At 45.1% G+C, this 288,358-nt stretch overlaps 1 protein-coding gene, 3 long non-coding RNA genes and 2 pseudogenes across 15 annotated transcripts; 2 read left to right on the top strand and 4 right to left on the bottom strand.

Annotated features, from left to right (window-relative positions):
• Positions 1 to 26,345: 26,345 nt before the first annotated feature.
• LOC104009958 (pro-neuregulin-1, membrane-bound isoform-like) lies at positions 26,346 to 58,537 on the bottom strand (annotated as a pseudogene).
• A 46,280-nt stretch (positions 58,538 to 104,817) lies between these two features.
• LOC104010122 (polycomb group RING finger protein 3) lies at positions 104,818 to 218,947 on the bottom strand. 7 transcript variants are annotated; one of them, XM_087770891.1, is made up of 13 exons: positions 218,585 to 218,947; positions 202,199 to 202,279; positions 170,027 to 170,067; positions 164,855 to 164,913; positions 148,305 to 148,422; positions 139,176 to 139,272; positions 135,892 to 135,947; positions 134,769 to 134,879; positions 133,902 to 133,990; positions 131,983 to 132,120; positions 127,249 to 127,329; positions 109,607 to 109,726; positions 104,818 to 107,684 (listed from the first exon to the last, which is right to left on the bottom strand). In XM_087770891.1, the coding sequence occupies exons 2-13, from the start codon at positions 202,276 to 202,278 to the stop codon at positions 107,637 to 107,639; spliced, it is 1,038 nt and encodes a 345-aa protein (XP_087627017.1). In that variant the 5' UTR covers position 202,279; positions 218,585 to 218,947; the 3' UTR covers positions 104,818 to 107,636. The 7 variants fall into 7 exon arrangements, with proteins under 7 accessions (XP_087627017.1, XP_087627016.1, XP_087627020.1 ...); XM_087770890.1 differs by having other exon boundaries at positions 202,199 to 202,316; positions 218,585 to 218,611; XM_087770894.1 differs by lacking the exon at positions 218,585 to 218,947 and adding an exon at positions 218,521 to 218,580.
• On the top strand, positions 161,595 to 162,938 carry LOC148054115 (uncharacterized). Its single transcript, XR_015707658.1, has 2 exons — positions 161,595 to 161,687; positions 161,769 to 162,938. It is a non-coding gene; the product is annotated as an uncharacterized LOC148054115 (long non-coding RNA).
• Positions 218,948 to 220,117: 1,170 nt separating the features above from the next.
• On the top strand, positions 220,118 to 223,443 carry LOC148054114 (uncharacterized). Of its 2 annotated transcripts, none has more exons than XR_015707662.1 (3): positions 220,118 to 222,194; positions 222,276 to 222,422; positions 222,848 to 223,443. It is a non-coding gene; the product is annotated as an uncharacterized LOC148054114 (long non-coding RNA). The 2 variants fall into 2 exon arrangements; XR_015707661.1 differs by having other exon boundaries at positions 220,119 to 222,194; positions 222,276 to 222,396.
• Positions 223,444 to 223,898: 455 nt separating this feature from the next.
• On the bottom strand, positions 223,899 to 270,586 carry LOC148054113 (uncharacterized). 5 transcript variants are annotated; one of them, XR_015707664.1, is made up of 6 exons: positions 270,408 to 270,582; positions 244,696 to 244,768; positions 238,222 to 238,262; positions 235,561 to 235,637; positions 230,897 to 233,107; positions 223,899 to 225,849 (listed from the first exon to the last, which is right to left on the bottom strand). It is a non-coding gene; the product is annotated as an uncharacterized LOC148054113 (long non-coding RNA). The 5 variants fall into 5 exon arrangements; XR_015707667.1 differs by having other exon boundaries at positions 230,897 to 231,417; positions 270,408 to 270,546; XR_015707663.1 differs by having other exon boundaries at positions 230,897 to 235,637; positions 270,408 to 270,586.
• Positions 270,587 to 275,029: 4,443 nt separating this feature from the next.
• Positions 275,030 to 277,290, bottom strand: LOC148054112 (uncharacterized; annotated as a pseudogene).
• Between the last annotated feature and the right edge of the window lie 11,068 nt (positions 277,291 to 288,358).

The raw sequence follows: 288,358 nt of genomic DNA, 5'->3' as shown, positions 1-288,358 counted from the left end.
TATCTGGCCTGTGTCCACCCCAGCTTTGATTTTGGTGTAGAGGTTCACCCAGGTGCATGTGCTGACTGCAGCTGACAGTTGTGGGGTGGCTCTCAATAGTGAAGTGTGGCCATGTACCCTCTCTTCAGCAGTTCCAGGCTGCTGCCCTGCTTCTGTTTGGAACCATTTGCAACACAGGTTCCTTGGCATTTTCAACTGGATGCCTCAGCAGAAATAATTTTATCCCTTGGGTAGAAGTTCACCATTTTCGTCTTGGCAGGACCAGGCAGGGTTTCTAGTCCTGTAGGGGACACCCTACCATGAAAGGTTGAACAGAGCCTTGCACTGTGAATTAGGTGACTGTGCTCTGTCCCATGCCACCCTTTCTTACTTTATTATGCTTTGGGAAACAAAGGCAACTGGATACCTTGAGGTATCGCATATGGGACCCCAGTTCCATGTCATTACTGGCAACTCTCCCTTTCCCCACCCTGCCCCAAGTGATCCTGGATAAGAAGGGGGAAATCAGGCCCCTGAGGTTAAGCAACACTGTTGAGTGTTCATGATTAGAAAAGAAACAGAAATTTGCTGAGGAGCAGAATTCAGTCCATCACAACAAGTACACAGAATTTTTGATGCCATAATTGTTTTTTGTTTCTTTGATGCAATTAATAGCTAAAGGCAGCAATAAACAGAAACCTAGCTGTTCCACTCAGCTGGCTTTCACCATTCTCAGCGGAATGTAGCAAGAGAAACTGTCAGCAAGTTTCACTCTTATGCTTGTGCCTCTCTCTTTGTCTGCCCCCATCTCTCCCTCCCTCCTTCCTCTGTCTCTCATGTGCTGTGTCACACGCACTCTGCCGCCCCTCCTCTCAGTCTTGGCATCTCCCTCTCTCACCCTTGGATGAGGTCACTCTCCCTCCCCCTGCCCTCATTCTCAGCCTCTCTCTCCCGGTCTTGGCTGCTCCCTCTCTCTGTGTCATTCGTGACCTCTCTCTCAGTCTCTCTCCCTACACCTCTCTCTCTCGCCCCCCCGTCTCTCTGCCCCCTTTGCCTCCAGCCTGTCTCTCTCGGCACCCCTTCCCCTCACTCTTGGCCTCAGCCACTCTCTCCTGGTCTTGGACCCTCGTTCTCAGTCTCTTCCTCTCTTTCTTTCTCTGTCATTCTCTCTAACTCCCCCTCTCCCTGCCCATGGTCTCAGCCTCTGCCTCTCTCCCTCTTTCACCCTCTCTCTCTGTGTCTCGTCCATACTCCCTCTCTGTCTTTTGCCCTCAACTGCTCTCTCCCCCATCTCGGCCTCTTTCTCGATCTCCCCCCTCTGTCCCTCTCTCTGCCTCACACCCCTCATCCTTCCTCTCTCTCTCTCGGCATCGGCCTCTCTCTTAACCTCTCTCATCCCCCTCTCTCTAAGTGTCCCTTGGGATGTGTGAATATCTCCCTCTCGGTCTTAGTCTCTCTCTCTCTCTCACCCTTGCTCCCCCCTCCCGCCTCTCTCTGTCAGTCACAGTCCCTCTTTATCTCAGTCTTGCCCTCATGAAGTTCATGAAGGGGAAGTGCCAAGTCCTGTACCTGGGGAAGAAGAAATCCATGCACCAATATATGCTGGGGGACACCGAGCTGGAAAGCAGCTTGGCAGAGAAGGACCTAGGGGTCCTGGTGGACAGGGTGGTGAGTTGACCTTGACTGGTCACCAGGTGCCCACCAAGCCGCTCTGTCACTCCCCCTCCTCAACAGGACAAGGGGAGAAAGTATGATGAAAAGCTCATGGGTCGGGATAAGGACAGGGAGATCACTCAGCAATTACCGTCATGGGCACAACAGACTCAGCTTGGGGAAATTAGTTTAATTTATTGCCAATTAAACAGAGTGGGACAATGAGACATAAGAACAAATCTAAAAACACCTTTCCCCCTCCCTTCTTCCAAGGCTCAACCCTTCTACCTCCTTTTCCCTCCCTGAGTGGCACAGGGGGACAGGGAATGGGGGTTGCAGTCAGTTCATAATGCTTTGTCTCTGCCGCTCCTTCCTCCTCACACTCTTCCCCTGCTCCAGCGTGGGGTCCCTCCCACGGGATATAGTCCTTCATGAACTGCTCCAACGTGGGTCCTTTCCATGGGATACAGTCCTTCAGTAACGGACTGTGCCAGCGTGGGTCCTTTCCACGGGGTCACAAGTCCTGCCAGCAAACCTGCTCCTGCATGGGCTCCTCTGTACAGGGCCACAGGTTCTGCCAGGAGCTTGCTCCAGCCTGGGCTCCTCTCCACAGGCTGCAGCTTCCTTCAGGACATATCCACCTGCTCTAGCGTGGGGTCCTCCAAGGGCTGCAGGGTGGATATCTGCTCTGACGTGGTGCTCTGTGGGCTGCAGGGGGACAATCTGTGTCACCATGGTCTTCTCCACAGGCTGCAGGGGAATCTCTGCTCTGCTGCCTGGAGCACCTCCTCCTCCTCCTTCTTCACTGACCTTGGTGTCTGCAGGGTTGTTTCTCTCACTCCTCTCTCACAGCTGCTGCGGAGCATTTTTTACCCTTTCTTAAACATGTTATCACAGAGGCACTACCAACATCGCTGATTGGCTCAGCTTTGGCCAGCAGTTGGTCCATCTTGTAGCCAGCTGGAACTGGCTCTTTCCAAAATGGGGGCAGTTCATAGAATCATAGAATCATTAAGGTTGGAAAGGACCTCTGAGATCATCGAGTCCAACCGTTAACCTAACTGCCTGGTCCACCTCTAAACCATGTCCCTAAGCACCACATCCACACGGTTTTTGAATACTTCCAGGGACTGTGATTGTACCACTTCCCTGGGCAGCCTGTTCCAATGCTTGACCACCCTCTCAGTGAAGAAGATTTTCCTAAGGTCTAACCTAAACTTCCCCTGGTGCAGCTTGAGGCCGTTTCCTCTCGTCCTATCACTTGTTACTTGGGAGAAGAGACCGACCCCCACCTCATTACAGCCTCCTTTCAGGTAGTTATAGAAAGCAATAAGGTCTCCCCTCAGCCTCCCTTTCTCCAAGCTAAACAACCCCAGCTCCCTCAGCCGCTCCTCATAAGACTTGTTCTCCAGACCCTTCACCAGCTTCATTGCCCTTCTTTGGACACACTCCAGCACCTCAATGTCTTTCTTGTAGTGAGGGGTCCAAAACTGAACTTCCTGGTGTCTTCTCACAGAAGTCACTGCAGCAGCCCCTCCCGCTACCATAATCTTGCCATGTAAAGCCAATACTGACACCAAGTTGAACATGAGCCAGCAATTGGTATCCTGGGCTGCATTAGGAGAACCGTTGCCAGCAGGTCAAGGGAGATGGTCCGTCCTCTTTTTTCAGCACTGGTCAGGCCACACCTGGAGTCCTGTGTCCAGTTCTGGGCTCCCCAGTACAAGAGAGACATGGACATACTGGAGAGAGTCCAACGAAGGGCCACAAAGATGATTAAGGGACTGGAGCATCTCTCCTATGAGGAAAGGCTGAGAGAGCTGGGACTGTTTAGCCTGGAGAAGAGAAGGCTTCGGGGGGGGGGGGAGGAACTCATCAATGTACATAAATACCTGAAGGGAGGGTGAAAACAAGGTGGAGCTAGGCTCTTCATTGGTGCTCAGTGACAGGACAAGAGGCAATGGGCACAAGCTGAAACACAGGAGGTTCTGTCTGAGAATCCAGAAACACTTTTTCACTGTGAGGGTGACTGAGCACTGGAACAGGTTGCCCAGTGGGGTTGTGGAGTCTCCCGCCTCAGAGATATTCAAAAGCCATCTGGAGATGGTCTTGGGCAAGTGGCTCTAGGTGGCCCTGCTTGAGCAGGGAGGTTGGACCAGATGACCTCCAGATGTCCCTTCCAACATCTACCATTCTCTGATTTGGTGAACATGTGCATGGAGAGAATAAGGAAAAGACCCTGAGGGGTTCCCAAAAAGAACATGCAAACCAGAAGATCTGGTCAATGGGACTATGAATCCCAAACTGGATTTTGAGGTGTCTCACAGAGTGTATGTGTGGGAGATCCCTTTTCCCATGATTGTGGGCAATCTTACAGCTATCTACCTGTGAGATCATTATGGCGAGCAAGCTGGTCCTATATGTGTTTCCTTATCTTTAGGTCACTGCTGCAAAGAAGCAGCAGAAGACTGAGTATGCAATCAAGCCTGTCCTCTTAGTGATTACTGTGAAAGCAGCAAGACCCAGGGTTTGGGACAGAGACTGCATCCCTATGCTCTTAGACATCACAGCTGCTGCAGAAAGAGCAAGTGGATCAGTAAGAGCAATGGGGGTGTTGCAGAGCTGAAAGACCATATTTATTTCCAGGCACAAAGGAGTAGCAGGTAGGATGGTAGTGATAAAAGAGCTGATGGGGCTGTTAAAAGAGCTGGTGGGACTGTTTTCCTGTTTCTAGCAAAGCAGAAAAAACTTACAACAAAACTGCTAATTATGAAAGCTAAATGAATTTTGCGTTGCTGCGTCTTGCTTGCAAGGGGTTATGGGGACCACAAGGGCCCCATATGCAAACTGCTTTTCTGAACTTGGTGGGCCAGTGAACGTCTCCCACTAGGGAAGAAGATGACCCCCTGGAAGGGACTTCCCAGATACTGAAGCCCCCTGCAGAGTGAGAGGCTGTTGAACACAGTGAGGATATTTTCCAGGGAGGACCACCAGCTGTACTCCCAAGGCCTGAGTGGACATTTGAAAACCCAGCTTTGCCCCCACCCTCAAATGCACCAGGGGTGGTGGAGGAGGCAACAGACTGCCCCGTGGCTTCTATGGAGCATGTTTGGCATTGGGAATGGCCAATCCAGAGGTTCGGGGATAGGCAATATGTAGAAGAATACAGATTTGTTAATTTAGAACAGGTATCGCTACACAAAGCTTATGAAACATTTGTTCGGGGTGTAGAGCAAATTTCTGACCATTTATGCCAGCTGTTTGAACCTGGTGATTACACTGAGCTCCATCTTGAAGCTGTCAGCATGCATGAGTCTTTATATTCTCTCAGTATTAATTTAAGCAATATGAATGCTGCAAAATTTTTAGACTGGGTCAATACTCTCCTGCAAAGTAAGAGCGCGCTGTGTTTTGATCAGACTTTCTGCCTGGCTATCAATACTGTAAAAGCTGTTGGGGGTGGGGTACACAGAATCCTGCAGTCTGTCCCCCATTCCAAAATTATAGACTAAAAGTGGTGCTATTGAACTGATCTAAATAACACTGACCATAATGTCTGTTTTGCTGGGAGTCTCGCAGTGCTTACAGCCATGAGGGACCTGACAGATGCAGAATTGATAAGCAGAGCAAACAAGTACATGACAAACTGAGGTGGTCTGGGCACAGGAAGGTCATGCTGAGTGATATCCCCTTGTTTGAGGATCTGCTAGATGTTAACATATGCATCCTCCTCCTATCTGAGGTGGAAAAAGGTTGGGGAATTTTAAAGCCAAACAATAGTCTTAGATAGTCCACAGCTCGAAGGAGGCTGTGACCCCATGGAAGCCCGTGCTGGAGCAGGCTCCTGGAAGGACCTGTGGGCCCGTGAAGAGAGGAGCCCACGCTGGAGCAGGTTTACTGGCAGGACTTGTGACCCCATGGGAGACCCACACTGGAGCAGTCCGTTCCTGAAGGACTGCATATCGTGGAAAGGACCCATGCTGGAGCAGTTTGTGAAGAACTGCAGCCTGTGGGAAGGACCCACGTTGGAGAAGTTCATGGAGAACTGTCTCCTGTGGGAGGGACCCCACGCTGGAGCAGGGGAAGAGAATGAGGAGGAAGGAGCGGCAGAGACAACGTGTGATGAACTAACTGCAACCCTCATTCCCCATCCCCCTGCACCACTGGGAGGGAGGAGGTAGAGAAAATCAGGAGTGAAGTTGAGCCTTGGAAGAAGGGAGGGGTGGGGGGAAGGTGTTTTTTAAGATTTGGCTTTATTTCTCATTATCCTACTCTGATTTGATTCATAAAATTAAACTAATTTCCTCAAGTTGAGTCTTTTTTGCCTGTGATGGTAATTGGTGAGTGATCTCCCTGTCCTTAGCTCGACCCATGAGCCTTTCATTGTGTTTTTTCTCTCCCCTGTCCTGTTGAGGAGGGGGAGTGATAGAGTGTCTTGGTGGGCACCTGGCATCCAGCCAAGGTCAACCCACCACAATATCCCAAGATTTGTTTCCTCCTTTTACATGATGGTGTATTATGGTGTTAAGGATGGCAGGAAGGTATCTATCTGGGGTGAGAAACATTTGTGAGCTTTGTCAGACATTGTATAACCATGGCCATAGCTGTAAATATTGCTGGCTCTGCTTGTCTCGCAACTATACAGTTAACTTAGGGACAAGGATAAGGTGCCCCAGCTGCAGACTGCTGAGCAGGTCTGTGGAAATGTTTAGCGAGGCACAAGGCCCTCGCTATTAAAAGAGAAATTGATTGTTTGGCTATGATTTTCTGTGAGAAGTGCAAGGCCTATGTAGAAATCCATTATGAATGTAAAGGCTGGAAGTGTGGAATGTGCTATAAACAGATATGTAACATATACCAGCACCAGTGTTTCATGCCTGTGATCAAAAATCCAGAAGGAGGGCAGGGCTATACTATCTATGAGATGGAATGTATGCAGGAAACCAGAACACATATCCTGAATGACATTTTTGCCATGGAGTTAGCACTGAATGCCCCATGGGATGAAGAAGGGGCAAAAAGGAAAACTGAATGAGAATGGGAGTTTAAAGGGGACATATGTCTCGTGGACTTTATTCAGTTGTTTATGGACACAAAGTTTTGGGGCTACATGTTCCTAGAGCATAACGCCAAAAGCTATGATGGCTACTTTGTTGTTACTTAGCTTCTGAAAGGAAAAAATGGATGTGCAGTTAATCCCCCATGGTAGTAAATGCATGTGCATAGAAGTACCCAGCCTGAGTATATGTGGTGGGTTGACCTTGGACTGCAGCCAGATGCCCACCCAGATGCTCACTCACTCCCCCTCCTCAACATGACAGGGGGAGAAAATATGATGAAAAAGCTTGTGGGCTGAGATAAAGACAGGGAGATCACTTACCAATTACCATCACAGGTGTTGTGGGTTAAACCCAATAGGCAGCTAAGCACTACACAGTCGCTTGCTCACTCTCTCCCAGTGGGATGCGGAAGAGAATCAGAAAGGTAAAAGTGAGAAAACTCACGGGTTGAGATAAAGACAGTTTATTAGGGAAAGCAAAAGCTGTGCGCGCAAGCAAAGCAAAATTAGGAATTCATTCACTCCGTCTCATCGACAGGCAGATGTTTAGCCATTTCCAGGAAAGCAAGGCTCCATCACACATAACAATTGCTTGGGAAGGCAAGCACCATAACTTCAAACTCCTTCCTCCTTCCCCCAGCTTTTATTGCTAAGCATGACATCATATAGTATGGAATATCCCATTGGTCAGTTGGGATCAGCTGTCATGGCTGTGTCCCCTCCCAACTTCTTGTGCACCCCCAGCCTACTTGCTGGTGGGGCAGAGGGAGAAACAGAGAAAGCCTTGACACTATGTAAGCAATGGTCTGTGTCGTGGTTTAACCCCGAACGGCAACTAAGCACCACACAGCCGCTCACTCACTCCCCCTGCAGTGGGATGGGGGGAGAATCGGAAGGGTAAAAGTGAGAAAACACATGGGTTGAGAAAAAAACAGCTTAATAATTTAAAAACAGAATAAGAAAAAAAACCAAACCAACACAGAGAGAAGAAAATAAAATCCAAGAAAAACAAGTTGATGCAAAAGAAAACAATTGCTTACCACCAATTGACTGATGCCCAGCCAGTCCCCGAGCAATGGCAGCCCCCGACAACCTCCACCTGCCCAGTTTTATTGCTGAGCACGATGTCATACAGTATGGAAAATCCCTTTGGTCGATTGGGGTCAGCTACTATGAAGAAATTTAACTCTATCCCAGCCAAAACCAGTACATTCTCCACCCCTTATTCCCTACTGGGAATACTTCCCATACTTCCCATACTTCCAGCTGGAGGAGGAAGGGGGGAATGTTTGGAGTATGGTGTTTGTCTCCCCAAGTAACTGTTACGCATTGTGGAGCCCTGCTTTCCTGGAGATGGCTGAACATCTGCCTGCCGATGGGAAGGGGTGAATGAATTCCTTATTTTGCTTTGCTTGCGTGCATGGCTTTTGCTTTACCTATTAAACTGTCTTTGTCTCAACTCCCAAGTTTTCTCACTTTTACCCTTCCTATTCTCCCCCCATCCCACTGCGGGGGGAGTGAGCAAGCAGCTGTGTGGTGCTTTGCTGCCCACAGGAGTTAAACCATGACAGTCAGCAATAGCTAAAACATCTATGTGTTATCAACATTGTTTTGGTCACAAATCCATAACATAGCATCAGATGAGCTACTATGAAGAAAATTAACTCTGTCCCAGACAAAACCAGTACAACAGGCAAAACAGACTTGGGAAAAAAATAATTTAATTTATTGCCAATTAAAATATATTTGGGTGGTGAGAAAAAAAGACAGAAATAAAAACAACACCTTCCCCCCACCCAGCTCCTTCTTCCCATGCTCAGTTTCACTCCTTCACTCCAGATTCCTCTACCTTCCCCACCTTCGAGCAGTGCAGGGGGGGTGGGGAATGCGAGGTTATGGTCAGTCCATAACAGTTTGTCTCTGCCTCTCCTTCCTCCTCACACTTTTCCCTTGCTCCATAGTGGATTCTCCACAGGCCACAGTTCCTTCAGGAAAATCTGCTCCAGCATGGGCTCTCCACAGGCTGCTATTCTTTCAGGAAATATCCAACTATTCTGGCATGGGGTCCTCTATGGGCTGCAATGTAGATATCTGCTCCAGCATGTTCTCTTCCATGGGCTGCAGGGAAATATCTGCTCTGGTGCCTGGAGCACCTTCTCCCCTACCTCCCCACCTACTTCTCTGCCATCAATGATTGCACTGCTGTTTCTCACGCTTTTTTTTTTCCTTTTTTTTGTTTTTCCTTCCTTTTTTGTGTTTTTCCCTTTCTTAAACATGTTATTACAGAGGCGCCACCAGCTTTGCCTGTGATGGGTCCATTGCCAAGCCAGCTGGAACTGGATGTGTCTGGCACAGGACAGCCCCTCACCTCAGGCCACCCCTGTAGCTTCCCCCACTACCAAAACCTTGCCATGTACACCCAGTAAAGTATACAATTCATAGACTCTTTAAATTTTTTACCCATGAAACTAAGCAAACTTCCCCAAGCAATGGGTATCGAGGGCTGCAAAGGTTATTTCCCCCATTTTTTCAACACTGCTGAAAATCAGTTATGTAGACTGTCTTCCACCACTGGAATATTATGGGGTGGACAGCATGATGCTTGAGGAGAAAAAGAAATTCTTGGCATGGCACACAGCTATTCAGGAGAAGATGCTTGACTTGCACAAAGAACTGAGTTGCTATTGCCAGCAAGATTTAAAAATTTTGAGGGAGGCCTGTAGACAATACAGGAATGAGATTATGGTGATGACCCATTGCATATTCTATGAGGGCAGTGAAAAAGGTGATGGTTTATTGCTGTATAGATCCCTTTCAGTAGGCTACACTGGCCTCTACTTGCATGGCCACATACCAGTTTATGTTCCTTAAATCAGTTGCGCTCTTCCCTCCAGATTGCTGTCATCGAAAGAAAAAAATATATTCAACCTCCTTTGTTCAATGGCTTATGTATGTGGCTGCAAAGGAAAATATTCAAATTCATATAGGCATTACAAGGTGGTGAATATCAACTAGGATCTTACTTCTTGGATGGCTATGCAGTCATTGATGGGATGCTGATAGCTTTTTGAATTGAATGGGTGCTTTTTCCATGGCTATATCCAATGCTACCATGAAAATGGCTGGAACCCTCTGGCGGGGGCCACCTTTGGATATTTGTATTACACAACACAACAAAAGATGGACCACATAAACAGAGTGTGTTTTAACATCAGATCTATATGGGAGCATGAGTGGGTCACCATGAAAAAATCAGATGGGGAACTTGCAGAGTTCTTAGCCAGGACCAAATTGCCCATGCTGCTGATCTCCAGAAATGCATTTTTTTGGCAGCAGGACAAATGCCATTTGCCTGTATTACAAAGCAGCCCCTGATGAAAAGATATGTTACTACAAATTTACTATCCTCTATCCTTTCATCAAAAAAACCCCAAAACAATACCCTCTTGGGCACCCCAAAGGTATTTTTTTTAAATTTTGACACTCTGACAGCCTACTTCGGGACTGTCAAAGTAAAGATGTACCTGCCTTGTGGGCTCTTTTCCCCTGTGCTTCCCATAAAGGTAAACAGCAAGCTATCATTTCCCTTGTGCCACACTTGTGCTGAAACCTGCCAAGCCCTCTGCACCCACAGTGATGAATGATGCCTTGTGGGCACCTGGTGTTCCCCGGAACTGAACAAGGCTCTGGAAAAGGGCTACAGGGTTTCTTAAATCTATGAGGTTTGGCATTTTGAACAGAGGGGTAGCAGTCTTAGATTATGTAAAACTCCACCTCCACCAGAAGCAGGAAGCTTCGGGTTACCCATGCTGGTCCACAGATGATGACAAAAAGGCTAAATACGTTGAAGATTACAGGCAGAAAGAAGATGCTGAACATATTAAGAAAAACCCTGCCAAATGCCAAGTTGTGAAACTTTTTTTAAATTCTCTGTGGGGAAAGTTTGGACAGAAATGCAATCTTCCCAAGACCACCATTTAAAGAGAATCAGATGAGTTGTATGGTTACCTCTTTTCTCCAGCTTCTAATGGGTCCTCTTGTGATTTTATCAACAGCTCCTCCTGGAGCACAAGTGCTCCTAAGTAAACTAGGGCAGTACAAGCATATTTCTTCTTGGGACAACCAGGGAAGACACGGGTCAGTGTCGTGGTTTAACCCCAGCCAGTAACTAAGCACCACACAGCCGCTCGCTCACTCCCCCCTGGTGGGATGGGGGAGAGAATCGGAAGAGTAAAAGTGAGAAAACTCATGGGTTGAGATAAAGACAGTTTAATGGGTAAAGCAAAAGCCGCGCATGCAAGCAAAGCAAAGCAAGGAATTCATTCACTACTTCCCATTGGCAGGCAGGTGTTCAGCCATCTCCAGGAAAGCAGGGCTCCATCACGCGTAACGGTTACTTGGGAAGACAAAGGCCATCACGCCAAACGTCCCCCCCCTCCATTCTTCTTCCCCCAGCTTATATACTGAGCATGATGTCATATGGTATGGAATAGCCCTTTGGCCAGTCTGGGTCAGCTGTGCTAGCTATGCTCCCTCCCAGCTTCTTATGCACCTGGCAGAGCACGAGAAGCTGAAAAGTCCTTCACTAGTGTAAACTCTACTCAGAAAGAACCAAAACATCAGTGTGTTCTCAACATTATTCTCATCCTAAATCCAAAACACAGCACTATACCAGCTACTAAGAAGAAAACTAACTCTACCCCAGCTGAAACCAGGACAGTCAGTCTACATGACACCAAGCCTGCTGGCGACAGATGGGGTACACCTGTCTCAAAGGGGGAAAAGGATCTTTGCGCAGGAGTTAGCAGGGCTCATTGAAAGAGCTTTTAAACTAGATTTGAAGGGGAAAGGGATAAAACCAGGCTCACTAGTGATAAGCCATGGGATGGCACGCCAATGTTTGGGGGACAGTGTGCTAGTGAGGTCTTCAGTCTGCTCCACGATGTGCTGAGCACACTTGAAATGTCTCTATACTAATGCATGCAGCATGAAGAATAAACAAGAGGAGCTAGAAGCTTTGGTCCAGTCCCAGAGCTACATCATCATTGGCATAAGCGAATCCTGGTGGGATGAGTCTTGTGACTGGTGAGCCGTGATGGTTATAGGCTCTTCAGGAGGGATAGGCAGGGCAGGTGAGGTGGGGGGGTGGTGCTGTATGTAAGAGGGGGTTGGATTGTATGGCGCTTGCAGTTGGCGATGACACGGTTGAGAGCCTCTGGGTAAGGATTAAAGGGAAAGCAAATAAAGCAGAAATTGTGGGATTCTACTATCGACCACTCAGCCAGGATGATGACACCAATGAATTATTCTATAGGGAATTAAGGGATATCTCTAGATCAGCTGCCCTTGTCCTTATGGGGGATTTTAACTTCCCAGACGTCAGCTGGGAATATCATACAGCAGACACAAACAGGTCCAGGAAATTCCTGAAGCACGATGATAACTTCTTGGTGCAGGTACTAAGGGAGCCGGCTAGGAAAAGTGCCCTCCTAGATTTGTTGTTTGTAAACAGAGAGGGTTTCATGGGCAAAGTGGTGATTGGTAGCTGTCTTGGTCACAGTGACCATGAAGTAGTTGAGTTTCAAATAGTTGGCGATAGGAGAAAAAGTGCCAGCAAAACTTTGACCCTGGATATGGGGAGAGCAGACTTTGGGCTGCTGAAGGAGCTAATTAGTAAGGTCCCCGGGAATCTGCTTTTGAAGGTATTGGGGTCCATGAATGCTGGTCACTTTTTAAGACCGATCTCTTAAGAGTGCAGGATCAGGCAATCCCAAAGTGTCAGAAGTCAAACAAGGGGGGCAGAAGGCCGGCTTGGATGAGCAGGGATCTCCTTCTAGAACTTAGGTGGAAACGGAAAGTATACAGACATTGGAAGCAAGGACAGGCGACAGAGGAGGACTACAGAGATGCTGTTCTCTACTGTAGGGAGAAAATTCGAGGCAAAGCTCGATTAGAGTTCAAGCTGGCCAGCGCTGTGAAGGACATCAAGAAGGGCTTTTTAAAATATGTTAACAGCAAAAGGAGGATCAGAGATAATATTGGTCCATTACTTGATGAGGTTGGTCACCTCACAAATAGGGATGTAGAAAAAGCAGAGACGTTTAATGCCTTCGCCTCTGTCTTTAACACCGATGATGGGCCCTGGGACCCCCCAGAGCGCTGGGTTGGAAGACTGTGACTGGGGGAATGATAAACTCCCAGCTGAGACTGAACTTGCTGCTCCAGCTGGATCCCTATAAGTCAATGGGACCCATGGGATTCATCCCAGGGTACTGAAAGAGTTTGATGTCATAGTGAGACCTCTCTCCATTAAGGACTAGACAAGTCCATAATACATTTGGTGAACAATTGGCTGATGGGTGGGGCTCAAAGGGTTATAGTAAATAAAGGCTTCCCTTGGTCAACTAGATAGGTGACCTTGTCATAATGGAGTCTGGAGAGGTCCCAGTCGACTGGAAGCTGGCAAACATCCCAATCTTCAAGAAGGGCAACAGGGATGACCCTGGTAACTGCAGGCCTGTCAGTCTCACCTCTGTGCCTGGCAAAATCATGGAGAAGATTATTCTGGGAGTTATTGGAAAACACCTGAAAGACAGTGCAGTCATTGGTCCCAGCCAGCACGGGTTCACGAGGGGAAAGTCCTGCTTAACCAACTTGATTTCCTTTTATGACAAGGTCACCCATCTAGTTGACCAAGGGAAGACAGTAGATGTGGGTTTTTTGGATTTTAGTAAAACTTATGATACTATCTCTCACAGTATCCTTCTGGACAAAATGTCCAGCATACAGCTAGACAAGTCCATGAACAATTGGTTGACTGGTCAGGCTCAAAGAGTTATAGTAAATGGGGTTCATCAGGCTGGCATCCAGTCACCAGTGGGGTTCCCCAGGGCTCAATTTTAGGGCCAGTGCTCTTCAATGTTTTTATCAATGACCTGGATGCAGGAATAGAATGTACATTAAGTAAGTTTGCCAATGATACTAAACTAGGAGGAGCTGTGGACTCCCTCGAGGGCAGAGAGGCCTTACAGAGAGACCTGGATAGACTGGAGAGCTGGGCAATCCCCAACCATATGAAATTTAACAAGAGCAAGTGCCAGATTCTGCACCTGGGACAGGACAATCCTGGTTATACATAAAAATTGGGGGCAAGAGGCCACAGAGCAGCCCTGCAGAAAGAGATCTGGGGGCTTGGGTTGATGGCGAGTTGAATATGAGTTAACAGTGTGCCCTGGCAGCCAAAAAGGGCCAACCGTGTCCAGGGGTGCATCAAGAACAACATAGCTAGCCAGTCAAGGGAGGTGATTGTCCCACTCTACACTGCACTGGTGCGGCCCCACCTCAAGCACTGTGTGCAGTTTTGGGTGCCTCAATATACGAAGGACATCAAACTATTAGAGTGTGTCCAGAGGAGGGCGACCAAGATGGTGAAAGGTCTGGAGGGCAAGACTTATGAGGAGCGGCTGAGGTGGTCACTTGGCTTGTTCAGCTTGGAGAAGGCTGAGGGGTGACCTCATTGCAGTCTACAACTTCCTCAAGAGGAGCAGCGGAGGAGGGAGGTGCTGATCTCCTCTCTCTGGTGACCAGCGATAGGACACGAGGAAATGGAATGAAGCTGCGTCAGGGGAAGTTCAGATTGGACACTAGGCAAAGGTTCTTCACTGAGAGGGTGGTCGGTCACTGGAACAGGCTCCCCAGGGAAGTGGTCATGGCACCAAGCCTGTCAGAGTTCAAGGAGCGTCTGGGCGACGCTCTTAGTCATATGGTTTAGTTTTAGGTAGTCCTGCGAGGAGCAGGGAGTTGGACTCGATGATCCTTATGTCAACCAGCAGGGAATGGTCCTCCGTATGGCTGCTGACTGTCTGAATGAGCTGCATGTATTCTCTCACATAGCAGCCATTCTCAAAATCAGGCTGCAGTGGTTTCGTTGGCATTTGTTCACCATCCACATAGAGGACCACAAAATTTATATCATAATGTTTAAAGTTGAAAGGGTTCTTAGCATAATTGCTGCTAAAAGCATTGTTATCTATGAACCCAATAACAACAAGCTTGAGCAGTTGTCCCAGAAACAAATTGGTAGCTGCCACAACTGCGAGGTGGTATGCCGAACACTTTCATGCCCACCCAGTCCACTGGGTATTTAGTGTTGGCCCTAATTAATGCCTCAGCATGTCGTCACCCACACTTTCTTCACAAACAGCAAGGCATAGGTAATAACCAGCTTGCAGGCTCCTGCTGCTGGGGAGCTCATCAAACAAAAGCTGTCTTTGCTGTGTGTGAGCCTAATTTTTCCATCTTCACCATTCAACAAAAGCTTGTCTCGAAAGAACAGATTGCTGTGGAGGGGACCCAATAGTTTGATCCTCCTTCTCTGGGCCATCAGAGCTGAGCATTGCCTGAAGCCCTGATTAGTGACACCATCCAGCATGACTGCTTTCTGCTGCCCACCTGTCTTTGTAGAGCAGCCTCGTGGAGAAATATGTGGACAGGGTGTCACGGCTGTAATTGAGAAGCAACTCAATGAAGTTGCGGTAGCAGTTGTTGCTCTGGCTTATCAGTCAGTCCCCCAGCATAATGTCCAGCTGGCTGAAAATAGAGAGCAGTGGGTAATTCAAGAGACCCATGGCCTCACTGGCTCCAAAGTTGGACCTGTCAGCTTTTACAATCTTGCAGCAGAGGTGCAGCAGAGTGTTGTTCAGGTCTTTGCAATCTTCCCCATTTCCAGCTATGAAAAAGTCCAGAGGTGCAGATGCTGTAATAGGGGAAAGTGGAGGCACCTCAATAAACAGGTGTTTCTCAATGTTGATCTGCACTGGGGACACTTCAAACAAATTCAGATTGGTTCTGGTACATTCTTCTGAGCAGCCATGAATGAAAGCCATCCCTTTTAAAATATATTTCCTTTTCTAGTGGTAGAATGGGACCTCTTTCTCTGGGTTTTCTGTTTCTTTTGCACCATTTGGCCTGGTTTCATCTTCTTCTTCTTGCCCTGGTCAGACTGTTGTCTGGTGCCCCCCTTCTTTTTTCTTTTAAAAGGCTGGGGTGGTCCTTCTTTCCGGGAACGTGACATGGCTCTCATTAAGGCTTTCTCTTTGAATATAAATAAATCCTGAGCCCTCCTGATTTGCCAGTGTTTGCAACTTGTCCAAGAGAACCTTGGAAACATGTCCAAACATGTTCAGAATCATAGAATCATAGAATCATTTAGGTTGGAAAAGACCTTTAAGATCATCAAGTCCAACCATTAACCTAGCACTGCCAAGTCCACCACTATACCATGTCTCTAAGCGCTACATCCATACATCTTTTAAATACCTCCAGGGATGGGGACTCAACCACTTCCCTGGGCAGCCTGTTCCAGTGCCTGACTTCCCTTTTGGTGAAGAAGTTTTTCCTAATATCCAATGTAAACCTCCCCTGGCACAACTTGAGCCCATTTCCTCTCCTCCTATCGCTTCTTACTTGGGAGAAGAGACTGACACCCACCTCGCTACAACCTCCTTTCAGACAGTTGTAGAGAGCGATAAGGTATCCCCTCAGCCTCCTCTTCTCCAGACTAAACAACCCCAGCTCCCTCAGCCACACCTCATAAGACTTGTGCTCCAGACCCTTCACCAGCTTCGTTGCCCTTCTTTGGACACGCTCCAGCACCTCAATGTCCTTCTTGTAGTGAGGGGCCCAAAACCGAACACAGTATTCAAGGTGCAGCCTCACCAGTGCCAAGTGCAGGGGGACGATCGCTTCCCTGGTCCTGCTGGCCACACTATTTCTGATGCAATCCAGGATGTTATTGGCCGCCTTGGCCACCTGAGCACACTGCAGGCTCATATTCAGCAGGCTGTCAAACAACACAAAGAGGTGGCAGTCACCAACCTGCTCCTCCACCTGGATGTTCACAAGTCCATGGGGCCAGATGGGATCCACCTGAGGATACTGAGGGAGCTGGCAGAGGAGCTTGCCAAGCCACTTTCCATCATTTATCAGCAGTCCTGGTCAACCAGGGAGGTCCTGGATGACTGGAAGCTAGCAAATGTGATGCCCCTCTACAAGAAGGGTCAGAAGGAGGATCCGGGGAACTACAGGCCTGTCAGCCTGACCTCGGTGCCAGGGAAGGTCATGGAACAAATCATCTCACAATTTCAGCTACTATGAAAATTTCATCTATGAATGTCTGTTCATAACCTTTCTCAAATCTCTTGTTCTTGACACCCTGACATGGTCTCCCTTTTTGAGCAAAGATTCAAATTCTTCAATTTTAAGCACACTCCCATATATGGTTTTCTAAACCTTTGCAGAGTTGAAAGGGGTCACATCTACAAGCCTGGCTCTAATAGTTCTCTGGAAGCTATGGTTATAGCTCATTTTAAGCTTCGACAGCACATCAGAGTTGCATTATCCACCAAGTCTGCCTGCCATTGTGCATCCACCTTTGTCACAATCACCCTGTTTCTTTTAACGTGCTTTCTTACAGCCTAGCATAAGCTGTAAGCAGCCTGGTTTTCAAGCCAGGTGGCCACAGCTTCTGTTCAGATCAGCAATTCACCTTTTAGCAGCTTCAGAAAGGGAATTTACACCCCCAAAACTTCTCACCTCCCCAGGAGCACAGTAAATCTCTTTTAACAGAAGTGGTGGCATAGACATATCTACTGACATGCTGCTACTTCACACATGTACGAAATGAAACAATGGACAATCAATTTAACAGAGAAACTTTATTAACAGGATATGAGTGGAGTTGGTTGCCAGTTAGACTTCTTTAGGCTTTTTCCTTTTTTTTCTTGAATGCCACTGTCACTTCTTTGCCCATTCTCCTTTCTTTGGCCACTGCAGGCCCAGATAGCAATGCAGACAAGTCAAGGTGCAGTTCTGACTTTTCCCTCATCAGTCAGTCAGCAGGAGTTTTTTGAAACATTCTGTAAGGTCATAGACCTAAGGATAAAAAAGCATAGAGCACCAGCCTGTACCCCATAGTGGTCTTACAGGTAGCTGTAAGATCCCCCACAATCATAGGCAAAGGGAGATTCCCACCACTACCACCTGCTCTCATGTGACATCTTGAAATCCAGTTTGGGATTCATAGACCCATTGGCCAGTTCTTCTGGTTTGCATGATCTTTTCTGGGAATCCCTTAGGGTCTTTTCCTTATTGTCCCCATGCACTTGTTCTTCTGAAGTTGGCATTTTGTTCTGGTGTTCCATTTTTGCAGGCAGCATTGCCTGTCTTGCAGCATCATTCAAAGCCCAAAGTCTGCCCCAGTAATACTGCATGGTCATCCTGTTGGGCTGGGCCTGGATGCGGGGGCCTCTCGGTCCAGCTCACAGGATTCATCTCTTCTTTGCATGTGACAGGATTTGCGCTGGGGGCACCTTGGTGGGCCTCCTAGGAGGGGTCCATAGCCCTCGGGCATGTTCCAACTTGTCTGTGCCCCCCACATTTTTGGCACCCCTCCACTGTCTTGAACTTCCCCCCACCCCAGACATGCTAGGGCTTGTTTTTCAGCCTTGTAAAGTGGAGCAATCCAAACATGCCTTTTACCTTTGTTTAATTATTGTCTATTCACATTTAAACTTTAATTATTCATTCCATTAGCTCTTATTAAAGAAAATTTTAAAGAATGATTAAGGGACTGGAGCATCTGTCCTATGAGGAAATTGAGCCTATTTATACGTATGTATATACTGTATATATTGTATATAAATGTATATATTTTTATATCTGAGCATTTCCTGGTCTAAAGGAAGTGGGCATCCAATCAGAAGGAGATCTTAGAACATGTGGGTATGACAGTGTCAATGACATTGAGGAAAATGGCAGCTACCTACCATAAAATGGTCACTGAAAAAACATGGTGGACTCTGCATATTTAGTGGGAGAGGGGCTTCCTGCTCTGACATCGTTCTGGGGTAAACAGGAAGGTGTGGGTGGCTGTCTGAGAACACATGGGTATGACAGTGTCAAGAAATGGCCATCAGCCAATCACAGAGCAGTATGAAAACACATGGGTTATGCCATTTAACAAAATGGCAGCTCCCTGCCATAAAATGTCTGGCTGAAACAAAATGGCACCGCCCTGTGTATGTAGGGGGAAGGGACTTTCTGGTCTGATGTAAACTGGAAGGGGTGGCTGGTCCTTCCAGGCAATCACAACAGACCACATGACCGGAAGAGGGGAATGACTTCTGGGACAAATGCTACATGTGACTGGGGGGGGGGGGGACACACACGGACGGACGGGGGATGACACGACTTCTGCCAGGGCACCCATCACTTCTTATCTTGGATAAAAGTTGTCCCTATACTACTGAAGGCAGTACTGGCCTCACAGCCTGTAAAAGCAGCATGACTTGGGGGCCATCTCAAACACCTGTACCCAAATACACATCGCATGGGAAAGAAATAGGAGGAATTAGAAGCCTGTGCACAGCTGCAGAGCTATGACCTCATTGGAATTACAGAGAAATGGGGGATAGCTCTCATGACTGGAGTGATGCAATGAATGGATATAAGCTCTTCAGGAAAGACAGAGTGGGAAGGGGAGGAGGAGTGGTTGTGATCTCTCCAAAGGAGTGGCTTAAATGCATGGAGCTTTGCCTTGGAACATGTGATGAGCTAGTCAAGAGCTTGTGAGTAAGGATTAAAAGACAGACCAGCACAGATGATGTTGTAAAAAGTGTCTGCTACAGACTCCCTGAGCAAGAAGAGAAGGCAGATGAAGCCTTGTTTAGGCTGCTGGAGAAAGCCTGACAATCACAGGCCCTGGTATTCATGGGTGACTTTAATCTCCCTGATATCTGCTGGAAGGACAATGTGACTGAGCACAAACAATTCAGGAGATTTCTGAAACATGTTGAAGATAATTTCTTGATGCAAGTAATTAATGAACTGACTAGGGGAGATGCTATGTTGGACCTGCTCCTCACAAACAAGGAAGATGATGGATGATGTGAAGGTCAAGGGCAGTCTTGGCTGTAGTGACCATGAGACTGCAGAATTTAGGATCCTGAGAGGAGCAAGCAAGACAGCAGAATTATAACCCTGGACTTCAGGAGAGCAGATTTTACCCTCTTCAGGGACCTGCTTAGCAGGATCCCATGGGAAACTACTCTGGAGGGCAAAGGGGCTCACGACAGCTGGTTAATCTTCAAAGACAGCCTCATCAGAGCACAAGAACAGTCCATTCCAAAGTGCAGGAAGTCAAGCTAGCATGGCAAAAGGCCAGCATGGATGAACACGGAACTCCTGACTGAGCTCAAACACAAAAAAGGAAGCACACAGAAGTTGGAAGCAGGGAAAGGCTACTTGTGAGAAATACAAAGGCATTGCCTGCATTGTGACTGTTCACTCAGCGCCTGCTCAGATTTTGGCTAACACAGCTCATGCTAAGGCCTGATGTATGCTGGGAGCAGCACCATTAGGTCAAAGCGAGAGCATCAGGTAGGCAGGACAGGTGACCGGAAAGAGCTAGAGGTCATTATGCAGCCATTATCACCTGAAGATTGCTGTCTCCTGCAGCCATCATCTTTGCATATTGAGTGTCTGGCAGTTTCATCAGAATCTGCTAACTTATGGAAATGGCATAGACGAAACTTCCAAGCTGGAAGGTATAAATACGTCAGCTTACCCAAAAAGCTTTTGAAGCAGATACAACAGCAGCTGGACTGTTGAGGCTTTCGTGCTTCCCGGTGTGATATGGGGATGCACTCACCATGACGGAGGAGGAAGGATGAGCATTCTCACTGTTGGCTAGGTAACTATTTTGCTCATAGGTGCATGAGTTATGAAACCTCATGACTTAAGTGGTGAATTAGTGAATTCATGTGACAGACTAGTCTGTGCAAAGGGGATTGAGCCCTTGTTTGTCATGTTTGTTTGTTATATTTCTTAATGAGCTCATAAAATAAAGTTTAATTTACAGAGTACATTGTCCTGTAAAATTTGAGAGATCCAAATGGACTGTGACACTGCATTATGTAGGAACGGAGTCAAGCTCAGTTGGAGTTGAAATTAGCAAGTGTCGGGGATGGAGTGAGAGTGCATTTGTAAGAGCAATATGTTTATTGATAACAAAGTTTGATAATAAATGCGACAGTGGTTTAACAAGATTCGATGGTAAGATACACTTGATTATTTACTGCATAGAGGACAGAGTCAGACAAAACTGTCAGGAAGACCCTCCCGTTTAGTCATGAGGTTCAGAGAGGACCCCCTTGCTTTCTAAACTCCTTCTCAGAGGGGAGTCTAGGTGCGGCTGGATCCAATCCTAGTCCCAGACTTGGTCAACAGTTTACGTCTAAAGGATTATATATGCACAATCAATCCTTTATATCACTTAGCTAAGATTTCAAAGTTTAGCATGCTGTTAGTCAGTTACGGAGGATCTGTTGCGGCAAGGAATCTCTCAACCTCGAGGAGTAACCTTGAGAGGTGTCCCTACTCAAGGGGAGATCCTGGCGTGCAGCCCGCTGCCGTGCGGGAGAGCTCAACGGGCTCTTGGGCTGCTCACTGTTTATGGAGGTAAGATGATTAACTCATAGTCATATTTACATACCAACTCCGTCTGTTAGTTTCTTCCAAATCTAGCTTGAGTTGGACACTGACCAGCACTGTGGTTAGTTAGACACATATTGCCATAAATTAGCCCTTGGCTGTAGTGTTGTTATCTGTCTCCCCCGAATCCACTTTGAGCTGGATGCATCCATCACAACTGCCACTGGTGATTATCACCCGAGCAGGGCCATGGGAAAAGGTCAGATGGGGGGGAAGGCAGGAGGGTACAGGGGGAGCACACCGCCACAGCAAGGGAGGTAAAAGGCAACAATAAAGTTTTCTAAGTACATCAGTAGGAAAAGGAAAGCTAAAGGGAATGTGGGCCCATTGCTCATGGGGCAGGGGGCCTAGTGACAAGGGACACTGAAAAGGCTGAGGTACTCAATGCCTTTCTTGCCTCACTTTTCTCTGGTAAGAGTTGTTCTAAGGTCTCCCAGGTCCCTAAGCCTCCTAGTGGCATCTGTGGAAGTCAAGCAGTACCCACAGTAGGGGAAGAAAGAGATAGGGATCACTTAAACCATTTGGGCATACACAACTTCATGGGACAAGATGGGATGCATCTGAGGGTGTTGAAGGAGCTGGCTGATGTCATTGCAGGCACAGGAATGGCTATGATGCAGCTGCAGACAGCTGCTCCTGTGACATAGCTCAAGCAGGGACTGAAGTCCCAGGGCTGCACTCAAATGGAGTCTCTGGACCCATAGGCAGAGGGTGTGGGTGGAGACCCCAAATGAGGCTGGCCATAACCATTAAGGCCTATTAATGCACTCAGGGCCCTGACACCACAGCTGTGGTGAATTTCCCATCTTCTGTCATGGGTAGTACAAGAAACCAGGATCTCTTGGAAAAAAAATTAAAGTGACTGGAGAGGACCAAAGAACACCACCTATACCACTTAAGAAGAGAAAACAACCGAAAACCCCAGTGGCTGACTCTCTAAAGTTTACTGCTGAAAATAGATAATTGCCGAACCCTTCACTTTGTTGTGTACTTAAAAACAAAAAAAACTGCATGGAGATCAGTTAAAGAACACACGCATACAGAAAATTTTAAAACACTTCAGCTGGGTTGTAAGTTTTATTTACATAATGCATTTATGAAAATCATTACAGGAAATACAGGTCTGGGTCTTTTGAAATGTATTTTGAGTAGCCCTAGTCATGGGGAAAACTCTACAGTTATTTTTTTACAAAGTGCATCACCATCCATTCATTCTTTACTAAATCATTAGAATACAGTTTTAAAAGCTGTTGAGAAAATAGGCCCCTTTTTATGCTGATGTAGGAAAAAGGCACAGTGGTATCTGCAAGCAGAGATGTTGCTGTTGCTTCCTCTGGAAAGTGATGTCTGTAGTGTTCTGTTTTAAAAAGGCCATGATATTTTCAGGAAAGACAGCACTGTTTGGGGGTGTAGCTGTAGGAGTCAAAAAGCACATGACTGGAACTGGGGAGGGACTTCTGGAGCAAGTGGAACACCTGACAGCCAGTAGGGGCAGGGCTTCTGCAGGAAGTGGGGGTGTTGCACCTGTCACTGCTTATCTTGGATAAATGTACTTATAGTATGCGGAGTTACTTTAATATCAGCAGCAAAGCCAGCTAACCTAAAGCTGGTTTCAAGGCCATAGTCACAACAGATATTGAGGTATTTCCTCCTCTTCCTCTTAAAGGAATTCCAGCTTGCAAAGTCTCTGGGACAAAACTCTCACTGAGATGTAAGACCTCTTGGAGTTAATAAGTCCTCTGGAAGAGTTCACATGTGGGAAGAGCACAGTCACTTGCTTTAAGCAAAATAAGCATCTCTCGGGGGCAGTGGATGGTACATAAATGTTAGGGTTTCAGGCAAGTGATTGGGTCTCTGACTAGGCCTTGGCCTGAGGTTCAGCTAACTGAACAAAATGTAGAAAACTACTGGCCGTGACATGAGAAATTGCTGGACATAGATAACGGAGTGAGAAGCTGCCAAAAGTTAAAGGCAGCGCTGTGAGGAATGGCTGGATTGCACAGGTGGTTAAGGGGGATCTACTTGAGAGATGGACAGACTTCACAGACACCTGACAGGGAGCATTGGGGAGTCAAACCTTGCAAGGCCAGCAGTGCATGGGTAACTATAGCAGTAATAGCATATAAGGCTGAGAGTGCCTAGGGACTGGTATCAGAAATACAACATTTGGGTACAGATGTAGCAAAATGGCCCAGTGGGGGAAAAGTAATTTTTGATAGGTTGTTTATTTGGGAGGAGACTAGGGTAGAGAAAAGGAGGTATAAGAGCTGCAAAGGGAGGATCCAGGCAATTTTGCAGCTGCTTAATGGGTAACGTAGTCTGACCTGTCTGTCACTCAAGCTGTTTAGCTATGGAAAACAAGGATCCTACAGTGCCTTGTTGTATATTTTTTTTTCCTTTTCCTGTCATTGAGTATGCACTGAACATCAGGAAACAATTGCAGCTAATTGGGAGACTGTGTATGTGTGTGCATATGTACACACAGAGAACACACCACCCAGTGGTCAGCAGCTATGCGCAAGATAAGTTAAAATTCCTCCCACACAATGTTTGGCTTCTAAAGCTTGGTTCCAAATTAGCCATTACCAGGATAATGATTCAATCCATTTTTAAGTTGTCGTACTCCCTATCAGTGGATAAGCATGCAACCTTGCAATCACACCCTTGTCACCTCTTCTGTAGCTATCATCAGAAGAGCTGGTCTTATTTAGGGCAGTTATTATACAGTTCTGCCAGTGTTCCAATCTCTTGAATTCCCAAGGCATCATATCCAGTGGAGGGAAATCTCTTGCAACTCCAAAGGGAAAACTCAGCAGCAGCTGCCATTAATATTAAAAGTCCAACTTCAGACTAAAACTAGTGCTAAGTTACCTCCTGGACATAAGAGCTTGGAGAATCAGGTCTAATTTTCAAGGTGAAGAGTGGGCCCTCTGTTCATTTTTATGACTATATCTCACACTTGGAGAACCCATGCTATGTTTAGAAAAAGAAGAGCTCAAAATACCCCTTGGCGGAGATATAAAGGACATTCAAGACACATCTTTGGTGCATTCTGCTCTCTATTGCTCACTCTTACCTTTCCCCCTGTTATTGAAGCCTTGTCAATGACAAATGTCTTTGAATATGAATCTGAATAAAAATATAAATATTAATGTTAATGTTAATACCACATAAGGAAAGCCAGATCAGCTGTCCACCTTGCCCACTCTCCAAAAGTGGCAGATAGGTGTAGTAGAGTAAGAGCAAGGCAAACATGCATGCTACTGCCCCCTAATATTCTCCCAACCTCCACCTATTTTCAGCTCAGAGATTTCCTGACCCATGTGTGATTGCTATTGATTTAGTAATCCTCAGTGGATTTCTTTTCCATGGCCTTGTCTGAGCTCCCCTTGAACCCATGAAAACATTTAGAATCCACAACTTCTTCTGTCAAAGAGTTCCTCCAGTCCACTATCTGTTGCATAACAAACCACATCCTTTTGTTTCTTTTCAACACAGCTCCCACTAGCTTCATTTTTTGCATTGGAAGAGATAATGAACAGTCCTTATTTACAAGCCACTCATGATTTTATTGAACTTTGCCATATCTACCTTCCATTGTCTTTTTTTCAGACTGACAAATCCCTGCTTACTCAGTAATTCCTATACAGAAGCAGTTCCACTGTATTTGGTTTACGTGGCAAGGTTTTGGTAGCGTTGGGGGCTGCAGGGATGGCTTCTGTGAGAAGAGATCATGCCCCCATGTTGGTCAGAGCCAAAACGGACCTGCCACTGGCCAAAGCTGAGCCCATCAGTGGCGCTGGTGGTGCCTCTGTGATAACATATTTAAGAAAGGGTAAAAAAACACTGCACAGGAGCTGTGAAAGAGAGGAGTGAGAAAAAAATGTGAGAAAAACAACCCTGCAGACACCAAGGTCAGTGAAGGAGGGGGAAGAGGTGATCCAGAGCAGATATTCCCCTGCAGCCCCTGCAGAAGGCCATGGTGAAGCAGGTATTCCCTGCAGCCCAGGAGGACCACATCAGAGCTGATATCCACACTGCGGCCCTTGGAGAACCCCACGCTAGAGCAGGTGGATATGCCCTAAAGGAAGCTGCAGCCCGTAAAGAAGCTCCTGGCAGGAACTGTGGCCCATAGGAGACCCACACTGGAGCAGTCTGTTCCTGATAGATTATACCTTGTGTAAAGTACCCACTCTGGAGCAGTTTGTGAAGGACTGTATCCCATGGGAGGGACCCCACACTGGAGCAGGGGAAGAGTGTGAGGAGGAAGGAACGGCAGAGACAAAGCGTTATGAACGGGAGACAGTCCTCCACGAACTTCTCCAGCGTGAGTCCATCCCACAGGATGCAGTTCTTCATGAACTGCTCCAGCGTGGGTTCTTTCCATGAGATGCAGTCCTTCAGAAAGAGACTGCTCCAGCGTGGGTCCCCCATGGGGTCACAAGTCCTGCCAGCAAACCTGCTCCAGCGTGGGCTTCCCATGGGGTCACAGCCTCCTTTGGGCACATCCACCTGCTCCGGTGTGGGGTCCTTCACAGGCTGCAGGTGGATATCTGCTCCACCGTTAACCTCCATGGGCTGCAGGGGGACAACCTGCCTCACCATGGTCTTCTGCAGGGGCTGCAGGGGAATCTCTGCTCTGGTGCCTGGAACACCTCCTCCCCCTCCTTCTTCACTGACCTTGGTGTCTGCATAGTTGTTCCTCTCACATATTCTCACTCCTCTCTCTGGCTGCAGTTGTGCAGATTTCCCCCCCCCCCCCCCCCCTTCTTAAATATGTTATCGCAGAGGTGCTACCACCATTGATGATTGGCTCAGCCTTGGCCAGTGGCGGGTCCGTCTTGGAGCCGGCTGGCATTGACTCTATCGGACATAGGGGAAGCTTCCAGCAGCTTCTCACAGAAGCCACCCCTGTAAGCCCCCCTGCTACCAAAACCTTGCCATGCGAACCCAATACAACACATAATTTATAAAAGTTTTATTTCCTTTCCTGTTTTCTATTAGCAGAATTGCTAAAATAAAACAAGTTGTTTAATTTAAAGGTGGAATACTTCATTATAGAAAATAAAGTTTTACAAGTGACTCTATGTATTTTGTTTATGTTTTATACAGTGATAGGGTCTTGGTTAGCTATTACACTAGACAACCTTGTTGCAATTCTTCTTGTGTGAAGTGAGTTGCTGCTCTAAGCCAGTCAGTATGAAGTGGCTGGTTCTTGATTGGTTGCCATGGGGTACTGTATACTCAGGAAAGGTGTATCTTCGCCTATTCTTTCATCTTCTATTTCACTCTCAGAGCTACTGCTCTCAGAACTTGTGTCAGAGTCTATTTCCACTCTGCTGGAAATATGACCATTGGGCTTTGTTCTTTTTACCCTCTGGCTGTTGGTGAATTTCTTTGGAGGCTCCTGTGCTGACTCATACTCTTGCATTGCCCCATATTCCTCATCCTCTAATATACTCAGAGGACTAGGTGGCAGACTGTTGCTCTCATAGGCAGAACTGTGGTGGAAGGAGTTGAACTGCTGATGGTGATGGTCATACTTCTCCCATAGTTGCAGTGGGGTCACCAGAAATAGCAGTCTCTCCTCTTTCATGAGGGGACTCATGGCCACAGAGGGACAGACATGGTTAAACTGGAAACTGGTGGGCACATTTTTGGAAGACGACGACTTCGGAGAAGTCAGAGTGTGAAAATCTACAGGTGACATGATCAGGTGTGGTCATAGCTGACACATACCTGAAGAAGGACACACACACACAAAATTTGCAAGCATGTAGGCAGGGACACATAAACACTAATGATCCTGTCGGCTGTGAGGGAAAAAGCAGAAGTTTCTCTTAAGATCCCCAGTATCCTCACACTAGACTGTAAATACAAGGTAAACATTCTTGCTGCTATTAGTCCTATGATATATGAGCCTATGTGGTGGGTTGACCCCAGCCACCCACACAGCCACTTGCTTATTCCCCCGCCCAGCAGGATGGAGGAGAGAATAGGAAAAGCAAAAGTGAGAAAACTCATTGGCTGAGATAAAGACAGCTGAATAAGTGAAGGAAAGAGGGGAAAAGAGCTGGAGAGAGGAGTGAGAATATGTGAGAGGGGGGACCTTTCCCCTTTTCCAGGGGAAAGAGGAGGGGGTGTCACCCTCTATGTCAATGACCAGCTGGAGTGCATGGAGCTCTGCCTGGGGATGGATGAGGAGATGACTGAAAGCTTATGGGTCAGGATTAAAGGGAGGGCAGGGACAGGTGACATTATAGTGGGGGTCTGCTACAGGCCACCTGACCAGGAAGACCATGCAGATGAGGCCCTCTATAGACAGATAGAAGCAGCCTCATGTTCATGAGCCCTGGGCCTCATGGGAGACTTCAACCACCCCGACATCTGCTGGAGGGACAACACAGCGGGGCATAAGCAATCCAGGAGGTTCCTGGAATGCATTGATGATAACTTCCTTCTCCAAGTGACAGAGGAGCCAATGAGGAGAGGTGCTATGCTGGGCATTGTTCTCACCAACAAGGTGGGGCTGGTGGGGAATGTGAAGCTCAAGGGCAGTCTTGGCTGCAGTGACCATGAAATGGTGGAGTTAAAGATCCTTAGGGCACCAAGGAGGTCGCACAGCAAGCTCACTGCCCTGGACTTCAGGAGAGCAGACTTTGGCCTTTTCAGGGATCTGCTTGGTAGAGTACCATGGGATAAAGCCCTGGAGGGAAGAGGTGCCCAAGAAAGCTGGTTAGTATTCAAGAAGCACCTCTTCCAAGCTCAGGAGTGGTGCATCCCAACAAAGAAGTCAGGCAAAATGACACAATATCCTTCTTCCCCCACAATATCCTTCTTCCCCCACAATATCCTTCTCTCTAAATTGGAAGGATATGGATTCAATGGGCAGACTGCTCGGTGGATAGCAAACTGGCTGGATGGTCGCATCCAGAGGGTAGTGGTCAATGGCTCGATGTCCAGATGGAGAACAGTGACGAGTGGTGTCCCTCAGGGGTCCATACTGGGGCCAGTGCTGTTCAATACCTTCATCAATGACATAGCAGGACTGAGCGCACCCTCAGCAAGTTTGCAGATGACACCAAGCTGAGTGGTGTGGTTGACATGCCTGAGGGATGGGATGCCATCCAGAGGGATCTGGACAAGCTGGAGAGGTGGGCCTGTGTGAACCTCATGAGGTTCAACGAGGCCAAGAGCAAGGTCCTGTACCTGGGTTGGGGCAATCCCCAGTATCAGTACAGGCTGGGGGATGAAGGGATTGAGAGCAGCCCTGAGGAGAAGGATTTGGGGGTACTGATAGATGAGAAGCTGGACATGAGCCGGCAATGTGCTCTCACAGCCCAGAAAGCCAACCATATCCTGGGCTGCATCAGAAGAAGTGTGGCCGGCAGGTTGAGGGAGGTGATTCTGCCCCTTTACTCTGCTTTCGTGAGACCCCACCTGGAGTACTGCGTCCAGCTCTGAGGTCCTCAGTGCAAGAAGGACATAGACCTGTTGGAGCGGGTCCAGAGGAGGGCCACAAAAATGATCAGAGGGATGGAGCACCTCTGCTATGAGGACAGGCTGAAAGAGCTGGGGTTGTTCAGCCTGGAGAAGAGAAGGCTGCGGGGAGACCTTATTGCAGCCTTTCAGTACTTAAAGGGGGCCCACAAGAAACATGGGGATAGTCTTTTTAGCAAGGCCTGCTGCGACAGGACAAGGGGTAATGCTTTTAAACTAAAAGAGGGTAGATTCAGACTAGAGATAAGGAAGAAATTTTTTACAATGAGGGTGGTGAAACACTGGAACAGGTTGCCCAGAGAGGTGGTAGATGCCCCATCCTTGGAAACATTCAAGGACAGGCTGGATGGGGCTCTGAGCAACCTGATCTAGTTGTAGATGTCCCTGCCCATTGCAGGGGGGTTGGACTAGATGACCTTTAAAGGTCCCTTCCATCCCAAACCATTCTGTGATTCTATGAAAAATGCCAGGAGGCCTGCATGGATGAACAAGGAGCTCCTGGACAAACTCAAATTCAAAAAGGAAGCCTACAGAGGGTGGAAGCAAGGACAGGTAGCCTGGGAGGAATACAAGAAATTGTCTGAGCAACCAGGGATCAGGTTAGGAAAGCTAAAGCCCTGACAGAATTAAATGTGGTCAGGGATGTCAAGGGCAACAAGAAAAGCTTCTATAAGTATGTCAGTGATAAAAGGAAGACTAGGGAAAATGTGGGCCCTCTCCGGAAGGAAACGGGAGACCTGGTTACCCAGGATATGGAGAAGGCTGAGGTACTCAATGACTTTTTTGCCTCAGTCTTCACCGGCAAGTGCTCTAGCCACACCACCGAAGTCACAGAATGTAAAGGCAGGGACTGGGAGAATGAACCACCCACTGTAGGAGAAGATCAGGTTTGAGACCATCTAAGGAACCTGAAGGTGAACAAGTCCATGGGACCTCATGAGATGCATCCGCAGGTCCCGAGGGAACTGGCAGATGAAGCTGCTACGCCACTATCCATCATATTTGACAAGTCATGGCAGTCCGGTGAAGCTCCCGCTGACTGGAAAAGGGGAAACATAACCCCCATTTTTAAAAAGGGGAAAAAGGAAGACCTGGGGAACTACAGGCCAGTCAGCCTCACCTCCGTGCCTGGCAAGATCATGGAGCAGATCCTCCTGGAAACTATGCTAAGGCACATGGAAAACAAGGAGGTGATCAGAGATAGCCAACATGGCTTCTCTAAGGGCAAATTGTGCCGGGCAAATTGTGCCTGACAAATTAGGTGGCCTTCTATGACGGGGTTACAGCATTGGTGGATAAGGGAAGAGCAACAGATGGCATCTACCTGGACTTGTGCAAAGCATTTGACACTGTCCCGCATGACATCCTTGTCTCTGAATTGGAGAGACATGGATTTGACAAATGGACCACTCGGTGGATAAGGAATTGGCTGGATGGTCATACTCAAAGAGTTGCATTCAATGGCTCGATGTCCAAGTGGAGACCAGTGATGAGTGGCATTCCTCAGGGGTCGGTATTGGGACCAGCGCTGTTTAACATCTTTGTCAGAGACATGGACAGTGGGATTGAGTGCACCCTCAGCAAGTTTGCCAAGGACACCAAGCTGTGTGGTGCTGGAGGGTGGGATGCCATCCAGAGGGACCTTGAGAGGCTGGAGAGGTAGGCCCGTGCGAACCTCATGAAGTTCAACAAGGCCAAGTGCAAGGTCCTGCACATAGGCCGAGGCAATCCCAAGCACAGATACAGGCTGGGCGAAGAATGAATTCAGAGCAGCCCCGAGGAGAAGGACTTGGGGGTGTTGGTTGATGAGAAACTCAACATGACCTGTCAATGTGAGCTTGCAGCCCAGAAAGCCGACAGTATCCTGGGCTGCATCAAAAGAAGCGTGACCAGCAGGTCGAGGGAGGTGATTCTCTCCTTCTACTCCACTCTCGTGAGACCCCACCTGGAGTACTGCGTTCAGCTCCGGGGCCCCCAACATAAGAAGGACATGGACCTGTTGGAGTGAGTCCAGAGGAGGGCCACGAAGATGATCAGTGGGCTGGAGCACCTCTCCCATGAGGACAGGCTGAGAGAGTTGGGGTTGTTCAGCCTGGAGAAAAGAAGGCTCTGGGGAGACCTTATAGCAGCCTTCCAGTACCCAAAGGGGGCCTATAAGAAAGCTGGAGAAGGACTTTTTACAAGAGCATGTAGTGATAGGACAAGGGGTCATGGCTTTAAACTGAAAGAGGGTAGATTTAGATTAGATATAAGGAATAAATGCTTTATGATGAAGGTGGTGAGGCACTGGAACAGGTTGCTCAGAGAAGCTGTGAATGCCCCCTCCCTGGAAGTGTTCAAGGCCAGGTTGGATGGGGCTTTGAGCAACCTGGCCTAGTGGAAGGTGTACCTTGTACCATGGCAGGGGGGGTTGGAACCAAATGATCTTTAAGGTCCCTTCCAACCCAAAACATTCTATGATTCTATGAAAAAAAAAACAACAAACCAAGCAATGCAAAGGCAATCATTCATCTCCTCCCACAAGCACACCAATGCCTAGCCAGTCTCTGAGCAATGAATACCCCGGAAGACACCCACCCCTTCTTCCACTACACCATTTTTACTGCTGAATATGACATCATATGGCATGGAATATCCCTTTGGTCAGCTTGGGTCATCTGTTCTGGTTGTGCCCCCTCCCAATTTCTTGCCCACCTCCAGCCTACTTGCTGGAGGGGGACAGAAAGAGAAAAAGAGAAAGCCTTGACACTGTGCAAGCACTGTTCAGCAATAGACAAAACATGGGTGTGTTATCAACACTGTTTTGGTCACAAATCCAAAACACAGCACCATACGGGCTGCTATGAAGAAATTTAACTGCATCCCAGCCAGATCCAGTACAGCCTATAAAGCCACTAACTTTTGAGACCCTTGGGAAAAAGTCTGAGAACAAGAGGAATGCAGCAGAATTACAAGGTCTGTATTGGAAGAACCAGAGAGATACCATAAAGTCTTTGCTGACTCCAGGAATGGGGTTCAGAAACCTGAGAATGGACAGAAGTGAAATTAAGTTGCAAGTATTTTCTCAAAAGGAGAATGGCTGGTGCACTTCAGGCAGTATTTGCACAGGACTTGGAGCTTAAGCAAATGAGGATGGTGAAAAAACAAAATGAACTGAGGATCAGTTCTCTAGGGCTTCACCCATTTCTGTCAAACCAGGCTGTGTTAGACTAGGGAGAAAATCAAACCTTGGACAAAAACCTCAGGCTAGATTTTGCCAATTTTAGATACTATGGGGTAGCCAGAGAAAGATTTGCAATACTGTCCCAATGTTCCAAAGTACTGTTCCATGCCTTGACTGCTAGTTGCCTCAACTGTTAGTAGCCTATTTACATGGAAATGTGAATGCTCAGTGCTGTGTCTGAGGCATGCCCAGAGATCCAGGTCCTTCCTGGGGTTGCCCATTGGGGATATATGCAAATGTTGGCTCCAACCACATAATGTGAGCTGAACACATATACAGCCCTAGCCCATCACAAAGAGAAAGCTTAAAGGTGTTAGTTTTAGCCATCTTCATGGCAAATATACTGGCTTGAGCTCTAGTGAAAGAGGCTCAGAGTGTATCCACCCTCAGCTCTTGTGCTCAGCCGACAGTCAGTAACTAGTTACATTCTGCTAAGTTCATGATATAGCTGAACCTTTCACAGCAGAGAGGGTGTTTATGAGCTTCTCTGTTGTGAGATGGGCAAGGATTTTCGAGAATCAAAAGGGATTTCAGAGCCTTGGGGCGGTTGGTTGAAGGATTAGGTGGTGTTCTCTTTGATCCTTCCGGTAGCAGGGAAGAACAGTGAAGGGAACAGGCAGACCCAGCTGATCAACACGTGGCTCCGAGGCTGGTGTCATTGGCGGAACTTTGGGTTTTTCGATCATGGGATAGTCTATTCATCACCAGGTGTACCAACATCCGATGGGATGCACCTTTCTCAGAAGGGGAAAAGGGTTTTTGCCCAGGAGCTAGCAGGGCTGATTGATAGAGCTTTAAACTAGATTGGAAAGGGGGAAAGGGACAATACCTGGCTAGTCAGCGACGAGCGACGGGATGGCACACCAAAGTTCGAGGAGCTGCGTGCTAGTGAGATTCCTCAGGCTGCTCCACGAGGCAACGGGCACAATGAACCGCACTTGAAGTGTTTCTACACAAATGCACGCAGCCTGAGGAACAAGCAAAAGGAGCTAGATGCCTTGGCCCAGTCCCAGAGATATGACATCATAGGCGTAAGCGAAACCTGGTGGGGTGAGTCCTGTGACTGGTGTGCCGTGATGGATGGTTACAGGCTCTTCAGGAGGGATAGGCAGGGCAGGCGAGGCGGCGGGGTGGCATTGTATGTAGTGGAGGGGCTGGCATGCATGGAGCTAGCAGTCGGCGATGGCCCAGTTGAGAGCCTCTGGGTAAGGATTAAGGGACAGACAAATAAAGCGGGTAGTCGTTGTGGGAGTCTACTATAGGCCACCCAGCCAGGATGACGACACGGATGAGTTATTCTTTAAGGAACTAAGGGATGCTTCTAAGTCATCTGCCCTTGTCCTTCTGGGGGACTTCAACTTGCCAGATGTCAACTGGGAATACCACACAGCTGGTACAAGCAGGTCCAGAAGATTCCTAAACCATCTGGATGATAACTTCTTGGTACAGGTACTAAGGGAACCGACCAGGAAAGGTGCCTTCCTCGACTTGCTGCTTACTAACGGAGAGGGTCTCGTGGGTGAAGTGGCAATTGGCGGCTGCCTTGGCCACAGCGACCATGAAGCAGTCAAGTTTAAAATCTATGGTAACAGGAGGAAAACTGCCAGCAAGCCCTCAACTCTGGATATGAGGAGAGCTGACTTCAGGCTGCTCAGGGAACTACTTAGTAAGGTCCCCTGGGAAAAAGCTTTTGAAGGTGCTGGGGTCCATCAGTGCTGGTCACTTTTTAAGTACCACCTGCTAAGAGCACAGGAGCAGGCAATTCCAAAATGTCGGAAGTCAAGCAGGCGCGGTAGAAGGCCGGCTTGGCTAAGTAGGGATCTTCTTCTAGAACTAAGGCGAAAAAAGAAAATGTATGGCCAGTGGAAGCAAGGTCAGGCGACATGGGAGGACTACAGAGATGCTGCTCGCCACTGTAGGGAGGAAATTTGCGCGGCCAAAGCTCAATTAGAGCTGAAGCTGGCCAGTACTGTGAAGGACAATGAAAAGGGCTTTTTAGATATGTTAATAGCAAAAGGCAGGCGAGAAATAACATTGGCCCGTTACTTGACGAGCATGGTCACCTCACAAACAGGGACATAGACAAAGCAGAGACGTTTAATGCTTTCTTCGCCTCGGTCTTCAACACCGATGATGGGCTCTGGGACCCCCAGAGCCCTGGGCTAGAGAACCATGAGTGCGAGAACGACAAACTCCCAGCCAACCCCGAACTTGTGCGGGATTTGCTGCTCCAGCTGGATCCCTATAAGTCAATAGGGCCCGATGGGATTCATCCGAGGGTGCTTAAAGAGCTGGCTGATGTCATAGCGAGACCTCTCTCAATGATTTTCCAATGCTCTTGGGAATCTGGAGAGGTCCCAGCTGACTGGAAGCTGGCAAACGTTGTCCCAATCTTCAAGAAGGGCAGCAGGGATGACCCTGGTAACTGCAGGCCTGTCAGTCTCACCTCTGTGCCTGGCAAAATCATGGAGAAGATTATTCTGGGAGTTATTGGAAAACACCTGAAAGACAGTGCAGTCATTGGTCCCAACCAGCACGGGTTCACGAGGGGAAAGTCCTGCTTAACAAACTTAATTTCTTCCTATGACAAGGTTACCCACCTAGTTGACCAAGGGAAGCCAGTCGATGTAATCTTCTTGGATTTCAGTAAAGCCTTCGATACTGTCTCTCACAGTGTCCTCCTGGACAAAATGTCCAGCATACAGTTGGATGGCTGACGGGTCGGGCTCAAAGGGCTATAGTAAATGGGGATACAGCAGGCTGGCGACCAGTCACTAGCGAGGTTCCGCAGGGATCCATCTTAGGTTCTGGAGAGCAGCCCTGCGGAGACGGATCTGGGGGTGATGGTCGATGGCAAGTTGAACATGAGCCAACAGTGTGCCCTGGCAGGCAAGAGGGCCAGACGTGTCTGGGGGTGCATCAAGCACTGTATTGCTAGCCGGTCGAGGGAGGTGATATTGTCCCGCTCTACTCTGCACTGGTGCAGCCTCACCTTGAGTACTGTGTGCAGTTTTGGGCCCCACAGTACAAAAAGGATACGAAGCTACTAGAGAGTGTCCAGAGGAGAGCCACGAAGATGGTGAAGGGTTTAGAGGGGAAGCCATATGAGGAGTGGCTGAAGTCACTTGGTCTGTTCAGCCTGGAGAAGAGGAGATTGAGGGGAGACCTCATCACGGTCTACAGCTTCCTCACAAGGGAAGGAGGAGGGGCAGGCGGTGATCTCTTCTCCCTGGCGACCAATGATAGGACCTGAGGGAACGGCAGGAAGATATGCCAGGGGAGGTTTAGGTTGGACATTAGGAAAAGTTTCTTCACCCAAAGGGTAGTGGAACATTGGAACAAGCTCCCCAGGGAGGTAGTCATGGCGCCAAGCCTGACAACATTCAAGAAGCATTTGGACAATGCCCTCAGACATATGGTATGATTTTTGGGGTTGTCCTATGCAGGGACAGGAGTTGGACTCAATCCTTGTGGCTCCCTTCCAACTCAGGATATTCTATGATTTGATGATTCTATGAATATAGTTGCTTGGGTCTTCCAGGCCAATGTATAAGAATGTGTCTTTTAATATCTATTCTGTTTTCAAAATTTTGATGGAGCTGTGGGGGTTGGAGGGTGGAGGGAACACAACCTTGATTTACTAATTCACTGCACAGCAACATTTAATTGCTTCAGAAAATCATTCTTAGTTTCTACACTCCTGTATGTTTCAGAGTCACTTTTAGTTGTGAACAACTCTCATTTTTTCCTTTATATGCAATCAATTCTTCTCTCAGTAAAAAATTGCCATGTATTTCTTGCATGCTAAAAATTAGCATTAAATTAAGCCTCATCTATTTCCTGTATTCAGAGTTCACAATCATTTCGGGCACAGGGATAGGCCATCAGTGCCTAGAAAATTATTGCAGAAATGTTGCTGTATTTTTTTTCCTGGAATGATATCTTCATGAGATGCAGTATTTGGAGAAGTATATTCCTTCTCTTCCTCTCCCCCCAAGTCTACCTAGTGTGTGTCAGAATACTGCCTAGGGTATCCTAGGAAGTCCAGAAAGACTATATAAATTATCTTTGCTCCTCACACAGGCCCAAATATACTAAACTATAATACACTTGATGAGCATGAGCTTGGCAATACATTCCATATGGTCCTCAGACAGGAGACAATGCAATATTTACTGTTGTAGGTCCTGATCCAGCAAAGCACTTAACCACGTACTTAGTTTTATTCATATGGTCAATCCCATTGTTTTCAACTAGATTAATCACAGGATTAAAAGCTAAGAATGTGTTTAAATGCTCTGCTGGATTGAGGCCATAGCTGTTTATATGATTTGGGTCATGAAAGATGCTACATACCACGTTTATTGAAAGTTAAATTCCAGGGCAAACTACAGACTCTTTTCCACATGTAACCTAAAGCAAGGAGACAGACATACCATGTTTAGTGGTCCTACAAGCCACATTCAGATAGCTTACAACCATCATTCATTATTACAGTCTTAACCAGTTCTTCTTTGTGTAGCAATTGTTTTTTGCTCCATCTGCGTTTTCATGTTTCTGGAAACCAACGATGTATCTCCTAAACAACTCAAACACCTTTCTGATGAGGCCTGTGTGGCTGTATTTTTTACATCATGGATATCCAGGGAGTTCAAACCCACTGTGATTTCACACTGCTCAGAGAGTTGGTCCAGTAACACCTTGTTCTCTTCTGCTCCTGATTGGAGCCAAGCTCTTTTCAAATGTCTTATTTGCTTCTCATTCCTTTCATTGGCTACTCTGAGGCCATCCCATCCTCTTGAGTTAAAAATCTCAGCCCAAAGCTCAGAAGCCTTCTCCAATGAAAGTTTTCTTGAAGCTGATACATTTCAAGGCACACTTTAGTTGTTGATGAAATCGTCTTTTCTGAGAAAACATTACTTTGTTGGAAAATTCCTGGCTAGCTTTGTTTGTAACTATTGTTGAAGAGCCTGGGCTCTTCTGACTTGCAATTTGCATTCCTTGCTTTTATTTACTAAAATTCCAAGGACAGTTTTCAAAGTACATAATGGCTTTAGGAGCTGTAATCCCACAGAAAGTAGGTGGTGGTTGCATCCTTATATTGCTTAGAAGTCCTTTGTAACCTCCCTCCTATGGATCAATATATTGCTTTTTCCTCATCTTTTGTTTCTGACAAAAAAAAAATCCATAAGTTTACTTACTTGCTTGTTGCAAGTAACTGACAGAGTTAGGCAAAGGTCTCCTTTTACTTTATTTTACAATGAAAAATTCCTGGTGGATCTCCAAATGTTGGCTGCTGCCTGCTAGCAATAAGTCCAGAAAAGGCAGGAAGGGCAGAAATGTATTTGGTAGAGTTTAAACTACAGAGGTCTCTATCTTTATGGACAAGGAGAGGCATTCCCTACATGAACAGGGTTGATAGGTTTCCTCTGTGATCCCAAACCACTAGGATTCACTTTGAATCTATTTTAGACCGCCATGCCCTGCTAGCTAGTGAGAATAAGATGGTGTTGTAATACCTTTTCTGTGAGGGGAGTCTCAGTAGGAGTCAGGAGGCTTTTTCGCATGCCTGAGGAAACTGTTGCAGCCCTGTGGACCTCCAGGACCACTGAGGTGTTCCCTGGGTTGTGTTGGGCTTGTATACCTGCTATTTTCCACAGATGAGCTCACCAGCACAGAGTGGCTTTCAGAGATAACACTTTCAGTGTGGCCATTACTCCAACTGAAAAAGACCAGTCAGGAAAGGAGAAAGAGGGAGGAGAAAGTGAAAGGGCAATTTTATTTTAAATGCAAAACAGGAGAAAGCAAACTAACAGAAGTTTAATAAGGGGAGAGCAAGAACGCCATGCAGCTCAGGATGTGCAATTTAAGCTTAAGATTGAGAAATGGGGATGCAGAATTTTGTGAATAGTGTGATCAAACACACATAAAGATGGTTTTTGTGTGCATGGATGAAGGGAGGGAAGGAAAAGGATTTCCAGTCAGTAGGAGTGGAGACCACTCTTTAAAACAAAAGACCTGTAATGATTTAGTAGTTTGCATATATTAAAATTCACAGTATCAGTAATGGAATGCCATGCAATCAATAAAGCTCTTTGTAAATTCCTAGAAAGATAATTAGTTTGGTGAGATGGCATCAAATACAATTAGTCTTAAAATTAAAACTCTACAAAGGGAGTACATGTTTTTGGTTCTTTTTTTTTTTTTTCACATCTTGCCTGTTCATGCAACAACAGCACTGACAGTACAAGGGTTTTTTTTCCCTTCTCCGATGCTGTTTCTGTTTCTGCTTCTGCTCCAGTACTTCCATTTGGGTGTCGGGGTGACCAATATGGAGTGATGTATTGTTGATGTGTAATGGCTTGTGGAAAACAAAGTCTCTGTTTCTTGTTCAGTGATGTGCTCACTGGAGAGTACCTTTTTTGAAATGCACTGCTGGAAAAAAAACAAAGATCTTTTTCACACACATCAAAGCACAGGTCCTTGTCACTCATGCACAAAGACATTGCACTGACACACTTTAGTGCATTCATGTACACTTTTGTGTACACATCCCCTTTAAACTCAAAACAGGAGGAAACAAGTGAGTTAATTTGCAAAGGGCTGTATCCCAAGCAGGTTATAAACAACATGCACATGGTATAAGGAAATGAGAAGTCATCATGGACAGAGACTTGGAAAGCAAACACACCCATTGCTACCAGATGAAGCAAGAATACTGCTCTGTAATGGACAACACAGCAGTAGTTAATTCATTATTTTATCCTTTACATTATAAAGGATCTGGGCAGGAAATGGGTATTTACAGTGCCAAAGGATACCATGTCACATGGCTGCAGCACCAGAATAAAGCTATTGTTCAGTTCTTAGGGGAGTCTGCAGAATGGTCCAAAAACCTTGTGCAGATGGGGCTGTAGGTGTGCAGTGCCTGGTATTCTGCACAGATTTTGTCTGGGGTCTCCACTGGTCTCAACAGGGATGCTGTTGCTGATAGGGCACTCCATTGTTCCTAATAAGAACTCTTGGTTTCTCCACTTTTAAAAATATGGGCATGGATTTAGGTCCTTAAAGTGTTGGAAGTTGAGATGTTTTGAAAATGTATCTTTGCCTTAGCAGAGTCAGTGGGAACTTTGCCATTGACTTCAGTGGACCCAGGGCTCACCCCTGCACTGAGCTGTCACTAATATTTACAGTGATGGTAGAACAGGAGAGCAAGAATGGCTTGTGGCTGCAGGAAGCAGACTTTCTGGGCAATGGACTTCTACAGGGAAAGGTGGAGCAGAAGGAATGGCTATGCACAGTGTAAACTCTGGCCTCTTCCACAGAAGCCAATGTAAGCTATGAATAGGCATGTGTGTAGAGCTTTGTTCTCACAAATGGCTGGTGGGATGCCGGAGAAGTGTCTGCCCCAGCCCCACTTCACCAGCCAAACACACATCCTGTTCTGTTATCCAAATAAATTTTTCATCCAGCCTTTTATTTCTAAGGCTACTTTTTAAACAACTTGCTATTTATCCTCTCACACACAGCAGCAGCACCTTGGTTGATGAGGCCCAATGTTTTTCACAAAAACTAGCATGTTCCTGTTTAGTGTGCTCTGGGGAGTGGTGGTGAAATCCTACCCAACTGAAGTCAGTGGGAGTCCTGCAATTTACTACAGTGGGACAGAGACATCTCCCCTGAAACTTGCTGTAGACTATGCCTTTCTTATACAAAAACCCTCATCTTTTTCTTCCTGCTTCAGAAACAATGGAAACATTTGTTTTATGGACTACTGGAATGGGGATTACGGTGAGCATTGTCCTTTTGATGCTCATGCTCATAGTGTCTGGGAGTCTGAAGCATGAATTCATAATGTGACGTTCCAGATCATATGTGGCCTTCTCTGCTCACCAGCTGTCAGGCTAGGAACAGCAAGAAGTTTAAGACATGAACATGCTTGAAGAAAATGATCCCCATACACACACCCAGCCCTACTGCAATTGTTACAAATTCTTTCTGAGGTGTTTTTTTTGGTACTGGTGTTCTAGGTCCACAGGCTCTGCTACAGTACTGCTGCACATGCTAATAAGCTGACCATCTTTGACAATGTTTTCATTTGACTGCACATTTGCAACTTAAGTTTCTAATTACTTCTTGGTGGAGAACACCAAGAGAATCTAGTCATCAGTCTTTGGCAGATGCAAGTTTAAAAGCTGCAGGATGAGTTCTGCTGTGGCACTGACAGTCTAGAGTGAAATACAGGCAGTAAAACCTACATGCATCAGCTGGATGTTCTCTGGTGGTAGGTTGGTGTGGTGTGTCCCATGGGCCATGTTAACCATGTTGCTCCTTTCATAGTGCAGGCTCTGCTGAAAAGAGTCATGCAACTTTTTCCTCTGTTTCCTGTATGTGAAAAATGAAAACAGTTTTAACAGATAAAAGGAAAGCAGGTGCACCTTTTAGATCACAAACAACAACAGCAATACTACTTTATTGCCAACACATTCCCCATTTGCTGCAAGACCTCAGAGGAACTCCTAACAGCATGAATGTAACTGCAGCTAGAGCTGTGGGGATCTGCAGAGTGGGGGAAGGGGTGTGAGAACCCTTCTGAGAGTCAGCAGGGCCACAGAGGGACAGGAAAAAGTGTGAGGAAAAAGAAAGTTGTTTCCAAAATGTACTCCATTTCAGGGAGAGCTCTTCTATGCATTCAAAAGTAAAAGGAGCAGGGATTTTAACCCTATCACCTTGCCACTCTCACCAGGGCCAAGGTAAGTTTTTGACAATTCTCTGGATTACACCTGCTGTGGTTTCCATTTACCATATGGAGTTGTCACTGCTTACTGCTGAGAAGGCAATGACACACAATATGACAGTCTCATCTTCCTTAGAGCTTGCACACATTCATCGAAAACAGTGGTGTGAAGTATATGTGTGCATTTGACAGCTTTCTGTCCAATTCAAGAGGTTGCACTGAAAGCCACTCCTTTGTGAGCCTACAGAACTAGTACCTGAGGCAGGGAACATGACATCTATCATCTTGTCCAGGTACAAGAGCACCCCCATATAGAGAGGCAGCCATGTGTCTTACAGTGGTATCTCCCTGAGCCACATGGCCTGCATCTTGTTTCAGCCATGCAGCTAGCAATGGACTTTGATGCCATTTTTATTTTGCAGTCAAGGCAAGACATTTAATAATAACATGAGGAGTAGAGCCCTTTGTATTCTGTCATACTGCAGCTACCAATTTGTTGTGGAATTTGTCCCCTACCCCAGCAGTGCATTCCAAAGCTTCAGCTTCCATTTAAAAATGTTAAAGATGTTAAAGTTGTAGAGGAAGTCCTGGAAATCTAAAGCAAGTGAGTGTATGAGGTCTGCCTGAGTCTGCAGGCAACCTGGCAGCTCTAAGAGGTGGAAGCTGTTTCATTATAGCAATACCAGATTAACCCTAGACCCTAATGATTACCAGGTAGATGTCAAGGCTCTTAATGCATTCAACAGAGACATATAGCTTCTGTACTAATGTTATGGTCTGACTTGCATGCTTCTTGTTCCCAAACCTCAACTCTTCCTTCCCTAGTTACAAATCCTTCTGTCTTTCCTCAGGAGAACTTTTAAAGAGCTCATTATGAGACTTGTAACAAAATCTGCAGCATGCTAAAAACAAACTGTGGAGGCCATGCAGAATGCACTGAATGCTAGATGTATATAAATGAGGGAAGTTCTGCATTCAGGTTGGGCTATTCAATTTCATGCCTAATTTATTAGAATCCCCAGTTTTGTGTGATGCTACTGGAAAACTTCCATGATTCTGCCACGTAATCCAGGGACACAAGTGGAAGATGCAGGTTCCAACACATTGTAGAATGCATCTGACCTTGGCTGTAACAGTTGTTAACATAAACACAATTCCCTAAACTATAGGCAGAATTGCAGATATTTTTGGCAGGACAGGACACTACAGGATGTAACCATTTTCAATCCCATTCTGAACAAGAGTCAATGGGCCATTTGACGGGGATCAGGAGGACAGAGGTCCTCCCACTGTAAGAGAAGATCAGGTTCGTGAACACCTGAGGAACCTGAATGTATATAAGTCTATGGGTCCTGATGAGATGCATCCCAGAGTCCTGAGGGAATTGGCTGATGTAGTTGCCAAGCCACTCACCATGATACTTTAAAAGTCATGGCAGTCAGGTGAAGTCCCTGGGGACTGGAAAAAGGGAAATATTGCAGCCATTTTTAAAAAGGGCAAAAAGGAGGACCCTGGGAACTACTGACCTGTGTCAGCCTCACCTCTGTGCCTGGGAAGATCATGGAACAGATCCTCCTGGAATCTATGCTAAGGCACATGGAGGACAGGGAGGTGATTCGGGACAGCCAGCATGGCTTCACCAAGGTCAAGTCCTGCCTGACCAACCTAGTGGCCTTCTCTGATGGAGTGACTACATCAGTGGACGAGGGAAGAGCTACGGATGTCATCTATCTGGACTTCTGTAAGGCCTTTGACACGGTCCCCCACAATATCCTTCTCTCTAAATTGGAAGGATATGGATTTGATGGGTGGACTGGTCGGTAGATAAGGAATTGGCTGGATGGTCGCATCCAGAGGGTAATGGTCAATGGCTCGATGTCCAGATGGAGATCAGTGACGAGTGGTGTCCCTCAGGGGTCCGTACTGGGGCCAGTGCTGTTCAATACCTTCATCAATGACATAGACAGCGGGATCGAGTGCACCCTCAGCAAGTTTGCAGATGACACCAAGCTGAGTGGTGCAGTCGACACGCCTGAGGGACAGGATGCCATCCAGAGGGATCTGGACAAGCTGGAGAAATGGGCCTGTGTGAACTTCATGAGGTTCAACAAGGACAAGTGCAAGGTCCTGTACCTGGGTCGGGGCAATCCCCAGTATCAGTACAGGCTGGGGGATGAAGGGATTGAGAGCAGCCCTGAGGAGAAGGACTTGAGGATACTTACTGGTGGACAGAAAACGACATGAGCCGAGAATGTGCGCTGGCAGCCCAGAAGGCCAACCATATCCTGGGCTGCATCAAAAGAAGCGTGGCCAGCAGGTCGAGGGAGGTGATTCTGCCCCTCTACTCTGCTCTCGTGAGACCCCACCTGGAGTACTGCGTCCAGCTCTGGGGTCCTCAGTGCAAGAAGGACATAGACCTGTTGGAGCGGGTCCAGAGGAGGGCTACAAAAATGATCAGAGGGATGGAGCACCTCTGCTATGAGGAAAGGCTGAAAGAGCTGGGGTTGTTCAGCCTGAAGAAGAGAAGGCTGCGGGGAGACCTTATTGCATCCTGTCAATACTTAAAGGGGGTTTATAAGAAAGATGGGGACAGATGTTTTAGCAGGGCCAATAGCAATAGGACAAGGGGCAAGGGTTTTAAACTAGAAGAGGGTAGATTCAGACTAGAGATAAGGAAGAAATTTTTTACAATGAGGGTAGTGAAACACTGGAACAGGTTGCCCAGAGGGTTGGTAGATGCCCCATCCTTGGAAACATTCAAGGCCAGGCTGGATGGGGCTCTGAGCAACCTGATCTAGTTGTAGATGTCCCTGCCAATTGCAGGGGGGTTGGACTAGATGACCTTTAAAGGTCCCTTCCATCCCAAAGCATTCTGTGATTCTATGATTCTATGATTCTATATTTCAGGTTTGCCAAAATGGAGGAGGTGGAGAGAACAATAAAAATGAAACTAAAAAGCTACAACAGCCAGAGAATCTTAAAGATAAAGAACACATTACTGAACACTCTGCACTCACTGTCTCTCTCTCCCTCTCTCCCCCCGAGCTTGGTCTTTCTCTCCCTCTATCTCCCCCCCCCCTCCCCCCATCCCTCTGTAGCCCTCCCTCTGTCAGTCTCTCTGTACCTCTCACAGTCTCTCTGTCTCTCCTTCTTACACGTTGTCTCTGCCTCTGTCCTTCTCTGTCCCACCCTATGTCCCTCTATGTTGCTCTGTGTCTATCTACCTGGCTGCCTATCTCTCTCCCTATGTATGTGTCTCAGTCTCTTTGTCTCTCGGTACCTCTCTCTCAGGCTCTCCCCTCCGCCACATCTTCCTCTGTCTCTGTCTGGACCTCTTTTCTCCCCCCCCCCCTTTCTGTCTTTCTCTGACTGTCTCTCTCCCCCCTCTCTTGCTGTGCCCCCCCCTTCTCTTGCTCTTTCCTTGCGTCTTTCTGACTCTGTCTGATCCTGTGTCTAATGCTGTCTCTCTCTGTCTCTGTCTTTATTTCTCTCTCTCTGAATCACTCCACACCTCTCTCTTTCTGTCCTTTTCTCTACATATGTGTCTCTGTCTCTCTACCTCGATCCCTCTTTCTCTGTGTCTCCATCTGTCATTCTGTCTCTCACAGCCTCTCTGTGTCTGTGACATGCTGTCACTCTCCCTCTCTGCCCCCCCCATTTTTATGCACTCTCTTTTTTGTCCCTCTGTATCTCTTGCTGTGCATTTCTGCCTCCCCTGTCTCCGTCTGTCTCTCTGTCTCTGTCTCTGTCTCTCTTGTTCTCTGTGTGTCTCTGACTCTCTCTGTGTCTCTTCATTAACATAATTTATTAACATAATTATTAACATAAATTCATAGCACCTTTTCACAGAGGCTTGGAACTCTATCAGTGGGGAGCTGAGGACTGCCAAAGACCTCCGACTTGGTAGAGGAAGTGGGTCTTACAGGGGGCTTAGATTCATCATCCATGGGCCATAAATCCTAATAGATGTTATCTGGGAATCTGTCCCTAGGAGTCCACTTCTCACCTTCAGTGATCAAGCTCTTTGCATTCTATATCCTTCCATATCTGTGGGAATAAATGAGATTGTGTTTTACTTTGATGAGATGCAGCTGTGCCCTTGAGGCTTGTTACAAACAGGTTCGCAGGAATGCAGCTGTGGCCTTGAGGCTTGTTACAAACAAGTTTGTGAAACTTAGAGGCAGAAAAATAAGGATGAGATTGGATACATCCGTGAAAGAGGAATTTGCGTGCACCAGCTTGAAGAACCAATAAGCAACGCTGAAGAGACGCGTGGACGCAAGACAGTAACCAATGAAACAAGTTTTGCTTGCTCGTGAACACTAGATCATATTATAAAAGGGATAGATTTTAAAAATAAAGTGTCTTCGCCTGTCTTCGCCTAAACTCATATGCGGAGTCCGTGTTTAATTGCCACACATATCTGCTATTTTTCATTTAGCTGAAGGACGTTAACTACAAAAAGAAGTTATTCCAAGAAGCTGAGAGGAAAGAATAATGGGAAACCTAATGTGTTTCTTCACTTGTTAGGAGGACCCTCTTCATTAATGGAATCGCTTAGCAGATATGCTACTTCTGAATTAAGATTCAGTGTTATAAGATGGTGTCTTAGCATTTGATCAGCAGTGTATGTTGCAGGGAGACCCACGTGATCTGAGCCATTTCTTTTCCCTTAAGGTGTTCTTTTCTAACCATTAAGGTGTTCTTTTCTAAACTTTAGTTTCTTGGTGTTTCTATTTTTTTCCCCCAATAGAAAGAAGGAACAGAAAGAAGGAACATACAGAGAACATCTCACAGATAGCAGTCTGGCATCACTGGTGCATTTGGAGGGCTGTAAACTGGCAGCTCCCTTCTCACACTCATCATCAGTTGTGTTTGAAAACATTTTACTGAAGGGAATGAGACACGGACTCCGCATATGAGTTCAGGCGAAGACAAGCAAAGACCCTTTATTTTTACAATCTATCCCTCTTATAATATGATCTAGTGTTCACAAGCAAGCAAAACTTATTTCATTGGTTACTGCCTTACGTTCACGCATCTCTTCCACGCTGCTTATTGGTTCTTCAAGTTGGTGCACGCGACTTTTCTCTTTCAGAAACATATCTAATCACATCCTTATTTTGCTGCCTCTAAGTAAGAGCTACAGTCAATTGCAATGGCCCCAACTAACAATCATAGGTATAAAAACAGAGAGAAAGGTTTACTTAGTTTTGCAGTAGGCCACCAAACACATGATACCAACTACTAGAAGAACAATGCAAATGCCAGTTATGGTCACCACCCATTTCTGATACAGCTCCTTAGCTTCTAGAATGGGACAAAACCAGAGAAAGTCACAACATGGAGGAAGGCTAGGGAAGCAGCACACAGTCAACAGCTGGCATGCTACATACCACCACAGAGAATCACACAGCCACACCAAAACACAGCTACCACATACTTTGGGCAAACACATTGACTGCAAGGAGAGCAGGACTACACCATAAGCTCTTAACATGGTACTAGGGACCACTAGGTCATCCATACAAATAAAGTCAAAAGTAATCTTTTTTTTTATTTTAACAAACACTTCTATTGTTAACAACAATCATATCTGAGAAACAACTTTACAATTGACAAACACTCAGCATTTGCTGGAAATAAAAATGCAATGCACTAAGGTAATAACATGAGTTTGCAAATACTTTGGATGTTTTACTCTTTCAAAGATAACTAGAGTGAAGGCCAGTTTTGCAGCCCCTGAGATTTTTTTTTTCTTTCTTTCTTTCTTTCTTTGGCTTGTTTTAATATCCAATGCTCTTTCTGTCTCCATATCTATTAAATTCTCAGTGGTGTTTGCAGGAAAAAAAAATTCTTTTACATTTGAAGTGTGAGCTTGGGTTGTTACTGTATCACTAATAGAAATGAAATAAAGAATCTGAGATCTGGTGATAAAATTCAGCCTGTTTCTCCAGTGCCCCACAAAACATAGCAGTAGCAACAATCAACAATGCCTTGTTTCAGAGAAATGCTAGGAGTTCACTTGCATCTCTTCATTTCTAAAAAAGGAACTGCTCTACCTAGAATTGCAACTTGTTCTCTGATGAGAGCTTGTTACACAACACTAATCTTATTCATGAGAGATGTTTTACTATTATAAAGTAGGGTTAAAATCCTAGAATTTGGGTGGGATGCTGGATTTTGAGGTAATAAAGGTGTCTGCTGTCCATCACAACTCCTAATTTGGTAGTGGGACTGCTGAAGCTATCACTTAAGTAATGGAAATGTAGTCTCCAGAACTTTAATTCATTAATCTGAAAAACCTGTTAGTTAGTTTAATAAACGTGACCAAATTGTTCAAGCATGGTTACATGCCAGTGCAGGTACTACCCAATACCCAGTGCTGAGGTGTGTGAAAAGTCAGTTGGGCCCTTCAGGATTCTCCAGTCTCAAAGCAGCTACTTGCGTATGTAATCTTGGTGCTCAAGATTCAGGGCAAAAGGAAAGTCTTCCATGAAGCAAACAAACAAATGAAAAGAAATCTTAATTTCTCTGATAAAACGCACCTTACCATGGAAAGAATTCTTCCTACAAGCCAACCCCACTGCAAAACAAAACACCAGTGAACAGGTCATGAACATTGTCAGGCAAAATTAATAGCACCGTTTATTAATAAGAGGGGGAGAGAAGTGAGTTTGATAAAACTAGGATACTACAAAAAATGTATTAAACAAAAAATAGCTCCAAGAACAGAAAGTTTAAAAAGGGAGGGAAGAAGGAGTGGAAATTAAACCAAACCAAACTGGGACAGAGAGAAAAAGAGAAAGGTGAAATACAGGGAAAGACAAAGTTAAAAGGCTGAGAAGACAGCTGCAGGCCTGGCACAGCATGCTTGATACTGGGAAAAAAGAGTGAAGAAATGTTTGAGGAAAAAACAAGGACTGAAGCAGAGTCTGAAGGAATTTCTTATACAGCATAACTCCTTGCCTAGGCTAGTTAGTGGCTCCTGACCCTCTTCCCACTTTTGCTTCTTCTGAAAGCACTTTTTGGTTAGCCATGTAAATAGTATATTATGAAGCTGTCACAGAAAACAGGAGAATTGTGTTTAGCAATTTGGAATATTCCAAATGTTGTCATGCTGCCAGATGTTAGCTCATGAAAGCAAAATGAATAAATAACTATCAGCTCCCTTTTTGGATGGAGATGGGGGGAGGAGGATTAAATAAAAGTGGAAACTCTACTTGGTAGCTATATTCAGTGTAAATTGTATTGACTCCAGCAGGGTTATTCCATACTGAGGCTATTATACATGGTCCCAGCTTCTAGATGGTGATCACTTTGGTAATGTTAGGGTGATTTAGTCTTGTACATGTGTTGGATTCTCCTGTGCTCATTGCATGGTGGCTTATGGAAGGAGGGTGCTATAGGGGGAAGGGACTGTTTGGTTAGTTTTGAAAAACATTTTCTAGCTGTCTGCTGGTGTCATAGGTATCTGTGGGCATGGAAAGATAAACTCCAGGGGTCAGTTTCATTGCTCACATACCATTCAAAACTAGGCCCTTAGATTCATCCAGCCTAACTTGAAGGACTAGAGATAGCAACCACAGTATCTCCCTTCATTATTCTGTCAGGAGAAAAAGGTACCCGAAGATGGCTTTTCAGCTCTCAGGTGGGTTGGGTAAGTATTTGTAACTACAGGGAGTGGTGTAGAGCAACTACACCTGAGAGGTTGATTTTGAGGGAAGGAAAAGGGGGTGTGTGTGTGTGCTGGTTTTGGCTGGGATAGAGTTAATAGTAGCTGGTAAGGGGCTATGTTTTGGATTTGTGCTGGAAACAGTGTTGATAACACAGGGATGTTTTAGTTATTGCTGAGCAGTGCTTACACAGAGTCAAGGCCTTTTCTGCTTCTCACACCACCCCACCAGTGAGTAAGCTGGGGGTGCACAAGAAGTTGGGAGGGGACACAGCCGGCACAGCTGACCTCAACTGACCAAAGGGATATTCCATACCATATGACATCAAGCTCAGCAATAAAACTAGGAGGGAGGTTGGCGGGGCGGCCTGGCTGGGCATTGGTCGGTTGGTGGTGAGCATTTGTTTTCATTTGCATCACTTGTCTTTCTTGGGTTTTATTTCTCTCTCTTTGTTATTTACCCTTTCATTACAATTATTATTATTATTATTATTATTATTATTATTATTATATTTTATTTCAATTATTAAACTGTTTTTATCTCAACCCACGAGTTTTCTCACTTTAACCTTCTGATTCTCTCCCCCCATCCTGCTGGGGGGGAGTGAGCGAGTGGCTGTGTGGTGCTTAATTGCTGGCTGGGGTTAAACCACGACTCTGTGTGTGTGTGTTGGGGGGGTGCTTACACTGCAGTAGAACTGCTCTAGTTTAATGACCAGGTTAGAGAATTACAGAATAATTTAGGTGGGAAGGGGCCTTTGGAGGTCTAGTCCAACTCCCTGCTCAAAGTTGGACCAACTAGAGCAGCTTGCTCAGGGCCTTGTCCATCTGAGGTTTAAATGTCTCCAAGGATGGAGACCTGACAACCTCTCTGAGTCCCTGTTCCAGTGTTTGACCACCCTCATGGGGAAGTTTTTTCCTACTTATCTAATCAGAATTTCTCCTGTTGCAATTTGTGTCTGTTGTCTTTCATCCTATAAGCATGTTCTATCTTCTCTACACCCTCCTATTAGTTGTAGGCAGCAATAAGATCTCCCCAAACCTTCTTTTCTTAAGGCTGAACAAACCCAGCTCTCTCAGTGTCTCCTTGTAGGTCATGTGCTCCAGCCCCCTAACTATCTTGATAGACTTCCACTGTACCCACTCTTGTATGTCAATATCTTTCTTGTACTGGGGAGCCCAAAACCAAACACAGTACTCCAGATGCAGTCTCACAAGTGGCTAATAGAGGTCACTTCCTTCAACTTGCTGGCTATACTCTTGCTAATACAACCCAGTATGGGGTTGGTCTTCTTCACCACAAGGGCACACTGCTGACACACATTCAACTTGTTTTCCACCAGGACCCACCAGGTCCTTTTCTGCAAAGCTGATTTCTATCCAGATTGCCCCCAGGCTGTAGTGCTGCATGGGGTTATTCCAACCCAGGTGCAGGACTTGGCATTTGCATATGTTGAAACACATGAGGTTCCTGCCAACCCATTTCTTCAGCCTGTCAAGGTCCCTCTGAATAGCAGGCCAGCCCTCCAGTGTGTCAACTTGCTGAGAGTGCATTCCATCTCGTCATCCATGTAATGAATAAAGATGCTAAACAGTATCAGTCTCAGTACTGGTCCCTTAGGGATATCACTAGTAACTGGCCACCAGTTGGACTTCATACTGTTGATTAGAACCCTTTAGCCTGGCAGTCCAGACAGTGTTTCACCCACCTTATAGTCCACTTATCCAGTCCATATCTCACCAGTTTGGCTATAAGGCTACTATGTGAGACCATGTCAAAAGCCTTGCTAAAGTCAAGTTATCCAACATCCACTGCTCTCTCCTTGTCCACAGAGCCAGTCATCTCATTGTAGAAGGCAATCAGGTTGATCAGGCACAATTTGCCTTTGGTAAATCCATGCTGGCTGTTCCCTATCACCTTCTAGTTCTTCATATGGTAGGAAAGGACCTCCAGGAGGATTTTCTCCATAACTTTCACAGGGTCTGAGGCAAGGCTGACAGGTCTGTATTTTCCCAGTCTGACTTGCCTTTCTTGAAAATGGGTGTGACATTCACCTTTTCATCAGGAACTTCCCTCAATCACCATGACTTTCAAAGATGTTAGAGAGTGGCCTTGCAATGACATTAGCTAGTTCCCTCAGCACCTTCAGATGCATCTCATCTGTTCCCATATGCTTGTATACTGCTTTAAGTGGTCCCTAAATCCATCTTCCTCTACCATGGGTAATACTTCACTCCCACAGAATGTGCCACTGTGTTCTTGCCCAGCAAACCAGCAAGTTCCCATCTAATCCTGGCAGCACTTCCCATCTACACAGTTACTGTTAGAGGCCCTTTGCTGACAAGAGAAACGGGGACAGGAGAAGCAGGGAACAGTTTCCTGGCTTGCCAGACCAGGATGAACACATTGTTCTTTGGCTTTGTTCCACATGTAGTTGTCCTGAGGGAGCTAAAGTTATTGGAACAAGGCAGGACGGGTGAGTCCCTGCTTCAGATGTCCTGGAATCCAAGTGTTTAGAAAGGGGGAATTCTTTTTCACTGCTCTGCAGGTTGTGTGGGATCTTCAGGATAGGCCTTTGACTCTTCTTGAATGCTATCATCCCTTTCTATCTAAGGACAGGAGCAAAAGAGCATGGGAACCCCTGACTCAGTCCTCAGCATGTAGGTTTATACCATCCAAGCCACGAGACCACAAAGTGCCACAGCTGCTTCTGCTTTACCAAGATGTCCCACATCTTGGACTGAGGAGAGGTCATGAGCAGTGTGACTGATTTAGTAAGCTCCACCAGTATGGAAAGCAAAGTAATAGGGAAAATGTCTTCTCACTATTCCTTTCCATCTCCTGTGGTCTGCAGCTCCTATAGCTTGGGGTGGGGGTTTCTCCAGACTTGGTAGAGCAGTGTCACAGGTTCTGCTTCCTGAATCAATATTGAGCTCTTCCTTGCTGGCTTTCCAGAAACAAAGTGCTTCTTTTCAGGAGATAGTTAATCAGACCATGACAGGAAAGGCAGATCAGTGCTGAAGGACAGAGGAGATGGTGCTTGGCCTTTCTAGTCTGCATAGGCCACAAAAACTTCTGTTACATGTCTGTGGATAGCCACAAGAGTAATTCCAGAATCATAAGGGCTGGGGCATGGGCCTGTGTCCCTTGTGGAAGCTTACAGGAAAATCACCTTAAGTTCCTCTGAACTTAGGCAGCCTGGCACATTCTGGGCCACAGTCACCCCTGGACTTCCTTTGGCGACTGAACATCACAGTATGACCCATGGAGATGGCATGGGTGAGCAGAACTTTAGCCTATTCACCAGAAGATTTACAAAACATGGACTGATCTTCACATGGGATAAACTAGCATCAGTCCTCTAAGTTCAGTGGGGCTGCCTGATTTATACCAGGTGAATCTAACTCAAAATGTCCTTGCTGGGGAATTTCAAAGTGGCATCAGGGAACTGTACAGTTCGGAAAAAAAAAAAACACTGCACTGGACACATCTGACTCAGCATTCATCTCTACACCATGCAGTCAGCCACTGACTTGCCTGTCAGATTTTTCTCTCTGACTGGCATAACATTTACAGAGCCAGTTAATGATATTCAGCAAAATAACACACACTGTTTAAAGTACTCATCAAACTAGCTTGGAAGAAATTAACAGCCTTGGGGAAAAGCCCTTAGAGAAATATATATGCAGTGAGAATTTAGAGATGATTTTTGCCTGTTAAATATAAAAAAATACTTTGACTATTTGTTTTTTCTAGAAAATGCTAGGAAAAGGCAAACCAGCGTGAGTCTTAATAAAACCCTCTAGGTGCAGTCTTTCAAACATGAATATTATGCAAATAAATTTGCATTGCCCTAATTTATACATAATTGATAATGTATGTGGACTTTAATTTGCTCTATTTTAAAGTTTTTCTTCTCATGGGTATCTCAGAAATTATTGAGGAATTGTATTTCAAGAGGGAGTTGAAAATGCTTTAAAAAGTTCCTTGCATATTTACTGATAGAGGTTTATATGTAAAACAACATTTGCAAGCCAATTTTCGTAAGATTTTAATTTAATTCCTCACATATTAATGTAGCCATATATTTTCTTCTATTACAGTCCAGTAGTCATTACTTAATATTAATATTATCCTGTAATAATAATAATATCTGGGTCATGAGAGATTTTTTAAATTCAAATTTGTAATGAGTGTTTCCAGAGTTCATAGCTTATGGTAATGCCAAATTCATGTAAGCATTTTTAATGAGAATCTAAACTTAATCTCTGTGTAAAGTGCCAATGGCTAGTTCTCCTCATTTGTTGAGACTTTCCAAACTAAAATCAAATTGAACTTCATCATAACAACTCAGCCAGTTCCATAGATGCTTTAACCTTTACCCTGATTACAAAATGATAATAACATAACTACAGTCTATTCATGTAAAGAGTTTATAAGATTTATTTCTATTATATTTAAGCTCCAGGGTAAAAACTACTACCTATTGTCACTGTGGGTTCATTATTAGAAATACTGAACATATTTGCCTACTTGACGATCTGGAATCTAGCTGTAAACCTCTACTGAAGTTCTTAAGTAGCTTGAAATTTGGTGCTAATTTACATACATATATATGTATGTATATGTGTATATAATTTACATATATGAATATGCATATAATTCACATATCTAGATATGGGTTTAGGCATAAAACTTTACTTGGAAAACAGGTCTCAAATGCACAAAATTTGCTGCAGAATTTTAAGCAGCTATAACAATTTATCAAATGTTTTTATAGAGTCTGTTAGTCACTTTGCTTAATGCATTCATTGTTTTCAAAATCCAGCAACCCTAAAAAAACTTATCTAAAGAAAACATCAAAACTACCCCAAAGAAAAATGAATATACAGTGTGTTATGAATACTTCAGTGATTCCTACAACTCTCTAGATCTGGATTATCCTGTCACTATTACCATTCTAGTGAGTTGATCTCTGCTAGCATTTTGTCAAAAGGTGATTGTTATAGCTGTATGATCCCTTCTAAAACACAAAGAAATTGGTTAGAAATCGAAAGGAGGAGATGAAGTAAAAAGTTTTTAATTTCTCAGGCTCTAAAATCAGCAGGCTAAAAGGAATGATTGGTCTATACCCATAAATTCAATCCCAAGATGCTCTGCCAATGCAGAAATTTGATGAAAAAAAAGGAAAAAAAAGTTTCAGAAAGAAAGACACTGTACTCAAAAAACAAGTCATACAGAAGTATTATGGCTAGTTTATGTCTGCACATTAAAGAGGACAAAGGGGCATGTGGTTGAAGGGGCAGTGCTCAAGTATGCCCCTGCAAACTATATGATCAGAACTTTCATCTTAAAAGGGTTACACACCAAAATATGCATGTGGTAACTTCACAGGCACAATGCGGTGAACACAGCAGGAACCATTAACCCATGCTGGATGGGCCTGATCCCTCGGTTGTCCCGCACTTGCTGCATAATGGCACTCAAGATGATCTGCTCCATGACCTTCCCCGGCACCGAGGTCAGGCTGACAGGCCTGTAGTTCCCCGGATCCTCCTTCCGACCCTTCTTGTAGAGGGGCGTCACATTTGCTAGCTTCCAGTCATCTAAGACCTCCCTGGTTGACCAGGACTGCTGATAAATAATGGAGAGTGGCCTGGCCAGCTCCTCCGCCAGCTCTCTCAGTATCCTCGGGTGGATCCCATTTGGCCCCATGGACTTGTGAGCATCCAGGTGGAGGAGCAGGTCAGTGACTGCCACCTCTTCAACAACTGGGACTTCACTCTGCATCCTATCTCCATCTCCCAGCTCAGGGTCCTGAAAAACCCAAGGATGACTAGCTTGACTATTAAAGACTGAGGCAAAGAAGGCATTAAGTACCTCAGCCTTCTCCTCATCCTTCGTGGCCAGGTTACCTTCTGCATCCAACAAAGGAGGGAGATTCTCCCTGGCCCTCCTTTTGTCACTGATATATTTGTAAAAACTTTTTTTGTTGTCTTTAACGGCGGTGGCCAGTTTAAGTTCCAGCTGCGCCTTCGCCTTTCTGATCTTCTCCCTGCATATCCTCACAACATCCTTGTAGTCCCCCTGAGTCGCCTGCCCCTTCTTCCAAAGGCGGTATGCTCTCCTTTTTTTCCTGAGTTCTAGCCAAAGCTCTCTGTCCCAGCCAGGCCAGTCTTCTCCCCCGCCTGCTCGACTTGCGGCACATGGGGATGGCCTGCTCCTGCGCCTTTGAGATTTCCTCCTTGAATAACATCCAGCCTTCCTGGACTCTTTTGCCCTTCAGGGCTGCTTCCCAAGGGACTCTGTTAACCAGACTCCCGAACAGCCCAAAGTCCGCCCTTCTGAAGTTCAGGGTAGCAGTCTTGCTGACCCCCTTCCTTACTTCTCCTAGAATTGAAAACTCTATCATTTCATGGTCGCTGAGCCCAAGACAGCCTCCAACCACCACATCGCCCACCAGGCCCTCTCTGTTCGTAAACAGCAGGTCCAGCGGGGCACCTCCCCTGGTTGGCTCGCTTACCAGCTGCGCCAGGAAGTTATCTCCCACACACTCCAGGAACCTCCGAGACTGCTTCCTCTCTGCTGTGTTGTATTTCCAGCAGACATCTGGAAAATTGAAGTCCCCCACGAGAACAAGGGCTAGAGATTGTGAGACTTCAGCCAACCGCTTGTAGAATACTTCATGTTTCCTCGTCCTGGTTGAGTGGTCTGTAACAGACTCCCACCAGGATGTCTGCCTTGTTAGCCTTCCCCCTGATCTTTACCCATAAGCAGTCAACCTTATCATTACTGTCGTTAAGCTCGAGACAATCAAAACACTCCCTAACATACAGGGCTACCCCACCGCCTCTCCTTCCTTGCCTATCCCTTCTGAAGAGTTCATAGCCATCCATTGCAGCACTCCAGTTGTGTGAGTCATCCCACCACGTTTCTGTGATGGTGACCACATCATAGTTTTCCTGCCGCACAGTGGCTTCCAGCTCCTCCTGTTTATTGCCCATGCTGCGTGCATTGGTGTAAATGCACTTCAGTTGGGCTGTAGATCTCTTCACCAACACAGGCATGCCACCCCTAGGCTCATCCCTAGCAAGCCAGGTTTTATCCCCTTCCCCCTTCACATCTAGTTTAAAGCTCTCTCAACATGGCCAGCTAACTCCTGGGCCAGGATCCTTTTCCCCCTTTGCGACAGGTGAACCCCATCTGTCTCCAGCAGGCCTGGTGCCATGTAAACTGCCCCAAGGAACACAATTTTCCCTTCTGCTGTGTGCTCTAGGAGAGCCCTTGAGCTTTCACAGGTGCAGGACATTGCTTTGGGCAGACCAGTTTCCTGACCTGCAGCGCTACTCTATTGGATAAAATCCTGACTGTGTTGAACTCAATGGCAAAACTCCCAGTGCTTTGAAATGTCCAGGTTCACACCCACCATGTGGACTAGCTAAAAGGGTTACCCCACAAAATCATATAGGACCCAAGTCCTGCCAAAATTTCATTTCTCCTCCCATAGGGCCAACACCATAACCGCAGTAGCTCTCACTTTCTTTGTTCTTGTTTGCTGTTTTCTTTAATCCAATCCTAATTTTCTAAGCAAGTAGATTTTTTATTAGTTTGTACACATTGGGAGTGCTAATTCTTTCCTACTGATCAGTAACACTTTAATGGTTAAATGAATTGGAATCCATCCAGATCTCTTACTAAAGAGCCAGTATGACATCACTACATGACCACTGCTAAGGATATACAATAGTTGCATAGACAACTTGGATAAGTCTTCAGTAAAATGAATGACATGCCCATGCATAAATATTACTTTATTTATTCTTGCTTATAGGTAAGACTGGTACCCTGGTTGTCATTTATACCATGCAATTACTATTTCAAATAATTCAATTGGAAATTGGTACTTAAAATGGAACTATATTCTGGCTGAAAGCCCTAACAAGAAAACTGAAGAAACATTCATTACTTATTCTTAATCTAGACTTCATGTAGCTCTAATTTATTTTTTATTTTTGTTATTCTCTGGAATGGGGTCCTTGGCACATCCAAGACAGGTTGAAAGGACAGAGTTTACCTGTGATTATGTTCTAGAGAAGTGTTCTTCAAACCTCTTTTAAAACCAAGATTCCTCCAGTCTTTCTGAATCCAAAGACCATCCTGAACAGTGATGCCACAATAGTTGTCATGGATAACTACAAAGAAATTAGGCTAAACTTTTAAAGTTACTTCATTACTCTCATCTTCCTCAATTTGCTTTGCTTCCTTGTTTGCACGTATGGGAATATGTGAAAGTTTAAATATAAATATACAGAAAAATATATATGTGGAATAGATGTATTTTTGCAGCTCTCTTGTGGACTACTTTCTTCTGTCTTATGGACCACCAGCAGACCATGAGCTCTAAGGTCAAAACCACTGCAGCAGAAAGCCAACTGGTAAGCATTTCTAGCCTGAATTCTACGGATGCAGCATGAACTCACAGCCAACATCCATACACTAGGTTTGCACATGTTCCCTATTGTGTCTGTCTCAAATCTTCCCTTCCTCATTTGGTAAGACTAGATAGTTCAAGGGAATGGGAGAACACACCCAGTAGCAGGTATGGCTGCTATGCTCAAGGAAAGGACCTTACAGGATCTGCTAGCTGGACCTCAGAGACCAGCAAGACTAACACCATTTGTTCTTTATTTCACCTTGGGCTGCAGTGGCAGGAAGCACTAGTTAAAGGGGAAGCATTGCTTAGTTGCAGTCCTGGAGATGATTATGGTAGTGGGGAAACTAAAAGCTGACAAATCTCAGCCATTTATATGGAGGAAGTTTCCTTAAAGAGATTCATGTAAATTTTGTCTCTTTTCAGTCTGCTTTCAGTGCGCCATGATAACCAAACAGTGTTTACATATTTCAGGGCCAACCAAATTGTTCCCTAGACAAACCAGCAAGCTTTGCACCCTGTTGGTGAGATTTTCAAAACACTCAGCATTGGTCTAGTTCTGATTCTGCCCTAGAACTGATTCGTGAAGCTAGCTTTTTCTTAACAGCCAAAAATACAGCCTTAGAATAGTAACAGGTCATCTCTAGGCATTCTTTACATGGAGCCCTATTTAGATACTCTTTTCAAATGAAGAAAGACCCTTCTGAAATCAATTCAAATTAGATGGCACTATATAGTTCACATGTACATTTGTGTTTAACATTCTAGTTTTCTCTATAATTTGCAAAATTATTTTGATAGATCTAAATTAAATCATTTACCTGCTATACTTGGTCCAAATTATGAGCTTGCCTTTCAGCCCCAGATTAAATGTTTTCCTGAAGAGAACTCTCATTCTGGGTTCTCTTTTTTAATTGTATGCCCTGATCAATATTGGACATAGTAATAAAAAGTCATATAAGTGTTTTGTAATTGATTTTTCTAATTAAATATAAATGTACTCTCATTGGACCCATTCCAAAAGTGTCATTTTAAGAATTGTAGCAATTTAAGAAACTGCACATTATGCTGAAGATGTAAGGTGCTAGAATCTAATAAACATTGCCTGGAATTCTCAGAATAGCCTAAGATAATTGTGTGCTCTCTTGACAGTGCATTTAAAGGAGATTTAATCTAGATTCTCTTAAGAGTATAACTGAGAATATCTCCTGCTGAAAGGCAAGGGCATCTCTACTTTTTCCAGGGAGGCAACTTCAGAAAAGCTCAGCTTGGCACCTACTACACAGAGAGTAATTTAGGAATCCAAATAAAAATTAGGAAACTGAAAAAATAACTTAGGATCAACAATTCTTCCATGGTTTTCAGTGTAAATTCAGTTGTAAAAAAGTCAATAAAAGTGGTGGCCAGCACCATTCCATGTTAATTTCACAGCATTCCTAAGTAAGTCCTCCATTTCCCCATAACCCCCATGTCAAACAATCCAGGAGAGTATTGCAATTATTTTTTGTTATCATTTTCATGCAACAGGCAGAACTGATGAATAATAGGCCTAAGGAAATATATCTAGTTACAGATTAAAATAAAAAAAAACAAACAATGGAGGAAAGATGCACCAATAAAGCAGAACCAGCTGAGCATGCTTCTACTGCAGTACAGACAGAAAGGTAGTGGACGTACCGTAGAAGCTGGCCATTACGTAGTTTTGGCAGCGATCACCAGTAAATTCATTTAGGCACCTGAGAGGAAAAACAAACAAAAAAATAGTAGAGAAAAACACAGAAAAGAGGTGAATATATAAGAAAGAAAAACTTTCAGTGTGAACTGATATGACTTGGTGAGTTCACTTTCAGAAATGGAATCTTTATTTAGTGTGTCAAAATGGCTCAACATGTTGAAAGCAACTCATTTGCTCTGCGGAAACAAAAAAGACCACCCCCCAAGAAAAAAAACCAAAAAACAATCAAAACCAAAACAATTCAGATAAAAGTGTGTTTCAAGATATGAGAGAGAAATTCACCATTCCAAATTCCCAAATTTCTTTTAGAATGTACTTTTAAGAAGGCAGCTAGGAAACAGAATCTGTACATTACCGATTTCAGTGAGATTATTCTTTTTGCGTAGCATTTTACATCAGTCTCCCAAACAAGAAAATTGCTAGTGTGTGCAATACAAATCGATGTGTGAATGGATGGAGGGATTAAACTGAGAAAACACTAAATGAGTAACATTTGGAAGTTTGATAATGCCATGGTGTACAGTATCAAGTTTAAAGAATCAAGTAATAGAGTGTAAAGATGCCAGTTCCAATTGAAATGTGAAAACACCAAGTGCTAGTGATTTTGTTGCTGTAATTTTGGGGAAAAAAAAAGTTCAGATTATTTTAACATACTTTCTTAGTTTAGGATTTTCATGGGCAGCATTTCAGTACATCTTGCTCCAGTGAATCCAGGTTGGCACCTAAAGGGCAAAAACGTGATAAGCAATTGAACAGCAAAACCACTGCAGTATCAGACTGATATCTGCTGGCCTAGCGAGAATGAGTGCTTTAAATGACCTACTGGTTAGGTGTGAAAAATGGACAGAAAAGGGGAAAGAAAGTCTAACCTTTGAGGAAGATAACACTTTGCAAAATTTACAACAAAAAACATAACAGAGAAAAATCTAGGAGGCCTTTCTGTTTGTCTGTTTTTAAAAAGAAAGATGAATCAGGACTAGCAAAAATGCGTTTCATCTCATAAGCAATGAGATGATTTGCATTTTTGCTAGTCCTGATTCATCTTTCTTTGCTTATTCCTCCTCATTAAGGGACCATGTTGAATAATTTCAATTTGAAATGCAGTTGCAACTCTTGAGCCTGGCCATCCAGGCAGTTTTTTTTACCCAGCAAAGTGTACGTACACCCAAGCCGTGAGCAGCCAGCTTCTCCAGGAGAATGCTGTGGGAGACAGTGTCAAAGGCCTTACTAAAGTCCAGGTAGACAACATCCACAGCCTTTCCCTCATCCACCAAGCGGGTCGCCTTGTCATAGAAGGAGATCAGGTTAGTCAAGCAGGACCTGCCTTTCATAAACCCATGCTGGCTGGGCCTGATCCCCTGGTTGTCCTAGATGTGCTGCGTGATGGCACTCAGGATGATCTGCTCCATAACCTTCCCCAGCACCGAGGTCAGGCTGACAGGCCTGCAGTTCCCCGGATCCTCCTTCTGGCCCTTCTTGTAGATGGGCGTCACATTAGCTAACCTCCAGTCATCTGGGACCTCCCCGGTTAGCCAGGACTGCTGATAGATGATGGAAAGTGGCTTGGTGAGCACTTCCGCCAGCTCCCTCATTATCCTCGGGTGGATCCCATCTGGCCCCATAGACTTGTGTGTGTCTACATGGTGTAGCAGGATCAGGATATAATTATACCCTGTGAACCATGCCACTGCCCGAAACACCATTTTGGGCCTTGAAAGGCAAATTTTGTGGCGACGTGGTACCCCAGAAAAAATTGAGTCAGGACACAGGATTCATTTCTGAAATAGCCTCATAGACTCCTGGGCCAAGAAACACGGCATTGACTGGGTGTATTACATAACCCATAAGCCTCTGGAAAGATTGAAAGATATAATGGACTGTAAAGACTATGCTGAGAGCATTGGGCAATGGGGCATGGAAGCACTGGGATACAAATTTAGCAGAAGCCACATGACTAGTTAACACTAGAGGATCTGTTAACCATTCTGGTTCTTCCCAAACAAAGCCTCTACATACTGTGGGAGGAGATAAAGTCGCAGTAGTGCACGTAGGGAAGTGGCTGGGGAAGGCGGCGTGGGTTGCTCCTCCCTTGGGAAAAGGCGAGTCCATTCGTGGGATTGTCTTTGCTCAAGGACCTGGGTGTACTTGGTGGGTAATGAGGAAGGATGGGGAGACCTGATGTGTACCTCAAGGATATTTAACTGTGGGGGGAAAAATAATCTGTGATGTGAGTTGTATGTTGTAGGAAGTACCTGAACCAACGAAGAGTGAGCTTCACAAGGAACTGGGCGAGTGCAGTTATGACCCAAACCAAGCTGGTGCCCAACAATCGAACAAGCTGCTTCTCCTGTCCTGAGCACCCATCTTGACAGACGGGGCCCAAGTCATAGCCTGTTCTTATGAACATTTGGGGGAGTGGCAGAAGCCCATGGAATGGGAGAGTAATATCTACCTATCTGTGAAGGAACATGGGACAGTAGTTAATGAGAATGTATAAATCTGTATGTTGCTTATAAAGATGGTTTAAGTATACAGTTAAGTTATAAGTGTTGGTAAGAAGGTATTACAGTATTGAGAATTAAATACAATGGGATGGTTAGAAGATATATAAATGTATTAAATTATGTGGGACCTGAGCATGACGCAAATGGTATGGAATAAGGGGTGGAGATTGTATTGGGTCTGGCTGGGATGGAGCAATAAAAGCTAAGAGAAAGGAATAGAGGGGGCATTCGTTATTAAGGTGTTTGTCTTCCGAAACAACTGGTTGTAGGAAGTGGTTGTACAATTAAGGTTTTATGCTGTGCCTGAAGGGGACTTGAGTTTTATCCCTGGCTCTACCACATACTTCCAATGCAAGCAAGCTGGTGAGTTCTCTAAGTCACTACTCCTGTTTCTCTCATTTTCTGACAGCTGGGACCTGATCTTTCCAAAGCGCAGTGTCTTCCGACATGCTGTCTGCAGGGACTGAATGTGGAACTGAGGAATCTAAAAGCTAAACTTCCAAGTATCGGGGTCCTGAGTGCACTAATAGGCCTTAATGGCCCTGACCAGCCTCAACTGGGGCCTCAACCTACTGCCCATGGTCCCAGGAGCCCCATTTAAGCTCAGCCCTGAGCCTTCAGTCCTTGCTTGAGCTATGTCATGGGTGTATCTGTACCCAGTCCTGTTCTCTAATTATTGTTTGGACTTCTTAGATTGACCTTGGACCTGACTTGTTGCCTTGCCTTTGTCTGATGATTTCTGGACTGTTCATGGAACCTTTTATTGTGACCATTCCCACTCACCCAGCTCAGGTGCTTTGGGACTGCACACTGGTTGGTGAGAGTACTGCCACTACCTGTGTTGTGGTCACCCTTGGCTCACCTTCACTTGTAGAACAGCCTGCTTTTGCTGCTCTCTGACACTAAGTGTATGAGACAGGACTGGAGTTCATACAGAGAAAATAGTAACACATTTACAAATTTACACATGGTCCAGCCTCTAGAGGGAAATGAAGAGAGCATTCCCTGAAGCTACACAAGAGGGCACACTTAAAGAGTTCAGTCAGTGGGATGGTGGATACTCTCTCAGCCTTACAGGCAAAACATCCCACTCTTCCAGGTATTAAGTGAAAAGCCCAACTGAGAACCCTGGTCTCAGCCATCAAATAATTTGGTCAAGGAACTCAGTTTCAAATCCCACAAATACAGGCAAGTAACACAAACTGTTTCGTGTGACTCATGGTCTGTGAAAAAGCATCCTCTAAGCAGTTTTTATGCTTAAAATTATTATGACAATTACAGTATAACATGCAATAGGCACAAGTGTTCTGCATTTTTGTCATTTGTTGCACATTGATATGACCTGTGTCACACACTGCCAGAACTGATTGAGAAATTTGGTCTGTGAGAGTGTCTAGTAGACAGTATCTTCATAAAGAGGGATTTTGATAAATTGGAAAAATGAACTGGGAAAAAACTAAGATGCTGTTCAGCAGGGACATGTAAGCAGGATGAGTGAACTATATGTATACAGACAGGGGGAGCAACTCTAGAAAAGGACATCAGAGGTATCATAGATCACACTGTGAATCAACAGTGTCAAACAAATGGCACATCCCATGCTGAATTGCATCAACAGCAGTGTCATCTGCAAGACGCACACTGTTCTTCAGGAAAGATGTGAAGAAGCTGGAGAGAGTACAGAGGATAGCAACAAGCACCCTGAACATGAGCTATTACAGAAGAGTGAATAAGTTGGGGTTGTTTAGCCTGCAAAAGAGAAGAGAGAATGGAGATAGAGATACAGTATTCAAATAAACTGCTGCAAGAAGTAAGGGACTATTGGACTGTTCTCTGTGGCCATGGTGGACAGAATAAGAAATAACAGGCTTAAATTGCAGTAAGAAAGATTTAAGGTAGACACTAGGAAAAAACTTTCTAGCAGGAAGACTAGTTATTCACTGGAGCAGACTGCCTAGGGAGGTGGGATGCCTCCATTGCTAGAGATCTTAAAGAACAGACTTCATAAGTATGTGTGTCAGGAAGGACACGGGTATATGTATGCTATTATTCTGGGGATGAGTAGGGACTAGATGACTTCCTGGGATTCCTTCCAGTCCTATAATTCTATGGGATATATGCTAGGAAGCACTGAAGAGCCCATGTTCCAGTCCATGGACTATTACAATTTAAAGACCGGACATGCTAAAACGTAGCAACAGAAATTATATGTGCTTAAATTTTAGATAATCACTTTAGCTTTTGGAGTATCACAATGTAATACCTATCACTGTAATAGTACCAAACTCTGGTTTTGTTGGGATATGGAGTTTCCCTACTGATGTTGGATGCATTTCTTCTGTATTTACCCCTTTATGCTTCAAATTCAAATGTGGCTCAAAACATGGGAAAAGTTACTGTTTCAGTAGGCCTTTCCTATTCATTTTTCAAAGAGGGTTATTCAGACAGGCAACCTGCTTCATGTTCCTGCTGATGGAAGGATATCGAGTCAAGACTCAATAGACCTCGTTAAACTTTCAACTCCTATACCAAGAGCAATAAAGACAAACAATAGATCAAAAGTTTAGTTTTAAGAGTATGTTTATAATGAGAGCATTGCTTAATTTTCAGCAAAAATCATCAGTCTACTTGGGGCAGCTGATAAAACCATTTGGTTGGGTACAATCTCTTTCAGTAGATGGAGGGTTATTATATTCAGCTAATATGACTTTCTGCATAATTTAGAACATGCAGCTCGTGAATAGTAAAGGAGACAAAAATATCCTTATGCTGTATTTGGAAAAATAGATTGTTTGGGACGTGTTGTGTTTGTGTGTGCATGCACATATGTGCATAAGCACACATTTTTGTGTGGGCACAATGGGCAAAAAATTCACAATTAAAGCAACTTTCTGTCACTTGGAGGGTGCAGGATGTTTATTGCTAGGGATATAATAGTCATTGTCTACTGAAAAAAAATACTAGTGTGATAATTCCAGAAAGTTTCAAAAATCACTCAACATTTCTAAAACAATCTAGAGGTTTTTAGACATTTACAAGATCATTCAGCTCTTCCATCGAAAACGTGTATGAGCCTGTTCATATTTTTATTCAGGCAAATTGGAGACTTCATGAAATAAGGAAAAATATTTAAAGAAAAAGCAAACAAACAAATAAAAAACTTGGCCTGAAGAGCTTGCCATAAAATGAAATGAATTAATATATGTTTCATCATAACTAAAAAAATCAAACTTGATGGACGACATGCGAGCTGCTGTATTGTTCTTCCAGCAAATGTCTGGGTAGTTGAAGTCACCCATGAGAACCAGGTTCTGTTGACCAGAAGCTTGCCTTAGTGTCCCAAATATTGCTTCATTGGCTTTATCATCGTGGTTTGGAGGTCGGTAGCAGATGCCCACTGTAAGGTCCTGCTTGGAGATGACCCCTCTGATTTTAACCCAGAGGCATTCAATAGAGCACTCACAATCACCGTAGTTGACTTCGATACATTCGAGGTTTTCCTTAATATAGAGTGCGACTCCTCCACCTCTTCTTTCCTGCCTGTCTTTGCGAAACAGCCTATAACCATCCATCACAATTCCCCAGTCGTGTGAGTTGTCCCACCATGTCTCAGTTACTCCTATGATATCATAACCTTCTGACTGGGCACGGAGCTCCAGTTCCTCCTGTTTGTTTCTCAGACTGTGTGCATTTGTATACATACACTTGAGGTGGTTGCTCTTCTGGTACACATCTTGGGAGACAGCTAAGGAACACCCGTCACCTCTCTGGTTGGCCTGACTTACTTACTCCCCAGTTGGATGTGGTGGCATGAGCATTTCTGTTTTGGACCCCACCCCCCAAGTCCTTCAGTTTAAAGCCCGCCTCACCAAGTTAGCCAGCCTGTTGCTGAAGATTCCCTTGCCCCTCCTAGACAGCTGGATTCCATCCCTCCCTAGCATGTTATAGTCATCGAAGAATGCCTCATTGTCGTAAAAGCCAAAACCCTCACGACAGCACCAGCCATGTAGCCAGGAGCTAATATGCATTATGTGCCTATTTCTGGCTACCCCCTTCCCTCGAACTGGCAAGATGGAGGAAAAGATAACCTGGGCACCAATGTTTTTCACTTGCACCCCCAGGGCTTGAAAGTCTTCCTTGATTTTACCCAGGTTTCGGCTTTCAGTGTCGTTCGTGCCTACATGAAATAGTAACAACGGATAGTAGTCTGTTTTCTTGATGAGTTGTGGCACCCTCTTGGCCATGTCTCAAACCTTAGCTCCCGGAAGGCAGCATACCTCTCGTGACTCCTTGTCAGGTCGGCAGATGGGTGCCTCAGTACCCTTCAACAGAGAGTCACCCACTATGAGTACTCGTCGTTTCTTTTTACGGTGTCCACTGTGTGTTGCTGGTACAGTTTCCCCTTGTAGGGGGCTTTGCAGACCTTGCTCATGGGTGTCCTCAGCTGTTAAGGCTTCATATCTGGTTTTGATTTTGATGGTGGAGGGTGCAGGTTGATGTGGAGTCCTGCTTTTGTGAGTCACCAGGGTCCAAAGTGTCTCATTCTCAGTGGTGTCCGCTACAGGAACATGGCTCTGAAGCCACCTATCTATCTCTGTCGCAGATCCTCTAATACTGCGCAGCCTTTTAACTGTTTTCTGCAGTTTGGCCACCTGATGCAACAGATCATTGACCTGTGCGCACCTTATGCAGGTACTTACCTCTTCATCAGGAGAAGGGTTTGGGCACTTGCTGCAACCTACTGCCTGTACTGATGTTTCCTTTCTTACCAGATCCGTCTGGGTGGATGCGTCAGGTGTCTCAGGGGCTTTCTCTGTAGGAACAGTGGTTTCGGCCCTGAGGCGAGTGCCCACCATTTTGCCAGAGGCCTAGAGCACTTCCCTGGGCTGTAGACCTACAAGCGGGTTGCAGAGCCCTGCCTGCGCGAACTGCCGCACAAACTGACGCGCCATGCCTTGTTTGCCCGTCCTGGTCGCCGCGCTCCTGGTCACTCGCACTCCCTAAGGGCCGTTTAAATCTCCTGCTGTTGGTCCTGGAAATGCCCACGCCGCATCAGCCACGCGTCAGCCTCACTCACGAGAGCTGCCGGCTCCTGATGGGTCCCTTTGTTCACCCTCGGGTTTCCCGGGCTCCGAGAACCCCCTCGCCTGCCCCAATCTAGCACTGAGCCACAGGACTTACCCTTGCCTCCGCTGTGCTCCTCGCCGACTGAGGACTGACTCTAAGGACAGATCACAGATCAGCAGTGCTCTCACCCTCCTGGTGCACCCCTTCAAACCACACTGTTCATTCCAGCTCCGAGCAAAACCCTGTCCTTGCTACAAGTAGCTACTTGCCAGCAACGGAGTTCATTAATTGAAGGTTACAGTGAACATACGGTCTCACTCAAAAATGCAACTATGAGACTCAACTCTTGGAGATATGAAGCATGGAAAAGCAACTTATTCATTCATCCCACCAGAGCTGAGAGTCACGGTCACATCTAGGCAGTCCATTGGTCAACCTGGCTAACTAAGGCTGGCATCCTTTCCATCACTTTTGACTCACCTGCTCAACTGACAGCTGGTGATGAGCATCACAATGCAAGTGCAAAGCAGAGCTAGAACTCTTGCTTCTAGAACCACAGCAAAATACCTTAACATCTCCACCATCACTGACACTGGGACAGTTGAGCAGAGGGCCTGGACATCCCATTGAGGACTGCTGTCTTTTGGAGGCTGTGCAAAAGTGCACAAAAGGTCCCAAAGAAGCTGCACAGAGGCACCCTGCCCCTTCAGTAGACATCACATGCTCTGCTTCCAGTCCTTTCCCTACAGTTTCAAACTAGAAATTTAATAGTAGGCTTGTTCCATCTTAAAATGGTTGGTGGTAGCGTTGTTATGATATCCTGCCTTCACCCTGAAACAGCAGAGCAATTTGGGCCAAGACTGAAAACATGTTTGAGTCCTCCATAAATTACATCATGTCAGAGCTAAACTAAAATCTAAAGAGAACACAGCTCCCTAGGGTGTCCCATTTGGTTATATGCAGCTTGGTATAGGAGATTTCATTGCAAGTAAGCCTTCATTTAACCTCCTTCCTCAGGTACAGACCTAGCTGTGACCCAATTCCATGCATCTGTGCTCTGTACAAAGTCATCTACCCAAGACAAACTCTATATTAACATTGGCATTTTCCACTCTGAGGCAATGGCACAGTCCAAGAGCTGATTTGGTTCAGGACCAGTGTACAGACTAATGTAATCAATCCTGCATTTCTAGTTGAGGAAGTGCTTGGGTTGCTTTTTGCTAACAGCAGCAGCTATATTGAACTGAGTACTTACAGTATCCTTAATGAAGAGAAAGAAGCAAACTGGCAGGAGAAAGGATCGTTCCTGGCTTCATTTATCTGCCTACACATCAAAAGGCAAGAGTTGTTTCAAGCCAAACACTTATCCTCAATTTATTAAAGTAACAAAAATAGCTAAGGATAAAGCTAGATCTTTCTGGTCAGAGCTGACAAGCAAGAAGGGCTCTGCACCCATTAATACCCAGAGAGCATTTATCTATCTCCCCCCCTCTCTTATCTCAAGGGTCTGCCTTTTCATCACTTGAGCCAGAGTCTTCCTCCTACTTCCATTCCTCCTAGATGCCTACACCCTCTCTGAGCAGCACTGCAGGGACTGTCCTCTCTCCTAGTCACTCTGTTGGCACCATGCCATTGTCACAGCAACAGAGGATTGCAGGCCCTTCACTGCTTCCTTCTTCTCTCCACCTCAACACTCCTCCATCTGGCACAATACAGGCTCCTTCCTCTTCTAGGCTCAAGCAAGAGGGAACCTCTGGCTCTAGAGAGCTGCATGCTCACAGCATGCAAGAGGTAAGAAGTCTTCTATGGGGATTTAAGTGTCAGTCCTGAAACCTTGTTTTGTGCAAGTCAAGGCCATTAAATCCAATGCTGCACAAACACGGGGTTACCAGCATCTGAAGGGTTGTAAGATTTACTTGTTATCTATATTCCTCTTCTTATTCTGTTATTAAAAATGCTATTTTATTAAAACATTTGTTGTTGTGCCTTTCTTATTGAGATCCAGAAAGAACCTTGTACCGTTTCTCTCTCTCTCAACTCACCCCACCCCCAGCCCCAGTGCAGAACAGCATGCTATACATAGGGCAGTGAAAAAACAGCCCTGGAAGTAGATGATATTTAAAATTATCAGCTGATTTTGCATATTCATGTGCAAAAACTGGGATCATCAAAGATTGGATAGAAACAAAAAGTCAACTTCTATTACAGAAACAAAAAACAAACAAAACCAACAACCAAACCCTGCAGCTGGTCGATGTTCAGCCAAAGGAGACACTACGTATTTATTAGTTAAAGTTCTCGACTTTGGGAAGTGGGATCCCAAAACTTTGGCTAAACTGTATTCAATGTGTTTTTACAAAACATGAATGGACTGATGTTATTTTTTTTTCCTAAAGGAAGCTGCTAGCAAGCAACCTGTTACATTTAATGAGGCAATGAGAAATGAACTAGCTTAACCTGAAATGTCACAACCTGATTTTGTTTACATTAATTTAATCCATTTTTAGCAATACAAAATGCAAGAAATGAATATATTTTAACATTTTCATGAAGACCTATTATGTAATAATTCTTTTCAGAACAACAAAAAAAACTGGAATTGAAGGGTTCTGAAATTATTTCCTCTTTGTTATACCTTTTCCCAACCATATCAAATATTTTGTGGGGGGGATTTTTCTTCCCTTTATTCTGGTATTTTCATTAATACATATCATCTTGCAAAGAGAGGACAGCAGCTTACAGTGTAGGTTAGGTTTTATTCCTAGTTCTAATGCAAGCATCTTCTGTGATACCACATAAATCAGTCACCACTTTTTGTAAAGCATGGAACTATGTAAGGAGACCTATTGTGGCAATTAAACATGGACTCCGCATATGAGTTTAGGCGAAGACAAGCAAAGACAAGCAAAGACAAGCGAAGACACTTTATTTTTACAATCTATCCCTTTTATAATATGATCTAGTGTTCACGAGCAAGCAAAACTTATTTCATTGGTTACTGCCTTACGTTCACGCGTCTCTTCAGCATTACTTATTGGTTCTTCAAGTTGGTGCACACGAATTCCTCTTTCAGGGATGTATCCAATCTCATCCTTATTTTTCTGCCTCTAAGTTTCACAAACTTGTTTGTAACAAGCCTCAAGGCCACAGCTGCATTCCTGCAAACCTGTTTGTAACAAGCCTCAAGGGCACAGCTGCATCTCATCAAAGTAAAACACAATCTCATTTATTCCCACAACCTATTGGTGCTCAGAGGCTCTGAATTCACCTGAACAAGGCAAAATATTTGTAAACTGTTACCCACAATGTTGTTATTAACTCATTCCCTGTAAATTGGGGCTGATGAACTTAATACTTCACCTTTCTTGCAGGCTTGTAATAGATCTGAGTGCAGGCTGGTGTGAAAAGGGGTGGTCTTGACATCTCAGCCCTTCTCCCCTGCCCTGTGATCCTTATTCAGCCTTACACTAGCTTTCATCCAGTCATAATCTAAATCCAGCTGAAGAGTACGTGCGCGTGTGTGCACACACACACATATACACACATACAAGGTTCATTTTCAGCCGGATCAGTTAGCTTCTAGCAGAGTGTGCTGCTGGAGAACAATGTTTTGTTTTCCAATTTAATTTGAAAATAATTTGGCACTAATAAGTTAGCTCACTGAAATGGTGGTGGCGGTGGAGGAACTGGTACTGCTTTATTGTTCTGTTTTCATACTGTACCATGCAAACTGGGGTACTAGTTGGTCCTGTAATGCAAGCTGGCAACACCAGCATCAACACTAAGACACTCCAAGCTAATAAGTTAGTGGTGAAAAAGAAAGCACCCTTAGGTCTCCAGTGGCATCTTTCTCTTCTGCAGTGCAAACACTTACTGCTCTGAATATCTCCCCCCTCCTCCACACACACACTTTCAAACAAGAAGAGAAAGCATTCATCTCATCAGCCATTTGATCTCCAAGATCTCAATACTTTTTAGCACAGCAGCCCAAAGGACTTGCACTACAATAACATTTCAATCAGTCACCATCCACCATCCTCCGCTCCCAGGCTGAAGCCCGTTGGCTTCTAAACTAGGCTACTTTGTGATGCTCAGCTGAAGGAAGCACTTTGCTGGGAGTTTGAAGCACAAAATTCTCAAATGATTAAGACTGAGGAATAAAATAACACAATTCAAGGGCTGCACATCCCCAGCACTTTCCCATATTGCTGGATTCATAGACATATGCTCCTGTTACATAGTCACAGAATTGTTGAGGTTGGAAGGGACCTCTGGAGGTCATCTGGTCCAAACTCCCTGCTCAAGCAGGGCCACCTAGAGCTGACTGCCCAGGACCATCTCCAGACAGCTTTTGAATATCTCCAAGGAGGGAGACTCCACAACCTCTCTGGGCAACCTGTTCTAGTGCTCAGTCACCTTTGCAGTGAAAAAGCGTTTCTTGATTGTCCTAGTTTTGGCTGGGATAGAGTCAATTTTCTTCCTAGTAGCTGGTATAGTACTGTGTTTTGCATTTAGGATGAGAATAATGTTTATATAACACACTGGTGTTGCTGAGCAGTGCTTACACTAAGTCAAGGACTTTTCAGCTTCTCATACTGCCCTGCCAGCGAGGAGGCTGGGGGTGCACAAGAAGCTGGGAAGGGGCACAACCAGGACAGCTGATCCAAACTGGCCAAAGGGATATTCCATACTATGTGATGTCATGCTGAACAAAAAACTGGGGGGAGTTGGCCAGGGCTGCTGCTCGGGAACTGGCTGGGCATCGGTCAGTGGGTGGTGAGCAATTGCATTATGCATCACTTGTTTTGTATATTCTTTTATCATTATTTTCCCTTCCTTTTCCGTCCTATTAAATTGTCTTTATCTCAACCCACAAGTTTTACCTTTTTTTTCTGATTCTTTCCCCCATCCCACTGGGTGGGGGGAGTGAGCGAACAGCTGTGTGGTGTTTAGCGGCCTGCTGGGTTAAACCATGACAGATGTGCATCATTTCCTTGCAGGACAGGCAGAAGAGAGCAAGAAGCAGGTAGAGAAGTGCCTTTCTTCCCCAAGCTGCCTGCTACCAACTGACAATAGGTACAGACATGTAGGTGGACATTTTACTTATTTATCCCCTTGTCCTTTTCATCTCACCTTCTTCAGTATAAAAATCAAAATCCACCTATGTACAAGCTCATCCCACTGCTGATGAACTATCTATGTGGGAACCCGACACTTTATGCAACTATTTGCATCATACAAAGGGAATGAAAAATCCCAGTAAACCTGTTTTTTCACTCACATGAACATCTTTGCAAGATTTGGAGCAAAAGGAACCAAGCAGCAATCAATAGAGTGTTCCAGTATAATAAACAGTCAAGTAAAACTTTAAAAATCTGATTTTGCTTTGCTTCAAGGCCCCTTTTTTACAAATACCCTAACTATACAAAAGGGACTTAATTACAACTGCTTTAAGGCTCCAATACATTGCCAAAAAAGTATAAATTGGTATTTGGGCCTGTTTTTCTTATAGAAAATGCACTGATTTAACAGCATCAGTTTCTGAATCAATTTAGTTAATGTGGTATAACTCTTTAAAGAGTACTTTTAAATCAGTCTGAGGGGGACCAATTTGCTTCCCCTCCCCTCTTGACAATTCCTTTAAAACCCATGCAGATGAGAGGAACTTTGGACCCAAATCCTCAGATACCTCAAAACCACTTATTGCCACTCCAGTAATATCAAGAAAAGGTAAAGAAGCATCAGCATAAGTGTAAATAAAATAAAGTAGTATCCTTACCATAACTTGGAATAAAGTAACTTCTCTTAAATTAGACTTGCAATTTGTGGGCAGCTAAATACTAAATCTTTGACACCTACTCAGCTGAGTCAGGACAACAGTAGCTTTTGTTTTACTGGCATGAAACCCATCATAATAAGTCATCAGGAGCAGCTCTCTGGATCACCTTTCTGACTAAGGGGGGTTGGTGCCTGGGATATGGGACACATTATAGGATGCAGGGGAAGAGCACTTCAGGATGGCCCCTGAGCTTTTGCTTCTCTAGACTGAACAGTCCCAGCTCTCTCAACCAACCAACCAACCAACCAACCTTCCTTCCTTCCTTCCCCCTCCCCCTGCAGTTGTTTCATAACTCCCTTGATAAATTAAATACTGAGTGGCTTCAGGATCACCTTGTTTCATGGCATGTTCTGTGATGAAGGGCTTTTTCTCTGATTAGTCACTATCAGTTTCATGGAAAAAGTCCATTTCTGATCAATCCCAAAGAAATTGGGTTAAAACAGGACCTATAAAATGCTTTTAAGTGTGAGATAAACAGCAAGTAGAGATACTAAGAATTAGAATTGGTTTGCTAGGCTGTTTCCATTCATAAAACCACAGTGACCGTCAGCTTTATAAACTAGGAGCAGATAAAATAAAAGCAATAAGCCAGATAAAGGATTATGCTAACAGCATATGAAGACTATCATCCCATCACACTGCAGGGGACTCATGGGTGAGGGTTCCATCTTCTCTGCTCCTACTTCAGCTATCTTGCACAAGGTATGAAATGATGCATTTCCCTCCCTCTTTCCCACTGGTCCAGGTCCCCCTTCCAATGAACCACCCATTCCTCCAGACCCTCCTTCAAGCCCAACTAAAAAAAGATAAGAGGCAGTTGTGCTGTAAAGCAGACAGACCAAATGTTCCTGAGGATCTAACCTAAACCATCAGTATCTACTTCTTACTCATCTGGAGGACCATAATATTGCCATTTCTATCACAGCTGACAACTTGCTTTTTTCACCTCTTTTCCCAGCCAGGCACCCATACTGGCCTGCTCTTTAATCCTTACCCATAAGGATTGTGTAAGGCTCCTCATTCATCCCCAGGCAGAGTTTCTTGCATTCCAGCTGCTCTCTCACATAAAGGGCAACTCCCCCTCCCTTGTCTCCCCAGCCTGTCCTTACTGAAGAACCTGTATCCCTCCATTGCAGCACTCCAGTCATGGGAGCCATCCCACCATGTCTCCATGATCCCAACAAGATCATAGCCCTGCAGCTGCACACAGATCTCTAACTCCTCTTGTTTATTCCACATACTGTGTGTATTAGTGTACAGACACTTCAGGGAGGCACCCCAGTATGCTGATTTCCCAGAAAGCATCTGGGGTTCCCCCTGCCAACCCCAACAGTGCCTTGTAGGCACTTTCTTGCTTACATGAAAAAGCTTGAGGTGACTCTGCTTAAGCCCCATTTTGTTGATTTTGTGATCCCATTCGGTCACATCACTCCAGGTCCTTTGCATGTCAACCCTGTTCATCACTCCCTCACAAAGCTACTGGTTACTCTCTCCCTCCCCCATCATTCCTAGTTTAAAGCCCTTCTTACCCAGTCAGCCATCCAGCTGGCAGAAATACCTTTTCCCCACTTAGAGAGGTGGATCCCATCTCTCCCAAACAGACCTTGGTCCTCAAACAGGGTCCCATGGTCATAGAAACCCAAAATGCTATTGCCAACACCAACTCCACATCTGATTTTTGACATGCAGCATCAGTTCCCTCTTCCTCACACCCTTTCCCATCACTTTCAGGATTGAGGGGAACACCACCAGGGCCCCCATGCCCTTGACTGCTGCCTCCAGAGCTCTGTAGTCACATTCGATACTCTCCAGGTTACCCCTGGCAGTATCATTCATGCCCACAGGGAAGAACAGCAAGGGGTAATTGTCAGAGGGTTGGACAAGCTTTAGCAATTCTCTCCGCAACATCCTGGATCCAGGCCCCTGGCAAGCAGCAAACTTCTAGATGACAGATCAGGTCAGCAGATAGGTGCCTCCATCCCCTATTACTATCACTTGCTGCTTCCTCCTGGTGCTCCTGCATGACTCAGGGTCAGTTGGCTTTGCTTGAAAACATACCCAGCTCTTCCTCAGCTTTGAGGGCAGTGAACCTGCTTCATAGCTGCAAGCTTTCAAGTAGAGCAGGAGACTTCCTCTTGGGGCTGAAAGGTCATCAGCTTCCAGCCTCCACCTTCCCCAGAGTTTGCACTTACCATTCTGTTAAGGACAGACTCTGCCTGTATCTCCACTGCAGTTAGGGTTTGGAGCTCTTGAAGATGCTGCATCTCTAAGATTAGCCTGTCTATCTTTCTTTCCTCCTCGCTCAGTCAGCTTGCTGACTTCCTCACCTAACTCCTCCACTTTGTGACACAGCTCTTCAACAATAGCATACCTCCTGCAGGAAAGAAAATCACCTCTCCTAGCCTCAAGGAAGAGGCCCCAGACACTCCCTGCATCCTGAGACTTGCAGAGCTGCTTCTACCATCTGAAGCTCTGTCCAGGTCAAAGCGTCTGTCCTGGCAGGGACAGCTATTCCAACACATACTGGGTAACATGCCCTGCAGCACACCACCACCATACCTAAGAACATTTAGGCTAGCTTAAACTCAGATGAGGCCCCCTTCTTTTCAACCTTCTGAATGAGCTGCTGCACAAACTGCTGCATCTGTTGACTACACTCTAGGAGCTGCACTCTAGACCTGGCTCTTATATAGGCCTCTCCCTAGCACCAGCTACTACCACTTGCTCAGGCCCACACTCCTGTGGCTCCCCTTACCTTGTCCTTACTTGGAAGCAGCAGGTACCCTCAAGTTTCTCAGAGGATTCCTAGGAGTCCCCCAATGATCCTGGACCCTGTCCTCAGAAGATCCAGAAGCTTCCAAAGCAGAACTCAGAGACTGCTGCACATACTGCTGTATCTGTTGGCTGCCTCTGTCAAGCTGTGCTCTGTTAGCTCCACAGCTCTCTTAGCTGATGCCTCCTCTGATGGATCTTGTTCCTCCTCACCTGTTTCCAGGGCACTCTGCAGGCAGAAAAGGAGCCTTCCTCCTATTACCACAAGTTTCCAGCCTTCCCCACTTCGGGAGTCTTCATCCACTTCTTCTTTGAGCATAGCCTTGAGCTCTTTCCTTCCTTGTAACACAGGGCTCACTCAGGTTCTTGTCTCTGCAAAGACCCTGTCAATATCCTGTTCATTCTTTCTGATGCTATGCAGCCTGCTTACCTCCCACAGCTTCCTCACCTGGCAACTCAGCACTTCAACCAGGGCACGCCTCCCACAGGTGAGGCCAGCATCACCCCCAGCAAGAGGCACCAGGCACATCCTGCAGCCTAAGACTTCAACAGCATCCTCCCCCTCCTTCTGAAGCTCCATCTGGGTCAAGTGGCAGAGACCATGCCCTGTGGTACATTAATACCATTGTTGCATGGTCTCAAGCAGTTCTGTACAACCTTGAGCAAAATTTCTGGAGCCTTCTGCATCCTTGATACAAAGCTTCTACATCTCTGCTAGCTGCCCCTGGGAGCTGTGCTCCTGCCTACCAGTTGTATAGCAGCTCCCCCAAGCACCAGTTGAATGGGTTGGTGCCTGACATTCCCTGATCAGCAGTCAGTTGAAGATAATAGCTGTAGGCTAATCAAGAAACAGCCAACAGAAGCTGGCTGTTAAAGCTGACAGAAGCAAAAGTTTCCAGAAATGAACCCTCACCAGCAGCAGCAAGCCACCACAAGCTCCCAAAAGATGTTTCCTCAGGAAGTATGGAAATCGCTGTGACAACTGCCCTTTGTTAGTCGTGCATATACAGGAAAAACAACAGTCTTAATACTAAGTTTTGCCTGATATTGATCAAGTGTGAAACTCTAGTACTGCCAACTCAGCGGAACCTAGATTTCATCCTGTATTTCTTGATGTTCCTTGGGAGCCTGGCTTTATGAGTTTGGCGTTGGATCAGTAGCTGTCTTTATTGGTATTGGAAGACAATGGAACCAATAATGGAGGAGATTATCAACTGGAGTTGGGCAGGAAATGTTTTTTGAAACCTCAGAACTGTTCCTTTTTAATAGTGGGATGAACCCAAGATCTTTCAAAGGTTTTGTGGGGAAAAAGAAAGGGTGCTGAACTAACTAATAGTCATTGATTAGAGCATTCATGTGGAATGTATGAAACTGTTTTCAGGTTTAGGTGCCAATAACTGTTTAAAAGTTTCATTAAGAAATATTTGCTGTGGAATAGCCAAAAAACTAAAAGTTGTGAGATTCTGTTTTGGAAAGTGATAAATATAAAGTTCAAGTTTTCCATTCTACTTGAGCAGAGTATAGACTTCAGCCTGGATTTCACACATCTGTTTACTTCCCCAAACTTAGGCATATTTTGTCTTCTCAAAATTTCTCTTTTTGTTTCCCCCCCCCATTTAGAACAGAAATTTCACTGTGGACTAGAGAAGCCCTTTCTATCAAAGATGTTAAAGTCACTAGAAGTAGACTAAAAAGAGAAAGACAGGGAATGTCTTTGCCCATAACTGAAGTATTTTGTTTACCTTTCTGCTTTGTATCTATGAGAACAAATCAGTGTCTTGCCATTTCTTCTTTTGCTGTTTCTGCATGCATTCAGCGCAAAGTACAAGTGATTAGCTTAAGGGGAAATAGATTTTATTTTAATAGAAAATTGTACGTATAGTTATGGGCTCAGGTGAAATTTGATTTGCAAGCACTTAAATTGTGTTCTTTTCTTGTGCATATGACAAGCACGTTCTAAAGCTAATGAAATGGAGAAAAAAGCAGTGTGGATGAATGCATAAAAGGGCTAAATTAGAGTACATACAGATTAGATTAAATAAAAAAACCCATAAATGTTGTGGGTTAACCCTGGTAGGCAGCTAAGTACCACACGGCCACTTGCTCACTCTCCCCACAGTGGGATGAGATAAAAACAGCTTAATAGGTAAAGCAAAAACCATGTGCACAAGAAAAGCAAAATAAGGAATTCATCCACTACTTCCCATTGGCAGGCAGATGTTTAGGCGTTTCCAGGAAAGCAGGGCTCCATTACCTATAACGGTTCCTCGGGAAGACAAACGCCATAACTCTGATCATCTCTCCTTCCTCCTTCTTCCCTGCAGCTTTTATTGCTAAGCAGGACGTCATAAGGTATGGAATATCCCTGTGGTCAGTTGGGGTCAGCTGTCCCAGCTGTGTCCCCTCCCAACTTCTTGTGCACCCCCAGCCTACTTGCCGGCAAGGGCAGAGTGAGAAACAGAAAAGGCCTTGATGCTGTGTAAACACTGCTCAGCAATAACAAAAACATCCCTGTGTTATCAACGCTGTTTTCATCAGACATCCAAAACATAGCACCTTGCAAGCTACTATAAAGAAAATAAGCTCCATCGCAGCCAAAACATTTACAATAAGAAATCTCCCATAGCAAAATAAATGAATATTGGTGATTAATATAATTTTGTTTTCTATGTTTTTTTCATTATATAAAACAGTACATTGGTAAATATTTGTCTTATTCCAATGCTGTTATATTATTATAACAGGGTGTTTCAGTGAGAACTTTTTATAAGTGTTATGTGTGGGAAACATGAACTAGGAAGGTTATAGTAATTGTTAAGCTGTTTAGATTGTGTCAAATTTAAAGGACAAATGATTGCTTAATAAGTAGACTCTATTCTGCTGCAGCTGAAATGAAGAACCATTATCAGTATGCAGGGTAGCACACTCATATTGACTTCTTCAATCCAGACAGCTCAGAACACATAGAGTAGAATAGGTTAGGTTAGGTTAGGTTAGGTTAGGTTAGGTTAGGTTAGGTTAGGTTAGAATAGAATAGAATAGAATAGAATAGAATAGAATAGAATAGAATAGAAAAGCTACAGTTGGAAGGGACCTACAACGACCATCTAGTCTGACTGCCTGACCACTTCAGGGCTGACCAAAAGTTAAAGCATGTTATTAAGGGCATTGACCAAATGCCTCTTAAACACTGACAGGCTTGGGGCATCAACCACCTCTCTAGGAAGCCTGTTCCAGTGTTTGACCACTCTCTCAGTAAAGAAATGCTTCCTAATGTCAAGTCTGAACCTCCCCTGATGCAGCTTTGAACCATTCCCACACGTCCTATCACTGGATACCAGGGAGAAGAGATCAGCACCTCCCTCTCCACTTCCCCTCCTCAGGAAGCTGTACAGAGCAACGAGGTCGCCCCTCAGCCTCCTTTTCTCCAAACTAGACAAGCCCAGAGCCCTTAGCTGCTCCTCATAGGACATGCCTTCCAGCCCTTTCACCAGCTTTGTTGCCCTCCTCTGGATGCATTCAAGGTCCTTAAGATCCTTTTTAAATTGTGGGGCCCAGAACTACACACAGTACTCAAGGTGAGGCTGCACCAATGCTAAATACAGTGGGATAATCACCTCTTTTGACCAGCTGGTTATACTGTGTTTGATGCACCCCAGAATGCGGTTTGCCCTCTTGGCTGCCAGGGCACACTGCTGACTCCTATTGAGCCGGCTGTCAGCCAGTATCCCCAGTTGCCTTTTTCTGCAGGGCTGCTCTCCAGCCCCTCCTCTCCCACTTTATACTTGTGCCTGGCATTATTCCATCCCAGGTGCAGAATCCGACATTTCGACTTGTTAAATTTCATCCCATTAATCATAGCCCAATGCTCCAATCTATCTAGATCCCTCTGCAAGGCCTCTTGTCCCTCGAGAGTCAACAGCACCTCCCAGTTTAGTATCATCAGCAAACTTGCTAATGGTGCATTCAACTCCTGCATCCAGATCGTTGATAAAAATATTGAACAGAACTGGCCCTAGCATTGAGTCCTGAGGAACGTCACTGGTGACTGGTCGCCAGCCAGATGTAGCCCCATTCACTACAACCCTTTGAGCCCTGCCGTTCAGCCAGTTCTTCACCCAGCACACTGTGAACCCGCTCATCCCACAGTTGGGCAACTTGTCCAGAAGCATGCTGTTGAGGGACTGTATCAAAAGCCTTACTTTACATCCAGAAAAACTACATCCACCGCCTTCCCTTCATCCACTAGGTGGGTGACCTTATCATAGAAGGATATTAAATTAGTTAGACAGGACTTTCCCTTCATGAACCCATGCTGACTGTGCCTGATGATTGCATTGTCCTTTAAATGCCTTTCAGTAGTACCCAGGATGATCTTCTCCATAATTTTTCCAGGTACTGGGGTTAGATTAACAGGTCTGTAGTTTCCTGGGTGAACAGAACAGAATATGAACAGAAACTTCTGTATTATTTAGGGCATTTCTTTGCTAATTCACCTAGATGATAGTATTAGAAATGAAACTGCACTACGAAACTTTGCATGACTGCCTAGCACTTTGTGCTCTCTTCCTAGCTTAGCCTGAATATTTGCTCACAGATAGCAATTCTGGATGACAGATGGAGCCTGGAAACAAAGTGAATTCAGGTCGTCAGTTAAACTGGGCTTGGACTGCATTCAGGTGGATTTTTTTTTTCCTTTCATGCATGAATGCAAGCTCAGTAATGATAGTGGTATCATTGTGGTGAGCGAAGAATCTAGGAGAAGCAAGCTTTACGTAAACCGATATACTTGGAAAAATGAACAAGCATTTTGACACTTTTTGACATACAGTTGGAGTACAGTATTGTTAGGGAGTTGCTTTGCTTAAAGCTGTTAGAAAGTCATCTGCTCTTACTGGTTTGAATTCTGTTCTGTTAAATGTCAGTAATATCAGTCAGGCTATAAATATTCATGTTCTTTCTCCTCCATTTTGCAAACTTTTTCTGATGAGTTTTGTTTTTTTTACTTGGGTAAGAAATATGGTTATGTTTTATCTGTTTTGCCTGTTTAAAAATACTCTTAAAATTACAAATGGAGACTGTGCTTTCTCCCCCTTCTCCGAGGGATTCAGCCAGGACAGCTGACCCAAATTATAGAATCATAGAATCATTTAGGTTGGAAATGACCTTTAAGATCATCAAGTCCAGCCGTTAACCCAGCACTGCCAAGTCTACCACTAAACCATGTCCCTAAGCACCACATCTACCCGTCTTTTAAATACCTCCAGGGATGGAGACTCAACCACTTCCCTGGGCAGCCTGTTCTAATGCTTAATAACCCTTTTGGTGAAGAAGTTTTTTCCTAATATCCAACCTAAACCTCCCCTGGTGCAACTTGAGGCCATTTCCTCTTGTCCTATCACTTGTTACTTGAGAGAAGAAACCGACCCCCACCTCACTACCTCACTACAACCTCCTTTTATTGAGGAGGAGATATTCCAATTTATCATAGAGATATTCCATACCATATAATATCATGCTTAGTAATAAAAGGGGGGGGGGAGTTTTTCAAGGTAGCCATTGCTAGGAGACTGATTGGGCATCAGTTTACTGGTGGTCAGTGACTGCTTTTACATCACTCGTTTATTTTTCTTTTTTTTTTTCCCTTCACTTATTATACTCTTTATTTCGACCCACAAAGTTTTTTACTTGCTTTTGCTCTTCTGATTCTCTTCTCCATCCCCCTGGGGAGGGGAGTGAGCGAGTGTCTGCGTGAGGTCTTACCTGCCAGCTGGGGTCAACCCACCACACATAGCCAAAAGGGAGACTCTTGTGATATGGATCTCCTTAACAGGGCCGGGGAAGGGGGGAACGAACATATGGTACATCACTCTCAACATTTGAGATTGAGATTCCTCAGCAATAGTACCTTCACATAGAAATAGGTTGAGCTGCTGTGACAGGTACACTCCCCCCCCCCCCTCCCGAAGATCGGGGCTTTTAACATGCTGATCACTGGCTTTTCGCGCCTCATTCTCGCACCTTCTGTGCTCTCCCGTGCCCCCATGCCCGTACACCCTTTGGCAGGCGGAGCAGGCGGAGCAGGCGGAGCAGGGCCTCTCGGTCGCCAGGCAGGGTCTGCAGCCAATGAGGCACCTTGGCTCGGAGAAGCTTCTGGATCATGACCAATTATGACCACAGCTCAGATCCGACCCAGGGTATAAATGGGACGCCGCCGGAGACCCCCTTTGAGTGGTCTTCTCAGAGCAGCGGGTCTGTATTTGAAACCTCTCCTCTCGGGTTGGGACACTGCCTGAGTTCATCTTGTTGAACTGAGGAAACTTCCCGGGATTGAGTGCCCTCAACTCCTTTGGGTGAGTGATTTTCTTCTGAATATCCTTGAGTGAGCCCTCACACACACCCCAACCCCTCGGGGGTGAGCAATTACATCCTCTGGGTACCCACGGGAGGGAGAGAGAGTTTTCCCCCCTATGTGAGTGAGTATGTGTGCGCTTTGGATCATCATTGTCATGTGTATTGCCGTGCAGTAACAATACCCTGCCTGCCTGACACCTCGAACCTGTTATGTGTTAAATGTTATCGGAGTGTTGATTGATTTTGGTTTACCCCTGTTTCTCATTGGTTTCTGTTGTGCGGTTTTGGTTGTTTTGTGCAATAAAGTTGTTTGAGTTTGTCCTTTTTGTTTTGGTTAGTCTTAGTGTACCTCCGTGACAGCTGCCTACCAACTGATGTTAGATATGGGATAGATATCTAGACTGAAGGGAGGAATAGAGCACAAGGAAGGGTTAAATAGTGTTACTAGATGTTCCAGAAGTCCTCCAGCTCCTAGACTGCTAACTCCAGTCTGAATCTAGCCCAGCTTAGTATTTTCTGGAAGTGGTAACTGCTTGTGACTTCTGTGCAGAGAGTTAAGACTTGGTCCTGCAATGGCCCCACAGGTGATCACAGATATGTAAAACCAAAACAACTCTCTAAACATTACTTGTTTCAACATTTGTTGCTAGTCATGCTGACTACTGAGAGATTTTAGACTGAAGAACCTTCATATCCTTGGGGACAATACTTCGTGCTAGAGTAGCGTCATGGATGAGTGGTTAGGTCGCTTAAAGAATCACTGTCAAAGATATTTGCAAATAGTGATTTTAATAGAAATCTATAAAAGTGTGATTTAACAGAGTTCGATGGCAAGGTTCAGTCTATTACTTACTAAATGAATGGAATATATATATATATATAAAGAGAAAGAAAAAGGAAATTGAGTTAGAAGAAAATACAAGGAGGAAATGGGGGCCCTCCCATTGAGTCACAAGGTTTGGAATGGACTGCCTTGCTTTCTAAACTCCTCAGAGAGGAGCCTAGGTGTGGCTGCATCCAATCCTAGTCTCAGACTTGGTCAATGGTTTATGTCTAAGAATTATACATGTCTAGCAGCAGTTTAAGGTTTGTTCACAGTTAAGAGAGAATCACAAGAATTTAGCAATAACTAATCATTGGTTAATTTAGCATCTACAAGGTGATTAAATGAGGTTTACTACAGTATTTGTATCAATGCACACATACACAATAGGCCTAGTAATTTGTTGCAACTTTAGTGAAATACTCACAATATGCATATATAAAGGTACCCGTCAAAAATTCCTCTTGAGTTCAGTGAAATACATCAAATGATTATCTCAACAGGTGAAGGTTGAGTCTCAAGGAGTGAAAGGTGCCAAAGATCAGCCCAGGCCCTGTTGTCAGGCCTCTATATGCAAAGGTACCCAGTAAAAATTCCCCTTGAGTTCAGTGAAATACTCACTTCAAATGATGATTGTCTCAACGGGTGAAGGGTTGAACCTCAACGAGTGAAGGGCACTGGAGATCAGCCCAGGTCCTGTTGCCAGGCCTCCATATGCAAACTTAAGAGTTTGCAGCTCCGAGAGGTGTCCCACTCAGAGGGAGATACTGGCGCAGCCCGCTGCAGTCCAGGAGAGCTCAAAGGGTCTTCCGTGGTACCGCTGTTTAGAGGGTTGTGAGATGATTGACTTTAGGCATCAGTAAATTTCCATTCTGGCCACAGCTCCGGTCAGTAATTGCCGAGTTCTCATTAATCTCAGCAAGACAGGTACGATCCTCCCGTACCAATCCGCCCGAGTTATGATCCACAATGATATGTCCCCAAGCTGTCAAGGGGTGACTGATTATGCCAGGTGGGATCAAGGCATTCTTGTTCCCCAGCTCAGCCATGCAAGAGTGCCTGGTACGACCAAGGGACGCCTAATCACCAGACTTATTGCTCAGAGGCCAAGCCTTGACAGGAGTCCCTGTGATTGTAAGATGGTCCAGAGGAAGGGGAGGGGATTCACCACCACACGGGGGCAGCTGATTATTCCTGATACAGATGTAAAATATGTTCCAAGGTTGCCAGGGGACAACTGGCTCCCTGGTACAGACAGTGCTACTCCCACCTTAGCCATGTAAGAGTTTCTGATACAGTCAAAGGATGCTTAACCGCCAAATTCATTACACAAAGGCCACGTCTTGATGGGAGTTACTGAGATTGTAAAACAGTTCAGGAAGGGTGGGGGGAATGCACCACCACAATGCACCCCATGACTAAAGTCAATCCATCTCTTTCTCACAGAGTGGCGGTGTGGTCGCCTCTTGCCTCTGTGCCTATAAAAAGAGTAATGTTACATTCCAATTGTAATTTTGAGGGGAATTATTGGTTGGTTTCCTTGATTATTAGGATTTAGTTAAGTGTAGCTAAGCAATTTTATATGCATGAGGAGGTTACTGTAATAATGCTATTTGTCTAGCTATTCCCCACACCCTAAAATATAGGAAAATGTTCAATAACAAACATAGGATAATGAGAGTTAACAAAATCACGGTAGGGTGTAACATCTTGATAAGTATCCTGATTGCTGTTGGGGACCATCTGAATAAGGTATCCCATCAGTGATGCTCTCCATCTTTCTTCACTCCTTCCAAGACAAGGTGTATCTCCTCTGCATCATGACTAACAATAATTAGAGTTTTGTGTCCATTGTTTCGGATGCGTTCTTGCAGTTGATGCAGATCATCATGTTGTAGTAGTTTCTTCACCAGTGTAAGATTCATTCCGATGGGGGTAGGCAATAGATCTTGATAAGATGTATAGTTAGATTGAAGTTAGCAAATGTGACGCCCCTCTATAAGAAGGGTTGGAAGGAGGATCCAGGGAACTACAGGCCTGTCAGCCTGACCTCGGTGCCAGGGAAGGTCATGGAACAAATCATCTTGAGTGCCATTACACGCCACGTGCAGGACAACCAGGGGATCAGGCTCAGCCAGCATGGGTTTATGAAAGGGAGGTCCTGCTTCACTAACCTGGTCTCCTTCTATGACAAGGTGACCCGCTTGGTGGATGAGGGAAAGGCTGTGGATGTTGTCTACCTGGACTTTAGTAAGGCCTTTGACACTGTCTCCCACAGCATTCTCCTGGAGAAGCTGGCTGCTCACGGCTTGGATAAGTGCACTCTGCGCTGGGTTAAAAACTGGCTGCAAGGCCGAGCCCAGAGAGTGGTGGTGAATGGAGTCAAATCCAGTTGGCGGCCGGTCACAAGTGGTGTTCCCCAGGGCTCAGTATTGGGGCCGGTTCTGTTCAATATCTTCACCGATGATCTGGATGAGGGGATCGAGTGCACCCTCAGTAAGTTTGCAGATGACACCAAGTTGGGAGGAAGTGTCGATCTGCTGGAGGGTAGGAAGGCGCTACAGAGGGACCTGGACAGGCTGGATCGATGGGCCGGGGCCAACTGCATGAGGTTCAACAAGGCTGAGTGCCGGGTCCTGCACTTGGGTCACAACAACCCCATGCAACGCTACAGGCTGGGGGAAGAGTGGCTGGAGAGCTGTCTGGCAGAAAAGGACCTGGGGGTGTTGGTTGACAGCCGCCTGAACATGAGCCAGCAGTGTGCCCAGGTGGCCAAGAGGGCCAATGGCATCCTGGCCTGTATCAGGAATAGTGTGGCCAGCAGGACCAGGGAGGTGATAGTGCCCCTGTACTCGGCACTGGTGAGGCCACACCTCGAGTACTGTGTTCAGTGTTGGGCCCCTCACTACAAGAAGGACAGTGAGGTGCTGGAGCGTGTCCAGAGGAGGGCAACGAAGTGGGTGAAGGGTCTAAAGAACAAGTCTTTTGAGGAGCAGCTGAGGGAGCTGGGGTTGTTTAGTCTGGAGAAGAGGAGGCTGAGGGGAGACCTTATTGCTCTCTACAGCTATGTGACAGGAGGCTGTAGTGAGGTGGGGGTCGGTCTCTTCTCCCTAGTAACAAGTGATAGGACGAGAGGTAATGGCCTCAAGCTGCAGCAGGGGAAGTTTAGGTTGGATGTTAGGAAAATCTTCTTCACCAAAAGGGTAGTCAGGCACTGGAACAGGCTGCCCAGGGAAGTGGTTGAGTCCCCATCCCTGGAGGTATTTAAAAGATGGGTAGACGTGGTGCTTGAGGACATGGTTTAGTGGTGGACTTGGCAGTGATAGGTTAACGGTTGGACTCGATCTTAAGGGTCTATGAGTCTATGATTGTAGCAGTTGCTAAGGTGTGACAGGAGCTGAATAGTTAAAGTCGCATCCTATGATTTTGGTGAAATTGCAAACACGGGTATTTGAGTGATTATATGTATTTACGATGGTGTTGTCTATAGATAGAGAATCACAGAGGGTTCTCATGCAAACGCATCTGTTTCCAACATATATGAGTATAGTTTCAGGAGTTTTGTTAGGATGTATCTCAAAATGACAAATGTTTTGTTCAGTGTCAAGACAAATGTCTCGGGCCTTAATGGTATTACTTTCACAAATAAATTTATTTTCGCAGATAAATTTACTTTCATTTACTTTCACAAATAAATCCCTACACCACCACAAGTAGGCCAACATAAGGAACTTTGTGCTTATACACTCTAGTAAGTGCCAACTCTATGTATAAAGAGCTTTGTTACAGGCAAAACTTCTCATGGACACTTCTAAAGAGCGATTGGGAATAGCATAAGCTTTGTTACTTTCTCTGGGTTTGTCACTCTCCCCAGTAATGGGATTATTGACATCACATGAGTTGGGGCCTCCTCGAATGACACTAAAACATGTTCATACCAAATTAATGGACAGACAGGAATTCTGCATTTTAAAATCTAGTATCAATAACTTGGAGACTGATTAAATTACATCTCTGAGTCAGGAATAAAATTTAGCCTCATGCGACTTGTGCTCCTGCCCATAACTTTTTGTTAGTGCTGATGAATGACTAACTATTGGTGTTTTGGAGGTTCTTAGACTGCTGTGTCTCAATTACATGATTACTTAGATGTCAGAAACTACAGTACTTATTCAGAACTCTGTTACTGGCAAAATAAACCTATATGAAAGAGCCATCTATTTTAATATTAAACCCATTTCCATGGCATCTGAGCAGACAACAGTTCAGCTGAAGGAGGAAGGCTGTTTTTCAGACATGTCCTTTAAGAAAAAAAAAGGGTCCTTTTAAGCAGAAAGGCATAAAGAGGTGTCTTTATTTGAGATAATTAATATGTCTGTTTTCCAGTGGCCTGTAGGAAAGATTTAGAATCATAGAGTCATAGAATGGTCTGAGTTGGAAGGGACCTTCAAAGATCATCTAGTCTAACCTCCCTGCTGTGGTCAGGGATATCTTTTGGTAGATAAGATTACTCAAAGCCCCATCCAACCTGGCCTTGAACACTTCTAGGGATGGGGCATCCACAACTTCTCTGGGCAATCTTTTTCAGTGTCTCACCACCCTAACAGTAAGAAATTTCTTCCTTATGTCCAGTCTAAATCTATCCTCTTTCAGTTTAAAACCCTTGTCCTGTCACTACAGGCCTTGGTAAAAACTCTTTTTCCATCTTTCTTATAAGCCCCCTTTATATACTGAAAGGCTGCAATAAGGTCTCCCCAGAGCAATCTCTTCTCCAGGCTGGAACAACCCCAACTCTCTCAGCCTTTCTTCATAGGAGAGGTGTTCCAGCCCTCTGACCCACTCTAACAGGTCCATGCCTTTATTGTGCTGAGGACCCCAGTGCTGGATGCAATACTGCAGGTGGGGTCTCACCAGAGCAAAGGGGGAGTGATTCTCCTTCCTTGACGTGCTAGCCAAGCTTCTTTTGATGCAGCCCAGGATACAACCTGGTATCCTGTACCAACCCAGGTACAGGACCTTGCACTTGGCCTTGTGTACTGGGTTTGCGTGGCAAGGTTTTGGTAGTGGGGGGGATAGAGGGGTGGCTTCTGTGAGAAGATGTCAAAAGCTCCCCCATGTCTGATAGAGCCAGTGTCATCTGGCTCCAAGACAGACCTGCTGCTGGCCAAAGCTGAGCTAATCAGCGACGTTGGTAGCACCTCTGTGATAACATATTGTCATGGTTTAATCCCAGCTAGCAACTAAACACCATGCAGCCGCTCGCTCACTCCCCCCTTGGTGGGATGGGGGAGAGAATCAGAAGGGTAAAAAGGGAGAAAAACTCGTGGGTTGAGATAAAGACAGTTTAATAACTGAAGTAAAATAAATTAGAACAGTTAAATAGGCAAAGCAAAAAAAAACCGTGCACGCAAACAAAGCAAAACAAGGAATTCATTCACTACTTCCCATCGGCAGGCAGATGTTCAGCCATCTCCAGGAAAGCAGGGCTCCATCACATGTAATGGTTACTTGGGAAGACAAACGCCATCATGCCCAATGTCCCCCCCTTCCTTCCTTCTTCCCCCAGCTTATGTACTGAGCATGATGTCATATGGTATGGAATAGCCCTTTGGCCAGTCTGGGTCAGCTGTCCTGGCTGTGCCCCCTCCCAGCTTCTTGTGCACCTGGCAGAGCATGGGAAGCTGAAAAGTCCTTGACCAGTGTGAGTGCCACTTAGCAACTATTTAGCAACAGCTTAGCACTACTTAGCAAGAACCAAAACATCAGTGTGTTATCAACATTGTTCTCATCCTAAACTCAAAACACAAACCCATACTGGCTACCAAGAAGGAAATTAACTCTATCCCAGCTGAAACCAGGACACATTTAAGAAAGGGGAAAAAACTGCTGTGCAACAGCACCTGGAAGAGAGAGGAGTGAGAATATGTGAGAGAAACAACTATGCAGACACCAAGGTCAATGAAGAAGGAGGGGGAGGAGGTGTTCCAGGTGTCAGAGAAGAGATTCCCTTCAGCCCGTGGTAATGACCATGGTGACGCAGGTTGACCCCCTGCAGCCCATGGAGGTTAACGGTGAAGCAGATGTCCACCCTGTGGCCCATGGAGGACCCCACGCTGGAGCAGGTGGATGTGCCCGAAGGAGGCTGTGACCCTGTGGGAAGCCCATGATGGAACAAGCTCCTGGCAGAACCTGTGGACCCATGGAGAGAGGAGCCCACGCTGGAGCAGGTTTTCTGGCAGGACTTGTGAGCCCATGGGAGACCCACGCTGGAGCAGTTCATGAAGAACTGCAGCCTGTGGGAAGCACCCACGTTGGAGAAGTTCGTGGAGTACTGTCTCCTGTGGGTGGGACCCCATGCTGAAGTAGGGGAAGAGTGTGAGTAAGAAGGAGTGGCAGAGATAACGTGTGATGAACTGAACTCCAACCCCCACTCCCCGTCCCCCTGCGCCACTCGGGGGGGGGAGGAGGCAGAGAAATTGGGAGTGAAGTCGAGCCCGGGAAGAAGGGAGGGGTTGGGGGAAGGTGTTTTTAGATATGGTTTTATTTCTCATTACCCTACTCTGATTTGATTGGTAATAAATTAAATTAATTTCCCTGAGTCGAGTCTATTTTGCCTGTGATATTAACTGGTGAGTGATCTCCCTGTCCTTACCTTGACACACAAGCCTTTCGTCATATTTTTCTTCCTCTGTCCTGTTGAGGAGGGAAGTGATAGAGTGTCTTGGTGGACACCTGGCATCCAGCCAAGGTCAACCCACCACACCTTGTTGAACTTCATGAGATTCACATGGGCCTTTGTCATTCACAAACTTGCTGAGGGTGCACTCAATCCCACTGTCTGTGTTGTTGATGAAGATATTAAATAGTACTGGTCCCAGTACGGACAGTTGAGGGACACCACTCATTACTGGTTTCCACTTGGACATTGAGCCATTGACTGTAACTCTTTGGATGTGGCCATCCAGCCAGTTCCTTATCCACCTAACAGTCCATCTATCAAACCCATATCTCTCCAATTTTGAGGCAAGAATGTTGTAGGGGATCGTATCAAAGGCCTTACAGAAGTCCAGATAGATGGTGTCCGTAGCTCTTCCCTTGTCCACTGATGCAGTCATTCCATCATAGAAGACCACCAGATTAGTCAGGCATGATCTGCCCTTGGTGAAGCCATGTTGGCTGTCTCTAATCACCTCCCTGCCTTCCATATAGTTCGACATGTCTTCCAGGAGGATCTGTTCTATGATCTTACCGGGCACAGAGGTGAGGCTGACTGGTTGGTAGTTCCCAGGGTCCTCCTTTTTACCCTTTTTAAAAATGTTTATGATGTTTTTCTTTTTCCAGTCACAGGGGACCTCACCTGACTGTCATGACTTTTCAAATATCATTGAGAGTGGCTTAGTGACTACATCAACCAATTCCCTCAGGACCCTGGCATGCATGTCATCGGGTCCCATGGACTAGTGTACGTTCAGGTTCCTCAGGTGGTCTTGAACCTGCTCTTCTCCTACAATGGGAGGGACTGCTTTCCCCCAGTCCCTGCCTTGAGATTCAGGGACTCAAGACGTGGGAAGAGAGATTACCATTGAAAACTGAGGCAAAAAAGTTGTTGATTACCTCAGCCTTTTCCATATCAGTTGTGACCAGATCCCCTGTCTCATTTATCAGGGAGGGTACAATTTCTTTTGTCTTCCTTTTCTAATGTACCTGTAGAAGCCCTTCTTATTATTCTTTGCATCCCTTGCCAAGTTCAGATCCAACTGTGCTTTAGCTTTCTTGATTCCATCCCTATACTTCTGGGCCGTATCCCTATATTCTTCCCAGAATGCATGTCCCTGGTTCCGCTGCCTACACATTTCCCTCTTGTGTTTTAGTTTGACCAGGAGGTCCTTACTCATCCATGCTGGTCTCCTGCCTTCCTTGCCTGATTTCTTGCACATGGGAAGCAATAGTTCTTGTGCTCTAAGAAAAATGTCCTTAAAGAGCTGCCAGCTCTGTTCAGCTCCTTTGTCCCTGAGGGCAGTTTCTCAGGGAGTCCCATCTACTAATTCCTTAAAGAACTGAAAGTTCACTTTCCTAAGGTTTAGGGTCTTGACTATACTTTTTGCCTGCCTGTATCCCTTGAGATCATGAATTCCACCAGGGCGTGATCACTGCAGACTGGGCTGCCACCAATCTTGACCTCTCCAATAAGTTCCTCTGCATTAGTGAGCAACAGGTCCAGTAATGCATCTTGGGCTTTCTATCACCTGGATTAGGAAGTATTCCTCAATGCACTCCAAGAGTCTCCTAGACTGCTTGCAGCTTGCTGTGCCACTTTTCCAGCAAGGTGGTCTAAGTCCCCTAGCAGAGTCCTGCGAGTGTGATGCTTCCTGTAGTTGAAATAAGAACGCTTCATCAACATGCTCCCCTTGATCAGGCGGCCTGTAGTAAACACCAACCACAAGCTTTCCTTTGTTGGGAAGGTTATGGACAGACCAGGGAGTCTGAGGGTTGGCTACTGGAGAGACTATAGGTCTAAACCAGCTACCAGCTAGACCTCTGTGTGTGTGTGTGTCATACACACAGAGCAGACTGCCTGCTCCAGGGTTGGTTGGCTTATGCCAGGGTTCTCAGTTCAGATTTGTCCACTGCACAGATGTGGTTGAGGCATATTGTCTACAGATTGCATCTTCCTGACTACTGCCTATCAGGTTGACATGATGCCTGGCAAGGAGGCAGGTGTACAGATAAAGAACAGGGGGAGGCAGAGCTTGTCTTGTTTATGGCTGTTCTTTTAGAATACTACAGAGAGCGCTTATTCAACTTTTAACTGGAGGGAAATATCTGGTGTTGATTGTCTGTCCCATAGAATAAGTTCATCCTTTCTTATTTTCCCTGAAAATTTCACTCTGGCCTCATGTGTGGCATGCACAATTTTAAAAGGAAAGATCAGCTAGAGAAGTGAGGTGTCAGGGCTACTCGTGTCTTCTCTCTGGAGATAATAACTTACAAGCTCCAGACCTGGCACCACAAGGCACCTTCCTAACACCATGTTTTCAGTGCAAAACTACAGATTTCAATTTCCATGTTAAATGGAGAGAAGATATAGCACACAGCAAGGAGGTATGCAGAGGCATTCTGCCTGTCGCATTTTCTGAGGTACTGATCTGCTTTTTAAAAAATGTTCCACAATAAAACCTTCACTGACATAGTTTTAGGGCCCCTTTATTTATAGAGTATTTAACCAGGAGAAGCAGACTGGCCAGTAAATTGTCTACATCCTAAAACATTAACTTTGTGTACTGGTTTTGGCTGGGATGGAGTTAATTTTCTTCATAGTAGCTTGTAGGTGCTGTGTTTTGGATTTCTGATGAAAACAGTGTTGATAACCCACTGATCTTTTGCTGAACAGTACTTACACAGCATCAAGGCCTTTGTTTCTCACACTGCCCTGCCAGCCAGTAGGCTGGGGGTGCACAAGAAGTTAGGAGGGGACACAGCTCCCTTCAGGCTTTAGCACTGGTCTCAACTGTCCCCTGTATTTACAGTAGATACTACATCAATGAGTCCTTTTTCCACTATGACTTAGAGCTGGAAGACCAACAGCTGAAGTTTCCTATTCAGATGACAGAGTACCTGCTCTTTCTGTTACTGCTGTTAGGAACTGAGTCTAAGGGTTTTAGGAGGGATTTCTTCTCTCATCCAGGATGACTTATGAAATGGATGTAACTTTAAAAATGATGTTCTGACTTTCCATTCACAGAACCTTTTGGTTCAAATTCACAGTGGGTACAAACAAAATAGTACTGACAGATGGAGGGGGAGAAGGTTTTACCTAACCGGATACCCTCACCAACTGGAAATAAAACACGTTCTTTCCTTCCTCTGTCATTGCCTGCAGTAAAGCTTCTGGAGCCTAATATACTCTCTAGCCCCAGAGACACTTTCAAGGCAATTGCACAGCTAAAATGGAGGGTTTAACTAAAGACAGTAGAATTATACCAGTGAGGAACACTAGTTAGTCTGCAGAATGTTATTTAAGGGAGAAGGGGAGGAAGAGAGAACATAAGAAAAGAATGATCAGTGCTTGTTCTTGAATTCCTGTGATGAATGAAACCACACCAAAAAATAGCTCCTGTTCCAAAGCACTGACTGGTAAGGCAGACCCAAGAGGAGAGGGGATGAGAGATGCAGAGAAGTGAAGGGAGTCACCTGAAGTCATATAGCAGGCCAGCAGAGTTAGGAATCTGGTAGCTTGATAGAGGTAATGCTCCTGCAGCTCCATGACCCCAGGTCCAGCCAGTACTGAGGCTGAGCATTTATCCCCAATAGGCACGCATGCATGCATGCACACAATACCTGTATATATGTGCACAGCCAGCCACACAAATCAACGCAGACAGAAAACACAGCACTTGCACAAACAGCACCAATGGCTTCATCCTGTTCCCCTCTCTGGCTGATCAGGATGAAGGTCCATTAGTGAAATAGATATATATACACACATATATACAGTATGGATCCCTCCAGTAGCTGGGCTCAGACACACAGTCTATCCCAGTCTCCCCAGTTGCTGGCACCTGGACATGCGAACTTCCAAGGCCCACAGTCCGCTCCAGTTGCTGTTGGTACTCAGACCCCCTCACTCAGATATATACACACACAGAGGATCCTTCCAGTAGCTCACACACACACACAAAGGTCTAGCTGGTAGCTAGTCTAGACCTATGGTCTCTCCAGTAGCCAACCCTCAGACCCCCTAGTCTCTCCAGTATCTGGTTTGGACCCCCTGATCCCTCCAGTAGCCAACTCTCGGACCCTCTGGTCTCTCCAGTACAAACTTATGGCCTCTCTGATACCTGGCTCCCTCACTTATCCTACTCACTGGCTAGTCTGGGTTCTGATGTTCACTAGCAATTGCACACACCTACATATGCACCCACATACAATATGCGTGCACTTTGGTCTCTCCAGTTGCTGGCACCCTAGATGCATAGGACCCTATGACCCACAGCCCCCTATCCAGTTGCTGCCACTCAGACCCTCATACACACACATGCACACAGAATAGAGTCCCTCACCCAGGAAAAAGTTAGAAATTGAGTTTAATGAAAACACCGGACAGACTATGGTGATCAGGCACAGGGCATGGCCAGACACGTATACTGACCAGCATCCTGTTTATGTATGACCAACCCCTTTCAGCCCCTTATCTCCCTCTATTTTCCCCATGCTTGTTCCTCCCCAAACCTTGATCCTTCCCTTTCCCTGCCTTCGGGCCTTCCTCTAAACATCTCATAATAAAAGTCTTGTACAATTCCAATGCTCTTCCCAGCATTCCATAATGAGTCCCATACCCCTGGTAGGCAGTAAACGCCCCCCCCCCCCCGGGGGTCACAAGTCCTGCCAGAAAACCTGCTCCAGCATGGGCTCCTCTCCACAGGGTCACAGGTCCTGCCAGGAGCCTACTCCAGCGCAGGCTCTCCACAGGGTCACAACCTTCTTCGGGCGCATCCACCTGCTCCAGCGTGGGGTCCTTCATGGGCCACAGGGTGGATATCTGCTCCACCGTGGACCTCCATGGGCTACAGGGGGACAACCTACGTCACCATGGTCATTACCACAGGCTGCAAGGGAATCTCTGCTCCGTCGCCTGGAACACCTCCTCCCCCTACTTCTTCACTGACCTTGGTATCTGCATAGTTGTTTCTCTCACATATTCTCATTCCTCTCTTCTGGCTGCTGTTGCACGGCAGTGTTTCCCCTTCCTTAAATATGTTATCACAGAGGCACTACCACTATTGCTTGGCCAGCTTTGGCCAGCAGCAGGTCCACCTTGGAGCTGGCTGGAACTGGCTCTGTCAGACATGGGGGGAAGCTTCTGGTGTCTTCTCACAGAAGCCACCCCTGCAGCCCCCCCTGCTACCAAAACCTTGCCACACAAACCCACACACTTGGATTCTTTTTAGTTATTTGCTGGAAATTGTCAAAGTTTTCCAGACAATGCCAAAGGAGTGATTAATGTCTTCTTTGACTTTCTGAATGCATTTAGAATATTAAATATTAAATGTCCTTGATGATGCTAAGATTCTGAGACATGATGAGAGATGTTGGTTTTGTTGTTGATTAGAGGGAAATTATGCAGTGTGCAAGTACTATGTTGTCTATATATTTTAAGCAGATAATATTTAAATTTCACTACCTTAACTAGAACATTATATGGTTATGTTATATAGATGTGACTAGAGCTGAACCGACCAGTGTAATTGAATGAGTATCTTGATTAAAGATATTGTAAGCTATATTCAATATTTGGAGGTATTTGCAGAAGGCTGCTAATCAAACCAGCACTTGAGCTGAAAGCATAACACTCCCTGCAAGTAAAGTTTTGAAACTTGCAAATCCTGAATGTATAATTATATTTTAAGACATACTTTAAAAATCTAAGACAGCACTACATTAATGTCCTATAATTCAATTAAATATTATAAAAGTGTCTCAGTGCAATATGCTGGCTGTATGACTTCTTTTATTTTTGTCATCCCAGTGGAATAATCATATACTGAAACTGTTAAACATATGCTAGAGAGTTACTGTATACAAAAGACTAGGTGTAGTTTGAATTTTGATAGTGGCATTTAAAAATAATGATTCAATACCTTAAAGCTTTAAAGAGCAAAAGTTTAGGAATATGTGCAAGTACAAAAATAATTCTGTTATTAGGGCTGTAAGGGTGAAGATTTTTCTAAATAAAAGGCATCTAGTTAGAGTCCTAAAATTCTGCCTAAGTTAGGCTCTGACTCAGAAAGGGCCTTGGGTCATGGCTTTACTATACAAAGTCTTCAGTGAGACTACCAGGTCAAGGAATTCCTGTCCTCTGGTCCTGGGTCCTGCAACAGTTCTTGCACCCTCCAGATGTGTTTGTGGGGTCATGCTGGGAAGTAGATGGGAAGCTGATCCAATTTGAAAAGGAAAAAAAAAATATTTTAAAATTGTTTTCTAAGCTAAAAAAGCAATTTCCTGATCCATTTCTCAACCTGGCCACACAAGCAGTGGTGCTGGAACAGCTCAGATGGTAGAACAGAGGTAGTAACAAGCAGGGAGAGACAGGGAAAAGAATGATATTATTGCCAAACAATGTGTATCACGAAACCACGGCACTAGGCTCTAAAATCCCTGCTCAGTTCCTGGCTCAAAAAGGCATTTAGGCATATGCTCTATCCCATTTCTAATCAGGAAAGCACTTCACCATGCACATTCAAGTACTATATTAACCAGGGATCAATATGGGAAGGAGAAGTCCTTGAATCAAGGTTTGCAGGACCTTTGCTCGTATTTTCAGCACCCAGTGACTCTCACAGCAGCAGTGGGATTATGCATGTGACGACATTTACTGCCATGAGTAGAGGGAAATAGGCTGTAGCCTGGCTTGTACTCAAATCTTAGATAGCAATGTCTGTGCGGAGTAGCAATATTTCCCCATCATACGAACAGCTGCACCTATGAGGAATTTATTCCATCTCATTGGGAACACTTACCTGGGGAAAGTGAGTTAGCATGGAGAATGCCAGCCCCAAAAATATAGGCCAATTCTTGGCTTTGGTTTGGCTGCTTTGTGTCATGCTGTCTTACAAACTGGAGCTTCCTTTGAGGACAAAATGACTCATAGCTAGAGACTGGCAGAGGGGCTGACTGTGAAGTCACTGTTGCCCTTCCCTGAGATTCTGTCCTGTCCTGGTTTCAGCTGGGATGGAGTTAATTTACTTCTTGGTAGCCAGTATGGGGCTGTGTTTTGGGTTTAGGATGAGAACAATGTCGATGATACACTGATGTTTTGGTTCTTGCTAAGTAGTGCTAAGCTGTTGCTAAGTGGCGCTCACTGGTCAAGGACTTTTCAGCTTCCCATGCTCTGCCAGGTGCACAAGAAGCTGGGAGGGGGCACAGGCAGGACAGCTGGCCCAGACTGGCCAAGGGGCTATTCCATACCACATGACGTCATGCTCAGTATATGAGTGGGGGGAGTTGGCCGGGGGAGGGGCAACGATCGCTGCTCGGGGACGTGCTGGGCATCGGTCAGCGGGTGGTGAGCAATTGTAGAGTGTATCGCTTGCTTTGTATTACTATTGTACTATTATTACTTGGTTTTATTATTATTATTGTTACTATTACTACTGTTCTATTTTTATTTTACTTTAGTTATTAAACTGTTCTTATCTCAACCCACAAGTTTTCCCCTTTTGCCCTTCCAATTCTCTCCTCCATCCCACCGGTGCGGGAGAGAGGGAACGGCTGCGTGGTGCTTAGTTGCTAGCTGGGGTTAAACCACGACATGTCCCCAGAAGGCCCTTGGCAGCAGAACCCCTGGTCTCACAATACCAACCCTATAGAGCTAGTAGCACTTGCTACTGTTGTCATATTTTAGGTAACTTTTACAGGCTTGTGAAATGGAAGGATTGTACATTTGCAGCAGTTAAGAGAAATGGGTTCAGTCTTCTGGTTAGACTGAAATGAAGTCCACAAGTTCACAAATGCATTTGATGACTAATGCAGCTGGGAATGAACTTGTTTAACTGGAGATAGTGAGTGAACCTAGACCCTATGACTACAAAATGGGGGCAACAGTGGTGTTCAAACACACAAGTGTTCTATGAAGATAAAAACACTGGCCGCTGTAAACTAGTTGGAGATTTGAGTAACAGGGATCAAGTTGGTGCCTTGGCTACAACTCAAATAAAAAATAGAAAACACTGACTGTTCTTTCTTCTGCTACTTATGCAGGCAGAAGAGGATAGATGAATGACTGGAAAAAGGCAAACCTTTTCACCTATCTTCAAGAATAGCCAGAAGGAGAATCCAAGGAAATGCAGGCCAGTCAGCCTCACCTTGATCCCTGAGCAGGTTATAGAGCAAATCCTCCTCAAAGTCATTTCCCATCACATGAAGCATGAAAGGTAATCGGGAACAGCCAGCATGGATTTACCAAGGACAAATCATGCCTGATCAAACTGATTGCCTTCTATGACTGACTCTGTGGAAAAGGAGAGAGAAGTGATGTTGTTTATCTTGATTTGAGCCTTTGATGTGGCTTCCCATAGTAGCCTTATAGCCAAACTGGTGAGACATGGATTGTATTATACCTTTATATCCATTATACTCCTACTCAGACAATTCAGAAGTGAAAGTGATTTAAGCTTAAGTGAATAAATGTCAATTTAATCCTGAGTAGTTGTCCACACAGGGACACTTCAAATTCACTTATCAACTTATATTGAGATATAATATGGATTTTTTTTTTCTGAATGCCTCTATCTCAAAAAACTCAGAGCTATTGTACAAAAGGAGACATTTAGCTTATAATTACTCTTTCTTATTGCAGAATAGCTTAAATACTCAAGTCAGAAAGATTATAAATAGATGAAGTGCTAGCAGTTGGAATTTTTATCACATTGAATGACCTCTAGAGAACAATAGAGTTTGTTGCTCATTAACTGCAGAGAGAGGTTTATGCTTTCAGGGCTCACATGATTATTGCCAAAGCTGCTTGTGTGAGACACTAGGAATTCCATGGGCAAGCTAAATTGCTTCTGCTCCTGTGTGTGTGGTGGTTTAAGCACTGTGCTTAGGCAACAAGAGGGGGTTTGCTCTGTTCCACCCCACAGTTCTGTTTAGATTTTCCATGATGTACAATTGAGTCTAGTTTAAAGGAATCATTTTAAGCTACCACAGAAGTAATGGAAATAAAAAATAAAAGGACAAAGAAATTATATTTCTATGCAAAAAAGAGAAAATCTGAACTACTACAAGTATAATATACATAAAATGATACAAAACATTAAATTGAAAAACAATTTTTACAACAGGATATTTTGCAAAGGCCACATTCATAATAAACATTGATAGTGTTGTCTTTAACCACTCATGAAATGACATGCAAGCCATTCCTACTGCAAACCTAAAGAGCTTCCTCTGGACATGACAGAGGATATGGAAAAGGCTGAGGTACTGAATACCTTCTTCACCTTGGTCTTTACTAGTAAGATTTGCCCTCAGGAATCCCAGGCCCCTGAGACCAGTGGGAAAGTCTGGATCAAGGAAGACTTACCTTTGGTGGAGGAGGATCAAGTTAGGGAACATTGAAACAGACTGGACATACCCAAGTCCATGGGACCTGATGGGATGCATCCACAAGTGCTGAGGGAACCAGCCAATGTCATTGCAAGGCTACTCTCTATTATCTTTGAAAGGTCTTGGCAATCAGAGAAGGTTCCTGAACACTGGAAGAAAATAAATGTCACTCCTGTCTTCAAGAAGGGAAAGACAGGATCTGGGGATCTACAGGCTGGTCAGCCTCACCTCAGTCCCTGGGAAGCCAATGGAGCAACTAATCCTGGAAATCACAGCCAAACATTAAGGACAAGAAGGTTACTGGGAGTAGTCAACATGGATTTAGGAAGGGAAAATCATGCTTAACCAACCTGACAGATTTCTACAGTGAGATGATTGGCTAAGGTGGATGAGGAGTGAGCAGTAGATGTTTGTTTACCTTGACTTTAGCAAGGCTTCTAACATTGTCTCCTACAACATCCTCATAGAGAAGCTGATGAAGTACAGGCTAGATAAGTAGACAGTGAGATGGACTGAAAACTGTCTCAACTGACAGACTCAAAGGGTTGTGACCAGTGGCATGAAGTCCATCTGGAAGCCAGTCACTAGTGGTGTACCCCAGGGGTACAATCCTGTTGTAGGGCCAATCCTGTTTAACCTCTTATTAATGGTCTGGACAATGGGACTGAGTTCACCCTCAGCTAGTTTGCAGATGATACAAAACCAGAAAGAGTGGTTGATAGACCAGATGGTTGTGCTGCCATTCAGAGGGACTTGGACAAGCTGCAGAAATGGGGCAACAGAAACTTCATGAAGTTCAACAAAGGGAAGTGCCAAGCCCTGCACTTGGGGAGGAACAATCCCATGCACCAGTTTATCCTTTGCTCAGCACTGGTGAGACCACATCTGTTGTGCTGTGTCCGATCCTGAAGCTCCCCAGTACAAGGACATGGGCATACTGGAGCAAGTCCAGCAAAGGACCACAAAACTGATTAAGGAATTGGAACATCTGACATATGAGGAGAGGCTGAGAGAACTAGGACTGTTCAGCCTGGAGAAGACAAGGCTTGGGGAGGGATCTTATCAATGTGTGTTAATACCTGATGGGAGGCAGTAAAGAAGATGGAGCCAGACTCTTCTAGTAGTGCTCAGTGACAGGACAAGAGGCAATGGGCACAAATTTAAATACAAGAAATTCCACCTAAACATAAGAAAAACCTTTTTTACCATGAGGGTGATTGAACACTGCAACAGGTTGCCCAGGGAGGTTGTGGAGTTTCCATCCTCAGAGATATTCAAAACCTGACTAGACATGGTTCTGAGCAACCTCCTCTAGGTGACTGTGCTTTGAGAAGAGGGGAATTGGAATAGATGATCTCCAGCTGTCTCTTCCAACCTCAACCATTCTGTGAAGCATATGTCTTATGCTTATACACTGTATATCATTATATACTTCCTTCCAAACATGTTGGGTCACAGATAGCAGTTGTTTTAGTCTCACTATTCCAGCATGATACAGGAGTTGGAAAAAATAAAATCTATAATTATACTACTATGAAATAGAACATTTCTAGCACTATTTTTTTCTCAATTCCTGAAATTCACTAAAAACAGCACAGTGGGAAAAAGCAAGTTGAACCAGATGTGTCACCAACTAGTTCACAGACAGATGAACAGCAGTAGAAAGGACAGGGGAAGTGTCAGAACCACTAATAATGAGAACATGTAGGAGTTATAATTTGCAGTGTTTGCTCTGGCAGTAGAATTAGTGCTAATGCTTATCCACTTTTAAATGACTATTTATAAATAAAGTGACCTTCCTCTGTTATCCCAAAAGCGGGGTCGTTCGCCCCGTGTGCAGACACCAATTAACACACAGAGCAGAGGTATTTTATTTCATGTCTGCGCAGAGATGGGTGCTAGGTGGCAGTTCCACAAAGCTAGCACACCTTCGTACAAAACTACAGCATATTTATTTTACTACATGATTAGTATAATCCCGCCTAATTTTACACTTATTGGTTAGTGATTAACATTTCGTACACTATTGGTTTACTATATTAAAATTAGCCACGCTTGCTATGCAAATTAGCACGCATGCTCCTTTCAGGTGGGGGAGGGCAAGTCTTTTCGGTCCTGAATTGAGTCAGTGGTCGCAATCTCCCCTCACCACATTTACCTTTCACCCAGTTTCTGCAGTTTTATCAGACTTCATGTTTTTCTGGCCATCATCCAGTCTTTGGTGCCAAGATGTTCCCTTTTATCAGTCCGGTAGCTCTTCTTCAAGGGTATAGCCGTTAGTTTTCCACAGTTTGTTAATTAAACAAATACTCTTATATCTTTTAGCTCCTTCCCAGATTCCTTTCCCAAAGCACAGGTGGTTTGTAGTTTTGCTCAGTGGAAAATTCCACTTTCTGCAGGATATCACCTCTGTTAGATCTCTTGTCAGTATTTCAATGAACCAATTGGTGGCAATATCTGTGGCATTTATAATTGATTATACATGGTTACTATTGGTGTGAGAATTGTGTGCAAGACTTAGAACCAATCCAAAGTTCTTGACAATTCCTAACTTATTAGCAGGAAAAGAACCCTTCTACATTCCTCAATACAAAGAGCAATATAATAGTCTGTAAATTGACAATACTGTAGGAAGATGCTGCAAGAACACCCTCTCCCAAGCCCACTGGGGACAGCTATACCCTCCTCCTCCCCATTCAAAAAAGAGAAAAGTCAGAATTTGGGTTGGTATGCTTTTCAATTTGACATGTGTCCAAAAGAGTGTCACGGTCCAATCTATCCCTCTGCATCGGCATCATGAGAGAAGAGCAAAACTTAAAGTAACATGTATAGGAAGGGCAAGTAATTTTTCTGGATGTAAAGTAAGGCTTTTGATACAGTCCCTCAACAGCATGCTTCTGGACAAGTTGCCCAACTGTGGGATGAGCGGGTTCACAGTGTGCTGGGTGAAGAACTGGCTGAACGGCAGGGCTCAAAGGGTTGTAGTGAATGGGGCTACATCTGGCTGGCGACCAGTCACCAGTGACGTTCCTCAGGACTCAATGCTAGGGCCAGTTCTGTTCAATATTTTTATCAACGATCTGGATGCAGGAGTTGAATGCACCATTAGCAAGTTTGCTGATGATACTAAACTGGGAGGTGCTGTTGACTCTCGAGGGACAAGAGGCCTTGCAGAGGGATCTAGATAGATTGGAGCATTGGGCTATGATTAATGGGATGAAATTTAACAAGTCGAAATGTCGGATTCTGCACCTGGGATGGAATAATGCCAGGCACAAGTATAAAGTGGGAGAGGAGGGGCTGGAGAGCAGCCCTGCAGAAAAAGGCAACTGGGGATACTGGCTGACAGCCGGCTCAATAGGAGTCAGCAGTGTGCCCTGGCAGCCAAGAGGGCAAACCGCATTCTGGGGTGCATCAAACACAGTATAACCAGCTGGTCAAAAGAGGTGATTATCCCACTGTATTTAGCATTGGTGCAGCCTCACCTTGAGTACTGTGTGTAGTTCTGGGCCCCACAATTTAAAAAGGATCTTAAGGACCTTGAATGCATCCAGAGGAGGGCAACAAAGCTGGTGAAAGGGCTGGAAGGCATGTCCTATGAGGAGCAGCTAAGGGCTCTGGGCTTGTCTAGTTTGGAGAAAAGGAGGCTGAGGGGCGACCTCGTTGCTCTGTACAGCTTCCTGAGGAGGGGAAGTGGAGAGGGAGGTGCTGATCTCTTCTCCCTGGTATCCAGTGATAGGACGTGTGGGAATGGTTCAAAGCTGCATCAGGGGAGGTTCAGACTTGACATTAGGAAGCATTTCTTTACTGAGAGAGTGGTCAAACACTGGAACAGGCTTCCTAGAGAGGTGGTTGATGCCCCAAGCCTGTCAGTGTTTAAGAGGCATTTGGTCAATGCCCTTAATAACATGCTTTAACTTTTGGTCAGCCCTGAAGTGGTCAGGCAGTCGGACTAGATGGTCGTTGTAGGTCCCTTCCAACTGAAATAGTCTATTGTATTCTATTCTAAGTATATTTATACTCACAAATACATGAAAATGGTAAAGTACCTATTTCCTGTCCCCCCAACAGAAGATGTTAATTAACTGATATGCAATTATGGCCACACATTTGGCAAAGACGTTTCAGTATCATATGTCACAAAGTACTCCTTTGGGCCATGCCAACATCTCAACTGAGTAAGATGGGAATAAAGATTGATTACAAAACCATGTATGTCATTCTTGTTCCAGTCACACCGTGTTTGTTTAAGCACATAAAGAACTAGCTTGCAAAATATAGTACAGGGCGGGGGGGAAGAGGGGAATGGAACGGAACAACTACCACCAGCCTGGCAGGATTTCAGTTAGCTTTTTTACTTTTATTAACAAGCATATAATATTATTTGGCAAAACACTGGATACAAGCATCACTATCGTAAAATCAAAACATTAAGCAATAATCCCAAAAGGCTTCTTCAGACCAAAACTAGCCACCAATAGTACAAAAATCACACAGGAAACAGAAATAAAAAAGTAATCTCTCAAGTGAAACCAAATCAAAAATATGATCTTACACTGTGACAGTTTCAGTATCTTTATTATGCCACATATTGAGGACAAAGGCTTAGTGATTGTACTGGTTTATTGTCCTTTAACCTTAATTTAATGTTGTTGCAGAAAAAGAACAAACTCTTTTTGTGCAATTAAATTACTTGGATAAAAGAACTTTATTAAACCAATGCTTTTTAAGTTAAAAGATACAGAAACATCAGTCCATCCTTCAAAAATTAGGACTCCATCTTGCAGACACACATTTAAGCAATTTTGTCCACATGAATGATTCCACTGCTCTCAGTGGAACCATCTAGGTTAGTAATAAAGTTACCACTGTAAGAGTTTGCAGAATTGGCCTTTTAGCCCCTATCTTGCAATCTGACCTCAGCAGATCATGGTGGCTTCAAAAGGTTTCCAAGAAGCCTTGAGGATCCACTCAAGTGGCTCAAACAAGAACAGAGTTTTAAATTTGTGTATAGGCATATCAAACTCCATTGTAAAAATATGACTGTTGGCTTCCCACAAAAGGCAGGTACCTAGAGAGTGTCTATACATGATTACAGATTTTGATGAAAGCAGACATTAAAGTATTTTTCCATGCTGATGTTAGGCACCTTAATGCTCTCTCTGCACCTTTAAAAGAGACAGAAGTCAATACCTCTCAATTACAGTTAAGTGAATCTTATGCAAAGATTCTAGTATGTATGACATTTTTTCATTTACTTCAGGCAGAAAAACTGAAGCATAGATTGTATTAATATCTCTGGTGAAATGTCCAAACTGAATCAATTACCTGAGGAAATACAGAAACTAGATTTTTCTGTAAAATTCAGCCTTATGTACTAAATACATTTCTTAAGTACTGCTGAGAAAACGCATTATATTATTAATGTGTTATTGTACAGACTAGTTGGCTCTTTCCGATTATACTTAATTCAATAGTAAAATTCATATAATTGAAAAATAGGCTAGCTGTATAGTTCCATTTACCATCTAGTAGGAAAAAAAGTGAATCTCCTAAGACTAATTAATGCTGTTATAACAACAATAGAGCCAGATAAGCTTTCAAAGGCTCACAGTCTACTGAAAAAAACCAGTACTGTCATAAATGTAGTCTCATTTTTGCAGTCCCACAGTCTCAGAGGTGACAGTGTTGTGTATATTATTGCACAACCAATAAAAATAAATATCCTTGGGTTAGATGACACGCAAAGAAACCAGACATAACAATGGCACAAACCAATTTTGGATAGGCTGCATCTTTTGCATATTACTTCCACAATTCATACTGAAGTTTCTTGCTAGATCATCCATTTTAAAATATTGCTGATGGGTAGTTCTTGCACTTAAAGATTTTACAAGCCCATAAAATTCCAAACTTCATTCTTAAAAAAACCCAAAAAAACCACAAATGAAAATCCCAAGCAAAAACCCACTGAATGTATATATGAAAATCCTCATCTATGTTGCTTTTCAATTTAGTAGATGCTACATTTACAGTTTAAACATATGCCTTATAAATGCATGTTTCTGACCCATTGCACAAAAGAATAAGCAAAGCTCTTTAGCTATACATAGCAAAGACATACAAATAAAAGCCATTCATACCTAATATAACAGGAAGAAGCTGTTAAAACTTTTTACAGTTTTATATGCCTGCAAATAAAGCTGGACCTTTGAAACAAAAAGTACTCTAATGATAAAATAAAACAGAATGCTTAATATAATAAATAATTTTTGTAAAGTTAATTTTTCCAAACTCCCAAATCTTATTTAAATTCAATATTATATATTTTCTGTGAATTACCTATTTTTAATGAAAACTATATCTAGTGAGACTCTGAGCCTGGGATAATTTAGTCTCATTGTTGCTGAGGATAATGCTACAAGATACCTTTTTACGGCAATTATTTACCAGTGTAAGTGGCTGTAAAAATTACTTCACAGTAATGCTATCTTCATTAAGATCAAAATAAATTAATCATGACCTCATCAGGATTCAAGAAATATCTATACTGAGCCCAACTTTCAGATTTAAAAGTTAAAAAGAAAAAAGGAGAGAGAGAAGTCAGTATTGTTTTAGCCAATATAATCTTGACATTAAATCAACTGTTTCTTAAGCTTCAAAGAAGTAAACCAGAACTTTGACCCCAAGACTTGCCTCTGACTTGAATTCCGTTGTAGTCTAGTCTTCCTATAAAGCTAGAAAGCAAACAAATGGTGCAGACACCATCCCATCCCTCCCCATGGGAAATAGTTTTTGTAATGAAGATATCTGTTGTGACATGATGTGAACAATAGGGCTGTGGTTGGGGTTTTTTGTTTGTTTTGCTTTTAAAAGCACTGCTGAGGCTTTATCAGGTTAAACACATTACAAAAGCAGTTATAATTATGAGCAATCACCAGCTATAGGTGTTAACACTGGCTACAGATGTGTACCTATATAAACAGATTTAAATATATTGATATAGCACCATAACAAATTTGAGTGATTCCAAATGTAGTTACAAACATATATTCTATACCATACACTGTTAGAGCAAGATTTAGAACTGAATGGCAGAGAGCTTTCTGAATTTACGTTTGTAACTAACTGCTAACCTCTCTCAGTTGTAGTGCTACACAGGGAAACACTAAAATCCCAATAAACTTCAACAGCACTGCATCAACATCTGATCTTGCAATAACGTTCCACAGTGTACATATACTGAGGTAGACCAATCACAAATATATTTATTAAACCCTTAGACTGTAGCTGAACAATGAATTAGGCATTTACATGGTCTATGGGTTTGAGCTCCATGTCTGTGTCAGGTACATTAGGGGTGCATGGAAGATGGGTGTTTATAGCCATATTTGCACTCTCTGGAGGCCTCACCAACTGGAACCAGCCCCTGATTTACACTGGGAAGTATACAATGATAGCCACATGAAGAGCTCCAGAAAGGCCTATTATGTTAACTTACATATACACCCATATCACCTGCATTCACTATTCTGTGAAAAACTACAAAAAATAGAGACTAATTAGATCTCATCTGTCCTCTTCTGTCACTTCTATTAATGCTAAAAACAGATAAAAGCTAAATTGTAGGTAAGCAAGTCCAGAAACAGTACAGCAAAAACAGAGCAAACTTCTAATTCCATCACACACATTCTCTAAGCCTTGACATAAAGAAGTCCTGTCTAACCCAGGTGTTCAAATGTAGTGGTCTCACATCATCATTTGCAGAGATGGCAGTACTCCAGTGGCCTTACTGTGGCTCTCTTGACCATCCCCATAGTTCAGTAGACTTTTTCTTTCTCTTTGCATTTCTTTCAATTTCTTCACCATTCACCATCTATGGCCAAAAATGAAAACAAGGGGCCCATTTCCAAAGACAAACAAGTGAACTTAGAGCTTCCCTCTGGCAACAGCAGAACTAGGAAAAGAAGAACTGAAAAGTTCAATTAAGAAAAGCATGGGAGATGCACAGAACAATGTGGTGCTTGGAAAACTCAAGAAGAGGCAGTAGGATTTAGAACACTTGAATAAGCCTCTTAATGGGATCAACCTCCTATTATCAAGTAATGTTAAGCAATTCTTTCTATCAAAGTAGGGGAGCACAGCTGGAAGAAGCAGGACAGTGCTAACAGGCATACTGATTTTCCTAGCCATTGACATTTTATGAAAGAATAAAGTGTTTTATATAACTGCCATTTTCAGCTGACAGGAAAACTCAAAGAGTTAAAAATTATTTGCAGCCTCCAGCTGCCAATAATACTGCTTATCTTCTTTTCAGTTACTTAAGACTCCATGTCAGACACACTCACATCCATGCTATATGTAATGCTATGCAGCATACAGCTTGCAGAAGTCACTTTCAACTACTACCACATTTTTATGAAGCTGACTATTTTAAAAAGCCTTCCAATCAGTGTAGTCAACACTGCTAAGCACTACTGAAGGTGGATTCTTTAAGGTGTGAGCATGTCTGTACACAGACACACATACACATATGGTAGTTTGCATCTCTCAGGGCTTGACACAAGCAAAATTATCAGTTAAGGCCAGACGGTGCCCCTGTAATCTAATCTGACCTCAAAGATAAATAGTAATTGAGCTATAAACAGCTATGGTTTCATATAGAAAACAGTAAAAGAAACACAGGATTGGTTTGCAGTTAACTGAAGAATTTTTAGCTAGTGAAATGGAAACTTATGCAACATCAACAAAAGGTGCCCAACAGCCATAGTTTTAACAGCTAATGAAATAGCAAATACTCCCTAAAGTAAAATTTGATTTTTGCAAGCCCCAATTATATGACATATTTGCTTTAAAACAATTTCTCAAGTTCAGCACTTATGAGTATTTGTTATGATCGGATGTAATTTATGCCATGGCAAAATATTAAGGCATATTTTAAAAAATCAAGTGAACTAATTTCAAATCAACATGCAAAGGGGGGATATTAAAACATTACTGAAATACAAAATAAAGAACAAACATTGTGCAAAACTAATGAAGTAATTGGATCTCCAGGCTTTTAGGAAGTTTTTAATGCAGCATAATAAATATCACCAGTCACTGTATCATTAGGTATGTTCAATTCTCTGTAGAATGGCTTGATTAAAGCTGACATAATTGGGCATACTACATAAAACTAGAACACCTCGGAAAAACATACTGAAACAAGTTATAAAGTTTAAAGACAAAAAAATAAGTAAATGTAGTAATTTGGTGTTAAAAGCAACATTTTAAATCTCTCCCACACCATTTTAACTTATTTTTGTGTAACTACAAATAGATGAATCAGGCTGAGCTCCATGGAACTGTGAAGTGTTTTCATTACCTGTAAACTCAGTGCTGGTAGAATCCTGTTGAGCTGTGATTTATTTCATTTGTACAAAAATAAATATATATATATATATTTTTTTTTGTCCAAAAATCCATGCAGCACATCCCTAGAAATATTCAGGGCAGTCTGCTATAGAAGCACTACAGTCTTCCAAAATGATTCTGCTGGTTTGTGTCACATGAGAGTTAAGTGCTGCACTAAGGTGCCAGATGATAGTCTCTGCAAAAAAAACTGTCCAGAAGGACAATAAAGTTCTCCTACAGCAAGTCCATTTTGGGTCTGTAATGTAGCAGTAGAGGTGCTTTCTGCAAGACAGAATCATCAGACAGGTTAAAGGGCAAAACCAAAATTAATTAATATACTTTATAAATAAAATTTATCTATTTCATAAATTAAAGCTTAGAGAGACTATCAGAGTAGCTATATTCCAAAATTTCACCAAGATACCCCACCTACAGAGCCCCCCCCCCAAAGAATCCTTCTACTTTTGTCTCAGTAATTGATCATCCTAAGAGTAGCTAACTAACACTGGCCATCTAGAATAGAACCTGTTCCCAGCAGGAGCCAATTGCAGACCCTTGGGGAAGGGCATAAGAACAGGGCAAGTAAATAGCAATAGTCTCCAGAATGCTCCCCAATCTCAAACAATACAGGAATTTCCTAAGCCAGATGTAGAGCCTTGTATTAATAATCCTCTCCCAATAATTCTTCTGTGAATTTACCCATTGCTTTAAAAAAAAAAAACAAAACACCACGTAAACTTTTAACATCTACAACATTCTGCAGTACAGAGTTCTATAGTTCAAGCTTACACAACATAAAGAACGGTCATAAAAGCCTCTTCCGCATGAGTTTGCGTGAATTGGCTCTTTAGGTACTTATGTGCATGGATGGAGCAATAGTTACCTGAAAAGAGCAGGCCAAAGAGAGGAAAAGTACATGCTGAGAATCACAGGTTGGAAGGTCATTTGGTCCAACCCCCTGCTCAAGCACAGTCACCTAGAGCCAGTTGCCCAGGACCATGTCCAGATGGCTTTTGAATATCTCTGAGGAGGGAGACTCCACAACCCCACTGGGCAACCCCTTCCAGTGCTCGGTCACCCTCACAGTGAAAAAGTGTTTCTGGATTCTCAGACAGAACCTCCTGTGTTTCAGCTTGTGCCCATTGCCTCTTGTCCTGTCACTGGGCACCAATGAAAAGAGCCTGGCTCCATCTTCTTTGCACCCTCCCTTCAGGTATTTATATACATTGATAAAACACACCACCACCCCCACACCACCCCCCGAGCCTTCTCTAAGTCCCAGCTCTCTCAGCCTTTCCTCATAGGAGAGATGCTCCAGTCCCTTAATCATCTTCGTGGCCTTTTGTTGGACTCTCTCCATTATGTCCATGTCTCTCTTGTACTGGGGAGCCCGGAACTGGACACAGGACTCCAGGTGTGGCCTCACCAGTGCTGAGTAGAGGGGAAGGATCACCTCCCTCCAGCTGCTGGCAATACTTTGCCTGATGCATCCCAGGATACCGTTTGCCCTCTTTGTGGCAAGGGTACATTGCTGGATCTTGTTCAACCTGGTATCCACCAGGACCCCAGGTCCTTTTCTGCCAAGCTGCTTTCCAGCTGGGTGACCCCAAGCATGTACTGGTGCATGGGGTTGTTCTTCCCCAGGAGCAGGATTTTGCCTTTCCCCTTGTTGAACTTCATGAGGCTCTTCATGAACTTCTTGAACTTCATGAAGATAGTGTGTGAAAGTCTCCCAAGGACCAATAAGCTCCTGAAACTAGCAGTCCTGTTGAACCCACAAGACCTGATAAACACAGAACACTAAGGGTCTGTTTAATGCCAAGGCCGTGAGCAAACACTGGCATTAATAATGGGTTGCACAACTCAGACCACATCCAGGAAAGTGGTGGCTGCTATATGTAGATGAAAACTATAGGATTATATATACCCCTGAATAGACAAGGGACCACTGAGGGACTTTCTGAACAGCTACCTGAAAGCCACTAGCATGTCAGTATGACACTCTTACTTCTTAGTAAATAGATGAGGTTGGCCTCCTTACTGTTGCTCCAATCCAATAATTACAAGCACATGTATGCAAGTGAATTATGTTATCTATTCACACAGTACAATTACTTATCTACTGGATGGAGTTAGTTTTCTTCATAGCAGCTCTTATGGTGCTATGTTTTGGATTTGTGACCAAAACAGCATTGATAACATACCCATGTTTTAGTTATTGCTGAACAGTGATTGGATAGCATCGAGGCCTTCTGTTTCTCACACTGCCCCATCAGTGAGTAGGCTGGGGGTGCACAAGAAGTTGGGAGGGGACTCAATAAAAGCTGTGGGAAAGAAGGAGGAAGGAGGGGATGTTTGGACCATTATGCATAAGGATGCCCTGCTTTCCTGGAAATGGCTAAACAGCTGCCTGCCTACAGGAAGTAGTGAATGAATTCTTTATTTTGCTCTGCTTGCACACACAGCTTTGCTTTACCCATTAAACTGCCTTTATCTCAACCCACAAGTTTTCTTACTTTTACCCCTCTGATTCTCTCTCCCATCCTGCTGGGAGGGAGCAAGCAAGTGGCTGAGTGATGCCTAGCTGCCTACTGGGGTTAAACCACAACACACAGAATTCTTCCAAGCAGGTTCCTGAACAGACCAAAGCCTGCTCTCCTGAAGTCCAGGGATGTGATCCTGCCATTTACCTTGTTCCTTTCTTTCAACACAGACCCTGGCTGCCCCCTCCCTCATTGTAGCTGCAGATTCAGGCTCTTGTATCTCTAGGGTCTTTGACAAAATCCTATTGATCTCCTTTTCATCACCTTTGATGCCATGCAGTCTGCTGACCTCCTCCCTGCAGCCCCTTTACTTCACAACAGAGATTCTCCACCAACATACATCTGCAGACAAGGACACCATCTCCCCCTACTCCAGCCTTAGCAAGAAGCCCCAGGCACTCCTTGCAGCTGAAGGCCTGAAGAAATGCATCTTCCTCTGGAGCTCACTCTGAGTCAAAACCTCTGATATTCCAGGGGTAGTTGCTCTAGTTAGTGCTGGGGACCATGCCCCAAAGCACATCATTACTGTTGCTGAGCACACATAAACTACACTCAGCAGAGTTTCTAGCCAATTTCTGCATACCTTACCATAACAAATGTTATGTCTGCTCACTACTTCTATTAGTGCTAGGCCCAGCAGTTATATAGACCTCTCCCTAGCACCTTCTGAAAGTGTGATTGACCATTCCTAATCAGGAGTCAGCTGGAACAAAAGCTTAAAGCACCCTTTGATCAAGAACAACTGACAGAGCTCATTAGCTGCCGCTAGACCTTGCTAGAATCAGTCTCATGTAGCTATCCTTTCCCAGCAACATCAGGCACCCTGAAGTTCCTCGAGGGGTTCCTAGGAGTCCCCTGATGATCTCAGAAGTTGTTCCCATTCCCAGAAAATCTAGATGATCTAAAAGCAGAGCCCAGAAACCACTGTGCAAACTGCTGCATCTGTTGGATGCTTCTGTTAGCTGCACTAAGCCAGGAGAAGATGGAGAATGTTTTATGAACAAATGTGGGGTTTCTCAAACATTGGCAGAACATGATATCTATCGTGTACTGACCACCCTTTCCTGACGGGGTACAAGTAGTTCCAGCTCCCCTGGCAGAAATAAGGATGAATCAGGTTCCTTGAACAGTGGATCATAGAATCATAGAATGCTTTGGGATGGAAGGGACCTTTAAAGGTCATCTAGTCCAACCCCCCTGCAATGGGCAGGGACATCTACAACTAGATCAGGTTGCTCAGAGCCCCATCTAGCCTGGCCTTGAATGTTTCCAAGGATGGGGCATCTACCACCTCTCTGGGCAACCTGTTCCAGTGTTTCACTACCCTCATTGTAAAAGTTCTTCCTTATATCTAGTCTGAATCTACCCTCTTTTAGTTTAAAACCCTTGCCCCTTGTCCTATCGCTATTGGCCCTGCTAAAAAGTCTGTCCCCATCTTTCTTATAAGCCCCCTTTAAGTACTGAAAGGCCGCAATAAGGTCTCCCTGCAGCCTTCTCTTCTCCAGGCTGAACAACCCCAACTCTCTCAGCCTTTCTTCATAGGAGAGGCATTCCATCCCTCTGACCATTTTTGTGGCCCTCCTCTGGACCCGCTCCAACAGGTCCATGTCCTTCCTGTACTGAGGACCTCAGAGCTGGATGCAGTACTCCAGGTGAGGTCTCACGAGAGCAGAGTAGAGGGGCAGAATCACCTCCCTCGACCTGCTGGCCACGCTTCTTTTGATGCAGCCCAGGATATGGTTGGCCTTCTGGGCTGCCAGCGCACATTCTCGGCTCATGTCCAGCTTCTCATCTATCAGTATCCTCAAGTCCTTCTCCTCAGGGCTGCTCTCAATCCCTTCATTCCCCCAGCCTGTACTGATACTGGGGATTGCCCCGACCCAGGTACAGGACCTTGCACTTGTCCTTGTTGAACCTCATGAAGTTCACACAGGCCCATTTCTCCAGCTTGTCCAGGTCCCTCTGGATGGCATCCTGTCCCTCAGGTATGTCGACTGCACCACTCAGCTTGGTGTCATCTGTAAACTTGCTGAGGGTGCACTCAATCCTGCTATGTCATTGATGAAGTTAGTTATTGAACAGCACTGGCACCAGTACAGCCCCCTGAGGGACACCACTTGTCACTGATCTCCATCTGCCAAATACAGGGGCACTATCACCTCCCTGGTCCTGCTGGCCACGCTATTCCTGATACAAGACAGGATGCCATTGGCCCTCTTGGTCACCTGGGCACACTGCTGGCTCGTATTCAGCCAGCTGTCAACCAGCACCCCTAGGTCCTTTTCTGCCAGGCAGCTCTGTAGCCACTCTTCCCCAAGCCTGTAGCATTGCCTGGGGTTGTTGTGACCCAAGTGCAGGACCCGGCACTTAGCCTTGTTGAATCTCATACAGTTGGCCTTGGTCCATCGATCCAGCCTGTCCAGATCCCTCTGCACAGCCTTCCTACCTTCAGGCAGATCAATGCTCCTGCCCAACTTGGTGTCATCTGCAAACTTCCTGAGGGTGTACTCAATCCCTTCGTCCAGATCACTGATAAAGATATTAAACAGGATTGGCCCCAATACTGAGCCCTGGGGAACAACACTTGTGACCAGCCACCAACTGGATTTAACTCCATTTACCACACCTCTTTGGGCCCGGCCATCCAGCCAGGTTTTTACCCAGTAAAGAATACACCCATCCATGCCATGAGCAGCCAGCTTCTCCAGGAGAATGCTGTGGGAAACAGTGTCAAAGGCCTTACTAAAGTCCAGGTAGACAACATCCACAGCCTTTCCCTCATCCACTAAGCAGGTCACCTTGTCATAGAAGGAGATCAGGTTAGTGAAGCAGGACCTGCCTTTCATAAACCCATGCTGACTGGGCCTGATCATCTGGTTGTCCCTTACATGCCACGTGATGGCACTCAGGATGATCTGCTCTATAACCTTCCCTGGCACCAAGGTCAGGCTGACAGGCCTCTAAGTTCCCCGGATCCTCCTTGTAGACGGACATCACATTTGCTAACCTCTAGTCAACTGGGACCTCCCTGGTTAGCCAGGACTGATGACAGATGATGGAAAGTGGCTTGGTGAGTGCTTCCACCAGCTCCCTCAGCACCCTTGGGTGGATCTGATCTGGCCCCATAGACTTATGCCACGTCTAAGTAGCGTAGCAGGTCGCTAATCATTTACCCTTGGATTATGGGGGCTTCATTCTGCTTCCCATCTCTGTCTTCCAGCTCAGGGCACTGGGTACCCCAAGAACAACTGGTCTGACTATTAAAGACTGAGGCAAAGAAGGCATTAAGTACCTCAGCCTTTTCCTCATCCTTTGTCACTATGTTTCCCCCCACATCCAATAATGGATGGAGATTCTCCTTAGCCCTCCTTTTGTTGCTAATGTATTTGTAGAAACATTTTTTATTGTCTTTTACAGCGGTAGCCAGATTTAGTTCTAGTTGGGCTTTGGCCCTTCTAACTTTCTCCCTGCATAACCTCACGACATCCTTGTAGTCCTCCTGAGTTGCCTGCCCCTCCTTCCAAAGGTCATAAACTCCCCTTTTATTTCCTGAGTTCCATCCAAAGCTCTCTGTTCAGCCAGGCCAGTCTTCTCCCCCGCCTGCTTTTCTTTCTGCACATAGGGACATCCTGCTCCTGTGCCTTTAAGATTTCCTTCTTGAAGAATGTCCAGCCTTCCTGGACTCCTTTTCCCTTCAGGGCTGCCTCCCAAGGGACTCCCTCAGCCAGGCTCCTAAACAGGCCAAAGTCTGCCCTCCGAAAATCCAAGGTAGCAGCTCTGCTGACCCCCCTCCTTACTTCTCCAAGAATCGAAAACTCTATCATGTCACGGTCGCTGTGCCCAAGACAGCCTCCGACCACCACATCACCCACCAGGCCTTCTCTGTTCACAAACAACAGGTTCAGCAGGGCGCCTTCCCAAGTTGGCTCCCTCACCAGCTGTGTCAGGAAGTTATCATCTTCCACACACTCCAGGAACCTCGTAGTCTGTTTCCGCTGTATTGTATTTCCAGCAGACATCTGGCAAGTTGAAGTCCCCCACGAGAACAAGGGCTAGCGATCCTGAGACTTCTCCCAGCTGCTTATAGAATACTTCATCTGCCTCTTCGTCCTGGTTGGGTGGTCTATAACAGACTCCCACCATGATATCTGCCTTGTTGGCCTTCCCCCTGATTGTTACCCATAAAAACACTCGACCGTTCCATCACCATCATCAAGCTCTAGACAGTCAAAACACTCCCTAACATAAAGGGCTACCCCACCGCCTCTCCTTCCTTGCCTATCCCTTCTGAAGAGTTCATAGCCATCCATTGCAGCACTCCAGTGGTGCGAGTCATCCCACCATGTTTCCGTGATGGCAACTATGTCATAGTTTTCGTGCTGCACAATGGCTCCCAGCTCCTCCTGTTTGTAGGAGTGTATCCTGTGTCCACCCGCCGCAACTGCAAGGCAAAGGCTGAAACCCAAACAGAAGCACTATAGCTTACCTATGCTAACGTCTCCACCCAAACAGACCTCCCAAGGACTGAAATAGCTGTCCAGACCTCAGGTTGCATGGAGCTGCAGTGCTTGGAAGTCCCCTAGCACCTGAAGGCAGCGGTGGATGTCATAGCTGTAAGTGTGCCCAGCTAGAACTCCTCAAACAAGTAGCTATGTTACAAGAGGAGCTCAACAGGCAGCGCAGGATCCAGGAATCTGAGCGGGAGATTGATACATGGTACTGTGTGCTGTCCCAGGCTGAGCGACAGCCCAGCCTTAAGGCTGCGCAAGGGGAAGGTAAGCCTGAATTCAACCTCAAGCTGACTGACACAAGTAACTCATGATATGAAGGAGACTGGACTCTTGTCTCTGCTCGGGGCAGAACCACCTTCCCCCTTCCCCTAAAGTGCCCCTACGTAACAGAGACGATGCTCTGGGGTTGGAGAATGAAGAGCACATGAGTAATGGACAAGATCCAGGAAAAGCCGACCGTTGATCCAACCATCCACCTGCATTAGAACCAGTGCCACCAGAAAAGCACATAAAGTATTAGTAAACGGAGACTCCTTACTGAGAGGCATGGAAGCACCCATTAGCCATCCAGACAATTTCTCTAGAGAAGTTTGCTGCCTACCAGGAGCTCGCATTTGTGACATCACTGAGAGGCTGCTGAGCCTGGTGAACCCTACGGATTATCATCCACTCCTACTATTCCACATAGGGTCCAGTGATACTGCGACGAGGCAACTTAGAACCATCAAAAGAGACTATATGTCCCTCGGAGCAATGTTAAAAGGATCTGGAGCACAAGTGGTGTTCTCCTCTATCCTCCCAGTCAGAGGAAGGGGTTCAGGAAGGAGAAGATTAATTGAACAGGTGAATGCCTGGCTGCGTGGCTGGTGCCATACTCAAGGTTTTGGCTTCTGTGATCATGGATCTGCCTTTGAGAAGCTGGGTCTGTTGGGAGCTGATGGGATTCACCTGACCAAGTGGTGCAAGAGGGCCTTCACCAACAAGCTGGCCAGACTTACAAGGAGGGCTTTAAACTAGATTTAGTGTGGGGGAAGGGGATGGAGTTCTGAGCAATAGAGAAGAGCCAGGGGCTGCTAATGTATTAGGAACCAACAGGGAAACACCTGTGAAATGCCTCAAAGGTATTAGGGCATGTTCCTCTAAAAGGTGACAGGGTGGATAGCCCAGCTGAAGTGCCTCTATACCAATGCACACAGCAGGGGTAACAAAGAGGAGGAGCTGGAAGCCACTGTGCAGCTAGAAAGCTATGATCTAATCGCTATTGCTGAAACGTGGTGGGACAAATCGCACGACTGGAGCGCTGCAATCGATGGCTATAAACTGTGCAGAAGGGACAGGCAAGGAAGGAGGAGCGGGGGGGTTGACCTCTATGTAAAAGAATGGACTGACTGCACAGAGCTGTCTTTGAAAACCAGCAACGAACAGGTTGAGAGCTTATGGGTAAAAATTAGGGGCCAACCCAACAAAGGAAACCTCATGGCTGGTGTTTACTACAGGCTGCCCAACCAAGGGGGGCTTGTTGACGAAGCATTCTTACTTCAACTACACGAAGCATCACAATCACAGGCTCTGATCCTGCTGGGGGACTTCAATCACCCTGACATCTGCTGGAAAACCAGCACAGCAAGCTGTAAGCGGTCCAGGAGACTCTTGGAGTGTGTCGAGGATAATCTCTTAATCCAGCTGATAGACAGCCCAGCCAGAGGAGAAGGGTTACTGGACCTCTTGCTCACCAACACAGATGAATTAATTAGAGAGGTCAAGATGATTGGTGGCAGCCTGGGCTGCAGTGATCATGCCCTGGTGGGATTCACAATCTTGAGAGCTATGGGCCAAGTGAAGAACAGACTTAGGACCCTTAATTTTAGGAGAGCAAGCTTTCAGTTGTTTAAGAAACTAGTGGATGGGACCTCCTGGGAAACTGCCCTCAGGGACAAAGGAGCTGAACAGAGCTGACAGGTCTTCAAGGACATTTTTCTTAGAGCACAAGAACTATCAATTCCCACGTGTAAGAAATCAAGCAAGGAAGGCAGGAGACCGGCATGGCTGAGTAAGGACCGCCTGGTCAAACTAAAACACAAGAGGGAAATGCGTAGGCAGCGGAACCAGGGACATGCATCCTGGGAAGAATATAGGGACGCTGCCCGGATGCATAGGCGTGGGACCATGAAAGCTAAGGCACAGTTGGATCTGATTTTGGCAAGGGATGTGAAGAATAATAAAAAGGTCTTCTACAGGTACATTGGCCAGAAAAGGAAGATTAAAGAAAATGTACTCCCGCCAATAAATAAGACAGGAAAACTGGTGACAACCAACATGGAGAAGGCTGAGGTAATCAACAACTTTTTTGCCTCAGTTTTCAATGGTAATCTCTCTTCCCACATCTCTCGAGCCCCTGAACCTCAAGGCAGGGACTAGGGGAATGAAGTTCCTCCCTTCATAGGAGAAGATCAGGTTCGAGACCACCTGAGGAACCTGAACATACATAAGTCTATGGGACCTGACGAGATGCATCCCAGAGTCCTGAGGGAACTTGCTGATGTAGTTGCCAAGGCACTCTCCGTGATATTTGAGAAGTCATGGCAGTCAGGTGAAGTCCCCAGTGACTGGAAAAAGTGACTGGAAAAAGAGCCTGACTAATCTGGTGGTCTTCTACGATGGAGTGACTGCATCAGTGGACAAGGGAAGAGCTATGGACGTCATCTATCTGGACTTCTGTAAGGCCTTTGATATGGTCCCCCACAACATTCTTGCGTCGAAATTGGAGAGATATGGGTTTGATGGATGGACGGACTGTTAGGTGGATAAGGAACTGGCTGGATGGCCGCGTCCAAAGAGTTACAGTCAACAGCTCAGTGTCCAAGTGGAAACCAGTCATGAGTGGTGTCCCTCAAGGGTCCGTACTGGGACCAATACTATTTAATATCTTCATCAACGACATAGACAGTGGGACTGAGTGCACCCTCATCAAGTTTGCAGATGACGCCAAGCTGAGTGGTGCAGTTGATTCACTAGAGGAAGGGCTGCCATCCAGAGGGACCTTGAGAGGCTTGAGGAGTGGGCCCATGTGAACCTCATGAAGTTCAACAAGGCCAAGTGTAAATTCATGCACCTGGGTCAGGGCAATTCCCAGTATCAATACAGACTGGGGGATGAAGGGATTGAGAGCAGCCCTGAGGAGAAAGACTTGGGGATATACTGGTGGATGAAAAACTTGACATAAGCCAGCAATGCATGCTTGCACCCAGAAAGCTAATCGTATCCTGGGCTGCATCAAAAGAAGTGTGGCCAGCAGGGCGAGGGAGGTCCCTCTACTCCGCTCTCATGAGACCTCAGCTGGAGTTCTGTGTCCAACTCTGGAGTCCTCAGCACAGGAAAGACATGGACCTGTTAGAGTGGGTCCAGAGGAGGGCCACAAAAATGGTCAGAGGGCTGGAACACCTCTCCTATGAGGAAAGGCTGAGAGAGTTGGGGGTTGTTCAGCCTGGAGAAGAGAAGGCTGCAGGGAGACCTTATTGCGGCCTTTCAATATATAAAGGGGGCTTCTAAGAAAGATGGCAAGAGACTTTTTATCAGGGCCTGTAGTGACAGGACAAGGGACAACAGTTTTAAACTGAAAGAGGCTAGATTTTGATTGGATATAAGGAAGAAATTCTTTACGATGAGGGTGGTGAGACACTGAAACAGGTTGCCCAGAGTAGTTGTGGATGCCCCATCATTGGAAGTGTTCAAGGCCAGGTTGGATGGGGCTTTGAGCAACCTGATCTAGTGAAAGATGTCCCTGCCCATGGCAGGGGGGTTGGACTAGATGATCTTTGAACAGGCTGGGGGCTGACTGACTGGAAAGCAGCTTTGCAGAAAAGGACCTGGGAGTCCCGTTGGACATCAAGTTGAACATGAGCCAGCAATGCACCCTTGCAGCAAACAAGGCAAACAGTATCCTGAGATGAATTAGGAAAAGTGTTGCCAATAGGTTGAGGGAGATTGTTATTGCCCTCTGCTCAGCACTGGTGAGAGATCACATCTGGAGTCCTGTGTCCCCAGCACAAGAAAGACATGGACATACTGGGGAGAGTCCAGTAAAGCGTTCATTGAGGTATTGGAGTGTCTGGCATTGGAGAAGAGGCTGAGCGAGCTGAGATTCTTTAACCTGGAGAAGGATCAGGGGGGTATCTTACCAATGTGTAGAAATATCCGACGGGGGGCAGTAAAGAATCATAGAATCGTTTAGGTTGGAAAAGACCTTTGGACTTCATCAAGTCCAACCGTTAACCTAACACTGCCAAGTCCACCACTAAACCATGTCCCTAAGCACCACATCTATCCGTTCTTTAAATACCTCTAGGGATGGGGACTCAACCACTTCCCTGGGCAGCCTGTTCCAATGATTGACAACCCTTTCGGTGAAGAAATTTTTCCTAATATCCAATCTAAACCTCTTCTGGTGCAACTTGAGGCCATTTCCTCTTGTCCTATCGCTTGTTACTTGGGAGAAGAGACCGACCCCCACCTCACTACAACCTCCTTTCAGGTAGTTGTAGAGAGCAATAAGGTCTCCCCTCAGCCTCCTCTACTTGAGACTAAACAACCCCAGCTCCCTCAGCTGCTCCTCATAAGACTTGTTCTCTAGACCCTTCACCAACTTCATTGCCCTTCTTTGGACACACTCCAGCACCTCAGTGTCTTTCTTGGAGTGAGGGGCCCAAAAGTGAACACAATACTCGAGGTGTGGCCTCACCAGTGCCGAGTACAGGGGCACTATCACCCAGGGGCACTATCACCTCCCTGGTCCTGCTGGCGACACTATTCCTGATACAAGCCAGGATGCCATTGGCCACCTGGGCACACTGCTGGCTCATATTCATCCAGCTGTCAACCAGCACCCCTAGGTCCTTTTCTGCCAGGCAGCTCTCCAGCCACTCCTCCCCCAGCCTGTAGCATTGCCTGGGGTTGTTGTGACCCAAGTGCAGGACCCGGCACTTAGCCTTGTTGAACCTCATACAGTTGGCCCCGGCCCAGCCTGTCCAGATCCCTCTGCACAGCCTTCCTACCCTCCAGCAGATCATCACTCCTGCCCAACTTGGTGTCATCTGCAGTCTTGCTGAGGGTGCACTCAGTCCCCTCATCCAGATTATTGCTAAAGATATTGAACAGGACCGGCCCCAATACTGAGCCCTGGGGAACACCAATTGTGACCGGCTGCCAACTAGATTTAACTCCATTCACCACACTTCTTTGGGCCCGGCCATCCAGCCAGTTTTTTACCCAGCGAAGAGTATGCCCGTCCAAGCCATGAGCAATCAGTTTCTCCAGGAGAGTGCTGTGGGAGACAGTGTCAAAGGCCTTACTAAAGTCCAGGTAGACAACATCCACAGCCTTCCCCTCATCCACCAAGCGGGTCACCTTGTCATAGAAGGAGATCAGGTTAGTGAAGGAGGACCTGCCTTTCATAAACCCATGCTGACTGGGCCTGATCCCCCGGTTGTCCCGTACGTGCCGCGTGATGGCACTCAAGATGATCTGCTCCATAACCTTCCCCAGCACCGAGGTCAGGCTGACAGGCATGTGGTTCCCTGGATCCTCCTTCCGGCCCTTTTTGTAGATGTGCTAACCTCCAGTCATAGAATCATAGAAAAGGTTGGAAAAGACCCTTAAGATCATTGAGTCCAACCGTTAACCTCTCACTGCCAAGTCCACCACTAAACCATGTCCTCGAGCACCAGTCAACTGGGACCTCCCCGGTTAGCCAGGACTGCTGATAGATGATTGAAAGTGGCTTGGTGAGCACTTCCACCAGCTGCCTCAGTACCCTTGGGTGGATCCCCTCCGGCCCCATAGACTTGTGCCTGTCTAAAAGTGGTGTAGCAGGTTGCTAACCATTTCCCCTTGGATTATGGGGGCTTCATTCTGCTCCCCGTCCCCATCTTCCAGCTCAGGGGGCTGGGTACCCCAAGAACAACTGGACTGACTATTAAAGAAGATGGAGCCAGACTCTTTTCAGTGATATCCAGTGAAGGGATCAATTGGCACAATTTGAAATACAAGAAATTCCATTTAAACATAAAAAAACTTGTTTACTGGGTGACTGTACACTGGATCAGGTTGCCTAGAGAGGTTGTGGAGCCTCCATCTGTAAAGATATTCAAAACTCAACTGGACACGGTCCTGGGCAATCTCGTCTAGTTGACCCTGCTTTGAGCAGGGCAGTTGGACTAGCTGATCTCTGGAGTTCTTTTCCAACCTCAACTATTCCTTTATTGCATGGATTTGCCAAGAATGGGGACACAGAATTTTCCTGAAAGATCTACCTCCAGAGGCTATTTATTTAGTCTAGTTCCCCTTCCTTCCTGCTCACAGCAAGACCAAATGTAATCACATCCATAAAAAGTAAGGGAGGTGGTATGGCTTACATGTTATTTTACCTTCTGTTTATTAGCCCTGCTTTCCTGAGGATGGCTGAACACCTGCCTGCCGACGGGAAGTAGTGAATGAATTCCTTGCTTTGCTTTGCTTGCATGTGCGTCTTTTGCTTTACCTATTAAACTTTCTTTAACTCAACCCATGAGTTTTCTCACTTTTACCCTTCCGATTCTCTCCCCCCTCCCACTGGGGTGGGGGGAGTGAGCGAGCAGCTGTGTGGTGCTTAGTTGCTGGCTGGGGTTAAACCACGACAGTCCTTTTTGGCACCCAACGTGGGGCACGAAGGGTTCAAGATAATGACAGATTTGATTGGAATGTGCTAGATCAAATTTATAGCTGTCATTGCTGTTTAGCTATTAATCGGCAGGCTTCTGTACTTGCCACAGGGCTTCCTTGCCTCACTGTATATTAGAGTCTAGTGCTCGTTAGTGGCTGCTGTTTGCTTTTGCTGCTTGCTGTACTGCTGAACTGCTTATCATGTTACTCTGCTGTGCCTGGGAACATTTTGATAACAGCAATGGCCATGCGCCTGGGCTGGCAGATGGCCAGGGCATCGCTGCTGTTTCTGTGCTGCTGTACTGGACAGGCTGGAACTGCTGTGTGAACTCGAGCCGAAGGGACTGTGACCTGTGGATGAGTCCACGCGGGAGCAGGACACCCCAAAGCATCTGTGGCCATGGATAAGCCCATGCCAGAGCAGGTACATCTCGAAGCATCTGCGGCCATGCTTATGTCTGTGCCGCAGCAGGTATACCTGTGAAGGGATTGTGGCCCAAGGATAAGTCCGTGCTGCAGCAGGTACACCTTGAAGCATCAGTGGCTGTGCATGAGGTCATGCTGGAGCACCTCAAAGCATGTGGCCATGGATAAGCCCACGACAGAGCCGGTACTCCCCTGGAGGGACTGCAGCCATGGGTAAGGCCACACCGGAGCAGGTATATCTCTGAAGGCATTGTGGCCCATGGAGAAGGCCATGGTGGAACAGGTGCACCTCTAAGCGACTGTGGCTGTGGATAAGTCCATGCTGCAGCAGATACACCCCTGGAGAGACTGTGGCTCATAGATAAGGCTCCACTTGGAGCAGGTACTCCCCTAAGTGACTGCAGTCTGTGGATAAGTCCAAGCCGGAGCAGGGGCAAGGGGAGGAGTCCATTGCAGTGTTAAACCCTATGGTCTGGTCCAAAGGGGCCAGGGGTGGAGACTGTAATGGAAATACCTTTAAATTGTTGTAACCTGGGATTTGAGTTGCGTGTTATGGGAATGACTATAGCAGGAACCCCTTGTTGCTAGCCAGGCTAGGAGCAAGGGGAGGAATTCATTGCAATGTTAAGCCCTATAACCTGGCCCAAAGGGACCAGGGGTGGAGATTGTAATGGAAATACCTTTCAGTTGTTGTAACCCATGATCTGCATGTTATAGGAATTACTGTAGCAGGAACCACCTGAACCAATGGAGGACAAGCCTTACAAGAAGCAGTGCAAGTGCAGCAGTGACCCGACCTGAGCTAGCTTTGGTGCCCAATAACTCCACACAACACACCACCTCTCCTGTTCTGAGCAACCACCATCACAGATGGAGCCCAAAGTCATGGACTAAATGAACTCAATGGACATTTGGTGGACATTTGTGGATGTTTATGGACATTTTACAGACATTTCACAGACATTTCACAGGGGTAGTCCATAGAATAAGGGAATGATAGCAGTGTATTGTATCAAAGGATGGGAAAGGGGGTGGTGGTTAATGAGGATGTATTGGATAGTGTGGGACCTGAGCATGATGTATATGGTATGGAATAAGGGGTGGATAATGTCCTGGTTTCAGCTGGGATAGAGTTAATTTTCTTCCTAGTAGCTGGTATAGTGCTGTGTTTGGGATTTAGGATGAGAATAATGTTGATAACACACTGATGGTTTAGTTGTTGCTAAGTAGTGTTTATACTAGTCAAGGACTTTTTAGCTTCCCCTGCTCTTCCAGGTGCACAAGAAGCTGGGAGGGGGCACAGCCAGGACAGCTGACCCAGACTGGCCAAAGGGCTATTCCATACCATATGACATCATGCTCAGTATATAAGCTGGGGGAAGGGGGGGACATTTGGCGTGATGGCGTTTGTCTTCCCAAGTAACCATTACGCGTGATGGAGCCCTGCTTTCCTGGGGATGGCTGAACACCTGCCTGCCAATGGGAAGTAATGAATGAATTCCTTGTTTTGCTTTGCTTGCATGTGCATCTTTTGCTTTACCTATTAAACTGTATTTATTTTAATACAAATTTTAAATACAAATTTTTAATACAAATTTTAATACTTTTACACTTTTACTCTTCCGATTCTCTACCCCACCTCACCAGGGAGAGGGAAGTGAGCAAGCAGCTGTGTGGTGCTTAGTTGCCAGCTGGGGTTAAACCACCACATAGATCTACTTATATGCTTACACTAACATTATTGTTTTATGCTTTGATTTTTGCAGGTCAACAGACTTAACTACAACTCCATCAACAAGCGAGGGCTGACAAAGTTATAATATAACATGGTAAACTCTGAGGCAAGACCAAGGAGTAAGATATGCAGCCTGCCAGAAGAACCTAATTCAGTAGTAGTTAGTAGACTTGAGCTACAGTGAGTGGTACGCACCAGTGCCTATCAGACTGAGAGAGGTTTCCTGAAATTGCAGGAATTCTTAACTTGGCTCTACACCCTATAGTTTGCTTATTTTTATAAATTTTCATAAATTTTTATAAATTGTGTTAATCATAGACATTTAGCAAATCAGGTACTGACTATACACTGCCATGAAGAACTGTCAGACCTTTATGGATTATCATGAGGCAAGACCTGATAGGAGAAAGTGAATGCCTCCAAGAAGAGTCTCTGTTCAGTCCTGATTAGGAGCCTTGAGCCATAGGAGGGTTTGCAGCATCCTTGTTGGACTCATTGAGCAATAACCTGTGATTCATGGACTACCAAAGGACAGGGATAGAAGTGACCTTGTAGCCCAGGAAACATGGTATTGCTGTTGCTAACAAGACCACAAATTTGATATAGGCCTCACTTATATTTTGCTTGTTTAGAACTTTATTTTTGTCTGTTTAACTGGAGTAGCCAGTAATTCTTACAATAAAAAGTTTTGCATGGCTGGATAGCTAATCTGTGACCTAACCCATCTTAGCTCAGTCTAACTACTTAATGTAATAACAACAGTTTAATGCACTTGAATTAAGACTCCTTTTAGAGCTCTATCAGATTTAAGTGTTACAACTCAGGATTTGGGTCCACCCAGGCTGGGGGATCACAGTTGAAGCTTTGGAAAAATGCTCTAAAGTTAGAATAACCTTAGAACCTTGGTAGTTTTATTTGTTTACATGATAGTACTTAAAGAAACAATTTGAATAGAGCAGCCAGACCTAATGACAGAATTGTTGATTTCAGTAATGTTCTTTTAAGCAAATGTGTAAATATAAAAGGAATTTGGGAGAGGTATCAAAGAAGAAAGGAAAGAGGAAGAAAGGAAAGAGAAAGAAAGGTTTGAAACAGGGGAAACGGAATACTAACAGTACTTAAAGGTTGAGAGAATTGTGGGTTATATGTGTATATATCAAGGTCTGAAAAAGGATAATATATAATGAATAGTGAAATATTATGGTTGAACCAGAATAGAAGTAACACTGAAGTGAGATACTTATCTATGCCAGGTATTGGAGGTTACTTATATCTAATAATCAGAACTTAATCACTAAACCCAGCATTTCTGTAAGAGCAAAAAAAGAAAGAGAATAGTAGAAGTCTATACATGAATGTGATGACTGATTATGTGAACAACTCTGTGTAATTTCTCCTCTGCTATTTCTCCTTCTCCCCTCCCCTAACTGTTTAGTTGCCTGTGTTCCGAGGATCCAAAGCCCAGCTCTGATGCTACACAGCTGCATAACCTTGGGACACATATCTGAGAAAATCACTGTTATGAGAGAACCTACAAGAAGACAAGAAGGGCAAAAGTGGGGCGAGGCTAGCTGAGAACTTTGGGTCAGATCAAGCCACTAATATCAACAGTGAAAGCTAGATGAAACTGGTTTGATCGTTACAATCGTGTTAACTTTTTCAGTAGTGACCAGGAATATCACTATTCATGTACTGGGGCTACATTAGGTGACAATTATATTAGGATACTTAACAAGATATTGTAAAATGTACATGTTTAATAGAATTGGGAAAGATCTACTGTAAATGTAATCTTACTTATGACAAAAGAGAACATATTGGTTAACTAAACAATTATATGAGGAATGAGAAACATTTCATCATTGTCACATGTTATGGGGAGATATTAGGTAAAAAGTTTTAAGGGATAAGGCTTAAGGAAATATCAGTATATCTCTTAAGACACCCTGTTGTATGGTTAATCACATTTGAATGGATAGTTTTATTAATTGTGATAATCATAAAATAGTATAGAATCAAAATGTTTATGCTTATAATGATTATACAGCTAATGAAACATTCTGTGATTATGTAAACTGAATGAAAATTGACAATACCATAAGTTTAACTTAGGTATCAACAGGGAGAGAAGTGTCATAAAGGACTGTTTGAACACCTACCTAGAAGCCACTGGCGTGTCAGTATGACACTGCTTCTGAGTACACAGCTGGGGTTGGTCTCCCTGCTGTTTCTCCAACTGGGTAACTATGACTGAGTATGTGAGGGAATAAATGAATATACTGTATAAAGTTATCTGCTATTAATAATAGCTTGATTCTATTAATAAGAGCTTTATAAAAGCTGTTATTAATGAATATTGGTTGTGATCTGTGTCTCCCCCAACTCAATCCCCTATCAGGGTAAATGGAATTTACAACAAAATCACTTCCTTTTGCTCATTCTAAACCTCATACCTACAAGTTTCACTTGATATCCTTCATCTCTTTCACCGAATAAGACAGTTTACAGTTGCTGCCTTTTCCATGCCACTCATGACTGTACAAATCTTCATGATACAGGTAAATAGTGGATTTATACAGAGGCACAGCAGTGCTCTTGTTTAGCTCTCTATTCTTTTCCTAATAATTTCTAGCATTTAATTTGGGTTTTTCTTGGACCATTACTGAGCCGATATCTTTATGTCTAACCCCAAAACCTGATTTCTGTTTGATGGCAGTCAACTCAGAGCCCACCATTTTTATATATAATGTTCAGATACATGTTTTCCCCAGCATGCATCTCTACATTTACCCATATTGAACTTTAGGTACCATTTTATCACCTGGTCATCCAGTACTGTAAAGGCCTCCTGCAACCTTTCATCACCAACCTTTATCTTTACTGTCTTGAATAACTTTATTGGTGCCAGTGTCACCTCACTATTTAACCTCCTTTCCAGGTCATTCATGAATATGTCATAACTGACCACAATCTCCTACCTTCTATTTTCCAATCTGAAATTAATTATTTCATCACAGACAGATAAAAATTGCCTACCTATTCTCATTCATCCCTTCTATTTATGCATCCAAAGGTATCACATCTTTCTACCACATTATTATCCTGGGAGCTTCTATTGTATGTCCATTATGAACACTAACCCCTCTTCAAAGTTATCACTCCCAAACTGCACACACCCTGATTCTCTGGATGTCACTTGTATCCTAGATGTTCAACTTGACATTTCATGATACTTACAGCCATTTTATTTGGGTAGCCATAAATCATCAGTGATAATTTATGCTCAATATGAATCCCCCATCTTTTACTATTCAGCTCTAAGTTTTGTTGTGTGGGGTTTTGGTTTTGTTTTGTTTAAAGAAACTAACATCAGTAACCCAGAGACCCACTCAGCTGCTTTCCCCAGCTTTGTTTATGCCTACTAAATATTACTACAAGTCTCTTGAACTGAAGTGGGGAGCAAAGTTAATTCATTCGCCTCCTTTAATGAGTATATTCAGCCTCTCTCTTCCAAACTACAGAATACAAATGTATTGAATATTTCTCTCTTCTGCATTGTAACCATTTTCACAATCTACACAGAGTAATATTAATTAGTTGTATCTGACTGACATGGCTGAGAAAAATGTCCCTCCCAATGGCTTCAGCCTCCTTTACCTTATATATTTTTAATTACTATCAAATTGACATCTGCCATCAACTTCCCCTTTTCCTTAGTGGCATATATTAAATTTCCCCCCATTTTTCTCTTTTGAATTAAGAAAAATATATATTTTTAAAGATATTTATTAGACATTTTAAAATATATATTTTAACCATTTTGAAGTTATTGCAGTATAGGCCTGCATGATGTATGCTTTATGAACTTTGTTCTTTAGTCAGCTAATGATTTACATGGAACATGAAAATTTTGATGAAAAGCAGTTGTGTCATACCTTAAATCTCCATCTAGTAACAACTACAAACTTGAGTGTGTGGTCCTTGCCAAGAATCTCTTCATTGCATAATATATCCAGCTGATGTAAAAAGAAGAAATAATTAATTCACTGAGACACAGAATATGGCTTTGAAACAATACACTTCAGATAAGACCCAATAAAAAGATCAAAGAAACAGAAATCAATTCTCATGTAAAGACAGCTTTGTCCTTTGACATGCTATGAAAATTGTTTACACAGTACCCAGCAAGTAACTTTCTACTCTGAAAATACATTTTTAAAAGGCTATCACCCACTTATATATCAGTGTTAGGGCTTTTTTTTTTTGCAGATACTTTATAGTTGTTTTTACTTTTCTATGTCAGCTTTGGAAGATCTTGATATTGGAAACAGCAACGGTATGGACTCATAAGCAAATGTGAGATCAAGTAACATATGCTAATGGTGCTTTACCGCAACCTGAGAAAGCTAAGAATGTGCATGCAGTCCACTAACATGTCTTAACTGACAGAAAATAATTCAAACGAGGATTTGTCTATAGCATTCAACCAAGTGTTCACATCCTTAGGGCCTTCCTCCTCAAAACATATTTTTCACTGGACATACCAATACACTGTTTCCACAAAAATGCCATGTGCCCTTAAATGGGGAGGGAGGACTCCTGAAACACAAGTACTGTTGAATGAACATTCTAACATTTCAATAAGAGTCAAGTAAGTTGTAAAACCAGAGATTGCTGCAGTGGAATAGTGAGTTTAAACACAAAAGCAAAAGGTGTAATTAGTAAGAAAGCAATCCAGGTTTCTGAAAGGTGTTAGGAATTTTAACACAGATGCTAGATGGGCCAACCATAGATGACATACAGCTGGATCTACTACTCACCAAAAAAGAAGAACTTTCTGGGGACATGATAATCAATGGCAGCCTTGGTTGTAGCAACCATGAAATAGTGAAGTTCAAGATCCTGAACGGAGCGAGGAAACCAAGTAGTACAGATCCTGGCCTTCAGTAGAGCAGAAATTTGCTTTTTCAGGAAGCTGGTAAGTGGGATCCCATGAGAGGCAGCTCTGAAGGGCAAAGGAGCTCAAGAGACGACAAGTCTTTAAGAACAACTTCCTCCAAGCACAAGAACAGTCCATCCCAATACTCAGAAAAATTAGTAGATGTATCAGGAGACCAGCTTGGCTAAACAGGGAGCTCATGAGAAAAAGGACATAATACAGGAGGTGGAAGTGAGGACAGGCTACAAAGGAGGAATATAGAAACATTGCCCGGGTATACAGAGATGGTTTGGGGAAAGCCAAAGCTCAGCTGGAGCTGAAACTGGCAAGGGACATCAAGAGCAACAAGAAGAACTTCTACTGCTACATTATCAATAAAAGAATAAACAAGGAAAATGTGAGCCCACTGCTGCATGAGGTGGACAATTTAGCGACAGTGTCTGCAGATAAGGTTGAGGTACTCAATGCCTTCTTTGCCTTGGTTTTCACCAACAAGGTCTCCCAGGCCTTTTTGTGCCTAGACACAGGGTTCAAGGAGGAGACAAACAGCCAGGGACAAAGGAGCTGAACAGAGCTGACAGGTCTTCAAGGACATTTTTCTTAGAGCACAAGAACTATCAATTCCCACGTGTAAGAAATCAAGCAAGGAAGGCAGGAGACCGGCATGGCTGAGTAAGGACCGCCTGGTCAAACTAAAACACAAGAGGGAAATGCGTAGGCAGCGGAACCAGGGACATGCATCCTGGGAAGAATATAGGGACGCTGCCCGGATGCATAGGCGTGGGACCATGAAAGCTAAGGCACAGTTGGATCTGATTTTGGCAAGGGATGTGAAGAATAATAAAAAGGTCTTCTACAGGTACATTGGCCAGAAAAGGAAGATTAAAGAAAATGTACTCCCGCCAATAAATAAGACAGGAAAACTGGTGACAACCAACATGGAGAAGGCTGAGGTAATCAACAACTTTTTTGCCTCAGTTTTCAATGGTAATCTCTCTTCCCACATCTCTCGAGCCCCTGAACCTCAAGGCAGGGACTAGGGGAATGAAGTTCCTCCCTTCATAGGAGAAGATCAGGTTCGAGACCACCTGAGGAACCTGAACATACATAAGTCTATGGGACCTGACGAGATGCATCCCAGAGTCCTGAGGGAACTTGCTGATGTAGTTGCCAAGGCACTCTCCGTGATATTTGAGAAGTCATGGCAGTCAGGTGAAGTCCCCAGTGACTGGAAAAAGTGACTGGAAAAAGAGCCTGACTAATCTGGTGGTCTTCTACGATGGAGTGACTGCATCAGTGGACAAGGGAAGAGCTATGGACGTCATCTATCTGGACTTCTGTAAGGCCTTTGATATGGTCCCCCACAACATTCTTGCGTCGAAATTGGAGAGATATGGGTTTGATGGATGGACGGACTGTTAGGTGGATAAGGAACTGGCTGGATGGCCGCGTCCAAAGAGTTACAGTCAACAGCTCAGCGTCCAAGTGGAAACCAGTCATGAGTGGTGTCCCTCAAGGGTCCGTACTGGGACCAATACTATTTAATATCTTCATCAACGACATAGACAGTGGGACTGAGTGCACCCTCATCAAGTTTGCAGATGACGCCAAGCTGAGTGGTGCAGTTGATTCACTAGAGGGAAGGGCTGCCATCCAGAGGGACCTTGAGAGGCTTGAGGAGTGGGCCCATGTGAACCTCATGAAGTTCAACAAGGCCAAGTGTAAATTCATGCACCTGGGTCAGGGCAATTCCCAGTATCAATACAGACTGGGGGATGAAGGGATTGAGAGCAGCCCTGAGGAGAAAGACTTGGGGATATACTGGTGGATGAAAAACTTGACATAAGCCAGCAATGCATGCTTGCACCCAGAAAGCTAATCGTATCCTGGGCTGCATCAAAAGAAGTGTGGCCAGCAGGGCGAGGGAGGTCCCTCTACTCCGCTCTCATGAGACCTCAGCTGGAGTTCTGTGTCCAACTCTGGAGTCCTCAGCACAGGAAAGACATGGACCTGTTAGAGTGGGTCCAGAGGAGGGCCACAAAAATGGTCAGAGGGCTGGAACACCTCTCCTATGAGGAAAGGCTGAGAGAGTTGGGGGTTGTTCAGCCTGGAGAAGAGAAGGCTGCAGGGAGACCTTATTGCGGCCTTTCAATATATAAAGGGGGCTTCTAAGAAAGATGGCAAGAGACTTTTTATCAGGGCCTGTAGTGACAGGACAAGGGACAACAGTTTTAAACTGAAAGAGGCTAGATTTTGATTGGATATAAGGAAGAAATTCTTTACGATGAGGGTGGTGAGACACTGAAACAGGTTGCCCAGAGTAGTTGTGGATGCCCCATCATTGGAAGTGTTCAAGGCCAGGTTGGATGGGGCTTTGAGCAACCTGATCTAGTGAAAGATGTCCCTGCCCATGGCAGGGGGGTTGGACTAGATGATCTTTGAAGGTCCCTTCCAACCCTTCCAACCTTCCATTTTATGATTCTGTGATTCCAAGTGATTATTCCCATTTACTAAGCACTCATTCGACCACATCTGGAATGCTGTATCCAGTTTTGGCCCCTCCAGGTCAAGAAAAATGTTGATAAACTTGAGCAAGTTCAGCGGAGGGTCACCAATATAGTCAGGGTGCTTGAACACAGGCCCTATAAGGAGAGGTTGAGGCAACTGGGCCTATTTATCTTGGAGAAGAGAAGGCTTAAAGGGGACCTAGTTACATCCTTCCAATACCTAAGAGAAGCCTATAGAGAAGATAGAGCTAGGCTCTTTACTGAGGTGCATGGTGGGAGAATGAGAGACAATGATCATAAATGTAAACAGATGAAGTTCTGACTGGATATAAGGAGAAAAAAAATCTCTACAAGGATAATTAAGAACCTGAAGAAGTTGCCCAAAGAGGTCATGACATCACTGTCCTTGGAAGTTTTCAAGATTGAGAGATGGCAGTTTGAGAGTCAGACTGGATGGAGGGGGACTGTGACTAATACCAACAAAGAGGGAACAGAGGCTGCGTTTTCACATGCCTGCCATTATGTGTTCTAGTTTTAGAATCTGAAATGACAGAACTTGCAGAGGATACAAAAGCCTCTTTCTTCCCTTACCCTCCACCATGATTTCTTCCCACGAACAGTCCAATTATGTATTCCCTGCAGGGAAGGTGGCACCAGCTGATACTACACAAGGCTGAGTTTCACTCAGAGAAGCAGAAGAAAGTATATGTGCTGCTTTCCATTAAATCAGTCTTTCAGAAGTATCCAAGTGTTATAATCCATTCTCTGCATTGAGTGAAAAATCTCTGCTAGGGTAGTGTATCCCTTCATTTAAGGCCACCAAACAAAGCATCTTGCAGGAGTCAGTTTTAACACAGGTGGAAAACACATAACCAAGACTTTTCGTATGTTTTAAAACTTGTCATGGAACAACTCACTGAGCTGCACTGCTAACTCTGTATAAAGCCAAGAACCAGTAAGAGCTACATCTCCATTGTATTGGAGGGGGAGAAAAAAGGGAAGATGACCAGCATCCTTAAATTAAAAGGGGGGAAGGTAAATTTGGAGAAAAACCTATTTGTCTGCATTCGGCTCCTCAAATAGCCATTTACTGTTCCTTTATATTAGGAAATAGTGTGTGCTTCAGTTTTTTTTTTAAATCTGGTTGGAAGGAAAGACACTGTTTTGAAAATAATCCATAAGACTTTAATTTGCAAAATCATTTTTAAACATTAAAACATTACCTCATTAAAAGAAGAAAGGTTAAGTTTTTTAGCAATGAACTTCTTTAGATGCAAGACTGTTGCTTGTGCTGAGCAGCGGATCCATTTTCGCTTCAATCCACGTAATTTGCTGCTATTGCATTCCAAGCAGATGCTTACCTTCAGGAAAAAGCAAACACAGTCAGGGCTAGTTGACAGAATTTTCTGCAGTCCCCATTACGCATTTCACATGCAGCATTTATTAGTCCAACAAAAAGGTGAAAATGTAGAATACCAGTATTCTTTAAAGCGAAATGCAGTGTCATTAAAAAAAAGGCTGTCTAGTAATTTGTCAGCTTACTGTTAAGTACCATTCAACTCAAGAGGGATCTGGACAAAAGTTCAAGGCAGAACTTTAGGGCTGCCTTGTTCCAGAGCTTTATTCTAAGTGCAGATGTTACAACTAGTTCAGAAGAAGCCTAGGTCAAGGCCAAAGCGAGATATGTAATATGAAAACCTGTCAGGACCCTGAGCTCATTCCCCTCTCCCTTGGGAGTTTGGTTGCCTGAGCTCAGGGCCAATTTTGATAAGCAGCTGTATGACCATGAAACTGTTGTGTAGAAAGAGATGTTTGAGAAAAAGCTTGAAGAATTTTCAGTGTGAGCTCACTCTGCTCCACTTAGCAGCATCATTTAAGCTGAAGCTCCCTCCCTTGGTTGGTCCCCCTGCATGAGCTATGTTGCAGCCATGCCCATGCCTGGCCTAGACCCTGACCCACAGATTAGACTTCCTGGCTTAACCTTGGACCTGTCTCATCACTATGGACTTGGCTTGGTGATCACTGGACTGTGTATGACCTTGGTTACTATCATCTCTGGACCTGACTTTGACTTGCCGATTTCACTTTCTGGCTTAACCTTGGACCTGCCTCATCACTAAAGATTTACCTGGTGATCACTGGACTGTGACTGAATCTGGTCACTGTCACCAGAGCTGCTATGCTCTCCTTATTCAGGTATTGTGGGACTGCACCCCTTGTTAGTGAGGTCAGTGCCCTGACTGCCTTGATGTCACTCTTGGCTCCTGGCTTGCCTGCCCCTATGGAGCAGCAGCCTGCCCTTGTTGCTCCCTGACAAAACCATTATCACTTTTTAATGACTATTTCTAATCTAACCTCTGAACCCAGTTTAATATTTAAGGCATGTTTTAAAAAAATATTTTGAACTTTAAAATTTACTGATGCAGATGATGTAACAAATTTTTGAAATACAAAAGATTATATGGGAAAAAATGGCCTTTTGATCTCTGTGCTTCAATTCCCTCTTCTTTTCTCAATCATCTATTTTCTTTATTTAGTCTAAGCTCTTTAGGATAAGTTTTATTCTGTGCACTTATATGATCTGGTACAAAGCACAATCCATCTGAATATTACCATTGTACTATCAATAAATGGAAAATTTATCCAAATTTAATTTACTTTGGACACAGTTAGCAGGGAAACATGAAGGCAGTGACTTGTGTATTCCAATAGCAAGTTTCATACTCAAACAGGTTTTGTGTTTAAAACTTGTCACTAAATACTAAGTAAAAAAAAAAGACTTTTCATTCTAATTATTGAAACATATTCAATCCTGATGCACTGGAGTGGCATGGGAGTAGACTCTCAGATAAAGGGCCCAAGTGACTTGAAATGTAGTTGAGATGAAAGCCAACACAGAGTTTAGTCAATACTCAGGAAACTCAGAAATAGTTATAACTATCAAACCTTAATGAAATTCTCAAAACCAAATCTCTCCACAGCTACCTAAATAAAAAAGATGAAGCTCAAGTTTACACAAAAGCATGGGAGCACACTGTATCTTGTCTCTGTCAGAGGGAAAAAAGTTTCAAAGAAAAATAATAATTTAAAGTGGAAATACAAAATAAAACTAAGAAATGCCCTATATCAGAAGTAAGCCCACCTGTTCATCACTTCGATGATAGTCATTATCTTCTTCCTGTTTTTCTTCAGAAGTTTCTTTGTTTGAACTTTCATCTGGTTTAGTTTCACCTTTCAGAAGAAAGCAGAGCATTACAATAATTAAATTAGACATATCAGATGACAGGTAATCCTGAAACAAAGTCAAGACTATAAAAGCAACTGTGGGGTTTTTTTTGTTTGGGTTTGTTTTTTTAAGTAATTAGGCTTGTCAGAGCATGATCAGCTTCTCTTCTAACCAGGAAAAAAGTTGGAAAGCAGCTTTGTTCTTGGTAGCAGAGATGTGGACGCTAATCCAAAGCTTCCCAAAAAATCAGTTCAAGACACCTTGCTACAAATTTGTCAGGGCTCATTCACTATTCTGTAAAACTGATATGCTCTCCTCACAGTCACAAATTTGAGAATTCTTTTGCCCTTGGATAAACATACACACATACATTTTAAGTATAACCACCACACTATTTCTATCACAAAATTACAGTTAACATCAGCAGTTTCTGAAGTTAATGCAATTCAGGACTGGGATAAAAAGTAACCTTTTCTTATCATAGAGTTCCCACATAGATACTACTGAAGATCTTCACCAGGAACACATTACAGCCAGCTAAAAGAACACATTCTATAAACAAGTGTGATGCAAAACAATACTGCACTTAGATGGTGAGTTCAAAGTGGTGAGTTCTTGTATATAGTCCAATATATAAGCACAAGCAAGCCTTGTACAATATTATACAACAATTATGAGTGCTAATAAATATTAGCTAGACACCTACCTCTGACAGATCTTTTCAACAGCTTAATGGCAGTCTGCACCCCCATCCCAAGACAGAATAAACATAAGACCATTTACCATTGCGATGTGAATCTAGATGTTGCTTTGCAGAGCATGTCTCCCCTTTGATGTCCCCTGGTACTTCCATACCCAGTTTGTGATAGAATTCCCTCTGCTTTTTCATTTCCGCTGTTTAAAATTTTAAATATTAGTTATGCAATGTTCTAGCACAATATTTATCAAGGTATTCCAAAACCCTCCTCTGTTCTGTATAAGCAGCTTGTCAGGCAGGAAGTGGTATTTGCACTTTTTGCTGTTTCTCTACTCTTGTTGCCATAATCAAGTTACCCCAGATCTTATTCTCGAGAGTCAGAATACTACCAAGTCATTTGCAGAGCTATTATTACACCATTCTGTTATTACATATAAAATAAATTTTAAATACTATACTATACTTTGTGTTTTCCCCCTTCAATATTTCTGTCAAAATATCGGTTTTGAATTTTTATCCATATTTCTGATTTTCAATATCCTAGAAATAATTTTAAAATAATCTGTTTACCTAAACTTGCTTATAAATGTCCGATAATGTCCTCACTTGACAGCTTAATTGAACTGAAATATCCTACTTAAATAAAAGTAGCAACACACCACTGAAAAATAATACTGAACAATTGCTATAAAGCATTCCTTTAGTTCAACAGATTCATTATCAAAGTAAATTATAAGAACACAAATGCAAAGGTACCTGCTAGCAAAGGATTTAAGTACATCTTAGGAGAAGAAAAATTCACTGAAACTAAAAGTTATGCTACATCAGTATTCTACCTCTGAGAACTCTGCAAAGCTGTCAAAAAAGACATGAATATGTACACAGTTTATTAAAGAAGAATGTATGCAAATTATAGAATGCCAACACGAAAAAGTTGTAGTGCTATTTAGGTTTAGATAATGTTACTTTTCCCTGAAATAACACCAGCATTTTAATTTCTGAATTTTTTTCAGTAACACTGCTAGTACAAGTCTAAAATTAAAAAAAGCACTGAAGTATAGCGGAAAAGTAGTGCTAGAACTGGAACAAGTGAAGACAGTATTTTTCATCCCCCCATGAACATTTTCCTCACTTCCTCCTTTCGTTAATGTAAAGGAACTATGTGTAAACCTAACATTCAGTAAAAATAGGTCATACCAGAAAACTTACCTTCTTGGAGGCCTGGCACAAGCTTGTAAACAATATCTTGCATTGTTCTATCATGACTAGCAGGGAAAAAAAGAAAAATTGAAGGTTTAAATTAGCCATCTTGATTCAAAACATTTCTCTTAAAGAGATTCAGTATTAAATTGACTCTGCAAACCTCTGAAGTCTGGTAAGAAATAAAAATATTTATCTTGGATAACTGAAATATCAAACATGAGATAACAGTAACAAGAAAGGAATGCAGATACGGTTCAGGCTAAGACAAGAACCGACAAAAGTTAAATTGACAAAAGTTTAACAGAAATGCTAGGAAGGATGGTCTTTATGACGTGAAGGATGGCATCCTGTGAGAGATGCCATATACCTGCATGTGTATCAGTAACATAACTCTCAAAATTCCTTGCAAATTTTGACAAAAGCATTTTTTTCTTTTCTGTTTCTAGACACTAGACACTTTTCTGTTTCTAGAAACTAGACTGTTCCTTATCCCTTTTAATTAATCTCTCATGTTGCTAGGTTGTTTAGTTATCCATACTGGGCTTTTTAAAAAACAGGAGGAAAAAAGCCTATAGGGGAAAAAAAGATAAGAACAAAGAGAACAAAGGAAAGAAAATTTGTGTTTGCTCTTATAATCCAGCATTTTACCCAAGAGCAACATCACGTAGCTCATAATCCCATCTAGCTAAAAAGGGTGGAACAAAAAAAGACAGACTGATCCAGCACATAAGGAAGGAAATGGTGGGGAAGCAGGACTGGTTAAGATTCTAAACACTGATGTTTTCAACCAAAGTTCAACTACGAGCTGCCATTTCCTGGATTACTCTAAAACAAGTCATTGCCTGAAAGGACCAGAACATTACCCTGACTTCCAAACTATAAATAAAATCCAATACAAGCTAAAATGTCAGCCTCAGCTGCTACTGGGGCATTAACCCCACAAGAGTTTACAATACCAAATTCCAGCTTTGACTCTCAGGTTAGGATTTTTAAATGTCATTTACAGATTGCAGGAACATCTCCAAAAACATTTCAATCTAAATGAATGATTTTAGCCACCAGCATGAGAACAGAGAATTTAACAGCATTCTTAATGATGAAATATGAGATGTGTTTGTTTTACCTATTCCCCAGATGGATGGGGATGAATTAGATGACAGATTCTTGTAACTAAGGCATAATGCAAAGTTCCTCCCTATTAATTCTCTATTGAAGAAACCACAGACTTCCAAAAGCAGGTTGGACAAAGGCTATCTGTTTCGATCTTTATGGGGCAGTATTTTGTAACTAGCTCAGGAAAATACTTCTCTAGGAGGGCATCTTCATTTTTCCAAGCAGTAGAGCAAAGAACCTAGACTGAAGAAGGGGATCAATTTTTAAAAAGACATAATACTGTGCATTCAGTGTCCACAAACAACTGTCAAATCCACTTCTAACTACTCAATTTGAGGCTATGCTCCCAGGCCTCTCTTAGCATTGAAAACAGGCTTCTGAACCAATACACAGATGTATTCCTGTAGCTTTACAGAGGACAACCATATTGTCTTAAGTGCCGTTTGTTTCTTCTTGCCTACTGGCATGGATTTATCATTACTGTTTTGTCATATTTCAAAATACACTCTAATACAATCTCTACATCATTCTCGGAAAGTATAAGAAAAACCTATCTTATTTCTGACTCCTGAAGGGGACTCAGTTTTGAGCAATTCAGAAAGTTTTTATAGGACATGCACAATTCTCAGTGAAAGTGGAGAAACAATCAAATTCATTATCTATAGCCACTTCTTCAAAAGCTGCACTAGAACTGAGACATGCACATTTGAAGCAGTGCCACAAATGAAAAGAAACTTTGCATGGAGGTAGACAAGAGTCTACACAAAATACAGCAGCTATCTGTAATACTAACACACTGTCTCAATACATTTCTATCAATGAAAGTTGTTATGGTACAAATCTCTAGTGCAGATCTGGTGTCATGGTTTAACCCCAGCCACCAACTAAGCACCACACAGCTGCTCACTCACTCCCCTCTCCCCAGTGGAATGGGGGAGAGAATCGGAAGGGTGAAAGGGAGAAAAACTCGTGGGTTGAGATAAGAAGAGTTTAATAATTGAAGTAAAATAAAGTAAAATAATAGTAGTAGTAGTAGTAATAATAATAATATACAAAGCAAGTGATGCACAATGCAATTGCTTACCACCCACTGAATGATGCCCAGCCCGTCCCCGAGCAGCGATCGCTGCCCCCCAGCCAACTCCCTCCAGTTTATATACTGGGCATGACATCATATGGTATGGAATAGCCCTTTGGCCAGCCTGGGTCAGCTGTCCTGGCTGTGCCCCCTCCCAGCTTCTTGTGCACCTGGCAGAGCATGGGAAGCTGAAAAGTCCTTGACTAATGTAAGCACTGCTCAGCAACAACTAAAACATCACTGTGTTATCAACATTCTTTTCATCCTAAATCCAAAACAAAACACTATGTCAGCTACTAGGAAGAAAATTAACTCTATTCCAGCAGAAACCAGGACATCCGGCCAAGTCAGGTGGTATAAACATTTGACTGATACCTTTGAAATGTTTAAAATGAGAGGAAACTGTTGAAGAAAAAGAAAGGTAATGTACAAATAAACAGAAAATACACTGAAAAAGAAGGAAATTATGGTACAACACCCCGTTCATTTTAGGTCACACAGTAAGGGAGCCCTGTATGGGAATGGAAAGAAGTAGGCACAAATATTTCAGAGGCTGTTCCATTCAAGATGTTGAAGCCACTATAACTTTTCTGCTACCAACTTTCTCATCTGCACCTATGAACTAAACAGTTCTTTGAAAGACTAAATCACCAATAATGCTGTGTATTTGCAAAGTCTTTGAACACACCCTCTCAGTCACTGAAAACCACTGTCCAACTGCCAGTCATTGTTCTGAAGATTTAATACAAGTGTAATTCATGTAGGCGTTCCATATGTGCAACCTTTATGATCCAAGCATACAAAACAGGAAATGACTAAAGCTCATTAAACTTCACTCAGGAATTAAACAATAAAGTCTATTGTGCTTGTCTGATTCAAGAGAAAAGGATTTGCTTCAAAAGAATTGCAAATTCACAGCAGAATTCAATACCTTACCTCTTTTATATAAATCTTCTATCTTCTAATCAAGCTTCTTTATATATATTTAAAATATTGATAAGCAAATAAAAAATGTAGAGAGAAATTGTGCTGTATATGAGATGTTCGTACAGCCCAGAGAGTAACTAGTTGTGCTTTTCCTTTCATACTGCACACTTACCCAATATACTGTAATGGATGGCTCTGGTGTATAACAATCCGACATGTTGGACAGGTGTTGTTTTCCTCCAAATACTTCACCAAGCAGCTTCTACAGACTAATAACAAGAACATTAATCATTAAAAAGAAATAAAACAAGATGTAGTTTGAGGACACCTGTGAGGTTGACAGGGGTATGAGTGGGTTTCTGACACCCTTGGGCTGTGGCTGTGGAGAGCCCGGCCGGCAGGCGACAGGTCTTGCGAGAGGGTCGGGCAAGAGTTGGGCAGTGCTGGCGGTCCCAATGTCCAGTTCAAACCCGGGAAGCCGCATATAACCGGCCGCTAGGTAGCGCTAAAGGCCAACACTGTGACGTCGGTTGGGAGTGGTGTCAGCAGTTTGCACGAAAAGGGCAGCACACTCTGTCAGCTGTTGAGCTGCTGCCTGCTCTGCTCACCTGCAGGCTTAGGCTGCAGCCCTGACGGTCACCCCAACTAATTGGTGGCTGTGCAAGCCTACCCAGCAGTTTGAGGTCTCCAGGGAATTAGAAGGATGACATCTTTCAAAAGAATTACCATTCTATAAGTAAGAAAGTGGGCCATTTTTTTCCTGAGAACTATAAGGAGACTGTAACCTGCCAAAAGAAAATGGTGTCATAGAATCATATATTAAAAGAATACTTTAGGTTGGAAAAGACATTTAAGATCATCAAGTCCAACAATTAACCTAACACTGCCAAGTCCACCACTAAACCATGTCCCTAAGCACCACATCCACATGTCTTTTAAATACCTCCAGGGATGGGGACTCAACCACCTCCCTGGGCAGCCTGTTCCAGTGCCTGACTACCCTTTCGGTGAAGAAGTTTTTCCTAATATCCAATCTAAACCTCCTCTGGTGCAACTTGAGCCCATTTCCTCTCGTCCTATCGCTTGTTACTTGGGAGAAGAGACCGACCCCCACCTCACTACAACCTCCTTTCAGGTAGTTGTAGAGAGCAATAAGGTCTCCCCTGAGCCTCCTCTTCTCCAGGCTAAACAACCCCAGCTCCCTCAGACGCTCCTCACAAGACTTGTGCTCTAGACCCTTCACCAACTTCATTGCCCTTCTTTGGACATGCTCCAGCACCTCAATGTCCTTCTTGTAGTGAGGGGCCCAAAAGCGAACACAGTACTCAAGGTGCGGCCTCACCAGTGCCAAATACAGGGGCACTATCACCTCCCTGGTCCTGCTGGCCACGCTATTCCTGATACAAGACAGGATGCCATTGGCCCTCTTGGTCACCTGGGCACACTGCTGGCTCGTATTCAGCCAGCTGTCAACCAGCACCCCTAGGTCCTTTTCTGCCAGGCAGCTCTGTAGCCACTCTTCCCCAAGCCTGTAGCATTGCCTGGGGTTGTTGTGACCCAAGTGCAGGACCCGGCACTTAGCCTTGTTGAATCTCATACAGTTGGCCTTGGTCCATCGATCCAGCCTGTCCAGATCCCTCTGCACAGCCTTCCTACCTTCAGGCAGATCAATGCTCCTGCCCAACTTGGTGTCATCTGCAAACTTCCTGAGGGTGTACTCAATCCCTTCGTCCAGATCACTGATAAAGATATTAAACAGGATTGGCCCCAATACTGAGCCCTGGGGAACAACACTTGTGACCAGCCACCAACTGGATTTAACTCCATTTACCACACCTCTTTGGGCCCGGCCATCCAGCCAGGTTTTTACCCAGTAAAGAATACACCCATCCATGCCATGAGCAGCCAGCTTCTCCAGGAGAATGCTGTGGGAAACAGTGTCAAAGGCCTTACTAAAGTCCAGGTAGACAACATCCACAGCCTTTCCCTCATCCACTAAGCAGGTCACCTTGTCATAGAAGGAGATCAGGTTAGTGAAGCAGGACCTGCCTTTCATAAACCCATGCTGACTGGGCCTGATCATCTGGTTGTCCCTTACATGCCACGTGATGGCACTCAGGATGATCTGCTCTATAACCTTCCCTGGCACCAAGGTCAGGCTGACAGGCCTCTAAGTTCCCCGGATCCTCCTTGTAGACGGACATCACATTTGCTAACCTCTAGTCAACTGGGACCTCCCTGGTTAGCCAGGACTGATGACAGATGATGGAAAGTGGCTTGGTGAGTGCTTCCACCAGCTCCCTCAGCACCCTTGGGTGGATCTGATCTGGCCCCATAGACTTATGCCACGTCTAAGTAGCGTAGCAGGTCGCTAATCATTTACCCTTGGATTATGGGGGCTTCATTCTGCTTCCCATCTCTGTCTTCCAGCTCAGGGCACTGGGTACCCCAAGAACAACTGGTCTGACTATTAAAGACTGAGGCAAAGAAGGCATTAAGTACCTCAGCCTTTTCCTCATCCTTTGTCACTATGTTTCCCCCCACATCCAATAATGGATGGAGATTCTCCTTAGCCCTCCTTTTGTTGCTAATGTATTTGTAGAAACATTTTTTATTGTCTTTTACAGCGGTAGCCAGATTTAGTTCTAGTTGGGCTTTGGCCCTTCTAACTTTCTCCCTGCATAACCTCACGACATCCTTGTAGTCCTCCTGAGTTGCCTGCCCCTCCTTCCAAAGGTCATAAACTCCCCTTTTATTTCCTGAGTTCCATCCAAAGCTCTCTGTTCAGCCAGGCCAGTCTTCTCCCCCGCCTGCTTTTCTTTCTGCACATAGGGACATCCTGCTCCTGTGCCTTTAAGATTTCCTTCTTGAAGAATGTCCAGCCTTCCTGGACTCCTTTTCCCTTCAGGGCTGCCTCCCAAGGGACTCCCTCAGCCAGGCTCCTAAACAGGCCAAAGTCTGCCCTCCGAAAATCCAAGGTAGCAGCTCTGCTGACCCCCCTCCTTACTTCTCCAAGAATCGAAAACTCTATCATGTCACGGTCGCTGTGCCCAAGACAGCCTCCGACCACCACATCACCCACCAGGCCTTCTCTGTTCACAAACAACAGGTTCAGCAGGGCGCCTTCCCAAGTTGGCTCCCTCACCAGCTGTGTCAGGAAGTTATCATCTTCCACACACTCCAGGAACCTCGTAGTCTGTTTCCGCTGTATTGTATTTCCAGCAGACATCTGGCAAGTTGAAGTCCCCCACGAGAACAAGGGCTAGCGATCCTGAGACTTCTCCCAGCTGCTTATAGAATACTTCATCTGCCTCTTCGTCCTGGTTGGGTGGTCTATAACAGACTCCCACCATGATATCTGCCTTGTTGGCCTTCCCCCTGATTGTTACCCATAAAAACACTCGACCGTTCCATCACCATCATCAAGCTCTAGACAGTCAAAACACTCCCTAACATAAAGGGCTACCCCACCGCCTCTCCTTCCTTGCCTATCCCTTCTGAAGAGTTCATAGCCATCCATTGCAGCACTCCAGTGGTGCGAGTCATCCCACCATGTTTCCGTGATGGCAACTATGTCATAGTTTTCGTGCTGCACAATGGCTCCCAGCTCCTCCTGTTTGTAGGAGTGTATCCTGTGTCCACCCGCCGCAACTGCAAGGCAAAGGCTGAAACCCAAACAGAAGCACTATAGCTTACCTATGCTAACGTCTCCACCCAAACAGACCTCCCAAGGACTGAAATAGCTGTCCAGACCTCAGGTTGCATGGAGCTGCAGTGCTTGGAAGTCCCCCTAGCACCTGAAGGCAGCGGTGGATGTCATAGCTGTAAGTGTGCCCAGCTAGAACTCCTCAAACAAGTAGCTATGTTACAAGAGGAGCTCAACAGGCAGCGCAGGATCCAGGAATCTGAGCGGGAGATTGATACATGGTACTGTGTGCTGTCCCAGGCTGAGCGACAGCCCAGCCTTAAGGCTGCGCAAGGGGAAGGTAAGCCTGAATTCAACCTCAAGCTGACTGACACAAGTAACTCATGATATGAAGGAGACTGGACTCTTGTCTCTGCTCGGGGCAGAACCACCTTCCCCCTTCCCCTAAAGTGCCCCTACGTAACAGAGACGATGCTCTGGGGTTGGAGAATGAAGAGCACATGAGTAATGGACAAGATCCAGGAAAAGCCGACCGTTGATCCAACCATCCACCTGCATTAGAACCAGTGCCACCAGAAAAGCACATAAAGTATTAGTAAACGGAGACTCCTTACTGAGAGGCATGGAAGCACCCATTAGCCATCCAGACAATTTCTCTAGAGAAGTTTGCTGCCTACCAGGAGCTCGCATTTGTGACATCACTGAGAGGCTGCTGAGCCTGGTGAACCCTACGGATTATCATCCACTCCTACTATTCCACATAGGGTCCAGTGATACTGCGACGAGGCAACTTAGAACCATCAAAAGAGACTATATGTCCCTCGGAGCAATGTTAAAAGGATCTGGAGCACAAGTGGTGTTCTCCTCTATCCTCCCAGTCAGAGGAAGGGGTTCAGGAAGGAGAAGATTAATTGAACAGGTGAATGCCTGGCTGCGTGGCTGGTGCCATACTCAAGGTTTTGGCTTCTGTGATCATGGATCTGCCTTTGAGAAGCTGGGTCTGTTGGGAGCTGATGGGATTCACCTGACCAAGTGGTGCAAGAGGGCCTTCACCAACAAGCTGGCCAGACTTACAAGGAGGGCTTTAAACTAGATTTAGTGTGGGGGAAGGGGATGGAGTTCTGAGCAATAGAGAAGAGCCAGGGGCTGCTAATGTATTAGGAACCAACAGGGAAACACCTGTGAAATGCCTCAAAGGTATTAGGGCATGTTCCTCTAAAAGGTGACAGGGTGGATAGCCCAGCTGAAGTGCCTCTATACCAATGCACACAGCAGGGGTAACAAAGAGGAGGAGCTGGAAGCCACTGTGCAGCTAGAAAGCTATGATCTAATCGCTATTGCTGAAACGTGGTGGGACAAATCGCACGACTGGAGCGCTGCAATCGATGGCTATAAACTGTGCAGAAGGGACAGGCAAGGAAGGAGGAGCGGGGGGTTGACCTCTATGTAAAAGAATGGACTGACTGCACAGAGCTGTCTTTGAAAACCAGCAACGAACAGGTTGAGAGCTTATGGGTAAAAATTAGGGGCCAACCCAACAAAGGAAACCTCATGGCTGGTGTTTACTACAGGCTGCCCAACCAAGGGGGGCTTGTTGACGAAGCATTCTTACTTCAACTACACGAAGCATCACAATCACAGGCTCTGATCCTGCTGGGGGACTTCAATCACCCTGACATCTGCTGGAAAACCAGCACAGCAAGCTGTAAGCGGTCCAGGAGACTCTTGGAGTGTGTCGAGGATAATCTCTTAATCCAGCTGATAGACAGCCCAGCCAGAGGAGAAGGGTTACTGGACCTCTTGCTCACCAACACAGATGAATTAATTAGAGAGGTCAAGATGATTGGTGGCAGCCTGGGCTGCAGTGATCATGCCCTGGTGGGATTCACAATCTTGAGAGCTATGGGCCAAGTGAAGAACAGACTTAGGACCCTTAATTTTAGGAGAGCAAGCTTTCAGTTGTTTAAGAAACTAGTGGATGGGACCTCCTGGGAAACTGCCCTCAGGGACAAAGGAGCTGAACAGAGCTGACAGGTCTTCAAGGACATTTTTCTTAGAGCACAAGAACTATCAATTCCCACGTGTAAGAAATCAAGCAAGGAAGGCAGGAGACCGGCATGGCTGAGTAAGGACCGCCTGGTCAAACTAAAACACAAGAGGGAAATGCGTAGGCAGCGGAACCAGGGACATGCATCCTGGGAAGAATATAGGGACGCTGCCCGGATGCATAGGCGTGGGACCATGAAAGCTAAGGCACAGTTGGATCTGATTTTGGCAAGGGATGTGAAGAATAATAAAAAGGTCTTCTACAGGTACATTGGCCAGAAAAGGAAGATTAAAGAAAATGTACTCCCGCCAATAAATAAGACAGGAAAACTGGTGACAACCAACATGGAGAAGGCTGAGGTAATCAACAACTTTTTTGCCTCAGTTTTCAATGGTAATCTCTCTTCCCACATCTCTCGAGCCCCTGAACCTCAAGGCAGGGACTAGGGGAATGAAGTTCCTCCCTTCATAGGAGAAGATCAGGTTCGAGACCACCTGAGGAACCTGAACATACATAAGTCTATGGGACCTGACGAGATGCATCCCAGAGTCCTGAGGGAACTTGCTGATGTAGTTGCCAAGGCACTCTCCGTGATATTTGAGAAGTCATGGCAGTCAGGTGAAGTCCCCAGTGACTGGAAAAAGTGACTGGAAAAAGAGCCTGACTAATCTGGTGGTCTTCTACGATGGAGTGACTGCATCAGTGGACAAGGGAAGAGCTATGGACGTCATCTATCTGGACTTCTGTAAGGCCTTTGATATGGTCCCCCACAACATTCTTGCGTCGAAATTGGAGAGATATGGGTTTGATGGATGGACGGACTGTTAGGTGGATAAGGAACTGGCTGGATGGCCGCGTCCAAAGAGTTACAGTCAACAGCTCAGCGTCCAAGTGGAAACCAGTCATGAGTGGTGTCCCTCAAGGGTCCGTACTGGGACCAATACTATTTAATATCTTCATCAACGACATAGACAGTGGGACTGAGTGCACCCTCATCAAGTTTGCAGATGACGCCAAGCTGAGTGGTGCAGTTGATTCACTAGAGGGAAGGGCTGCCATCCAGAGGGACCTTGAGAGGCTTGAGGAGTGGGCCCATGTGAACCTCATGAAGTTCAACAAGGCCAAGTGTAAATTCATGCACCTGGGTCAGGGCAATTCCCAGTATCAATACAGACTGGGGGATGAAGGGATTGAGAGCAGCCCTGAGGAGAAAGACTTGGGGATATACTGGTGGATGAAAAACTTGACATAAGCCAGCAATGCATGCTTGCACCCAGAAAGCTAATCGTATCCTGGGCTGCATCAAAAGAAGTGTGGCCAGCAGGGCGAGGGAGGTCCCTCTACTCCGCTCTCATGAGACCTCAGCTGGAGTTCTGTGTCCAACTCTGGAGTCCTCAGCACAGGAAAGACATGGACCTGTTAGAGTGGGTCCAGAGGAGGGCCACAAAAATGGTCAGAGGGCTGGAACACCTCTCCTATGAGGAAAGGCTGAGAGAGTTGGGGGTTGTTCAGCCTGGAGAAGAGAACATTTTTAATGGACATTTTTCATGACTGTTCTCAATTCAGAGAAGTGATGCATTGTAGCTATAGTAAGAAAATTATATCTAGTTGGAATCTTCCTAACAAAACGTGCTCAAATTTGGAGCACAGCCCCATTCCCAAAGTTACTAGAACAGCATTTCAAATAGATTAGTAGCATATTTACTTGTACTTTTCGGCTTTCACAAAGGATGTTACGGACACTGCATGCCATTAAGATACCTAGCCATTTTGCTGTTTATCATCGATGCATGTAGAAGAAAAATGTGTTATGATAATAAATCTTCATCAAAAGTCATTTCTTTTTCCTCAAGTCAGTTGCTTTGAATCATTTTATTCAAACGCAGTTTAACTTTTCACTTTCACAAAATACACTACAATTAGACTTCAATCAGAATATTAAATGAGGAAATGTCTGTAGTATACAGGTAAAAACTGTTAAAATGAATACTGCAGAGCAGCATGCTTTTGGAACTGTTTCCAAGCCTATACACAACCATATATTTGATTCAAAGAAAAACAATTCCCTCATTTTAACCAGTACTACTGTTTTTTCACTAATAATAATACATTACAGTATTAAGTGTTTTCCTGACCTGAAGTTCTAAATGAACTCCAGCTTAAACTTCAGAAATTAAAAAAGCTCGTTACCAAAATTATATGTTTTTTATTATTATTTAAAAAGGTTAAACATTTCCTTAAACAGTGATTCCTTTAATCTTAGGCAGCCTTACAACAGCCCTTACGGTATAAAGCAAGAGAACTGTAGCTGTAGTGCCATCTACCTCTCAGACATGATGGTATGTTTGAATAAACACCAGTTAAAGCCAAAAAAGTCATTACATTTGCTTTGCCTATATATTGTATTTACATATTTAAGATTAAATTACTGTTGCTGGTAGAGGTTATTATTGGACCAATCCTAGTAGTTTTGCTCACTAAGCCCAGATCTTGTATTACAGTCTGCTCCAGTGGTATATACTAGCAGATCCAGTTGCAAGGGTGAGGCCATAACCTGTTTGAACCAAATAAACAAAAGAACCAAACCCATCTTCTAAAACCACCAACTTCTCACTTGTCATCAGCAGATCCTCCAGTTTTGAATAAGGAGATACCAACCCCTCCTAAACTAAACTCAGCACAGGTCAGCTCAGTTTGTCACAGACAAACTAAAAAGGTACAAATGAAGAAACAAATTGGGAAAACTCACTTTCCCTATAGCTGTTCTTTAAAAAGTTGCTCCCCACCCTTCCACCCATAATATGAGGCTATGTCTCCCCTCAGAATTATTACCATAAGTCTAAGGATTAAACCAAAAGCAACCAAACTTTCTGAAAACATAAATTTATAATAAGGGACATTCCACAAGACACCCCATAGGTTTGCTCTAAAAATGCATTCCTGAGAAATGGCATGGCCTATGTGAACTGAGCACACCTGCTTGCAGTGCATGTTTCAGGGTTGCAAATAAATAAATAAATAAATACATTTTAGAACAATGAAAAAGTGACCCTCTAGCAAGACCAATTTTAATAGTTAACGGCAGCATTACAGAATTTGGGACAAAACAAAGTAAAAGCCTGGATTAGGGTTCTAAATGCTTTACTCCAAACAGAACACCAAGGAACTTGAGATTTGGAGCACACGGAGAAGGGACTCAAGAATGAGGTAAAAAAAAGGAATGGGAAGAAAAACAAGAAAAGCAAATACATTAAAGCTGAAGAACAGCATCTAGAAATCAAATGTAGTGGAAAAAAATATCTCTGGCAAATCTGAAACATCATATCATCCCTGTAAAGCATGCCACATTTCTTCTAATATTCAGCAGAAAAGCTACATTCCTAAACATATACATTACTATTTACTATATATGGTTTCAAGTTTGTTTTCCTTATTTGTCTCACAAAACAATATATTTTTGCTGAAAAAATATAAGTGCATAGCAAAGCTTGCATTATTCTGGCTGATACACAGTAAAACTTTAAACTTCAACTAAAACTGTTAAAACATCTAGCACATCAAGTAAAAAACCGATTTTAGCTTACTCACAGCATTATATTCCTACTTACAAGTATGTAAGCATTCTGTTACAGTGGTGGCATCAATCAGGTATCCATTGCATAAATGACAGGTTATATGGGCATTAATGTCCCAAAGCTTAATCTTTCTAGTCATCATCTTTGGTATCTGTAAAAAAAAAAAATCACCCACACATTACATAGCAACTCAGATGTACTGATGATGTAAAAGTAGTTTTGGAATAAATGAGTAACTATAATTCACCTTAAAGATATGCTTATGTAGATAGCTTCAGGCTCTTGTATACTTATGCATATATTTTGAATGAGTACTACACTTTTAAAAGATGATAAAAATGAATGGTGAAATAATTGAAATCTACACTATTTTACATGTCAGGGTTTCAGAGTGGCTGCAGGGAATATCTGCTCCAGCATCATGGAGCACCTCCTCCTTTCTCTGACCTTGGTGTTGCCTCTGTTATTTCTCACTCTTTTTGTTCCCTCCTCCTCTCTCTGTCCAGTGTTTTCTGCCCTTTCTTAAATATGTTTTCACAGAGGTGCCACAAACTTTGCTGATGGGCTCAGCTTTGGCCTGTGGTGGGTCCATTGCCAAGCCAGCTATGTCCACCACAGGGCAGTCCCTGACCTCTTCCCACAGAGGCCACACCCCTGCAGCCCACCCCCTTGCCACTTATATCCAATACATCAAGGGATGCAGGTTTAAGACCAAATCCTATTTTACTCATCTAAGTAATTTCAGTCAAGCTAGTAATTAAGACATCTGAAAGTGAAGAGAGATGATCCTCCTGTAATTGGCAAAGTGCAAAATCAAAAGGAATAGGTCTGATTTGACAAATTTGGGTTAACCACACTAAGTGTCAGCCTCACATCTCCTTACGGTTAGAGCATGATTTTGAATCCGTATCTGAAAAAGGGAGCTGAAAAGTAAAATAAACCAGGTTTCTTAAACATTAAAAATCAAATTAATAAAGAAAACATTACAAACTAAACTTCTTGTCCCATCAGTAGAGCTACACCCTGTTGTACTAAGAAATGTGAAATACAGAGTTTTCCCACCCCACTTTCAAATTAAAGGATGCTACAACCACCATTAAAAGAAAGGCATTCAGAATTTAAAAATTAAATAGCGCTTTTTTTTTTTTTTTGCAACATTGCCCATCACCTCTAGAGTAAACAGAATCAGACTACAAAATGCATGCTTTAAATAACAAATATACTGGTATCTTTTAAATACATATTATCTTTCTGCCTATGGAATCTCAAAAAGAAGAGTAACAAAAATTTAAAAAAAATTAAAAAGTCACTTCAGACTGTGCTAGGAAACTAAGTAACCTTTACCTCTCAAACATATAATTCTCATAAATATACAGCCAAGGATTAAGATTCAAGTTTCCTAAACTTTCCCTCCCCCTAATTGCAACTGAATACTTAGATTTATGTCCTGTTTATCCTCAGAATATATACAACATTTTTCATTCCTTTTGTTTAAAATTGTGGTGGGTTGACCCTGGCTGGATGCCAGGTGCCCACCAAAGCCACTCTATCACTCCCCCTCCTCAGCTGGACAGGGGAGAGAAAACATAACAAAAGGCTCATGGGTCGAGATGAGGACATGGAGAGATCACTCACCAATTACCGTCACGGGCAAAACAGACTCGACTTCGGGAAATTAGTTTAAATTATTACCAATCAAATCAGAGTAGGATAATGAGAAATAAAATCAAATCTTAACACACCTTCTCCCTACCCCTCCCTTCTTCCAGGGCTTAACTTTACTCCCAATTTCTCTGCCTCCTCCCCCCGAGCAGCGCAGGGGGACGGGGAATGGGGATTGCGGTCAGTTAATCACACGTTGTTTCTGCCACTCCTTCCTCCTCACACTCTTCCCCTGCTCCAGCATGTGGTCCCTCCCACGGGAGACAGTTCTCCATGAACTTCTCCAATGTGGGTCCTTCCCACGGGCTACAGGTCTTCACAAACTGCTCCAGTGTGGGCCCCTTCCACGGGGCGCAGTCCTTCAGGAACAGACTGCTCCAGCGTGGGTCCCCCACGGGATCACAAGTCCTGCCAGCAAACCTGCTCCAGCATGGGCTCCTCTCTCATGGGTCCACAGGTCCTGCCAGGAGCCTGCTCCAGCATGGGCTTCCCACAGGGTCAGAGCCTCCTTTGGGCATATCACCTGCTCCAGCGTGGGGTCCTCCACAGGCTGCAGGTGGATATCTGCTCCACCGTTAACCTCCATGGGCTGCAGGGGGACAGCCTGCCTCACCATGGTCTTCTGCAGGGGCTGCAGGGGAATCTCTGCTCTGGTGCCTGGAACACCTCCTCCCCCTCCTTCTTCACTGACCTTGGTGTCTGCATAGTTGTTCCTCTCACATATTCTCACTCCTCTCTCTGGCTGGAGTTGTGCATTTCCCCCCCCCTTTCTTAAATATGTTATCGCAGAGGTGCTACCACCATTGCTGATTGGCTCAGCCTTGGCCAGCAGCGGGTCCGTCTTGGAGCTGGCTGGCATTGGCTCCATCGGACATAGGGGCAGCTTCCAGCATTTTCTCACAGAAGCCACCCCTGTAGCCCCCCCCCGCTACCAAAACCTCGCTGTGCAAACCCAATACAAAAATAAAAAAATACAAGAGAGGACAAGTTACCCAGGAAGCAGATACATTCTGATCCCCCAAAAAACCCTTATGTGGGCAGTTTTAAATATGATAAAGAAACCTCCTGCTTATACATATATATTGAAATAAAAATTGCACTGGTAGCATGACAGCATTAGATTTAATTAAAACAGGAGATTAAACTGGTTTACAGTCTGTTACATTTGGTTCCCATACCGCAGATTACACTCTGTTACCAGATAACCTTGCTCTCCAGTAAACTGACTGAGTAGGCATGGCTCACAAATACTTTTTTTAACTGTTTGTTTTGGAATACATTTCAGAATTTGAATAGTGAAACATTTTTCACAGTATGCAAAGCTTCAGACAGGAATATGACAAGATGGTAGCCTGAACCCCAAGTTTGTTAAACATAGAAAAGGATTAAGGTAAATAGACTAAGTGGTAAACTAAGCATAAAGAACATATAAACATATAAAGAGTATATCAGAAGCTAAACTTTCAAACTAATGTGAAAGATATCAGCATTGAAAAATTATTCCATTATAAACTATTGAAGTGCATTTTCTCTCAAGCACTGTAAAATCTACACTGTGTGATATATAAGAGTAACTGAAGACTTCTAGGTCTTAGGGATAAGTAGTAAAAGATACAGAACCCAAATTTGTTTTATGGTGTTTGACATTTCATTAACCTAGTAACTAGCTGTCACAGAAGAATGAAAACATGATTTGTTTACACAGTATATCAGGCAGATCAGAACCTATACCAGGGAACTCGATTACTTCTTTTCTAAACCTTATTTTATAGCTAGGTTTCCATGCAACTGAAGAGCAGCCACATATTTAGCAGTTTCAATATAGCAAATGAGATCTCCAATTTAAAAAACTGTATGAACTACACACATTTCTATAGCACAGGAGAACAGCTATTTATGGCCATTCTTCAGAAATATTTAGGAGATGGCTTAAACTGTTGTTTGAACCACTAGCCAAATAGGAAGTGAACCCTTCTGAAGGCAATGGAAAGCATAATTTTTAATAGGTAAAAATAGTTAGGAAGGCTAAAAGTATACCTAAAACGGCAAACACCCAGGCACAAAATTTAAATATAACTCTAGTTATTCAGCCAAAACTATGGGTGTGCATGGATTACCAAGGAGTGAATCCAAGCATTAACCATGATGAGAAGCTAAAGATATGGTAAAAACTGAAATAAAGAAATAATTTCTCCTCTGGAGAACATTGGATATTTTCCCCCCCACTATAGTGTAGTCAAGCAATGCCAAACGAGGCATCAACCAGTAAGAACTCAGGTAGGACAAAATATAATAAGATGCAAAATAACTATAGAATAAAGAAAAAAAATATGCTACAAAATAGGTAGCCTAATTAAAGCCATTTTTGTCAGAGAAACAGAGGATAGCAAAGATAATACACACATCTAGACAAACATCCATGTAATGAATGGGAAATAAAAATCAGATATTTTTTGGTAAAGGAAAAATGTAGCAAACACTACACATGAAGGTTATCCCCCTAGATCTCCAGCCGACCCGGGCTTTATACCCCCAGCAGTAGGTGTGTCATGTTATAAGGGGCGGAGACAAGGGAGGGTCGACCCTTAACTCTTTCCGTACAGCACGTGATCTTCCGGTCGCCAGCCCTTATCTTTACTACATTTCCCCCTCCCTTAGCTCCAGTAGTTCTGGATCTTGCTGGGGAAGCTGCGTGTAAAATAATCGATATATGGTAAGACTTATACAGACACGCATCCGTTACGTTCATAGATTTTGCCCAGTCCAGCCAGTAGTTCGTCGCGGCTCCCTCATTACTCCCCCACACCATCAGGATGCATAGGGAAATGGTAACCTGTCAAGATAAGACTCAATAAATTGATTAATGTCTATACGGTCGAATATTTCGACTGGGTACCCATTCTAGCGTCCCTTTCTCGGTTTGCACACACGCATACCCACGTCCCAAGCAACGGAGGGAATAAGGGCCCCCCCATTCACGGGTTTGCAGGTCCCGTACTTGAACCAAAGGGTAAGGCCCTTCGTTCTCATCGAGCCGGAAATGTGCCTGGGTTGCAGTCTGGGTTTTATAGGTGTTCCCTCAAATGGTATGATTTAAGGTAATTAGTGCCGTCGTCAACAGACGCTGTGCCCGAAATAAGGGAGGGTCAAGGGGAGGGGGAACCCCTGTTCCTGGGCTTATCTTTTCCCCCTCCCTAAGTCGGTCGAGTAACCCTTTTAATGTGCGGTGCGCGCGTTCCACAATGCTTTGGCCCGTACTGTTATAGGGAATGCCATGACTCAACTGAATATCCCAGCGCGCGCAAAAGTCCTTTGTCTTCTTGCTGACATATGCCGCTCCATTATCTGTTTTAATTTTTTGTGGGATGCCAAGTTGCGCCATACAGTCCTGCCAATGTAAAATAACTGAGAGAGCATTTTGTTTAGCATGCATAGTCGCTAAAATAACTCCACTGCAGGTATCAACTGTGACATGCAGATACTTACGTGGATTAAAGGGTTCATAAATCGTAACATCAGACTGCCATATTTGGTTGGGCTGCAACCCTCGAGGGTTTACCCCTGCCTCCCAGAGGGGACCTTTGGAACACACAGGACAAGCAGCAATCACAGAGCGAGCATCTTGCAACGTAATGCCAGCGAGCCTAGCTAAACCGCGAGCTCCACAGTGGAGGAGCTCATGCAGGCGGAAAGCTCGCCTTAGGTTAGAAGTTTCTTCAACCGCCAGTACGCTCTTTGCTAAGCTGTCCGCTATTTCATTCCCAGCAGAAAGAAAACTCGGTATGGAACTATGACTATTAACATGGATAGGACAGACAGGAGCGGTTCTCATTTGCAGTGCGGTGAGCAACATTCCGACAATCTCCGACGTTGCCCCAAGTGCCCATCGGCACTTCTTCAGTAACTTATATACATAGCAAGAGTCTGTGATTAGATCCAAGGCCTCTTCGGGCCATTGAGTGAGAGCCATCCATACCGCTTTGGCCTCAAGATACTGCACGGATTGCCCTTGATCTTGATAACTAATGTGGGTCCACTGACCATCCTCCTGCCATGTAACGACAGCTTTCCCAGTAATCGATGACGCGTCGGTAAAAACCGTGCGGCCTCCGGTGGGTTGTTCAACTATGGCACTAGCTGGCAAAAAATGGAGTACCTGGATTATCTCCCCACAGGGGTGTGGTCTTAGACCTTCAATACGACCCGTAAATTCAGCTATCGCCGCTTGCAGGAGCCCCACTTGTGGAAGTACCAACTCCCACTGTGCCAAAGAACAGGGCAATGCGATGACCTCCGGGTCCTTCCCTGTTAAGTGTTGAGTTTGCCTCCGACAGCGGAGAATAAGCTGGGATAATAATGTTGGCCAAGAAATTAAAGCCGTCTTTGGTTTGCCTTGATACAACCAAGCAAAAGGCCAGCCTTTTTCACCATTATTTTGAATTAGTAAACCATGGCCAGCGGTATCGGTCATGTAAATCAGGGCAGTGACCGGTTGTTCAGGTGTAAATCGAGCGAGACCCCAATGCTGGGCCCACTCCATAATTGTCCTAAGAATCTCCTGATGGTTTCTTGAAAGAGTCCTTGGAGCTAGGGGGGAATCTCCTCCTTTCAGGAGTTGATATAAGGTAGTCATTTCTGCCTCAGATATTGGAATAAAGTTTCTAAGCCACAATAGTTGTCCAATTAATTTTTGTGCCTCATGGAGTGTTGTCACTGTAGTCCGAATTTCAAATGATTGTGCTGTCACGCTTCGTGGCCTCAGTTGAGTACCTAAATACTTTACTGCACGCCCTACCTGTGTTTTCCGAGGCTCAATGTGTAACCCATGTCGCTCCAAACTGACTATCAGCTGCACGCGTGCCTTTTCCAGTAACTCCTCTTGGTTGGACGCCAGTAACACGTCATCCATGTAATGGAAAATGATGACCGTAGGGAAATTTTCTCGAATAGGGCGTATCGCAGCAGCTACAGCAATTTGACACAAGACTGGTGAGTTTTTCATGCCCTGGGGTAACACCTTCCATTGATATCTGGCGCACGGGTGTTGATTGTTAGGCTCAGGAACAGTAAAGGCAAAGCGTACTCTATCTTCTTCATGCAAGGGAACACTAAAAAAGCAATCTCTAATATCTATAACCACTATTTGATAGTCAGGTGGAATCATGGCCGGAGAAGGGAGGCCCGCTTGTAGCGGACCCATGTCTTGTATACATGCATTAACTGCGCGTAGATCATGTAGCAGTCGCCACGCTCCCGATTTTTTCTTTATCACGAAAACAGGGGTGTTCCAGGGACTTGTAGAGGGTTCGATGTGTCCTGCGTCAAGTTCTCGTTGTACCAATTGTCGAACAGCCGCCCTCTTTTCCTCTGTCAATGGCCACTGCTCTACCCACACTGGTTTATCTGTCAACCAGGTGAGTTTTAATGGGCGGACACAGGCAGTGGCCATTATGATAAATTTGTACGCAGCACTATATTCATCTTCTGCAAGCAACATCGTCCCAAGATGACAATGGGTAACTCAGCAATGACAGGGTTACACCATGCAACCCTAGCTTGTCCGGATTCCGGATCCTTCAACATAATTTGCATTGGGTTCCTGCTTTGATGCGAGGTCTGAATGCCTCCCACACCTTGCAGCGAACCTCTCGGTTCGAGTGGCCAATCATCTGGCCATAGATGTGATGGGATTACTGTAACATCCGCTCCTGTATCTAAAAGGGCTCTTAATACGAGGCGTGGTGTTCCCCCCAACTCTGGGAGCCATGGGGTAACTATAATATCTACTTCTGGTCGTGTGGTCATGTTTAGGGTGAGTGCCACATACGGCGAGGCTCTATCCCCAGCCTCCTCTATTGCGCGCTCCCATCTCCCCAAGGCAGCTGAGTTGGATATTGCATCATTGGGACCGCAGGCAACTGTGCTGGTCCCGGGGAAGGAGAGACTCCCTGTGCCATACATTGCGCTGCTGTCGTCGGGCCTGTTGAGCTGATCACTGGGGCAGGTGGGGATGGCACGGCCCTCAGCCATCCCCTCTTCTCGTTTCCCCAGCCCGGTCTCCTTTGCTGACTCCCCGATTTGCACTGTCGAGCTCTGTGGCCTAGTCGCCCACAGCGCCAGCATCGTAGGTCTCTCTCTCCTTCCCCTGTTCCGGGGGTGTTTATTTTTGAAGGGCATTGTCGCGCCATGTGTCCTTGCCCCCCACACTTACGGCACGTAAGTCGTGCGCCGCGGCAGGCCGCATGGACTGCGGCCACTACCGGTTGCATACTTTGCGCCTGTTCCTGTTCCAGCACGTAACGAATCATCTGTGAAAGCGTGGTCCCTATGGGTAACTGTCTTAGCAACACTGCAGTTTGTGGGTTTGCTTGTGTACGTGCACAGTCAAGCAATATCGCCTCCTTAGCCTGCTCAGGAAGTCGAGCAACCTGGAGCGCCGCTTGCAGCCGGTCTAAAAACTTTGTGAAGGGCTCACTTAACGATTGCCATATTTGGACCCATGGAGGCTCCCTTTTATCAAGAGCCGTGATGATGCGTATCGCTTCCTGGGCAGCTTTCGAAGATGCAGCAAAATCGCGCCCCCGCATTCGCTGAGCCTGTGCCTGAGGAGTTGCGAACTGCCCTTCACCCATCAGCTGCTCTAAAGTCACTCCTGCCATGGGATGGTTGGCCTGTTGCGCCTCGATAACAACTTGGGTGCACCGATTCCTCCACTCCTCCCTAAACAATACCATCATCGAGGGGGTCAATACGGCCCGCATCAACTGAATGATATCAAAAGGTGCAAGCGGCGTTGCAAAAACACAGTCTAATAGGACTTGGGTCTCTGGGGAATTTAATCCATGACTTTTCACCGTTGTGACCAATTCTTTCACCAACTTTGCATCTAACGGTTGCCACTCATATCCTCCACCTGGGGCTGCTCGGATAGGAAATGCTTGAATCGGAGGGGCCTGGAATCGCACTCCTTCCAAGACACAATTTTTTGCAATCATCTGCCAATCCGTCCCATTTGCCCTCTCTTTCGGCATTCCCCCTGGCATAAGACTTTCCGCATTTGCCACCACCCCTCTCAATCGGCTGATCAATGCCTCGAGTTCCCTTGAAACCTCGTTAGTCCGTCTTGGAAGCGGGGGCGGATGAGCAACAATCGAGGATCCCTCGTCACCCCCTTCACCCTCACTGCTATCAGAGCTCATCGGGTAATCGTGTACAGGCTCCCTCCACTGTGAGGGAATACCAGTTTGATTTCCCATTGCCCTAGGGATAGGGGTTCCCTCTGGTGGCTCAGGTATCACTGACAGTGCCGGGGGAGCCCTACCACCCCCCTCGATGTCCTGCGCTCCGCTCTCTGTGTGTCCAGCACTCGTCGATCACTGGGATACAATGGGGCATCCTCAGGTGTTTTGCCTTCTTTTTCTCCTTCCCGCCATCTTCCTTCACGTAGTTCACGATACTGCTGGGATCCCACATCAGCCCCCGGGACCCAATCCAGCAACCTATCAGTCAGCTCCCTTTCCACACATTGTTGCAACTCGCCCCAGGGGTATTGAGGAAGTGGCAGATCCGCCGGTGCAGGAGGTGCCGAAGGTTCCGTGGGCGGCCGCTCTAAACTCCCCACTCGTATCGGGAACACCTTTCCCGACTCCTTTGTTCCCGCTGCACCATAGTCTCCTTGCACCTCCCCTTCCTCCGTTGGCTCAGCCCCCAGTAACAACGGTTCCGTCTGTGTCCCACAGGCCACTCCTTCCAGCCAGCCTGTGTCCCCTCCAAAACTAAACTTGTTGGCTTTTCGTTCCCAGGAGATTCATGCCCCATCAGCACACCACGTGCAGCAGGCCGGCGCCGCCTTGCCGCAAACCCCCTCTTGAGCACCCTTGTCGTTACCGACTTTAGTACCTTTATGAGTTCCGCGAGCTCCATCGCTGTTGCCTGATCACGTCGGGGTCACCACTGTGTAGCAAACACTACACATCAAGGTTATCCCGCCAGATCTCCAGCCGACCCGGGCTTTATACCCCCAGCAGTAGGTGTGTCATGTTATAAGGGGCGGAGACAAGGGAGGGTCGACCCTTAACTCTTTCCGTACAGCACGTGATCTTCCGGTCGCCAGCCCTTATCTTTACTACAGAAAAATATACATCTAGTAGAATTCCCTAATTACACCTAAGCAGCAAATAAACCTGGTGACAGTTTTACAGAACTTGCAAGAAGCACACCAGAAAACTCAGTAGTTGTTTAAAGGACACTGGAATCTATTAGCAGGAAGTAGAGGTACAGAGGCAACTTTTTCCAGTCACTTCAACTTCAAAATAAGATGCAAGCCACAATAAGAGGTTTCTCCAGAAGGCCTGACCCATACTGTCAACATGCAGCTGTTAAAACAAGAGAACATATTCACTACACATGCAGAGGTCCTGACATACAAGTTCCAGCACAAGATGAATCTCTGACAGGCAATGAAATTTTGAAGGTTCATGGGTTCTCACCATCAGATTTCAGTTTAGCCTGCATCTTGTGGGCTTGAGCCATACACAACTCAAGCTACATGTTGTCCTTTGCTCACAGAAGGGTCAAAGAATTGGGATACATCAGCATTTTTAAAGACAGCTAAGCCATAACAGTGAAATGCCTTAAAATGCTATATTAGAAGAAGCAATGCCAGATATACTTGTAACTATTTAGAAAGACAAGAAGAAGCTAGCAGCAAAATGGTACATTATGAAGATGACAGTTTGATTAGACTAGAGATACTGACTGATCTAGACCTTGGAAACAATCTGATGTGCTTCCCAACGTGCTTTTTTTATCTGCAAAGTGCATATTGATTTATCATTCAAAATACTCTTAAGTTATCATTCTCTTTAAAGTAACATTTGAAATAGGAAGTTCTGAGCCAAGCATGAGGCGATTCCCATTTGAGTTGAGATGTTTTGTTTAGAGAGGAAAAGAGAAAACAATTATTAAAAAACCCTACAAAGTACTGTGGTGGGTTGACCGTGGCTAGCTGCCAGGTGCCCATGAAGCTGCTCTCTCACTCCCCCTCCTCAACAGGACAGGGGGAGAAAATACGATGGAAAAAGCTCGTGGGTTGAGATAAGGACAGGGAGATTACTCAGCAATTACCATCACAGGCAAAACAGACTTGACTTGGGGAAATTAATTTAATTTATTGCCAGTTAATAACAGAGTAGGATAGTGAGAAATAAGAACAAAACTAAAACCACTTTTCTCCCATCCCCCCTTTTTCCCAGTTCTACCTCCTCCCCCCCCCCCCCCCCCCGCTGTCCTGAGCAGCGCAGGGGGATGGAGAATGGGGGTTGCAGTCAGTTCATAACGCTTCATCTCTGCCACTCCTTTCTACTCATGCTCCAGTGTGGGACCCCCATGGGCCACAGTTCCTGCCAGGAGCCGGCTCCAGTGTGGGGTCCTCCACAGGCTGCAGGGTAATCTCTACTCCAGCACCTGGAGCACCTCCTCCCCCTCCTTCTTCTCTGGCCTTGGTGTCTGCAGGGTTATTTCTCTCACATTTTTCTCACTCCTCTCCCTCACAGCTGCTGTGCAGCATTTTTTACCCCTTTGTAGTAAAGATAAGGGCTGGCGACCGGAAGATCACGCGATGTACAGAAAGAGTTAAGGGTCGACCCTCCCTTGTCTCCGCCCCTTATAACATGACACGCCTACTGCTGGGGGTATAAAGGTAAACTACTGCGCAGTAAACATTGAAGCTGAACACCCACACTGCGTGTGCTGACTGTTCCTTCCCCAGCGCAGTAAACATTGAAGCTGAACACCCACACTGCGTGTGCTGACTGTTCCTTCCCCAGCCCGGGTCGGCTGGAGATCCGCTGGTATAACCTTGATATGTAACGAACGCTACATAGTGGTGACCCCGACGTGATCGGCTGCAGGTAGCAGCGATGGAGCTCGCAGAACTCGTAAAGGTACTAAAGTCGGTAGCGACGGAGGTGGGCGAGGATGGGGCGATAAGGAAAAGGCCCACGGGCGACCGCATCCAATGGATGCTACGCCGGGGAGTGCTTGGCGCTCCCACAGAAGTTTTTGGACACCCCAAATTGGGGGAAAATATGCAATGAGCTGACAGAAGTGATCATAAGCAATGTTGGAGGAGCCAGTGACCAGCTTCGTGCCTGGGGAACAGTAGAAAGGGTGCTCAAGAAGGGGTTTGTGGCAAAGCGGTGCTGGCTTGCCGCACGTAGCGCGCTGATGGGGCATGAAGTTCCTGGCAACGAAAAGCCAACGGGTTTAGTCTCGGAGGGGACACAGGCTGGCTGGGAGGGAGCACAGCCGGGGGGGCTGACCCAGACTGGCCAAAGGGCTATGCCATACCATCATGCTCAGTATATTAAGCTGGGGGAAGAAGAAGGAAGGGGGACGTTTGGAGTGATGGCGTTTGTCTTCCCAAGTAACCGTTACACATGATGGAGCCCTGCTTTCCTGGGGATGGCTGAACACCTGCTTGCCTATGGGAAGTAGTGAATGAATTCCTTGCTTTGCTTTGCTTGCGCACGCGGCTTTTGCTTTACCCATTAAACTGTCTTTATCTCAACCCATGAGTTTTCTCACTTTTACTCTTCCGATTCTCTCCCCCATCCCACCGGGGGGGAGTGAGCAAGCGGCTGCGTGGTGCTCAGTTGCTAGCTGAGGTTAAACCACGACAGTTTTTTTGGCGCCCAATATAGGGTACAAAGGGTTCGAGACAACGACAGATTTAATTGGAACGTGCTAGATCGAAGTTATAGCAGGTATTGCTGTTTAGCTATTAATCGGCAGGTTTCTGTGCTTGCCACGGGGCTTGCTTGCCTTACTGTATATTAGAGTCTAATGCTCGTTAGTGGCTGCTTTTTGCTTTCTCTGCTTGCTGTACTGCTGAACTGCTTATCATCTTACTCCGCTGTGCCTGGGAACGTTTTGATAACAGCAATGGCCATGTGCCTGGGCTGGCAGATGGCCAGGGCATCTCTGCTGTTTTTCTGTACTGCTGTACTGGACAGGCTGGAACTCCAGTGTGAACTCGAGTTGAAGGGGTGGCCTGTGGGGCACAGACGGGGCCGTCGTTACTGGGGACTGAGCCAACGGAGGAAGGGGAGGCGCAGGGAGGCTATGGCGCAGCGGGAACAAAGGAGTCGGGAAAGGTGTTCCCGTTACGAGTGGGGAGTCTAGAGCAGCCACCCACGGAACCTTCGGCACCTTCTGCACCGGCAGATCCGACACCTCCTCAGTACCCCTGGGGCAAGTTGCAACAATGTGTGGAAAGGGAGCTGACTGATAGGTTGCTGGATTGGGTCCCGGGGGCCAATGTGGGATCCCAGCGGTATTGCGAACTACGTGAAGGAAGATGGCGGGAAGGAGAAAAGGAGGGCAAGACACCATCACCTTCTGAGGACGCCCCGTTGCATCCCAGTGATCGACGGGTGCTGGACACACAGAGAGCAGAGCGCAGAAAAAGATCTGAGGAACAAGGAGAACCGGTGTCACGGCTGACGACATGTAGGGGGGGTGGTAGGGCTCCCCTGGCACTGCCAGTGATACCTGAGCTACCAGAGGGACCCCTTACCCCTGGGGCAGTGGGAAAGCGAACTGGTATTACTTTGCAAGGTGCTCGCTCTGTGATTGTTGCTTATCCTGTGTGTTCCAAAGGTCCCCTCTGGGAGGCAGGGGTAAACCCTCGAGGGTTGCAGCCCAAACAAATATGGCAGTCTGATGTTATGATTTATGAACCCTTTAATCCACGTAAGTATCTGCATGTCACAGTTGATACCTGCAGTGGAGTTATTTTAGCCACTATGCATGCTAAACAAAATGCTCTCGCAGTTATTTTACATTGGCAGGACTGTATGGCGCAACTTGGCATCCCACAAAAAATTAAAACAGATAATGGAGCGGCATATGTCAGCAAGAAGACAAAGGACTTCTGCGCGCGCTGGGATATTCAGTTGAGTCATGGCATTCCCTACAACAGTACGGGCCAAAGCATTGTGGAACGCGCGCATCGCACATTAAAAGGGTTACTCGACCGACTTAGGGAGGGGGAAAAGATAAGCCCAGGAACAGGGGTTCCCCCTCCCCTTGGCCCTCCCTTATTTCGGGCACAGTGTCTGTTGACGACGGCACTAATTACCTTAAATCATACCATTTGAGGGAACACCTATAAAACCCAGACTGCAACCCAGGCACATTTCCGGCTCGATGAGAACGAAGGGCCTTACCCTTTGGTTCAAGTACGGGACCTGCAAACCCGTCAATGGAATGGCCCGTATTCCCTCCGTTGCCTGGGATGTGGGTATGTGTGTGTGCAAACCGAGAAAGGGACGCTAGAATGGGTACCCAGTCAAAATATTCGACCGTATAGACATTAATCAATTTATTGAGTCTTATCTTGACAGGTTACCATTTCCCTATGCATCCTGATGGTGTGGGGGAGCAATGAGGGAGCCGTGACGAACTACTGGCTGGATTGGGCAAAATCCATGAACGTAGCGGATGCGTGTCTGTATATGCCAGCTATTGGACAAGCCTCTACCTGTCTATTGTTCACCCCCTACTTCACTAGCGATAAGGAGGACAGTTGCTGCCACAAGTCAAACCAGAGCTCCACTATCCCAGGCTTACAAAACTGGAATGTTAATAACGCCCAAACTTTTAATAACCGGGCTCATAGTCTTGTTACTTGTTCTTGACCTTGTTGTGCTATTACCCTGTCTGTTACGCTTAATTATGCATTCTAGGAGTCGTATATTAAGAAGTCTTACCACATATTGATTATTTTACGCGCAGCTTCCCCAGCGACATCCAGAGCTACTGGAGCTAAGGGAGGGGGAAATGTAGTAAAGATAAGGGCTGGCGACCGGAAGATCACGCGATGTACGGAAAGAGTTAAGGGTCGACCCTCCCTTGTCTCCGCCCCTTATAACATGACACGCCTACTGCTGGGGGTATAAAGGTAAACTACTGCGCAGTAAACATTGAAGCTGAACACCCACACTGTGTGTGCTGACTGTTTCTTCCCCAGCCCGGGTCGGCTGGAGATCCGCCGGTATAACCTTGATATGTAACGAACGCTACACCCCTTCTTAAATATTTTATCACAGAGGCACCACCAGCTTCACTGACTGGCTTAGCTTTGGCCAGTGGTGGGTCTGTTTTGGAGCCGTCTGAAACTTTCTCCGTCCACCACGGGGGCAGTTCCTCATCTCTTCTCACAGAGGCCACCCCTGTAGCCCCTCTACTACCAAAACCTTGCCACATAAACCCAGTACAACTCCTGAGATACCTAAAGAAGAAATGAGAGGACTCAAATTACCACCTTAAATGGGAAATTAAAATTAAGACGAGCAAACAATTAATAAATCCTTAGGAAAAATGTATTTAGGAATTTCTCAGATCTGTTCTGTATCACATAAGAGGAAAGTGCATATTACAAACTGAATTAGATCATCTCCCATTAACTGATTTTTAATCCTAATTAATTGTACTCAGATGGAGTTAACTTTCTTCATAGCAGCCTGCATGGTGCTGTGTTTTGTATTTGTAGCTAAAACAGTGTTGATAACACACCAGTGTTTTGACTATTGCTAAACAGTGCTTGCACAGCGTCAAGACTTTCTCTCTTCCCCCTCACACACACATACACAGGGAGTAGGTTGGGGGTGGGCAAGAGGTTGGGAGAGGACACAGCCAAGACAGCTGACCCCAACTGAATAAAGGGATATTCCATACCATATAGAACCACAGAATCATAGATTTGTTTAGGTTGGAAAAGACCCTTAAGATCATCAAGTCCAACCATTAACCTAGCGCTGCCAAGTCCACCACTAAACCATGTCCCTAAGCACCACATCTACATGTCTTTTAAATACCTCCAGGGATGGGGACTCAACCACCTCCCTGGGCAGCCTGTTCCAGTGCCTGACTACCCTTTTGGGGAAGAAGTTTTTCCTAATATCCAATCTAAACCTCCTCTGGCACAACTTGAGGCTGTTTCCTCTTGTCCTATCACTTGCTACTTGGCAGAAGAGACTGACCCCCACCTCACCACAGCCTCCTTTCAGGTAGTTGTAGAGAGCAATAAGGTCTCCCCTGAGCCTCCTCTTCTTCAGACTAAACAGCCCCAGCTCCCTCAGCCGCTCCTCATAAGACTTGTGCAATCTTAATTTCACTTACACAGTTATGAATATACTCCCAGACTTGTGTTGATGTTTGCTGAAAGTTATTTCTATGTTACCAACAGTGAATTCAACATTTATTGAAGTCTAAGATTTTACATTCGTCTAAATATTTTACAAATTCCATGTGAAATATTATTAGTTTTGTGATTATCAATCAACTATACAAAATAGCTAATCCTTCTACTGATGGGTTCCTATAACAGCATCAAGACAGATTTATGTTCAGACAGTTTCAATAGTCTCTAAAAAGTTTCAGCATCTGTCTTTAGTGCCTAGCTAACAGTCTCAAAGACCTAAATTAACCCAGCATTCACATCTATTACAAGAGTGGAATAAAAGCAGACTTCAAGCACTTCAGAGATCTGCTTGGAAGAATACCATGGGATATGGCCCTGGAGAGAAGAGGGGTCCAGGAGAGCTGGTTTATATTCAAGGATTACATTCTCCAAACTCAAGAAAGGTCCATTCCAACAAGTAGGAAAGCAAGGAAAGGTGGCAGGAGGCCTGCATGGATGAGCAAGGAGCTCCTGACTGAACTCAGACATAAAAAGGAAATGTACAAGAGGTAGAAGCAGGGGCAGGGTACTCAGGACGAGTATAGAGATTGTAGGGCGCAAGAAGACTTTGTTACAGTAACCCAGGTAGTTTGCCTCCCCCATCCAAGTCCCAAGCACATCTTATCTTGTTGTTACGGTAACCTGGGATAGTTTGCTTCCCCCCATCTGCACATACCCTTGCACGGGTGCCAATGTGAAGGCCAGCCGTGGATCTCGGAATTCGGACAACAGCACCTGCATTACATCAGTGAGTTCGCTAATGAGTAAAACAGGACATTGCACATGTATGATATGCTAATCAGCGAAAGTTTTATTATCCACCCCTGCGGTGCTTTCCCTTGAGCTTCACTCCCAAGCAGGGTTCCACTGCATTGGGTCCCTATTTGATTCGTGTCAGTGTGCTGGGTCTCCCACCATGGTAACACTACGCTTTCATTAAAGATAAAAGCTTTCACTTGTGTGTTGTGCCTCGTCCCTGATGGATCCACACCTGCTTTTCACTCGTAACAAGAGATGCTGTCTGATCTTGCAGGGATGGGATTAGAAAAGCCAAGGCCAACTTGGAGCTGAATCTGGCAAGGGGTGTGAAGGGCAACAAGAAAGGATTCTACAAGTACATAAACAGCAAAAGGAAGACTAGGAAAAATGTGGGCCAGCTGTTGAATGGAGCAGGGGAACTGGTGACAAGGGACATGGAAAAGGCCAAGGTACTCAATGCATTCTTTGCCTCAGCCTTTACTGACAAGACTGGCCTTCAGGAATCCCAAGCCCCTGAGACCAGAGGGAAAGTGTGGAGTAAGGAAGATTTACCCTCTGTGGAGGAGGACCAGTTTAGGGAGCGCTTAAATAAACTGGACATACATAAATCCATGGGGCTTGATGGGTTGCATCCACAAGTGCTGAGGGAGCTGACTGATGTCATGGTGAGGCCACTCTCGATTATCTTTGAATGGTCATGGTAATTGTGAGAGGTTCCTGAAGACTGGAAGAGAGCAAATGTCACTCCTATCTTCAAGAAGGGCAAGAAGGAAGATCCAGGGAACTACAGGCCAGTCAGCCTCACCTCAGTCTCTGTGAAGGTGACAGAGAAAATCCACCTGGAAACTGTTTCCAGACACATGAAGGACAAGAAGATGATCAGGAGCAGTCAGCGTGGATTTACAAAGGAGAAATCATGCTTAACCAACCTGATAGCCTTCTACAATGAGGTGACTAGCTTGGTGGATGAGAGCAGTGGATGTTGTTTACCTTGACTTTAGTAAGGCTTCTGACACTGTCTCACATAATATCATCATAGACGAGCTGACAAAGTACAGATTAGATAAGTGGACAGTGAGGTGGACTGAAAACTGGCTGAATGGCCAGGGTTGTGAATGGCAAGGATTGTGAGCAGTGGCACAAAGTTCAGTTGGAGGCAAGTCAGAAGTGGGTTAATACTGGCCAGGGGGTTAATACTGGAGCAAATACTGTTTAACATCTTCATTAATGACCTAGATGCTGGGACACCCTCAGTAAGTTCACAGACAATACAAAACTGGGAGGAGTGGATGAAATGCCAGAGGGTTGTGCTGCCATTCAGAGGGACCTTGACAGGCTGGAGAACTGGGCAGAGAGGAACCTCATGAAGTTCAGCAAGGGGAAATGTCAAGTCCTGCCCCTAGTTAAGAATAACCCCAGGCACCACTACACGCTGGGGGCCAACTGGCTAGAAAGTAGCTCTGCAGAGAAGGACCCTAGGGTTCTGGTGGACAAGTTGATCACGAGCCAACAATGCGCTCTTGTGGGAAAGAAGGCCAACAGTATACTGGACTGCATAAGGAGGAGTGTTGCCAGCATGTCGAGGGAGGTGATCCTTCCTCTCTATTCAGCACCGGTGAGGTCACATCTGGAGTACTGTGTCCAGTTCTGGGCTCCTCAGTATGAGAAAGATATGGACTTACTGGAGCAAGTCCAGTGCAAGGCTACTAAGATGATTAAGGGACTGGAGCATCTTTCATATGAGGACAGGCCAAGAGAGCAAGGACTCTTCAGCCTGGAGAAGAGAAGGCTCAAAGGGGATCTTATCAATGTGTGTTAATATCTTATGGGAGAGAATGAAGATGAGGGAGCCAGACTATTCTCAGTAGTACCCAGTGACAAGACAAGAAGCAATTGGCACAAATTTAAACATGTGAAATTCTGACTGAACAGAAGACTTTTTTTTACTGTGAGGGTAGTCAAACACTGGCACAGATTGCCCAGAGAGGTTGTGGAGTCTCCATCCTTGGAGATATTCAAAACCCGACTGGACACAGTCCTGGGCAACCTTCTCTAGTTGACCCTGCTTGAGGACTAGATGATTTCACGAGGTCCCTTCCAACCTAAATGATACTGTGAAAAGCATGTTTACCAGCAGCTAAATTTCTCTGGACAATTCCACCTGAAGTAACATTCTTCTGCTCAGACTACTGACATTTTCTGCACAGGTAGTTAACCTGATATGTGGTAGATAAGGACCAGCACTAGGAAGACTGAGATTAGACATCTTGCTTTAACTAACCCTATTCTCTAGGCAAATCCAAGCTTTCCTCTTAATTCCTTCTACAATATTATCTTTTAAAAAAAGGTATGAGATAGAAGGTAATATACCCCCCACCCCCATTTTGGAATGCAGGCAACAGGCTCTGTAAAAATCCTATCTTCCTACCTCTTAATCAGCAAGCACCTTGTCCAAAAGGAAGCCAAAAGTGAATTTGAAAACTTTTCCAGAGCAGGTAATCCAACCTAATTTTGAATTTAAAAAGGAAAAAGAATAGTAAATACATATTTCCAGTATACATAAGTTGTAAGGTGGCTTGTAACATTCAAACACAACTTATTATGCCTTCCAATAGTTCAAACAATACTTGTAACTGAGGGAAGTCCTATGGCCATTGTTAAACAAGAGATGGATTTGGAACAAATTATCCCATCCCTCCTGACTCTATAATCCACTGACCTAGTGCCCAGATTCTTACTTGCATTCAAGTTTAAATGCATTTTGTTCTAAATAAATAGGAAGTGCCCATGTAAAGCTCAGTCTATTTAAAATTGCAAAACAAATGTAATCACATTGTTTACCCCTATTAAGCAGGGAATCAAATATTAATACCTCATGCATTGGTCTATTCAAGTGATATGAAAGACAAATTTCTTATCCTTTGGGCTGTTTTCAAGCTTCACTGAGTACTTGAGGAAAACAATATCTGGCCATAATTACATAGAAATCAACTCTACTTAATTAAGATAGCATGATCACAGCATTTAAACCTTGTTGCTTTTACAACTAGCAGAAAAAGATTAGACATGAAAGTAGCTGTAGCTTTAAGTTACAAGAAGAGAGTATAAGTTTACCTTTGCAAAGTATCACCTAGACTAAAGTTTTCCTGCATCAAATTCTTATCCTTAATTTTAAAAAAATAAATAAATCACATCTCCAAATTCAGCCTTCTGGATTAGAGACTGATTTATAAACTCACTGGAGTGCACTGGAGTTAATATGGGAAATATGCACCTATATATTAACTGAAGATGTTTTTAGCTTGGCTTCCTTGAGTAACAATGCTTATGTGACTAGTCAGTGCATACAAGATGCAAGAACTTCTGAATCTTTCATGTGATTGCAGCCAAGTTCACAGGCAGAAATCTCATAGATATTTATGTTCTTAAGTAAAAGCAAACAGCCAAGGAGGAGGGACCAGGACTTGAACATTTGCAATTTTACCCTCAGCTTTTGAATGTCTGTTTTCCACAACTGAACACAGCAAACCTTCAGCTGCCACCAAAGCTCTATCCAAAATATTGTTTTGTAGTGATTAGCGGAGAGTTACAGAAAAATCTTAGCATAACTTGTTTAAAAAGTCAGTCACAGCCAATCAAGACAAATCTGTAGGATACAAAGCTTCATTAGCTCTGCTACTCAGTTACTTGTTTAAACAATCTGCTACAGCAGAAAGTCTTAAACAAACTGAGAAGTACTGTAAATAACTGTCTGAAATTCTTTATATCTACTGCATAATGGCATTTGATCAGAAATATCTTACTCTTAACCCAGCCAGTAAGTGAGAACCAGCATCATAACATGATCCCCTACCCTCAAATCCATTATTGGAAGAGAGGAAGCTACTCTCCAATTTCACAATTTCTCTAATTTCACAATTTTTAAATGATAAAACTCTTCTCAGATAGAGGATACCTCTTTAAAATTAATTTGTGTCCCAGTTACTGAAAAAGAAAGCAGGAAACATGAAATGTGAGAAATCAGCCCTTTGCGGGTTAGATCACTCTTTACGAAAGGCCCTTGCAAACAGAGCTTAGAAACTAGTGAAATGAGCAGTTCTGTGATGAGCTGAAGAGCTGTTTTTAACCCAAAAAAGAAAGAAGTACTTTTGACTAGGAACCATTCTTTAGACAGAACCAAAAAATCCACATTGTGACTACCTTAAAGAAATAGGAGACCTTCTAAAGTTTCAGAGACCTGATTCAATCCTGAAGGAAAAGTTTTCTTTTGAAAAATTAGAAAAACGAGAGTACTAAAAAGATTGAATGAGACCTAGCTTTCTGTGAGAACAAGAAAAAGGCTATTTTTCTAAAATCTGTTCCAAATTGTAAGGAAGGGAACAGATTCCCTACAATTTCTTGAATTAATCCTGAAATTGATAAGGGAAGAAGTAGCAAATTTAATTTCTAGGAGAGTGCTTTTGCTAGCAGCTGTAAAGCACTGAATTATTCAGACACAACATATCAGCACTGGAGAGGAGTAAGAGGCAGACCTCTGAATAGATGGAACATGAAAACCAAAACAAAAAACAATCAGATCCAAATATCCAGCCAATATGCCAAAATGATTGTTTGAACACAGACTAGTATTACTTCTTTTTGGTTCTAAATAATGTTATGTTATACCACACTGAGGCTAGGAACAGTATCGGTGCCTGATAGCCCAAGTATTCAACCAAGGGATGGAGTAGAGGAAACTACAAAAGTATTTGGAGTACACTCCCAATTTAAAGAAAATCCACAACAGGAGAGTGTGGAAGGAGGTAGACGTGTCAGTCAAGTATCATCATTCACGCTATACTTTCTCTACTAAGGTAATGTCTTGTTAAAATTCTCAACCAGAAGGGTGAGCAGTATATTACAGAGCTCTTCAGTAAAGTTATGCCACTAACAAAACAGGTTTGAAGAAGCAGCTTTCAGAGATTCCAGCGAATAAACCTTATTAGAGTCACAGAAACAGAGGACAAGCAAAGAGACCCCTCCTCAAAGGAGTGGCTTTATCATTAGCATATATGCTAGTCAGGAATATTTTGGGCTATATGAGGCATACCTCTTAAAACTGCATTTCTTTTCAGTCTGCCATCCAGAGACCTGAAAAGACAGAAAAATAATCTGAAAGTTAGCATCCAAAACTCCTTAAAATCCAGCCACCACATAGAAAACTTAACCTACTAAGCTCACCTAACACTACCTACATGTATTAATTCAAAACAACTCAAAGGAAAAAGAAACATTCATTTTTGACAAAGAAAAAAAGGGAAAGCCTGCCAGAATTAGTAGAAAAAGGAACTTCACGAAACACTCATGTAACATTCTCTATGAAAGGACAAGCTTACCACAGAAAAGTAGAAACAGCCCAAAATTCAAGCAGTCCTGATACCATGTGGTGGCAAAAAGACCAAAAAAATCAATTATCTGCTATACTGGGTCTGACTGGGATGGAGTTAATTTTCTTCATAGCAGCCTGTATGGTGCTAACCACTAGCACAAAGGGGATTGCCCAGGACTTCAGCTGGCTGGCACCTGCAGTCCCTCCAAAGCCACCTCTGACAATCGCAACATGCAGTGTCATCCACAGACAGCTTGGAGCCCATCACGGGTAGCAGAGCTTATTCAGGAGGAAGAGAGTTGTGGCAGCGCAGTGCTGTTTTGGATTTGTGACCAAAACAGTGTTGATAACACACCAATGTTTTAGCTATTGCTGAACAGTGCTTATACGGTATCAAGGCCTTCTCTGTTTCTCACTCTGCCCCACAGCGCATAGGTTGGGGTGTGCAAGAAGTTTGGAGGGGATGCAACCAGAACAGCTGACCTGAATTGACCAAAGGGATATTCCATGCCATATAACATCATGCAGCAGCAATAAAATTGGAGGGGAGGGGGGTTTTGGGTAAGTAGCCATTGCTCAGGGACTGCCTGGGCATCAGTCTACTTGTAGGAGGTGGTGAGTGATTGCCTTTGCATCGTCTTTTTTGTTTGTTTGTTTGTTTTTTTTTTCTTTCTTTCTTCTTCCTCTTTCCTTAGCTTAATATATTATCTTTATCTCAACACATGAGTTTTCTTGCTTTTGCTCTTCTCTTCTCTCCCCTGTCCAGCTGGTGGGGGGAAGTGAGCAAGCGGCTGTGTGGTGCTTAGCTGCTAGCTTGGGTCAACCCACCACATCTGCACAAATGAGAATGACAGAAGAAAATGATTGGTCTGTTAAAAAGATTTGGGTTTGACGATCCACAGCAAGCAGTATTTTTCTCAAAATCTATTTAAAAGTATCTGCTTTCCATTTCACTGAATTTTCAAAAAAATTTCAGATGGAAATCTATCGTATCTTCAAAATCTTCATATATTTTCCAACATAAAAGGAAAAAATATTTTTCCATCACTTTCCAGAGGAAATATCCAGATGTTATAAAGACAAACAATGAATACTGTTTCTTTATCTTCCTCCATCAAAACCAAAGGCATAGCCTGCAATTATTAATTTTACTTTTATATTGCCTAAGGAAATGATAAACACTATGGTACAATGAAACTTCATGACAGCAATAGGTGAAAACCAGAATGCAATGCAACTGAACAATCTCTCAGCACGTCCTTCAGGTACTTTTTTTTTTTACTGCATTCAGAGAAAATTCAAATAAATGTTAAACATTGCCACACTGAAAACAAAGTAGAGTGGCATTAAATGCCTTTGTGTTGGTACCAACAACAAACTTCACACAGAGAACAGAAAATCCCTTGTCTGTAGAGGAGAATGGACTTGAGGACACATCTGCTGCAACAGAATCCATTCCTTCAGCAAAAAATGTCCTCATTTATATTGTGGTTGAAGAAACTGAATTACAGGTTTATCACCAGAGCATTCTGAAAACACATCACAACACAAGCTTATGATCAGTGAAGATGTTTTCTAAAAGGGATTATCAAATATCTCCCGTTACTTGGAGAGAACACAGCAATGTTGTAATTCAGATGGAAGGAAAGAGTGGCGCTTATCTTCTTGAGAGGGGAAAATAAAAAAGCCAAACTGGTCCTATATCACCATATGCTACATGCTCTGAACGCAAGAAGACAATGATGCATTATGAAAGCTAAGAATGAAGTACACTTAATTTTTTTTATCTAGACCAGCTATTGGTGACTGGGCAAGGATACTTACTAACCCTTAATACAAACATGTTCAGGGCCAAGTGAGCGCTAGCATTTTAACATCTATTTTATTTTATTTACAGGAGTACCCAAACTGCTAGGACTGCTCTTAGTAACTTGATAGATTGGCAAACTGTAGTTCTCATCTGTACCAAATGTTTTTTTAATGCAAGACAAGAAGTTAGCCTTCTCTCATGAGAGTCCAGAACAGGGGCGAACACTGTTAAGGGATGTTATAAGGCTGCTACCTCTGGCAGACTCCAGGATTCCTCCTGCCTGGCTGCTGGAGACAAGCCCGGGGGTCTCTCTGTCTCAAGCCAATGGATGTGGCTGCTGCTTTCCTGTTTGCGGGTTCAACCAGTAACAAGGCTGAGTGTGTATCCCAGAGATGCATGTGCGCGCGCGCGCACACACTCTCACAGAGGACACTAACATGGCCAGCTACACAAACCGCCACAGACAGGGTGCTGCCTTTAACAACACCCACATATACCACTACCAGAACTGCTGGGCACTGACTGGCTAGAAAGTAGCTCTGCAGAAAAGGGGGGGGGGGCAGGGGGCAGTCCTGGTGGATGACAGGTATACCAGAAGGGAGCAGTGTGCCCTCATGACGAAGGTGGCCAACCATATACTGGACTGTATTAGCAAGAGTGTAGCCGGCCAGTCCACGGAAATGATTCTTGCAGTCCATCTGGCACTTCTGAGACTGCATCTGGAGTACTGTGTCCAATTTTGCATTCCCCATTACAAGATGATGTTGACACACTGAAGCAAGTCCAACAGAGAGTCACTAAGACAGTAGTCAAACACTGGAACAGGTTGTACAGAGAGGTTATATACTCAGAACTCAACTGGTCGCAACCTTGAGTAACCTGCCCTAACCTTGAAATCAGCCCTGCTTTGAACAGGGGTTGGACCAGATGACCTCCAGAGGTCTCTTCCGATGTAAATTATTCTATGATTCCTCGACACAGGTTCCTCAATGTCCTGGTTTCAGCTGGGATAGAGTTAATTTTCTTCCTAGTAGCTGGTATAGTACTGTGTTTTAGATTTAGGATGAGAATAATGTTGATAACACACTGATGGTTTAGTTGTTGCTGAGCAGTGCTTACTGAGTCAAGGAAGTCAAGGACTTCTCAGCTTCTCACACTGCCAGCGAGGAGGCTGGAGGTACACAAGAATCTGGGAGGGGACACAGACAGGACAGCTGACCCAAACCGGCCAAAGGGATATTCCGTACTATGTGACATCATGCTGAACAAATAAATTGGGGGAAGTTGGCCGGGGGTCGTGGCCGCTGCTTGGGAACTAGCTGGGCATCGGTCAGTGGGTGGCGAGCAATTGCATTGTGCATCACTTGTTTTGTATATTCTTTTACCATTATTATTATTTTCCCTTCCTTTTCTGTCCTATTAAACTGTCTTTATCTCAACCCACGAGTTTCACCTTTTTTCTGATTCTCTCCCCCATCCCACTGGGTGGGGAGTGAGCAAACAGCTGTGTGGTGTTTAGCTACCTGCTGGGTTAAACCATGACACTCAATTACAGCCAGCCTGTGAAACTCAGGAAGAAAAAAAAATCTTAAGAACTTATTTGGATTTTTGGGGAGTACTTAAGAAGAGAGGGAAGAAACTGCTAACAATTACAGTGACATTTTAGTAGTGTGAATTCCTGTCAGTTAAGACAGAAGTAATCAACTTTTCCCACATTAGCCACTAGGGACCAAGCAAATAGCATCAAGTTTTGCACAAGCTACTAAATAGCTATTAAATAGGACCAAATTCCAACCAAGTACAGATAAGAAATTGTACTGAAGTAGTTAATCTGTGGAGAAAAAATCTTTCTTTCACAAGAGATGCTCAATGAGAATCAAAGGCTCTTGTTATTTTTCTGTCCTTTCATAATGAATTTCCCAGCTAGACAACCTTTTTAAGCCATCATTTACAAAACAAGCATTTATAACAGCAGTATCTAATCAGTAGTTTTATTCTTCTTGTTGGTAGTAGATATCCAGCAAAAAGTTTTACCCCCAATATGAAGATAATCGTTTGTCGTGGTTTAACCCCAGCCAGCAACTAAGCACCACGCAGCCGCTCGCTCACTCCCTGCCAGTGGGATGGGGGAGAGAATCAGAAGGGTAAAACAGAGAAAACTCGTGGGTTGAGATAAGAACAGTTTAATAATTGAAGTAAAATAAATTAGAACAGTTAAATAGGCAAAGCAAAAACCGTGCACGCAAACAAAGCAAAACAAGGAATTCATTCACTCCTTCCCATCGGCAGGCAGGTGCTCAGCCATCCCCAGGAAAGCAGGGCTCCATCACGCATAACGGTTACTTGGAAAGACAAACACCACCATGCCCAATGCCCTGTCCCGTCTTCTTCCCCCAGCTTATATACTGAGCATGACGTCATATGGTATGGAATAGCCCTTGGGCCAGTTTGGGTCAGACCCCCTGGCTGTGCCCCCTCCCAGCTTCTTGTGCACCCGGCAGAGCAGGGGAAGCTGAAAAATCCTTGACCAGTGTGAGCGCCACTTAGCACCTATTTAGCAACACTAAGCACTACTTAGCAAGAACCAAAGCATCAGTGTATCATCGACATTGTTCTCATCCTAAACCCAAAACACAGCCCCATACCGGCTACCGAGACGAAAATTAACTCTATCCCAGCTGAAACCAGGACATCGTTGAAGCATTTTACCAAGCAAAGCAGACATTTCCACCCACAAAGCACAAAATCCACAGCAACCAGAAGAATTTCTTTGGGTCAGGCCCACACAATACAAAATATAGAATAAGCATAATGATTTTTTTCATACTCATGAAAGAAACTGCTCACTTGGAAATGTCCATTTATAAAACTTTATTTCTGATCATCACACTGGAATCCTGCATGACAGTTAAACAAGTCGTCTTTGTTGAGCAATTAAAAGCGGTCTTAGAACTGGATGCCTCTCTGCCCTTCAGTGTTTGAAAATACTTTCGCCACAGCACAGAGGTGCACCTTTCTGGTTTTCCACTCATTTACAAACATAGATGAAAGAAAACATGAGTCTGCATTGCAACATTGCAGCAAGAAAGTACTGAGAGTAGAGAAAGTACTGGGTGTCCTCTGGTCAAGGATTTTACCTCTACACAGGATAATGACAAAATCTATACCAAACACTTAATACAGTTTTGTTACCAAGGTTTTTCCAAGCAATGTTAAAAATTTGAGAAGGTAGAAAGCTACAAATCTATTCAAAGGTTTTACAAGAAAAAAAAAACCTTTCTCCAAAAAGACAACAGGAACGTGATTATACCGCAAAAGCAACTTCATGCTACTTACATGAGAAAATCCTGGTACTGAAGGGCATAGACAAGAACCAGTAGCTGCAAGTTTAGGGCAGACAAATAAGACAGGAGTTTGGTCATCTAATAATTTCAAATGAAGCTACAATGCCCTTCTGAAATAGTTTTTTATCAAAGGAGCAATTTGTCCAAATAAATTCTCCCATTTGTGACAGATCCACATTAGGAAATATGGTTTAATGGACTCATAAGCACTATAAAAATAATTGCACTTGTTCTGAGGTTTAAAACTGATATTACTGTAGTTATGGTGTTTACTATACAGTAGCTATACATGCACAAAGTACTTTTATGCATATTCTAACCATGCTATGCTTTATTATACTATTAAGTTTAATCAGAACTTTTCTTTGGAAAACCTTTACACCTTTCAACTCCCAAATCCAATCTTCACTAGGTTTTCTCACAACAAAACCTGACAGAAAACGCTACCATTTTAACCTGATATCTGGTTGCCTTGATTATCAGAGCTCTGTAATCTGATCATTGTATTGTTCAAAGAAACTCTTATTTCATGTGGAGTCTTGCTCAAGCAGCACCTACCACACAAGTAGGTTTGTTTTAAAGCTTAGGGACACTTTAGGAATGACTCAAGGCAAGAGGCTGGACTGCACAGCCAGAAGAGTTGTAAATTCCCTTTGGCAAGACATTAGCTTCGCTCCACTGTTTGTGAAGCCAGTCTCCAACACAGTTAAGCAAGGTGCATTCCAGCTGCCTCTTTTCAATTAAAATGTATTAGACTGTTCAAACCATTAATTACTCATGACTGAGTCTTGGCTCGTGTCTGAAGAACAGCCTAACACTCTTTTGGGTGCTGAATAATCCCTACCACACAAGAGAAGGGGAAAACTTTTCTACAAGATTATAGTTGGAGAAAAACAATCTCCGACCAACCAGATTTGGCCCTACTAAACCAATTTTCCATTTTTGACAAATGATCACTAGCTTATCTAAACCCAAATTACTCTCTGTGTTCCATTTCCTCTATTCAGAGCTGAGAAAACAAGTTCATACCTGGATGTGGTGCGTTGAGGCTGGCTGGATGCCAGGTGCCCACCAAAGCCACTCTATCACTCCCCTCCTCAGCTGGACAGGGGAGAGAAAACATAACAAAAGGCTCGTGGGTCGAAATAAGGACAGGGAGATCACTCAGCAATTACCATCACGGGCAAAACAGACTCGACTTGGGAAAAATTAATTTAATTTATTACAAATCAAATCAGAGTAGGGTAATGAGAAATAAAAACTAAACTTTAAAACACCTTCCCCTACCTCTCCCTTCTTCCTGGGCTCAACTTTGCTGCCGATTTTCTCTACCTTCTCCCCCCGAGCAATGCAGGGGGACAGGGAATGGGGATTGCGGTCAGTTCATCACACGTTGTTTCTACCACTCCTTCCTCCTCAGGGGAGGACTCCTCACACTCTTCCCCTGCTCCAGCATGGGGTCCCTCCCACGGGAGACAGTTCTCCATGAACTTCTCCAACGTGGGTCCTTCCCACGGGCTACAGGTCTTCACAAACTGCTCCAGTGTGGGCCCCTTCCATGGAGTGCAGTTCTTCGGCAACAGACTGCTCCAGTGTGGGTCCCCCGCAGGGTTACAAGTTCTGCCAGCAAACCTGCTCCAGCGTGGGCTCCTCTATCCATGGGTCCACAGGTCCTGCCAGGAGCCTGCTCCAGCACGGGCTCTCCATGGGGTCACAGCCTCCTTCGGGCACATCCATCTGCTCCGGTGTGGGGTCCTCCACAGGCTGCAGGTGGATATCTGCTCCACCGTTAACCTCCATGGGCTGCAGGGGGACAGCCTGCCTCACCATGGTCTTCACCACAGGCTGCAGGGGAATCTCTGCTCTGGTGCCTGGAGCACCTCCTCCCCCTCCTTCTTCACTGACCTTGGTGTCTGCATAGTTGTTCCTCTCACATATTCTCACTCCTCTCTCTGGCTGCAGTTGCACAGGTTTTTTTCCCCCCTTCTTAAATATGTTATCGCAGAGGCGCTACCACCATTGCTGATTGGCTCGGTCTTGGCTAGTGGTGGGTCCGTCTTGGAGCCGGCTGGCATTGGCTCTCTTGGACATAGGGGAAGCTTCCAGCATCTTCTCACAGAAGCCACCCCTGTAGCCCCCCCACTACCAAAACCTCACCGTGCAAAGCCAATACACTGCACCAAGATGTAATACATCTGCTAAAAAATCTGAAGGGGCCTTGAAGTGTCAGAACTTCAGAGGAGCGCCATGAACAGAGTGGGCAAACAGGGCGTGGCGTGGCAGTTCACGCGGAAGGGCATGCAGGAAGGGTGCTGAAGATCAACCAGGGAGCAATGGTCTCCACCCAGCAAAAAGCCATGGCCTCGCTAAGCTCTGCACCTACCATGACTAACGCAGCTTCCCAGATGGAGCTCCGGTGGGAACATGCTGCCACCCAGGTGTCAGGCTGCAGGGTGTGCCCTACTCATGCCAGTACCGGATGGCAGCAGTGAGCAAACCTGTGGGAGGCGTGCCCAGGTAGAGGAACTCCTCCACTTAGTGACAGAGCTCTGGGAGGAGGTGAGTAGACTGAGGAGTATCAGGGAGTGCAAGAGAGAGAGAGATTACTGGAATCACACCCTACCTTCCCTGGGACAGACCTGTCAGGAAGACAGGATGCATGATATGGAGGATTCCCTATCCTCTCTCTGCCTGGCTGAACATAGTGACTTACGGGATAGGGGGCAATGGCAACAAGTTCCTGCCTGTAGCAGCAGGTGCGTCTCCTCTGTGACTGCCCCATCTTCCCAGGTGCCCTTGCATAATAGGTATGAGGCTCTGCAAGTGGAACCGAATGAGGACGATGGTACATCTAGCTTGGAGGTGTCGCTGAGGTTAAGTCGGTCTACACCTTGCATCAAAACCGCTTCCACAAAGGAAAAAGACGGGTCACTGTCATAGGAGACTCTCTCCTGAGGGGAACAGAAGGCCTGGTATGCAGACCGGACCCACTTCTTAGGGAAGTCTACTGCTTCCCTGGAGCCCGGAGTTAAAGATGTGAAGAGAAGGCTTCCTACCCTGGTACAGCCCTCAGATTACTATCCATTATTGCTTTTTCAGGTAGGCAGCGAGGAAGTTGCAGTAAGAAGTCCAAGGGCAATCAAGAGAGACTTCAGGGCCTTGGGGTGACTGGTTAAGGGATCAGGAACACAAGTAGTGTTCTCTATCCTTCCAGTTGCAGGGAAGGATGAGGGAAGACACAGGAAGAGCCAGCAGATCAACACCTGGCTCTGAGTCTATGGGGACGGATGGGATCCACCCAAGGGTACTGAGGGAGCTGGTGGAAGCACTCACCAAGCCACTTTCCATCATCTATCAGCAGTCCTGGCTAACCAGGGAGGTCCCAGTTGACTAGAGGTTAGCAAATGTGACACCCATCTACAAGAAGGGCCAGAAGGAGGACTGGGGAAACTACAGGCCTGTCAGCCTGACCTCGGCGCTGGGGAAGGTTATAGAGCAGATCATCCTGAGTGCCATCACGTGGCATGTAAGGGACAACCAGGGGATCAGGCCCAGTGAGCATGGGTTTATGAAAGGAAGGTCCTGCTTGACTAACCTGATCTCCTTCTATATGACAAGGAGACCCACTTGGTGGATGAGGGAAAGGCTGTGGATGTTGTCTACCTGGACTTTAGTAAGGCCTTTGACACTGTCTCCCACAGCACTCTCCTGGAGAAACTGATTGCTCATGGCTTGGACGGGCATACTCTTCGCTGGGTAAAAAACTGGCTGGATGGCCGGGCCCAAAGAGGTGTGGTAAATGGAGTTAAATCCAGTTGGCGACCGGTCACAAGTGGTGTTCCCCAGGGCTCAGTATTGGGGCCAGTTCTGTTCAATATCTTTATCAATGATCTGGACGAGGTGATCGAGTGCACCCTCAGTAAGTTTGCAGACGACACCGAGTTGGGTGGAAGTGTCGATCTGCTGGAGGGTAGGAAGGCCCTACAGAGGGACCTGGACAGGCTGGATCGATGGACCAAGGACAACTGTATGAGGTTCAACAAGGCTAAGTGCCGGGTCCTGCACTTGGGTCACAACAACCCCAGGCAATGCTACAGGCTGGGGGAGGAGTGGCTGGAGAGCTGCCTGGCAGAAAAGGACCTGGGGGTGTTGGTTGACAGCCGGCTGAATACGAGCCAGCAGTGTGCCCAGGTGACCAAGAGGGCCAATGGCATCCTGTCTTGTATCAGGAATAGTGTGGCCAGCAGGACTAGGGAAGCAATCGTCCTCCTGTACTCGGCACTGGTGAGGCTGCACCTTGAATACTGTGTTTACTTTTGGGCCCCTCACTCCAAGAAAGACATTGAGGTGCTGGAGAGTGTCCAAAGAAGGGCAACAAAGCTGGTGAAGGGTCTGGAGCACGTGTCTTATGAGGAGCGGCTGAGGGAGCTGGGGCTGTTTAGCCTGGAGAAGAGGAGGCTGAGGGGAGACCTTATCGCTCTCTACAACTACCCGAAAGGAGGTTGTAGTGAGGTGGTGGTCGGTCTCTTCTCCCAAGTAACAAGCGATAGGACGAGAGGAAATGGGCTCAAGTTGCGCCAGGGGAGGTTTAGATTGGATATTAGGAAAAACTTCTTCACCGAAAGGGCTGTCAGGCACTGGAACAGGCTGCCCAGGGAAGTGGTTGAGTCTCCATCCCTGGAGGTATTTAAAAGACGTGTAGATGTGGTGCTTAGGGACATGGTTTAGTGGTGGACTTGGCAGTGATAGATTAACGGTTGGACTTGATGATCTTAAAGGTCTTTTCCAACCTAAACGATTCTGTGATTCTATCTTTCTAAATCTTTAGAATTACTATATAAATACAGCATAGCCTCAAGAGTAACCTTTTTCATTAATACCACTTTAACTTTCTCTAAATAAAATCTAGTTCATTATCACTAAATAAAATTATTTATAGAGGCAGCAAGGTTTTGAAGGAAAAAATATTCATTTTTGTACACTATTCCCAAATGCAGTCTTGACAAAATATTACAGAAATAATTTGTAATATACTAGGACGAAAAATGTTACAATACATTCTTTGTTCAGAATTTAGATTTAGAAATTAAAAGTCATTACAAAGGCACTTTGTTTCAATTCAAATCACATGTATCATGAAGAGACTGAAAGACCTTTGTCCTCCAGTAATTAAGGGTTGGCTAAAGAGAGCCCTCAGTCTCATGAAGAACAATGTCCCTTCAAAATCAAGTCGGCAGTGAGATTCTGCTACAAAGTAGCTGAGCTACTAAAGTAACAGACACAGGACAACCGTCACCCAAGTCTTATCTTAATCTTCATTAAAACATCCTTTTGTAGTACAGGTGAGGGACTCAACTGACTTCTGGCTTTAAAAGCTGTCAGCTTTGTATTAATAGCTATGACATTATGCAAGATAATCAAGGCTCAAAAAGACCACCCCGAAGAAGCCTGAAGCTAAGTGAGGCTGTCATCAACTCCTACAGAACTTAAGTTTTAGTTGTTATGTTTGAAGAGATCTTCCCCTTCCTCCCTCCCATCATATACATGTATCAGTCCACTTCCTTCACAGAACGAATATATGAGTTCTATGTACAATGAAAAAATCCAGTTACATAGGATGTTATACATGTGTATCTACAGAAGCCAACCACTTATTCAAAGAGACTAGGAAATATTGTCTCTCTAGTGAATAATGTTGTAATATTATGTAGTAGAGTATAGGGATTTTTGTACCTACTTATGAAGCAGTTACTGACCTCTATTAATCAGGAAAGAGAACTGGTTCCCATCCTCATACGGATATTGCTGTATTTCTAATAACGTGATGAAAAAGAATACTCTCTAAATAGCAATCTGTGCTGGTTTTGGCTGGGATAGAGTTAATTTTCTTCATAGTAGCTAGTATGAGGCTATGTTTTGGATTTGTGCTGGAAACAGTGTTGATAACAGAGGGATGTTTTAGTTTTTAGTTATTGATGAGCAGTGCTTCCACAGCGTCAAGGCCTTTTCTGCTTCTCACACTGCCCCACCAGCAAGTAGGCTGAGGGTGCACAAGAAGTCGGGAGGGGACACAGCCAGGACAGCTGACCCCAACTGACCAAAGGAATATTCCATACCATATGATGTCATGCTCAGCATATAAAGCTGGGAGAAGAAGGAGGAAGGGGGGGGGATGTTCGAAGTGATGGCATTTGTCTTCCCAAGTAACCATTACATGTGATGGAGCCCTGCTTTCCTGGAGATGGCTGAACACCTGCCTGCCAATGGGAAGTAGCAAATGAATTCAGAATTTAATTTAGACCCTTTTTAGAAACATTGCACCCATTTTTAAAAAGGGTAAAAAGGAGGACCCTGGGAACTACCGACCTGTCAGCCTCACCTCTGTGCCTGGGAAGATCATGGAAAAGATCCTCCTAGAAGCTATGCTAAAGCACATGGAGGACAGGGAGGTGATTCGGGACAGCCAGCATGGCTTCACCAAGGGCAAGTCTTGCCTGACCAACCTAGTGGCCTTCTATGATGGAGTAACTACATCAGTGGACGAGGGAAGAGCTATGGATGTCATCTATCTGGACTTCTGTAAGGCCTTTGACACAGTCCCCCACAATATCCTTCTCTCTAAATTGGAAGGATATGGATTCAATGGGCAGACTGCTCGGTGGATAGCAAACTGGCTGCATGGTCGCATCCAGAGGGTAGTGGTCAATGGCTCGATGTCCAGATGGAGAACAGTGACAAGTGGTGTCCCTCAGGGGTCCATACTGGGGCCAGTGCTGTTTAATATCTTCATCAATGACATAGCGGGATCGAGTGCACCCTCAGCAAGTTTGCAGATGACACCAAGCTGAGTGGTGTGGTTGACACGCCTGAGGGATGGGATGCCATCCAGAGGGACGGGATGCCATCCAGAGGGACCTGGACAAGCTGGAGAAATGGGCCTGTGTGAACCTCATGAGGTTCAACAAGGCCAAGAGCAAGGTGCTGTACCTGGGTCAGGGCAATCCCCAGTATCAGTACAGGCTGGGGGAATGAAGGGATTGAGAGCAGCCCTGAGGAGAAGGACTTGGGGGTACTGATAGATGAGAAGCTGGACATGAGCCAGCAATGTGCTCTCGCAGCCCAGAAAGCCAACCGTATCCTGGGCTGCATCAAAAGAAGCGTGGCCAGCAGGGCGAGGGAGGTGATTCTGCCCCTCTACTCTGCTCTCGTGAGACCCCACCTGGAGTACTGCGTCCAGCTCTCGAGTCCTCAGCACAGGAAAGACATGGACCTGTTGGAACGGGTGCAGAGGAGGGCCACAAAAATGATCAGAGGGATGGAATGCCTCTCCTATGAAGAAAGGCTGAGAGAGTTGGGGTTGTTCAGCCTGGAGAAGAGAAGGCTGCGGGGAGACCTTATTGCGGCCTTTCAGTACTTAAAGTAGGCTTATAAGAAAGATGGGGACAGACTTTTTAGCAGGGCCAATAGCGATAGGACAAGGGGCAAGGGTTTTAAACTAAAAGAGGGTAGATTCAGACTAGAGATAAGGAAGAACTTTATTTACAATGAGGGTAGTGAAACACTGGAACAGGTTGCCCAGAGAGGTGGTAGATGCCTCATCCTTGGAAACATTCAAGGACAGGCTAGATGGGGCTCTGAGCAACCTGATCTAGTTGTAGATGTCCCTGCCAATTGCAGGGGGGTTGGACTAGATGACCTTTAAAGGTCCCTTCCATCCCAAAGCATTCTATGATTCTATGAATTCCTTGTTTTGCTTTGCTTGCATGTGCAGCTTTTGCTTTACTTATTAAACCGTCTTTATCGCAACCCATGAGTTTTCTCACTTTTACTTTTCCGATTCTCTCCCCCATCCAACCAGGAGGGAGGGAGTGAGCAGCTGTGTGGTGCTTAGTTGCCGGCTGGGGTTAAACCACGACAGTCCTTTTTGGCACCCAACGTGGGGCACGAAGGGTTCGAGATAATGACAGATTTGATTGGAATGTGCTAGATCAAATTTATAGCTGTCATTGCTGTTTAGCCATTAATCGGCAGGCTTCTGTGCTTGCCACGGGGCTTGCTTGCCTTACTGTATATTGGAGTCTAGTGCTCGTTAGTGGCTGCTTTTTGCTTTCGCTGCTTGCTGTATTGCTTATCATGTTACTCTGCTGTGCCTGGGAACATTTTGATAACAGCAATGGCGATGCGCCTGGGCTGGCAGATGGCCAGGGCATTGCTGCTGTTTCTGTGCTGCTGTACTGGACAGGCTGGAACTGCAGTGTGAACTCGAATCGAAGGGACTGTGATCTGTGGATGAGTCCACGTGGGAGCAGGACACCCCGAAGTGTCTGTGGACGTGGATAAGCCCATGCCAGAGCAGGTATGTCTCAAAGCATCTGTGGCCATGCTTATGTCTGTGCCGCAGCAGGTATACCTGTGAAGGGATTGTGGCCCAAGGATAAGTCCATGCTGGAGAAGGGACACCTCAAAGCATCTGTGGCTGTGGATAAGTCCATGCTGGAGCAGGTACACCTTGAAGCATCAGTGGCTGTGCATGAGGTCCTGCTGGAGCACCTCAAAGCATGTGGCCATGGATAAGGCTACGATACAATCAAAGACAATACTGCTGGATATTTACTAGGAACCCTTCAAAAATTCACACACTCAGCCATCTCACTCCACCTATTAGAAGAGCCACAGTGATAGATGAGAAAAGCATTGACTGCTAAAAAACAAGTCTGTCATGAGGAGCCAGGAGCCACCAGCTGTCAAAAAGTTAGGAAGCTGCTAAAATTTAACTGACTGGACATCTGTTATTTTTTTAAACATTCCAGTAAAATTTAACAAAGCCCAGATTACAGTCAGCCAACTCTAGCCAAACTTGAAGCCTTAATTGAAAGAGTCTGGAAAAAAAAAAAGTATATTTTTGCCTCTAGTTAAGATTTCAGCAACCAACAACGGTTTCAATTTAATTTTTCTGACAATCCTGCCCCAGCTGCTCCAACAGAAGATGAGTGAATGAAATTACTAGAATTGCCCCTAAACCTTGTAAATGCATAACAGCTACCATGTATTCTTTCTGGAGTCCAATGTACCCTCTTAACTTTTATAAAATCGGCTGTTTGACAAGTTATACAACACAAAAAATGAGCCTTGTAAAAACTCCTTTTCTCTTTTGTTCTTGAAATCCTAGAGTAGTTTTAAGATGTATTCTGCTCTCCATTTTAGAATCACAGAAAAGTCTAGGTTGGAAGTGACCTCTGGAGATCATCTGGTCCAACCTCATGTTGAAAGCAAGGCCTTAGACTAGGTTATTCAGAGCCCCATCAAACTAAGTCTTGAATATTTCCAGCAAGGGAGAGTCCACCACTTCTCTGGGCAACTTATTCCAGTGTTTAATTGTTCTCACAGTGAAGAATTTTTCTGTTATATCTGGACAGAATTTCCTCTGAAACAACTTGTGCCTGTTGCCTCTTGTCCTGTCACCGTGTTTTCTTGTGAAAAGAGTATCTCCACCTTCTCTAACAACTTTTTAGGTATTGGAAGACTGTGACTAGATCCCCCCCAAGCCTTCTCTTTTCTAGGCTGAAAATCAAGTCCTCCAGTACAGTAACTAATAATGCCCTAGCTAGGACAATTGTAGCTTTTTCAGCTGGTGGGTTATTTTGACATGTTGATCAAACCCAAAATAACTATGTTAAACCAAATATGCAAAAAGAAGAGCCTTGAATTACTGATATTCTAAACCAAGCTACCTTAGTATGAACTTCTCACTATTTCAGTGCAATAAACTCTATCAATCAACTACATTTAACAAACAGCACAAAGGTAAGAAAGTTGTGGGGGTGGTTCCCATTACATTTCATTAGCCATGCTTCTTGCAGGTCATATGTTCTGAACCCATCTTATGAAATCTGTATTGGGGATCAGTCACACTGGCTAAAGGAAAGATTCCATCTCTCACTTTTGTGAGGCTTAATGAAGTCATTACAGGAACACAACCCTTTGAAATCTCTTTCAGTCATTGCATGTGCTTCATGTAAAATGAATACTACACTTTGTTGGTATACTCCTTCACAAAGTGAAAATTCCAATATTCTGTAATAGCTGGATAACTGAACAGGGTTTGTTTATTTATTTATTTTATTTATTTATAAGAACTGGAACATTCATCCTTTTCCAAGCCATAACATCAACTGTGAAGAATTCTCCAACTTTCACAGTGTGGGTTCAGAAAGGGCCACTATATTCTCAACATTTATATGTTTCACTCAATAACTTACAGGAAAAAATGAGGTTAAAAAAGTCAACAATTAAGGCATTTCTTCATTACATAATCTAATAATGAATCAGTGTTCAAACATACCTTAAGGAACATATGGAACATACTTTGATTGTTCCAGTGCAGTCTTTTGTCTGTATTCTAAGTCAAGGCCATCAGCACCAGCTACATTTCCCAAACTATAACAGACAAAATCTTAAGACAGAATGAAACCTCAACTATAGAAATGAAAGCAGTATCATCACAACAGTAACACTACAACATTACACTGGTCTAAGGGACATGGTCTCAGAGAGAAGAGCTCAGTGGAAAATTACAACAGTGTTCTAGGTTGTTTTGTCAAAACACGGAGAAAGACTGCTTCTCCACGAAGCTAATCTTGAACAAAAACTGAAAGGTCTAGATTATCACAGCCACAGAAAAACCTCAGTGATCATCACAGGAGTAAGAGCTGACAGACTCATTCCTGTGGTTTAAGAAATTATTACCTCCAACTGTCCACCCCTTGCTAGATACAGCCACCTTGAAGCAAAAACATATATTTGCACCTCAGATGCTCAACAGTATGTCATATTAGCACAAACCATTGATGAAGGCAGGTTTTGCTAATATAGCCTGAAGATGGCAAAAAGGGCAAGAGGAAATTCTTCAGAAAAGGGGCAGGTGGAGTGAGAACTAGATTCACCAACTTGTCTGTCAGCCAGAATTCTGAGTTTTGTTCTCCTACTCCAGATATTTCATAGAATCGTCACAGAATCATAGAATACCAGGTTGGAAGGGACCTCAAGGATCATCTGGTCCAACCTTTCTAGCACAATCTAGACGAGATGGCCCAGCACCATGTCCAGCTGAGTCTTAAACGTGTTCAGCGTAGCGGAGTCAACCACTTCCCTGGGGAGATTATTCCAATGATTGACTGTTCTCATTGCGAAAAATTTTCCTCTCGTGTCCAATCGGAATCTCCCTGGGTGTAACTTGTACCCATTACCCCTAGTCCTCACCATGTGACTCCTTGTAAAAAGGGAGTCTCCATCTTCTTTGTAGCTCCCCTTTAAGTACTGGTACATGGTGATGAGAGCACCTCTAAGCCTCCTTTTCTCAAGGCTGAACAAGCCCAGCTCTCTCAGCCTATCCTCATACAGCAGGCTTCCCAGACCCCTGATCATCTTGGTGGCCCTTCTCTGGACCCTCTCCAGCCTGTCCACATCTTTTTTGTATAACGGGGACCAGAACTGTACACAGTATTCCAGGTGTGGCCTGACAAGCGCCGAGTAGAGTGGGATAATGACTTCTTTATCTCTGCTGGCGATGCCCTTTCTGATGCAACCCAACCTCCTGTTGGCCTTCTTGGCTGCAGCAGCACACTGTTCACTCATATTGAGCTTCCTGTCCACCAGGTCCTTTTCCATGGAGCTGCTCTCCAGCCAGGTGGATCCCAGTCTGAGCTGCACTCCTGGATTATGTTTTCCCAGGTGCAAAACCTTACACTTGTCCTTGTTAAACTTCATAAGGTTCACGTTAGCCCACTCTTCCAGCCTATCCAGATCTTCCTGCAGGGTGGCTCTCCCTTCCAGAGTGTCTACTTCCCCACTCAGTTTGGTGTCATCTGCAAACTTCATCAGGCTATACTTGATCCCGTTATCCAGATCACTTATGAAGATATTGAATAGTGTTGGGCCCAATATCGATCCCTGGGGGACCCCACTTGTGACGGGTTGCCAGTTTGAAAAAGAGCTATTTACCACCATCCTTTGAGTGCGGCCCGCCAGCCAATTCCTCACCCACTGCACAGACCACTTGTCCAGGCCATAACGCATCAATTTCTCCAGGAGGAGGCCGTGGGGAACCATATCGAAAGCCTCGGAGAAGTCCAGGTAGACAACATTGACCGCTTGCCCCATGTTAACTGAGCAGGTCACTTTATCATAGAAGGCCACCAGATTTGTCAGGCACGATCTGCCTTTTGTGAAGCCGTGTTGGCTTTTCCCAATCACGTGCTTCATTTGACTCGTGATGGCCCCCAGGAGGATCCGTTCCATGACTTTCCCGGGGATTGAAGAAAGACTGATGGGCCTATAATTGCCCGGATACACCCTTGAGCCCTTCTTGTAGATAGGGGTAACATTCGCCTTCCTCCAGTCCTCTGGGACATCCCCCGATCTCCACGACTTCTCGAAGATTATGGAGAGTGGCCCCGCAATGACATCAGCCAGCTCTCTCAACACCCTCGGGTGGATGGCGTCAGGGCCCATCGATTTGTAGGGGTCAAGCTCCTGTAATAATTCACATACTAACTCCTCCTTCACTGATGGTGGGTCTATGTTTGGATCATCCTGGATTTTCGTTCCCGACGCCTGGGACCCAACAGTGTTGGTAAAGACAGAGGCGAAGAAAGTGTTGAGAACCTCTGCCTTTTCAGCATTGTTGGTGACTGATTCACCTCTACTGTTTAACAGTGGGCCTATGTTTTCCTTCTGTTTCTGCTTGCAAATTACATCATACCTGAAGAACCCTTTCTTGTTATTTTTGACGTCTCTGGCCAGTTCCAGTTCAAGCTGAGCTTTTGCTTTTCTAACTCCATCTCTGCACACTCTGGCAATGCCCTTGTAGTTCTCAGTGGACAATCTTCCACTTCTCCATCTCTGATACGCATCTCTCTTGGTTTTAAGCAGACCCAGGAGCTCGTGGTTGAGCCAAGGGGGCCTCTTGCTCCGCTTCCTTCCCTTTCTTTTATAGGGGATACACTGGTTTTGTGCTTCCAAGAGAGCATTCTTGAAGAACTCCCAGCACTCACTGGCTCCTTTATCCTCCATGGAAGCTTCCCACGGAATCCCTCCCAACTGAGCTCTGAGCAAGCTGAAGTTTGCTCTTCTAAAATCTAGAACCCTTGTCTTGGTGCTAACCTTCAGCATGCTCAGACGGATCCCGAACTCCACAATATTGTGATCACTGCAGTCAAGGTTGTTACTGACCGAGATATTACAAAGCAGGTTTTCTTGGTTTGTGAATAGCAGGTCCAGCAGTGCCTCCTTCCTGGTTCGCACATCTAACATTTGTAAGAGGAAACAGTCCTCTACGCATTCCAGGAACTTGATGGACGACATGCGAGCTGCTGTATTGTTCTTCCAGCAAATGTCTGGGTAGTTGAAGTCACCCATGAGAACCAGGTTCTGTTGACCAGAAGCTTGCCTTAGTGTCCCAAATATTGCTTCATCGGCTTTATCATCGTGGTTTGGAGGTCGGTAGCAGATGCCCACTGTAAGATCCTGCTTGGAGACGACCCCTCTGATTTTAACCCAGAGGCATTCAATAGAGCACTCACAATCACCGTAGTTGACTTCGATACATTCGAGGTTTTCCTTAATATAGAGTGCGACTCCTCCACCTCTTCTTTCCTGCCTGTCTTTGCGAAACAGCCTATAACCATCCATCACAATTCCCCAGTCGTGTGAGTTGTCCCACCATGTCTCAGTTACTCCTATGATATCATAACCTTCTGACTGGGCACGGAGCTCCAGTTCCTCCTGTTTGTTTCTCAGACTGTGTGCATTTGTATACATACACTTGAGGTGGTTGCTCTTCTGGTACACATCTTGGGAGACAGCTAAGGAACACCCGTCACCTCTCTGGTTGGCCTGACTTACTTACTCCCCAGTTGGATGTGGTGGCATGAGCATTTCTGTTTTGGACCCCACCCCCCAAGTCCTTCAGTTTAAAGCCCGCCTCACCAAGTTAGCCAGCCTGTTGCTGAAGATTCCCTTGCCCCTCCTAGACAGCTGGATTCCATCCCTCCCTAGCATGTTATAGTCATCGAAGAATGCCTCATTGTCGTAAAAGCCAAAACCCTCACGGCAGCGCCAGCCATGTAGCCAGGAGCTAATATGCATTATGTGCCTATTTCTGGCTACCCCCTTCCCTCGAACTGGCAAGATGGAGGAAAAGATAACCTGGGCACCAATGTTTTTCACTTGCACCCCCAGGGCTTGAAAGTCTTCCTTGATTTTACCCAGGTTTCGGCTTTCAGTGTCGTTCATGCGTTCGGCTTTCAGTGCATTCATTTCAATTACATATTTGACCTTAAAGGTCTCAAAAAAATATTACCTGTATTTTCCCTTACTGCTTAGTGCTCAACAGGGTTTGCACTTAAATGAACAGAAGTAGGGAAAAATGTTTTTTAAATTGACTATTACTAACCACTTAATTCAACCTTGGAGGAAGTCAACAATTATCAATTACCCTTAATCAGCACCAGCTGCAGCATTAACCACCAGCTTTGCTTATTCTACCTAGCATGGGAATTTATTACCTTGTGAAGTTTCCCATCTCAGCTCTACATATAATCATTTCACCACACATTAAAAATTTGACTTTGTAGAAATATCTGAATAGAACAAAATATACAACCTTACAGAATAGATCGGTCAAGCCATTCTTCTTTAACCAATTATAGCAACTGTTCTCTCCAGCCTCTGAATAGTTTATTTTCAATTAATTTGTGAAACTATGTTCTGTATCATCTAAATTATTCTACAAAACTCCCCAAAATCCCTTAAAACAAGGCATGGATGTCAAGTTTTATGCACAAGGGAAATAGTGCTAGATAAGACTGAGGAAAAAGTTGATGGAGAAAAAAGCTAGCGGTTTCTGCCTTGAAAGTACACAGAGAGAGCTAACACCGCATTAACAGTGAACTAAGACAAAATAATATACTGGGGTAGCAGAAATGAAATCAGTAGAGAAGTGAATCATGAGACCAATTTCTGGTAAGAAACTATGTGGAAAAATAATATGGAAGTAAACAAGTAATTGCTACATTGTTATTATGCAGTTGTGACTAAAGCATCCACAAAAGCACAAACAGGAATACTGCAATGCATTACATTTGCAAGTACTGTATAACTATTTCACAGTGACAGAAGCAGACTATGTATGTAGTCCCACAATAACAGGTAATAAAATAGAAAATTGAGAGCATGATCAATAAAGTTTAACTTGTAGATATTACATTAAATTTCTTCTACATTTTATATAAGAGAACATATATTATTTTAAAAATTACAGAACTTCCTGAATTATCACAGCTTTGCTAATTAGCACACAAAATGATGGCTATTATCAAGGTTGTGCATACACATATTCGCACAACGTGTTTAAAAATTTTTGGAAGAGAATTTCCTCCACTCTGGTGAGGTTCATCTTTAAACGTGATCTGATATTCCATGCAAGGAATAATGTATTCCTCCCATCAAATCAAATTTTAAACAGCTCTCTGTCTTTCCAGTATACAATATTTAATCAGGTATTTGTCCATCTTTCTCCAGGAATTTTTAAACTCCAAGAAAATCACTTTACTAGGTCTTTATTCCTCCCGACTACAAATTCCAAACACCAGACATAAGTGAGTAATGTACAGCAAAGAGGGGAGAAAAAGTCTTTTAATACAAAGATGCCAAGTAATGCAGTCCCCTATTGTTACCCACAGAATAGCATTTGGCTCTTGTATGCAATTCACCAAGAACCACCCTTGGGAACAGAATTATACCATTAGGGACATCCAAAATAATATAATAATATTAATAAAAACATAATACTGGCTCAAATACATACCATTTCTAATACAGTTTTCCCCTCGGCTCTTTAGCAGACAACCTACTAGAACAATTAGCCATAAACTAGTAACATTTAAAGTTTGGCTGACAAGGAGAGAAAGGACCCTGCTTAGGATGTAGTCAGAAGATATTTATATACAGTGCATCCTGAACATCTGAAACACTCTTTTCAGAGGAAAAAATTTGTTCACTTTGTTTTTTTAATTAAGAAGGCTAGAAGGGGAAATGGAAAGGGTGTTTGTTTTTCTTCTATATATATTTTCTTGTTAAAATTGACTGCTGCTGTTAAAATTGACTGTTAAAATTGTGCTGCTAGTCATAACAGATGATTAACAAAAAAAAAGTCTATTGAGCATGGAAAGCATTAAACAGTTAAAGAAGTTACGGGAAAAGTAGAGCGGCTTGTTCTTCCCTTGTTTTCACTCCTCCAGTGAACAGATCATAGGGTAACATCAGACAATCTAATAGATGATACAAAGGAGAAATTTGTAAACTTTCCACTTATCCTTATATTCTGTGTATCCATGCTTTAGATGACCAAATGGTGACATGGGAAACTGTTTACTTCCAAAATCTGCAACAGGTGCACAGAAGTTCAAACTTCAATTTAATCTCCATTTATTTTTGTGATAAGAGAACCAGAGCCAATCCTGTCTAATGTCTTTATTAACAACCTGGACGATGGGACAGAGCACACACTCAGCAAGTTTGCAGAGGATATCAAATGGGAGAGCAGTCAATAGGCTGGAGGGCAGGGCTGATACTCAGAGAGAACTTGAGGGGCTGGAGAAATGGGCTTACAGAAACCTCATGAAGCTCAACAAAAGCAAATACAAAGTCTTGCAGCTGAGATAGGACAACCCCATGCAAAAGTACAGACTGGGGGCCAACTGCCCAGAAGCTTTTGCAGAAAAGGACCTGTGGGTCTGGTGGAGAAGATGACCACAAGGTAGCAGTATGACCTTGTGGCAAAGGAGGCCAACCACATACCAGACTGTATTAGCAAGAGTGTAGCCAACAAGTCAAGGAAAGTGACTACTCCCATGTATTTGACACTTGTGAGACCACATCTGGAATACTATATTGGTTTTGGGCTCCCCAATACAAGAAAGACACCAGCTGACATACTGGAACAAGTCCACTGTAGGTCCACCAAGATGATTAGGGGGCTGGAACACATGATCTATATGGAGAGGCTGATAGAATTGAGTTTGTTCAGCCATTAGAAGAGAAGGCAAAGGGGAAAAACTGTATAAAGAATTCTTTTATCCAGGATAAGAAGTGACAGGTGCCACAGCCTCCAACTTCCATCAGAAACCCCACCCCTACTGGCAGTCACATGTCTGTCTGGGGCAGCCACTTGCCCTCCCCTTCCAGTCATCTGGTTTGTTTACTCCACCTCTTTTTGCTCCTGGGGAGCTGCCATTTTGTAAGATGTCATACCTGTCATGTTCACAGACTGCCCTGTGATTGGCTGGAAAGACCAGCCATGCCTTCCAGTTTACCCAGAAGTATGTTGGAACAGGAAGTCCCTTCCCTCTACGTACACATGGGACACCTATTTCTTTCAGCCACCATTTTATGGCAGGGAGCTGCCATTTTGTAAAACATGATAACCCACATTTTTTCATACTGCTCTATGATTGGCTGACTGCCATGTTTTGACACCATCATACCCCACATGTTCTCAGGCAGCCCTGTCATTGGCTGACAGGACCAGCCAACCCTTCCCGTTTACCCTGGAAGGATGTCAGAGCAGGAAGTCCCTTCCCACTAAATACACAGGGGCCGCCATGTTCTTTCAGCTGCCATTTTACAGCAGGTAGCCGCCATTTTTGACAACAACATGCCCCATGTGTTTTCAGACTGCCCTGTGATTGTCTGGCAAGAAAAGATGCCCCTTCCAGTTTACCTAGAAGTACGTCAGAACAGGAAGCACCCTCCCACTACATACATGGAAGCCACCATTTTTGTGAGGCCACCATTTTTGTGCTCTGTGATTGACTGGTTGCCATTTTTTGACCCATGTGATCTCAGAACACCCTCTGATAGGCTGCTCATTTCCTTTGGACCATGTATAAAAAACCCTATATAGATAGATATATAAAGGAGTGTAAATGATGTATAAATATATGTGCTGTACGTTTATAGATAGATATTTATAAATGTGAATAGAGAGTAATTAAATAAAAGTAAAAAGATGGGGGTCATCGTCCCCCCACCCACGTTACAAGTGTGCTTAACAAGCCCTAACATGTTTGGGGTGGGGGGGCACAAACAAGTCGGAACATGCCTGAGGACTACGGACCCCTCCTAGGAGGCCCACCAAGGGGCCCCTGTGCAACCCCCACCCCATGCAAAGAAGAGATCAATCCTGTGAGCCAGACTGAGAGGCCCTTCCACATCTGGCCCCAGCCCAACAGAATGGCCATGCAGTATTATTGGGGCAGCCTTTGGGCTTTGCACCGTGCTTCAAGACACAGGCAACACCGCCCACTGAAGTGAAAAACCAGGACAAAACACCAACTTTAGAAGAATGTGTGCATGGGGACAATAAGGAAAAGCCCCCAAGGGATTCCCCCAAAAGACCTTGTGAACCAGAAGAACAAGCCGATGGGCCCATGAATGGGAAACTATGTTTTGAGGTAAGTGTCACACAGAGATGGGAGGTGGTGGTGGGAACTCCCTTTGTCCACAGCTGTAAGAGAGCTTACAGCTACCTGTAAGACTATTATGGGGTGCAGGCTTGTGCTACATGTATTTTCTTATTCTTCGGTCAATGAAGACCTTATAGAACATTTTAAACAGCTCCAGCTGACTGACTGAGGAGGGAGAAAACAGAAACGTGCTGGGAACTGTTCAAGTTCCCGTGTTTTTAGACCATGAATACTTTGGAAGCAACAAGACTCAGGCTTTGAATACACAGCCTGGCAACCTATGGACCAGAGCTACTGCAAAAAGAGCAAGGGGAGCAGAAAGAGCAATGGGGGGAGTTGCAAAGCTGAAAGACCATGATTATTATCAGGTAAAGAGGAGTAGCAGCCAAGAAGGAGGGCATAAAGGGGCTGGTGGTGCTGTTAATTCTGGGGTATTGGCTCACAGGCTAGCAAAACAGAAAAAACTGTTACAACAAAGACTGCTAATTAGAAAAGCTAAATGAATTTTGCGTTACTACAAGTGTCTTGTTGGCAAGAGCTTATGACACCATCAAGCGTGATCCAGAGGTTCAGGGCTAGGCGATGTGTAGAAGAATACAAATTTGTTAATTTATACCAGGTATGATTTCATGAAGCTTATGAAACATTTGTTTGGGAGGTAGAGCAAAATTTTGACCGCTTAGGACACCTGTTTAAACCTGGTGATTATGCTCGGCTCTGACTTGAAGCTGTCCGCATGCACGACTCTTTATACTTTCCTACTGTCAATTTAAGCAATATGAATGCTGTGAAATTTTTAGACTGGGTCAGTACTCTCCTGCAAAGTAAGAGCGAGCTGTGTTTTGATCAGACTTTCCACCTGGCTATCATTATTGCAAAAGCTGTTGGGGGTTGGGGTATGCAGAACCCTGCAGTCTATCCCCCATTCCAAAATTATAGACAAAAAGTGTCCCTATTTAATTATCTATCTAAATAACAACGACAATCTCTGTTTTGCTGGGAGTTCACAGTGCTTACAGCAGCGAGGGATCTGGCAGATGCAGAAAAAAAGAGCTACATGACCAACTGGAGTGGTCTGTGCGCAGGAAGGTTATGCTGAGTGAGATCACTTTGCTTGACAACTTGCTACATGTTAATATACATGTCATCCCTCCTATCTGAGGGTAAAAAAGGCTGGGGAATTTTTAAAGTCAAATGATGGGCTTGAATGTCCCAAGACCTCTTTCCTTCTTTTACATGATGAACATTATTATGGTGTTAGGGACATCAGGAAGGTATCTGGAGTGGGTGAGAAACTTCTGTGAGCTTTGTCATATGCTGTATAATCACATCCATAGCTGTAAATATTATTGCTGGCTCTGCTAGTCATGCTGTGCATTTAGCATGGGTATGAAAATAAGGTGCCCTAGATGCAGACTGCTGTGCAAGTCCAGGGAATGTTTAGAGAGGCACAAGGCCCTGGCAATTAAAGAACCACCGACTGTAGAAAAGCATCACGAATGTAAAGGCTGGAAGGGTGGAATGTGCTATGAACAGATCTATAATGTACCAGATACAGGACTTGGCATTTGTCCTTGCTGATTTCATCAGGTTCCTGTTGGCCCATTCCTCCAGCCTGCTTAGATCCTCTGAATAGCAGCCCTGCCCTCAAGCATATCAACTGCCCCCACGTCCCTCAATTTCATGTCATCTCCAAACTTGATGAGAGTACACTCTGTCACTTCTTCTAGATCATTGATAATGATGTTAACCAGGGCAGGTCCCAGGATAGACCCCTGTGGTATTCCGCTTGTTACCAGCCTCCAGGTAGAGTACCGCTACCCTTAGAACCTGACCATCCAACCAGATTTTTACCCATCAAGTTTTCCATCCATCCTGACCATAACACCCTAACTTGGATATCTTGAGTAAATCCAGAAATGTATTCCAAGAAGACTTGCTCCATGATTTTCCCAAGAACCAAAGTGAGGCTGACCTGTTTATAGTTCCCTGGATTATCCTTGAATGAAGATCTTATGGTTAATGATAGACCAACATGGCTGATGTCGTGGAAGGCATCTACTAGAGACGCCCTAACCAAGAAGAGGAAGACAGCTCTTCAAATCGCTGAAACAAGCCTCTCAATCACAGGCCTTAGTACTCATAGGAGGCTTCAACAACCCTGATATCTGCTGGAACGGAAATACGTCTGGGCACAAACAAGCCAGGAGATTTCTGGACAGTGCTGAAGACAATTTCTTGATGCAAGTATTCAGGGACTGCATAGGGACTGGAGTGTTGCAATGGATGGATACAGGTTCTTTAGGAATCACAGAATCATAGAATGTCCTGAGTTGGAAGGGACCCACAAGGATCATCGAGTCCAACTCCTGACCCTGCATAGGACAACCCCAAAATTCACCCCATATGTCTGAGGGCGTTGTCCAAATGCTTCTTGAACATTGTCAGGCGTGGCACCATGACTGCCTCCCAGGGCAGCCTGTTCCAGTGCTCCACCACCCTCTGGGTGAAGAACCTTTTCCTAATGTCCAACCTAAACCTCCCCTGGCATATCTTCCTGCCGTTCCCTCGGGTCCTATCATTGGTCGCCAGGGAGAAGAGATCACCGCCTGCCCCTCCTCTTCCCCTTGTGAGGAAGCTGTAGACCGCGATGAGGTCTCCCCTCAGTCTCCTCTTCTCCAGGCTGAACAGACCAAGTGACTTCAGCCGCTCCTCATACGGCTTCCCCTCTAAACCCTTCACCATCTTCGTGGCTCTCCTCTGGACACTCTCTAGTAGCTTCATATCCTTTTTGTACTGCGGCGCCCAAAACTGCACACAGCACTCAAGGTGAGGCCGCACCAGTGCAGAGTAGAGCGGGACAATCGCCTCCCTCGACCGGCTAGCAATACAGTGCTTGATGCACCCCCGGACACGGTTGGCCCTCTTGGCTGCCAGGGCACACTGTTGGCTCATGTTCAACTTGCCGTCGACCAGAACCCCCAAGATCCCTCTCCGCGGGGCTGCTCTCCAGAATCTCGTTCCCCAGTCTGTATGTACATCCAGGGCTGCCATGTCCCAGGTGCAAAATCTGGCACTTGCCTTTGTTAAACTTCATACGGTTGGTGATTGCCCAGCTCTCTCATTTGTCCAGATCTCTCTGCAGGGCCTCTCTGCCCTCGAGAGTGTCAACAGCTCCTCCCAGTTTTGTGTCAGCGGCAAACTTAAACAGCAAACCTTCAAGTCCTGCATCCAAGTCATTTATGAAGACATTAAAGAGCTCTGGCCCCAAGATGGATCCCTGCGGAACCCCGCTAGTGACTGGTCGCCAGCCCGATGTAACCCCATTTGCTACAGCCCTTTGAGCCTGACCCATCAGCCAATTGCACACCCACTGCATTATGTGTTTATCGAGCTGTATGCTGGACATTTTGTCCAGGAGGATACTGTGAGAGACAGTATCAAAGGCTTTACTGAAGTCCAAAAAGATTACATCGACTGGCTGCCCTTGGTCAACTAGGTGGGTAACCTTGTCATAGAAGAAGGAAATTAAGTTTGTTAAGCAGGACTTTCCCCTCGTGAACCGATGCTGGCTGGGACCAATGACTGCACTGTCTTTCAGGTGCTTTTCAATAACTCCCAGAATAATCTCCTCCATAATTTTGCCAGGCACAGAGGTGAGACTGACAGGCCTGTAGTAACTGGGGTCATCCCTGCTGCCCTTCTTGAAGATTGGGACAACGTTTGCCAGCTTCCAGTCAGCTGGGACCTCTCCAGATTCCCAAGAGCATTGGAAAATCATTGAGAGAGGTCTCGCTATGACATCAGCCAGCTCTTTAAGCACCCTCGGATGAATCCCATCGGGCCCCATTGACTTATAGGGATCCAGCTGGAGCAGCAAATCCCGCACAAGGTCGGGGTTGGCTGGGAGTTTGTCGTTCTCGCACTCATGGTTCTCTAGCCCAGGGCTCTGGGGGTCCCAGAGCCCATCATCGGTGTTGAAGACCGAGGCGAAGAAAGCATTAAACATCTCTGCTTTGTCTATGTCCCTGTTTGTGAGGTGACCATGCTCATCAAGTAACGGGCCAATGTTATTTCTCGCCTGCCTTTTGCTATTAACATATTTAAAAAAGCCCTTTTCATTGTCCTTCACAGTACTGGCCAGCTTCAGCTCTAATTGAGCTTTGGCCGCGCAAATTTCCTCCCTACAGTGGCAAGCAGCATCTCTGTAGTCCTCCCATGTCGCCTGACCTTGCTTCCACTGGCCATACATTTTCTTTTTTCGCCTTAGTTCTAGAAGAAGATCCCTACTTAGCCAAGCCGGCCTTCTACCGCGCCTGCTTGACTTCCGACATTTTGGAATTGCCTGCTCCTGTGCTCTTAGCAGGTGGTACTTAAAAAGTGACCAGCACTGATGGACCCCAGCACCTTCAAAAGCTTTTTCCCAGGGGACCTTACTAAGTAGTTCCCTGAGCAGCCTGAAGTCAGCTCTCCTCATATCCAGAGTTGAGGGCTTGCTGGCAGTTTTCCTCCTGTTACCATAGATTTTAAACTTGACTGCTTCATGGTCGCTGTGGCCAAGGCAGCCGCCAATCGCCACTTCACCCACGAGACCCTCTCCGTTAGTAAGCAGCAAGTCGAGGAAGGCACCTTTCCTGGTCGGTTCCCTTAGTACCTGTACCAAGAAGTTATCATCCAGATGGTTTAGGAATCTTCTGGACCTGCTTGTACCAGCTGTGTGGTATTCCCAGTTGACATCTGGCAAGTTGAAGTCCCCCAGAAGGACAAGGGCAGATGACTTAGAAGCATCCCTTAGTTCCTTAAAGAATAACTCATCCGTGTCGTCATCCTGGCTGGGTGGCCTATAGTAGACTCCCACAACGACTACCCGCTTTATTTGTCTGTCCCTTAATCCTTACCCAGAGGCTCTCAACTGGGCCATCGCCGACTGCTAGCTCCATGCATGCCAGCCCCTCCACTACATACAATGCCACCCCGCCGCCTCGCCTGCCCTGCCTATCCCTCCTGAAGAGCCTGTAACCATCCATCACGGCACACCAGTCACAGGACTCACCCCACCAGGTTTCGCTTACGCCTATGATGTCATATCTCTGGGACTGGGCCAAGGCATCTAGCTCCTTTTGCTTGTTCCTCAGGCTGCGTGCATTTGTGTAGAAACACTTCAAGTGCGGTTCATTGTGCCCGTTGCCTCATGGAACTGCCTGAGGAATCTCACTAGCACGCAGCTCCTCGAACTTTGGTGTGCCATCCCGTCGCTCGTCGCTGACTAGCCAGGTATTGTCCCTTTCCCCCTTTCCAATCTAGTTTAAAGCTCTATCAATCAGCCCTGCTAGCTCCTGGGCAAAAACCCTTTTCCCCTTCTGAAAGAGGTGCAAAGGAAAGTAAGGCCAAAAAGGTGAAGAATAGGGGTTGTGCTCTATGCAAACACGTGGCTAGAATTCATGGAGCTTTGCCTTGGAGCAAGTGATAAACCAGTTGGCCTGTCTGCCAATCCTTATTCAGAAGCTCTCAACACAGATAACATGATGGTGGGTGTCTGCTACAGACCACCTGTATTGGGTATATATGGCAAGGTTTTGGTAGCAGGGGTGGCCTCTGTGGGAAGAGGTAAGGGTCTGCCCCGTGCCAGACACAGCTGGTTCCATCTGGCTCGGCAACAGACCCACCACAGGCCAAAGCTGAGTCCATCAGTGAAGTTTGTGGCACCTCTGTGAAAACATATTTAAGAAAGTGCAAAAAAACACACCAGACAGAGAGAGAAAGAGGGAACAAGAAGAGTGAGAAACAGCAAAGGGAACACTAAGGTCAGAGAAGGAGGGGAAAGAGGTGCTCCATGGCACCACAGCAGATATTCCCTGCAGCCTGTGGAAGACCCCACACCAGAGCAGATTTTCCTGACACATACTGCAGCCTGTAGAGAACTCACTACCCTACTCTATTTTAAATGGCAATAAATTAAATTAATTTTCCCCAACTTGAGTCTGTTTTGCCCACGACAGTAACTGGTAAGCAATCTCCCTGTCTTTCTCTCAACCCATGAGCTTTCTCATCCTATTTTCTCCCCCTGTCCTGCTGAGGAGATGGAGTGAGTGAACAGCTGGGTGGGAGTTTGGCCCTTAGCCAAAGCTAATCCAACACACCACCTGATCAAGAAGTAGATGAGGTTTCCTCCAGTTGTTTAAAGGAGTCTTCATGTGTACAGGCCCTGGTACTCATGGGGGACTGTAAACACCCTGATATCTGCTGGAAAGGCAATATGGCTGGGTGCAAGCAATCCAGGAGACTTCTTGAGTGTGCCAAAGAATTTCTTGATGTAGATGACTGTAGGAATAAATGAGATTGTGTTTTACTTTGACGAGATGCAGCTGTGGCCTTGAGGCTTGTTACAGGTTCGCAGGAATGCAGCTGTGGCCTTGAGGCTTGTTACAAACAAGTTTGTGAAACTTAGAGGCAGAAAAATAAGGATGAGATTGGATACATGCCTGAAAGAGGAATTTGCGTGCACCAGCTTGAAGAACCAATAAGTAACACTGAAGAGACACGTGGACGCAAGACAGTAACCAATGAAATAAGTTTTGCTTGCTCGTGAACACTAGAGCATATTATAAAAGGGATAGATTGTAAAAATAAAGTGTCTTCGCTTGTCTTCGCCTAAACTCATATGCGGAGTCCGTGTCTCATTCCCTTCAGATGACCAAAGAGCCAACTAGGGGAGATGCTCTGCTGTATCTGTTACTCAGAAACAAGGAAGAGCTGGCTGGGGATGTGAAGACTGAGGGCAGCCTTGGCTGCAGCAACCATGAGATAGTGGAGTTCAAGATCCCGAGACGAGGAAACAAGGCAAACAGTAGAATCACATTCTTGGACTTCAGGAGAGCAAATTTCAGCTTACTTAGGCATCGGCTTGACAGGCTCCCATGGAAGACTGCCCTGGAGAGCAAAGGGGCTGGTTGATCTCAGAGGAGAATCTCCTCAAAGCACAAGAACAGTCTATTCTGACATGCAGGAAGTCTAGCAGGTGTGGCAGAGGGCCAGCATGGATGAACAGGGAACTCCTGACTGAACTCAAATGCAAAAAGGAAGTACACAGAAGTTGGACGTGGAGAACGAGCTACCCAAGAGGAATATAGACATTACCCAAGTACACAGGGATGGAATTAAAATAACCAAAGCTTAGCTAGAGTTGGAACTAGTGAGGGATGTGAAGTGCAACAAGAAGGGCTTCTCTAAGTATATTGGCAGTAAAAGAAACACTAAGAAAAAACGTGGGCTCCAACTCAATGGGGCAGGGGACCTAGTGAATGAGGATGTGGAAGAGACTGAGGTACTCAATTTCCTTGCCTCAGTTTTCATTGGTAAAGTTTTCCCTCAGGTCTCTGAGTCTACTGGCAGAGTCTAGGGGGAGTAAAGCATTACCCACAGTAGAGAAAGATCAAGTTAGAGAGTACTTCAGACAACTGAACATACACAAGGTTTATTAATAAAGTCAAAGTGTTGCTATCACCGATCAGAAAGCAAAAGGGCAGCAGTCTCCAGTGCATAGGCTGACTTAACCTTGGAGACACTTCCAATCTAGATGAACCATCATCCTTATTGTTTTGTTCCACTTGCAGAGCCTCATACCTATTATGCAAGGGCACCTGGGAAGGTGAGGTAGTCACAGAGGAGATGCACCTGCTGCACCTGGCAGGAACTTGTCACCATTGCCCCCTATCCCTTAAGTCACTGCATTCTGCTGGATGGAGAGAGGATAGGGAATCCTCCGTATCATGCGTCCTGTCGGCCTGACAGGCCTGTCCCAGGGAAGGTAGGGTGCAATTCCAGTAACCTCTCTCTCTCCCCCCCCTCCCTCTCCTCCCCCCCCATACTCCTCAGCCTACTCACCTAAGCTGCATTAGTCGTGGTGGGTGCGTGAGCTGCGGGCTCCTGGCCGGGTTCTCCGCTTCCCAGGTTCAGGAAACCCCCCCTGTACACCGGGCTAGAGCACTCCTTGGCAGAGAGCCCCGAGACATCCTTGATAAGCTCAGCCAAACCTCCTTAATGGGGAGTAGTTGGCAGGACAAAGACACCCTGATGGGTGCAGGACAAAGAAACTGTGATAACGAACTGACCTTCCAGGAAAACAGGAGTCAGCAACAACTATTCCAGGAACCGATGTCCCATGCCCCGTTATGCATCTACACCAACAAGATATAAAAAGTAACTTGCTACCTACCCAAAATGAGCTTCTCTGCAAGAGTCTCTCTGCAAGAGCTTCTCTGCACGAGATCTTCCAGACGCTGTGACGTGTATCATCCTTGAAGAGAGACTTTCCGTCATCGATTAGCCTACTCCTGGGAGCAGTTTGGTGAATGTCATACCAGTAACACCTCACATAATAAATTTATAGGTGTGCACACAGGTAAAGTATATACTCACTTCACTAGTTGGTATTCTGTAATAACTTGTAATATACAAGAATAAACCAAATATATGTAACATATATATTATATATTTGCTTTCCTAGTGATAATTTTGTAATAACGCGTGATCGCATCCTAGTCCATCTGGAAAATAAGGGAATTACTATCCCTGGAGCTGAACAACAGGGACCTAGCCAAACGGTTCAGTTTTTAGGCATAACTTGGCAAAGTGACAGGCAGCGTATTCCCTCTGATATCTTGCAGCAAATATCCGAGTTGAGCTCACCCTCCAGTAAGAAGGAGCTCCGACAAGCCCTAGGAACTTCAGGATTCTGGCAAGCCCATATTCCAGGGTTTAGTATAATTGCTCGACCTTCATACAATCTGTTGAAGAAGCATGCTACCTGGGAACGGACAGTTCCTCATGAAGAGACACTTTGTTTATTAATATGCAATGTTTTAGAATATCAGGCTATGAGCCAAATAATACCAGGGGCCTCCTTTAGCTTGCATATAGGACTCGCAGAAAAGAAAAAGGATATCAATGGGGATTGTGGCAACAAGCTCCCGATAAGGCCCAATTAACTCCCATACTGTTTGGGTCAAAGGGGTGGCAAGGTTCACAATCACATTATTCACCCTGGGAAAAATCGCTGCTGGCTACTTATGTAGCCCTATTAGATAATGAACCCATCACATTAGATGTACCCTTAGAAATACAGACCCCGTTCCCCATCCTCAAAAGAATCGGAGAGTCCTCAGGGAATTGCACACTCCAGTAAAATCCAGGGGATGGTAATATACATAGCACATTGCGACTAGGTTGAGGGGAAAACGGGACTTACAGGGAAATTGGTAGAGTACAATATCTGATGGCAAGGGGGTGCCAAGCCACCCCTTGATATGCTGCCCTCACCCATTCAAAATGTGCTACCCCCATCTGATTTACAAAAGGATAGCAAGGTTTGGTCTAATGTCTGTTTTACAGATGGATCAGCTAAAATGGTTAAAGGAGAATGGAAGGGAAGGACTGCCCTCTAGCACCCCTTGGACAGGACATCTGAAACAAAAGAGACAGAGGGATTAGTTCAATTGGCTGAGCTCCAGGTGGTAGCGTTAGCTGCCAAATGGGGTGTTGGCACAATATATACTCATTCCTATGCAGTATTGGCTCCCATACTGGAAAGTTGAAGGATGGGAAGTCTGGGGAAAGAACTGTGGGAACAGCTCTATTTAATAGCTAGAGCGAAGCAGGATGATGGGAATACTCTTCAAATAAGGCATGTATCAGCACATACGAAATGCACAGATCTAGGATCCAGGTGGAACCATGAAGTAGATCACTTGACTAAAGAACCTATAAAGAACAGTTACATTGTTCTTTCACATAACATATATACTCTCTCCACGTCTGTTCACAAGATGCTGGGTTGGCTACGTGACTGCTTAGGACATACAGGTGCCCTGAATTTATAGCGACAGGTTGGCCTCCAAGGGTGGCTCAACTCCAAAGTACAATGCCTAGACTTTGTAGTTAGCTGCCCTTTCCGTGCAGAAGCCTGAGCCAAATTTTTGACTGGGCAACAATGGGCCAATTTGAGGGAAGGTAAATACTTGTGGTCCTTGTGACTTTTTAGGACCACTACCCTGAACTCCAATTAAATGGGAATACATTTTAACCAGGGTAGAGATTATCAGCGGTTTAGGTATGGCCTATCTGTGCCTTCAAGCTAGCGCAAAATACATAATTTTTGGATTAGAACAATGGTTTACACACCTACCCCTACCCTCTGAGTTTCAATCAGACAATGGATCACATTTTCAAAGTAAAGATATACAGAGATTGGCTGAAGCTTGAGGAATTAGGTGGATTTTCCACATCCCTTATCATCCTCAGTACAATGATGTTATTGACCAATTGAATGGACTTCTTAAAACTCAACTATGAATTCGCACTTGGACCAGTGAGTCCAAAATCTCAACAACTGCCTCCCCATATCACGGCTGGCAACATCACCTTAATGATGCAGTTGCACAAATTCAACATGGGTGGGGAGCACAAGCAATTGTAATTCATAGTGACTTGTAGTGTGTATATGTAGAGAGAAGAGACGAGAGGAGAGAGACGAGAGACTATTTCAGTTGGAAGTGACCTACAACAATCATCTAGTCCAACTGCCTGACCACCTCAGGGCGGATGAAGCATTAAAGCATATTATTAAGGGCATTGTCCACATGCCTCTATCATGGTTTAACCCCAGTTGGCAACTGAGCACCACACAGCCGCTCGCTCACCCTCCCTCATCCTCCGTTGGGATGGAGGAGACAATTGGAGGAAAAAAAAAAAAAAAAAGTAAAACCCATGGGTTGAGATAAAGACAGTTTAATAGGACAGCAGAGCAAGAGAAATTAATAATATTAATAATAATGATGATGATAAAAGAATATACAAAACAAGTGATGCACAATGCAACTGCTCACCACCCGCTGACTGATGCCCAGCCTGTCCCCATGCAGTGATCACTGCCCCCTGGCCAACTCCCCAGCTTATATACTGAGCATGACGTCATACGGTATGGAACAGCCCTTTGGCCAGTCTGGGTCAGCTGTCCTGGCTGTGCCCCCTCCCAGCTTCTTGTGCACCTGGCAGAGCAGGGGAAGCTGAGAAGTCCTTGACTAGTGTAAGCACTACTTAGCAACAACTAAAACATCAGTGTGTTATCAACATTATTCTCATGCTAAATCCAAAACACAGCACTATTACAAGCTACTAGGAAGAAAATTAACTCTATCCCAGCCGAAACCAGGACACTGGTTAAACACTGACAGGCATGGGGCATCGACCACCTCTCTAGGAACTGTTCCAGTGTTTAACCACCCTCTTGGTAAAGAAATGCTTCCTAATGTCCAGTCTAAACCTCCCCTGATGCAGCTTTGAGCCATTCCCACGCATCCCGTCACAGGATACCAGGGAGAAGAGATCAGCACCTCCGTCTCACCTTCCCTTCCTCAGGAAGCTGTAGAGAGCAATGAGGTCGCCCCTCAGCCTCCTTTTCTCCAAACTAGACAAGCCCTGGTCTTGTCTAGTAAGGACCTCCTGGTCAAACTAAAGCGTAAAAAGGAAATCCATAGGCAGTGGAACCAGGGAGCCTGTCTTCTCCAAACTAGACAAGTCCCTGGCCACTCCTCAAAGGACATGTCTTCCAGCCCTTTCACCAGCTTTGTTGCCCTCCTCTGGACGCATTCAAGGACCTTAGCATCCTTTTTAAATTGTGGGGCTCAGAACTGCCCACAGTACCCAAGGTGAGGCCACACTAGTACTAAATACAGCGGGATAATCACCTCTTTTGACCGGCTGGTTATACTGTGTTTGACGCACCCCAGGATGCGGTTTGCCCTCTTGGCTGCCAGGGCACACTGCTGACTCATATTGAGCCTGTTGTCGACCAGCACCCCTAGATCCCTTTCTGCAGGGCTGCTCTCCAGCCCCTCCTCTCCCAAACTATACTTGTGTCTGGTGTTACTCCGTCCCAGGTGCAGAATCTAGCATTCATTGCCCAATTGCTCCAATCTATCCAGATCCCTCTGCAAGGCCTCTTGTCCCTTGAAAGAGTCAACAGCACCTCCCAGTTTAGTATCATCAGCAAACTTACTAAGGGTGCATTCAACTCCTGCATCCAGATCACTGATAAAAATATTGAACAGAACTGGCCCTAGAATTGAGTCCTGAGGAACGCCACTGGTGACTGGCCGCCAGCCAGATGTAGCCCCATTCTCTACAACACTTTGAGCTCTGCCCTTCAGCCAGTTCTTCACCCAGTGCACCGTGTACCTGCTCATCTCACAGCTGGACAACTTGAAAGACTGTGCCTGATGATCGCACTGTTCTTTAAATGCCTTTCAATAGCACCCAGGATGATCTTCTCCATAATTTTTCCAGGTACTGAGGTTAGACTAACAGGTCTGTAGGTCCTCGGGTCTTCCCTCACGCCCTTCTTGTAAAGTGGAATAACATTGGCTAGCTTCCAGTCAGCGGGGATCTCCCAAGACCTTTAGTTGATGATCAAGAGGGGTCCTGCTGTAACAGCCGCTAGCTCCTTCAGTACTCTGGGATGAATCCCATCAGGCCCCATGGATTTACGAACATTCAGCTGATACAGCTGGTCCCTTACAATTTCAGTGTCCACAAATGGAAAGTCACTGTTCCCACACTCGTGGTCCTCTGACTCAGGGGACCGGGCAGCCCAAGATCTATCAGTATTATTAAAGACTGAGGCAAAAAAAAAAAAGCATTGAATGCCTCCGCTTTTTCTTCATTCCTATTTGTCAGGTGACCATCTTCAACAAATATCAGTCCAATGTTTTCCTTAGAACTCCTCTTGCTATTAAGGTACTTAAAAAAGCCCTTCTTGTTGTCTGACACAACACTGGCCAGTTTCAACTCTAGTTCAGCTTTGGCCTTTCATGTCTTCTCCCTGCGTATACGAACCATGGCTCTGGAATCTTCCTGCAAAGCCTGACCTTGCTCCCAGAGATCATACAGTTTCTTTTTCCTCTTGAGCTCCTTGAGGAGTTCCCTCTTCAGCCAAGCTGGTCTTCTGCCCCGCTTGCTTGACTTCTGACACACTGGAATTGCCTGCTCCTGTGCTTCTAAAAGGTGGTTCTTAAAAACTGACCAGCACTCGTGGACTCCTAAGCCTTCAAAAGCAGATTCCCAGGGGACTCTGCTAAGTAGCTCCCCGAATAGCTTAAAGTTTGCTCTCTTGAAGTCCAGGGTAGCAACTCTGCTGTCCTTTTTTCTCATTACACTGAAAATTTTAAACTCAACCATTTTGTGATCATTGTGGCCAAGACAGCCACCTACCATCACATCTCCCACGAGTCCTTCTCTATTCACAAACAACAAGCCTAGGAGGGCCTCTTTCCTAGTTGGCTCACAGAGTACTTGTGACAAGACATTATCTTCAACATACTTCAGGAATTTCCCAGACCTGCTTGGCACAGCAGTATGGTATTCCCAGTTGATGTCTGGGAAGTTGGAATCTCCCGTAAGGACAAGGGCTACCGATCCAGAGATTTCTCCTAATTGCCTATAGAGTAACTCATCAGTGCTATCATCCTGGCTGGGCAGTAGACACCCACTGCAACATCTCCTTTGTTTTCCATCCCCCTAATCCTCACCCAGAGGCTCTCCACCACATCACCGCTAACTGTAAGGGCTGTACAATCAAACCTCTCCCTTGCATACAGTGCAACTCCTCTGCCTCGCCTGCCCTGCCTATCCTTCCTGAACAGCCTATAGCCCTCCATCCCAGCACTCCAGTCGTGGGACTCATTCCACCAAGTCTCACTAATACCAATGACATCATAGCTCTGAGAACTGACCACTGCCTTCCGGTTCATCCTGTTTGTTTCTCATACCGTGTGTGTTGGTGTACAAGCATTTCAGATGGGCTCCTAAGCCCTCCGGAGCAGCGTAAATGCTCCCATTAGCATTGCCACCCTCAGGCAATGCCATACCAACCCTTGGCTTACCTTCAGCTCTCCTGTTGGTATCCCCTTCCCCCATCGATTCTAGTTTAAAGCCTTCTCAATCAGTCCCGCCAGCTTACGAGCAAAGAAGCTTTTCCCCCATCGGGAAGGAACAGGTGGATCCTGTCAGGCCCCAGCATACCTTGTGCCTCAAAGACTCACTCTTCCATGGTTATAAAAACCAAAGTTCTGGCAGAGGCACCAGTCCTGGAGCCAGGTATTGACGTCATGGGCACGCTTGCTTCTTCCAAAGTCTCTCCCCATTACTGGGAGGATTGAGGAAAACACTGCCTGTGCTCCCAAATCTTTTAGCATTCTTCCCAGGGCCCTGAAATCTCTTTTGATCAACCTTGGACTTCTTGTTGCAACGTCATTAGTACCCACATGAAAGAGCCAGAGTGGGTAATAGTCCAAAGGCTGTACTAAGCTCATCAGTCATCTGGTGACATCCCTGATTCGGGCCCCAGGGAGGCAGCAAACTTCCCTGAAAAGAGGGTCCGATCTGCAAATGGGTGCCTCCATTCTGCTCAGGAGGGAGTCACCTACGACCATAACTCGCCGTTGTTTCTTCTTGGCACTGGTCTTAATGCAGGTCTTGTTGCGAGGGGTTGGTTGACCTTGGTGACGGTGCTTGCACAGGTTCCTCCTATCTCATTACGCACTTTGTCTACCATACCCAGAGCCTCATACCTATTCTGTAAAGGTAGCTGAGAGGGTAAGGAGGGGTTCCTCTTACAGCTCCGTGCAGTAACCTGCTTCCACTCCTCCCTATCCCTTGTAACGCTGCCTTCCTCCTGGCACAAAACAGATCTTGGACCTACCTCCGTAGTGGCCATGCTGAGTTGGCACGTGTGTACCAGAGATGGCAGAGCACAGCTCCATTGGTTGGTCTCCTTCTCAGACTCTCGGATGCTCCTCAGTCAGCCCACCTCCTCCTGAAGCCACCAGGCAGAGTAGTTCATCTACCTGGTCACACCTCCCACAGGCTTGCTTGCTATCACCCTCTATATCTCCAGGAATATCCTTGCGCACACCCCCCGCAATCTGAAGCCTGGGTGGTCGCATGCTCTGACAGGAGCTCTGTCTGTGTGGCTGCATTGGTTCTACTGGGTGCTAGAAGCTCAGGAGAAGCAGAGGACACCGCTTTTCACTGGGTGGTCACCATGCTGCCGCACACCTGCCCACTGCCACGTGCCTGCCCACTGTGCTAGGTCCTCTGTTGTAGGATACAGTGTAAGGCTTTTCATCCATTTTGAGCTGTGTTGAGCACCTCCACCTGGTCTCCCTTTCTGAGCAGAGGTGCAGATTCTCTCATTTTAAATACGCCCCCACATACATTTTTCCAAACCCTCGCAGAGTTTAAAGAGTTCACATCCACAGGCCTGGTTCTGACACTTCTGTGAAAGCTATGGCTATAGCTCTTTATAAACTCCAACAACACATCAATGTAGTCAAGAGCGTCACGTGCTGCAAAATATCTTTGTTTCGAGCATCCTCTTTAAACCCTCTATAAGCAGAGACTTTTACTTCATTATTAGTAACAAAGCAGTAAACATCATACTGCTTTAAATGCTTCTTTAAAGGCTTGCTTAGAAATTTATTTCTTCAGTCTATCTGTAACTTCTGAGGCATGGGCCCCCTACTAAAAATGGTTTTAAAATCTCCAGCTATTTCAGAACCCATTTTGCCTTTTAGACCAATGGCCCAGACATGCTTTGATAATGTGTCTGTCAATCACTGTTAAGAAGTACTTAACACCATTGTTGTGTTTGGAAAACTGTTGCCTATCCACCAAGTCTGCCTGCCATGGAGCATCCACCTCTGCCACACTCACCTTGTTTCTTCTAAAACCTCCAGAGCTTCCTGCCTCCTCCAGAACACTATAAATGTCTTTTAATAAAATTAATCTATGCCACGTCTACCGACACACCACTACTACGCACATGCACAAAATAAAACACTGAACAATGAATTTAACCCATGCACAGAGAAACTTTATTAACAGGGTATGAGGGGTGCCGATCACCAGTCAGGCTTCTCCAGCCTCTATCTTTTTTTCCCCTTGAACACTGCTCTCCTTTCTATACCCCTTCTCCTTTCTTTGACTGCTGCAGACCTGGGCAGGAATGCAAGCACTTCACAGTACATTTCTGTCTTCTCCCTCCTCGCTTAGTTGGAGCTTTTCCCAATGTCCTATAATGTTACCAATGACCAAAGGAGAAGAAAACACATATAGCACAAGCCTGCATCCCATAACAGTCTTACAGCTAGCTCTCTCTGGTGGGTTGACCTCGGCTGTTCACCAGGTGCCCACCAAGCCACTCTATCGCTCCCCTCCATCAATAGGACAGAAAGAAATAGGAGAGAAAATACGGCAAAAGGCTTGTGGGTCGAGATAAGGACTTACCAATTACCGTCATGGGCAAAACACACACGACTTGGGGAAATTAATTTAATTTATTGCCAATTTATTGTAACAAAGTAGGACAGTGAGAAATAAGAACAAATCTAAAAAACACCTTCCTCCCACCCCTCCCTTCTTCCCAGGCTCACCTTCACTCCTGACTCTTCTACCTCCTCCAAAGCAGCACAGGGGGATGGGGATTGCAGTCAGTTCATAATGCTTTATCTCTGCCACTCCTTCCTTCTCATGCTCTTCCCCTGCTCTCGTGTGGGGTCCCTCCCACACAATACAGTCCTTCCTATGGGCTGCAGTCCTTCAGGAACTGACTACTCCAGCATGGGTCCCCCATGGGGTCACAGGTCCTGCCAGAAAACCTGTTCCTGCATGGGCTCCTCTCCACAGGTCGTAGTTCCTGCCAGGAGCTTGCTCCAGCATGGGCTCTCCATGGGCTGCAGGGGGACAACCTGCATCACCATTTTCTTCTCCACAGGCTGCAGGGGAATCTCTGCTCCAGCGCCTGAAGTGCCTCCTCCCCTCCTTCTTCACTGACCTTGGCATCTGCAGGGTTGTCTGTCTATGTCTACGTAGACATTGTTGTTTGTATGTCTACGTCAGACCTGGAAGCTCCACTCCTACTACATAAGCTAAGGCCACTTTTTTAGACAATGTCATGAATCCAAGTGTTTCTGTGTTGCCCTGCGATTGGCTGGTTGCCATTTTTGACACTGGTATACCCATGTGATCTCAGAGCATCCTCTGATTGACTGCCCATTTCTTTTGGACCCCAAAGTGCTCACATATAAAAACATATACATTTCCATGTATCTATACATCTTGTATATTTGCACGTTATATATATTATTTATACATAGATGTAGAACATATTTTTTTATATCTATACACACACACAAGTAGATAGATACTCTATATACAGGTGTGTATATATATATCCATAAAAATTATTAAAAATTAAAGTTTAAATGTGAACAGAAAGTAATTAAACTAAATAAACTTAAAAAACACCTTTTAAAAGTCTGCTGAACAAACTTTTTTCAGTCTGCTGAACAAGCTGTAACATGTTTGGGCTTGGGGGGAATGCCAAAAAGGGGGGGAATAGGGGGTTTGGGCACAAACAAGTTGGAACATGCCTGAGGGCTATGGACCCCTCCTAGGAGGCCCATCTAGGGGCCCCTTCACAATCTCCACCCCATGCAAAGAAGAGACCAATCCTGTGAGCCAGACTGAGAGGCCTCCTGCATCCAGTCCCAGCCCAACAGGATGACCATGCAATATTATTGGGGCAGCTTCTGGACTTTGTACTGTGCTTAAAGATGCAGGCAAAACTCTTAAAAAGGAAAACCAGGACAAAACACCAACTTCAGAACAACATGTGCATAAAGACAACAAGGAAAAGCCCCCAAGGGATTCCCCCCCCCCCCCCAACCACGTAAACCAGAAGAACTAGCCGATAGGCCCATGAATGGGAAACTGTTTTGAGGTAAGTGTCACACAGAGAGGGCAGGTGGTGGCAGGAGCTCCCTTTGCCTATGGCTGTGGGAAAGAATATTGGGTTTATGTGGCAAGGTTTGGCAGGGGCGGGGCTACAGGGGTGGCTTCTGTGAGAAAACACCAGGGGCTGCCCCCATGTCAGACAGAACCAGTTCAGTCAGCAAAGCTGGTGGCACCTCTGTGATAAGATTTTTTTTTTTTTTAAAAGGGTAAAAAACCCTATACAGCAGCTGCAAGGGAGAAGAGTGAGAAAAACGTGAGAGGAACAACCCTGCAGAAACCAAGGTCAGTGAAGAAGGAGGGGGAGGAGGTGCTCCAGGTGCTGGAGCAGAGATTCCCCTGCAGCCCATGGAAAAGACCATGGTGATTCAGGTTGTCCCCCTGCAGCCCACCGAGCACCACATCACTGCAGCCCACAGAAGACCCCAAGCTGGAGGAGGCTCCTGGCAGGAACCACAGCCCATGGAGAAGAATCCATGCCGGAGCAGGCTTTCTACCAGAAACTGCAGCTGTGGAGGACCCACGCTGGAGCAGTCTGTTCCTGAAGGACTGTACCCCACAGAACAGGATGGAAAGGGCCCATGCTGGAACAGTTCTTTAAGGACTGTATTCTCTGAGAGGGACCCCATGCTGGAGCAGGGGAACAGTGCGAGGAGGAAGGAGCAGCAGAGATGAGGTGTTATGAATTGAACACAACCCCCACCCCACCGTGCCACTCATGGGAGGAGGAGGTAGGATAGTCAGGAGTGAAGGTAAGCCTGGGAAGAAAGGGGTGTAGAGGGGGAAGGTGGTTTTAGTTTTGTTTCTCACTATCCTACTCTGTTATTAATTGGCAATAAGTTAATTCTCCCCTAGTCTGTATTGCCTGTGATGGTAATTGGCAAGTGATATCCCTGTCCTTATCCTGACCTATGTGCTTTTCATCTTATTTTCTCCCCCTCTCCTGCTGAGGAGGAGTGAGAGAGTGGCTTGGTGGGCACCTGGCAGCCAGCCAAAGTTAACCCACCACAGTTATATACCTCATTCAACAAAGAAAACATCCACACTTATTGCTTCCAAAAATAACTTAAATATTTTAGCTTTTCACCAGACAGGTATTATTTGCAATGTATACTTTAACCACCCAGTTCCCTCATGGACACAGTAAAACTTTTCCCCTCAAGTGCAGGATCCTGGGGGTGGGGCAGCACGCACACAGCGGCAGGCACCTGCATTTGGGGACAATATGTTCTAGGATTGGTGAGCACTTAACACGTTTAACAAGTGGCAAGGTTATATTTGCCTGCCCCTTTCCCCCCCAAAAAAAGAGGATTCAATTAAAAAAAGTATTTAGAAGTCAGTGATTAATCAGCCAGCATGATACTGAAGCAAGAAGGGCTAATGTAATTATTGGCTGTATAAGTCAGGGGAATAATGAGTCAAGAGAGATATCTCATTGGTGCAGACAGAATCAGTCAGACACCATATACAGCTCTGGAATCCATACTTTAAAAAAAAAAAATCAAAAATAACACAGAAGGAAAAGAGTTCAAAATAAAATTCAGGTACGCAAAATGCCTCACAGAGAGAACCATCTGTTTAGTTATCAAAGAGAGACAACTGGGAGGTCAACTGTGGTGTGCCACAGCACCTTCACAAAGTGAAAACAAAGTATTAAAAGACTCTAGCTAGCAGATAAAAGCATAACAGGAGTTAGGGTTTGGAATCAGATGCCAATTTGCATTAGAAAATAGGTATATGTTTTCAGCAATTAGCATGATTAACTATTGGAACAAGCAAACAAAAACCCCATAGATCCTGCATCCTTAGAATCCTCAAATCAAGACCAGATTCCTTTTATCTAGGACAGTTCACATTTTTGTCAAAAGCAGTTTTGTTCAATGCAAGGGCAACTGTGTGGAAGTTAATGGTTTGATACACAGGCAGTCAGACAAAAATCTCAGTCCATTCTGGCCCTAAACTCTGAGAATACAATCGTGACTTCAAACAGTCTCTATGCCTTAATGTTTTGGAGGTAAAGTAATTTGAAATGAACAAAATAGGCCATAAGATTTCAAAGTTTCCATTCCACAAGTCAAGCCTACAGATAACTGCTGTTAAATACGACAAATAAACTTAATGTAATAAAAACAATATGCCACAAATTCTCCTAATAAGTTAGCTGAAGAGCACTGTATTGCCAAAACTATTCCAAGTAATCGACTCACAGCTTCCATTATATCAGTCTGTATATTTCAACTAGTAAATGGCGCCTGCTCTCCACAAAATGCTATCTATACATAATACAGTACATCCTAAGTAATGAACATTTGTAGTTAGCCAGTTGGCTCATACTTTTTACCTTGTTCTTTCAGGTGCCAAATTAGGGGGTGGGGAGGGATTGTATAAGGACAACACCTTACAAAAAAAGTAATTAACCCTGGCCATTGTAGTTTTTGCAGGCTATAGGGTGGTTTGTTTTTTTTTTGTTTGTTTGTTTGTTTTTGTTTTGTGGGGGTGTTTTGGGTTTATATAGGAATAATTAAATAGGAACCATTTATAAAGTATAAATGGTTCCTATTATTTATTTATACTTTTAGATTAATATTTGCATGCACATGACACGAGAAGATAGCCAACAATCTCACAGTCATGAGATTCTTAGTGTATCCAACAACATTACAATAGATAAATGATCTACTGAAGACAGAATATCATGCACTGTCTTATTATACATGTACTGGTTTTGGCTGGGATACAGTTAAATTTCTTCCTAGTAGCTTGTATGGGGCTATGCTTTAGATTTGTGCTGGAAACAGTGTTGATAATACAGGGATGTTTTAGTTATTGCTGAGCAGTGCTTACACAGAGTCAAGGCCTTTTCTGCTCCTCACACTGTCCTGCCAGTGAGTAGGCTGGAAGTGAGTTTCTTACTTTTACCCTTCCAATTCTCCCCCATCCCACGGGAGGGGAGGAAGTGAGCAAGTGGCTGTGTGGTGCTTAGTTGCCAGCTGGGGTTAAACCATGGCAATACATAAGGGTGGAAAAAAAAATTCTCAGTTTTATTTATGAACTAAATAATCATTTACAAACCAGCAGTTAAATCTTTGTTCCAGTAACCTGAAAAAAAAATTACTCTTAAGCACATACTGCACAGCACACATTCCCCAACACACATGCAAATGTTTCCCACCATACTATGCTATTCACAAAACAAATACACCCTCAATTTCACCTAATAATGGTAGTTATTGCCACCAAAATAAGCGTTTTTACATAGTCAGTTTTAATGTTAGCGTCAGTCACAAGGTTAAAATGTTTAACAGCAACCCAAACATATGAGGGTATAGTGAATTCCCTTCCCATCACTTTAAACAAACTCAATCATTTTTCATCTATGCAAACAAGTTGTTCCATGAGTAATAGAACTAACAGAGCCTGGTTTCCGTTGCATTTGTGCCTTTACTTTCCTCAATCATAGTAACAACCAACATACCCTTGATATCTGCAGTTCTCACCCAAGTCTCCTCAACGCTTTCCCCAGCTGACTCCACATCACCTAACTACAAGCTGGGCGAGAGGCAATCATTGCTACACGACTGGTTGCCAAAAGCTAATCAGAACAGGTAAGTCTTGAGCTCACCATACTGTCTCACACACTTATTTAGGTCCCTTATCTACGTTTATTCAGCCATCAATTTATTTTTATTATTATTTTCAAGAAAACATGTAGGAATTTGATTTCTTTATCCCTCTGCAAAACATAGCACAAATCATTCACAAGTATGAGGAACGACAGGTTGACTATGAATGGCTGGGGGGGGGAAAGAGTGAGTGAGTGAGTCTGTGTGTTTGGGGGCAGGGTTTTGTTTGGGGGTTTTATTTGTTTGCAGTTGTTTTTGGGTTTGGTTTGGGGTTTTTTTGTTGGTTTTTTTTTGTTTTGTTTTTAAGAAGCCCCTAATGATAACAGTTATTTAACTATACCTTTCTAAATGAAGTAAACTGCTCATGGCAAATTCACTTTTTTCAACTAGCCTGTACCTAGAGACAACATCTGAGAATTACATTTGCCACTATAAAGAATAATCTCTAAAAAGAACATGTCAAGTGCTTCAAAAAGCAAGTGCAATTTGACAAGCTCTTACTATACAAGGTAGGTTTCAAAAAAAAAAAAAATCAAGTTCTCTGAAGTAGACATATCTATTCCTACAGACTCTTGAACTCTATGAAAGAAGACATTTTAGAGTTTACATGCTAACGAAGCTAAAAAACAAGATTTATTTTTTTTTAATTAAATAATCAGTCATTCAGACAGAATTTACCCCTCAGAACCAACTCAACTCAACTTTCACTTTAAATGAAGTTATCTTCCTGGTAGAAAAAGGAAAATGGCATTACCTGTCAAATCATTGCTCTTTTATTCTGTCCTGCAACATGCCTGTAAGACTTTCAGACCTTTGTAGTGACAAGTTTCATTCAAATCTTCAATAGCAAATAAACTTTTTCCATCTCCTAAGCTCTCACCACTGGGAATATTTTATACGCTAGCAGTTTAAATACAGAAGTATTTCTTCTCAAGATTAACTTAACAGAAACCTGATTTGAAGAAGAGCAGCAAGTTTTTCCTCAGCTCTTCAAATAGACTACAGTAAGAACTGCTGCATACAGTATCTGTTTCAATCAAACACAACAGTACATATCACAACAGCAAGGGGGGGGTTTAATGCAATGCAACCCCACCCTCTCCACCCTTTGATTGTATTAATTACTTCAGCATAGCAAGTACATTCAGAACAAAGTCTGTGAGCCTTGACTTTCATCTTCCCAAAACATGTCTTTTATTAAAATTATTAATTTACCCTAGAGACAGGGCTCCAATACAAGTCCTGTACCAAGTAATAGATTCTGAAATTGGGCAGTGTCTTTCCAGCTGTTGACTTATTTCCATCAGACATTCTAGTCTGACGTTCCTAAGTCAGTTTTCTCTGGTGTCCCTTCAAACCTGATGGGAGTACCTATCCCAGCACAAGGGGGTAGTTTGAACTGTTACTTAACCCTTTTTACTAGTAAAATCAAAAAGGAAACAGTTTAAACCACGGGACATTTAAAAATATCAACATTCTGAAATCTGTTGCATCACCAAATACTGCTGATAAAGGCTTCCATTTAGTATCTCTGTCTTTTAAACTATGTACCAGTCAGACCACTATCCCAATATAAAAGGATGAAGAGTTATATATACACATATAAACAAACAGGAATATTCTACGCTCGCATTCTTGCAAGATCTCATTACATTTGCAGTGTTTGTCAAAATGTACATCCACTTTACAGATCATATCTACCTTAAAGTTTCCATGCAAATATTTTTAATATATTCCCGAAGTAGCTTCCTGGAGAATCCAACATTTTGGTCTAAAATTACTTTAGTCCAGAAGGATCGTTATGCACATGAGATTTCAAAGACAGAACGAACGTTGTGTTTAAATAGCATCTGATTATTTTTTTTTTATTTTAACCTTCTCATCCACAACTTCAATTCTAAGAAACATAGGTAGACAATTATGTAGGACTCCTGAAAAAATACCAAAGCAAAACACTTCTAAAGGAACATTCTAGAGTACACATGGGTAATCAAACATAATTTCTAGGTCTAGGTTTCTCAGTCATCCATATTTCACATCCAGAGGGCAAAAAAAATGACTAAACTGACTTGAGATTATGCATACACAGAGTTATAGAGTATACAACATTTCCCGAAACAAAAATATATGTGAACTAGCAAAGAGCATCCAAGTATTATACAACCATAGCATTAAAGTATTGTCTCCTGCAGTTTCTTCATAGGACCTTCTGAAGCGAAATCAATTACTTTTCAACAAGAGACTGACTACCACGTTATTCCATAGCACCACAACTCACTGACAAATTCAACATTTGTAGAAAATAAACAGAACTTGGTAGTAGAAGACAAATCAACAAATACTCGGGGGGGGGGGGAACAATACAAACCACAAACATTCCTTTTTTAATCTATCAGTGCTATTTCAATTCCTACTTCTCACAGGACTTGAAAACCTAAGCCATACACAGCATCAAAACCCCACATCTGTATAACTGAGGTAATTTAGCAAGGAATACGCCCACTCCATTCTGACTAGAGACACATTCCCTCCCCCTTCCAACAGTGGGGGTTTAATCAATGCAAAACCATTAATAGGGGTGGAGGGAGTTTTCTGAACGCGACTCAAGACAGCTCTCATCCAAACCCCACCACCACCTCTCCACAAACGTTCCTTATCACCCTGCTGAGCTACACACCTAAGCCAACCCACAGTAATGCGAGGTCTCCATGCAAACCTGAAGACAAAAGTCTGCTGGCAGAACGCAGGGACACACAAACCAGGCACCCGGAAAAAAAGAATCGTTACCACTCCTCCAGAAGCCAGGAAGCTTAATAGTTGGAATAGGAAAGGGAGGGGTGAAAACAGAAGGGGGAAAAAGGTGGGGGGAGAAAAAATGTGTGGGGTTTTTTTTTTAAAGGAAAAGACACCTTTCCCCTTGGTGGGCAAAAGCTACCCTTAAGCACGAAAAAGGAAGGGGGTTTGGGGGGGGGGGGGGGGGAAGAAACATCGAACCCACCGAGACAATAACGTGCATTTTCTGCATCAGAAAAAGTTCACGCACAACCTGCCCACGCCCACACCCAACCTGGTGTCGTGTCGTGTCGTGTCTATCCCGCTCCCCCCCCAGCACCGGAGGGCGGCAGACTGACCTGTCAACAAACGGCAGCGACGGCAACAGAAAAGAAGATGAGCTACGCTGTGCCCGGCCGCTAAGAGAAGGGGGAGGAGCAAGAATCTTTTATCTTCAAGGGGTTGATTCCCGTCCCCTTTTCCTTCCAGTTCCCCTTTTATTTTTTCCCTACCCCCTCAAAAAAAAAAAAAAAAAAAAAGAAAAATATATTTTCTGTCCTTCCTCCTCCCCTCCCAATATTCCGACTCAGAGTTTAAAACAAAGAGACGGAAATAGCCGAGTGCGGACCGAATGAAGCCGAGTGAGCGTGTCATGCATATGGTGCATGCGCACTGTGTGTACACATACGCTCAGATCTATATCCTTGCCTCTCTCGAGATATGGGATTGGTTTCGCGTCATCCATTCCTCCAATCCCACTCCGTTATGCGTGTGGTGAAAGGGGAGCAGTGTCTTTCCGGTGGGATGGGGAAGAGAATCGAAAGGTAAAAGGGAGAAAACTCGTGGGTTGAGATAAGAACAGTTTAATAACTGAAGTAAAATAAAATAGAATAGTAGTAATAGTAGTAGTAATAATAATACAATAATAATATACAAAGCAAGTGATACACTCTACAATTGCTCACCGACCGATGCCCAGCCCATCCCCGAGCAGCGATCACTGCCCCCCGGCCAACTCCCCCCACCTTATATACTGAGCATGACGTCATACGGTATGGCAGAGCCCTTTGGCCAGTCTGGGTCAGCTGTCCTGGCTGTGCCCCCTCCCAGCTTCTTGTGCACTGGGCAGAGCCTGGGAAGCTGAGAAGTCCTTGACCAGTGTAAGCACTACTTAGCAACAACTAAACCATCAGTGTGTTATCAACATTATTCTCATCCTAAATCCAAAACACAGCACTATACCAGCTACTGGGAAGAAAATCAACTCTATCCCAGCCGAAACCAGGACACCACCCTAAGCTCGGGGTGGAGGATACCTCTCTGTTGTACTCTGTGTTTCTCCCTAGGGTGGCCCCTGTGGGATTCCTAGCCCAGTATTGCTCCCTCATGCATGCACACTTTTTTCAGGTAGCATCCTTGTATGCTATCTTTTTGTCAAGATGAGAGAGTTTGGGTGAGGGGTGAATTTACCCAGAAATAGCCCTTATGCAATGCATGCTTTTCCCCTATCCCATTTAGCCTTCTTCACACGCAGGGGCAGGCACCACTGGCACTGCTTCCCCCAAACCTGTACCTTCTCCACATGCAAAGACAAGCACCCCAGAACAATCCTCCCCACATCTGCACATTTCCACAGATAGGGACACTCATCACTGTCACAAATGATGTGATAAACAGGGACAGACATTTTCTGCATGACCCTTCTAACATCTCCCTCACATATTGGGAGGACAAACACTCTTACAATCATAGAATCATAGAATCATAGAATTGTTAAAGTTGGATGTAGTAAAGATAAGGGCTGGCGACCGGAAGATCACGCGCTGTACGGAAAGAGTTAAGGGTCGACCCTCCCTTGTCTCCGCCCCTTATAACATGACACGCCTACTGCTGGGGGTATAAAGGTAAACTACTGCGCAGTAAACATTGAAGCTGAACACCTACACTGCGTGTGCTGGCTGTTCCTTCCCCAGCGCAGTAAACATTGAAGCTGAACACCTACACTGTGTGTGCTGACTGTTCCTTCCCCAGCCCGGGTCGGCTGGAGATCCGCTGGTATAACCTTGATATGTAACGAACGCTACATAGTGGTGACCCCGACGTGATCGGCTGCAGGCAGCAGCGATGGAGCTCGCAGAACTCGTAAAGGTACTAAAGTCGGTAGCGACGGAGGTGGGCGAGGATGGGGCGATAAGGAAAAGGCCCACGGGCGACCGCATCCAATGGATGCTACGCCGGGGAGTGCTCGGCGCTCCCACAGAAGTTTTTGGACACCCCAAATTGGGGGAAAATATGCAATGAGCTGACAGAAGTGATCATAAGCAATGTTGGAGGAGCCAGTGACCAGCTTCGTGCCTGGGGAACAGTAGAAAGGGTGCTCAAGAAGGGGTTTGTGGCAAAGCGGTGCTGGCTTGCCGCACGTAGCGCGCTGATGGGGCATGAAGTTCCTGGCAACGAAAAGCCAACGGGTTTAGTCTCGGAGGGGACACAGGCTGGCTGGGAGGGAGCACAGCCAGGGGGGGCTGACCCAGACTGGCCAAAGGGCTATGCCATACCATATGATATCATGCTCAGCAATATAAAGCTGGGGGAAGAAGAAGGAAGGGGGGGACGTTTGGAGTGATGGCGTTTGTCTTCCCAAGTAACCGTTACACATGATGGAGCCCTGCTTTCCTGGGGATGGCTGAACACCTGCCTGCCTATGGGAAGTAGTGAATGAATTCCTTGCTTTGCTTTGCTTGCGCATGCGGCTTTTGCTTTACCCATTAAACTGTCTTTATCTCAACCCATGAGTTTTCTCACTTTTACTCTTCCGATTCTCTCCCCCATCCCACCGGGGGGGAGTGAGCAAGCGGCTGCGTAGTGCTTAGTTGCTAGCTGAGGTTAAACCACGACAGTTTTTTTGGCGCCCAATATAGGGTACAAAGGGTTCGAGACAACGACAGATTTAATTGGAACGTGCTAGATCGAAGTTATAGCAGGTATTGCTGTTTAGCTATTAATCGGCAGGTTTCTGTGCTTGCCACGGGGCTTGCTTGCCTTACTGTATATTAGAGTCTAATGCTCGTTAGTGGCTGCTTTTTGCTTTCTCTGCTTGCTGTACTGCTGAACTGCTTATCATCTTACTCCGCTGTGCCTGGGAACGTTTTGATAACAGCAATGGCCATGTGCCTGGGCTGGCAGATGGCCAGGGCATCTCTGCTGTTTTTCTGTACTGCTGTACTGGACAGGCTGGAACTCCAGTGTGAACTCGAGTTGAAGGGGTGGCCTGTGGGGCACAGACGGGGCCGTCGTTACTGGGGACTGAGCCAACGGAGGAAGGGGAGGCGCAGGGAGGCTATGGCGCAGCGGGAACAAAGGAGTCGGGAAAGGTGTTCCCATTACGAGTGGGGAGTCTAGAGCAGCCACCCACGGAACCTTCGGCACCTTCTGCACCGGCAGATCCGACACCTCCTCAGTACCCCTGGGGCGAGTTGCAACAATGTGTGGAAAGGGAGCTGACTGATAGGTTGCTGGATTGGGTCCCGGGGGCCAATGTGGGATCCCAGCGGTATTGCGAACTATGTGAAGGAAGATGGCGGGAAGGAGAAAAGGAGGGCAAGACACCATCACCTTCTGAGGACGCCCCGTTGCATCCCAGTGATCGACGGGTGCTGGACACACAGAGAGCAGAGCGCAGAAAAAGATCTGAGGAACAAGGAGAACCGGTGTCACGGCTGACGACATGTAGGGGGGGTGGTAGGGCTCCCCCGGCACTGCCAGTGATACCTGAGCTACCAGAGGGACCCCTTACCCCTGGGGCAGTGGGAAAGCGAACTGGTATTACTTTGCAAGATGCTCGCTCTGTGATTGCTGCTTGTCCTGTGTGTTCCAAAGGTCCCCTCTGGGAGGCAGGGGTAAACCCTCGAGGGTTGCAGCCCAACCAAATATGGCAGTCTGATGTTATGATTTATGAACCCTTTAATCCACGTAAGTATCTGCATGTCACAGTTGATACCTGCAGTGGAGTTATTTTAGCGACTATGCATGCTAAACAAAATGCTCTCGCAGTTATTTTACATTGGCAGGACTGTATGGCGCAACTTGGCATCCCACAAAAAATTAAAACAGATAATGGAGCGGCATATGTCAGCAAGAAGACAAAGGACTTTTGCGCGCGCTGGGATATTCAGTTGAGTCATGGCATTCCCTACAACAGTACGGGCCAAAGCATTGTGGAACGCGCGCATCGCACATTAAAAGGGTTACTCGACCGACTTAGGGAGGGGGAAAAGATAAGCCCAGGAACAGGGGTTCCCCCTCCCCTTGGCCCTCCCTTATTTCGGGCACAGTGTCTGTTGACGACGGCACTAATTACCTTAAATCATACCATTTGAGGGAACACCTATAAAACCCAGACTGCAACCCAGGCACATTTCCGGCTCGATGAGAACGAAGGGCCTTACCCTTTGGTTCAAGTACGGGACCTGCAAACCTGTCAATGGAATGGCCCGTATTCCCTCCGTTGCCTGGGACGTGGGTATGTGTGTGTGCAAACCGAGAAAGGGACGCTAGAATGGGTACCCAGTCGAAATATTCGACCGTATAAACATTAATCAATTTATTGAGTCTTATCTTGACAGGTTACCATTTCCCTATGCATCCTGATGGTGTGGGGGAGCAATGAGGGAGCCGTGACGAACTACTGGCTGGATTGGGCAAAATCCATGAACATAACGGATGCGTCTCTGTATATGCCGGCTATTGGACAAGCCTCTACCTGTCTATTGTTCACCCCCTACTTCACTAGCGATAAGGAGGACAGTTGCTGCCACAAGTCAAACCAGAGCTCCACTATCCCAGGCTTACAAAACTGGAATGTTAATAACGCCCAAACTTTTAATAACCGGGCTCATAGTCTTGTTACTTGTTCTTGACCTTGTTGTGCTATTACCCTGTCTGTTACGCTTAATTATGCATTCTAGGAGTCGTATATTAAGAAGTCTTACCACATATCGATTATTTTACGCGCAGCTTTCCCAGCGAGATCCAGAGCTACTGGAGCTAAGGGAGGGGGAAATGTAGTAAAGATAAGGGCTGGCGACCGGAAGATCACGCGCTGTACGGAAAGAGTTAAGGGTCAACCCTCCCTTGTCTCCGCCCCTTATAACATGACACGCCTACTGCTGGGGGTATAAAGGTAAACTACTGCGCAATAAACATTGAAGCTGAACACCCACACTGTGTGTGCTGACTGTTTCTTCCCCAGCCCGGGTCGGCTGGAGATCCGCCGGTATAACCTTGATATGTAACGAATGCTACAGTTGGAAAGGACCTCTGAGATCATCAAGTCCAACCTGTTAACCTAACTGCCTGGTCCACCTCTAAACCATGTCCCTAAGCACCACATCCACATGTTTTTTGAATGCTTCCAGGGGCTGTGATTGTACCACCTCCCTGGGCAGTATGTTCCAATGCCTAACCACTCTCTCTGTGAAGAAATTTTTCCTAATATCCAATCTAAATCTCCCCTGGCACAACTTGAGCCCATTTCCTCTTGTCCTGTCGCTTGTTACTTGGGAGAAGAGACTGACCCCCACCTTGCCACAACCTCCTTTCAGGTAGTTGTAGAGAGCAATAAGGTTTCCCCTCAGCCTCCTCTTCTCCAGGCTAAACAACCCCAGCTCCCTCAGCTGCTCCTCGTAAGACTTGTGCTCTAGACCCTTCACCAACTTCATTGCCCTTCTTTGGACACTCTCCAGCACCTCAGTGTCTTTCTTGGAGTGAGGGGCCAAAAAGTCAACACAGTACTCGAGGTGCGGCCTCACCAGGGCCGAGTACAGGGGCACTATCACCTCCCTGGTCCTGCTGGCCACACTATTCCTCATACAGGCCAGGATGCCATTGGCCCTCTTGGCCACCTGGGCACACTGCTGGCTGGTGTTCAGCCAGCTGTCAACCAACACCCCCAGGTCCTTTTTCTGACAGGCAGCTCTCCAGCCACTCTTCCCCAAGCCTGTAGCATTGCCTGGGGTTGTTGTGACCCAAGTGCAGGACCAGGCACTTAGCCTTGTTGAACCTCATGCAGTTGGCCTGGGCCCATCGATCCAGCCTGTCCAGGTCCCTCTGTAGGACCTTCTTACCTTCAGGCAGATCAACACTTCCGCCCAACTCGGTGTCGTCTGCAAACTTACTGAGGGTGCAATATACAATATTGCGATATAGAAGGAAAGATCTCACTGCCACAGCCCACCAACACCCTTATTTACACAGGAATAAACCCTGCACAACCCACCAACAGGTTTTCTCCACCAACAACCTCCACACACAGGACTCTCTAGTCCTCTATTCACAGCACAAAAAGGCACCAGAACAATCTCCCAACATTAAACTCACACATGCAACCCACCAACTTCCTAGATTCTCTAGGACCCAAATACTCCCCCATCCACAGGTCTAGACTTCAGAAACAGCTCACATCATCTCCAAGACACGCTCACATTTTAAGTCCAGAAAATGGATGTCCAATTCCTAACAGTACCAACATTCCCCAGACTGTAAAGATGAGTTGAATTTTTCAAAATAATGAGATTAATAAATAAGATTTACATTCTGGACAATTCTTATGCTTTCAGATTTCAGTGTTTAAAGCCATATCATATTCCAAAGTTTTCTCCAGAAGCATATAGGTTGTTTGTTTTTTTAACATCCTCCCCCAAATAATCACATACTTCTTTAAGTTGGAGCTTTAAGTAGTCCACCAGTTACAATGAAACTTAAACAGGAGCTGGGAATGCTGGTGACAAGATATTTGCAGTTTTTCATTGGGTTGCATAAGTCAAACACTTCAACTGAAAGCCCTGCTGAAAGACAAAGCATGAGGACAAATTTGCAAAGCAGGAACTGAGGTTGAGCTCATGCCACATAGCATTACTTAATTCAATTTATTGCCAATTAAAAATAGGATGGTGAGAAACAAAGCCAAAAACTAAAACACCTTCCCCCCACCCCCCCTTTTTTTCCCAGGCTCAACTTCACTCCTTCATTCCGAATCCTGACTCCTCTGCCTCCTCCCTGCCACCACTCCCAGCAGCACAGGGGGGATGGGAAATGGGGGGTTGCCATCAGTTCATAACACTTCATCTCTGCTGCTCCTTCCTCCTCACACTTTTCCCCTGCCCCAGTGTAGGTCCATCCCATGGGCTGCAGTCTTTCAAGAAAATCTCCAGTGTGGGTCTTCTTCACAGGCCACAGTTCCTGTCAGGAGAGCCTGCTCCTATGTGGGCTCTCCATGGGCTGCATCTTCCTTCAGAGCATATCCACCTGCTCTGGCATGGGGTCCTCCATGGGCTGCAGTGTGGATATCTGCTCCAGCATGGCCCTCTCCATGGGCTGCAGGGAAATATCTGCTACAGTGCCTGAAGCACCTCCTCCCCCTCCTTCTTCTCTGACCTTGGTGTCTTCAGGATTGTTTCTCTCACTTTTTTTTTCCTCACTCCTCACTGCCTGTGCAGCGTTTTTTACCCTTTCTTAAATTTGTTTTCACAGAGGCATCATCAGCTTCTCTGACTGGCTTTCCTTTGGCCTGCGGTGAGTCCATGTTTTGCACCAGGACATGCTGGTCCATTACAATCCCCGTAAGATTCTGTAAGGTATAATTTAAAATACTATTTATTAGGTTTAACACTGTAAGGAGAGAATAGCATAGATAATCGTATGCCCCTTTACATGTTGGGAGCCCTGAGCAGTGTAGCATTGAACAGGACTCCAACCAACATGCAGCATACCATGCAGTCACTGTCCATAGCAGAGATTCTTCCCTTTTGGTCTTTCAAGCTATTATGGGATTTTCTTACAAGGAAACAGCTCTATATCATATCTACAGTCAAACAGAAATTATGTTCACGAGAACTTCTTGCTGCACTGTTAGATAAAGGTAAGGTCATGCATGTGACATAATCGATGGTACTGAGTGGGAGCTGCCTGCAGGCTCCTGTGTTGCAATGAGGTGGCTGAGTTTATCCTGTGGCGAAGGACTATGTGCAGCACAACACAGGCCTGAAGGCCATGTACGTGTAGTGCAGCACAGCACAGGTCTGGGTGTACTTGGGTTAACTGTTATGTGGATCACTAACTCCTCAATGTACCATGGTCTTTCAGTCAGGATCACTACAGTCCATTGCTGAGCTGGCTGGAACTGGCTATATCTGGCACAGAGGCTACCTCTGCAGACCCCACCACCAAAACCTTGCCATGTCAACCCCAATACAAATGGCTATTTAAAATTATCTTATTTACGTACAGTTCAGTCAATTCCTTTCTCTACAGCAGGAACTAACTGGGGGGAATCACTCAGACTGCCAAATTCTCCACCTAGGGTGTTAATCAACACACTGAAGCATAGAAGTAGTGCCTATCATTTGTCCTATGCACAGCAGGAGCTGCCTGGGGGAACCACCTGGGCTGTCCAGAATCCCACCCACCCAGAGAGTGATCCTGTAGCTATTAGTTGATTTGTTGACTGAACTTCTATGCAGATTCACAATCACCTTGTCTCAAATCAATCCATTGTCTTATCTAGGCACAGACAAGCTGGGGAGTTCCTGGACCACCCAGGAATTAATGACTAGGCCCACCACGTATACACACAAGCACAGCTCTGATATTCAGCTGTACCATAATTGCAACTATAGGGCAAACTTGAATTTCCTCCCTATATCACAATTATAACTTAAATTCCATAGATTTTGCCACACTGTAAAAGAGCATTGCCTTATTCAATCATGTCTCTACGCTAATGTGCGCAGCATGAAGAATAAACAAGAGGAGCTAGAAGCTTTGGCTCAGTCCCAGAGCTATGACATCATTGGCATAAGCGAATCCTGGTGGGATGAGTCCTGTGACTGGTGAGCCCTGATGGATGGTTATAGGCTCTTCAGGAGGGATAGGCAGGTGTCCTGGTTTCAGCTGGGATAGAGTATTTTTTAGAGTTAACTTTAGAGTTAAGTCTTGGTAGCCGGTATGGGGCTGTGTTTTGGGTTTAGGATGAGAACAATGTCGATGATACACTGATGCTTTGGTTCTTGCTAAGTAGTGCTTAGTGTTGCTAAATAGGTGCTAAGTGGCGCTCACACTGGTCAAGGACTTTTCAGCTTCCCCTGCTCTGCTGGGTGCACAAGAAGCTGGGAAGGGGCACAGCCGGGGCGGGGGGGGGGGGAAGGGGGGTGCTGACCCAGACTGGCCAAAGGGCTATTCCATACTATGTGACGTCATGCTCAGTATATAAGCTGGGGGAAGAAGAAGGAAGGGGGGGACATTGGGCGTGATGGCGTTTGTCTTCCCAAGTAACCATTACATGTGATGGAGCCCTGCTTTCCTGGGGATGGCTGAACACCTGCCTGCCAATGGGAAGTAGTGAATGAATTCCTTGTTTTGCTTTGTTTGCGTGCACGGTTTTTGCTTTGCCTATTTAACTGTTCTATTTTATTTTACTTCAATTATTAAACTGTTCTCATCTCAACCCACGAGTTTTCTCCCTTTTACCCTTCTGATTCTCTCCCCCATCCCACTGGCAGGGAGTGAGCGAGCGGCTGCGTGGTGCTTAGTTGCTGGCTGGGGTTAAACCACGACAGCAGGGCAGGTGAGGTGGGGGGTGGTGCTGTATGTAAGAGGGGGTTGGATTGTATGGCACTTGCAGTTGGCGATGACACGGTTGAGAGCCTCTGGGTAAGGATTAAAGGGAAAGCAAATAAAGCAGAAATTGTGGGATTCTACTATCGACCACTCAGCCAGGATGATGACACCAATGAATTATTCTATAGGGAATTAAGGGATATCTCTAGATCAGCTGCCCTTGTCCTTATGGGGGATTTTAACTTCCCAGACGTCAGCTGGGAATATCATACAGCAGACACAAACAGGTCCAGGAAATTCCTGAAGCACGTTGAAGATGATAACTTCTTGGTGCAAGTACTAAGGGAGCCGGCTAGGAAAAGTGCCCTCCTAGATTTGTTGTTTGTAAACAGAGAGGGTTTCATGGGCAAAGTGGTGATTGGTAGCTGTCTTGGTCACAGTGACCATGAAGTAGTTGAGTTTCAAATAGTTGGCGATAGGAGAAAAACTGCCAGCAAAACTTTGACCCTGGATATGGGGAGAGCAGACTTTGGGCTGCTGAAGGAGCTAGTTAGTAAGGTCCCCGGGAATCTGCTTTTGAAGGTATTGGGGTCTATGAATGCTGGTCACTTTTTAAGACCCATCTCTTAAGAATGCAGGATCAGGCAATCCCAAAGTGTCAGAAGTCAAGTGGGTGAAAGGTCTCAAGGGCAAGACTTAGGAACAGCTGAGGTCACTTGGCCTGTTCAGCTTGGAGAAGAGAAGGCTGAGGGGTGACCTCATTGCAGTCTACAACTTCCTCAAGAGGGGCAGCGGAGGAGGAGGTGCTGATCTCCTCTCTCTGGTGACCAGCGATAGGACATGAGGAAATGGAATGAAGCTGCGTCAGGGGAAGTTCAGATTGGACATTAGGAAAAGGTTCTTCACTGAGAGGGTGGTCGGTCACTGGAACAGGCTCCCCAGGGAAGTGGTCATGGCACCAAGCCTGTCAGAGTTCAAGGAGCGTCTGGACGATGCTCTTAGTCATATGGTTTAGTTTTATGTAGTCCTGCGAGTAGCAGGGAGTTGGACTTGGTGATCCTTATGGGTCCCTTTCAACTGGAGATATTCTAGGATTCTATGAAGAGTTTATAAGGAAATCTATTTCATGTACAATACTTGGCTATGAGTACTACTTGATATATATATATGAAGGAAAATTACAATTGTTTTATATTCATATTTTTTTCATTATTTCTACAAGAAATTAAAAAGATCTGGTTTAAATTGAAACATTTTTATTTTGTTTGAAAACCTAAGTATAGTTTGTTGACATTCCTAGTACAGTTGTTCTGGGCTCTTGTTTTAAGATGTTTCGGTTTTTTTATATGTTTCTTTCAGCTTTATCACCACTTTGAAGTGCAAAGAAAGAAGAATCCTCTCCGAGGGGGAAAAAAAGCTACTCTTTTGAACAACTTTCCTACCTGCTAGTGCAGTCACAACTCAAAGTGACCTTTCATAAAGAAACAAAAGGTGGAAGAAAAAAAAATGTCCAATCCTTCTATAGTGATATCAGAATTCAGGCTCTTTGTAAGTGAATCTGCTTGGAGTTGACAGCACTTGGACTGGATTCCAGTTGTATGTATCTTGGCTTTTTTTTGTTTCAGCAGAACAACTGATGATTAAAAAATTCATTTTGCCACTTAAACTGTTCTGAAGTCACATCTGGAACAAATTGTTGAATAAGGCAACTCTAATTTTTGTCACATTGATCATTCTTCTGGCCATAACTACACATTTCATAATAGTCCCAAAGGAGAGTTACTCAATAAATAAAAAACATTGTCACATGCTAAAAAACACTTCAAAAGTTCTATTTGCAAACTACTTTTCTAGTAAGACAACCCTGACTTTCTGACAAATTCTTCTGAGTTAGGAAGGATAATTGAATGCCAACCCTGAGAAGAATGTCGGGAGGATGCTATTGTCAAACAAAAGCTGGCTACTTCTTCAAGAGGTGTCTTGACTAGTTCTTCAAGAGGCGCATAGGTTTGCTGACACTAAAGAAAAGGTAGGCTGATTGATTTCTTTTTCCCCTGATTTAAAATGTGAAATTAAGACTGAAAGGTCAAGAAGGATGAAGATAAGGTGACAGCCCCGCCCCCCCAAATACCCCCCCCCCCCCCAAAAAAAAACATGGAAGCTGTGAGCGCACTATAATTCAGGCTTGTGCACTTTCCATATATGACTATATCACCTGTTTTGGATTGGGTCGGGTTTTGGGTTGGGGTTTTATTTTGGGGGGGTGTTACTGTGAATCCTAAATAGGATCCCTGCCTTCCTCAGTGTATGGGGAGGTATTTAATGCTTTTTATTCCATGTTGTACATGGCTGCAGGCTGTATTTTATACATACTAGTCAGACCTCTGCTGAATAAAATAAATATGGATTTCCTTCTGGGGGACTCTGTAGTACCCTTGCCATAGTATTAGTGCTTTCCAAGTTTAATACAGAGGGGAGGTAGAATAACTAGGTAATGACAGTATTTTAATGCTTTAATAGATGCTTGAGGGCTTTGCTTTTAATTTTAGGTATCAAATTTGAGCTACAGAGCCTAGTTACATGGAAAAATCAGTGATACTAATGTGTGCTATTGTCGTGGTTCAACCCCAGCCTGCAACTAAGCACCACACACACAGCTGCTCGCTCACTCCCCCCCCCCCCCCCCCCGGTGGGATGGGGGAGAGAATCAGATGAGTAAAAGTGAGAAAACTCATGGGTTGAGATAAAGACAGTTTAATAGGTAAAGCAAAAGCCGCGCACACAAGCAAAGCAAAACATGGAATTCATTCACTATTGGACAAGCCTCTACCTGTCTATTGTTCACCCCCTACTTCACTAGTGATAAGGAGGACAGTTGCTGCCACAAGTCAAACCAGAGCTCCACTATCCCAGGCTTACAAAACTGGAATGTTAATAACGCCCAAACTTTTAATAACCGGGCTCATAGTCTTGTTACTTGTTCTTGACCTTGTTGTGCTATTACCCTGTCTGTTACGCTTAATTATGCATTCTAGGAGTTGTATATTAAGAAGTCTTACCACATATTGATTATTTTACGCGCAGCTTCCCCAGCGACATCCAGAGCTACTGGAGCTAAGGGAGGGGGAAATGTAGTAAAGATAAGGGCTGGCGACCGGAAGATCACGCGATGTACGGAAAGAGTTAAGGGTCGACCCTCCCTTGTCTCCGCCCCTTATAACATGACACGCCTACTGCTGGGGGTATAAAGGTAAACTACTGCGCAGTAAACATTGAAGCTGAACACCCACACTGTGTGTGCTGACTGTTTCTTCCCCAGCCCGGGTCGGCTGGAGATCCGCCGGTATAACCTTGATATGTAACGAACGCTACACCCCTTCTTAAATATTTTATCACAGAGGCACCACCAGCTTCACTGACTGGCTTAGCTTTGGCCAGTGGTGGGTCTGTTTTGGAGCCGTCTGAAACTTTCTCCGTCCACCACGGGGGCAGTTCCTCATCTCTTCTCACAGAGGCCACCCCTGTAGCCCCTCTACTACCAAAACCTTGCCACATAAACCCAGTACAACTCCTGAGATACCTAAAGAAGAAATGAGAGGACTCAAATTACCACCTTAAATGGGAAATTAAAATTAAGACGAGCAAACAATTAATAAATCCTTAGGAAAAATGTATTTAGGAATTTCTCAGATCTGTTCTGTATCACATAAGAGGAAAGTGCATATTACAAACTGAATTAGATCATCTCCCATTAACTGATTTTTAATCCTAATTAATTGTACTCAGATGGAGTTAACTTTCTTCATAGCAGCCTGCATGGTGCTGTGTTTTGTATTTGTAGCTAAAACAGTGTTGATAACACACCAGTGTTTTGACTATTGCTAAACAGTGCTTGCACAGCGTCAAGACTTTCTCTCTTCCCCCCCTCACACACACATACACAGGGAGTAGGTTGGGGGTGGGCAAGAGGTTGGGAGAGGACACAGCCAAGACAGCTGACCCCAACTGAATAAAGGGATATTCCATACCATATAGAACCACAGAATCATAGATTTGTTTAGGTTGGAAAAGACCCTTAAGATCATCAAGTCCAACCATTAACCTAGCGCTGCCAAGTCCACCACTAAACCATGTCCCTAAGCACCACATCTACATGTCTTTTAAATACCTCCAGGGATGGGGACTCAACCACCTCCCTGGGCAGCCTGTTCCAGTGCCTGACTACCCTTTTGGGGAAGAAGTTTTTCCTAATATCCAATCTAAACCTCCTCTGGCACAACTTGAGGCTGTTTCCTCTTGTCCTATCACTTGCTACTTGGCAGAAGAGACTGACCCCCACCTCACCACAGCCTCCTTTCAGGTAGTTGTAGAGAGCAATAAGGTCTCCCCTGAGCCTCCTCTTCTTCAGACTAAACAGCCCCAGCTCCCTCAGCCGCTCCTCATAAGACTTGTGCAATCTTAATTTCACTTACACAGTTATGAATATACTCCCAGACTTGTGTTGATGTTTGCTGAAAGTTATTTCTATGTTACCAACAGTGAATTCAACATTTATTGAAGTCTAAGATTTTACATTCGTCTAAATATTTTACAAATTCCATGTGAAATATTATTAGTTTTGTGATTATCAATCAACTATACAAAATAGCTAATCCTTCTACTGATGGGTTCCTATAACAGCATCAAGACAGATTTATGTTCAGACAGTTTCAATAGTCTCTAAAAAGTTTCAGCATCTGTCTTTAGTGCCTAGCTAACAGTCTCAAAGACCTAAATTAACCCAGCATTCACATCTATTACAAGAGTGGAATAAAAGCAGACTTCAAGCACTTCAGAGATCTGCTTGGAAGAATACCATGGGATATGGCCCTGGAGAGAAGAGGGGTCCAGGAGAGCTGGTTTATATTCAAGGATTACATTCTCCAAACTCAAGAAAGGTCCATTCCAACAAGTAGGAAAGCAAGGAAAGGTGGCAGGAGGCCTGCATGGATGAGCAAGGAGCTCCTGACTGAACTCAGACATAAAAAGGAAATGTACAAGAGGTAGAAGCAGGGGCAGGGTACTCAGGACGAGTATAGAGATTGTAGGGCGCAAGAAGACTTTGTTACAGTAACCCAGGTAGTTTGCCTCCCCCATCCAAGTCCCAAGCACATCTTATCTTGTTGTTACGGTAACCTGGGATAGTTTGCTTCCCCCCCCATCTGCACATACCCTTGCACGGGTGCCAATGTGAAGGCCAGCCGTGGATCTCGGAATTCGGACAACAGCACCTGCATTACATCAGTGAGTTCGCTAATGAGTAAAACAGGACATTGCACATGTATGATATGCTAATCAGCGAAAGTTTTATTATCCACCCCTGCGGTGCTTTCCCTTGAGCTTCACTCCCAAGCAGGGTTCCACTGCATTGGGTCCCTATTTGATTCGTGTCAGTGTGCTGGGTCTCCCACCATGGTAACACTACGCTTTCATTAAAGATAAAAGCTTTCACTTGTGTGTTGTGCCTCGTCCCTGATGGATCCACACCTGCTTTTCACTCGTAACAAGAGATGCTGTCTGATCTTGCAGGGATGGGATTAGAAAAGCCAAGGCCAACTTGGAGCTGAATCTGGCAAGGGGTGTGAAGGGCAACAAGAAAGGATTCTACAAGTACATAAACAGCAAAAGGAAGACTAGGAAAAATGTGGGCCAGCTGTTGAATGGAGCAGGGGAACTGGTGACAAGGGACATGGAAAAGGCCAAGGTACTCAATGCATTCTTTGCCTCAGCCTTTACTGACAAGACTGGCCTTCAGGAATCCCAAGCCCCTGAGACCAGAGGGAAAGTGTGGAGTAAGGAAGATTTACCCTCTGTGGAGGAGGACCAGTTTAGGGAGCGCTTAAATAAACTGGACATACATAAATCCATGGGGCTTGATGGGTTGCATCCACAAGTGCTGAGGGAGCTGACTGATGTCATGGTGAGGCCACTCTCGATTATCTTTGAATGGTCATGGTAATTGTGAGAGGTTCCTGAAGACTGGAAGAGAGCAAATGTCACTCCTATCTTCAAGAAGGGCAAGAAGGAAGATCCAGGGAACTACAGGCCAGTCAGCCTCACCTCAGTCTCTGTGAAGGTGACAGAGAAAATCCACCTGGAAACTGTTTCCAGACACATGAAGGACAAGAAGATGATCAGGAGCAGTCAGCGTGGATTTACAAAGGAGAAATCATGCTTAACCAACCTGATAGCCTTCTACAATGAGGTGACTAGCTTGGTGGATGAGAGCAGTGGATGTTGTTTACCTTGACTTTAGTAAGGCTTCTGACACTGTCTCACATAATATCATCATAGACGAGCTGACAAAGTACAGATTAGATAAGTGGACAGTGAGGTGGACTGAAAACTGGCTGAATGGCCAGGGTTGTGAATGGCAAGGATTGTGAGCAGTGGCACAAAGTTCAGTTGGAGGCAAGTCAGAAGTGGGTTAATACTGGCCAGGGGGTTAATACTGGAGCAAATACTGTTTAACATCTTCATTAATGACCTAGATGCTGGGACACCCTCAGTAAGTTCACAGACAATACAAAACTGGGAGGAGTGGATGAAATGCCAGAGGGTTGTGCTGCCATTCAGAGGGACCTTGACAGGCTGGAGAACTGGGCAGAGAGGAACCTCATGAAGTTCAGCAAGGGGAAATGTCAAGTCCTGCCCCTAGTTAAGAATAACCCCAGGCACCACTACACGCTGGGGGCCAACTGGCTAGAAAGTAGCTCTGCAGAGAAGGACCCTAGGGTTCTGGTGGACAAGTTGATCACGAGCCAACAATGCGCTCTTGTGGGAAAGAAGGCCAACAGTATACTGGACTGCATAAGGAGGAGTGTTGCCAGCATGTCGAGGGAGGTGATCCTTCCTCTCTATTCAGCACCGGTGAGGTCACATCTGGAGTACTGTGTCCAGTTCTGGGCTCCTCAGTATGAGAAAGATATGGACTTACTGGAGCAAGTCCAGTGCAAGGCTACTAAGATGATTAAGGGACTGGAGCATCTTTCATATGAGGACAGGCCAAGAGAGCAAGGACTCTTCAGCCTGGAGAAGAGAAGGCTCAAAGGGGATCTTATCAATGTGTGTTAATATCTTATGGGAGAGAATGAAGATGAGGGAGCCAGACTATTCTCAGTAGTACCCAGTGACAAGACAAGAAGCAATTGGCACAAATTTAAACATGTGAAATTCTGACTGAACAGAAGACTTTTTTTTTACTGTGAGGGTAGTCAAACACTGGCACAGATTGCCCAGAGAGGTTGTGGAGTCTCCATCCTTGGAGATATTCAAAACCCGACTGGACACAGTCCTGGGCAACCTTCTCTAGTTGACCCTGCTTGAGGACTAGATGATTTCACGAGGTCCCTTCCAACCTAAATGATACTGTGAAAAGCATGTTTACCAGCAGCTAAATTTCTCTGGACAATTCCACCTGAAGTAACATTCTTCTGCTCAGACTACTGACATTTTCTGCACAGGTAGTTAACCTGATATGTGGTAGATAAGGACCAGCACTAGGAAGACTGAGATTAGACATCTTGCTTTAACTAACCCTATTCTCTAGGCAAATCCAAGCTTTCCTCTTAATTCCTTCTACAATATTATCTTTTAAAAAAAGGTATGAGATAGAAGGTAATATACCCCCCACCCCCATTTTGGAATGCAGGCAACAGGCTCTGTAAAAATCCTATCTTCCTACCTCTTAATCAGCAAGCACCTTGTCCAAAAGGAAGCCAAAAGTGAATTTGAAAACTTTTCCAGAGCAGGTAATCCAACCTAATTTTGAATTTAAAAAGGAAAAAGAATAGTAAATACATATTTCCAGTATACATAAGTTGTAAGGTGGCTTGTAACATTCAAACACAACTTATTATGCCTTCCAATAGTTCAAACAATACTTGTAACTGAGGGAAGTCCTATGGCCATTGTTAAACAAGAGATGGATTTGGAACAAATTATCCCATCCCTCCTGACTCTATAATCCACTGACCTAGTGCCCAGATTCTTACTTGCATTCAAGTTTAAATGCATTTTGTTCTAAATAAATAGGAAGTGCCCATGTAAAGCTCAGTCTATTTAAAATTGCAAAACAAATGTAATCACATTGTTTACCCCTATTAAGCAGGGAATCAAATATTAATACCTCATGCATTGGTCTATTCAAGTGATATGAAAGACAAATTTCTTATCCTTTGGGCTGTTTTCAAGCTTCACTGAGTACTTGAGGAAAACAATATCTGGCCATAATTACATAGAAATCAACTCTACTTAATTAAGATAGCATGATCACAGCATTTAAACCTTGTTGCTTTTACAACTAGCAGAAAAAGATTAGACATGAAAGTAGCTGTAGCTTTAAGTTACAAGAAGAGAGTATAAGTTTACCTTTGCAAAGTATCACCTAGACTAAAGTTTTCCTGCATCAAATTCTTATCCTTAATTTTAAAAAAATAAATAAATCACATCTCCAAATTCAGCCTTCTGGATTAGAGACTGATTTATAAACTCACTGGAGTGCACTGGAGTTAATATGGGAAATATGCACCTATATATTAACTGAAGATGTTTTTAGCTTGGCTTCCTTGAGTAACAATGCTTATGTGACTAGTCAGTGCATACAAGATGCAAGAACTTCTGAATCTTTCATGTGATTGCAGCCAAGTTCACAGGCAGAAATCTCATAGATATTTATGTTCTTAAGTAAAAGCAAACAGCCAAGGAGGAGGGACCAGGACTTGAACATTTGCAATTTTACCCTCAGCTTTTGAATGTCTGTTTTCCACAACTGAACACAGCAAACCTTCAGCTGCCACCAAAGCTCTATCCAAAATATTGTTTTGTAGTGATTAGCGGAGAGTTACAGAAAAATCTTAGCATAACTTGTTTAAAAAGTCAGTCACAGCCAATCAAGACAAATCTGTAGGATACAAAGCTTCATTAGCTCTGCTACTCAGTTACTTGTTTAAACAATCTGCTACAGCAGAAAGTCTTAAACAAACTGAGAAGTACTGTAAATAACTGTCTGAAATTCTTTATATCTACTGCATAATGGCATTTGATCAGAAATATCTTACTCTTAACCCAGCCAGTAAGTGAGAACCAGCATCATAACATGATCCCCTACCCTCAAATCCATTATTGGAAGAGAGGAAGCTACTCTCCAATTTCACAATTTCTCTAATTTCACAATTTTTAAATGATAAAACTCTTCTCAGATAGAGGATACCTCTTTAAAATTAATTTGTGTCCCAGTTACTGAAAAAGAAAGCAGGAAACATGAAATGTGAGAAATCAGCCCTTTGCGGGTTAGATCACTCTTTACGAAAGGCCCTTGCAAACAGAGCTTAGAAACTAGTGAAATGAGCAGTTCTGTGATGAGCTGAAGAGCTGTTTTTAACCCAAAAAAGAAAGAAGTACTTTTGACTAGGAACCATTCTTTAGACAGAACCAAAAAATCCACATTGTGACTACCTTAAAGAAATAGGAGACCTTCTAAAGTTTCAGAGACCTGATTCAATCCTGAAGGAAAAGTTTTCTTTTGAAAAATTAGAAAAACGAGAGTACTAAAAAGATTGAATGAGACCTAGCTTTCTGTGAGAACAAGAAAAAGGCTATTTTTCTAAAATCTGTTCCAAATTGTAAGGAAGGGAACAGATTCCCTACAATTTCTTGAATTAATCCTGAAATTGATAAGGGAAGAAGTAGCAAATTTAATTTCTAGGAGAGTGCTTTTGCTAGCAGCTGTAAAGCACTGAATTATTCAGACACAACATATCAGCACTGGAGAGGAGTAAGAGGCAGACCTCTGAATAGATGGAACATGAAAACCAAAACAAAAAACAATCAGATCCAAATATCCAGCCAATATGCCAAAATGATTGTTTGAACACAGACTAGTATTACTTCTTTTTGGTTCTAAATAATGTTATGTTATACCACACTGAGGCTAGGAACAGTATCGGTGCCTGATAGCCCAAGTATTCAACCAAGGGATGGAGTAGAGGAAACTACAAAAGTATTTGGAGTACACTCCCAATTTAAAGAAAATCCACAACAGGAGAGTGTGGAAGGAGGTAGACGTGTCAGTCAAGTATCATCATTCACGCTATACTTTCTCTACTAAGGTAATGTCTTGTTAAAATTCTCAACCAGAAGGGTGAGCAGTATATTACAGAGCTCTTCAGTAAAGTTATGCCACTAACAAAACAGGTTTGAAGAAGCAGCTTTCAGAGATTCCAGCGAATAAACCTTATTAGAGTCACAGAAACAGAGGACAAGCAAAGAGACCCCTCCTCAAAGGAGTGGCTTTATCATTAGCATATATGCTAGTCAGGAATATTTTGGGCTATATGAGGCATACCTCTTAAAACTGCATTTCTTTTCAGTCTGCCATCCAGAGACCTGAAAAGACAGAAAAATAATCTGAAAGTTAGCATCCAAAACTCCTTAAAATCCAGCCACCACATAGAAAACTTAACCTACTAAGCTCACCTAACACTACCTACATGTATTAATTCAAAACAACTCAAAGGAAAAAGAAACATTCATTTTTGACAAAGAAAAAAAGGGAAAGCCTGCCAGAATTAGTAGAAAAAGGAACTTCACGAAACACTCATGTAACATTCTCTATGAAAGGACAAGCTTACCACAGAAAAGTAGAAACAGCCCAAAATTCAAGCAGTCCTGATACCATGTGGTGGCAAAAAGACCAAAAAAATCAATTATCTGCTATACTGGGTCTGACTGGGATGGAGTTAATTTTCTTCATAGCAGCCTGTATGGTGCTAACCACTAGCACAAAGGGGATTGCCCAGGACTTCAGCTGGCTGGCACCTGCAGTCCCTCCAAAGCCACCTCTGACAATCGCAACATGCAGTGTCATCCACAGACAGCTTGGAGCCCATCACGGGTAGCAGAGCTTATTCAGGAGGAAGAGAGTTGTGGCAGCGCAGTGCTGTTTTGGATTTGTGACCAAAACAGTGTTGATAACACACCAATGTTTTAGCTATTGCTGAACAGTGCTTATACGGTATCAAGGCCTTCTCTGTTTCTCACTCTGCCCCACAGCGCATAGGTTGGGGTGTGCAAGAAGTTTGGAGGGGATGCAACCAGAACAGCTGACCTGAATTGACCAAAGGGATATTCCATGCCATATAACATCATGCAGCAGCAATAAAATTGGAGGGGAGGGGGGTTTTGGGTAAGTAGCCATTGCTCAGGGACTGCCTGGGCATCAGTCTACTTGTAGGAGGTGGTGAGTGATTGCCTTTGCATCGTCTTTTTTTTTGGTTTGTTTTTTTTTTTTTTCTTTCTTTCTTCTTCCTCTTTCCTTAGCTTAATATATTATCTTTATCTCAACACATGAGTTTTCTTGCTTTTGCTCTTCTCTTCTCTCCCCTGTCCAGCTGGTGGGGGGAAGTGAGCAAGCGGCTGTGTGGTGCTTAGCTGCTAGCTTGGGTCAACCCACCACATCTGCACAAATGAGAATGACAGAAGAAAATGATTGGTCTGTTAAAAAGATTTGGGTTTGACGATCCACAGCAAGCAGTATTTTTCTCAAAATCTATTTAAAAGTATCTGCTTTCCATTTCACTGAATTTTCAAAAAAATTTCAGATGGAAATCTATCGTATCTTCAAAATCTTCATATATTTTCCAACATAAAAGGAAAAAATATTTTTCCATCACTTTCCAGAGGAAATATCCAGATGTTATAAAGACAAACAATGAATACTGTTTCTTTATCTTCCTCCATCAAAACCAAAGGCATAGCCTGCAATTATTAATTTTACTTTTATATTGCCTAAGGAAATGATAAACACTATGGTACAATGAAACTTCATGACAGCAATAGGTGAAAACCAGAATGCAATGCAACTGAACAATCTCTCAGCACGTCCTTCAGGTACTTTTTTTTTTACTGCATTCAGAGAAAATTCAAATAAATGTTAAACATTGCCACACTGAAAACAAAGTAGAGTGGCATTAAATGCCTTTGTGTTGGTACCAACAACAAACTTCACACAGAGAACAGAAAATCCCTTGTCTGTAGAGGAGAATGGACTTGAGGACACATCTGCTGCAACAGAATCCATTCCTTCAGCAAAAAATGTCCTCATTTATATTGTGGTTGAAGAAACTGAATTACAGGTTTATCACCAGAGCATTCTGAAAACACATCACAACACAAGCTTATGATCAGTGAAGATGTTTTCTAAAAGGGATTATCAAATATCTCCCGTTACTTGGAGAGAACACAGCAATGTTGTAATTCAGATGGAAGGAAAGAGTGGCGCTTATCTTCTTGAGAGGGGAAAATAAAAAAGCCAAACTGGTCCTATATCACCATATGCTACATGCTCTGAACGCAAGAAGACAATGATGCATTATGAAAGCTAAGAATGAAGTACACTTAATTTTTTTTATCTAGACCAGCTATTGGTGACTGGGCAAGGATACTTACTAACCCTTAATACAAACATGTTCAGGGCCAAGTGAGCGCTAGCATTTTAACATCTATTTTATTTTATTTACAGGAGTACCCAAACTGCTAGGACTGCTCTTAGTAACTTGATAGATTGGCAAACTGTAGTTCTCATCTGTACCAAATGTTTTTTTAATGCAAGACAAGAAGTTAGCCTTCTCTCATGAGAGTCCAGAACAGGGGCGAACACTGTTAAGGGATGTTATAAGGCTGCTACCTCTGGCAGACTCCAGGATTCCTCCTGCCTGGCTGCTGGAGACAAGCCCGGGGGTCTCTCTGTCTCAAGCCAATGGATGTGGCTGCTGCTTTCCTGTTTGCGGGTTCAACCAGTAACAAGGCTGAGTGTGTATCCCAGAGATGCATGTGCGCGCGCGCGCACACACTCTCACAGAGGACACTAACATGGCCAGCTACACAAACCGCCACAGACAGGGTGCTGCCTTTAACAACACCCACATATACCACTACCAGAACTGCTGGGCACTGACTGGCTAGAAAGTAGCTCTGCAGAAAAGGGGGGGGGGGGGGGGGGGGGGAGGGGGGAGTCCTGGGGGGTGACAGGGATACCAGAAGGGAGCAGTGTGCCCTCATGACGAAGGTGGCCAACCATATACTGGACTGTATTAGCAAGAGTGTAGCCGGCCAGTCCACGGAAATGATTCTTGCAGTCCATCTGGCACTTCTGAGACTGCATCTGGAGTACTGTGTCCAATTTTGCATTCCCCATTACAAGATGATGTTGACACACTGAAGCAAGTCCAACAGAGAGTCACTAAGACAGTAGTCAAACACTGGAACAGGTTGTACAGAGAGGTTATATACTCAGAACTCAACTGGTCGCAACCTTGAGTAACCTGCCCTAACCTTGAAATCAGCCCTGCTTTGAACAGGGGGTTGGACCAGATGACCTCCAGAGGTCTCTTCCGATGTAAATTATTCTATGATTCCTCGACACAGGTTCCTCAATGTCCTGGTTTCAGCTGGGATAGAGTTAATTTTCTTCCTAGTAGCTGGTATAGTACTGTGTTTTAGATTTAGGATGAGAATAATGTTGATAACACACTGATGGTTTAGTTGTTGCTGAGCAGTGCTTACTGAGTCAAGGAAGTCAAGGACTTCTCAGCTTCTCACACTGCCAGCGAGGAGGCTGGAGGTACACAAGAATCTGGGAGGGGACACAGACAGGACAGCTGACCCAAACCGGCCAAAGGGATATTCCGTACTATGTGACATCATGCTGAACAAATAAATTGGGGGAAGTTGGCCGGGGGGTCGTGGCCGCTGCTTGGGAACTAGCTGGGCATCGGTCAGTGGGTGGCGAGCAATTGCATTGTGCATCACTTGTTTTGTATATTCTTTTACCATTATTATTATTTTCCCTTCCTTTTCTGTCCTATTAAACTGTCTTTATCTCAACCCACGAGTTTCACCTTTTTTCTGATTCTCTCCCCCATCCCACTGGGTGGGGGGAGTGAGCAAACAGCTGTGTGGTGTTTAGCTACCTGCTGGGTTAAACCATGACACTCAATTACAGCCAGCCTGTGAAACTCAGGAAGAAAAAAAATCTTAAGAACTTATTTGGATTTTTGGGGAGTACTTAAGAAGAGAGGGAAGAAACTGCTAACAATTACAGTGACATTTTAGTAGTGTGAATTCCTGTCAGTTAAGACAGAAGTAATCAACTTTTCCCACATTAGCCACTAGGGACCAAGCAAATAGCATCAAGTTTTGCACAAGCTACTAAATAGCTATTAAATAGGACCAAATTCCAACCAAGTACAGATAAGAAATTGTACTGAAGTAGTTAATCTGTGGAGAAAAAATCTTTCTTTCACAAGAGATGCTCAATGAGAATCAAAGGCTCTTGTTATTTTTCTGTCCTTTCATAATGAATTTCCCAGCTAGACAACCTTTTTAAGCCATCATTTACAAAACAAGCATTTATAACAGCAGTATCTAATCAGTAGTTTTATTCTTCTTGTTGGTAGTAGATATCCAGCAAAAAGTTTTACCCCCAATATGAAGATAATCGTTTGTCGTGGTTTAACCCCAGCCAGCAACTAAGCACCACGCAGCCGCTCGCTCACTCCCTGCCAGTGGGATGGGGGAGAGAATCAGAAGGGTAAAACAGAGAAAACTCGTGGGTTGAGATAAGAACAGTTTAATAATTGAAGTAAAATAAATTAGAACAGTTAAATAGGCAAAGCAAAAACCGTGCACGCAAACAAAGCAAAACAAGGAATTCATTCACTCCTTCCCATCGGCAGGCAGGTGCTCAGCCATCCCCAGGAAAGCAGGGCTCCATCACGCATAACGGTTACTTGGAAAGACAAACACCACCATGCCCAATGCCCTGTCCCGTCTTCTTCCCCCAGCTTATATACTGAGCATGACGTCATATGGTATGGAATAGCCCTTGGGCCAGTTTGGGTCAGACCCCCTGGCTGTGCCCCCTCCCAGCTTCTTGTGCACCCGGCAGAGCAGGGGAAGCTGAAAAATCCTTGACCAGTGTGAGCGCCACTTAGCACCTATTTAGCAACACTAAGCACTACTTAGCAAGAACCAAAGCATCAGTGTATCATCGACATTGTTCTCATCCTAAACCCAAAACACAGCCCCATACCGGCTACCGAGACGAAAATTAACTCTATCCCAGCTGAAACCAGGACATCGTTGAAGCATTTTACCAAGCAAAGCAGACATTTCCACCCACAAAGCACAAAATCCACAGCAACCAGAAGAATTTCTTTGGGTCAGGCCCACACAATACAAAATATAGAATAAGCATAATGATTTTTTTCATACTCATGAAAGAAACTGCTCACTTGGAAATGTCCATTTATAAAACTTTATTTCTGATCATCACACTGGAATCCTGCATGACAGTTAAACAAGTCGTCTTTGTTGAGCAATTAAAAGCGGTCTTAGAACTGGATGCCTCTCTGCCCTTCAGTGTTTGAAAATACTTTCGCCACAGCACAGAGGTGCACCTTTCTGGTTTTCCACTCATTTACAAACATAGATGAAAGAAAACATGAGTCTGCATTGCAACATTGCAGCAAGAAAGTACTGAGAGTAGAGAAAGTACTGGGTGTCCTCTGGTCAAGGATTTTACCTCTACACAGGATAATGACAAAATCTATACCAAACACTTAATACAGTTTTGTTACCAAGGTTTTTCCAAGCAATGTTAAAAATTTGAGAAGGTAGAAAGCTACAAATCTATTCAAAGGTTTTACAAGAAAAAAAAAACCTTTCTCCAAAAAGACAACAGGAACGTGATTATACCGCAAAAGCAACTTCATGCTACTTACATGAGAAAATCCTGGTACTGAAGGGCATAGACAAGAACCAGTAGCTGCAAGTTTAGGGCAGACAAATAAGACAGGAGTTTGGTCATCTAATAATTTCAAATGAAGCTACAATGCCCTTCTGAAATAGTTTTTTATCAAAGGAGCAATTTGTCCAAATAAATTCTCCCATTTGTGACAGATCCACATTAGGAAATATGGTTTAATGGACTCATAAGCACTATAAAAATAATTGCACTTGTTCTGAGGTTTAAAACTGATATTACTGTAGTTATGGTGTTTACTATACAGTAGCTATACATGCACAAAGTACTTTTATGCATATTCTAACCATGCTATGCTTTATTATACTATTAAGTTTAATCAGAACTTTTCTTTGGAAAACCTTTACACCTTTCAACTCCCAAATCCAATCTTCACTAGGTTTTCTCACAACAAAACCTGACAGAAAACGCTACCATTTTAACCTGATATCTGGTTGCCTTGATTATCAGAGCTCTGTAATCTGATCATTGTATTGTTCAAAGAAACTCTTATTTCATGTGGAGTCTTGCTCAAGCAGCACCTACCACACAAGTAGGTTTGTTTTAAAGCTTAGGGACACTTTAGGAATGACTCAAGGCAAGAGGCTGGACTGCACAGCCAGAAGAGTTGTAAATTCCCTTTGGCAAGACATTAGCTTCGCTCCACTGTTTGTGAAGCCAGTCTCCAACACAGTTAAGCAAGGTGCATTCCAGCTGCCTCTTTTCAATTAAAATGTATTAGACTGTTCAAACCATTAATTACTCATGACTGAGTCTTGGCTCGTGTCTGAAGAACAGCCTAACACTCTTTTGGGTGCTGAATAATCCCTACCACACAAGAGAAGGGGAAAACTTTTCTACAAGATTATAGTTGGAGAAAAACAATCTCCGACCAACCAGATTTGGCCCTACTAAACCAATTTTCCATTTTTGACAAATGATCACTAGCTTATCTAAACCCAAATTACTCTCTGTGTTCCATTTCCTCTATTCAGAGCTGAGAAAACAAGTTCATACCTGGATGTGGTGCGTTGAGGCTGGCTGGATGCCAGGTGCCCACCAAAGCCACTCTATCACTCCCCCTCCTCAGCTGGACAGGGGAGAGAAAACATAACAAAAGGCTCGTGGGTCGAAATAAGGACAGGGAGATCACTCAGCAATTACCATCACGGGCAAAACAGACTCGACTTGGGAAAAATTAATTTAATTTATTACAAATCAAATCAGAGTAGGGTAATGAGAAATAAAAACTAAACTTTAAAACACCTTCCCCTACCTCTCCCTTCTTCCTGGGCTCAACTTTGCTGCCGATTTTCTCTACCTTCTCCCCCCGAGCAATGCAGGGGGACAGGGAATGGGGATTGCGGTCAGTTCATCACACGTTGTTTCTACCACTCCTTCCTCCTCAGGGGGAGGACTCCTCACACTCTTCCCCTGCTCCAGCATGGGGTCCCTCCCACGGGAGACAGTTCTCCATGAACTTCTCCAACGTGGGTCCTTCCCACGGGCTACAGGTCTTCACAAACTGCTCCAGTGTGGGCCCCTTCCATGGAGTGCAGTTCTTCGGCAACAGACTGCTCCAGTGTGGGTCCCCCGCAGGGTTACAAGTTCTGCCAGCAAACCTGCTCCAGCGTGGGCTCCTCTATCCATGGGTCCACAGGTCCTGCCAGGAGCCTGCTCCAGCACGGGCTCTCCATGGGGTCACAGCCTCCTTCGGGCACATCCATCTGCTCCGGTGTGGGGTCCTCCACAGGCTGCAGGTGGATATCTGCTCCACCGTTAACCTCCATGGGCTGCAGGGGGACAGCCTGCCTCACCATGGTCTTCACCACAGGCTGCAGGGGAATCTCTGCTCTGGTGCCTGGAGCACCTCCTCCCCCTCCTTCTTCACTGACCTTGGTGTCTGCATAGTTGTTCCTCTCACATATTCTCACTCCTCTCTCTGGCTGCAGCTGCACAGGTTTTTTTCCCCCCTTCTTAAATATGTTATCGCAGAGGCGCTACCACCATTGCTGATTGGCTCGGTCTTGGCTAGCGGTGGGTCCGTCTTGGAGCCGGCTGGCATTGGCTCTCTTGGACATAGGGGAAGCTTCCAGCATCTTCTCACAGAAGCCACCCCTGTAGCCCCCCCACTACCAAAACCTCACCGTGCAAAGCCAATACACTGCACCAAGATGTAATACATCTGCTAAAAAATCTGAAGGGGCCTTGAAGTGTCAGAACTTCAGAGGAGCGCCATGAACAGAGTGGGCAAACAGGGCGTGGCGTGGCAGTTCACGCGGAAGGGCATGCAGGAAGGGTGCTGAAGATCAACCAGGGAGCAATGGTCTCCACCCAGCAAAAAGCCATGGCCTCGCTAAGCTCTGCACCTACCATGACTAACGCAGCTTCCCAGATGGAGCTCCGGTGGGAACATGCTGCCACCCAGGTGTCAGGCTGCAGGGTGTGCCCTACTCATGCCAGTACCGGATGGCAGCAGTGAGCAAACCTGTGGGAGGCGTGCCCAGGTAGAGGAACTCCTCCACTTAGTGACAGAGCTCTGGGAGGAGGTGAGTAGACTGAGGAGTATCAGGGAGTGCAAGAGAGAGAGAGATTACTGGAATCACACCCTACCTTCCCTGGGACAGACCTGTCAGGAAGACAGGATGCATGATATGGAGGATTCCCTATCCTCTCTCTGCCTGGCTGAACATAGTGACTTACGGGATAGGGGGCAATGGCAACAAGTTCCTGCCTGTAGCAGCAGGTGCGTCTCCTCTGTGACTGCCCCATCTTCCCAGGTGCCCTTGCATAATAGGTATGAGGCTCTGCAAGTGGAACCGAATGAGGACGATGGTACATCTAGCTTGGAGGTGTCGCTGAGGTTAAGTCGGTCTACACCTTGCATCAAAACCGCTTCCACAAAGGAAAAAAGACGGGTCACTGTCATAGGAGACTCTCTCCTGAGGGGAACAGAAGGCCTGGTATGCAGACCGGACCCACTTCTTAGGGAAGTCTACTGCTTCCCTGGAGCCCGGGTTAAAGATGTGAAGAGAAGGCTTCCTACCCTGGTACAGCCCTCAGATTACTATCCATTATTGCTTTTTCAGGTAGGCAGCGAGGAAGTTGCAGTAAGAAGTCCAAGGGCAATCAAGAGAGACTTCAGGGCCTTGGGGTGACTGGTTAAGGGATCAGGAACACAAGTAGTGTTCTCTATCCTTCCAGTTGCAGGGAAGGATGAGGGAAGACACAGGAAGAGCCAGCAGATCAACACCTGGCTCTGAGTCTATGGGGACGGATGGGATCCACCCAAGGGTACTGAGGGAGCTGGTGGAAGCACTCACCAAGCCACTTTCCATCATCTATCAGCAGTCCTGGCTAACCAGGGAGGTCCCAGTTGACTAGAGGTTAGCAAATGTGACACCCATCTACAAGAAGGGCCAGAAGGAGGACTGGGGAAACTACAGGCCTGTCAGCCTGACCTCGGCGCTGGGGAAGGTTATAGAGCAGATCATCCTGAGTGCCATCACGTGGCATGTAAGGGACAACCAGGGGATCAGGCCCAGTGAGCATGGGTTTATGAAAGGAAGGTCCTGCTTGACTAACCTGATCTCCTTCTATATGACAAGGAGACCCACTTGGTGGATGAGGGAAAGGCTGTGGATGTTGTCTACCTGGACTTTAGTAAGGCCTTTGACACTGTCTCCCACAGCACTCTCCTGGAGAAACTGATTGCTCATGGCTTGGACGGGCATACTCTTCGCTGGGTAAAAAACTGGCTGGATGGCCGGGCCCAAAGAGGTGTGGTAAATGGAGTTAAATCCAGTTGGCGACCGGTCACAAGTGGTGTTCCCCAGGGCTCAGTATTGGGGCCAGTTCTGTTCAATATCTTTATCAATGATCTGGACGAGGTGATCGAGTGCACCCTCAGTAAGTTTGCAGACGACACCGAGTTGGGTGGAAGTGTCGATCTGCTGGAGGGTAGGAAGGCCCTACAGAGGGACCTGGACAGGCTGGATCGATGGACCAAGGACAACTGTATGAGGTTCAACAAGGCTAAGTGCCGGGTCCTGCACTTGGGTCACAACAACCCCAGGCAATGCTACAGGCTGGGGGAGGAGTGGCTGGAGAGCTGCCTGGCAGAAAAGGACCTGGGGGTGTTGGTTGACAGCCGGCTGAATACGAGCCAGCAGTGTGCCCAGGTGACCAAGAGGGCCAATGGCATCCTGTCTTGTATCAGGAATAGTGTGGCCAGCAGGACTAGGGAAGCAATCGTCCTCCTGTACTCGGCACTGGTGAGGCTGCACCTTGAATACTGTGTTTACTTTTGGGCCCCTCACTCCAAGAAAGACATTGAGGTGCTGGAGAGTGTCCAAAGAAGGGCAACAAAGCTGGTGAAGGGTCTGGAGCACGTGTCTTATGAGGAGCGGCTGAGGGAGCTGGGGCTGTTTAGCCTGGAGAAGAGGAGGCTGAGGGGAGACCTTATCGCTCTCTACAACTACCCGAAAGGAGGTTGTAGTGAGGTGGTGGTCGGTCTCTTCTCCCAAGTAACAAGCGATAGGACGAGAGGAAATGGGCTCAAGTTGCGCCAGGGGAGGTTTAGATTGGATATTAGGAAAAACTTCTTCACCGAAAGGGCTGTCAGGCACTGGAACAGGCTGCCCAGGGAAGTGGTTGAGTCTCCATCCCTGGAGGTATTTAAAAGACGTGTAGATGTGGTGCTTAGGGACATGGTTTAGTGGTGGACTTGGCAGTGATAGATTAACGGTTGGACTTGATGATCTTAAAGGTCTTTTCCAACCTAAACGATTCTGTGATTCTATCTTTCTAAATCTTTAGAATTACTATATAAATACAGCATAGCCTCAAGAGTAACCTTTTTCATTAATACCACTTTAACTTTCTCTAAATAAAATCTAGTTCATTATCACTAAATAAAATTATTTATAGAGGCAGCAAGGTTTTGAAGGAAAAAATATTCATTTTTGTACACTATTCCCAAATGCAGTCTTGACAAAATATTACAGAAATAATTTGTAATATACTAGGACGAAAAATGTTACAATACATTCTTTGTTCAGAATTTAGATTTAGAAATTAAAAGTCATTACAAAGGCACTTTGTTTCAATTCAAATCACATGTATCATGAAGAGACTGAAAGACCTTTGTCCTCCAGTAATTAAGGGTTGGCTAAAGAGAGCCCTCAGTCTCATGAAGAACAATGTCCCTTCAAAATCAAGTCGGCAGTGAGATTCTGCTACAAAGTAGCTGAGCTACTAAAGTAACAGACACAGGACAACCGTCACCCAAGTCTTATCTTAATCTTCATTAAAACATCCTTTTGTAGTACAGGTGAGGGACTCAACTGACTTCTGGCTTTAAAAGCTGTCAGCTTTGTATTAATAGCTATGACATTATGCAAGATAATCAAGGCTCAAAAAGACCACCCCGAAGAAGCCTGAAGCTAAGTGAGGCTGTCATCAACTCCTACAGAACTTAAGTTTTAGTTGTTATGTTTGAAGAGATCTTCCCCTTCCTCCCTCCCATCATATACATGTATCAGTCCACTTCCTTCACAGAACGAATATATGAGTTCTATGTACAATGAAAAAATCCAGTTACATAGGATGTTATACATGTGTATCTACAGAAGCCAACCACTTATTCAAAGAGACTAGGAAATATTGTCTCTCTAGTGAATAATGTTGTAATATTATGTAGTAGAGTATAGGGATTTTTGTACCTACTTATGAAGCAGTTACTGACCTCTATTAATCAGGAAAGAGAACTGGTTCCCATCCTCATACGGATATTGCTGTATTTCTAATAACGTGATGAAAAAGAATACTCTCTAAATAGCAATCTGTGCTGGTTTTGGCTGGGATAGAGTTAATTTTCTTCATAGTAGCTAGTATGAGGCTATGTTTTGGATTTGTGCTGGAAACAGTGTTGATAACAGAGGGATGTTTTAGTTTTTAGTTATTGATGAGCAGTGCTTCCACAGCGTCAAGGCCTTTTCTGCTTCTCACACTGCCCCACCAGCAAGTAGGCTGAGGGTGCACAAGAAGTCGGGAGGGGACACAGCCAGGACAGCTGACCCCAACTGACCAAAGGAATATTCCATACCATATGATGTCATGCTCAGCATATAAAGCTGGGAGAAGAAGGAGGAAGGGGGGGGGATGTTCGAAGTGATGGCATTTGTCTTCCCAAGTAACCATTACATGTGATGGAGCCCTGCTTTCCTGGAGATGGCTGAACACCTGCCTGCCAATGGGAAGTAGCAAATGAATTCAGAATTTAATTTAGACCCTTTTTAGAAACATTGCACCCATTTTTAAAAAGGGTAAAAAGGAGGACCCTGGGAACTACCGACCTGTCAGCCTCACCTCTGTGCCTGGGAAGATCATGGAAAAGATCCTCCTAGAAGCTATGCTAAAGCACATGGAGGACAGGGAGGTGATTCGGGACAGCCAGCATGGCTTCACCAAGGGCAAGTCTTGCCTGACCAACCTAGTGGCCTTCTATGATGGAGTAACTACATCAGTGGACGAGGGAAGAGCTATGGATGTCATCTATCTGGACTTCTGTAAGGCCTTTGACACAGTCCCCCACAATATCCTTCTCTCTAAATTGGAAGGATATGGATTCAATGGGCAGACTGCTCGGTGGATAGCAAACTGGCTGCATGGTCGCATCCAGAGGGTAGTGGTCAATGGCTCGATGTCCAGATGGAGAACAGTGACAAGTGGTGTCCCTCAGGGGTCCATACTGGGGCCAGTGCTGTTTAATATCTTCATCAATGACATAGCGGGATCGAGTGCACCCTCAGCAAGTTTGCAGATGACACCAAGCTGAGTGGTGTGGTTGACACGCCTGAGGGATGGGATGCCATCCAGAGGGACGGGATGCCATCCAGAGGGACCTGGACAAGCTGGAGAAATGGGCCTGTGTGAACCTCATGAGGTTCAACAAGGCCAAGAGCAAGGTCCTGTACCTGGGTCGGGGCAATCCCCAGTATCAGTACAGGCTGGGGGAATGAAGGGATTGAGAGCAGCCCTGAGGAGAAGGACTTGGGGGTACTGATAGATGAGAAGCTGGACATGAGCCAGCAATGTGCTCTCGCAGCCCAGAAAGCCAACCGTATCCTGGGCTGCATCAAAAGAAGCGTGGCCAGCAGGGCGAGGGAGGTGATTCTGCCCCTCTACTCTGCTCTCGTGAGACCCCACCTGGAGTACTGCGTCCAGCTCTCGAGTCCTCAGCACAGGAAAGACATGGACCTGTTGGAACGGGTGCAGAGGAGGGCCACAAAAATGATCAGAGGGATGGAATGCCTCTCCTATGAAGAAAGGCTGAGAGAGTTGGGGTTGTTCAGCCTGGAGAAGAGAAGGCTGCGGGGAGACCTTATTGCGGCCTTTCAGTACTTAAAGTAGGCTTATAAGAAAGATGGGGACAGACTTTTTAGCAGGGCCAATAGCGATAGGACAAGGGGCAAGGGTTTTAAACTAAAAGAGGGTAGATTCAGACTAGAGATAAGGAAGAACTTTATTTACAATGAGGGTAGTGAAACACTGGAACAGGTTGCCCAGAGAGGTGGTAGATGCCTCATCCTTGGAAACATTCAAGGACAGGCTAGATGGGGCTCTGAGCAACCTGATCTAGTTGTAGATGTCCCTGCCAATTGCAGGGGGGTTGGACTAGATGACCTTTAAAGGTCCCTTCCATCCCAAAGCATTCTATGATTCTATGAATTCCTTGTTTTGCTTTGCTTGCATGTGCAGCTTTTGCTTTACTTATTAAACCGTCTTTATCGCAACCCATGAGTTTTCTCACTTTTACTTTTCCGATTCTCTCCCCCATCCAACCAGGAGGGAGGGAGTGAGCAGCTGTGTGGTGCTTAGTTGCCGGCTGGGGTTAAACCACGACAGTCCTTTTTGGCACCCAACGTGGGGCACGAAGGGTTCGAGATAATGACAGATTTGATTGGAATGTGCTAGATCAAATTTATAGCTGTCATTGCTGTTTAGCCATTAATCGGCAGGCTTCTGTGCTTGCCACGGGGCTTGCTTGCCTTACTGTATATTGGAGTCTAGTGCTCGTTAGTGGCTGCTTTTTGCTTTCGCTGCTTGCTGTATTGCTTATCATGTTACTCTGCTGTGCCTGGGAACATTTTGATAACAGCAATGGCGATGCGCCTGGGCTGGCAGATGGCCAGGGCATTGCTGCTGTTTCTGTGCTGCTGTACTGGACAGGCTGGAACTGCAGTGTGAACTCGAATCGAAGGGACTGTGATCTGTGGATGAGTCCACGTGGGAGCAGGACACCCCGAAGTGTCTGTGGACGTGGATAAGCCCATGCCAGAGCAGGTATGTCTCAAAGCATCTGTGGCCATGCTTATGTCTGTGCCGCAGCAGGTATACCTGTGAAGGGATTGTGGCCCAAGGATAAGTCCATGCTGGAGAAGGGACACCTCAAAGCATCTGTGGCTGTGGATAAGTCCATGCTGGAGCAGGTACACCTTGAAGCATCAGTGGCTGTGCATGAGGTCCTGCTGGAGCACCTCAAAGCATGTGGCCATGGATAAGGCTACGATACAATCAAAGACAATACTGCTGGATATTTACTAGGAACCCTTCAAAAATTCACACACTCAGCCATCTCACTCCACCTATTAGAAGAGCCACAGTGATAGATGAGAAAAGCATTGACTGCTAAAAAACAAGTCTGTCATGAGGAGCCAGGAGCCACCAGCTGTCAAAAAGTTAGGAAGCTGCTAAAATTTAACTGACTGGACATCTGTTATTTTTTTAAACATTCCAGTAAAATTTAACAAAGCCCAGATTACAGTCAGCCAACTCTAGCCAAACTTGAAGCCTTAATTGAAAGAGTCTGGAAAAAAAAAAAGTATATTTTTGCCTCTAGTTAAGATTTCAGCAACCAACAACGGTTTCAATTTAATTTTTCTGACAATCCTGCCCCAGCTGCTCCAACAGAAGATGAGTGAATGAAATTACTAGAATTGCCCCTAAACCTTGTAAATGCATAACAGCTACCATGTATTCTTTCTGGAGTCCAATGTACCCTCTTAACTTTTATAAAATCGGCTGTTTGACAAGTTATACAACACAAAAAATGAGCCTTGTAAAAACTCCTTTTCTCTTTTGTTCTTGAAATCCTAGAGTAGTTTTAAGATGTATTCTGCTCTCCATTTTAGAATCACAGAAAAGTCTAGGTTGGAAGTGACCTCTGGAGATCATCTGGTCCAACCTCATGTTGAAAGCAAGGCCTTAGACTAGGTTATTCAGAGCCCCATCAAACTAAGTCTTGAATATTTCCAGCAAGGGAGAGTCCACCACTTCTCTGGGCAACTTATTCCAGTGTTTAATTGTTCTCACAGTGAAGAATTTTTCTGTTATATCTGGACAGAATTTCCTCTGAAACAACTTGTGCCTGTTGCCTCTTGTCCTGTCACCGTGTTTTCTTGTGAAAAGAGTATCTCCACCTTCTCTAACAACTTTTTAGGTATTGGAAGACTGTGACTAGATCCCCCCCAAGCCTTCTCTTTTCTAGGCTGAAAATCAAGTCCTCCAGTACAGTAACTAATAATGCCCTAGCTAGGACAATTGTAGCTTTTTCAGCTGGTGGGTTATTTTGACATGTTGATCAAACCCAAAATAACTATGTTAAACCAAATATGCAAAAAGAAGAGCCTTGAATTACTGATATTCTAAACCAAGCTACCTTAGTATGAACTTCTCACTATTTCAGTGCAATAAACTCTATCAATCAACTACATTTAACAAACAGCACAAAGGTAAGAAAGTTGTGGGGGTGGTTCCCATTACATTTCATTAGCCATGCTTCTTGCAGGTCATATGTTCTGAACCCATCTTATGAAATCTGTATTGGGGATCAGTCACACTGGCTAAAGGAAAGATTCCATCTCTCACTTTTGTGAGGCTTAATGAAGTCATTACAGGAACACAACCCTTTGAAATCTCTTTCAGTCATTGCATGTGCTTCATGTAAAATGAATACTACACTTTGTTGGTATACTCCTTCACAAAGTGAAAATTCCAATATTCTGTAATAGCTGGATAACTGAACAGGGTTTGTTTATTTATTTATTTTATTTATTTATAAGAACTGGAACATTCATCCTTTTCCAAGCCATAACATCAACTGTGAAGAATTCTCCAACTTTCACAGTGTGGGTTCAGAAAGGGCCACTATATTCTCAACATTTATATGTTTCACTCAATAACTTACAGGAAAAAATGAGGTTAAAAAAGTCAACAATTAAGGCATTTCTTCATTACATAATCTAATAATGAATCAGTGTTCAAACATACCTTAAGGAACATATGGAACATACTTTGATTGTTCCAGTGCAGTCTTTTGTCTGTATTCTAAGTCAAGGCCATCAGCACCAGCTACATTTCCCAAACTATAACAGACAAAATCTTAAGACAGAATGAAACCTCAACTATAGAAATGAAAGCAGTATCATCACAACAGTAACACTACAACATTACACTGGTCTAAGGGACATGGTCTCAGAGAGAAGAGCTCAGTGGAAAATTACAACAGTGTTCTAGGTTGTTTTGTCAAAACACGGAGAAAGACTGCTTCTCCACGAAGCTAATCTTGAACAAAAACTGAAAGGTCTAGATTATCACAGCCACAGAAAAACCTCAGTGATCATCACAGGAGTAAGAGCTGACAGACTCATTCCTGTGGTTTAAGAAATTATTACCTCCAACTGTCCACCCCTTGCTAGATACAGCCACCTTGAAGCAAAAACATATATTTGCACCTCAGATGCTCAACAGTATGTCATATTAGCACAAACCATTGATGAAGGCAGGTTTTGCTAATATAGCCTGAAGATGGCAAAAAGGGCAAGAGGAAATTCTTCAGAAAAGGGGCAGGTGGAGTGAGAACTAGATTCACCAACTTGTCTGTCAGCCAGAATTCTGAGTTTTGTTCTCCTACTCCAGATATTTCATAGAATCGTCACAGAATCATAGAATACCAGGTTGGAAGGGACCTCAAGGATCATCTGGTCCAACCTTTCTAGCACAATCTAGACGAGATGGCCCAGCACCATGTCCAGCTGAGTCTTAAACGTGTTCAGCGTAGCGGAGTCAACCACTTCCCTGGGGAGATTATTCCAATGATTGACTGTTCTCATTGCGAAAAATTTTCCTCTCGTGTCCAATCGGAATCTCCCTGGGTGTAACTTGTACCCATTACCCCTAGTCCTCACCATGTGACTCCTTGTAAAAAGGGAGTCTCCATCTTCTTTGTAGCTCCCCTTTAAGTACTGGTACATGGTGATGAGAGCACCTCTAAGCCTCCTTTTCTCAAGGCTGAACAAGCCCAGCTCTCTCAGCCTATCCTCATACAGCAGGCTTCCCAGACCCCTGATCATCTTGGTGGCCCTTCTCTGGACCCTCTCCAGCCTGTCCACATCTTTTTTGTATAACGGGGACCAGAACTGTACACAGTATTCCAGGTGTGGCCTGACAAGCGCCGAGTAGAGTGGGATAATGACTTCTTTATCTCTGCTGGCGATGCCCTTTCTGATGCAACCCAACCTCCTGTTGGCCTTCTTGGCTGCAGCAGCACACTGTTCACTCATATTGAGCTTCCTGTCCACCAGGTCCTTTTCCATGGAGCTGCTCTCCAGCCAGGTGGATCCCAGTCTGAGCTGCACTCCTGGATTATGTTTTCCCAGGTGCAAAACCTTACACTTGTCCTTGTTAAACTTCATAAGGTTCACGTTAGCCCACTCTTCCAGCCTATCCAGATCTTCCTGCAGGGTGGCTCTCCCTTCCAGAGTGTCTACTTCCCCACTCAGTTTGGTGTCATCTGCAAACTTCATCAGGCTATACTTGATCCCGTTATCCAGATCACTTATGAAGATATTGAATAGTGTTGGGCCCAATATCGATCCCTGGGGGACCCCACTTGTGACGGGTTGCCAGTTTGAAAAAGAGCTATTTACCACCATCCTTTGAGTGCGGCCCGCCAGCCAATTCCTCACCCACTGCACAGACCACTTGTCCAGGCCATAACGCATCAATTTCTCCAGGAGGAGGCCGTGGGGAACCATATCGAAAGCCTCGGAGAAGTCCAGGTAGACAACATTGACCGCTTGCCCCATGTTAACTGAGCAGGTCACTTTATCATAGAAGGCCACCAGATTTGTCAGGCACGATCTGCCTTTTGTGAAGCCGTGTTGGCTTTTCCCAATCACGTGCTTCATTTGACTCGTGATGGCCCCCAGGAGGATCCGTTCCATGACTTTCCCGGGGATTGAAGAAAGACTGATGGGCCTATAATTGCCCGGATACACCCTTGAGCCCTTCTTGTAGATAGGGGTAACATTCGCCTTCCTCCAGTCCTCTGGGACATCCCCCGATCTCCACGACTTCTCGAAGATTATGGAGAGTGGCCCCGCAATGACATCAGCCAGCTCTCTCAACACCCTCGGGTGGATGGCGTCAGGGCCCATCGATTTGTAGGGGTCAAGCTCCTGTAATAATTCACATACTAACTCCTCCTTCACTGATGGTGGGTCTATGTTTGGATCATCCTGGATTTTCGTTCCCGACGCCTGGGACCCAACAGTGTTGGTAAAGACAGAGGCGAAGAAAGTGTTGAGAACCTCTGCCTTTTCAGCATTGTTGGTGACTGATTCACCTCTACTGTTTAACAGTGGGCCTATGTTTTCCTTCTGTTTCTGCTTGCAAATTACATCATACCTGAAGAACCCTTTCTTGTTATTTTTGACGTCTCTGGCCAGTTCCAGTTCAAGCTGAGCTTTTGCTTTTCTAACTCCATCTCTGCACACTCTGGCAATGCCCTTGTAGTTCTCAGTGGACAATCTTCCACTTCTCCATCTCTGATACGCATCTCTCTTGGTTTTAAGCAGACCCAGGAGCTCGTGGTTGAGCCAAGGGGGCCTCTTGCTCCGCTTCCTTCCCTTTCTTTTATAGGGGATACACTGGTTTTGTGCTTCCAAGAGAGCATTCTTGAAGAACTCCCAGCACTCACTGGCTCCTTTATCCTCCATGGAAGCTTCCCACGGAATCCCTCCCAACTGAGCTCTGAGCAAGCTGAAGTTTGCTCTTCTAAAATCTAGAACCCTTGTCTTGGTGCTAACCTTCAGCATGCTCAGACGGATCCCGAACTCCACAATATTGTGATCACTGCAGTCAAGGTTGTTACTGACCGAGATATTACAAAGCAGGTTTTCTTGGTTTGTGAATAGCAGGTCCAGCAGTGCCTCCTTCCTGGTTCGCACATCTAACATTTGTAAGAGGAAACAGTCCTCTACGCATTCCAGGAACTTGATGGACGACATGCGAGCTGCTGTATTGTTCTTCCAGCAAATGTCTGGGTAGTTGAAGTCACCCATGAGAACCAGGTTCTGTTGACCAGAAGCTTGCCTTAGTGTCCCAAATATTGCTTCATCGGCTTTATCATCGTGGTTTGGAGGTCGGTAGCAGATGCCCACTGTAAGATCCTGCTTGGAGACGACCCCTCTGATTTTAACCCAGAGGCATTCAATAGAGCACTCACAATCACCGTAGTTGACTTCGATACATTCGAGGTTTTCCTTAATATAGAGTGCGACTCCTCCACCTCTTCTTTCCTGCCTGTCTTTGCGAAACAGCCTATAACCATCCATCACAATTCCCCAGTCGTGTGAGTTGTCCCACCATGTCTCAGTTACTCCTATGATATCATAACCTTCTGACTGGGCACGGAGCTCCAGTTCCTCCTGTTTGTTTCTCAGACTGTGTGCATTTGTATACATACACTTGAGGTGGTTGCTCTTCTGGTACACATCTTGGGAGACAGCTAAGGAACACCCGTCACCTCTCTGGTTGGCCTGACTTACTTACTCCCCAGTTGGATGTGGTGGCATGAGCATTTCTGTTTTGGACCCCACCCCCCAAGTCCTTCAGTTTAAAGCCCGCCTCACCAAGTTAGCCAGCCTGTTGCTGAAGATTCCCTTGCCCCTCCTAGACAGCTGGATTCCATCCCTCCCTAGCATGTTATAGTCATCGAAGAATGCCTCATTGTCGTAAAAGCCAAAACCCTCACGGCAGCGCCAGCCATGTAGCCAGGAGCTAATATGCATTATGTGCCTATTTCTGGCTACCCCCTTCCCTCGAACTGGCAAGATGGAGGAAAAGATAACCTGGGCACCAATGTTTTTCACTTGCACCCCCAGGGCTTGAAAGTCTTCCTTGATTTTACCCAGGTTTCGGCTTTCAGTGTCGTTCATGCGTTCGGCTTTCAGTGCATTCATTTCAATTACATATTTGACCTTAAAGGTCTCAAAAAAATATTACCTGTATTTTCCCTTACTGCTTAGTGCTCAACAGGGTTTGCACTTAAATGAACAGAAGTAGGGAAAAATGTTTTTTAAATTGACTATTACTAACCACTTAATTCAACCTTGGAGGAAGTCAACAATTATCAATTACCCTTAATCAGCACCAGCTGCAGCATTAACCACCAGCTTTGCTTATTCTACCTAGCATGGGAATTTATTACCTTGTGAAGTTTCCCATCTCAGCTCTACATATAATCATTTCACCACACATTAAAAATTTGACTTTGTAGAAATATCTGAATAGAACAAAATATACAACCTTACAGAATAGATCGGTCAAGCCATTCTTCTTTAACCAATTATAGCAACTGTTCTCTCCAGCCTCTGAATAGTTTATTTTCAATTAATTTGTGAAACTATGTTCTGTATCATCTAAATTATTCTACAAAACTCCCCAAAATCCCTTAAAACAAGGCATGGATGTCAAGTTTTATGCACAAGGGAAATAGTGCTAGATAAGACTGAGGAAAAAGTTGATGGAGAAAAAAGCTAGCGGTTTCTGCCTTGAAAGTACACAGAGAGAGCTAACACCGCATTAACAGTGAACTAAGACAAAATAATATACTGGGGTAGCAGAAATGAAATCAGTAGAGAAGTGAATCATGAGACCAATTTCTGGTAAGAAACTATGTGGAAAAATAATATGGAAGTAAACAAGTAATTGCTACATTGTTATTATGCAGTTGTGACTAAAGCATCCACAAAAGCACAAACAGGAATACTGCAATGCATTACATTTGCAAGTACTGTATAACTATTTCACAGTGACAGAAGCAGACTATGTATGTAGTCCCACAATAACAGGTAATAAAATAGAAAATTGAGAGCATGATCAATAAAGTTTAACTTGTAGATATTACATTAAATTTCTTCTACATTTTATATAAGAGAACATATATTATTTTAAAAATTACAGAACTTCCTGAATTATCACAGCTTTGCTAATTAGCACACAAAATGATGGCTATTATCAAGGTTGTGCATACACATATTCGCACAACGTGTTTAAAAATTTTTGGAAGAGAATTTCCTCCACTCTGGTGAGGTTCATCTTTAAACGTGATCTGATATTCCATGCAAGGAATAATGTATTCCTCCCATCAAATCAAATTTTAAACAGCTCTCTGTCTTTCCAGTATACAATATTTAATCAGGTATTTGTCCATCTTTCTCCAGGAATTTTTAAACTCCAAGAAAATCACTTTACTAGGTCTTTATTCCTCCCGACTACAAATTCCAAACACCAGACATAAGTGAGTAATGTACAGCAAAGAGGGGAGAAAAAGTCTTTTAATACAAAGATGCCAAGTAATGCAGTCCCCTATTGTTACCCACAGAATAGCATTTGGCTCTTGTATGCAATTCACCAAGAACCACCCTTGGGAACAGAATTATACCATTAGGGACATCCAAAATAATATAATAATATTAATAAAAACATAATACTGGCTCAAATACATACCATTTCTAATACAGTTTTCCCCTCGGCTCTTTAGCAGACAACCTACTAGAACAATTAGCCATAAACTAGTAACATTTAAAGTTTGGCTGACAAGGAGAGAAAGGACCCTGCTTAGGATGTAGTCAGAAGATATTTATATACAGTGCATCCTGAACATCTGAAACACTCTTTTCAGAGGAAAAATTTGTTCACTTTGTTTTTTTAATTAAGAAGGCTAGAAGGGGAAATGGAAAGGGTGTTTGTTTTTCTTCTATATATATTTTCTTGTTAAAATTGACTGCTGCTGTTAAAATTGACTGTTAAAATTGTGCTGCTAGTCATAACAGATGATTAACAAAAAAAAAGTCTATTGAGCATGGAAAGCATTAAACAGTTAAAGAAGTTACGGGAAAAGTAGAGCGGCTTGTTCTTCCCTTGTTTTCACTCCTCCAGTGAACAGATCATAGGGTAACATCAGACAATCTAATAGATGATACAAAGGAGAAATTTGTAAACTTTCCACTTATCCTTATATTCTGTGTATCCATGCTTTAGATGACCAAATGGTGACATGGGAAACTGTTTACTTCCAAAATCTGCAACAGGTGCACAGAAGTTCAAACTTCAATTTAATCTCCATTTATTTTTGTGATAAGAGAACCAGAGCCAATCCTGTCTAATGTCTTTATTAACAACCTGGACGATGGGACAGAGCACACACTCAGCAAGTTTGCAGAGGATATCAAATGGGAGAGCAGTCAATAGGCTGGAGGGCAGGGCTGATACTCAGAGAGAACTTGAGGGGCTGGAGAAATGGGCTTACAGAAACCTCATGAAGCTCAACAAAAGCAAATACAAAGTCTTGCAGCTGAGATAGGACAACCCCATGCAAAAGTACAGACTGGGGGCCAACTGCCCAGAAGCTTTTGCAGAAAAGGACCTGTGGGTCTGGTGGAGAAGATGACCACAAGGTAGCAGTATGACCTTGTGGCAAAGGAGGCCAACCACATACCAGACTGTATTAGCAAGAGTGTAGCCAACAAGTCAAGGAAAGTGACTACTCCCATGTATTTGACACTTGTGAGACCACATCTGGAATACTATATTGGTTTTGGGCTCCCCAATACAAGAAAGACACCAGCTGACATACTGGAACAAGTCCACTGTAGGTCCACCAAGATGATTAGGGGGCTGGAACACATGATCTATATGGAGAGGCTGATAGAATTGAGTTTGTTCAGCCATTAGAAGAGAAGGCAAAGGGGAAAAACTGTATAAAGAATTCTTTTATCCAGGATAAGAAGTGACAGGTGCCACAGCCTCCAACTTCCATCAGAAACCCCACCCCTACTGGCAGTCACATGTCTGTCTGGGGCAGCCACTTGCCCTCCCCCTTCCAGTCATCTGGTTTGTTTACTCCACCTCTTTTTGCTCCTGGGGAGCTGCCATTTTGTAAGATGTCATACCTGTCATGTTCACAGACTGCCCTGTGATTGGCTGGAAAGACCAGCCATGCCTTCCAGTTTACCCAGAAGTATGTTGGAACAGGAAGTCCCTTCCCTCTACGTACACATGGGACACCTATTTCTTTCAGCCACCATTTTATGGCAGGGAGCTGCCATTTTGTAAAACATGATAACCCACATTTTTTCATACTGCTCTATGATTGGCTGACTGCCATGTTTTGACACCATCATACCCCACATGTTCTCAGGCAGCCCTGTCATTGGCTGACAGGACCAGCCAACCCTTCCCGTTTACCCTGGAAGGATGTCAGAGCAGGAAGTCCCTTCCCACTAAATACACAGGGGCCGCCATGTTCTTTCAGCTGCCATTTTACAGCAGGTAGCCGCCATTTTTGACAACAACATGCCCCATGTGTTTTCAGACTGCCCTGTGATTGTCTGGCAAGAAAAGATGCCCCTTCCAGTTTACCTAGAAGTACGTCAGAACAGGAAGCACCCTCCCACTACATACATGGAAGCCACCATTTTTGTGAGGCCACCATTTTTGTGCTCTGTGATTGACTGGTTGCCATTTTTTGACCCATGTGATCTCAGAACACCCTCTGATAGGCTGCTCATTTCCTTTGGACCATGTATAAAAAACCCTATATAGATAGATATATAAAGGAGTGTAAATGATGTATAAATATATGTGCTGTACGTTTATAGATAGATATTTATAAATGTGAATAGAGAGTAATTAAATAAAAGTAAAAAGATGGGGGTCATCGTCCCCCCCACCCACGTTACAAGTGTGCTTAACAAGCCCTAACATGTTTGGGGTGGGGGGGCACAAACAAGTCGGAACATGCCTGAGGACTACGGACCCCTCCTAGGAGGCCCACCAAGGGGCCCCTGTGCAACCCCCACCCCATGCAAAGAAGAGATCAATCCTGTGAGCCAGACTGAGAGGCCCTTCCACATCTGGCCCCAGCCCAACAGAATGGCCATGCAGTATTATTGGGGCAGCCTTTGGGCTTTGCACCGTGCTTCAAGACACAGGCAACACCGCCCACTGAAGTGAAAAACCAGGACAAAACACCAACTTTAGAAGAATGTGTGCATGGGGACAATAAGGAAAAGCCCCCAAGGGATTCCCCCCAAAAGACCTTGTGAACCAGAAGAACAAGCCGATGGGCCCATGAATGGGAAACTATGTTTTGAGGTAAGTGTCACACAGAGATGGGAGGTGGTGGTGGGAACTCCCTTTGTCCACAGCTGTAAGAGAGCTTACAGCTACCTGTAAGACTATTATGGGGTGCAGGCTTGTGCTACATGTATTTTCTTATTCTTCGGTCAATGAAGACCTTATAGAACATTTTAAACAGCTCCAGCTGACTGACTGAGGAGGGAGAAAACAGAAACGTGCTGGGAACTGTTCAAGTTCCCGTGTTTTTAGACCATGAATACTTTGGAAGCAACAAGACTCAGGCTTTGAATACACAGCCTGGCAACCTATGGACCAGAGCTACTGCAAAAAGAGCAAGGGGAGCAGAAAGAGCAATGGGGAGTTGCAAAGCTGAAAGACCATGATTATTATCAGGTAAAGAGGAGTAGCAGCCAAGAAGGAGGGCATAAAGGGGCTGGTGGTGCTGTTAATTCTGGGGTATTGGCTCACAGGCTAGCAAAACAGAAAAAACTGTTACAACAAAGACTGCTAATTAGAAAAGCTAAATGAATTTTGCGTTACTACAAGTGTCTTGTTGGCAAGAGCTTATGACACCATCAAGCGTGATCCAGAGGTTCAGGGCTAGGCGATGTGTAGAAGAATACAAATTTGTTAATTTATACCAGGTATGATTTCATGAAGCTTATGAAACATTTGTTTGGGAGGTAGAGCAAAATTTTGACCGCTTAGGACACCTGTTTAAACCTGGTGATTATGCTCGGCTCTGACTTGAAGCTGTCCGCATGCACGACTCTTTATACTTTCCTACTGTCAATTTAAGCAATATGAATGCTGTGAAATTTTTAGACTGGGTCAGTACTCTCCTGCAAAGTAAGAGCGAGCTGTGTTTTGATCAGACTTTCCACCTGGCTATCATTATTGCAAAAGCTGTTGGGGGTTGGGGTATGCAGAACCCTGCAGTCTATCCCCCATTCCAAAATTATAGACAAAAAGTGTCCCTATTTAATTATCTATCTAAATAACAACGACAATCTCTGTTTTGCTGGGAGTTCACAGTGCTTACAGCAGCGAGGGATCTGGCAGATGCAGAAAAAAAGAGCTACATGACCAACTGGAGTGGTCTGTGCGCAGGAAGGTTATGCTGAGTGAGATCACTTTGCTTGACAACTTGCTACATGTTAATATACATGTCATCCCTCCTATCTGAGGGTAAAAAAGGCTGGGGAATTTTTAAAGTCAAATGATGGGCTTGAATGTCCCAAGACCTCTTTCCTTCTTTTACATGATGAACATTATTATGGTGTTAGGGACATCAGGAAGGTATCTGGAGTGGGTGAGAAACTTCTGTGAGCTTTGTCATATGCTGTATAATCACATCCATAGCTGTAAATATTATTGCTGGCTCTGCTAGTCATGCTGTGCATTTAGCATGGGTATGAAAATAAGGTGCCCTAGATGCAGACTGCTGTGCAAGTCCAGGGAATGTTTAGAGAGGCACAAGGCCCTGGCAATTAAAGAACCACCGACTGTAGAAAAGCATCACGAATGTAAAGGCTGGAAGGGTGGAATGTGCTATGAACAGATCTATAATGTACCAGATACAGGACTTGGCATTTGTCCTTGCTGATTTCATCAGGTTCCTGTTGGCCCATTCCTCCAGCCTGCTTAGATCCTCTGAATAGCAGCCCTGCCCTCAAGCATATCAACTGCCCCCACGTCCCTCAATTTCATGTCATCTCCAAACTTGATGAGAGTACACTCTGTCACTTCTTCTAGATCATTGATAATGATGTTAACCAGGGCAGGTCCCAGGATAGACCCCTGTGGTATTCCGCTTGTTACCAGCCTCCAGGTAGAGTACCGCTACCCTTAGAACCTGACCATCCAACCAGATTTTTACCCATCAAGTTTTCCATCCATCCTGACCATAACACCCTAACTTGGATATCTTGAGTAAATCCAGAAATGTATTCCAAGAAGACTTGCTCCATGATTTTCCCAAGAACCAAAGTGAGGCTGACCTGTTTATAGTTCCCTGGATTATCCTTGAATGAAGATCTTATGGTTAATGATAGACCAACATGGCTGATGTCGTGGAAGGCATCTACTAGAGACGCCCTAACCAAGAAGAGGAAGACAGCTCTTCAAATCGCTGAAACAAGCCTCTCAATCACAGGCCTTAGTACTCATAGGAGGCTTCAACAACCCTGATATCTGCTGGAACGGAAATACGTCTGGGCACAAACAAGCCAGGAGATTTCTGGACAGTGCTGAAGACAATTTCTTGATGCAAGTATTCAGGGACTGCATAGGGACTGGAGTGTTGCAATGGATGGATACAGGTTCTTTAGGAATCACAGAATCATAGAATGTCCTGAGTTGGAAGGGACCCACAAGGATCATCGAGTCCAACTCCTGACCCTGCATAGGACAACCCCAAAATTCACCCCATATGTCTGAGGGCGTTGTCCAAATGCTTCTTGAACATTGTCAGGCGTGGCACCATGACTGCCTCCCAGGGCAGCCTGTTCCAGTGCTCCACCACCCTCTGGGTGAAGAACCTTTTCCTAATGTCCAACCTAAACCTCCCCTGGCATATCTTCCTGCCGTTCCCTCGGGTCCTATCATTGGTCGCCAGGGAGAAGAGATCACCGCCTGCCCCTCCTCTTCCCCTTGTGAGGAAGCTGTAGACCGCGATGAGGTCTCCCCTCAGTCTCCTCTTCTCCAGGCTGAACAGACCAAGTGACTTCAGCCGCTCCTCATACGGCTTCCCCTCTAAACCCTTCACCATCTTCGTGGCTCTCCTCTGGACACTCTCTAGTAGCTTCATATCCTTTTTGTACTGCGGCGCCCAAAACTGCACACAGCACTCAAGGTGAGGCCGCACCAGTGCAGAGTAGAGCGGGACAATCGCCTCCCTCGACCGGCTAGCAATACAGTGCTTGATGCACCCCCGGACACGGTTGGCCCTCTTGGCTGCCAGGGCACACTGTTGGCTCATGTTCAACTTGCCGTCGACCAGAACCCCCAAGATCCCTCTCCGCGGGGCTGCTCTCCAGAATCTCGTTCCCCAGTCTGTATGTACATCCAGGGCTGCCATGTCCCAGGTGCAAAATCTGGCACTTGCCTTTGTTAAACTTCATACGGTTGGTGATTGCCCAGCTCTCTCATTTGTCCAGATCTCTCTGCAGGGCCTCTCTGCCCTCGAGAGTGTCAACAGCTCCTCCCAGTTTTGTGTCAGCGGCAAACTTAAACAGCAAACCTTCAAGTCCTGCATCCAAGTCATTTATGAAGACATTAAAGAGCTCTGGCCCCAAGATGGATCCCTGCGGAACCCCGCTAGTGACTGGTCGCCAGCCCGATGTAACCCCATTTGCTACAGCCCTTTGAGCCTGACCCATCAGCCAATTGCACACCCACTGCATTATGTGTTTATCGAGCTGTATGCTGGACATTTTGTCCAGGAGGATACTGTGAGAGACAGTATCAAAGGCTTTACTGAAGTCCAAAAAGATTACATCGACTGGCTGCCCTTGGTCAACTAGGTGGGTAACCTTGTCATAGAAGAAGGAAATTAAGTTTGTTAAGCAGGACTTTCCCCTCGTGAACCGATGCTGGCTGGGACCAATGACTGCACTGTCTTTCAGGTGCTTTTCAATAACTCCCAGAATAATCTCCTCCATAATTTTGCCAGGCACAGAGGTGAGACTGACAGGCCTGTAGTAACTGGGGTCATCCCTGCTGCCCTTCTTGAAGATTGGGACAACGTTTGCCAGCTTCCAGTCAGCTGGGACCTCTCCAGATTCCCAAGAGCATTGGAAAATCATTGAGAGAGGTCTCGCTATGACATCAGCCAGCTCTTTAAGCACCCTCGGATGAATCCCATCGGGCCCTATTGACTTATAGGGATCCAGCTGGAGCAGCAAATCCCGCACAAGGTCGGGGTTGGCTGGGAGTTTGTCGTTCTCGCACTCATGGTTCTCTAGCCCAGGGCTCTGGGGGTCCCAGAGCCCATCATCGGTGTTGAAGACCGAGGCGAAGAAAGCATTAAACATCTCTGCTTTGTCTATGTCCCTGTTTGTGAGGTGACCATGCTCGTCAAGTAACGGGCCAATGTTATTTCTCGCCTGCCTTTTGCTATTAACATATTTAAAAAAGCCCTTTTCATTGTCCTTCACAGTACTGGCCAGCTTCAGCTCTAATTGAGCTTTGGCCGCGCAAATTTCCTCCCTACAGTGGCGAGCAGCATCTCTGTAGTCCTCCCATGTCGCCTGACCTTGCTTCCACTGGCCATACATTTTCTTTTTTCGCCTTAGTTCTAGAAGAAGATCCCTACTTAGCCAAGCCGGCCTTCTACCGCGCCTGCTTGACTTCCGACATTTTGGAATTGCCTGCTCCTGTGCTCTTAGCAGGTGGTACTTAAAAAGTGACCAGCACTGATGGACCCCAGCACCTTCAAAAGCTTTTTCCCAGGGGACCTTACTAAGTAGTTCCCTGAGCAGCCTGAAGTCAGCTCTCCTCATATCCAGAGTTGAGGGCTTGCTGGCAGTTTTCCTCCTGTTACCATAGATTTTAAACTTGACTGCTTCATGGTCGCTGTGGCCAAGGCAGCCGCCAATCGCCACTTCACCCACGAGACCCTCTCCGTTAGTAAGCAGCAAGTCGAGGAAGGCACCTTTCCTGGTCGGTTCCCTTAGTACCTGTACCAAGAAGTTATCATCCAGATGGTTTAGGAATCTTCTGGACCTGCTTGTACCAGCTGTGTGGTATTCCCAGTTGACATCTGGCAAGTTGAAGTCCCCCAGAAGGACAAGGGCAGATGACTTAGAAGCATCCCTTAGTTCCTTAAAGAATAACTCATCCGTGTCGTCATCCTGGCTGGGTGGCCTATAGTAGACTCCCACAACGACTACCCGCTTTATTTGTCTGTCCCTTAATCCTTACCCAGAGGCTCTCAACTGGGCCATCGCCGACTGCTAGCTCCATGCATGCCAGCCCCTCCACTACATACAATGCCACCCCGCCGCCTTGCCTGCCCTGCCTATCCCTCCTGAAGAGCCTGTAACCATCCATCACGGCACACCAGTCACAGGACTCACCCCACCAGGTTTCGCTTACGCCTATGATGTCATATCTCTGGGACTGGGCCAAGGCATCTAGCTCCTTTTGCTTGTTCCTCAGGCTGCGTGCATTTGTGTAGAAACACTTCAAGTGCGGTTCATTGTGCCCGTTGCCTCATGGAACTGCCTGAGGAATCTCACTAGCACGCAGCTCCTCGAACTTTGGTGTGCCATCCCGTCGCTCGTCGCTGACTAGCCAGGTATTGTCCCTTTCCCCCTTTCCAATCTAGTTTAAAGCTCTATCAATCAGCCCTGCTAGCTCCTGGGCAAAAACCCTTTTCCCCTTCTGAAAGAGGTGCAAAGGAAAGTAAGGCCAAAAAGGTGAAGAATAGGGGTTGTGCTCTATGCAAACACGTGGCTAGAATTCATGGAGCTTTGCCTTGGAGCAAGTGATAAACCAGTTGGCCTGTCTGCCAATCCTTATTCAGAAGCTCTCAACACAGATAACATGATGGTGGGTGTCTGCTACAGACCACCTGTATTGGGTATATATGGCAAGGTTTTGGTAGCAGGGGTGGCCTCTGTGGGAAGAGGTAAGGGTCTGCCCCGTGCCAGACACAGCTGGTTCCATCTGGCTCGGCAACAGACCCACCACAGGCCAAAGCTGAGTCCATCAGTGAAGTTTGTGGCACCTCTGTGAAAACATATTTAAGAAAGTGCAAAAAACCACACCAGACAGAGAGAGAAAGAGGGAACAAGAAGAGTGAGAAACAGCAAAGGGAACACTAAGGTCAGAGAAGGAGGGGAAAGAGGTGCTCCATGGCACCACAGCAGATATTCCCTGCAGCCTGTGGAAGACCCCACACCAGAGCAGATTTTCCTGACACATACTGCAGCCTGTAGAGAACTCACTACCCTACTCTATTTTAAATGGCAATAAATTAAATTAATTTTCCCCAACTTGAGTCTGTTTTGCCCACGACAGTAACTGGTAAGCAATCTCCCTGTCTTTCTCTCAACCCATGAGCTTTCTCATCCTATTTTCTCCCCCTGTCCTGCTGAGGAGATGGAGTGAGTGAACAGCTGGGTGGGAGTTTGGCCCTTAGCCAAAGCTAATCCAACACACCACCTGATCAAGAAGTAGATGAGGTTTCCTCCAGTTGTTTAAAGGAGTCTTCATGTGTACAGGCCCTGGTACTCATGGGGGACTGTAAACACCCTGATATCTGCTGGAAAGGCAATATGGCTGGGTGCAAGCAATCCAGGAGACTTCTTGAGTGTGCCAAAGAATTTCTTGATGTAGATGACTGTAGGAATAAATGAGATTGTGTTTTACTTTGACGAGATGCAGCTGTGGCCTTGAGGCTTGTTACAGGTTCGCAGGAATGCAGCTGTGGCCTTGAGGCTTGTTACAAACAAGTTTGTGAAACTTAGAGGCAGAAAAATAAGGATGAGATTGGATACATGCCTGAAAGAGGAATTTGCGTGCACCAGCTTGAAGAACCAATAAGTAACACTGAAGAGACACGTGGACGCAAGACAGTAACCAATGAAATAAGTTTTGCTTGCTCGTGAACACTAGAGCATATTATAAAAGGGATAGATTGTAAAAATAAAGTGTCTTCGCTTGTCTTCGCCTAAACTCATATGCGGAGTCCGTGTCTCATTCCCTTCAGATGACCAAAGAGCCAACTAGGGGAGATGCTCTGCTGTATCTGTTACTCAGAAACAAGGAAGAGCTGGCTGGGGATGTGAAGACTGAGGGCAGCCTTGGCTGCAGCAACCATGAGATAGTGGAGTTCAAGATCCCGAGACGAGGAAACAAGGCAAACAGTAGAATCACATTCTTGGACTTCAGGAGAGCAAATTTCAGCTTACTTAGGCATCGGCTTGACAGGCTCCCATGGAAGACTGCCCTGGAGAGCAAAGGGGCTGGTTGATCTCAGAGGAGAATCTCCTCAAAGCACAAGAACAGTCTATTCTGACATGCAGGAAGTCTAGCAGGTGTGGCAGAGGGCCAGCATGGATGAACAGGGAACTCCTGACTGAACTCAAATGCAAAAAGGAAGTACACAGAAGTTGGACGTGGAGAACGAGCTACCCAAGAGGAATATAGACATTACCCAAGTACACAGGGATGGAATTAAAATAACCAAAGCTTAGCTAGAGTTGGAACTAGTGAGGGATGTGAAGTGCAACAAGAAGGGCTTCTCTAAGTATATTGGCAGTAAAAGAAACACTAAGAAAAAACGTGGGCTCCAACTCAATGGGGCAGGGGACCTAGTGAATGAGGATGTGGAAGAGACTGAGGTACTCAATTTCCTTGCCTCAGTTTTCATTGGTAAAGTTTTCCCTCAGGTCTCTGAGTCTACTGGCAGAGTCTAGGGGGAGTAAAGCATTACCCACAGTAGAGAAAGATCAAGTTAGAGAGTACTTCAGACAACTGAACATACACAAGGTTTATTAATAAAGTCAAAGTGTTGCTATCACCGATCAGAAAGCAAAAGGGCAGCAGTCTCCAGTGCATAGGCTGACTTAACCTTGGAGACACTTCCAATCTAGATGAACCATCATCCTTATTGTTTTGTTCCACTTGCAGAGCCTCATACCTATTATGCAAGGGCACCTGGGAAGGTGAGGTAGTCACAGAGGAGATGCACCTGCTGCACCTGGCAGGAACTTGTCACCATTGCCCCCTATCCCTTAAGTCACTGCATTCTGCTGGATGGAGAGAGGATAGGGAATCCTCCGTATCATGCGTCCTGTCGGCCTGACAGGCCTGTCCCAGGGAAGGTAGGGTGCAATTCCAGTAACCTCTCTCTCTCCCCCCCCTCCCTCTCCTCCCCCCCCATACTCCTCAGCCTACTCACCTAAGCTGCATTAGTCGTGGTGGGTGCGTGAGCTGCGGGCTCCTGGCCGGGTTCTCCGCTTCCCAGGTTCAGGAAACCCCCCCTGTACACCGGGCTAGAGCACTCCTTGGCAGAGAGCCCCGAGACATCCTTGATAAGCTCAGCCAAACCTCCTTAATGGGGAGTAGTTGGCAGGACAAAGACACCCTGATGGGTGCAGGACAAAGAAACTGTGATAACGAACTGACCTTCCAGGAAAACAGGAGTCAGCAACAACTATTCCAGGAACCGATGTCCCATGCCCCGTTATGCATCTACACCAACAAGATATAAAAAGTAACTTGCTACCTACCCAAAATGAGCTTCTCTGCAAGAGTCTCTCTGCAAGAGCTTCTCTGCACGAGATCTTCCAGACGCTGTGACGTGTATCATCCTTGAAGAGAGACTTTCCGTCATCGATTAGCCTACTCCTGGGAGCAGTTTGGTGAATGTCATACCAGTAACACCTCACATAATAAATTTATAGGTGTGCACACAGGTAAAGTATATACTCACTTCACTAGTTGGTATTCTGTAATAACTTGTAATATACAAGAATAAACCAAATATATGTAACATATATATTATATATTTGCTTTCCTAGTGATAATTTTGTAATAACGCGTGATCGCATCCTAGTCCATCTGGAAAATAAGGGAATTACTATCCCTGGAGCTGAACAACAGGGACCTAGCCAAACGGTTCAGTTTTTAGGCATAACTTGGCAAAGTGACAGGCAGCGTATTCCCTCTGATATCTTGCAGCAAATATCCGAGTTGAGCTCACCCTCCAGTAAGAAGGAGCTCCGACAAGCCCTAGGAACTTCAGGATTCTGGCAAGCCCATATTCCAGGGTTTAGTATAATTGCTCGACCTTCATACAATCTGTTGAAGAAGCATGCTACCTGGGAACGGACAGTTCCTCATGAAGAGACACTTTGTTTATTAATATGCAATGTTTTAGAATATCAGGCTATGAGCCAAATAATACCAGGGGCCTCCTTTAGCTTGCATATAGGACTCGCAGAAAAGAAAAAGGATATCAATGGGGATTGTGGCAACAAGCTCCCGATAAGGCCCAATTAACTCCCATACTGTTTGGGTCAAAGGGGTGGCAAGGTTCACAATCACATTATTCACCCTGGGAAAAATCGCTGCTGGCTACTTATGTAGCCCTATTAGATAATGAACCCATCACATTAGATGTACCCTTAGAAATACAGACCCCGTTCCCCATCCTCAAAAGAATCGGAGAGTCCTCAGGGAATTGCACACTCCAGTAAAATCCAGGGGATGGTAATATACATAGCACATTGCGACTAGGTTGAGGGGAAAACGGGACTTACAGGGAAATTGGTAGAGTACAATATCTGATGGCAAGGGGGTGCCAAGCCACCCCTTGATATGCTGCCCTCACCCATTCAAAATGTGCTACCCCCATCTGATTTACAAAAGGATAGCAAGGTTTGGTCTAATGTCTGTTTTACAGATGGATCAGCTAAAATGGTTAAAGGAGAATGGAAGGGAAGGACTGCCCTCTAGCACCCCTTGGACAGGACATCTGAAACAAAAGAGACAGAGGGATTAGTTCAATTGGCTGAGCTCCAGGTGGTAGCGTTAGCTGCCAAATGGGGTGTTGGCACAATATATACTCATTCCTATGCAGTATTGGCTCCCATACTGGAAAGTTGAAGGATGGGAAGTCTGGGGAAAGAACTGTGGGAACAGCTCTATTTAATAGCTAGAGCGAAGCAGGATGATGGGAATACTCTTCAAATAAGGCATGTATCAGCACATACGAAATGCACAGATCTAGGATCCAGGTGGAACCATGAAGTAGATCACTTGACTAAAGAACCTATAAAGAACAGTTACATTGTTCTTTCACATAACATATATACTCTCTCCACGTCTGTTCACAAGATGCTGGGTTGGCTACGTGACTGCTTAGGACATACAGGTGCCCTGAATTTATAGCGACAGGTTGGCCTCCAAGGGTGGCTCAACTCCAAAGTACAATGCCTAGACTTTGTAGTTAGCTGCCCTTTCCGTGCAGAAGCCTGAGCCAAATTTTTGACTGGGCAACAATGGGCCAATTTGAGGGAAGGTAAATACTTGTGGTCCTTGTGACTTTTTAGGACCACTACCCTGAACTCCAATTAAATGGGAATACATTTTAACCAGGGTAGAGATTATCAGCGGTTTAGGTATGGCCTATCTGTGCCTTCAAGCTAGCGCAAAATACATAATTTTTGGATTAGAACAATGGTTTACACACCTACCCCTACCCTCTGAGTTTCAATCAGACAATGGATCACATTTTCAAAGTAAAGATATACAGAGATTGGCTGAAGCTTGAGGAATTAGGTGGATTTTCCACATCCCTTATCATCCTCAGTACAATGATGTTATTGACCAATTGAATGGACTTCTTAAAACTCAACTATGAATTCGCACTTGGACCAGTGAGTCCAAAATCTCAACAACTGCCTCCCCATATCACGGCTGGCAACATCACCTTAATGATGCAGTTGCACAAATTCAACATGGGTGGGGAGCACAAGCAATTGTAATTCATAGTGACTTGTAGTGTGTATATGTAGAGAGAAGAGACGAGAGGAGAGAGACGAGAGACTATTTCAGTTGGAAGTGACCTACAACAATCATCTAGTCCAACTGCCTGACCACCTCAGGGCGGATGAAGCATTAAAGCATATTATTAAGGGCATTGTCCACATGCCTCTATCATGGTTTAACCCCAGTTGGCAACTGAGCACCACACAGCCGCTCGCTCACCCTCCCTCATCCTCCGTTGGGATGGAGGAGACAATTGGAGGAAAAAAAAAAAAAAAAAGTAAAACCCATGGGTTGAGATAAAGACAGTTTAATAGGACAGCAGAGCAAGAGAAATTAATAATATTAATAATAATGATGATGATAAAAGAATATACAAAACAAGTGATGCACAATGCAACTGCTCACCACCCGCTGACTGATGCCCAGCCTGTCCCCATGCAGTGATCACTGCCCCCTGGCCAACTCCCCCAGCTTATATACTGAGCATGACGTCATACGGTATGGAACAGCCCTTTGGCCAGTCTGGGTCAGCTGTCCTGGCTGTGCCCCCTCCCAGCTTCTTGTGCACCTGGCAGAGCAGGGGAAGCTGAGAAGTCCTTGACTAGTGTAAGCACTACTTAGCAACAACTAAAACATCAGTGTGTTATCAACATTATTCTCATGCTAAATCCAAAACACAGCACTATTACAAGCTACTAGGAAGAAAATTAACTCTATCCCAGCCGAAACCAGGACACTGGTTAAACACTGACAGGCATGGGGCATCGACCACCTCTCTAGGAACTGTTCCAGTGTTTAACCACCCTCTTGGTAAAGAAATGCTTCCTAATGTCCAGTCTAAACCTCCCCTGATGCAGCTTTGAGCCATTCCCACGCATCCCGTCACAGGATACCAGGGAGAAGAGATCAGCACCTCCGTCTCACCTTCCCTTCCTCAGGAAGCTGTAGAGAGCAATGAGGTCGCCCCTCAGCCTCCTTTTCTCCAAACTAGACAAGCCCTGGTCTTGTCTAGTAAGGACCTCCTGGTCAAACTAAAGCGTAAAAAGGAAATCCATAGGCAGTGGAACCAGGGAGCCTGTCTTCTCCAAACTAGACAAGTCCCTGGCCACTCCTCAAAGGACATGTCTTCCAGCCCTTTCACCAGCTTTGTTGCCCTCCTCTGGACGCATTCAAGGACCTTAGCATCCTTTTTAAATTGTGGGGCTCAGAACTGCCCACAGTACCCAAGGTGAGGCCACACTAGTACTAAATACAGCGGGATAATCACCTCTTTTGACCGGCTGGTTATACTGTGTTTGACGCACCCCAGGATGCGGTTTGCCCTCTTGGCTGCCAGGGCACACTGCTGACTCATATTGAGCCTGTTGTCGACCAGCACCCCTAGATCCCTTTCTGCAGGGCTGCTCTCCAGCCCCTCCTCTCCCAAACTATACTTGTGTCTGGTGTTACTCCGTCCCAGGTGCAGAATCTAGCATTCATTGCCCAATTGCTCCAATCTATCCAGATCCCTCTGCAAGGCCTCTTGTCCCTTGAAAGAGTCAACAGCACCTCCCAGTTTAGTATCATCAGCAAACTTACTAAGGGTGCATTCAACTCCTGCATCCAGATCACTGATAAAAATATTGAACAGAACTGGCCCTAGAATTGAGTCCTGAGGAACGCCACTGGTGACTGGCCGCCAGCCAGATGTAGCCCCATTCTCTACAACACTTTGAGCTCTGCCCTTCAGCCAGTTCTTCACCCAGTGCACCGTGTACCTGCTCATCTCACAGCTGGACAACTTGAAAGACTGTGCCTGATGATCGCACTGTTCTTTAAATGCCTTTCAATAGCACCCAGGATGATCTTCTCCATAATTTTTCCAGGTACTGAGGTTAGACTAACAGGTCTGTAGGTCCTCGGGTCTTCCCTCACGCCCTTCTTGTAAAGTGGAATAACATTGGCTAGCTTCCAGTCAGCGGGGATCTCCCAAGACCTTTAGTTGATGATCAAGAGGGGTCCTGCTGTAACAGCCGCTAGCTCCTTCAGTACTCTGGGATGAATCCCATCAGGCCCCATGGATTTACGAACATTCAGCTGATACAGCTGGTCCCTTACAATTTCAGTGTCCACAAATGGAAAGTCACTGTTCCCACACTCGTGGTCCTCTGACTCAGGGGACCGGGCAGCCCAAGATCTATCAGTATTATTAAAGACTGAGGCAAAAAAAAAAAGCATTGAATGCCTCCGCTTTTTCTTCATTCCTATTTGTCAGGTGACCATCTTCAACAAATATCAGTCCAATGTTTTCCTTAGAACTCCTCTTGCTATTAAGGTACTTAAAAAGCCCTTCTTGTTGTCTGACACAACACTGGCCAGTTTCAACTCTAGTTCAGCTTTGGCCTTTCATGTCTTCTCCCTGCGTATACGAACCATGGCTCTGGAATCTTCCTGCAAAGCCTGACCTTGCTCCCAGAGATCATACAGTTTCTTTTTCCTCTTGAGCTCCTTGAGGAGTTCCCTCTTCAGCCAAGCTGGTCTTCTGCCCCGCTTGCTTGACTTCTGACACACTGGAATTGCCTGCTCCTGTGCTTCTAAAAGGTGGTTCTTAAAAACTGACCAGCACTCGTGGACTCCTAAGCCTTCAAAAGCAGATTCCCAGGGGACTCTGCTAAGTAGCTCCCCGAATAGCTTAAAGTTTGCTCTCTTGAAGTCCAGGGTAGCAACTCTGCTGTCCTTTTTTCTCATTACACTGAAAATTTTAAACTCAACCATTTTGTGATCATTGTGGCCAAGACAGCCACCTACCATCACATCTCCCACGAGTCCTTCTCTATTCACAAACAACAAGCCTAGGAGGGCCTCTTTCCTAGTTGGCTCACAGAGTACTTGTGACAAGACATTATCTTCAACATACTTCAGGAATTTCCCAGACCTGCTTGGCACAGCAGTATGGTATTCCCAGTTGATGTCTGGGAAGTTGGAATCTCCCGTAAGGACAAGGGCTACCGATCCAGAGATTTCTCCTAATTGCCTATAGAGTAACTCATCAGTGCTATCATCCTGGCTGGGCAGTAGACACCCACTGCAACATCTCCTTTGTTTTCCATCCCCCTAATCCTCACCCAGAGGCTCTCCACCACATCACCGCTAACTGTAAGGGCTGTACAATCAAACCTCTCCCTTGCATACAGTGCAACTCCTCTGCCTCGCCTGCCCTGCCTATCCTTCCTGAACAGCCTATAGCCCTCCATCCCAGCACTCCAGTCGTGGGACTCATTCCACCAAGTCTCACTAATACCAATGACATCATAGCTCTGAGAACTGACCACTGCCTTCCGGTTCATCCTGTTTGTTTCTCATACCGTGTGTGTTGGTGTACAAGCATTTCAGATGGGCTCCTAAGCCCTCCGGAGCAGCGTAAATGCTCCCATTAGCATTGCCACCCTCAGGCAATGCCATACCAACCCTTGGCTTACCTTCAGCTCTCCTGTTGGTATCCCCTTCCCCCATCGATTCTAGTTTAAAGCCTTCTCAATCAGTCCCGCCAGCTTACGAGCAAAGAAGCTTTTCCCCCATCGGGAAGGAACAGGTGGATCCTGTCAGGCCCCAGCATACCTTGTGCCTCAAAGACTCACTCTTCCATGGTTATAAAAACCAAAGTTCTGGCAGAGGCACCAGTCCTGGAGCCAGGTATTGACGTCATGGGCACGCTTGCTTCTTCCAAAGTCTCTCCCCATTACTGGGAGGATTGAGGAAAACACTGCCTGTGCTCCCAAATCTTTTAGCATTCTTCCCAGGGCCCTGAAATCTCTTTTGATCAACCTTGGACTTCTTGTTGCAACGTCATTAGTACCCACATGAAAGAGCCAGAGTGGGTAATAGTCCAAAGGCTGTACTAAGCTCATCAGTCATCTGGTGACATCCCTGATTCGGGCCCCAGGGAGGCAGCAAACTTCCCTGAAAAGAGGGTCCGATCTGCAAATGGGTGCCTCCATTCTGCTCAGGAGGGAGTCACCTACGACCATAACTCGCCGTTGTTTCTTCTTGGCACTGGTCTTAATGCAGGTCTTGTTGCGAGGGGTTGGTTGACCTTGGTGACGGTGCTTGCACAGGTTCCTCCTATCTCATTACGCACTTTGTCTACCATACCCAGAGCCTCATACCTATTCTGTAAAGGTAGCTGAGAGGGTAAGGAGGGGTTCCTCTTACAGCTCCGTGCAGTAACCTGCTTCCACTCCTCCCTATCCCTTGTAACGCTGCCTTCCTCCTGGCACAAAACAGATCTTGGACCTACCTCCGTAGTGGCCATGCTGAGTTGGCACGTGTGTACCAGAGATGGCAGAGCACAGCTCCATTGGTTGGTCTCCTTCTCAGACTCTCGGATGCTCCTCAGTCAGCCCACCTCCTCCTGAAGCCACCAGGCAGAGTAGTTCATCTACCTGGTCACACCTCCCACAGGCTTGCTTGCTATCACCCTCTATATCTCCAGGAATATCCTTGCGCACACCCCCCGCAGTCTGAAGCCTGGGTGGTCGCATGCTCTGACAGGAGCTCTGTCTGTGTGGCTGCATTGGTTCTACTGGGTGCTAGAAGCTCAGGAGAAGCAGAGGACACCGCTTTTCACTGGGTGGTCACCATGCTGCCGCACACCTGCCCACTGCCACGTGCCTGCCCACTGTGCTAGGTCCTCTGTTGTAGGATACAGTGTAAGGCTTTTCATCCATTTTGAGCTGTGTTGAGCACCTCCACCTGGTCTCCCTTTCTGAGCAGAGGTGCAGATTCTCTCATTTTAAATACGCCCCCACATACATTTTTCCAAACCCTCGCAGAGTTTAAAGAGTTCACATCCACAGGCCTGGTTCTGACACTTCTGTGAAAGCTACGGCTATAGCTCTTTATAAACTCCAACAACACATCAATGTAGTCAAGAGCGTCACGTGCTGCAAAATATCTTTGTTTCGAGCATCCTCTTTAAACCCTCTATAAGCAGAGACTTTTACTTCATTATTAGTAACAAAGCAGTAAACATCATACTGCTTTAAATGCTTCTTTAAAGGCTTGCTTAGAAATTTATTTCTTCAGTCTATCTGTAACTTCTGAGGCATGGGCCCCCTACTAAAAATGGTTTTAAAATCTCCAGCTATTTCAGAACCCATTTTGTAGTAAAGATAAGGGCTGGCGACCGGAAGATCACGTGCTGTACGGAAAGAGTTAAGGGTCGACCCTCCCTTGTCTCCGCCCCTTATAACATGACACACCTACTGCTGGGGGTATAAAGCCCGGGTCGGCTGGAGATCTAGGGGGATAACCTTGATGTGTAGTGTTTGCTACACAGTGGTGACCCCGACGTGATCAGGCAACAGCGATGGAGCTCGCGGAACTCATAAAGGTACTAAAGTCGGTAACGACAAGGGTGCTCAAGCGGGGGTTTGCGGCAAGGCGGCGCCGACCTGCTGCACGTGGTGTGCTGATGGGGCAGGAATCTCCTGGGAACGAAAAGCCAACAAGTTTAGTTTCGGAGGGGACCCAGGCTGGCTGGGAAGGAGTGGCCTGTGGGACACAGACGGAACCGTTGTTACTGGGGGCTGAGCCAACGGAGGAAGGGGAGGTGCAGGGAGACTATGGTGCAGCGGGAACAAAGGAGTCGGGAAAGGTGTTCCCGATACAAGTGGGGAGTTTAGAGCGGCCGCCCACGGAACCTTCGGCACCTCCTGCACCAGCGGATCTGCCACTTCCTCAATACCCCTGGGGCGAGTTGCAACAATGTGTGGAAAGGGAGCTGACTGATAGGTTGCTGGATTGGGTCCCGGGGGCTGATGTGGGATCCCAGCAGTATCGTGAACTACGTGAAGGAAGATGGCGGGAAGGAGAAAAAGAAGGCAAAACACCTGAGGACGCCCCATTGTATCCCAGTGATCGACGAGTGCTGGACACACAGAGAGCGGAGCGCAGGACATCGAGGGGGTGGTAGGGCTCCCCCGGCACTGTCAGTGATACCTGAGCCACCAGAGGGAACCCCTATCCCTAGGGCAATGGGAAATCAAAGTGGTATTCCCTCACAGTGGAGGGAGCCTGTACACGATTACCCCATGAGCTCTGATAGCAGTGAGGGCGAAGGGGGTGACGAGGGATCCTCGATTGTTGCTCATCCGCCCCCGCTTCCGAGACGGACTAACGAGGTTTCAAGGGAACTCGAGGCATTGATCAGCCGATTGAGAGGGGTGGTGGCAAATGCGGAAAGTCTTATGCCAGGGGGAATGCCGAAAGAGAGGGCAAACGGGACAGATTGGCAGATGATTGCAAAAAATTGTGTCTTGGAAGGAGTGCGATTCCAGGCCCCTCCGATTCAAGCATTTCCTATCCGAGCAGCCCCAGGTGGAGGATATGAGTGGCAACCGTTAGATGCAAAGTTGGTGAAAGAATTGGTCACAACGGTGAAAAGTCATGGATTAAATTCCCCAGAGACCCAAGTCCTATTAGACTGTGTTTTTGCAACGCCGCTTGCACCTTTTGATATCATTCAGTTGATGCGGGCCGTATTGACCCCCTCGATGATGGTATTGTTTAGGGAGGAGTGGAGGAATCGGTGCACCCAAGTTGTTATTGAGGCGCAACAGGCCAACCATCCCATGGCAGGAGTGACTTTAGAGCAGCTGATGGGTGAAGGGCAGTTCGCAACTCCTCAGGCACAGGCTCAGCGAATGCGGGGGCGCGATTTTGCTGCATCTTCGAAAGCTGCCCAGGAAGCAATACGCATCATCGCAGCTCTTGATAAAAGGGAGCCTCCATGGGTCCAAATACGGCAATCGTTAAGTGAGCCCTTCACAAAGTTTTTAGACCGGCTGCAAGCGGCGCTCCAGGTTGCTCGACTTCCTGAGCAGGCTAAGGAGGCAATATTGCTTGACTGTGCACGTACGCAAGCAAACCCACAAACTGCAGTGTTGCTAAGACAGTTACCCATAGGGACCACGCTTTCACAGATGATTCGTTATGTGCTGGAACAGGAGCAGGCGCAAAGTATGCAACCGGTAGTGGCCGCAGTCCATGCGGCCTACCGCGGCGCACGACTTATGTGCCGTAAGTGTGGGGGGCAAGGACACATGGCGCGACAATGCCCTTCAAAAATAAACACCCCCGGAACAGGGGAAGGAGAGAGAGACCTACGATGCTGGCGCTGTGGGCGACTAGGCCACAGAGCTCGACAGTGCAAAGCGGGGAGTCAGCAAAGGAGACCAGGCTGGGGAAACGAGAAGAGGGGATGGCTGAGGGCCGTGCCATCCCCACCTGCCCCAGTGATCAGCTCAACAGGCCCGACGACAGCAGCGCAATGTATGGCACAGGGAGTCTCTCCTTCCCCGGGACCAGCACAGTCGCCTGCGGTCCCAATGATGCAATATCCAACTCAGCTGCCTTGGGGAGATGGGAGCGCGCAATAGAGGAGGCTGGGGATAGAGCCTCGCCGTATGTGGCACTCACCCTAAACATGACCACACGACCAGAAGTAGATATTATAGTTACCCCATGGCTCCCAGAGTTGGGGGGAACACCACGCCTCGTGTTAAGAGCCCTTTTGGATACAGGAGCGGACGTTACAGTAATCCCATCACATCTATGGCCAGATGATTGGCCACTCGAACCGAGAGGTTCGCTGCAAGGCGTGGGAGGCATGCAGACCTCGCATCAAAGCAGGAACCCAATGCAAATTATGTTGAAGGATCCGGAATCCGGACAAGCTAGGGTAGCATGGTGTAACCCTGTCATTGCTGAGTTACCCATTGTCATCTTGGGACGATGTTGCTTGCAGAAGATGAATATAGTGCTGCGTACAAATTTATCATAATGGCCACTGCCTGTGTCCGCCCATTAAAACTCACCTGGTTGACAGATAAACCAGTGTGGGTAGAGCAGTGGCCATTGACAGAGGAAAAGAGGGCGGCTGTTCGACAATTGGTACAACGAGAACTTGACGCAGGACACATCGAACCCTCTACAAGTCCCTGGAACACCCCCGTTTTTGTGATAAAGAAAAAATCGGGAGCGTGGCGACTGCTACATGATCTACGCGCAGTTAATGCATGTATACAAGACATGGGTCCGCTACAAGCGGGCCTCCCTTCTCCGGCCATGATTCCACCTGACTATCAAATAGTGGTTATAGATATTAGAGATTGCTTTTTTAGTGTTCCCTTGCATGAAGAAGATAGAGTACGCTTTGCCTTTACTGTTCCTGAGCCTAACAATCAACACCCGTGCGCCAGATATCAATGGAAGGTGTTACCCCAGGGCATGAAAAACTCACCAGTCTTGTGTCAAATTGCTGTAGCTGCTGCGATACGCCCTATTCGAGAAAATTTCCCTACGGTCATCATTTTCCATTACATGGATGACGTGTTATTGGCGTCCAACCAAGAGGAGTTACTGGAAAAGGCACGCGTGCAGCTGATAGTCAGTTTGGAGCGACATGGGTTACACATTGAGCCTCGGAAAACACAGGTAGGGCGTGCAGTAAAGTATTTAGGTACTCAACTGAGGCCACGAAGCGTGACAGCACAATCATTTGAAATTCGGACTACAGTGACAACACTCCATGAGGCACAAAAATTAATTGGACAACTATTGTGGCTTAGAAACTTTATTCCAATATCTGAGGCAGAAATGACTACCTTATATCAACTCCTGAAAGGAGGAGATTCCCCCTAGCTCCAAGGACTCTTTCAAGAAACCATCAGGAGATTCTTAGGACAATTATGGAGCGAGCCCAGCATTGGGGTCTCGCTCGATTTACACCTGAACAACCGGTCACTGCCCTGATTTACATGACCGATACCGCTGGCCATGGTTTACTAATTCAAAATAATGGTGAAAAAGGCTGGCCTTTTGCTTGGTTGTATCAAGGCAAACCAAAGACGGCTTTAATTTCTTGGCCAACATTATTATCCCAGCTTATTCTCCGCTGTCGGAGGCAAACTCAACACTTAACAGGGAAGGACCCGGAGGTCATCGCATTGCCCTGTTCTTTGGCACAGTGGGAGTTGGTACTTCCACAAGTGGGGCTCCTGCAAGAGGCGATAGCTGAATTTACGGGTCGTATTGAAGGTCTAAGACCACACCCCTGTGGGGAGATAATCCAGGTACTCCATTTTTTGCCAGCTAGTGCCATAGTTGAACAACCCACCGGAGGCCGCACAGTTTTTACCGACGCGTCATCGATTACTGGGAAAGCTGTCGTTACATGGCAGGAGGATGGTCAGTGGACCCACATTAGTTATCAAGATCAAGGGCAATCCGTGCAGTATCTTGAGGCCAAAGCGGTATGGATGGCTCTCACTCAATGGCCCGAAGAGGCCTTGGATCTAATCACAGACTCTTGCTATGTATATAAGTTACTGAAGAAGTGCCGATGGGCACTTGGGGCAACGTCAGAGATTGCCGGAATGTTGCTCACCGCACTGCAAATGAGAACCGCTCCTGTCTGTCCTATCCATGTTAATAGTCATAGTTCCATACCGAGTTTTCTTTCTGCTGGGAATGAAATAGCGGACAGCTTAGCAAAGAGCGTACTGGCGGTTGAAGAAACTTCTAACCTAAGGCGAGCTTTCCGCCTGCATGAGCTCCTCCACTGTGGAGCTCGCGGTTTAGCTAGGCTCGCTGGCATTACGTTGCAAGATGCTCGCTCTGTGATTGCTGCTTGTCCTGTGTGTTCCAAAGGTCCCCTCTGGGAGGCAGGGGTAAACCCTCGAGGGTTGCAGCCCAACCAAATATGGCAGTCTGATGTTACGATTTATGAACCCTTTAATCCACGTAAGTATCTGCATGTCACAGTTGATACCTGCAGTGGAGTTATTTTAGCGACTATGCATACTAAACAAAATGCTCTCTCAGTTATTTTACATTGGCAGGACTGTATGGCGCAACTTGGCATCCCACAAAAAATTAAAACAGATAATGGAGCGGCATATGTCAGCAAGAAGACAAAGGACTTTTGCGCGCGCTGGGATATTCAGTTGAGTCATGGCATTCCCTATAACAGTACGGGCCAAAGCATTGTAGAACGCGCGCACCGCACATTAAAAGAGTTACTCGACCGACTTAGGGAGGGGGAAAAGATAAGCCCAGGAACAGGGGTTCCCCCTCCCCTTGACCCTCCCTTATTTCGGGCACAGCGTCTGTTGACGACGGCACTAATTACCTTAAATCATACCATTCGAGGGAACACCTATAAAACCCAGACTGCAACCCAGGCACATTTCCGGCTCGATGAGAACGAAGGGCCTTACCCTTTGGTTCAAGTACGGAACCTGCAAACCCGTGAATGGGGGGCCCTTATTCCCTCCGTTGCTTGGGACGTGGGTATGCGTGTGTGCAAACCGAGAAAGGGACGCTAGAATGGGTACCCAGTCGAAATATTCGACCGTATAGACATTAATCAATCTATTGAGTCTTATCTTGACAGGTTACCATTTCCCTATGCATCCTGATGGTGTGGGGGAGTAATGAGGGAGCCGCGACGAACTACTGGCTGGACTGGGCAAAATCTATGAACGTAACGGATGCGTGTCTGTATAAGTCTTACCATATATCGATTATTTTACACGCAGCTTCCCCAGCAAGATCCAGAACTACTGGAGCTAAGGGAGGGGGAAATGTAGTAAAGATAAGGGCTGGCGACCGGAAGATCACGTGCTGTACGGAAAGAGTTAAGGGTCGACCCTCCCTTGTCTCCGCCCCTTATAACATGACACACCTACTGCTGGGGGTATAAAGCCCGGGTCGGCTGGAGATCTAGGGGGATAACCTTGATGTGTAGTGTTTGCTACACCATTTTGCCTTTTAGACCAATGGCCCAGACATGCTTTGATAATGTGTCTGTCAATCACTGTTAAGAAGTACTTAACACCATTGTTGTGTTTGGAAAACTGTTGCCTATCCACCAAGTCTGCCTGCCATGGAGCATCCACCTCTGCCACACTCACCTTGTTTCTTCTAAAACCTCCAGAGCTTCCTGCCTCCTCCAGAACACTATAAATGTCTTTTAATAAAATTAATCTATGCCACGTCTACCGACACACCACTACTACGCACATGCACAAAATAAAACACTGAACAATGAATTTAACCCATGCACAGAGAAACTTTATTAACAGGGTATGAGGGGTGCCGATCACCAGTCAGGCTTCTCCAGCCTCTATCTTTTTTTTCCCCTTGAACACTGCTCTCCTTTCTATACCCCTTCTCCTTTCTTTGACTGCTGCAGACCTGGGCAGGAATGCAAGCACTTCACAGTACATTTCTGTCTTCTCCCTCCTCGCTTAGTTGGAGCTTTTCCCAATGTCCTATAATGTTACCAATGACCAAAGGAGAAGAAAACACATATAGCACAAGCCTGCATCCCATAACAGTCTTACAGCTAGCTCTCTCTGGTGGGTTGACCTCGGCTGTTCACCAGGTGCCCACCAAGCCACTCTATCGCTCCCCTCCATCAATAGGACAGAAAGAAATAGGAGAGAAAATACGGCAAAAGGCTTGTGGGTCGAGATAAGGACTTACCAATTACCGTCATGGGCAAAACACACACGACTTGGGGAAATTAATTTAATTTATTGCCAATTTATTGTAACAAAGTAGGACAGTGAGAAATAAGAACAAATCTAAAAAACACCTTCCTCCCACCCCTCCCTTCTTCCCAGGCTCACCTTCACTCCTGACTCTTCTACCTCCTCCAAAGCAGCACAGGGGGATGGGGATTGCAGTCAGTTCATAATGCTTTATCTCTGCCACTCCTTCCTTCTCATGCTCTTCCCCTGCTCTCGTGTGGGGTCCCTCCCACACAATACAGTCCTTCCTATGGGCTGCAGTCCTTCAGGAACTGACTACTCCAGCATGGGTCCCCCATGGGGTCACAGGTCCTGCCAGAAAACCTGTTCCTGCATGGGCTCCTCTCCACAGGTCGTAGTTCCTGCCAGGAGCTTGCTCCAGCATGGGCTCTCCATGGGCTGCAGGGGGACAACCTGCATCACCATTTTCTTCTCCACAGGCTGCAGGGGAATCTCTGCTCCAGCGCCTGAAGTGCCTCCTCCCCCTCCTTCTTCACTGACCTTGGCATCTGCAGGGTTGTCTGTCTATGTCTACGTAGACATTGTTGTTTGTATGTCTACGTCAGACCTGGAAGCTCCACTCCTACTACATAAGCTAAGGCCACTTTTTTAGACAATGTCATGAATCCAAGTGTTTCTGTGTTGCCCTGCGATTGGCTGGTTGCCATTTTTGACACTGGTATACCCATGTGATCTCAGAGCATCCTCTGATTGACTGCCCATTTCTTTTGGACCCCAAAGTGCTCACATATAAAAACATATACATTTCCATGTATCTATACATCTTGTATATTTGCACGTTATATATATTATTTATACATAGATGTAGAACATATTTTTTTATATCTATACACACACACAAGTAGATAGATACTCTATATACAGGTGTGTATATATAACCATAAAAATTATTAAAAATTAAAGTTTAAATGTGAACAGAAAGTAATTAAACTAAATAAACTTAAAAGGCAAGTTTAGAGACACACCCCCTTTTAAAAGTCTGTTGAACAAACTTGGGATGGGGATTTCCTTATGGTGCATCATAAACCAGACCTATTGCTGGAGATTCAACGGCTGAAGCTTTGTTGTGGGCGTTAATAAGATGGTTCATACGTTCCATCAACATGGAGATAGATGGTAAAAGCCTTTCTGCAAAGTATACTTCCATGTCTTACCCTGCAGTGCTATTTTAAATATGGCATCTTCACTGAGGTTATTCCAGCTGTGTGTGTACTGTATTTCCACAAGCCCTACCTCCTACTTGCCTGAGAGCTCCAGGGGCCTCACCAGTTTTATGGTAAGCTTCAAGCTGGGATTCTGTGGGAGGATTCTGGCGCTGGCATTGCTGGGTAGCGTGATGTAGAAACACCCATCTGCCATCCTTCTATTTCCTCCCACTCCACTGCCAATCACTAGATGTCCTGGACTTGAGAGGCTTCTATCCAGCTCTTAAGTTTCTGGGACCTGCCATGCCACTTCACCAGCAGACGTTTCTTCCTTCCTTCCTTTCTTTCCCTTTTGCTGTGATGATGATCTCAATTTTGTAGATTATGTCCTCGACACAATTCAGTTCTTGAAGTTCTTCACGGTAAAATGTCCCCTTGATTGTTTCATGACCATCTTCTGTTATGCGATACACAGATATCTGTCTCCTTCTCACAATTTTATCTACTATGAAAACTCCATTCATAAACATCTGCTCACAACCTTTCTTCACTGAGAAGGTGGTCAAGCACTGGAAAGAGCTCCCCAGGGAAGTGTTCATGGCCCCAAGCCTGTTGGTGTTCAAGAAGTGTTTGGACAACGCTCTTAGATATATGGTTTATCTTTTAGGTGTCCCTGTGTGGAATCAGGAGTTGGAGTTGATGATCCTCATGGGTCCCTTCCAACTCAGGATATTCTATGATTCTATGAGTTTGATTTTCAGCAGTGTCGAAAAAATGAGGGGGATAACTTTTGCAGTCCACAATTCCCAGTGCTTGGGGAAGGCTGCTTAGTTTCATGGGCAAAAAACTGTAAAGAGTCTATTAAATGTATACTCAGACTGGGTACTTCTATGTACATGAGTTTACCACCTTGGGTGATAAAAGGAGGAAACAGATCTTGGGATATCTAAGACTGTTGCTTGTTTTGCCTGTGATAATAATTGGTAAGTGACCTCCCTGTCCTTACCTCAACCCACGAGCTTATTTTCTTATTTTCTTCCCCTGCCCTGATGAGGAAGGGGAGTGAGACAGCGCCTTGGTGGCAGCCAGCCAAGGTTAACCCACCACAGTTTTCTGGTACAGTATTGTGCTTGTTATTCTCTATATCCCTGAATGAATCCAGTGCTGAGTTCAGATTTGTGCCAAGGGAAAAAGGGTGTTTACAAACTACTAATAGGTGAGTTGCACTCATAGTACTAACAGTTTGCGAAGGTCTGTGGAGCACTGACAGCATCTAGGGAGAAAGATGAGCCCTGGGAAGAAGAACCTATAGTTTGCTAAGGTTTACTTGTCTAGAACAAGTTCACACATCATATAATCATAGCATATCTCGAGTTGGAAGGGACCTATAAGGATCATCAAGTCCAACTTCCTGCTCCTCACAGGACTACCTAAAACTAAACCATATGACTGAGTGTCATCCAGATGCTCCTTGAACTCTGACAGGCTTGGTGCCATGACCACTTCCCTGGGGAGCCTGTTCCAGTGACCGACCACCCTCTCAGTGAAGAACCTTTTCCTAATGTCCAATCTGAACTTCCCCTGGTGCAGCTTCATTCCATTTCCTCGTGTCCTATCGCTGGTCACCAGAGAGAGGAGATCAGCACCTCCCTCCTCCGCTGCTCCTCTTGAGGAAGTTGTAGACTGCAATGAGGTCACCCCTCAGCCTTCTCTTCTCCAAGCTGAACAAGCCAAGTGACCACCTCAGCCGCTCCTCCTAAGTCTTGCCCTCCAGACCTTTCACCATCTTGGTCGCCCTCCTCTGGACACACTCTAATAGTTTGATGTCCTTCGTATATTGAGGCGCCCAAAACTGCACACAGTGCTCGAGGTGGGGCCACACCAGTGCAGCATAGAGTGGAACAATCGCCTTTCTCAACCAGCTAGCTATGCTGTGCTTGATGCACCCCAGGACACGGTTGGCCCTTTTTGGCTGCCAGGGCACACTGTTGACTCATATTCAACTTGCCATCAACCCAAGCCCCCAGATCTCTTTCTGGGGGGCTGCTCTCCAGCCTCTCATCCCCCAATTTGTATGTATAACCAGGATTGCCCTGTCCCAGGTGCAGAATCTGGCACTTGCTCTTGTTAAACTTCATATGGTTGGTGATTGCCTAGCTCTCCAGTCTATCCAGGTCTCTCTGTAAGGCCTCTTTACCCTTGAGGGAGTCCACAGCTCCTCCTAATTTAGTATCATTGGCAAACTTACTTGATGTACATTCTATTCCTGTGTCCAGATATTTATAAAAACATTGAAGAGCACTGGCCCTAAAACAGCCCTGGGGAACCCCACTGGTGACTGTGTAAATAAACCTTGTATCCGCTTCAGAGCGACAGAGTTCGTATTAGTTGAGTCTGTTTCTCTGCTGCTCTATGTTCTCTCCTATAGTTATAGTAAATAAACTGCTTCTGTTCTGACCTGATCAAAATTTTGTATTCCAGTTATTCCCTGAAAGCTGTCATGTTGTGGGAGAGTGATATACCTGGAGAATCCTTGATCTTAGTATGAGATGTTCATATACAAAGGTCTGAGTTTTGCTCCTTGCAGACTGAAATGCAATATCATCCTAAAAATGGTAGAAGAATGGCCTGATTAGAAGCATTTATCCGATTTTGAGTTTAAGAAACAAAACCAAACTAAACTGCTGAAATAACTCTTATCCTAATCATCTGCCCTGCTTTCTAGACATAAGCTATTTAGGCATTTTGGATTTTTTTTCTAAACTCCCCTTAGAAAGCTGTTCCTTCTATTTGCTTATAAGACTTTACTTAAAACTATGTTCATATTCTTTTAACACTCAAACTATTTATTTGTTAATACTTGAAAGCTGTATCCGAGTATTAAATGTTGTACTGGTTTTGGCTGGCATACAGTTAATTTTCTTCACAGTAGTTCATATAGTGCTA

Source organism: Nipponia nippon, unplaced genomic scaffold (assembly GCF_047370975.1).
Source record: "Nipponia nippon isolate SJK-2023a ecotype South Korea unplaced genomic scaffold, ASM4737097v1 scaffold_34, whole genome shotgun sequence".
In the NCBI taxonomy this organism is placed as follows: Eukaryota; Metazoa; Chordata; class Aves; order Pelecaniformes; family Threskiornithidae; genus Nipponia; species Nipponia nippon.
Note: the sequence above shows the minus strand (reverse complement) of the source record. Positions and strands in the feature narration are given on the sequence as shown.

Bases quoted from the DNA above. Each gene is read 5' to 3' on its own strand.
- LOC104010122 (XM_087770890.1), bottom strand. From the start codon at position 202,302: ATGACGGAAAGTCTCTCTTCAAGGATGATACACGTCACAGCGTCTGGA. The intron at 148,423-164,854 runs GTATGTGCAGAT...TTTTTTTTACAG, and splicing joins ACATTGGCACCCGTGCAAGG to ATACCAAAGATGATGACTAG. The intron at 109,727-127,248 runs GTATGACACAAC...TCTTTCCCACAG, and splicing joins TTACTAGATGGAGATTTAAG to CTTTTATTGAGTCCCCTCCC.